A 229,611-nucleotide genomic window follows, 5' to 3' on the forward strand; every position below is an offset into this window, starting at 1 on the left:
AGTCATAATTATTACTTTGTGGCTGTACGACCAGGGGGTAATGTTTTTGCTAGCAAAGGCCTGATGACAAATACCTTACTCAGTATGGTCACTCCCATATAATTCTATGCTCACTCCCACTAAGGCCAACTTTCAATGGTTGATATCCCATGCTTATATGTGCTGTGTGCACAACAGCCTGGGGACAACATTACACCGAGAAACACTTAACTTGATGAAAGCCCCCAACATAAGAACATTGAAAGTGGCTTTCTCTCTAACCAAGTTGCATATTCCACAGAACACAAACACAACAATATAACGAGCCATACAGTGCAGTGCTAGGCCCAGTCAGGCCTTTGACACATTCACCCACTCCCCCGCTGAAAGATCAGCCACAGAATGTTGGCACCGTTGTAACAGGTACTAATCAAGCCCTGGTCTCGAGCATGGGAACAGAAGAGGAATACCTGGTATGGTAGTCTCAGGCTGGACTACTCCAAATCATCTTGGCTCTTACGCACACACACACACACAAGCACAAGCTTTGCAGGTCTATCAACCCATTTAAATAACTTGCACACCCTACAGTAACGTGGATCATGAGAGAACCTACATAAATCAGCAGAACATTAATAACTTATTTATTGGCACTTCTTGTAGTGTCCTGTAATATTTCGTTTTAAGTGAGAGACACCTTCGGGCTGTGAATAGTGTAGCTCGTCCCTGAGCTGGCGAACCAATGGTTCTTGCCTCTTTGCCTGATGGAAGTACTGCATGTTGGTTCCAACCTTAAAAGTAACAACAACGATAGTTAGCAGGTGTGTTAGGAAATACTTTTGAATGGGGACATTATACTATAAATGGGGACATGGGAAACTCCATTCGATTCGCATTATTATATTCCTCTTTCATTTAAAAATCTCATGATATGACTATAAGACGTGGCTGTATCAGGGGGATTTTTATTTAGCTGAGCCTGCTAACTAGCTACATTTCGTTAGCTACATTTCGTAGCTACAATTGCTGTGAAGACAGAAATTATTTGAAATAAAGGTTTGAGGTAGCTATGTAATCTAACTCAACACTTTACTACAAATTAATTTAAAGGTTAACTTATTAGTTTTTCACTGTCCAGTGTCACCACAAGTGGGCATTTCATATGTGAACTCATCACATGTGCGCTTACTGTGCTAACCAAACAGTGCAGGGAATGTGCACTGAATTAAAGGTCAACATTATTTTTTCCCAGAACAATAAATGTGTCCCCTGATGTGGTTAAAGCATTGTTGTGTACACAGAACATTCAATTTTGTGGTTTTCTATTCAAAAAATTGTTGGGAAAAAATTGGGGAAATCTGAAACCTGGGGAAAAAAATACTGAACTAAATTTTGGGGTAAAAACAGAATATAATTTTTTATATATATATAAATATATATAAAAAGGCCTTCCAATGTTTTTTGCTGTGAGAGTGTGTGTCATCCTGCAGCATAGCATTTTGGTGAATGTTGATGTCAGGTCCAATATTGGCTATGCACCCAAGGGGGAAAGCGGTTGGGCCTTCCTAGAAATGTTTAAGTGTAATATAATATATACAATTTAGCATGCACTTTTATCCAAAGCGACTTACATGCATACATATTTACATATGGGTGGTCCCGGCAATCAAACCCACTATCCTGGAGTTGCAATGCTCCACCAAGATGCATGACAAGGTTAGAAATGCTTTGTGAAGCGTCAATTTAATATGATTCATAAAGCCTTTATTAAGCTGTGCTTTTGCCACCCTTTATAGTAGGTTATGTCACATTTTACATTGGTGGTTATGTCACACAGTTACGCCACATTAATGAACCCTTTAAAGAGCATGACATATGGTTATAGATCATTTGTGACAAATGTATGTGGTGTTTATGAAGAATTTATGAAGCCTTTATAAGCTGCCATAATTTCAAGTAGTACCCACTTGGGAAATGAAGCCGGTAACTGATGTGGTAAACTCCTCAATGTTATTGAATGAATCCCGGAACATATTCCAGTCTCTGCTAGCGAAACAGTACTGTAGTTTAGCATCGAAAACACTTCCATATTGGTACTTCCTGTTTAAGTGTTTGCTTGTAAGCAGGAATCAGGAGGATAGAGTTATTGTCAGATAAGTCCCATAACTCCCATAGAGGGACAGAAAACTGGCAGCATTGAAGACCTCAAGGTCTGGATCTGAGAAGGGGGAGGACTAGGGAAATGGGCTACAGGGGGTTTAGAGTTAGCAAAGGATACAACAGGTGTCTAACCTTGTTTCATTTCAGATAATACCATGGGCCATATACTGTAGAAGCCCTTTGGATGTGTACTGTGTCACTGTTGCCAGAATATCTCATCTGTATCTATCTATGAGCCACACAGAGGTCACTAGAGTGCATAGGAATCTATCCGGTTTAATCAACAGATCTCAGAGATTTTTTGGTGCAGATTGAATCTGTTGTCTCAATGTTATTTAGTCTGTGCTGGATTCTGTGGCGACAAAAGATGCACAAGAATAAACAGTAAAGACCCTGCGTTGCGTTCGCCAGCACGCGTTTGATTCTGTTTGTATTTTGCTCCACTGGTTTTACCCCTGCTGCATTTAGTGTGGCTGCATTTAGCCAACAATAGGCCAGGTTGTCACTCATCCCCTTCACGAGGTATCAAACAGAAATGGGTTCAAATGCTATTTGAAATGTTAATCACTTTGACCCTTGGCTCTAGCCTGCCTGGAGTACAGATGGATGGTGTTTGCAGTTTTGGGACTATTTTATTGTTAAGCCAGGCAAACTGAATCAAGCATAGATCAAAAAATGAATAATTTGAAATAGTAATTAAAGGCAATTCTGGTATCAACTCTGCAGCTGGTACAACTTGTGGCATTGTATCGTTTGTACTGATGACATATTCTTCTGTTACAACGTGCACAGATTTGAGTATAGTGTCCTGATAGGTGTGCATCGCATAAGTGCAAACTCTTTATGTGCACTGCAGTTCCTTGGTTCCAAATGCCTTATTTATGGATGCTCCAGTTTAGTGTACACACTCAGTCCCAAGCCATGTAGTTAGTATACCACAAAGTTAGTATACTGTATAAAACAATGTGTAAGTCCCAAATGGTACCATATTCACTATATAGTGCACTACTTTTGACCAAAAGGCCTATATAGTGCAATGGGCCCTGGTCAGACTGTATATGAAATAGGGTGGCATTTGGGACGCATCCAATGTCTTTAATGACAACATGAGGATGTGTCATCAAAGTAGATTTACCCATGCACTTTGTTCTTTACAAAAATGCTATTGTTTTCCATTCATTCTGATCCAATCCATATTTACCAAGGCAAAATAGGTCAACAGAATACAAGTGATTTGTATTTTTAGTTGCCAGTTCAGAGAATGTGTAAGACATGAATTCATGTTACTATTTAAAAAACACAGCACAGTCTATTTGCATGAGTGGTTTTATTTTCACATCCTCCTTCCGAACTGAAGTTACAGATGTGTGTGTTGTGGAATATGCTCGTCAGCCAAGACAGAGCAGAGTCAGACGGAAGTAGCCAGTAGACTGCTTTTGCTAAGAAACTCTGTCCTGTCCCTCAAACTTAAGTCAGGAAGAGACAGTAGTAGCTAATGAAAACAAACCATCGTCTCTAAACGATAACAATCAGTCCAGCGGCATCACACAAACGTCCGCCACAAACGCCCCAAAATCCTCAAAGGCTGCTAACACAAACAAAACAAACAGAGAAGGAGAGCACAGTGTGGGAAGAGAAGCAGCAAAAAAATGAATTGGGGGGGGGGTGATCTATTTCCTACAAATTTAGGCTTCATATTTTTGGTTATGTCACAAGCCTGGAAACCAAAAAGCACCATATGAACAAAATGTGCAATCCGAGAGCGCATAAATTATTTTTCATTTTCAAAAGAAATTGTACTTTTGGTAAGGGGTGGGGGGCTCTGGTCCCCCATGGGAGCTTTGTTCCCCCTGGGCTCTCACACTCCAGTTCACATCTACAGCGACTTCCCTCGTAACATGACTGTGATCACGTACAGATGCTAAGGATTGGCTATGGACCGTAGCACAGCTGCACAGCTACACGCAGGGCTAGATTCAATCAAGTGACATCCGCATAGCGTTGTTTTGCCCGTGTTGGAGGTGGAACTGCATTAGAGCTGTCAAATCCACAAGCGGCTCGATGCATAACCTTATTGCGGACACTGTCATTGGATGCAAAAAAACCATATCCGACTATAATCCGACAAATCCCATGCAGCTACGTTAGAAGATCATGCATCCGCGTTACAATTTCAAATAATCGAATTAGACTGATAGGCATAATTCCCCCTCCAAATGAACATGAAAACTTGCATTATCCTAACATCAATGGTTTTGACATTTCAGAGTCATTATTTTGAACATCGGTAGAGCCTACACTTTCTGGCGTAGTTTTTAAATTCTAACGTGGTAGGGATAAAAAGGAAGGGAGTGGTTTGTGACACACGAGCATCCTCTCACTGATATGTCAGCTCATACTGCAGTCAGGGCCAGATTAATGCATTGGTTTGCCGGGGCCCAAGAGGCAGCAAACAAAATAATTATGAATTATATATACAGTATATTATATTGTATATATTTTGGTTTTTTTTCACTGCAACCGCCAACCACAGGACGACTTAGGAGCCCTCTCTCAATGAATGAAGACAGCCTGCTGCTGCCTGCTGTCGCTCTTCTAATCATCAGATGGGGGGGAAGAGAGGAGGTACATGGACAACTGGGGGGGGGTCCTGCCTTGATTGGGTTACTGATTAATATAAAAATACACTGCATTATAAATTTATGTGACTTATCAATTGTGTGAGTCGGGGTCTGGGCCTAAGCCGGTAGGGGGCCCAGGAGGCAAAACAAATAGAAATTACATCATTATTTTATCCAAACACAGGAGCCCGCTCTCAATCTTCAAAATACACCAGTGAGCATCATTTTGCCACAGAGGAGCAATAGTTTCAAAAAAATAACTGTGGATTAAATTGTTTCACAAGCACATACATGTAACTGCCAAAATAAAGGAAACACCAACATAAAGCGCCTTAAAGGGGTGTTAGGCCACCACGAGCTGGCAGATGCAATGCACTGTGGCACTGTGGCATAGAGTCTACAAGTGGACCTAAACCAAGCCAGAAAAATGCACCCCACACCTGATACATATACTTTGTATCCCTCGTTTACTCAAATGTTTCCTTTATTTTTACAGTTACCAGTATGGCTACAGCCAGGAAGGCCACAGTTTGGGCAACATGCATGCCAAATATACAGCTTGTTGGGTTGTTTTGGAACCCCTTAACCTGGCAATTTCACAGTAAAACTCATGTGTACATTAGCAATTGCTGCTAGTCCTGACTTGAATGGGAACTGCCATCTATGATTGGTTGTGGCTGTAGGTTTTTTTTTTTTTTACAGATTTCAAAATACAATCGTGGGGAAAATGTAGTTTGGAAAGAAAATGCCTACTGTTGAAAAGAGAAGACTAATCTGTCTGTAGAACCAATAGAAGAAAAAAGAAAAAATATATTCTCAACAATAAATTCAAAATGTTTTGCGAACAGCAGCACTGTTTTTCAAAGTAGATCATTTTGGTTATTTGTGGAGTATTAAAAATGATTCAACCAATGTCTTCGGTCATGTAAAGGAGGTAGAATTGCATAACATTTGTTTTCAAAAGGCAGATTTGTTTTGCTGAACCTGATTTTTTTAAAAATTTGTGGTAATCCTAAAAATGGCTGTGCTCAACTGTAGCCTATACCACATCTCAAATGTTAAGACTTTACTATAAAGAGGCTTTTCCTTCAACAGTAAATTTACCACACATCGAATTGCATCTTAGTACACTGATTTGTTTACAGAAAATGATGGTGTGGCAAAGTCCTTAGGCGTATGATTTCTTAATCCGGCCCTGACTGAAGTTACACCTCCAAAACATCTTTGTGGATGACGCCCAATACTGGTAAAAACTGGTTAACGCTCAATCTCATTGAATCTAAGCCTTATTCTTGAACAATGTTGATCAAATCAAATTCTCGGAGATAGGCAGATATAGGAAAATACACTGCTCAAAAAATAAAGGGATCCCTAAAATAACACATCCTAGATCTGAATGAATGAAATATTCTTATTAAATACTTTTTTCTTTACATAGTTGAATGTGCTGACAACAAAATCACACAAAAATGATCAATGGAAATCAAATTTATCAACCCATGGAGGTCTGTATTTGGAGTCACACTCAAAATTAAAGTGGAAAACCACACTACAGGCTGATCCAACTTTGATGTAATGTCCAAAAAAAGTCCAAATGAGGCTCATTAGTGTGTGTGGCCTCCACGTGCCTGTATGACCTCCCTACAACGCCTGGGCATGCTCCTGATGAGGTGGTGGTCTGGGGTACGGGCGGGCCAGTCCATAGCATCAATGCCTTCCTCTTGCAGGAACTGCTGACACACTCCAGCCACATGAGGTCTAGCATTGTCTTGCATTAGGAGGAACCCAGGGCCAACCGCACCAGCATATGGTCTCACAAGGGGTCTGAGGATCTCATCTCGGTACCTAATGGCAGTCAGGCTACCTCTGGCGAGCACATGGAGGGCTGTGCGGCCCCCCCACACCATGACTGACCCACCGCCAAACCGGTCATGCTGGAGGATGTTGCAGGCAGCAGAACGTTCTCCATGGCGTCTCCAGACTGTCACGTCTGTCACATGTGCTCAGTGTGAACCTGCTTTCATCTGTGAAGAGCACAGGGCGCCTGTGGCAGATTTGCCAATCTTGGTGTTCTCTGGCAAATGCCAAACGTCCTGCACGGTGATGGGCTGTAAGCACAACCCCCACCTGTGGACGTCGGGCCCTCTACCACCCTCATGGAGTCTGTTTCTGACCATTTGAGCAGACACATGCACATTTGTGGCCTGCTGGAGGTAATTATGCAGGGCTCTGGCAGTGCTCCTCCTGCTCCTCCTTGCACAAATGCGGAGGTAGCGGTCCTGCTGCCGGCCTCCTCCACATCTCCTGATGTACTGGCCTGTCTCCTGGTAGCACATCCATGCTCTGGACACTACGCTGACAGACACAGCAAACCTTCTTGCCACAGCTCGCATTGATGTTCCATCCTGGATGAGCTGCACTACCTGAGCCACTTGTGTGGGTTGTAGACTCCATCTCATGCTACCACTAGAGTGAAAGCACCGCCAGCATTCAAAAGTGACCAAAACATCAGCCAGGAAGCATAGGAACTGAGAAGTGGTCTGTGGTTATCACCTGCAGAACCACTCCTTTATTGGGGGTGTCTTGCTAATTTCCTATAATTTCCACCTGTTATCTATTCCATTTGCACAACAGCATGTGAAATGTATTGTCAATCAGTGTTGCTTCCTAAGTGGACAGTTTGATTTCACAGAAGTGTGATTGACTTGGAGTTACATTGTGTTGTTTAAGTGTTCCCTTTATTTTTTTGAGCAGTGTATATTATAGGCCTATAAACAGCAATCATCATCATATTGTCACACCCTGACTATAGAGAGCCCATGTTTCTATGGTGTAGTAGGTCAGGGCGTGACTAGGGGCTATTCTAGTTTATCATTTCTATATTGTGTTCTAGTTTATATTTTCTATGTTAGTGTTTTGTATGATTCCCAATTAGAGGCAGCTGGTAATCGTTGTCTCTAATTGGGGATCATATTTAAGTAGATATTTCTCCCACCTGTGTTTGTGGGATAATGTTTTGTGTTTGTGCCTGTGCACCACGTAGTCACGTTTCGTTGTTCGTTTATTGATTTATTGTTTTGCTTTAAGTTTCACTTTTGAAATAAATGTGGAACTCAACATCCGCTGCGCCTTGGCCCCGTTTTTATGACAACCGTGACACATATCATGTGTAATTTAAAAAAAAACATTTTTATTTAAGCTTTATTTTAACAGGGAAGACATATTGAGACCTAGGTCTAATTTTGAAATGTGCCCTGTATAATAGAACAATTATTATTTTTAGCCCTTTTTCGCCCCAATTTCGTGGTATTCAATTGGTAGTAACAGTCTTGTCCTATTGCTGCAACTTCCATACGGACTCGTGAGAGGCAAATGTCGACAGCAAATCATCCTCTGAGACACAACCCAGCCAAGCTGTACTGCTTCTTGACACAATGCCTGCTTAACCCGGAAGCCAGCCCCACCAATCTGTCGGAGAAAACACTACACATGGCGACCATGTCAGCGTGCATTGCACCCAGCCCACCACAGGAGTCACTAGAGCACAAAGGGACAAGAACATCCCTGCCGGCCAAACCCTCCCCTAACCCTGGGAAAATTGCGCGCCACACCATGGGTCTCCCGGTCGGGGCCTGGACTCAAACCAGGATCTCTAGTGCCACAGTTAGCACCGAGATGCAGTGCCTTAGACCACTGCGCCACTAAAAAGGCCCGGAAATACAACATAAATATACACATTATGCACACACACACACACACACACACACATATATTTATATATATACACACACACATATATACACATATATACATACACCAGTCAAAAACTCATCTTACACCAGTCACCAACTCATTCAGGGGTTTTTCTTTATTTGTACTATTTTGTACATTGTAGCATAGTACAGTAGTGAATACATCAACACTATGAAATAACACATATGGAATAATTTAATAATCTAAACAAGTGATAAACAAATCAAAATATATTTGAGATTTTTCAAAGTAGCCACCCTTTGCCATGACAACATTGCTGACTTTTGGTTCTCTCAACCAGCTTTATGAGGTGTCATGTGGAATGCATTTCAATTAACAGGTGTGTCTTGTTAAAAGTTTATTTGTGGAATTTCTTTCCTTCTTAATGAGTTTGAGCCAATCAGTTGTGTTGTGACAAGGTAGGGGTGGTAAAAGACCAAGTCCATATTATGGCAAGAACAGCTCAAATAAGCAAAGAGAAATGACAGTCCATCGTTACTTTAAGACATGAAGGTCAGTCAATGCAGATAACTTCAAGAACTTTTAAAGTTTTTTCAAGTGCAGTTGCAAAAACCGTGAGGTTCTATGATGAAACTGGCTCTCATGAGGACTGCCACAGGAAAGGAAGACCCAGAATTACGTCTGCTGCAGAGACTAATTTCATCAGAGTTACCAGCCTCAAAAATCGTCAATTAACTGCACCTCAGATTTTAGCCCAAATAAATGCTTCAGAGTTCAAGAAACAGCCACATCTCAACATTAACTGTTCAGAGGAGACTGTGTGAATCAGGCCTTCATGGTCAAATTTCTGTAAAGAACCACTACTAAAGGACACAAAAAAGAAGAGACTTGCTTGGGCCAAGAAATGCGAGCAATGGACATTAGACCGGTGGAAATCTGTCCTTTGGTCTGATGAGTCCAAATCTGAGATGTTTGGTTCCAGCTGCTGTGTCGTTGTGAGACGCAGAGTAGGTGAATGGATGTGGGGGTGCTATGCTGGTGACACTGTCTGTGATTGATTTAGAATTCAAAAACACACTTAGCCAACATGGCTACCACAGCATTCTGCAGCGATACGCCATCCCATCTGGTTTGCGCTTAGTGGGACTATAATTTGTTTTTCAACAGGACAATGACCCAAAACACACCTCCAGGCTGTGTAAGGGCTATTTGACCAAGAAGGAGATTGATGGAGGGCTGCATCAGATGGCCTCGCCTCCACAATCACCCAATCTCAACCCAATTGATATGGTTTGGGATGAGTTGGACCGCAGAGTGAAGGAAAAGCAGCAAACAAGTGCTCAGCATATGTGGGAACTCCTTCAAGACTATTGGAAAAGCGTTCCTCCTGAAGCTGATTGAGAGAATGCAAAGAGTGTGCAAAGCTGTCATCAAGGCAAAGGGTTGCTACTTTGAAGAATTTAAAATCTAAAATATATTTTAATTTGTTTAACACTTTTGGGTACTACATGATTCCATGTCTCTAATTTCATAGTGTTGATGTCTTCACTATTATTATACAATGTAGAAAATAGTAAAAAATACAAATGAAGAAAAACCCTGGAATGAGTAGGTGTATCCAAACTTTTGACTGATACTGTATATCTACACATTAAAATACAAAAACACAGTCATGGTAAGCACAAATAAAACATCACAAATGAACCAATCCTGTGATAGGCTTAGGCAACTCAGGTGTCTATACTTCAACAAAAATGTAAATAAGACGGAAGTTTATGAAGTAAGGCGTAATGCAGAGATCTACAGTCTTTAGCAAAGTCCAGCCAACCTTTTGATACAGTATGCAGTGATGAGTATGAAAACTGTCACCTGTAACAAAACGAAGAGCACTATGGTAGACATTATCCAAAGGTTTAAGCGTAAAAGCATCTGCACTTTGATAAAAAATATTACCATAATCAAGAACAGATAAAAAAGGTTGACTGAATAATCTTCTACCTACAGCTTAGAGAAAGGCACAATCAGTTTCTGTAGAAAAAGCCAACTTTAAATCTTAGCTTCTTAACCAGCTCATCGTATCTGGTATCAAGGTAAGACCCAGATACAGACCTTGTCAAAGTAACAATGTTTATTGCAGCAATAGGGGAAGAGGTACATGATGGCAGGCAGGCTCAGGTCAGGCAGAGGTTGGTAATCCAGAAGTGGAGCAAAGATACAGGATGGCAGGCAGGCTCAGGAGGATGGGGACAGTGTCAGGACAGGCAAGGGTCAAAAACCAGGAGGACGAGAAAGAGAGCCTGGGGAAAAGCAGGCACTGACAAAAGCGCTGGTTGGCTTGACAAACAAGAGGAACTGTTTCACCTGTCTTTGTGATTGTCTCCGCCCCCCTCCAGTTGTTGCCAATCTTCCCCATTATCCCCAGTGTATTTAGGCCTGTCTTCTCTGTTTGTCTGTTGCCAGTTCATTTTTTTTTTGTGAAAACCTACCAGCGTTTTCCCCCTTACCCCTAGAAATCTATATCTGTCCTAAAAAGGCTGATTCTGTTCTAGTTCCTGTTTTATAGTTTTTCCAGATTTGGACCATTCTGCCTGCCCTGAGCCTGCCTGCTGTTCTGTACCACGCCACACCAAACTGGATTATTGACCCCTGCCTGCTCTGACCCTGAGACTGCCTGCCGTTCTGGACCTTTTGCACACTATCTGGATTACTGACCTCTGCCTGACCCTGTTGTTTTGCCTCCCCCTGTACTAGTGATAAACTTTTGTCTTGGACTAAAAACCTTGCTTTTGAAAGTGATTTTATTCCTGAACTAGGCTTAATCTGTGTCTGGGAGACCCGTCAAAATAAGTTATGTTCAATAGGTGGTTGAATGCCCTGTCTGATGGTTGGTATTGATATAGTTGAAATGGCTATAAGATTGCATAGAATTGCACCATTGGCCTACAGTGCAATCGGAAAGTATTCAAACCCCTTGACTTCTAAACATTTTGTTACCTTATATCCATATCAAAAATGTATTTTAAAAATTCTCATCAATCTAACCACAATACCCCATAATGACCAAGCAAAAACAGGTTTTTGAAATATTTGCAAAGTATTAAGCTCCTTTACTCAGGACTTTGTTGAAGCACCTTTGGCAGTGATTACAGCCTCAATTCGTTGTGGGTATGACGCTACAAGCTTGGCACACCTGTATTTGGGGAGTTTCTCCCATTTCTCTACGCAGATCCTCTGAAGCACTGTCAGGTTGGATGGGGAGAGTCGCTGCACAGCTATTTTCAGGTCTCTCCAGAGATGTTCAATCGGGTTCAAGTCCCGGCTCTGTATGGGCCACTTAAGGACATTCAGAGACTTGTCCAGAAGCCACTCCTGCATTGTCTTGGCTGTGTGCTTAGGGTCGTTGTCCTGTTGGAAGGTGAACCTTCACCCCAGTCTGAGGTCCTAAGCTCTCTGGGGCACGTTTTCATCAAGGATCTCTCTGTACTTTGCTTTGTTCATCTTTCCCTCAATCCTGATTAGTCTCTCAGTCCCTGCCGCCGAAAAACATCCCCACAGCATGATGCTGCGACCACCATGCTTCACCGTAGGGATGGTGCTAGGTTTCGTCCAGATGTGATCCTTGGCATTCAGGCCAAAGAGTTCAACCTTGGTTTCATCAGACCAGAGAATCTTGTTTCTCATGGTCTGAGAGTCTTTAGGTGGATTTTGGAAAACTCCAAGCAGGCTGTCATGTGCCTTTTACTGAGGTGTGGCTTCTGTCTGGCCACTCTACCATAAAGGCCTGATTTGTGGAGTGCTGCAGAGGTAGTTGTCTTTCTGGGAGGTTCACACAGGAATTCTGGAGCTCTGTCAGAGTGACCATCAGGTTCTTGGTCACCTCCCTGACCAAGGCCCTTCTCCCCCAATTGCTCAGTTTGGCCCGGGCGGCCAGCTCTAGGAAGAGTCTGGGTGGATCCAAACTTCTTCCATTTAAAAATGGAGGCCACTGTGTTCTTCGGGACCTTCAATGCTGCAGACATTTTTTGGTACTCTTCTCCAGATCTGTGCCTCGACACAATCCCTTCTTGGAGCTCTACGGACAATTTAATCAAGCTCATGACTTGGTTTTTGCTCTGACATGCACTGTCAACTGTGGGACCTTGTACAGACAGGTGTGTGCCTTTCCAAATCATGTCCAATCAATTGAATTCACCACAGGAGGACTCCAATCAAGTTGTAGAAACATCTCAAGGATGATCAATGGAAACAGGATGCACCTGAGCTCAATTTCAAGTCTCATAGAAAAGGGTCTGAATACCTATGTAAATAAGGTATTTCTGTTTTTATTTTATATAAATGTATCTTTTTTTCCAGCTTTCTCATTATGGGGTAATGTGTGTAGATTGATCAGGGAAACAATTAATTGAATCCATTTTAAAATAAGGCTGTAACGTAACAAAATGTGGAAAAAGTCAAGGGGCCTGAATACCTTCCCAAATGCACTGTATCCATATTAGTAATTGAGGAAGGAGGAGAAAGGGTTAACACCATAGGGCTTGACGTCGCAGCCAATGTCAATATGAGGAACTCTCAGTGTAACCAATGGCGAAATGTTCTTTTTTTAAATGTATTTTTTAAAATTTTATTTCACCTGTATTTAACCAGGTAGGCCAGTTGAGAACAAGTTCTCATTTACAACTGGAACCTGTCCAAGATAAAGCAAAGCGACACAAACCACAACACAGAGTTACACATGGAATAAACAAACGTACAGTTAATAACACAATAGAAAATAAGTCTATATACAGTGTGTGCAAATGGCATGAGGAGGTAAGGCAATAAATAGGCCATAGTAGCGAAGTAATTACAATTTAGCAAGTTAACACTGGAGTGATAGATGTGCAGATGATGATGTGCAAGTAGAAATACTGGTGTGCAAAATAGCCAAAAAGTAAATAAAAACAATATGGGGATGAGGTAGGTAGATTGGATAGGCTATTTACAGATGGGCTGTGTACAGCTGCAGCGATCGGTTAGCTGCTCAGATAGCTGATGTTTAAAGTTAGTGAGGGAGATATAAGTCTCCAACTTCAGCGATTTTTGCAATTCGTTCCAGTCATTGGCAGCAGAGAACTGGAAGGAATGGCAGCCAAATGAGGTGTTGGTTTTGGGGATAACCAGTGAGATATACCTGCTGGAGAGCGTGCTATCGGTGGGTGTTGTTATCATGACCAGTGAGCTGAGATAAGGCAGAGCTTTACCTAGCAAAGACTTATAGATGACCTGGAGCCAGTGGGTCTGGCGACGAATATGTAGCGAGGGCCAGCCGACGAGAGCATACAGGTCGCAGTGGTGGGTGGTATATGGGGCTTTGGTGACAAAACGGATGGTACTGTGATGGACTGCATCCAGTTTGTTGAGTAGAGTGTTGGAGGCTATTTTGTAAATTACATAGCCGAAGTTGAGGATCGGTAGGATAGTCAGTTTCACGAGGTATGTTTGGCGGCGTGAGTGAAGGATGCTTTGTTGCGAAATAGGAAGCCGATTCTAGATTTAATTTTGAATTGGAGATGTTTAATTTGAGTCTGGAAGGAGAGTCTACAGTCTAGCCAGACACCTAGGTATTTGTAGTTGTCCACATATTTTAAGTCAGAACCGTCCAGAGTAGTGATGCTAGTCGGGCAGCGATCGGTTAAAAAGCATGCATTTAGTTTTACTAGCGTTTAAGAGCAGTTGGAGGCCACGGAAGAAGTGTTGTATGGAATTGAAGCTCGTTTGGAGGTTTGTTAACACAGTGTCCAAAGAAGGGCCAGATGTTTACAGAATGGTGTTGTCTGCCTAGAGGTGGATCAGGGAATCACCCGCAGCAAGAGCAACATTGTTGATATATAGAGAGAAAAAGGTTGGCTCGAGAATTTAACCTTGTGGTACCCCCATAGAGACTGCCAGAGGGCCGGACAATAGGCCCTCCGATTTGACACACTGAACTCTATCTGAGAAGTAGTTGGTGAACCAGGCGAGGCAATCATTTGAGAAACCAAGGCTGTTGAGTCTGCCAATATGGTGATTGACAGAGTCGAAAGCCTTGGCCAGGTCGATGAATACGGCTGCACAGTACTGTCTTTTATCGATGGCGGTTATGATATCGTTTAGTACCTTGAGTGTGGCTGAGGTGCACCCATGACCAGCTCGAAAACCGGACTGCACAGCGGAGAAGGTACGGTGGAATACGAAATGGTCAGTGATCTGTTTATTAACTTAGCTTTCGAAGACTTTAGAAATGCAGGGCAGGATGGATATAGGTCTGTAATAGTTTGGGTCTAGAGTGTCACCCCCTTTGAAGAGGGGGATGACCATGGCAGCTTTCCAATCTTTAGGGATCTCAGACGATATGAAAGCGAGGTTGAACAGACTGGTAATATGGATTGCAACAATGGCGGTGGATCATTTTAGAAAGAGAGGGTCCAGATTGTCTAGCCCGGCTGATTTGTACGAGTCCAGGTTTTGCAGCTCTTTCAGAACATTGGCTATCTGAATATGGGTGAGTGAAGGAGAAGCTGGGGAGGCTTGGGCAAGTGGCTGCGGGTGGTGTGGAACTGTTGGCCGGGGTAGCCAGGAGGCAAGCATGGCCAGCCGTAGAGAAATGCTTATTGAAATTCTCGATTATCGTGGATTTATCGGTGGTAACAGTGTTTCCTAGCCTCAGTGCAGTGAGCAGCTGGGATGAGGTGCTCTTATTCTCCATGGATTTTACAGTGACCCAAAACTTTTTGGAGTTAGAGCAAATTTCTGTTTGAAAAAGCTAGCCTTTGCTAACTGACTGCGTTTATTGGTTCCTGACTTCCCTGAAAAGTTGCATATCGCGGGGACTATTCGATGCTAGTGCAGTAAACCACAGGAAATGTTTGTGCTGGTCAAGAGCAGTCAGGTTTGAAGTGAACCAAGGGCTATATCTGTTCTTAGTTCAACATTTTTTGAAAATGGTGTGCTTATTTAAGATGGTGAGGAAATTACTTTTAAAGAATGAGCAGGCATCCTCTACTGATGGGATAAGGCTAATATCCTTCCAGGATACCCAGGCCAGGTCGATTAGAAAGGCCTGCTCTGAGAACTGTTTTAGGGATCGTTTGACAGTGATAAGGGGTGGTCGTTTGACCGCGGACCCATAGCGGATGCAGGCAATGAGGCAGTGATTTCTGAGATCCTGATTGACAACAGCAGAGGTGTATTTGGAGGGAAAGTTGGTCAGGATGATATCTATGAGGGTGCCCATGTTACGGATTTAGGGTTGTACCTGGTGGGTTCCTTGATAATTTGTGTGATATTGAGGGCATCTAGCTTAGATTGTAGGACTGCCGGTTAAGCATATCCCAGTTTAGGTCACCTAACAGAACGAACTCTGGAGATAGATGGGGGGCAATCAATTCACATATGGTGTCCAGGGCACAGCTGGGAGCTGATGGGGGTCTATAACAGGCGGCAACAGTGAGAGACTTATTTCTGGAGAGATTAATCTTTTAAATTAGAAGCTTGAACTGTTTCGTTATAGACTTGGAAAGTATGACAGACCTTTGCAGGCTATCTCTGCAGTAGATTGCAACTCCTCCCCCTTCGGCAGTTCTACCTTGACGGGAAATGTTGTAGTTGGGGATGGAAATCTCAGAATTGGTGGCCTTCCTAAGCCAGGCTTCAGACACGTCAAGCACATCAGGGTTGGCGGAGTGTGCTAAAGCAGTGAGTAAAACAAACTTAGGGAGGAGGCTTCTGATGTTAACATGCATGAAACCAAGGCTTTTACGGTTACAGAAGTCAACAAATGAGAGCGCCTGGGGACACGCAGGACCTTGGTTAACCTCCACCTCACCTGAGGAACAGAGGAGGAGTAGAATGAGGGTACGGCTAAATGCTATCAAAGCTGGTTGTCTAGTGCGTTGGGGACAGAGAGTAAAAGGAGCAGATTTCTGGGCGTGGTAGGATCGATTCAGGGCATAAAGTACAGACAGGGTGTGGTAGGGTGCAGGTACAGGTACAGTGGAGGTAAACCTAGGCATTGAGTGACGATAAGAGAGGTTGAATCTCTGGACGCACTAGTTATGCTGGGTGAGGTCAGAGCATGTGTTGGAGGTGGGACAAAGAAGGTATCTGAGGCATGTTGAGTGGGACTAGGGGCTCCGCAGTAACCTAAAACAATGATAACTATCCTAAACAACAGTATACAAGGCATATTGATTTTAGAGAGACATAAAGCAAGGCATAAAGCAATCACAGGTGTTGATTGGGAGAACTAGCTAAGACAACAACGGGTAAGACAACAACAGTTAATCAGCTAAGACAACAACAGGTAAAATGGTGATGAATGGTCAGAGATGGTCAGTTAACTACACACAGGGCCTGAGTTCGAGGCTGGGGACGACAGATAAACAAAAATAAACTAAATGTAGTACCTTGATTAATGAACAGTCCAGCAGACATCAGCTATGTAGCCAAGTGATCATAGGGTCCAGTGAACAGCAATAGATGAAACAGGGAAGCCGCTAGGTAGCTGTTACTACGTAGTAGAAGTTACTACGTTTTAAAGTGACTTACATGGGCTTTGGTTGCTATCATGCAACAGCCCAAGCCCTCTACGTGCTTTGAAGTACTGAGGTGGTTTTCAAGTTTATGGAATTCACATTTTAACTAAAAGCACTGGGTGAGCAGACCACAGTGGGCCTCTCTTTTAATCTAACGATAGCAGAACTAAGAGTTGAGTTCAAACAAACGGGTACAAGATTACAACTGACGACAACCCTGGCATTGTAGATAACAGTATGATGATAATGCTTAGAAAGGATGGGAGATATTACCTGAGTTCGGCTTATTCGGTCTGTCGATATCGTAGCCCTTTCCTGCAATCAAATGAGGTCACAAATCAAACCTTGTGACCTCATGGGTGGAATGTTATTCATATTTTTGAAATTGAATAAGGAATAAACATTCTTTCAAAAACCCGAAGAAAATCCAGTGTTTCTATGTCAGACGGTTTTGTTATATTTCAGTCTTCTGTGATGTATATAAAGTGTAATACTAGGATGCAAACTCAAAATTGAATACATTTCATTTCTTTATCTGACATGGTACACGTGTCTTCCTTTATTTAAGCCCATAACCATGTGTGAGGTGAATACTTTTGTTTCAAAGTATATTTGTTTAAGAATACCAAAAAACACTCTGTGTGACCCTGATTTAGCCCACTGCAGTAAAATGTTCATCAATGGGCTATTGCTGTCACACACCACTAAGCAAGCTCAACATGTGCATATTAAATGTAATACAAGAGCAACAGAAAATATATTGTGGTCAGATAAGGATTGGCTGAGGGTCCTATTGGATCCAAACCTATAACCATTTCTGATTTGTACTGTGAAAAATGTGGATTCAGTTTAATTTGTTTTCCTTTTGGACTTTCCCATCTATCAAATGCATTTCCTAGAATAAGAAATCTCATGGAATCGCACTGAACCCTTGAACTTCAATTCCATGTATGTGGGAAAGAAGCCAAAAACCAAACTTTCCGACAAACACACATGCTAATAATAATAATAAGGATAATACACATGAACACTTGTGATAATAAACATTTTGGAGATGACTTAATTCTGAACCATGAAAATTCTCATGATTCAAACTGTCCCCTTCCTTCTGGGTCATCCCTATCTGACCATGCTACAAAAGACAGAACTACTATTCAGTGCTCTCTTCCCACAAAATAAGAATGTAACCACTATATCCCTAGCCCTAGACCTATGCTAACCTTACCCCTAACGGGCCTTGGCACCATGGCTATCTAGGGATCAACCAGAGCGCCCCAGCCCCCATACACTGGAGACCCTGGAGATAATAACAATGAATATAGCACATTTCTCACACCCAAGGCACTATACAAGATGGTGGTAAGTACTCCGATTAAAGTCACACAAAACACATATCCATAGTCACACGCAAATCACATAGTCACACAACAAACAGTTTCATTTGATCTGAAGGACATGAAGCATACGTATCAGAGAATTAACAGAGGTCATTGAAAGTCTTTTTAAACAGGAAGGTTTTAACCTCTACGGGATCAGTGCCCCCCCCGGGTGCCCCACCCTTGTGGGGCCCCAGTGTTGAGGATCAGTAGGGTGAAGATGTTGTTACCTACCCTCACCACCTGGGGGAGCCCCGTCAGGAAGTCCAGTACCCAGTTGCACAGAGCAGGGTCGAGACCCAGGGTCTCGAGCATGATGACGAGTTTGGAGGGTACTATGGTGTTAAATGCTGAGCTGTAGTCGATGAACAGCATTCTCACATAGGTATTCCTCTTGTCCAGATAGGTTAGGGCAGTGTGCAGTGTGGTTGCGATTGCGTAGTCTGTGGACCTATTGGGGCGGTAAGCAAATTGGAGTCTGTCTAGGGTGTCAGGTAGGGTGGAGGTGATATGGTCCTTGACTAGTCTCTCAAAGCACTTCATGATGACGGAAGTGAGTGCTAAGGGGCGGTAGTCATTTAGCTCAGTTACCTTAGCTTTCTTGGGAACAGATACAATGGTGGCCCTCTTGAAGCATGTGTGAACAGCAGACTGGGATAAGGATTGATTGAATATATCCGTAAACACACCAGCCAGCTGGTCTGCGCATGCTCTGAGGACGCGGCTGGGATGCCGTCTGGGCCTGCAGCCTTGCGAGGGTTAACACGTTTACATTTTTTACTCACGTAGGCTGCAGTGAAGGTGAGTCCGCAGGCTTTGGTAGCAGGTCATGTCAGTGGCACTGTATTGTCCTCAAAGCGAGCAAAACAGTTATTTAGTCTGTCTGGAAGCAACACACCTCGTGTCTGAGCCGTTGAATTGCGACTATACTTTGTCTCTATACTGACGCTTAGCTTGTTTGATTGCCTTGCGGAGGGAATAGCTACACTGTTTGTATTCGGTCATGTTTCCGGTCACCTTGCCCTGGTTAAAACCAGTGGTTCGTGCTTTCAGTTTCACGCGAATGCTGCCATCAATCCACGGTTTCTGGTTTGGGAATGTTTTAATCGTTGCTGTGGGTATAACATCGTCAATGCACTTTCTAATGAACTCTCTCACCGAATCAGCATATTCGTCAATGTGATTGTTGGACGCAATGCGGAACATATCCCAATCCACGTGATCAAATCAGTCTTAAAGAGTGGAATCAGATTGGTCGGCCCAGCATTGAACAGACCTGACCGCGGGAGCTTCTTGTTTTAGTCTCTGTCTGTAGGCTGGAAGCAACAAAATGGAGTCATGGTCAGCTTTTCCGAAAGAGGGCGGGGGAGGGCCTTATATGCGTTGCAGAAGTTAGAATAACAATGATCCAGGGTTTTACCAGCCCTGGTTGCGCAATCGATATGCTGATAGAATTTAGGGAGTCTTGTTTTCAGATTAGCCTTGTTAAAATCCCCAGCTACAATGAATGCAGCCTCAGGATATGTGGTTTCCAGTTTACATAGAGTCAAATAAAGTTCGTTCAGGGCCATTGATGTGTCTGCTTGGGGGGGAATATATACGGCTGTGATTATAATCAAAGAGAATTCCCTTGGTAGGTAATGCGGTCGACATTTGATTGTGAGGAATTCTAAGTCAGGTTAACAGAAGGACTTGAGTTCCTGTATGTTGTTATGATCACACCACGTCTCGTTATTCATAAGGCATACCTCCCCGCCTCTTCTTACCAGAAAGATGCTTGTTTCTGTCGGCGCGATGCGTGAAGAAACCAGCTGGCTGCATCGACTCCGATAGAGTCTCGAGTGAGCCATGTTTCCGTGAAGTAAATAACATTATATTCTCTGATGTCTCTCGGGAATGATATCCTTGCTCAGATTTCATCAACCTTGTTGTCAAGAGACTGGACATTGGCGAGTAGTATGCTAGGGAGTGGTGCGCGACGTGCCCGTCTCAGAAGCCTGACCAGAAGACCGCTTTGTTTGCCCCTTTTACGACCGACGGCTGGGATCCGATCCATTGTCCTGGGTGGAAGGCAGAACACAGGATCCGCTTCGGGAAAGTCATATTCCTGGTCGTAATGATGGTGAGTTGACGTTGCTCTTATATTCAGTAGTTCCTCCCGACTGTATGTAATGAAACCTAAGATTACCTGGGGTCCCAATGTAAGAAATAACACGTAACAAAACAAAATACTGCATAGTTTCCTAGGAACGCAAAGCGAGGCTGCCATCTCTGTCGGCGGAAGTACTTCTAAACTTTTGAATAAGCTTCGAAATGTTATCATAGAATTCATGAAAAAGTGGTCATTTAAGATATATACAGTACCAGTCAAAAGTTTGGACACACCTACTCATTCAAGGGTTTTATTTTTATTTTTATTTTTTACTATTTTCTACAATGTAGAATAATATTGAAGATATCAAATTTATGAAATTAGAAAAAAAGTGTTTAACAAATCAAAATATATATACATAAAATATAGGAAATCTGTCCTTTGGTCTGATGAGTCCAAATTTGAGATTTTTGGTTCCAGCCGCCGTGTCATTGTGAGACGCAGAGTAGGTGAACGGATGATCTCTGCGTGTATGGTTCCCACCGTGAAGCATGGAGGAGGAGGAGTGATGGTGTGGGTGTGCTCTGCTGGTGACACTGTCGGTGATTGATTTAGAATTCAAGACACGCTTAACCAGCATGGCTACCACAGCATTCTGCAGCGATACGCCATCCCATCTGGTTTGCGCTTAGTGGGACTATCATTTGTTTTTCAACAGGACAATGACCCAAACCACACCTCCAGGCTGTCTAAGGGCTATTTGACCAAGAAGAAGAGTGATGGAGGGCTGCATCAGATGAATTGGCCTCCACAATCACCCAACCTCAACCCAATTGAGATGGTTTGGGATGAGTTGGACCGCAGAGTGAAGAAAAAGCAGCCAACAAGTACTCAGCATATGTGGGAACTCCTTCAAGACTTTTAGAAAAGCATTCCAGGTGAAGCTGGTTGAGAGAATGCCAAGCGTGTGCAAAGCTGTCATCAAGGCAAAGGGTGACATTATCTGTGTCTGGGCAGCTGCCCCATGTATTGTACTCTCTGGCACTACCTGCTGCCCAAAACAGCTAATTTGGGAACAGCTAAATCAAAAATGTACCACCTCCTGTCCTCATCCGCACTCTGCTGCAGAAAATACAAGTTCCCCCTAACCACTGATACAGGGTCAGATTACTGGTCGTTCATCACTTCCTGCGCAACATTCATCACTTCCAACTGAATGAAAATCTAATACTGGTCACTCGCACTTGGTTTGTTGTTTTATTACTTCTTAAAACTTCAAGACTTTTGTTTTAAGTGTTTTATTTTGGGTGTTCCGCGGGTCCGGACCTGAAAATTTGCCTGCAGGCAAATTCTGAGACTGATCTGGCACAGGCAAAAAGGCAAAGAAGTGTGAGACATGTCCACGGTAGTAAAGAAGCAGGATTTTACAGACATATACACGTGTGATAGGTGTTGACAACTGTAGACAAGTGTAGTCAAGTGTAGACAACTCAGTGTCGCAAAATAGTGGATCATTGAAAAATTAGAGGAAATCAAGCTCCTAAATGACCGTCTGCTAAATAATCAAGGGGATCGTCCCGGGTGCTCGACATGACTGTGGTCCTCTGCAGTAGCTGCTGTGGATTTGAAATTCTGGGTTCCATGTCAACCCTCTGTGGAAAAGGTTCTTCATGGACTCCAAAAGGGTTCTACCTGGAACCAAAAGTGTTCTACCGTTCTACCTGGAACCAAAAAGGGTTCTTCAAAGGGTTATTTTATGGGGACAGCCGAATAATCCTTTTATGTTCCAGATAGGACCTGGAAAGCATCACGTCTGGAGGAAACCTGTCACCATTCCTACAGTGAAGCATGGTGGTGGCAGCATCATGCTGTGGGGATGTTTTTCAATGGTAGAGACTGGGAGACTAGTTATGATCGAGGGACAGATGAACAGAGCAAAGTACAGAGAAATCCTTGATGACAACCTGCTCCAGAGCGCTCTGGACCTTAGACTGGGGAGAAGGTTTATCTTCCGACAGGCCAACGTCCCTAAGCACACAGCCAAGACAATGCAGGAGACAAGTCTCTGAATGTCTTTGAGTGGCCCAACCAGTGCCCGGACTTGAACCCGATCAAACATCTCTGGAGATACCTGAAAATACAGTGCCTTGCGAAAGTATTCGGCTAATTCGAATAATTTTGCACGCCAAATTTTTCAGTTTTTGATTTGTTAAAAAAGTTTGAAATATCCAATAAATGTCGTTCCACTTCATGATTGTGTCCCACTTGTTGTTGATTCTTCACAAAAAATACAGTTTTATATCTTTATGTTTGAAGCCTGAAATGTGGCAAAAGGTCGCAAAGTTCAAGGGGGCCCGAATACTTTCGCAAGGCACTGTATCTCTGACTTGGATCAGGCCCTTAAATGTTTTACTTCTCTGTTTAACACGGTTGCAGATAAGCATGCTCCGTATAAAAAACGAAGAGTAAAGGATAGATCAAACCCTTGGTTCATGCATGAATTGTCGGAAAAATTACAGGAAAGAAATTTAGCTTGGGCTAAGGCTAGATTGTCTGATACTACGTCTGACTAGCAGTCCTTCAGGCATTTGAGAAATAGATGTTTATCTCTGTTTAGATAAGCAAAGTCAACATACTGTACTTCTTGAACTGTGTATCTGAGAATGGTGGGAATCCAGCAAACATCTGGATAGTAGTCACATCTCCGGAACAAAACTCCACTCCCCCCTCATTACCCCAGCAGGTTATGACAGCCTCTGGGTCCTATAATAGATCAACTGGAAATGTATGGTGCATTTAATAACCATTTTGCCTCAGCTGGCCATACATTTGAAATAATAGTTTCTGTAAATTCCAATAATTCCAGTAGAGGGTGTCCTTTATTCACCTTGAAACAGACTGTAGATAATGATGCACTCCCAGATACACATTCTCTAGTTTCATTTCAACCATTTTATATCTATGACGTCGTAAATGCCTTGCTAGAAATCTATGTAAAAAAATCCACAGCGGCTGATTCTCTTGATACCTTCCTACTGCAGCTCTCTGCCCGACTTATTGCAGAATCATTAACTTATATTCTTAACTTGACAATTGTTTCTGGTGGCACATGTCCTCCCCCTACACAAAGGAGATCCTTCTGACTTAGATGACTACCATCCGTCCAATTTACAAGTTATCTTGCCTTACCAAAATTGTTGAATCCCTGGCCAACTCTCAGCTAAGAAAGTTTTTAAATTCTCATTCTTTTATTTTATTTAGCTTTTATTTAACCAGGTAGGCTAGTTGAGAACAAGTTCTCATTTACAACTACGACCTGGCCAAGATAAAGAAAAGCAGTTCGACACACAGCAACACAGAGTTACACACGGAATAAACAAACAAACATACAATCAAAAATACAGTAGAAAATCTATATACAGCATGTGCAAATGAGGTAGGATAAGAGAGGTAAGGGAATAAATAAGCCATGGTGGCGAAGTAACTACAATAACTATTACATAACTATTCTAAATGTACACCAGTCTGGTTTTAGAACTGGACATAGTACTGTTTCATAGCACCTATGCTTGTTCTAGATGATGTGGTAAATTGCTTAGTTCATAAAAACCATTGTGCTGCCTTATTTGTAGACCTTTCCAAAGGCTGACTGAAATAGGCCTGGATCAGGCTTCTTGCATGTGGTTTGAGAATTATCTGTCAGATAGAACACAATGTGTGATTTCTGATGGTGTAGAGTCTAGTCTAGTTTCCTGGATATTACAACAGGGGTTGGGACCTGTTCTTTCTAATATTTATATAAATAATATTGGTCTGTCTGTTAAAACTTGTAATATTCATCTGTATGCAGGTGACACTGATATGTATTCCATTGCCAAACTGTTGAACAGGCTATTTTAGAGCTGCAATCTGACTTTGTTGCCTTACAGAAAGCCCTGGTTAGTTTCAAACTTGTACTTAATGTTGCATCGAGCCATCCCAGATCCGGGATCGTGAATACAGCCTCAAGCTCATTACCATAACGCAACGTTAACTATTCATGAAAATCGCAAATGAAATGAAATTAATATGCTAGCTCTCAAGCTTAGCCTTTTGTTAACAACACTGTCATCTCAGATTTTCAAAATATGCTTCTCAACCATTGCAAAATAAGCATTTGTGTAACAGCTAGCGCACCTAGCGTAGCATTTAGCGTTAGCATTAGCAGGCAACATTTTTACAAAAACTAGAAAATCATTCAAATAAAATCATTACCTTTGAAGAACATCAGATGTTTTCAATGAGGAGACTCTCAGTTAGATAGCAAATGCTCCGTTTTTCCTGAAAGATGATGTGGAGCCACTTCCGATGAAAAACATCCCCACAGCATGATGCTGCCACCACCATGCTTCACTGTGGGGATGGTGTTCTCGAGGTGATGAGACGTGTTAGGTTTGCACCAGACATAGCGTTTTCCTTGATGGCCAAAAAGCAATTTTAGTCTCATCTGACCAGAGTACCTTCTTGTTTGGGGTTCTCCTACATGCCTTTTAGCGAACACCAAACGTGTTTACTTATTTATTTCTTTAAGCAATGGCTTTTTTTCTGGACACTCTTCTGTAAAGCCCAGTTTTGTGGAGTACATGGCTTAAAGTGGTCTTATGGACAGATACTCCAAACTCCGCTGTGGAGTTTTGCAGCTCCTTCAGGGTTATCTTTGGTCTCTTTGTTGCCTCTCTGATTAATGCCCTCCTTGCCTGGTCCGTGTGTTTTGGTGGGCGGCCCTCTCTTGGCAGGTTTGTAGTGGTGCCATATTCTTTACATTTTTTAATAATGTATTTAATGGTGCTACGTGGGATGTTCAAAGTTTGGGATATTTTTTTATAACCCACAACTTCTCCACAACTTTGTCCCTGACCTGTTTGGAGAGCTCCTTGGTCTTCATGGTGCCGCTTGCTTCGTGGTGTTCCTTGCTTAGTGGTGTTGCGGACTCTGGGGCCTTTCAGAACAGGTGTATATATACTGACATCATGTGAAACTTAGATTGCACACAGGTGGACTTTATTTAACTAATTATGTGACTTCTGAAGGTAATTGGTTGCACCAGATCTTATTTAGGGGCTTGATAGCAAAGTGGGTGAGTACATATGCATGCACCACTTTTCATTTTTTTATTTTTTAGAATTTTTTGAAACAAGTCATTGTTTTCATTTCACTTCACCAATTTGGACTATTTTGTGCATGTCTATTACATGAAATCCAAATAAAAATATTTTTAAATGACAGGTTGTAATGCAACAAAATAGGAAAAACGCCAAGGGGGATGAATACTTTTGCAAGGCACTGTAAGATGGGCTTCTTTTTTAGAAATAGATCTTGCCTCTCCCTAAATATCAGGAAGCAGATTGTATAGTCAACTTTCCTGCCAGTTCTTGACTATGTTGACACCATTTATCAGTTTGCAGCAGCCACTACTCTTAAACCTTTGGATGCCGTCTACCATAGCGCCCTTCGCTTTATCACAGGGGACAGTTTTAATACTCACCACTGCATCCTGTATCAAAAGGTTGTCCGGTCCTCATTAAATTCCTGCAGATCACTTCATTATTCCCTTTTTGTTTACATAGCTCTCCGAGTTAACTTCTCTGTTAGAATATAAAAACATGAGACACCAAAGCTCTGATTCACAAAGTTGGTTAACTCTTGATCTTCCTCGGGTCTCCATCAAACTAGGTAAATCCACTTTTAGTTTTAAAGCACCTCATTGCTGGAAACATTTACAAAATACACTACAATTTTATGTTCTGGTGCCGCTCAGGCAATTTCAAATATTGATTGGGGACCTTCTTATTGGGGAACGTAATTGTTTTTCTTGAATATTTGTGCTGTGTTATTTAATTTTTTATTTTGTCTATGAAATTGTATATGCAGGGCCCTTGTGAAAGAGACCCTTGTCTCAATGGTGACTCCATGCTTAAATAAAGGTAAATATAAATAGATTTGTATATCCCTAACAGCTAAGGTTAGCATTAGGATAGGCTAATCTGATTCCAGATCAGATCTTCAAATCAAATCAAATTTTATTTGTCACATACACATGGTTAGCAGATGTTAATGCGAGTGTAGCGAAATGCTTGTGCTTCTAGTTCCGACAATGCAGTAATAACGAGCAAGTAATCTAACTAACAATTCCAAAAAAAAACTACTGTCATACACAGTGTAAGGGGATAAAGAATATGTACATAAGGATATATGAATGAGTGATGGTACAGAGCAGCATAGGCAAGATACAGTAGATGATATCGAGTACAGTATATACATATGAGATAAGTATGTAAACCAAGTGGCATAGTTAAAGTGGCTAGTGATACATGTATTACATAAGGATGCAGTCGATGATATAGAGTACAGTATCAACGTATGCATATGAGATGAACAATGTAGGGTAAGTAACATTATATAAGGTAGCATTGTTTAAAGTGGCTAGTGATATATTTACATCATTTCCCATCAATTCCCATGATTAAAGTGGCTGGAGTAGAGTCAGTGTCATTGACAGTGTGTTGGCAGTAGCCACTCAATGTTAGTGGTGGCTGTTTAACAGTCTGATGGCCTTGAGATAGAAGCTGTTTTTCAGTCTCTCGGTCCCAGCTTTGATGCACCTGTACTGACCTCGCCTTCTGGATGGCAGCGGGGTGAACAGGCAGTGGCTCAGGTGGTTGATGTCCTTGATGATCTTTATGGCCTTCCTGTAGCATCGGGTGGTGTAGGTGTCCTGGAGGGCAGGTAGTTTGCCCCCGGTGATGCGTTGTGCAGACCTCACTACCCTCTGGAGAGCCTTACGGTTGAGGGCGGTGCAGTTGCCATACCAGGCGGTGATACAGCCCGCCAGGATGCTCTCGATTGTGCATCTGTAGAAGTTTGTGAGTGCTTTTGGTGACAAGCCGAATTTCTTCAGCCTCCTGAGGTTGAAGAGGCGCTTCTGCGCCTTCCTCACGATGCTGTCTGTGTGAGTGGACCAATTCAGTTTGTCTGTGATGTGTATGCCGAGGAACTTAAAACTTGCTACCCTCTCCACTACTGTTCCATCGATGTGGATGGGGGTGTTCCCTCTGCTGTTTCCTGAAGTCCACAATCATCTCCTTAGTTTTGTTGACGTTGAGTGTGAGGTTATTTTCCTGACACCACACTCCGAGGGCCCTCACCTCCTCCCTGTAGGCCATCTCGTCGTTGTTGGTAATCAAGCCTACCACTGTTGTGTCGTCCGCAAACTTGATGATTGAGTTGGAGCGTGCATGGCCACGCAGTCGTGGGTGAACAGGGAGTACAGGAGAGGGCTCAGAACGCACCCTTGTGGGGCCCCAGTGTTGAGGATCAGCGGGGAGGAGATGTTGTTGCCTACCCTCACCACCTGGGGGCGGCCCGTCAGGAAGTCCAGTACCCAGTTGCACAGGGCGGGGTCGAGACCCAGGGTCTCGAGCTTGATGACGAGCTTGGAGGGTACTATGGTGTTGAATGCCGAGCTGTAGTCGATGAACAGCATTCTCACATAGGTATTCCTCTTGTCCAGATGGGTTAGGGCAGTGTGCAGTGTGGTTGAGATTGCATCGTCTGTGGACCTATTTGGGCGGTAAGCAAATTGGAGTGGGTCAAGGGTGTCAGGTAGGGTGGAGGTGATATGGTCCTTGACTAGTCTCTCAAAGCACTTCATGATGACGGATGTGAGTGCTACGGGGCGGTAGTCGTTTAGCTCAGTTACCTTAGCTTTCTTGGGAACAGGAACAATGGTGGCCCTCTTGAAGCATGTGGGAACAGCAGACTGGTATAGGGATTGATTGAATATGTCCGTAAACACACCGGCCAGCTGGTCTGCGCATGCTCTGAGGGCGCGGCTGGGGATGCCGTCTGGGCCTGCAGCCTTGCGAGGGTTAACACGTTTAAATGTCTTACTCACTTCGGCTGCAGTGAAGGAGAGACCGCATGTTTCCGTTGCAGGCCGTGTCAGTGGCACTGTATTGTCCTCAAAGCGGGCAAAAAGTTATTTAGTCTGCCTGGGAGCAAGACATCCTGGTCCATGACCGGGCTGGGTTTCTTCCTGTAGTCCGTGATTGACTGTAGACCCTGCCACATACCTCTTGTGTCTGAGCCGTTGAATTGAGATTCTACTTTGTCTCTGTACTGGCGCTTAGCTTGTTTGATAGCCTTGCGGAGGGAATAGCTGCACTGTTTGTATTCAGTCATGTTACCAGACACCTTGCCCTGATTAAAAGCAGTGGTTCGTGCCTTTAGTTTCACACGAATGCTGCCATCAATCCACGGTTTCTGGTTAGGGAATGTTTTAATCGTTGCTATGGGAACGACATCTTCAACGCACGTTCTAATGAACTCGCACACCGTATCAGCGTATTCGTCAATGTTGTTGTCTGACGCAATACGAAACATCTCCCAGTCCACGTGATGGAAGCAGTCTTGGAGTGTGGAGTCAGCTTGGTCGGACCAGCGTTGGACAGACCTCAGCGTGGGAGCTTCTTGTTTTAGTTTCTGTCTGTAGGCAGGGATCAACAAAATGGAGTCGTGGTCAGCTTTTCCGAAAGGGGGCGGGGGGCAGGGCCTTATATGCGTCGCGGAAGTTAGAGTAACAATGATCCAGGGTCTTTCCACCCCTGGTTGCGCAATCGATATGCTGATAAAATTTAGGGAGTCTTGTTTTCAGATTAGCCTTGTTAAAATCCCCAGCTACAATGAATGCAGCCTCCGGATAAATCGTTTCCAGTTTGCAGAGAGTTAAATAAAGTTCGTTCAGAGCCATCGATGTGTCTGCTTGGGGGGATATATACGGCTGTGATTATAATCGAAGAGAATTCTCTTGGTAGATAATGCGGTCTACATTTGATTGTGAGGAATTCTAAATCAGGTGAACAGAAGGATTTGAGTTCCTGTATGTTTCTTTCATCACACCATGTCACGTTGGCCATAAGACATACGCCCCCGCCCGTCTTCTTACCAGAAAGATGTTTGTCTCTGTCGGCGCGATGCGTGGAGAAACCCGTTGGCTGCACCGCTTCGGATTGCGTCTCTCCAGTGAGCCATGTTTCCGTGAAGCAAAGAACGTTACAGTCTCTGATGTCCCTCTGGAATGCTACCCTTGCTCGGATTTCATCAACCTTGTTGTCAAGAGACTGGACATTGGCAAGAAGAATGCTAGGGAGTGGTGCACGATGTGCCCGTCTCCGGAGTCTGACCAGAAGACCGCTTCGTTTCCCTTTTTTTTTTTTTTTTTTTTTTTTTTGGTCGCTGCATGTGATCCACTCGGTTACACTGGTTGTAAGGCAGAACACAGGATCCGCATCGCGAAAAACATATTCTTGGTCGTACTGATGGTGAGTTGACGCTGATCTTATATTCAGTAGTTCTTCTCGGCTGTATGTAATGAAACCTAAGATGACCTGGGGTACTAGTGTAAGAAATAACACGTAAAAAAACAAAAAACTACATAGTTTCCTAGGAACGCGAAGCGAGGCGGCCATCTCTGTCGGCGCCGGAAGGAAGGAAACTGTTCTGGGGGAGTTTTCTTTCCCTAGTCCCCGATAGGGGTGATAAACATGATCCGTGGTCAGGCAGTATCCTGTAAATGTTGTTGTTAAGAGTGTTATCAAGGGCATCTCGGTGGAGTTTAATTGACCCCCATAAGGCTCACTGCACAGACCACCCAAAGGGAGATGGAAAGGGGTGGGTAGGAGTTGACTTAGGCTTGGGTGGTGTGATCTATTTTAGGCTGTGGTCTGATTCCCTCTCCCTTCTCCCTGAACAAGTGTACACTTGCGTACACTTATTCACCTCCCATAATAGGATCTGGTAGAATACTCTGCAAATGCATCCTTCCTTTCTTGCTTCCTTGAAGTAATCACTGATCTGACATAATGTAATTGGTGAAGGTTATAATGGAAAGCTTGCTCACACCAATCTAGTTATAATACTTCAAGGAAACGAGAAAGGAAAGGTGCATTTTAAGAGTATTCAAACAGAGCCATTCATTTAAAAGGATTGTGTAAGAATTATGGCCGAAACTCCACTCTAGCCCCACGCTTACACCAATCCAATGTTTTTGAGAAAGGTGTAGAATCGGAAAGCAACCAGTGAGAAACGTATTGATGTCTTCAATAATTATTCATGTCTTAAATAATCTTGGGTGAACTTTTCTGTTTTACATCCAAAAGCCTTCTGCTCTTCTCTTCAAGCATGGTTATTCCAACCTAATTGACACAGATCTGTACATCATGCATGTATATAATGCACATGTCACAATGGGATAAGTATAAAGGTACTGTAATTCAGCTTGACAAATGCAATGAACAGACACAGACAAACATTGCCAACACAGCATGTATTTATTGATGATGGCAGTGAGTTGGCAGTTTTACAGACGTGTCATTGCAACTGGATGCAGCAGTGACATTAGGGGCCATATTCATGAGACATTAGACACCATGCTACTGCAATACTCAGAATATTTAAAATAAAAAAAAGACATCATACAAAAACATACTCATGACAGTCATGCAGAAATGTCTTCCATGGTCCCTTCAAAGTGCATGTTATTTTCCCGTTATTATTGTGGCCATTGAGTATCATTTATACTGTAGATAATGTGTGTTGTTATACATTAGCAAGGTACAGTATTTGATAGCATGGTGGCTAATATGTTGAATACAGCCGTGGTTTGTAGCGTGCGTGTGTGTGTGTGTGTGAAGATGTTGGGGTCTTCTTCTTTACGACGGTCTTGATGAAGGACGTGGTCTTTGGCGGTACTCTGGGATGTGGTGCATGATCCAGCCGGCCGGAGCAAGCATGCCGACAGCAAAGACGGACATGATAAAGAAGCTTTGCTGTGAGGGAGGAAGGGAGAGGAGAGAAGACGAGACAAAAAATAAGAGACACAGTAAGAGCCATACGTTATGCACGGGTTGACCCACTAGTGTACTAAACCCTCGAAGCCAATTACGTTTCTGTTAAAAGACTAAAGTTAATCTGCAGTTGGTAACACTTAATCTAAAGTCTGCAGTTATAAGGCATTATGATGTGGTTATAAGGCATTGCAAGACTTGCCATGACCATGTATGACCCACTGTCATCTCCTTATGATCCTCACATAATACCAGTTATTTTGAGCCACTTGAACATTTCACAGAGGACCATGACATAATATTATAAGCCTTATAATAGGACATTAAAATAAAACATTAAATAAGAACATTATGTATGTGTTCATACAAATAGTAAAGCATTATACTTGCAGGCTTTAAGTGTTAGTAAAATATAAATGAGAATATTACTGCCATCTAAAATTTAGAGCTGACATGTCTTTTGTTTAATGTCCAAATCTCCAATCGAATTTGCTGTATTAGTATTCTGTATGGCTTCATTTAGCAATATAAAGGAAAGCTTGGTGGTATATAATTTCTTCAATCTATTGAGTATACAAGTGTCACTCGAACTACTCAACCCACAAGTATCAAAGGAACTTGTGTTTGAGCCTTCCTTTCTCTTTTGTGGTAGTGTTACAAATGTATGAAGGCTTGTTCTGCAATTAACTTTCCTATGTCCCTGATACAAATCCCAGAAAAGTATGTCTTCAACTCATTTCAGACTGGCTCATTTCCAGTTGAAGAACTTATTTATGTTTGCAATAAATTGGCATATCAAATATCAACACCAATATCTACTCTGTATTTATTTCATCACAAATGTGCTGTGGGTTATTGGAGTATGGGTATTATCAGAGGTTTTGGAAATAGTTCATTGCGTCCTATACACTGCAGCAGGGATGGGGCCCACAAAAAATCTGAACTCATCATGAGGGGCCACAGTTGATCGCGGGTCTGCGTACCTGTTGCGTGTGCTCCCTCTCCGGCCTCTAGGTCACCAGACAGCTTGTTAGGGCGCACACCTGTCACCAGCATTACGCGCATATGGACACTCAACTGGACTCCATCACCTCTATGATTACCTGCCCTTTGTATGTCACTCCCTTTGGATTCTTCCCCAGTTGTCATTGTTCCTGTTTCATGTCGGTGCGCTGTTTGTGTTTCTTGTTTTGTTAATTAATTAATTAAATGCATTCACTCCCTGAACTTGCTTCCCGACTCTCAACGTACATCGTTACAGTAGCCGTAGTGTATATATATTTATTTTTTTGATCCAATGTCCTACAAAAGGTAGCGCGGCCAGTGGGCCACTAGTTACCCAACCCTGCACTACAGCTAAGCAGCTCAAAGACTACAGACTTTCCCAGGAGGTCTAGGCAGGCCACATTGATCCACATCAGAGCCACCTGCCCCAGGCAATCGATTTTATTATATCCCAGGCAGCTCCCTCATGGAGCTGAGGCGTTCATTGTGTCCATACATTATACATTAGAAACCCTTTATATACTTCCAGCCAAGAGGAAAGCCTATTTTATAGCTCCGGCTCAGAGCTTTCTGGCGCATCCTTGTCTGTCCATTAAAGTCAGTCGCAACCTCTAAGTCTGAACTCAATCATTGATGTCTGAATTGTCTAAATTGTTTATTTCCGTCATGTATTCTAAACAGACTGTAAAATATAGACAGGGTAGAAGTATGGAGAGGGGTGTCAATCAATAGACATGGATCATATCCTTCCTTACCAAGGCTTTTATCCACATGGCAGTTCTACGTGTGAAATACATCAGTCTTTCTATAGTTGAGAAATGGCTCTGTGCTGTGTTTGAGATCACTCAAAAATGCAGATAAAGCGGAAGAGCCATGGCAGGACACAGCAAAATAAACATTTACCCTGTGACCTTATCAAATCTACAGCGTGATTATCCTGGTGAAACAACCACCTAATCCAAAGACGAGCTTGCTGCAATCTCTCTCTCTCTCTCTCTCTCTCTCTCTCTCTCTCTCTCTCTCTCTCTCTCTCTCTCTTTTAAATTAAATTACATGGAATGTTTGAGGCAGGAAAAACAAAATGCTGGTCTATCCGTCTGGTAAAAGTAAACTGGAATTGGGGAGCACAAACCCTTAAATGACTAATCAAGTCGGGCGTCACCTGATGTTTAAGTTATTGCAGTTATTGCAGAACACCAGTATAATTTTTTGTTGATGACATTATTAAATGCATGAGTTCACCTGAGATATAAAGGATGACAATACAGGGTACTATGGCTGTTATTGTAATGTTAATACATTAAAAGGCGGTTTCTTGGACACGGATTAAGCCTAGTCCTGGTCATAAAAGCAAACTCAATGGAGAATCGCATTCAAAAATGTGTTTTAGTGCCAGACTAGGCTTATTCATTAAGTTTCAACTTTGAACTATGATGGTAAAGAAACATCAAACACAATGGGCTAGTTTATGCCTAGGACTAAAAACCATGCACAATAAAACATCTAAATCCATTGAAACTTCTTTTAAGTTCAGGACTATGCGTAATCTAGGCCTCAGGAAACTGTCCCTGAATGAATATAGAAGCAACAGTCCCTTGGCACATTGAGTGAGTTCCAAATTAGAGAGGACTGTCTACTGTATCAGCAGAGAGTCCCTCAGTGCAACACTCACCCCAGGTCCGATCTTGGTCTTGGGTGGCTTGCTGTAGATGCTGGACCTCCTGTCTTGCAGGACCATTTTAGCCCGTACCAGAGACGCTGCCTGGGGGACCCCCTTCAGGGCCATGACCATCCCGACAGCTGTGGATGTGTGGGGATGTGAGGGATGGGGGAGGAAGTCAGCGCATGTAGCTCTTGAGCTTTGGGTCTCAAGAGTGCTGAGGAACCTCCCGACGAATGTGAAATAGAGCCCAGGACCAGTCACATTAACATGGGTGGAGTCAGGAGGATGGTTTTTAGGCAATCAGAAAGGAGGGGGGGGGGGTATCAGGGCCATGTTGTTCAACAATAGCTCATGTTGTCGTCAGGCAGATTTGTGATCTTGAGGACTGCATGGAGACACTGTCTGGAACTTTTTGAGAAACCATCTGTTGAATGGCCTTAAGTCAACGTAAGGTTCGGGTTGATTTGTATCTGTAAAAAATGTTGAACTAAGGCTGTGTCGAAGACTTGATTTAAAGGGAGTTGGTCTTCGATTGATGTCAAGGTAGTATTTAACCCTGACGCCATAAACCTTTTTTTCCCCAATGATCCAACTTTATGGACATGAATAAGTGGGCCAGAGCTCATCATCCTCTAATGATGTAATAAGCATAAAAAACCAAAGCATCCTTCTGCTTTCATGACTGATTAGTACTCATTACCTGATTTCAGTATGTCTTGGTCATTAAAGTTTAGTTGCTAATTATTTGTCAGATTTTGGCTTGAATGTTGGATGTAGGGTTCATAAACATATGTTACAACAATGTCTTATCCCATGAAAACAAAGAAATTGGGCAAACAGTCAAACAATATAATCTTTTGCTCATAGAGATCTAGTCTGGACAATATTTTCTATAGGGGACTCCATTTTGCTCAAAAGGCAAAAGTTCCCTATAGCCTCTCTATTCTACTGTAGGCCTATAGTGATTTTGCATAATTTTAGAGGGGAGAAGATAATAGATAATGGGTGCTAAATAGAACCTGTCACACAACAAAACACGGCTCCTGGCCCTCTGGTCTTTGTCTGCCCAGCAGGTGTCTTAATTGTGCCTTACAATGGCCACCTGATTGGTAACGATCGAATTTTCCATGACGATCAAAGGCGGATAAAGGGTGTAGGGGGAAACAGCCAGCTGTGTTTTGTGTCATCTGTCAAGATGGGGCTGAGAAGTCATGCTTCACCAGTGACAGCAGCACTGTTGTGGACTAAAGTAATACGCAATGCGGTATTCTACGGGGGTGGATTATTAATACATTTTATTGTAATGCGCTTTTCAAAAACCCAAAGTCTGCATGTTTCTGTTTGTTAAAACATTACTGGCCTCAGACCAGTGCTTAGGGCCCACAACCCCCTACAAAACACTATCCTGTTTAGAGCATGAATGTAGGCTAATATTGAACCACGTGGTTCAAATGCAACCAACGGACAGAACTACATAGCGGCGCATTAAAGGAACTGCATGGTCAAACTGACATCTGCATTGGCCGTGCAGCATTTATAGTGATAAGGTCTCTACAGAAGTCTGGGCATTCATACTTCTTGCACTTCGCGGAGCAACGCAGAGCTGTTGTGAAGGAATTTGTTAAGGAAGTGAGTTTGTGTTTATACAGGACCTCCTGCCCCCACATACCGACAACCAATCATGTCAACGCGGAGCTATTTTCAGCTCAAGCTTAAAATGGCTCTTAGTGCTGGATTTCTTAAAACGCTACTAATGGAAGATTACATGCACCTGCATGTTAAAACAAACTTGCTTGCAACCCAAAACCAACAAGAATAACCCAGCAGATCAGTTGATTGCATGTTGTTAACGTGTCAAAAGTGTCTGAAAGGCCCTGAAATATCAACCTATTAGAAACATTAAAGATCGCAAGGCTGGAAATGTATCTAAAATACTTATTGTAAGAATATGAGGTCATATTTCTTACAAAACATTTCATCTTAAATGTCAACATAATAAGAATATAAATTGAGTCACTTAAAATAATTTGTTGAGATTACAATTTAATGAAAACAGATTATATATTAACTCAATGCCGAATGGCTTGATTTAGGTACACACACTGACATGTATTCATATGGAAGCCAGGCTTCCCCAAAGAATGTAACAATATTTTTTTAAATATTCAATCATTTATCTTTCATCTCTCTGTGTTTCATAATTTTCCTTCAATTAGTAAGAGGCTGAATGTATCTCACAGGAGAAAGAATCTGAGCAAGCGAAACAGCGCCCCTCTGTCTCTTTAGGTGTAGGCCATCTATCTGCTGTCTGGTCCAAATTATTATGACATTGTTGCCAACTTGTAGCATTGAAGGCAATGGAAGCCAACGAGCATATGGCCTCCCTTTGACAACAAGAAGTATAAAACATTTGCCAATCAGCATTGAGCTAAACTGAACGAGCTGAACTTTGAATGGTGCTTGTGCACCAAAAAAAAAGTGTCAAGGGAAGCCAGCTTGGATTTGAGAGCATATGTCATTGACAAAAAAACTTTAATTGTTGCATCTCATTGTGTTGTTGTCCTCCGGTGACTAGCTAGCCAACTGACTAAAATTGTCCCTTTCCTAAATTAGCCATGGATGGAGATAGGGATTTGGACTTGTGAGTTTACTTAATTCTCTGTCCTGGCCAATGATTGTAACGATGATTCTGATCCAACCATTAACTCCCTGGCCTGACAGGATGGAAGTTCAATATGTAGCTAGATGTAGAAGGCTAATATTAACTAGCTAACGTTGCCCATGAATGGAAGTTAGGCTAGCGAGCAAGCATTTTAGCCAGGACAACAAAGCTAGGACAACAAAAAATAAAAGCGTGTACTGTGTGACAGAGTGATAGACTGTTTCGTCAACATGAAAGAGAGGAGGATGACATTGGCATTTCTCTCAACATGTTTTTCTACTTGCACAAACTCGTACGCACACACACACGCACACAGAAATCAGACCCATGGACAGCCACATCATATTTAGCTTACGATGATTGGACTAAATTGTTTTTGGTATCTTTTAGTTGTCACTGTATTAGACTAAGCAGAGGTGATTTGATGATGCTGAAATGTTGAAGTTGAAATGGTGCTGGAATAGTGGAGGCAGCTCCTGTTTTTTTGTGACTTGTGGTAACTCTCTGTGGTTCTAAATCAATAGTAGTTCAGTGGTTCGAAAATGTCGGAAGCATTAACTTGCATGACCATGCTATGTAGGTCATGTAACTGTCTGTTACTGTACATGCAATATGCTTTGTGAATTTCACTGTACAGAGGTTGTTTTCCGGTTTTGTGATAAAACAAAGGTGTGGTTGGATTTATACTGCCATTGTGCCTTCTTATTGTCTCAGCCTTTAAGCCTGTATACATCACGTTCGCAAGGCATATGTATTAACAGGTTATAGAGCAAACAACGCAATTATCACAACATATAGGTAGGGGGGGCTTGGCTTCCCAAGTGATTTTACTGTTTTTGAGCCTGTTGTTCAGAAAATAATCGGATAGGATCATTCTGATCCAGATGCCACAATATAAAGATCACAGAATCCAGATTTTCAGTACTTTGGATAGGTCTCAAAATTTTGCTTAGCCAAAAAGACAGCCCGGTTTTTCAAAACTTTTTATCCGGATTCTGTAGTCCTCTTTTTTCTATCCACAATCAGATCAGTAAGGCTATTTTTTGGCTGTTTTTTCACAAAATAATCGGATAAGATCATTCTGATCCAGATGCCACAATATCAAGATTACAGGCTCTGTTAAATATTATAGCTCCTGCCTATCAATGATACATTAAGTTGATCACTTATACAGTAAGTAATTAGATGCATTTATTTGACACTTATCAATATAACAACTGACCATATGCCTATTAACATAATGAACCTTTGGTTTTCAGTTGAAATAACGTTTTCTCCTGACCTTAGTTACATTGAATTATCTTGGTTGTAGTGCCTTTCACATGTCTAAATCCACCCTGTATCCCTCCTTAAAGTGGAATCAAGATAATCCAGATTTTTGGCATCAAAACGATCCTAATCACTACCTTTGAGTTGAAAGAAAATGCAAACAAGGCATACAATCCTGATTAAAATTGAGATTTGATGACCAAATCCTTATCTGGAGAATTAGAATCTCATTAGATTTTTTTTTAACCCAATACTAACATTTAATCATATCCAATTGCTGAAATCCAAGTAGATAACTTTTGAAAAACTGCTGCATGATGAATGAAGATAGGCAAGACAAAATAGTTTGCATGTCACTTGTAACGACATGTATTTGCATAACTCTAAATACATGTTGTACCCACGAAACCCCATAATGACAAAGCAAAAACAGGTTTAGAAATCTTTGCAAATGTATTACTATTAAAAAACAGAAATACCTTATTTACATAAATAAGAAAACAGAAACAGGATTGTGTTGAGGCACAGATCTGGGGAAATGTACCAAAAACCTCCTGCAGCATTGAAAATCCCCCAAGAACACAGTAGCCTCCATCATTCTTAAATGGAAGAAGATTGAACCACCAAGACTCTTACTAGAAATGGCCGCCTGGCCAGTCTGATCAATCGGGGGAGAAGTGCCTTGATGGTCACTCTGAGAGAGCTCCAGAGTTCCTCTGTGGAGATGGGAGAACCTTCCAGAAGGACAACCATCTCTGCAGCACTCCACCAATCAGGCCTTTATAGTAGAATGGCCAGACAGAAGCCACACCTCAGTAAAAGTCACATGACAGCCCGCTTGGCGTTTGCCAAAAGGCACCTAAAGAACTCTCAGACCATGAGAAACGAGATTCTCTGGTCTGATGAAACCAAGATTGAACTCTTTGGTCTGAATGCCAATCATCACATCTGGAAGAAACCTGGCACCATGCCTATGGTGAAGCATGGTGGTGACAGCATCATGCTGTGGGGAAGTTTTTCAGCGGCAGGGACTGGGAGACCAGTCAGGATCGAGGGAAAGATGAACGGAGCAAAGTACAGAGATATCCTTGATGAAAACCTACTTCAGAGCGCTCAGGACCTCAGACTGGGGCAGAGGTTCACCTTCCAACAGCACAACGACCCTAAGCACACAGCCAAGACAATGCAAGAGTGGCTTCGGGACAAGTCTCTGAATGTTCTTGAGTGGTCCAGCCAAAGCCCGGACTTGAACCCGATCAAATCAAAAGATACCTGAAAATAGCTCCCAATCCAACCTGAACGAGCTCGAGAGGATTTGTAGAGAAGACTGGGAGAAACTCCCCAAATACAGGTGTGCCAAGCTTGCAGCATCATACCCAAGAAGACTTGAGGCTGTAATCACTGCCAAATGTGCTTCAACAAAGTACAGAGTAAATGGTCTGAATACTTATGTAAATGTGATATTTCCATTTTGTATTTTTAATGCATTTGCAAATTCTTCTAAAAAACGGTTTTTGCTTTGTCATTATGGGGTATTGTGTGTGAAAAAACAATTTAATCATTTTTAGAATACGGCTGTAAGGTAACAAAATGTGGAAAAAATCAAGGGGTCTGAATATTTTCTGAAGGCACTGTATTAATACTTTTAAAAAGTGTTAAATATTTTTTTTTAAATCACAATCTCACTGGATAACTAAAATAATTCAAAACACAAATCTATATCGTTCATAAATCTTCCTCATCAGGAAAACGCAACCCCAGCATTATTCAAGCATGCCTCAAGTAAGCAAATTAAGTTGTCTATTTTTGTTGGAGCATGGCTAACTTGATCTGCTCACAAGATTTCCATAAGCATTATCACTGGTGTCTTTCATTCTAATCACTACCTTTGAGTTTTGAAAATGCAAAAACAACATTTAGGTGAGATTGGAATTCCAAAAATCCTTATCCCTATCCGGAGGATCAAAATCTATTTTTTTTGTTTTGAAAAACCCAATTCTGACATTTAATCCTATCCGATTGGGGAAATCCTAGCAGATAACTTTTTATAAACTGGTCCCTGAAGGGCTAAAATGTCTTGAAAGATTTTGGTTGAAAGCAGGACTAAATGTTAACACTGATAGCTTTAGGGAACGATGCGATGGCCAATAATGGTGGAAATTGAGATCAGCTGTGCTGGGAATTTTTGTGGAAATTGATGGTTTAACAAGAGAGCAGCTGGCGATAATCTGGTGGCCATTGATGATTGCAATTGACAGAGTATGCCTAACTCCAGTCCTTGAGGGCCAGTGTGACTGTGTCAGTCATGCACAATCTAAAGTACAGAGTAAGGCAGACATCATTTTTTGTTTTAACAAACTATGACACCATGGACAGGGTCAGTGATCCTTTTTAAAATTATAACAAAAGTATTTATTTGAGAAGTATGGAAAATAAATGGAGTGAAGAGGAAGAAGAAAGTAGGTAAAATAGAAATACATGGCACTTGTCTCAGAAATAAAGTATCTATTGGTCACAGAGGTGCACTAGCCAGAAGAATCCAGCATGCTAGCCTAGCATTTTAGCATACAGACGAAAAAGAGTTTTATTAAAAACGAGCATAATCCTTTTCGATTTGTCAGTTGGGATAATGGGATAATTATCGTGCCATCTCCCATCTCTGGATTGTAGTACATTTTCCAAGCCATGTCTCGCGCCAGCTCCACTCTGCTCTGATTGTACTTGCTTTCACAAGTTGAGCTGAAATTTTCACCATATCTTCACATTTAGAGTTCACATGTTAACACCACCTTTTCACATGAGGAGAATAACATGTTTCCACCTCACATGTGAATTGCAGTTTCGCATGTGAAAATCACATTTTCAGTTTCACATGTAAGATACTCCTTTTGACTCAAAAGGCAAAAGTTCCCTATAGCCTCTCTATTCTACTGTAGGCCTAGTGATTTTACATAATTTTAGAGGGAAGAAGATAACAAAGGGTGCTAACTAGAACCTGGCACACAACAAAACATGACACCTGGCCCTCTGGTCTTTGTCTGCCTTACAAGGGCCGCCTGATTGGTAACGATCTGATTTTCCATGAAGATCAAAGGAGGATAAAGGGTGTAGGGGGAAACAGCCAGCTGTGTTTTGTGTCATCTGTCAATATGGGGCTGAGAAGTCATGCTTCACCAGTGACAGCAGCACTGTTGTGGACTAAAGTAACACGGAACGCAGTCACTGTAATCTTGTGTGGGTGGATGAAGTGTTTTACTAAATACAATGTATAGGGAAAAGCCTTACAGAAGCAGACCGACAATCGCAATTTAATTAGTCCATAGCTCAACAGCCAATGCAGTCAAACTCGATGGTAGTCTGTGTGGTAAATTATTAATACATTTTATTTGTAATGCGCTTTTCAAAAACCCAAAGTCAGCTTGTTTGATGTTTGTTAAAACACATTACTGGCCTCAGACCAGTGCTTAGGTTCCACAACTCCTTACCAAACACGGTCCTGTTTAGAGTGTGAAGTTAAGTTAATATTGAACCCAGTGGATCAATTGCAATCAAAAGGCAGAACTGCATAGCTGCAGATTAGTGCTGGATTTCATTTGCACCTGCAATTTAAGACAAACTTCCTTGCAACCAAAAACTCTAAAGAATAAACCAGTGTAACGGATGTGAAACGGCTAGCTTAGTTAGCGGTGCGCGCTAAATAGCGTTTCAATCGGTGATGTCACTTGCTCTGAGACCTTGAAGTAGTGGTTCCCCTTGCTCTGCAAGGGCCATGGCTTTTGTGGAGCGATGGGTAACGATGCTTTGTGGGTGACTGTTGTTGATGTGTGCAGAGGGTCCCTGGTTCGCGCCCGGGTATGGGCGAGGGGACGGTCTTAAGTTACACCAGCAGATGTAAAATGTGCACTGGGAATCCGGAAGCAAGTTCAGGAAGTGAACCATTTAATAAATAAGTGAAACAAAACAAGAAACACATACATACATACATACATACATACATACATACATACATACATACATACATACATACATACATACATACATACATACATACATGAGAAACTGAAACAGAAACAATGACGCCTGGGGAGAACCAAAGGGAGTGACATATATAGGGCAGGTAATCATGGAGGTGATGGATTCCAGGTGAGTGTCATTATGCGCTGATGAGCACAACGATGGTGACAGGTAGACCAGCGCCATAACGAGCAGCCTGGTGACCTAGAGGCCGGAGAGGGAGCACACGTGACAGCAGATCAGTTGATCGCATGTTGTTAATGCGTCAAAGAAAGTCTGATACTCCTGCCCCCAATGAAATATCAACCTATCAGAAACACTAAAAATTGCAAGGCTAGAAATGTACACTACCGTTCAAAAGTTAGTTGTCACTTAGAAATGTCCTTGTCCTAATGGACAAAAAATTTGCTTTTCTTTCAAAAACAAGGACATTTCTAAGTGACCCCAAACTTATGAACGGTAGTGTATCTAAAATATTTAGTGTAAGAATATGGTTATATTTCCCACAAAACAGTTCATCTTAAATGTCAAGATAATTCAAATGAATATAAATTGTGATTTAAAATAACTGGAATTAAAACAGATTATATATTAACTCAATCCCGATTGGCTTGAGTTCGTTACAAATGTTTATTTGTAGACAGTTTTGGGATATTATCTTTTCCCCTTTTGATAAGAAAGTACCTACTGTATTAAGACAAGTTATTGTTAATGAATTACATAAATTGGAAATGAAAAAGTAAGTACACCAACATGAGTTTTCCTTTCATAAAATGTGTAGGGTAAATTGACCATTAGATTTGCCGTGGTAAACTATTAAATATTTCAGTTGTATGGAATGATTATCAAACAGTTATATTGATGCTTAGTCTGGTCAATGAGTATGTTTATTATATACTGAAGATAATTGTGACAGTTTTTAAAATATATAAAATTTGTATCAGAATGATACAGATTCTGTGATGCTCTTTTTTTGGATGTTTTTGAGCTGTTTTCTTTCCAGAAAAGAATCGGATAGGATCATTCTGATCCAGATGCCACAATATCAAGATCACAGAATCTGGATCTTCAGTGCTTTGGATAGGTCTCTATGTGGCCATCTACTGAGCGAGTTAAATTACAACATTTTGTCTCGCCAAAAAGACAGCCCAGTTTTTCTTTTATCTTGATCAGAATTAGCCAGAATATGTAATCATCTTTTCTCTATCCACGATCAGATCAATCTTACTATTTTTAATAATAGGATCATTCTGATCCAGATGCCACGATATCAATATTACAGGCTCTATTAAAACATATAGAGCTTGCATATCACTTGTAAGTAAGTAGATGTATTTATTTGACACTTCTCAATATAACAACTGACCACATACCTATACTGCAGTTAATTTAACATAATGAACCTTTGGTTTTCAGATGGAAGAATGTTTTTTTAACCTCCTCACCACGCTAATGATATGTTCTTTGGTTACTTTTAAGGAATTTGTATCTAACATTAATAGTTACATGCTAATTGTTAACCGCTAGCTAGCTTAGTTCTAGGCACTAGCTTGGCTGCCATTTCGTCCGAGATAGCTATTTTTTGCTTCTGTTATGTTAACTGTCTATTGTTTTTTCTTACATTTAATACACAGGCCTAAACATGGAATGAATGTAAACAGATGTAAATAGATACTTTTCTACAAAGATATGATTTTGAATTGAACAGTCAATATTGTAATGAAACAGGCAGGGAGCAGGCCTCAAACCCTTCCAGGGTCGTTACAATATTCTGAGATTGAGAGAAATTGACAATAAATATAAATTGGAAGAGAAACCCAGTAAAAATTAACTCTACGTGTCTCTTTATTTATCCTGTTTAACATGTTAAAATGTACATACAAATTTGAAAATGCACATGAGAAAGTGTAGCGGACATGAGTTGCTCATGGTCACATGATAAGGTAGCCCCTCCTACAACTTCAAAATCATTGTTGGCCCTCTTGGTCTAATGGCCAAGACATATCCTTTAAGGCTTTAAAAGTGTTCTTACACTATATATTTTTACAAATATTTTTATTTATTTAACCTTTATAGCAAGTCAGTTAAGAACACCTTTTTACTTGCACTATGACTTTGACCCTATGACTTTGAACATTCAAATCAACTGGGAAATGTTTTTTTGATGTGTAATAATGTGATTGTGTATGTGATTGACTCTACATTCAGTAATGAGAGAAAATTGATAGGGGTACCCACAGTGCTTGGAGGGGAAACATTCAATGTGCCAGTGGATGAGACAACATGAGACGTTGTGGCTTCAGTTCATGTCAGGAGAAAGTTGACAATGGTAGTGGAGTGGAGTAGTCATCACCTCTTAATCAGGGAACATGAGGGGACTTAGGATGTAAATACAAATAGCAGATACATTCCATTACAGCTGCGCCATCGTAGGTTTGGACAAATAGTTTCTCTATGAAGTTAAACTCAGACATCTCAAAATTCATAAAGTCAAACACAGACTGCACATCTCGCCCACTTGACACTTCAAAGTAGCCCAAGAAACGTTCCTGAATAAAGCTCTGATCATCCACATACCTGACGATAACTGACAATTACAAGCAGACTGGTGGCACCATAGGCCCCAGAGCGGTGGGGCAATATTTACCCCTTGGGGTCTGGAGTTTTTCCTTATATGTTAACCTAACTAGGAAAACACTGGATCCTGTAAGGTATGACAGTGATTAATCAGTTGTAAAAAATGTTTTATATGGCCTATGATGGGACCAGTTTTCCTAATCAAGTTTTAAAAATCTCCTGAAAAAAACTCCTGGCCCTGGGGGGATGAAAACCCTGTCGAACTGCAGCTACCTTATATTTGTTCATATACATGATATTTAGACTAGATTAGGAGGGGGATTTCCTCTACCCAGATACATAGACAACAACTGATAGACAATAGAACTCACAGGGTTGAGGTTGCTTTATGCATGTTTGCATCATGCAGGCCTATGCAACTATAGGCCTTGTAAAAAAAATTACTCACATCTGCCATCTTTATTATGTTGATGATTAATTCCAGGTAATCATTTTGGATTAAAAAGGATAGGATCACGTGAACAATAGGGCCTGACCTATAGCATATCATAATCACATCAATAAATTGGTCATAACAAACTCTGAACACCATAACACGTGACAGCATAATGGATGCAGAGGACATGACAAATAAACTCTAAATTAGTTTACTGGTTTCTCAGGAGGGAAAGGGGATGTCCGATATGTGTAAGACTTTTGACTTAGTTGTGGAAGTTTACAATCCCCCGAAATTGGACCATTTGGAACAGTTTAAACGACACAAAATAAAGTATACCAGAAAAGTGTACCAGAGAATCTGTTCTAACGAAAAAATATTGTAAAGCCTTTATTAATGCAAAGACTAAAAACTGTTGCATGCATTTGTGAATTAAATTGCTGGCAGTTTATTTATTGTTTAGGCTAATTATTCAAGGCTCCCTTTGTTATTTCATTAAAAAAAATGCTTGATGGCATTTCAAAGCATGGATGAGGAATGAATTAATGATTGATTTATTGACACAGTATCCTATAGGCTACATTGAAATATAGGCCTAAGTTACGGTATAAAGACAGCTAAACAGGACGCACTCTTAGGCCTACAGCTCGATGTTGGTTATACAAGGCTGCTATACTAAGCCTACTAATGACAATGACATGAGTTATTATAATGATGATCATAATAATAATAATAGTAATATTAACAATAAGAAAAATGAGGGTGTAGGAGCGAGAAATTGCTTTATCCAACATGTTACAGTTGCGTGATGCTTAAGAGCTCACAGAATCAGTAGGCTAATTAAACAAACTCTCAAACAGGCAACTGAAGCAGGATCTGTCGTATTTCTTTAGATATATATGGATGATTTAGAAACATGCACAATAGGCTATTGACTAGAGTACAGACCTAATTAAGTTGTGGTTTAGACAATTAAGGCAAGGGCTGTTTTCTCTTCTCACTCTGCTGCTGCCTCCGCCACATTGTTTTCAACACCAATATGAGGGTTAACTTTGTTATTATGCATATAGCAACATGGTCTCGGAAAAGGCTCCAATCCAACGACGCACTGAAGATTAGGCTAAGTTTCAGAAACGCTGAAAGTGACCGCTATCCAACACAGGTGAAAGCAAATTGGTCATAAAATAATATTATTTTTATTAGTGTTGCACACAGGGCTGCAAAATTACAGGAACTTTCAATAAATTCCCTGGTTTACCAATAATCCTGGTTGGAGGACTTCAGATTTCCTGCAAATTCCATTCTGGTTCTGACACACCTCCAAACGAGATTTACTGTGAGACTTACTGTGTACTGTGAGACGCCTAAGGCAACGCTACAATGAGACAGGACGGATAGCTGATCGTCCTCACAGTGGCAGACCATGTGTAACAATGTGTAACAACACCTGCACAGGATCGGTACATCCGAACATCACACCTGCAGGACAGGTACAGGATGGCAAAAACAACTGCCCAAGTTACACCAGGAATGCATAATCTCTCCATCAGTGCTCAGACTGTCCGCAATAGACTGAGAGAGGCTGGACTGAGGGCTTGTAGGCCTGTTGTAATGCAGGTCCTCACCAGATATCACAGGCAACAACGTCATCTATGGGCACAAACCCACCGTCGCTGGACCAGACAGGATTGGCAAAAAGTGCTCTTCACTGATGAGTCGCGGTTTTGTCTCACCAGGGGTGATGGTCAGATTCGCATTTATCGTTGAAGGAAGGAGCGTTACACCGAGGCCTGTACTCTGGAGCAGGATCGATTTGGAGGCGGATGGTCTGTCATGGTCTTGGGCGGTGTGTCACAGCATCATCAGACTGAGCTTGTTGTCATTGCAGGCAATCTCAACGCTGTGCGTTACAGGGAAGACATCCTCCTCCCTCATGTGGTACCCTTCCTGCAGGCTCATCCTGACATGACCCTCCAGCATGACAATGCCACCAGCCATACTGCTCGTTCTGTGAGTGATTTCCTGCAAGACAGGAATGTCAGTGTTCTGCCATAGCCAGTGAAGAGCCCGGATCTCAATCCCATTGAGCATGTCTGGGACCTATTGGATCGGAGGGTGAGGGCTAGGGCCATTCCCTCCAGAAATGTCCGGGAACTTGCAGGTGCCTTGGTGGAAGACTGGGGTAATGTCTCACAGCAAGAACTGGCAAATCTGGTGCAGTCCATGAGGAGGAGATGCACTGCAGTACTTAATGCAGCTGGTGGCCACACCAGATACTGACTGTTACTTTTGATTTTGAACCCCCCCCCCCTTTGTTCAGGGACACATTATTCCATTTCTGTTAGTCACATGTCTGTGGAACTTGTTCAGTTTATGTCTGTTGTTGAATCTTGTTATGTTCATACAAATATTTACACATGTTAAGTTTGCTGAAAATAAACGCAGTTGACAGTGAGCTGATGTTTCTTTTTTTGCTGAGTTTATTTGCCACTGCTCAACTAACTAAATCTCAGTTGACCAAAATGGGGCCAGCCCTAGTAGGGAGGTATATATTTTCTGTTTGTCAAGATTGATGTAGTCCATTATTGTGGTGTTGAACATGCAAGCCATGATATTGAAGTGCCCCAAGTCATTATGCTTGGATAGTTGATTTAATCATTGGAAAATTGGAAAATTCGTTGCTTGTTTTATATAATTATGAATATATAATTATAAATGTAGATTTTATGATTTCCACCTAGCTGATAATTGATCATAGTGTAATGATTACCACCCCGTGGCACTCACGATGGTAGCCATGAAGTGCTTTGAAAGGCTGGTCATGTCTCGCATCAACAGCATCCTCCCAGACACCCTATACTCACTCTCAATTCGCACACCGCCCCAACAGATCCACAGATGACGTAATCTCAACCGCACTCCACACTGCTCTTTCTCACCTGGACACAAAGGAACACCTATGTGAAAATGCTTTTAATTGACTACAGCTCAGCGTTCAACACCATAGCGCCCACGAAGCTCATCACTAAGCTAAGGACTCTGGGACTAAACACCTCCCTCTAAAACTGGATCCTGGACTTCCTGACAGGCCACCCCCAGGTGGTAACAGTAGGCAACAACACGTCTGCCACGCTGATCCTTAACACTGGGGCCCCTCAGGGGTGTGTACTTAGTCCCCTCCTGTATTCCCTGTTCACCCACGACTGCGTGGCCAAACATGACTCCAAGACCATCATTAAGTTTGCTGACGACACAACAGTGTCTGATCACCGACAAAGATGAAACGGCCTATATGGAGGAGATCAGACAACTGGCAGTGTGTTGCCAGGACAACAACCTCTCCCTCAATGTGAGCAAGACAAAGGAGCTGATCGTGGACTACAGGAAAGGGTGGGCCGAACAGGCCCCCATTAACATCGACGGGGCTGTAGTGGAGCGGGTCGAGAGTTTCAAGTTTCTTAGTGTCCACATCACCAACGAACTATCATGGTCCTAACATACCAATACAGTCGTGAGGAGGGCACGACAAAACCTTTTCCCCATCAGGAGACTGAAAAGATTTGGCATGGGTCCCCAGATTCTCAAAAGGTTCTACAGCGGCACCATCGAGAGCATCCTGACCGGTTGCATCATCGCCTGGTATGGCAACTGCTCGGCATCTGACCGTAAGGCGCTACAGAGGGTAGTGCGAATGGACCAATACATCACTGGGGCTATGCTTCCTGCCATCCAGGACCTATATAATAGGCAGTGTCAGAGGAAAGCCCATACAATTGTCAGAGACTCCAGTCACCCAAGTTATAGACTATTTTCTCTACTACTGCACGGAAAGCGGTACCGGAGTGCCAAGTCTAGGACCAAAAGGCTCCTCAACAGCTTCTACCCCCAAGCCATAAGACTGCTGAACAATTTATAAAATCGCCACCCAGACAATTTACATTGACCCCCCTCCCTTTTGTACACTTGCTATTTGTTTGTTACCTATGCATAGTCACTTCGCCCCCACCTACATGTACAGATTACCTCAACTAGCCTGTACCCCCGCACACTAACTCGGTAACTGGTGCCCCCTTTATATAGCCTTGTTATTCTCATTGTGCTACTTTTGTTATTACTTTTTAATTGAGTCTACTTGGTAAATATTTTCTTCTTCTTGAACTGCACTGTTGGTTAAGGGCTTGTAAGGAAGCATTTTACGGTAAAGTCTACACTTGTTGTATTCGGCACATGTGACAAATAAAATTTGATTTGATGAAACAAGCAGGAAGAGTGAGCTCGTCTGTGATGGTCGGCGAACCCTCAACCTTCTGAACCGTAGCCCTGCGTGGGATCCACCACGGCAGCAGAGAAGTTTTTGGGTATCAGAGATTTTAGTTTAAAAGAACAGGGATTTTGGGGAGAATGGGATCCAGCCTCCCAGGCTGACGGGCTGGAGTAGGTTATGTTGGGGCCAAAGTAGTGGGAAGGTGTGTTGGGGGTAGTGGTGAATATATATAGGGTTAGATGGCGGTGCAATTTCAATCCCCCCATTTATTTTGTGGGCAAATGTGCTATGCACTTTCCAAACAGTGAAAGGCAGCAATATGCAACATAAAGTCTAGTCATATGAAGAATTAAAGTGCAATGAGGTTATCTTGAAGCTAGTGGGAGCACGCGACCAATATCACCTGCCTAACCAGAATGTGCAACACTGGAGTTTTCCATTTGGCCACAGCTACCATTGACTCTGTGCCTCGGCTACACGTCCACAAACCAAACAATCAGCAAAGTGTCGTGCAGTTGACACCAACCAGGGTCAGTGTACCTTTTGGCCAATGGATTTTGCAGTATAACGTGGAACCTGACACTCCAAAGCGGAGTAGCCCACTGTTAGCAAAAAGATAAGTCTAGTTTACCCATTTTAAACAGTGGAAAACGGAATACCAGAAACCAACGCTCCACAGTTGACACTCGAGTGCGCGAGGACTACATTTATGTTTTTGGGTTGTGTTGCTTTAGCTAGCTAAACTTGCACACCACCGTGGGGACAGTTGGCTAAAGTAGCAACCCAAACGAATACTCTACGAAGTCAAATCATACCGTACGAGGACGAGGGCTGCAAAATCATACTTGACCCTATGAGGTAGGCTTGCTTACACTTATGTGGAGTTCATAGCTATGTCTAAATAGCTAGCTATATTCAATTGTACTTGCATTAGCTAGATAACTAACGTTGCTTCATATCCCATCGTTAGTAATTGCAACATCATCGACAGCGACAAACCACGGGTAGTTAGCGTTAGCACGAAGCCGTCCCAACGTTCTTGGTCGCGCAGCTAACAAACGTTAGCTAGCTATATAACGTTTCTATCGTTAGCTAGCTATGATTTGACGTTAGCAAGTGAATCACTAACGTTAGCTGGTTACCTGTAACAATAACTAACGAACGTTAGTTGGAAAAATGATCAACAGCGCTAGCTAGGTAGCCTAACTACAGTAGCTACCTAACTTATAACGTAAGCTAACGTTAACCGACTCAGATAGTTTGCCCCATAGACCAACTAACGTTATAGCCGCTAACTAAGTTATCACTTTGAATTGGACAATGCAAGCCTAGACTAACGGAGTACTGTAACGTTAGTAAAGTTAAAGGACAATTAAGCGTTAACGTTAGCTATGAGGCTGTAACGCGTTAGCTAGCTATCTGTGTTAAAATTCAAAACTATTTGGTTAAAGCGACTTTCTAGACAGAAGTGGGATTGAAGTTGGTTGCTAGCTACCATAGAGATCATGTTACGTTGCTAGTCAGCTAGCCAGACTACGTCAACAAGCTAACCAGGTTAGCGATGTACTTTTTTATTCTAGTTTATTGGCCAACCTGTACTTTCATTTGTTGTGAAACTATAACGTTAAGTTGAGGGTTTCGTCATGTTTTGGTAGCGAAATTAGTTAGCGAGGCTAGGTATCACGTGACCAACATCATACCATGGGTCATGCATTTTTGTATCGACTTATCTACCTTCCTCTTCTCGTTACTATCTGCCCTTACACCCCATGATATAGTAGAATCAAACATTTGTTACAAAAGCGAGAGTTTGCGACGAAGTAGGCTACTTGAATGCCATTTACAGAAGATATGAGTGATAATTTGGGGGGAGCCTTTGATCATGACGCTCAGTTACATTACACAAGTCATTGGACAAAGGCGTCTTCTGTAAGGGGGAGTTTTGTTAAGAGCCGCGATGCTTGGTCTGAATATTAATGTAGGGTTTCCACCACTTCCGAATTCCCCAGTCGAAGTTCCGCCCCCATGCCCAGGGGGTTGTGGGAACTGAGCGTCGCGATCCCTGCAGGCAGAGCTAAAGGCTGCAGTCCAAACACGTTATGTTCACCCCCTCAGCCCTCGCAATAGCTACTTTCCCTTGGAGGAATCCCCGTCGAAACTGAATGCGGTTTGATTGCCATTTTAAGTGCGAGGTTCAACTCACTAACGTTGCATTAATAGATTTAGGTTGGTTGTTTTTAAGCTCAACGTTGCCTCCGATCATCACTCTCCCTCGCTTGGTCAAGACATTTAATGTAGCTATGTTAAAACGTCATTCAAGGGCTGAGAATTTAGGGCCAAGGGCAGTCCACTTTTAATTTGGACTGCAGCCATAGTCCAAAGTGCACGTGGCCACTGCGTTAACCAATCAGTTAAGGAGCAGATGTTTGCTTGAAAATCTTCTGTTCATGAAACAGTTCCGCCTGTCATTAGTTCCGGGCAAGCACAACCAAAAAATATGTAGGAAATCCAATCATTGCTGTGTCTGGTTTTCCAATTCTATATAATTTTGCTTTGCTAGAATACAGAGACAAAATCATAAGGCCATGGAGAAGGATTCCAGATATCGTTGGAGTTGATGGTGGGTAAAGAGAGATTTGCACAAGAATGTTTGCATGTGCTGCTAGCTAGCTATAAACACCAAGCAACCTAAACCTCAAAACTGTGATCAAAGCCACCATTTTTAAATGTGCTGAGTAAATTATATTGTGAAATTTTCCCACCCAAGAATAGAAATCCCAGTTACATGCATTATACCATTGTAAATGATACACTAAGCATGAATTTATCATGTAATATGCTACCAATTGGATTATGATAATTTAACATTAGGATTTTCATATATTTAAGCAATTAGGCCTGGGGGTGTGTGGTCTGATATACCACGGCTGTCAGCCAATCAGCATTCAGGGCTTGAACAACTGAGTTTATAATAAGGCTTATGGCTCCTTCTTTATACTTCTTGTCATGACATTGATGATTATAGCTCACTCTCTGTAAAATACATGGGCCTACATGCACATGAATGGGTACTTTGGGTAAAGGGAGTTGTGTCTGTGCAAATCTCTTTAGCCATCAACACCAATATCTCTGCAATCCTCCTCCATGCCGTTGACCTTCTGATTTTGTCTCTATATTCTATGTTCTAAAACCATTTTCAGCAAATAAACAAGGTAGAATTACAATGCTCCCCATGCAGCATTATTTTCATTTTTGATATTTTGAATTAGCATACAAATTGCCAGCTCGTTATTTTCATGTACAGTACCTAGAATACAAGGTTGGATTTGCACTAAACAATGTCATGTCAGAAATATCATGTAGAAAATCTGGCTCGGGGTTAGCCTCATATACATTATCTACTGGTATGATTTTAAATTGAGAACGTATAGCTAGCTCATCAATATGCAAATGATGTGTGCGTTGAGCTATTCTCTGCTTCAGATGTACAATGACAAGGGGCAGATAGATTGCACATGCCCATTAGGCCAGTTATGCTATTATACTGTAGGCTTGTGGCTGCATTGGTGACGCAAGCCATTATGATAAGCTGCAAAATGGTTTCACATGGCTGATATCCTGAGAGAGCGACAATCAAAGAAAACCGATTGGGGAGCTCTCAACTTTCTAATTTGAGAAAGCAACACAGAAAAACAGACAAATTAAGAGACATCTCATACCTTTTTATTGTTGAATTGGGATTTGTGATTAATGAATATTGACACTAGTTAATCTTGATTGAAATATAATTTCAAAATGTACAAATAATTTAACTTATTTATAGATGTTAGACATCTTAGTAAGTAGGCTATTATTATTATTATTAAAGCTTAATTTTGGGTGAACAAACAAGTCCATCCCAGAGGTGGCCAACCTTGCTCCACTCCCAGATATACTGAGTGAACAGACTTCTATTCCAGCCCAGCAATAATACACATTATTATCAACTCATTAGGTTTGATAAGTTGAAATAGGTGTGTTAGTGCTGGGCTGGAACAGAAGACTGCTCACCCAGCATTAGGGCTGTCCCCGACAAAAAAAACTTTCTTAGTCGACCAGGAGTCATCTGTTCTTTCGACCAATGGAATGGTCTACATTTTCAAATGTTTATTTTTATCGATAGACACACTGTATTTTAATAAAATCAACTATATGTAGGCTACTGAGCTTGTCTGATGCTTTAAGCACATTGATTGATTTGTGTGTCTTAATTATTTAATCACAATCAAATGTATTTATAAAGCCCTTCTTACATCAGCTGATGTCACAAAGTGCTGTACAGAAACCCAGCCTAAAACCCCAAACAGCAAGCAATGCAGGTATAGAAGCACAGTGGCTAGGAAAAACTCCCTAGAAAGGCCAGAACCTAGGAAGAAACCTAGAGAGGAACCAGGCTATGAGGGGTGGCCAGTCCTCTTCTGGCTGTGCCAGGTGGAGATTATAACAGAACATGGCCAAGATGTTCAAATGTTCATAGATTACCAGCAGGGTCAAATAATAATAATCACAGTGGTTGTCGAGGGTGCAACAGGTCAGCACCTCAGGAGTAAATGCCAGTTGGCTTTTCATAGCTGATCATTCAGAGTATCTCTACCTCTCCTCCTGTCTCTAGAGTGGTGAAAACAGCAGGTCTGGGACAGGTAGCACGTCCAGTGAACAGGTCAGGGTTCCATTGCCGCAGGCAGAACAGTTGATACTGGAGCAGCAACACGACCAGGTGGACTGGGGACAGCAAGCAGCCATCAGACCAGGTTGTCCTGAGGCATGGTCCTACGGCTCAGGTCCCCCGAGAGAAAGAAAGAGAGAATTAGAGAGAGTATACTTAAATTCACATAGGACACCGGATAAGACAGGAGAAATCCTTACGATATAACAAACTGACCCTAGGCCCCCGACACACACTATTGCAGCATAAATACTGGAGGCTGAGACAGGAGGGTTCAAATGACTTGGGGGAGCCAGAGAGCCTAACCAGAAGAAAAAACCTTTTCCCGAACCACCACCTCCCGCTGCTGCTGGCCTTTACAGATTCTGCCATTACGCTCCTGAAGTTGCTGGTTATAGGCTACGGCAGGGGTCGGCAACCTTTTCCATTTGTAGTGCCAATTTATCTTACAATTTCTACCGATCTACGTGTCAGTTATGATTTTCATATGCACATTTCCTTGGAACACTCTTAATTTATTTTATAATAGTGTCTTCGTATCTCAAAATCATTCATGTGTTTAATACAAATTAGATCTAGAGTGTTGTATGAGATGTTCAATTTCTTGGCAATTTCTCACATGGAATAGCCACAATTTCTCAGAACAAGAATAGACTGACGAGTTTCAGAAGAATGGTCTTTGTTTCTGGCCATTTTGAGCTTGATGCTCCAGATACACCTCATGCTGCCTGGGACTGGAACGAATTGCAAAAATCGCTGAAGTTGGAGACTTTTATCTCCCTCACCAATTTCAAACATCTGCTTTCTGAGCAGCTAACCGATCGCTGCAGCTGTACATAGTCTATCGGTAAATAGCCCACCCAATTTTACCTACCTCATCCCCATACTGTTTTTATTTATTTACTTTCTGCTCTTTTGCACATCAATATCTCTACCTGTACATGACCATCTGATCATTTATCACTCCAGTGTTAATCTGCAAAATTGTAATTATTCGCCTACCTCCTCATGCCTTTTGCACAAAATGTATATAGACTCTCTTTTTTTCTACTGTGTTATTGATTGTTAATTGTTTACTCCATGTGTAACTCTGTGTTGTCTGTTCACACTGCTATGCTTTATCTCGGCCAGGTCGCAGTTGCAAATGTGAACTTGTTCTCAACTAGCCTACCTGGTTAAATAAAGGTGAAAAAATACTCAACCAGTCTTAAGAAGGCCAGTTTTATTGCTTCTTTAATCAGGACAACAGTTTTCAGCTGTGCTAACACAATTGCAAAAGGGTTTTCTAATGATCAATCAGCCTTTTAAAATGATAAACTTGGATTAGCTAACACAACATGCCATTGGAACACAGGAGTGATGGTTGCTGATAATGGGCCTCTGTACATAGATATTCCTTTAAAAATCAGTCATTTCCCGGTACAATAGTCATTTACAACATTAACAATGTCTACACTGTATTTCTGATCCATTTGATGTTATTTTAAATGGACAAAAAAATGTGCTTTTCTTTCAAAAACAAGGACATTTCCAAGTGACCCCAAACTTATGAACGGTAGTGTAGGTAGGGGTAAAGTGACTATGCATAGATAATAAACAGCGATTAGCAGCAGCTTGACAACCCCCCACACCCTTTGTTATTAATGTAAATAGTCCTGGTGGCCTTTCGATTAATTGTTCAGCAGTCTTATGGTTTGGGGTAGAAGCTGTTAAGGTGCCTTTTGGACCTAGACTTGGTGCTCCGGTACCGCTTACTGTGCGGTAGCAGAGAGAACAGTCTATGACTTGGGTCACTGGATTCTTTGACAGTCCTGGATGGCAGGATTAAATGTCAGGAATTGTGAAACTGAGTTTTAATTGTTTTTTTACCTCGTTTTCTCCCCAATTTCATGGTATCCAATTGTTTAGTAGCTACTATCTCGTCTCATCGCTACAACTCTGGGCGCGAACCCAGAGTCTCTAGTGGCACAGCTGGCACCCCCCCCCATTCAGCTGAAAAGGTGGCGCGGGGAATTCAAAAATATTGATTTAGAAATATTTAACTTTCACACATTAACAAGTCCAATACAGAAAATGAAAGATAAACATCTTGTTAATCTACCCATCATGTCCGATTAAAAAAAAAAAAAAAAAAATGTTTTACAGCGAAAACACAACATATATTTATGTTAGACCACCACCAAATCCCCCAAAAAACACAGCCATTTTTCCCAGCCAAAGATAGTCACAAAAGCAGAATTGGAGATAAAATTAATCATTAACCTTTTGATAATCTTCATCAGATGACACTCGTATGACATGTTACACAATACATTTATGTTTTGTTCGATAATATGCATATTTATATCCACAAATCTCGGTTTACATTGACGCCATGTTCAGAAATGCCTCAAATATCCGGAGGAATTACAGGAAGCTACGCCAGATAACAGAAATACTCATCATAAACTTTGACTAAAGATACATGTTCTACATATAATTAAAGATACACTGGTTCTTAATGCAACCGCTGTGTCAGATTTTTAAAAACCTTACGAAAAAAGCCTACCATGCAATAATCTGAGACGGTGCTCAGACGTAAATATATTTTTCCGCCATGTTGGAGTCAACAGAAATATGAAATTACATCATAAATATTCCCTTACCTTTGATGATTTTTCATCAGAATTCAGTGCAAGGAGTACTAGTTCCACAATAAATCGTTGTTTTGTTCCATAATGTCCAATACTAGTGTCCAATTAGCTGCATTTGCTAGCACTTTCAGCTCACGTGCCCGAAAGCTGAAGCTGGTCCAGGAGAACTTGGACGAAAACTTCAAAAATACATATTCCAGGTCGATTAAACTGGTCAAACTAAGTAGAGAATCAATCTTCAGGATGTTATTTTCATATATATCCAATAACGTTCCAACCGGAGCATACATTTTCATCTGCAGCCAAATGGAACGATTGTGACATCCACAGACAAATGCGCAACAGGGAAACTGCATTCTGCCAGGAAAGTGACTCATTCCCCTCCCATTTGGTCAAAGTTCACACCAGAGGCTCCATTCCACATTCTACTGAAGGAGGACATCTAGTGGAAGACGTAGGAAGTGCTAACAGATCCATATCTTATTTGGAAGGGAAGACGCGATGACTTAAAATTAGACACGCATTCAGAATTTCAGTTCCTGTTTGGAAGATTGCCTGCCCTATGAGTTCTGTTATACTCACAGACATAATTCAAACAGTTTTAGAAACTTCAGAGTGTTTTCTATCCAATAGTAATAATAATATGCATATATTAGCAATCTAGGACAGAGTAGGATGCAGTTCACTATGGGCACGCAATTCATCCAAAGTGAAAATACAAGGTTAACCTCTTGGAACTAACCATTCTAGACCCGGGAGAATTGTCATCAACTACACTAATTAGCATAGCGCAACGGTCAAAAAATACTACTAGAAAATATTCATATTCATGAAATCACAAGTGAAATATATATAGTGAAACACAGCTTAGCCTTTTGTTAATCACCCTGTCATCTCATATTTTGAAATGAAGCTTTACAGCCAAAGCAAGACAAGCGTTTGTGTAAGTTTATCGATAGCCTAGCATAGCATTATGTCCAGCTAGCAGCAGGAAGCTTGGTCACGAAAATCAGAAAAGCAATCAAATTAACCGTTTACCTTTGATCTTCGGATGTTTTCACTGATGAGACTCCCAGCAAATGTTCCTTTTGTTCCATAATGATGATAAAATACCTCCATTTGTTTGTCACGTTATGTTGAGAAATCCACCGGAAATAGCGGTCACGACAACGCCGAAAAAAACGACAAATTATATCCATAATATTGACAGAATCATGGCAAACGTTTTTTATAATCAATACTCAGGGTGTTTTTCAAATATCTATTCGATAATATATCAACCTGTACAATTGGCTTTTCAGTAGGAGCGAGAGGAAAAATGACTACCTCTGTCTTTTACGCAAGAATCACTCAGAGCCCTCAGCTGGCCAGTAACGCAATGTAGTCGTTTACGCTCATTCTTCAACATAAAGGCGTGAAACTACGTCAAAATGCTGTAGACACCTTAGGGAATACGTAGAAAAAGGAATCTGGTTGATATCCCTTTCAGTGGCCAATAGGGGTGCACAGGAACACAACGGTTTCAAAACATGAGTCACTTCCTGATTGGATTTTTCTTAGGCTTTTGCCGGCAATATCAGTTCTGTTATACTCACAGACAATATTTTGACAGTTTTGGAAACTTTAGAGTGTTTTCTATCCTAAGTTGTCAATTATATGCATATTCTAGCATCTGGTCCTGAGGCGGTTTACTTTGGGAACGTTATTTTTCCAAAAATAAAAATAATGCCCCCTAGTTTCAAGAGGTTAACCACTGCGCCACCCAGGAGGCCCTGAAAAACTGAGTTTTAATGTATTTGGCTAAGGTGTATGAAAACTTAGACTTCAACTGTATATATACAGTATATATATGTATATAGATATATATATCTCGTCCGATTAATCGGTTTCTGCTTTTTTTGGTCCCCTAATAAATCCGTATCTGCATTGAAAAATCATAAATCGGTCGACCTCTAGTCTAAACATACCAAGACAGTCGTGAAAACCTTTTCCCTTTTAGGAGACTGAAAAGATTTGGAAAGGGTCCCCAGATCCTGAAAAAGTTATACAGCTGCACCATCGAGAGCATCCTGACCGGTTGCATCACCGTCTGCTTCCTGAGAGGTTTCCGGGATGATGGTGTTGATGTGAGCCATTACCAGCCTTTCAAAGCATTTCATGGCTGCCGACGTGAGTGCTACGGGACGGTAGTCATTTAGTCAGGTTACCGTCGCTTTTCTGAGCTCAGGGACTATGGTTGTCTGCTTGAAACATGTAGGTATTACAGACTCGACCAGGGAGAGGTTGAAAATGTCAATGAAGACACTTGCCAGTTGGTCAGCGCATGCTCTGAGTACACTTCCTAGTGCTCCGTCTCGCCCGCGGCCTTGTAATAAGAATGTTGAATGCATTAACAGAAATTACGTTAACCAAACAAACGTTATAGATTAGAAATGATGGGAATTAAGGTAACTGTACTACTGGTGATACTGGTATGCCATCCCCGTTGCCTCCGCACTGGATTTTTCCACTGAGACAGGCGTCAAACTTGATGTGCCATAATTATATATACAATTTTTTTTAAAGAATGAAACTGCTCAAGTAAAGAATTCTGTCGACCAACAGCTTTGTGACCAAACAATCGACCAGTCGACTAAATGGGGTCAGCCCTACCCAGCATACCTCCAGGAGAAGGATTTGCCAGCTACAGTTATAAGTTTGTAGCCTACGTTGTGTGACTTGTAACTGTATTGTTGTATACAACATTTTCTAACATTAGTACACATACAACCCATGCCATACAACCCATGGCATACAAGGATGTGCCAGCAGTTTCTTGGGACATTCTCTACAACCTCTTCATCTGCAGACAGGCTTTCGCAGCTCTCCATTTCTGAGGACAGACATCACAAAGAAACAGGCTTTATTTTATTACAATTAGACTGCCCTGACTTCTCTGTTTGCCTTCATAGTTTTCCTCTGAGAGAATATTTTCATAATATCCTCCCATAACCTGCCATAAAAAGTACACCTACTCCCTTTTGTGACAGCTGGAGCAGAAAATACTTTCACCCTTTCCATTGCTTTTTTCTACAAATGCATTTGGAACATTAGTTTTTAATTTATGATGACAAATAGGTCTACATCAAATTAACAAGCTAATATTAAATTAACTATCTGATATTTCACTTAGCTATAGTATGCAAAGTTGGCTAGCTAACAAGCAGCTCATTAGCCTACAAAGTGGCCTGCTGTAGCTAGTTAGCTAGCTAATAATCTATATTTTTTAACATATTCAAAATGTATTTACCTGTGCTAATTAGCTGTCTGCGTCTCTGAACACCTGTATGTAAACGGAGACAGATGTCACAAACTTGTTGTCACTGAAAAATACTGTCGGCTGCAACTGTGCTAAATCATTCTACAATAAGTGTGTATTTTGCATTTGTGAAATTATTTTGATGTGTAAAGGGATTTATGTTTCTAGAACCGTACCGCAATTGAGAATCGATTCACGTTTAGATCACGCCTTCATGGTTGAATTGCTGCAAAGAAAGCACAACTAAAGGACACCAATAAGAAGAGACTTGCTTGGCCCAAGAAACACGAGCAATGGACATTTAGACCGCTGGAAATCTGTTCTTTGGTCTGATGAGTCCAAATTTGAGATTTTTTGGTTCCAACTGTCGTGTCTTTGTGAGACGCAGAGTAGGTGTAGTTCCCGCCGTGAAGCATGGAGAAGGAGGTGTTATGGTGTGGGGGTGCTTTGCTTGTGACACTGCCTGTGATTTATTTAGAGTTCAGGGCACACTTAACCAGCATGGCTTACCACAGCATTCTGCAGTGATACGCCATCCCATCTTGTTTGCGCTTAGTGGGACTCATTTGTTTTTCAACAGGACAATGACCCAACACAACTCCAGATTTCAACCTCATGAAGCTGGTTGAGAGAATGCCAAAAGTGTGTAAAGCTGTCAAGGAAAAGGATGGCTACTTTGAAGAATCTCAAATATACAGTATATTTAGATTTAACTCTTTGTTGGTTACTACATGTTTCCATATGTGTTAGTTCATAGTTTTGATGTCTTCACTATTATTCTACAATGTAGAAATGAAGAAATATCCTTGAATGAGTAGGTGTTCTAAAACTTTTGACTGGTAGTGTAGTTTAGGCTTCCATTCTGCCAATATGAATCCTACCTCTTGAATCACATCTAGATGTCAACTTTTGACTGGTACTGTCTCTCATTTTGTGTTCTAGAGCGAGCTGTAGAATACAAATGCTTTTTGATATCGATTCGTCACAGCTCTGCAAGAGAAGGGCACCCCAGCCAGCACCCATTCCTTTCAAATGAGTCAGTATTTTTTTCTGAAAACATAGAAAGTCATCGGATGCTAATAAAAAGGTAATTTAACCAGTGTCATAAGTGGCTGACAGCTACCGCATGCATTCATCCCCATCTCGACCTTCCCTTCTGGCCTCAAGTGCACAATCTCTCTCCACTGGCCCCGTTTCCGTGATTCAGCTTTTTGACTCTAGAGTACTCCCAGAAGCCTTCTTGTTCGTTTGTGGCTGTGCTGCGCAGGAAGCATTGTTTTAGCATTAAAATTGCTTTTGTAACACCATGGTTAATCACAGTGATTGGTGTATTAACCGTTATCTTGTGTCACAGCACATTTGTCCATTTTGAAGGATTACAGCAGCTTGGTGCATTTTCTTTTTCTCAAAGCTGTTTTGAGAGGAAACAGAGCTGAGAGCGGGTGTGCTTTACAGAGAAGCATGACCGAAGCATGAGGGTTTAACATGGTAGGGAGTGGGGTATGTCTATCGTTGTTTGTGTGCTACAGTGGAGCATACATTTCTGTGTATAGAGCTGTTCTACAAATATAAAAAGGAAGTCCACAAACTAGTGTGCCACTAGTTTTATGGCTATGGTGAACATGGGCTGGGCTATGGGTAAAGGTGCATTTAAAGGTCTGACTTGGGGGTAAGTAAGTAGAGTTTGGAATCTCCTGGTGAATTTGGAATCGTCATTGGTCCTACCTGCTATTGCCATACGTTTATGTATTGGCAGAGGTTGGGGGTCCAGATCAAACCACTATTTCCTGCCCCACAGGACGCTTCTTCCTCATAGCTTAACCTGTTGCTTCGAGCAATCCCGTATCCGGGAGCGTAATTATAGCCTCAAGCTCATTACCATAACGCAACGTTAACTATTCATGAAAATCGCAAATGAAATGAAATAAATATTGGCTCACAAGCTTAGCCTTTTGTTAACAACACTGTCATCTCAGATTTTCAAAATATGCTTTTCAACCATAGCTACACAAGCATTTGTGTAAGAGTATTGATAGCTAGCATAGCATTAAGCCTAGCATTCAGCAGGCAACATTTTCACAAAAACAAGAAAAGCATTCAAATAAAATCATTTACCTTTCAAGAACTTCAGATGTTTTCAATGAGGAGACTCTCAGTTAGATAGCAAATGTTCAGTTTTTCCAAAAAGATGATTTGTGTAGGAGAAATCGCTCCGTTTTGTTCATCACGTTCGGCTAAGAAAAAACCCCCAAAATTCAGTCATTACAACGCCAAACTTTTTTCCAAATTAACTCCATAATATCGACAGAAACATGGCAAACGTTGTTTAGAATCAATCCTCAAGGTTTTTTTCACATATCTATTCGATGATAAGTCATTCGTGGCAGTTTGGTTCCTCCTCTGAAGCAAATGGTAAAATACACGCAGCTGGAGATTACGCAATAATTGCAACGGAGGACACCAACCGGAGCACCTGGTAAATGTAGTCTCTTATGGTCAATCTTCCAATGATATGCCTACAAATACATCACAATGCTGCAGACACCTTGGGGAAACGACAGAAAGTGTAGGCTCATTCCTTGCGCATTCACAGCCATATAAGGAGACATTGGAACAAAGCACATTCAAAATCTGGGGCATTTCCTGTTTGAAATTTCATCTTGGTTTCGCCTGTAGCATCAGTTCTGTGGCACTCACAGATAATATCTTTGCAGATTTGGAAACGTCAGAGTGTTTTCTTTCCAAAGCTGTCAATTATATGCATAGTCGAGCATCTTTTCGTGACAAAATATCTTGTTTAAAACGGGAACGTTTTTTAATCCATAAATTAAAAGAGCGCCCCCTATATCCAAGAAGTTAACAACCATATAATGTTCTGTGCATGTTACTTTACAAAACAAAAATGTTTTTACGTAGCTGCTGCTCACCCTCCCTTCATGTGTAACCACTGTTTTGTGAAGAAATGTTAGTCGATTGTGTGAGTAAGCCTACCTGTATTTTGTTTCAATCTAAGCACATAGTGGTGCTTGCTGTTGAGTTTTGTCCGCATGAGCAAAAACATTTGACCATTCAGCACATGAGCACAAACATCCTAAAATCTCACAAGACGTTTCCTGTTAACTTTAGTCTAACAGTAACATTATACTGTGCTATTATTAAATATATATATATATAACACCATTCTGAGAAATGGCAGAGCGTCACTAGCCCTATCTACACATTGTTTTTACCCCAATGCAATCTACATTTTTACTATAAATAACATACAACTGTTATGTCGCTTCTCAGTAATTAGGCAACGCCGCATGATTTGATGGATGGCACGTTATTGAAATTTGCCAGATACTGTTCCGTAACTGGAGTTTGACAACATGCCCGTCAATTCAAGTGATCAGTCTGCCGCATATAGGCCACGATGTGTGTGGGTGGTAAATTCGATTTGTGTGGTTAGTTACAATCGACAGAAGTTTGTACAACATGGACAAGGACAAATATGTCTGATCATTGCACTGGGGTGAATGAAAACCGGAAGAGAGGGGGAAGCATCAGCGGAGGGAGTATCAGCTATGCAAAAAACATTGTGCGTAAAGTAGCATGTAAGGTTGTTTAGCGATGGGGAAGGGACATCCTGAGAGTCTGGTCATGCAACCCCTCTGTTTTTTATTACTGGAAACGTTTTGCTTTGATTTGCCTAAGACAATTAAATTATAGTGTGTGTGAGCATATATCAAGTAGGCTTCAATATCAGCAAAAGGTGTTTAGATTAGGTTACAAAAAGTGCCCAAAGTAAACGTTTTGTTCTTGGAAATGTATCTCTTCGACATATTTCTTTCAGAACATCATTAAACTGTGCTTTATAGTCATGCATTCTGGTCTTGATGGACTTCTATGCGCTTGAGCAAATTGGAATGCATCACGTCATGGGCTTCATAGTCGTCCAGATTGCTGCAGCGATCTGATACGTTCACCCTACATATTTAAAACAAGCACCTTTTTAGTGTCTTAGGACAAAAATAAACATGAAGTGTCCTCCCTCCCCTCTATATTAAACACCATGATCTGATTTTTGATGCTTTTAAAGTCTCATACATTCTGATAGATGTTGGAGGCATTTCTGTTATTATGCCTGCCGTATAATGTGAAAAGATGTCGGACTGGTGGGCTCATTAATGTGATTTAATTTTTTTTATAGCGCGTCCTTGGCGAACATATTGCCAGTTGGAAGGAGGTCGTATTACGACCCATAGTAAATTGAAGGTTTTCCATTATCTAGCAATACAGAGACACTTGCGAGACAGTTTGTTCTCATTAAAGTGTCAAATTCCCTATCTCACTTCAGTTGTCCTCTACTGCATGTGTAGGCTCTACTCAATGTCAACGTTTAAACCAACATGGACAAATGTTTCCGAAAAATCATATACAAATGGTAATAGGAAACGTGGCACTACATTTTTAATGCCAAAAGGGCCATCAATCATCATGTGCCAAAGAAATGGGCTAGGCCTGAATAAAAACGGTCACCTTCGAAATGTAACTGTCATTAAGTTTAGGCTGATCTGTCGTTTGAGGTCCCAGCGATCATCAGGTGGCCTGCCACGTACCTCCTTCCCCTCCCGTTGGCACATCACTTAACTGAATCTGCCAGGTTAATTTGTTTCCCACTCCACTGGTGTTGTACTGAACTGATCGTAGTTTCAGTCTGTTAAGACTTCTGTTTGTGCTGTGTAGGAATGGTCCTTGTGAAAATTAATTTGATTAACATCTGATTGTAGCAAAAAGGACATACAAAAGGCAACATTGACATGAGAAAATCATAACTTGTAATTGGTCATTGTTTTACATCCTGTACAGTTGGAGTTGCTCACTTGTTTTAAGACATGTAGCCACTGCCAGTATGCTATGCCCTCATTTCCTATTTTGTTTTTGATGATATCCTCTCACAGGATTTGGCCTCATTAAATAGCTTTTTATGCAGGCTAATCAAAGCCAATTTCCTGCAATTCTACATATTTTGCCATGGTTTATGTAATTTGAGTTACTCTAACAAAATCAAAATCAATGTGGACCTCATGCCATGACAAATACTCCTGAATGCTTAATTGTTTTAAATTTTAGATTCTACCTGACTGTAGCTTTTATTTAGGTGATTGTGAGTTCTGAAATATGATCTTATTAAAAAAATATATAGCAGGGCTTGACATTAACTTTGTGATATCCAATTGGTAGTTAGTCTTGTCCCTTTGCTGCAACTCCCGCACGGACTCGGGAGAGGCCAAGAGCCATGCTTCTTCCGAAACCTTAGACCGCTGCACCACTCGGGAGGCCCCTGATTTTGTTACTTGTCCAAAAGCTAAAAAAAGGTCTGTAATAGGCTTAGGCAATATACTCTTTTATACCGGGGTATTTCAATAGCCTATCTCGGGGGGGTGCGTGCTATGCCACTGCTTATTACTGAAATCTAAGATGTATCAAATTATATCCAGCTCAGGCCTCCAGTTATGCATTTGGCTTGCTTAACTTGCTAGCTGAGTTTCCCGTGGTGTGCATATTCAGTAATATTGTATACCCCGGTATGGTACAGAAACGGTATGGATATCTGGATATTGCCAACCTTTTTCTGTAACAACATTTTTACATAATTTTATGATGAAAGGAACCACTTTATAAAATAAAATGTATTACTGTCTTTTTTACCGTAGAGAATCAGACAAATGTAGACTATACTCTGCTTATTGGCTTTTTTGCATATTCAAGCCTGTCTCAAAATACAACACTGCCCCTTTTAAAGCTCTCCTGGTGAATGGTTGGCAACCCTTGGTAGCCTATGAAATATTGCAACATTACAATCACAGCAAAATATAAAATAATTCCCTCTGAGCTCAAATTTAAGCTTGTCCCAATACTGGGACAGTTCTGGGATGACCGATCCAAAATTCATACAACCACTGCACATTAAAACATTTTAAAAAGCAATGAGGCTGATGCAACAGACCGTTTAGCTTAAAATGTTAACAGCTCAACAATGCACACATGGCTGTAGGCTCCAAAATACAAATGGAGCGAGCGGTTTCTTGTGACAGATGAAAATATCTTTATAAATAAAAAGGAAGATCTAAAGATGCATCAGCTAGCATCGGGTACTAATATGAGTAGGATTATGTCTTTGGCTGTTGGACAATAAAATAATGTAGATTTTTAAAAGTATTGTTTTTCATGACATATGAAGTGTTTATGAATGAATTCCCTTAGCATTTCCATGATCGTATTTTGGCTAGGCTTACCTAAAAAGGTAAGACCTGCTGCATAAATGACATGTATAACATCCAGGTTTTAAACCATTAAGTTTATGGTTAAATAGTTTTACAATGCTGACCGCCTCCGCTCTGATTCAAGGTGGATGATGTGCAGTGCGCAACAAAAACTGTCCGTTACTCTCCCGTGTTCAGTAGCTCGAGTAGGTATGTCGACAGAATCAAGCCTTTAGATGTTAATAATCCTTTATTACATTTTTCAAACATGACTGGTGTTTAGGCCATATTTATGTAATTTAAAAGTCTCATTCAAGTTTGGCTGCATTTTATGTTGCCTCCCTCATGTCAGCATCGGTTTTGACATGAGTCTGTAGCCAATATGAACATCACCTATACTTTTAACACGTTGGCCTCTCTGATCCAGTAGTTTGATATTGTGATCTATTTTTTCATTTGTCCATTCGGTTTACTTAAATCTATATTATTGTCCGACCTATTTTTTCAATTTTTTCAATTTGTAATTTTTTTATATATATTTTTTTATACTTAATTATACGTTCTTGTCAAGCTCTGTATATGTTCGTTATCTTTTCTACGTACTTTGTATCTGGTTTAAGTTTACACTGAAAACATTTTTCCATCCCAAAAATGATAAAACAAATGTTTTATTATTTTACTGTTTGAACATAGGCAGCCCGCCCAAGACAGTTTAAGATGCAGAAAAAACCCTGCTAACACATTATGGTGTTGCTCCTTTTCAGCTCTGGGGAGATTTCTTTCAGTGCCAATGATCAGCCTCTTATGCACTTTCTCTTATGCTCTAACCAGGCCCCTTCCATTCTGGTTATGGAAGTCAGTTTGCCTCGAAAACAGACAATGGGGAGGCACACATAGGCTAAATCAGGCCATTTGTCATCTTGTTGGGCCTCAGTAATCCTATACCAGCGGGGTCCGATTCTCTCAGTTTGACCAGCAGTGCATCTCCGTAAACAAGCCAGAGGTCACATCCTTTCTTTTATATGTGGAACAGAAGTCCTTCTCTCTCTCAACGGAGGTGGGTGTGCTTCTCTTGTGTCCTTTGTTGATTTTTTTGAGGGTCTATGACCTAGTCATTAGTAGACTACTGGTCTATTTGAAAAGCAATAATGGGTGAACTGCAGATGGTATTGGTGACCAAAACCACTTATTAGTCCACTATTACTGAGTGACCGCATAGGTATTTTTCACACACAGTTCTGAGTTATAGGCCTAGTTTGAGTCATAGCTTGGTTATTTATTAAATTGCATTACATTTATTTTGTTCCCGTTGGTTTCACATTGCCAAATGTCAAACGAACTAAAATGCCTAAACAAAACCAAATTTTCAGAAAAGTAATTTGTTTATTTTAGAGAGAGGCTCATGTTAAATCATATATGATTATCAAGAAGCCTAACTTGTCTGTTAAAAGGTTCATATTACTTTCGCTTTGGTCTTCCAACAGCATGCGGGAGTAAACAGCGCAATAACCCCCCCTAACTGCCACGTTAATAGGTTATATTCAGTAGCCTATATCCCTGGTGTAGTCCATGTTTCCCCTAATCCGCATCAGATGCGCTCATAAATGCTCTGCTACTCACAGAATGTTTCAGACATGTCAAGTTATGGTATTGCGTGCATTTCATTAAATGCTTGCAGTAAAACAACCAATAATACTCTGCGCCTCTGGTTCTTTTCCTGTGTTTGGTGGAATCGGACCGAGACCACCCTTTTTGAGCGAACCATGTTTTTTTTGTGCACTCCTAGTGAGGATAGTGTTCACACCAGTCCAAATGAACCAAAGGGGGAAAACAGGCCAGAGTATAGAAATACCGCTCCAAATCAATTTGGTGTGAAAGTCCCCTTAGTCCATTATTTCACTAGAACTAATAGTCAGACAATAAGAATATACATTTAAGTTATCCGAATGGAGAAGTAGACATGTATTTACATATTATGATTTCCTCAAAGTAGACTTCTGCAGAATTCCACTTGGGACTTGCATATGAAATGCAAGCACAGAAAACACCTTGTTTAAGTGAGAGTTTTTCTTTGGGAAAGTTGTTTGAGGGTAATCCTGATGTTGCGCAGATGAAAGGAAGTTCACCGCCTATTGAGAGAATGAATTCAGTCAGAGCCAAGTGCAACCAGTTTAGAAGTAAATTACTTGACGATTAGATTACCAAGCACTGACAGAGAAAATGGTGCTAATGAGGAAGCAGTTGCAACTGGCCCAAAGAGCAACACCCATCTCTTCATCCTCTGCCAGGCCAGCCAGCTATGATACTATAATGTGCTCCCTCCAAGAGCCTCTTAAACAGCAGTTGGTCCTTCAACTGACAGCAAGGGTGACATAATATTTTTTTTTTCTCTTTTTATATTGGTAACTAATGTATATGTGTTTATGCTATTTGTTATAAATAGATAGATAGATGGATGTTTGGTAGCTGTATCACTGCTGAATCAAATGCATACTGTCTTTCTAAGAAGGAAATGTGTAGTGTAGCATAATATGAAGGAGTTCAACTTACAGTTGCAGGACAGGCAACTTACACTTCCCCAGCACTTTGCCCATGCATAGCAATGATTCATAAGACTTCCAAAATGTAGCATATTTTAAAATATTGGTTTCCCTGTGAAGTATTCATTCTGCTGAAGGTCCCTACAGATCCAAAAATACTTTTTGCCTGACCTCTGCCTCCTTTCAACAGAGAGAGAAAATGTAGAGGGAAATGAAAGTGGGATGTGTTTTGTTGTCCTTGGCAACATATTTTTTCCTCCAAATGACATTCTTAACCAGAACTGGAACAGATTTTTCCTTTGTTCTATGGCCCGGCAGCATTGTCCCACCTGGGGTTTCCAACCGCTCATTTTCCCTTACTGTCTGGTCCTCATTGTCCCTCATCCCCCTTCCCATCCCTTCTCTAGCCGTCGCCTCCTCTCCAACCCACTAAATGAATCAATAGGCTGAAAGTGCTCTTGGCATTTGTGGCTTTATCCAGAATGCTGAGTTGCATGCAGAAAGCTCTTGTCTCATTGTGGTCTTGTTGGTTGAAAAAAATCTCTGCCTGGGCAATTTTTGCATATTTTGTAGGACAACTCTACCACTTTTAACATTTGGGTTGTTATTAGGAAGTATTTAGTGATTTCCTACACAGTTTAAGTGTCATTTTATGTCTTGACTGTTTTTAGTGATGAGCTTCTCTGATGTTTTCTAGTAGGATCCCTGAAATGACTAATACAATAAATTATGGACAGTCATTTTCAGAGCTCTATATAACCTGTCTGTAGGGTTCTGGTAATATTGAAACTCTCTGCTATATGTTGCTCTAGTTGTCTTTGTCTAATAACATGTAAATATTTTAAATAGACGCTCAGAAACCAATAGAATTATATTTATAGTCTGCAAACTCCGGTTATTCCATTCTGTAAAACCACTCACACCATCATCGACCGAAGTTTCAACTTAGGCAGCCATTGTGCGCTTTCCAAATAGCCTTTATTTCCGTATTGAATTACTTGTAAACTTCCTAGTTTTTATTACTTCCAATTAGGCTTGGGTTGTATCTACACTGAGCAAAAATATAAAAGTAAAATGTTAGTCCATGTTTCATGAGCTGAAATAAAAGATCCCAGAAATGATCCATGTGCACAGAAAGCTTATTTCTCTAAAATGTTGTCCACAAATGTGTTTACATCCCTGTTAGTGAGCATTTTTCCTTTGCCAAGATAATCTATACACCTTCGCCGAGAGGCGTGGATAACCCGATGAACCCCACTCGTGATAGGGATTGGGGATTGCAATTATTTCCCATGAACGAGGAATTCCCAGTAAGGTGTGGCATATCCACAGGTGTGGCATATCTAGAAGCTGATTAAACAGCATGTGTATTACACAGGTGCACTTTGTGTTGGGGACAATACAAGGCCACTCTAAAACACCTCTAACATATTTTTTGAGAATTTGGCAGTACGCCCAACTGGCCTCACAACTGCAGACCACAGGTATGGCGTCCTGTGGGCGAGCGGGTTGCTTATGTCAACATTGTTACCGGAGTGCCCCATGGTGGCGGTGGGGTTATGGTATAGGCAGGCATAAGCTACCTACAACAAACACAATTGCATTTTATCAACGGCAATTTGAATGCACAGAAATATCGTGACGCGATCTTGAGGCTTAATTGTGACACCCATTTCTTTTAAAGTATCTGTGGCGATCAGGTGGATATATGTATTCCCGGTCATGTGAAATCCATAGATTAGGGCCTAATGAATTTATTTCAATTCTGATTTCCTCATATGAACTTTAACTCAGTAAAATCTTTGAAGTTGTTGCATGTTGTGTTTATATTTTTGTTCAGTATAGATTGGCATACCATCATACTGATCTTGAGCCATACTGGGATATTCAATAATACCGGTACTGAACACAAGGGGCACTATTTAAAAACCCCATTGAGCCTCTAATCTGAATGTTAGCAATGCTAACAAGTACATGTAAAATCCCAAAGAGACCACTAACTAAATTCTTACGAGTGTATTGCAAACAGACATCCCAGCTCAAAGTTATACAAGTAATAAAATAATGCTACACAGTTTGCTGCACTCACAAAGCAAATATTAGACGGCATGGCTCTTGAGCATTGATCTTGAAGCATCTAACCACTGGACTGCAGGTATTTACTTAAAAATGACCTACTTAGCTAGCTTGAATTGCTAATGTTAGCACCAAAGATACAGGCTGAAAAACTAGGATTTCATAATGATTTGCTTGTAAATTTAATTACAAAGGTTCTTCTAACAGGCCCACATGTTTGTACTGTTTAAGACAGTCGCTAAGATGAAACACTGATTTTGGATGTAGCAGTTGGGCTAGCAAGCATGCTAACTAGACACAGTAACACTGTTATGGTTAGTGTAGCTAGCTAGCATCTAATTCTAATACATTTTTTGGTGTATTGCAGATGATTGGTGACAATTACATTAACATATATTTAGCATGGTATTCATGCAAGCGTTATAATGGAGTGATGAATCACACTTCAACATCTGGCAGTCCGACGGACGAATGTGGGTTTGGCGGATAATGGGAGAATGCTACCTGCCCCACTGCATTGTGCCAACTTTACAGTTTGATGGAAGAGGAATAATGGTCTGGGGCTGTTTTTCATGGTTCGGGCTTAGTTCCAATGAAGGGAAATCTTAACGTTACAGCATGCAATGACATTCTAGACGATTCTGTACTTCCAACTTTGTGGCAACAATTTAGGTAAGACCCTTAACTTTTTCAGCATGATAATGCCCCTATGCACAAAGTGAGGTCCATACTAATAAAAATAAAATTGTATTTGTCACATGCACCGAATACAACTGGTGTAGGACCTTACAGTGAAATTACAAGCCCTTAACCAACAATGTCGTTTTAAGAAAATACCTAAAAAAAAGTATGAGATAAGAATAACAAATAATTAAAGAGCAGCAGTAAAATAACAGTAGTGGGGCTATATACAGGGGGTGCCGGTACAGAGTCATTGTGCGGGAGCACCGGTGTTGAGGTAATATGTACATGTAGGTAGCAGCAGTGTCGAAGAGGGGGCAGGGCAATTCAAATAGTCTGGGTAGACATTTAATTAGATGTTCAGGAGTCTTATGGCTTGGGGGTTGAAGCTGTTTAGAAGCCTCTTGGACCTAGAGTTGGCGCTCCGGTACTGCTTGCCGTGCGGTAGCAGAGAGAACAGCCTATGACTAGGGTGGCTGGAGTCTTTGACAATATTTAGTGCCTTCCTCTGACACCGCCTGGTATAGAGGTTCTGGATGGCAGGAAGCTTGGCCCCGGGGATATACTGGGCCGTACGCACTACCCTCTTGTAGTGCCTTGTGGTCTGAGGCTGAGCAGTTGCCATACCAGGCAGCGTTGCAACCAGTCAGAATGCTCTCAAGCTGTAAAACCTTTTGAGGATCTGAGGACCCATGCCAAATCTTTTCAGTCTCCTGAGGGGGAATAGGTTTTGTCAAGCCCTCTTCATGACTGTCTTGGTGTGCTTGGACCATGTTAGTTTGTTGGTGATGTGGACGCCAAGGAACTTGAAGCTCTCAACCTGCTCCACTACAGCCCCGTCGATGAGAATGGGGGCGTGCTCGATCACTTTGAGGGAGAGGTTGTTGTCCTTGCACCACACGGTCAGGTCTTTGACCTCCTCCCTATAGGCTTTCTCACAGTTGTCGGTGATCAGTTCTACCACTGTTGTGTCATCAGCAAACTTAATGATGGTGTTGAAGTCGTGCCTGGCCGTGCAGTCATGAGTGAACAGGGAGTACAGGAGGGGACAGAGCACGCACCCCTGGGGGCCCCCGTGTTGAGGATCAGCATGGCGCATGTGTTGTTATCTACCCTTACCACCTTGGGGGTGGCCCGTCAGGAAGTCCAGGATCCAGTTGCAGAGGGAGGTGTTTAGTCCCAGCGTCCTTGGCTTATTGATGAGCTTTGAGGGCACTATGGTGTTGAATGCTGAGAGGTAGTCAATGAATACCATTCTCACATAGGTGTTCCTTTTGTCCGTTTGGGAAAGGGCAGCGTGGAGTGCAATAGAGATGGCATAATCTGTTGATCTGTTGGGGCGGTATGCAAATTGGAGTGGGTCTAGGGTTTCTGGGATAATGGTGTTGATGTGAGCCATGACCAGCCTTTCACTTCATGGCTGCAGACGTGAGTGCTATGAGTCACTCGTCATTTAGGCAGGTTACCTTAGTGTTCTTGGGCACTGGGACTATGCTTGAAACATGTTGATATTGCGGACTCGGACAGGGAGAGGTTGATAATGCTCGGAATACACGTCCTGGTAATCCGTCTGGCCCTGCGGCCTTGTGAATGTTGACCTGTTTAAAGGTCTTACTCACATCAGCTGCGGAGAACGTGATCACACAGTCGTCCGGAGCAGCTGATGCTCTCATGCATGTTTGTGTTACTTGCCTTGACACGAGCATAGAAGTTATTTAGCTCGTCTGGTAGGCTTGTCACTGAGCAGCTCTCGGCTGTAATAGTTTGCAAGCCCTGCTTCATCCGACGAGTGTTGGAGCCGGTGTGGTACGATTAGATTTTAGTCCTGTATTGACGCTTTGCCTGTTTGATAGTTGATCGGAAGCAATAGCGGGATTTCTTATAAGCTTCCGGGTTAGAGTCCCTCTCCTTGAATGCGGCAGCTCTGCCCTTTAGCTCAGTGCAAATGTTGCCTGTAATCCATGGCTTCTGGTTGGGGTGTGTACATACAGTCACTGTGGGGACGACGTGATCAATGCACTTATTGATGAAGCCGGTGACTGATGTGGTGTATGTACTCCTCAATGCCATCGACGGAATCCCGGAACATATTCCAGTCTGTGCTAGCAAAATAGTCCTGTAGTTTAGCATCTGCTTCATCTGACCACTTGTTTTATTGACTGGGTCACTGGTGCTTCCTGCTTACATTTTTGCTTGTAAGCAGGAATCAGGAGGATAGAATTATGGTCAGATTTGCCAGATGGGTAGCTTTGTACGCGTCTTTGTGTGTGGAGTAAAGGTGGTCTAGAGTTTTTTTCTTTTTTCATTTGATTTATTTACTTTTTTCCCCTCTCTGTTGGCACTATTAACATGCTGATAGAAATGAGTTAAAACGGATTTAAGTTTACCTGCATTGAAGTCCCCGGTCTTGGCGCTAGTACCGCTGCCACTGAATGAGCGTTTTCCTGTTTGCTTATGGCGGTATACAGCTCATTGAGTGAGGTTTTAGTGCCAGCATTGGTCTGTGGTGCTATGTAGACAGCTACGAAAAATACAGATCAACACTCTCTAGGTAGATAGTGTGGTCTACAGGTTATCATGATACTCTACCTCAGGGAGCAAAACCTCTAGACTTCCTTAGATATTGAGCACCAGCAAATATACATAGGCCCCTTCCCCGTGTCTTACCAGAGGCTGCTGTTCTATCCTGCCAATAGTGTATAACCTCCAGCTGTATGTTATTAATGTCGTCATTCAGCCACGACTCAGTGAAACACAAGATACTACAGTTTTTAATGTCCCGTTGGTTGGATGTACGTGCTTTCAGTTCGTCCCATTTATTTTCCAGCGATTGAACGTTGCCTAACAAGTACGGATGGCAAAGGCAGATTAGCCATTCGTCGCCTGATCCTTAGAATGCACCCCGATCTCTCCATTTCTTTCTCCAGTGAATGACGGGATGAGGGCCTATTCGGGTGTTTGGAGTATATTCGTCCCATCCGACCCAATTCGAGGTGAGTAATCGCTGTTCTGATGTCCAGAAGCTCTTTTTGGTCATATGAGACGGTAGCAGCAACATTATGTACAAAATAAGTTACAAACAATGCGAACAAACGAACAAAATAGCACCGTTGGTTAAGCGCCAGTTAAACGGCAGCCACCCTCTCCGGCGCCATTCTTAGGATGGTGCCTGAGATCGAGATCGGTGTGGAAGTACTTGACTGGCCTGCTCAGAGCCCTGACCTCAACACATCAAACACTTTTGCGATTTATTGGAACACAGACTGCGGGCCTAATTGCCCAACATCAGTGCCCGACCTCACTAATGCTCTTGTGGCTGAATGGAAGTGGTCCCCGCAGCGATGTTCCAACATCAAGTGGAAAGCCTTCCCAGTGGAGGCTGTTATAGCAGAAAAGGGGGGACCAACTTCATATTAATGCTCATGATTTCAAATGAGATGTTTGAGCAGGTGTCCACATACTTTTGGTCATGTAGTGTTGATCAAGGGCCTCATTGCCAATATCCTGAAGTATCCCTTTGGAAACCCACAACAGAGGAAATGTTTGGAACTGATTTCCAGTCAAGATTTTAAGATGACAACATACTTTTGCAAAGATTTGACTCATATGCTTCTGCCTTGCACCTGCCTCAGGGGTTTTCATGGCTATAGAAGTCAATCCAGAGAGCATACCAGATGGCGAAAAGAATCCGCAAAATGTAAGGAGCTGCTTCTTAGTGCCTTCCTTTTGAATTATAGACACCGAGGGAACGTTGGGGTTGGCCAGGGCATTTTGAGGGATCCCCGCCCTCGCTGCTCTTGGACTAGTAGCAGTGGAACAGTTGAGAAACTAAATGCCCCTGCCCTTCTCTCACAGTGGGGGAAGTGAATGTGCAGCAAGGAGCCCCTTTCTGGGCCAGGTTCCAAGAGAGGCTGCAGAAAGGTAAACGCCGGTGTCAGACTTCAGTGAAGTACAGGGGAGAGTGGCGCCTCTAAAACCTGGCATTACGCTCTCAAAGCAGGGAATGACTTGGCCCTTGGGCTTTAGTATACCAGAGTTTCTTTAAGTTCCAAGAGTTCTAACTGGGTTACAGATGGGTATGTGCAATCTCATTGTGCATTAGAAACAGGGTAGATGGAGTGAAGTGAATTGCAAGTCCTGCTCGGTGGCTTCAATATCCCCACCATAGGCCCCACTCTTTTCAGTGGCAGAGTTTCTTTGTGAGAGTCTTTTCTCAATACACCGTCCCATCCCCTTATGATTGTTACATTGTTCAGCAAATTGAATTTCATGCTTTTAAAGAAGGCGAGACACTGAGTTTCTGGGGGGGTATACTTTCACTCAGACCTCAGCTTGTTGATGGAATGCCCAGCTTTGAGGGTTGTGGCTGAACTTTTCTGTTTCTGAGCGGAGGGTTATATTTAGGCATTGGCATTGATTATGCCCTATTGATTATGCCCTGAGCTGTTTGTTTAATGATGTGGGATGAGAGGATGTCTGATTAGTTTTTTTCCATCCTCTCAACAGCCAATATTAGTTCCCCCTATAGAAATAAATGATGAGGATGTCCCACAGAAGTCTGTTGCACTTGACACTTAGCGAAGCCTCTCCACCTGCAAATAATTCAACAGAAGGAGGAATCATTTTGAGTGATGGGCCCGCACCTTACTTTGACGGGAAGCCTACAGCCATCCATTCAGTGTTTTTAATATTGCATTAAGAACAGGTAGGTCACCCGTGATACAAGTCAGTAATCGACATCCATCCATGTCTAAGAACGCCGAGAGATGACGTTGAAGTTTGGGAGGAGCAAGTTTGGGAAACCCTGTGCTAGGGTGTTGTGGATGGTGGGAGGCATGTGCCTCTGGATCGAAAGATTGCATGTTCGAATCCAGCGATAGGTTGTTTTTAGATTTTTGTGTTAGGTCCCAAACCTTAACCCATTCCCTTAACTGTTCTGAGTTCATCCGTAGCCTTAAGAATTTGGAGTTAATGCCTAAACGTATCCTTGGAACGGTACAGAGAAGTACCAAAACACTTGGAAATTTGACGTTTGGAACAACTTTTTAAAAAATGTGATGATTGAGAAACATGGTTGAATGCCTAATTCTGACGTGAGACTATGAGCTTGTTGTTAATTAAGAGTCATTCACACATCAGGATTTGCAGAGACTTCAAACAGCTCAGAACCCCCACTCTCTGTCCGAGCCCTTTAGGATAAAAGAAAAAGCATTCAGCGGTACCCTTAACCATCCCGTCTACTCATCAGGATTTTAAGCCAACATACTCACTCTGCAGCCTTAACATTTTAAGATGGCATGTTGTTGTAGAAAATCTGCCATTTTTGACTTCAACATCATCATTCAATAGTCCAAATTGTTCCACGTCATACAGTTCAAATCTCGCCTTTAACATTCTGCTATTGCATCAGTGTGAGCTCTAGTTAATTTATCCACTTAAAGAGAGGACTTGTTTAGAGGGCTTGACTTTCTGTAATTTTCCTAATCGCATTACAGTTGGATAGGCTGTTAGCCTTGCCTCTGCTACAATGCGATCCACCCCATCAGACTGCATTCACAGCTCCTCTGTCAAGAAGTCTTTTTGTTCTTGTCTGTTAGTGGGTCAGTTTGGAGATAGTCAAGCTTGAGAGGTAGAAAGAGGGCTGTCCCCCCTTCATTTTGCTCAATGTTACCTCCTGTTGCTTAGACGTTACCCAAAGCTGTGGGGTCGTGGGACCAAATACCATTTTAGATGTTATATAGAACATAGCCTCCTTGACCGCAAACTGTAGGCCTAATTGTTGATTCAAGCTAATGCAGACAGCCTACATTTTCCATGGCCTATACTAGTTCTTGACTATATGAAGTCTTTATTCCTAAACATAAACCTGATCCAAGGGACTAAATAAAAACAAATGTTTGTATCTTCCATTTGAATTGGACTAACCTCTGAAGGAAGACTTAATCCATTAGCACTCACTTTTGGTGGAAATTATGTACGTCTCACTGATTAAAATAAAATAAGCCCCAGCAGCTGTTTTTACTAATGAGGCTTATTTAGTGAACAATAGTGGCTTATATTTTACAGGGCTAGCGTGTCACCCCATAGCACCTTGTTAGCCATAGCCCAACTGCAAACAGCCTCTGACAGGAAAATGTACAGTGTGTGTGAGTAGGATGTCTGTGCACCCCCTAAGCAGTTATCAGGGGATAATACTGCCATGTAAGCAATGTCTTTTACATAGCCACCGTAGTATCTCTTTAAAGGCCCAGTGCAGTCAAATATGTGATTTTCCTGTTTTATACATTTCCACACTGAGATGGGAATAATATGTGAAATTGTAAAAATTATGATAATGCCGTTTTATTGAAAGAGTTGTTTGAAAAGACTGCCTGAAAATTCAGCCTGTTTTGGTAGGATGGAGTTTTGGCCTGCCTGGTGACCTCCTGTGTGGCACAGCGGTCTAAGGCAATGCATCTCAGTGCTAGAGGCATCATTACAGACCCTGGTTCGATCCCGGGATGTATCACAACCGGTTGTCATCGGGAGACCCTTTGGCCCAGTGTCGTTAGGGGAGGTATTGGCCGGGGTAGGCCGCCATTGTAAAATAAGAATTTGTTCTTATCTGACTTGCTTAGTTAAATAAGTAAAATAAAAATTGCTCTTTGCTGAGAATTTTATTAATAACATTAAGGTACTTCATTTTTACCCCAAATGATTTGATATTGAGATACAAATCGCTGCATTGGACCTTTTTTTAAGGATTTTATTTTTATTTGAACACAGAGGATGTTCCCTGAAATCTTTGAGTGCGTACTTGATCCTGTTGCAATACATTCACAAGTCTTCCTAGCCTGCTGATCTGTCTAGTTGGATTCTTTGACTTGTGCAATAGCATGCAGTGCACATAAGAATGCTCAGTTTGCTGGGAGTTGAAGCACACAAAAACTCTGTTCACTTTTGAAGGATATTTGGATAAAGGATATTTGGAGTCGGCACTCATTTTGTGATAAAAATAAAAATGCTGAATACAACAATACTGAATGAACAATGAACACTTATTTTAGCTTAATATAATACATAAATAAAATCCATTTAGTCTCAAATAAATAATGAAACATTTTCAATTTGGTTCACTTTCTTGGGGAAGAAAGTAAAAGTGCAATATGCGCCATGTAAAAAAGCTAACGTTTAAGTTCCTTGCTCAGAACATGAGAACATATGAAAGCTGGTGGTTCCTTTTAACATGAGTCTTCAATATTCCCAGTTAAGAAGTTTTAGGTTGTAGTTATTACAGGAATTATTGGACTATTTCTCTCTCCCATTTGTATTTCATATACTTTTGACTATTGGATGTTCTTATAGGCACTTTAGTATTGCCAGCCTAATCTCGGGAGTTGATAGGCTTGAAATCATAAACAGCGCTGTGCTTCAAGCATTGCTATGAGCTGCTGTTTGAATGAATGCTTACGAGCATGCTGCTGCCTACCACCGCTCAGTCCGACTGCTCTATCAAATATCAAATCATAGACTTAATTATAACATAATAAACACACAGAAATATAAGCCTTTGGTCATTAATGTGGTCAAATCCGGAAACTATAATTTCTAAAACCAAGCGTTTTATTATTTCAGTGAAATATGGAACCGTTCCGTATTTTATCGAACAGGTGGCAACCCTAAGTCTAAATATTACTGTTACATTGCACAACCTTCAATGTTATGTCATAATTATGTAAAGTTCTGGTAAATTAATTACGGTGTTAGGAATAAATTCCTTTGTTAGGAATAAATGGCCTTTCAACAGTTTGCAACGAGCCAGGCGGCCCAAGCTGCTGCATATACCCTGACTCTGCTTGCACTGAACGCAAGAGAAGTGACACAATTTCCCTAGTTAATATTGCCTGCTAACATTAATTTATTTGAACTACATATGCCGGTCTACATTTTTTTAACTTGGGTATTGATTTTAAGAAAGGCATTGATGTGTATGGTTCTGTACATTATTGCAACAATTGTGCTTTTCACGAATGCGCTTTTGTTAAATCATCACCCGTTTGGTGAAGTTGAAGTAGGCTGTGATTCGATGATAAATGAACAGGCACCGCATTGATTATATGCAACGCAGAACAAGCTAGTTAACCTAGTAATATCATCAACCATGTGTAGTTAACTACTGATTATGTGAAGATTGATAGATTTTTGTTTTTACAAGATAGGGCAGGCGTTCCGCTAGCGGAACTCCTCCAAACATTCCACTGAAAAGGCTGCGTGCTAAATTCAAATTTTTTTTGTTGAAATATTTAACTTTCACACATTAACAAGTCCAATACAGCAAATGAAAGATAAACATCTGGTTAATCTACCCATCGTGTCCGATTTCAAAAATGCTTTACAGCGAAAGCACAACATATGATTATGTTAGTTCATAGCCAAGTCAAAAAAACACAGCCATTTTTCCAGCCAAAGAGAGGAGTCACAAAAAGCAGAAATATAGATAAAATTAATCACTAACTTTTGATGATCTTCATCAGATCACACTTATAGGACATCATGTTACACAATACATGTATGTTTTGTTCGATAATATGCATTTTTATGTCCTGAAATCTGTTTACATTGGCGCGTTACATGTAGTAATCTTTTGATTCCAAAACATCCTGTGATTTTGCAGAAATACTCATAATAAACATTGATAAAAGATACAACTGCTATTCACAGAATTAAAGATAGACTTCTCCTTAATGCAACCGCTGTGTCAGATTTCAAAAAACTTTATGGAAAAAGCATAATCTGAGAACGGCGCTTAGAACCCATAACAGCCAGAGGAATATCCGCCATTTTGGAGTCAACAGAAGTTAGAAACAACACCATAAATATTCACTTACCTTTGATCTTCACCAGAAGGCACTCCCAGGAATCCCAGTTCAACAATAAATGACTGATTTGTTCCATAAAGTCCATCATTTATGTCCAAATAGCCACTTGTTGTTAGCGTGTTAAGCCCAGTAATCCATCTTCATGAGGCGCAGGCACTTCGTCCAGACAAAAACTCGAAAAGTTCCATTACAGTCCTTTAGAAACATGTCAAACGATGTATGGAATCAATCTTTAGGATGTTTTTAACATAAAACATCAATAATGTTCCAACCGGAGAATTCCGTTGTCTGAAGAAAAGCACTGGAACGAGAGGTAACGCTGTCGGGAGCGCGCGTCATGAGACCAAGGCACTCTGCCAGACCACTCACTCTAAGAGGTCTCATGAGCCCCTCCTTTATAGTAGAATCCTCATTCAAGTTTCTAAAGACGGTTGACATCTAGTGGAAGCTGTAGGAAGTGCAACTTGATCCATATCTCTGTGTATTTGGTAGGCCAAGCCAAACAAACCTCAGATGTCCCACTTCCTGGTTGGATTTTTCTCAGGTTTTCGCCTGCCATATGAGTTCTGTTATACTCACAGACATCATTCAAACAGTTTTAGAAACGTCAGTGTTTTCTATCCAATACTACTAATAATACGCATATATTAGCATCTGGGACAGAGTAGGAGGCAGTTCACTCTGGGCACGCTATTCATCCAAAAGTGAAAATGCTGCCCCCTATCCCAAAAGAGTTTAATGCTAGCTAGCAACTTACCTTGGCTCCGTGCAGCCACAAGGTCCTTTTGAAGCTGCACTCGCGTAACAGGTGGTCAGCCTACCACGCAGTCTCCTCGTGGATTGCAATGTAATCAGCCTCCAAAAAGGCAGATTACCGATTATTATGAAAACTTGAAATCGGCCCTAATTATCGGTTGACCTCTAATGAGAATGCATGTTTAGGTAATGAGTGTTGCGTAGTTTGCCATTGAAAAACTGTACTGAGCTCTGTCAGAGATTCAGTAACCCAACACATTGTCAAACTGTCATTTGTTATTCCCAAATAACTTGTCTGAAGCTAAAATGACTAAATACTAAAATCATAGGACAAAAATACCCTTTATTTCAGTATACGTATTAGTACTGTAATTATGTACATGTATTTTTTGGGACTTAAGTGTAACAAAGTTACTTTAAAAAATAGAAATAAAAATAATCTATGTATGGTTTTTACATTGGTGTATTTGGATGTGAATATGTGTGGTTGTAAGGTGTTTTATTTCTGGCTTGAATGGGATCATATGGCCAAATGGCATAACATGATATGCCTATAAAGTATCTAAATGTGAGAGATATGGATCAAAAACTATCTTGGGATTTCAAACAACACTATATGTAAGTGTAAAAATGGGTACACATGTCAAAATGGGGGATATCCTCATTTAAGTCGTGGGGATGCTCCTGAAACACAAACTCGAGATTGTGGCTTTAAGTAAATTTGTATTTGTATTTATTATGGATCCTGCTATTCCTGGGGTCCAGCTACATTAATTAAGGCAGTTTATTCCATTTTAAAAACATTACAATACAACCACAGACCGTGTGCCCTCAGGCCCCTACTCCACCACTACCACATATATACAGTACAAAATCCATGTGTGTGTGTGTAAAGTGCGTATGCTATTGTGTGTGTGTGTGTGCATTTGTCTGTGCCTATGTTTGTGTTGCTTCACAGTCCCCCCCCTGTTCCATAAAGTTTTTTTTTCTCCATTTAAAATAAAAAATAAAATTCAATGGTGTTTATAGACTCCATATTTCTTGACAACACCTACTTAATACTAGAGAAGCCTGGCCTCTCCATCCGGTTCTGTTACCAGTCATTTTGAATTCAAAATTCGAACAGTCTGATTACATTTAAAGGGCAATTCCACCACTTTTTGAAATTTTCATTATTTCCAGCACAATACCAGTGCCTACATATGTGAAAACAGTGCATTTCTACGCTTTGTAGAAAAAAATATAAAGTTAGAAAGTTCTATCCGATGATATCAGCAAAAGTTCAATTTTTTTAAATAGTGAGCTTCGCGGTGATTTGGGGAGCAAGAAAATACCCCTCCCTCTAGCCAGAAACCTGTGGCAGGCTTTGAAAATAATTGTTTTTATTTGTGTCCTACTCAAGTGATGTGGGCGACCCGGCCATTTCAAATAGAAATGAGAGTTATAGATCGTCATTCTGTCATTCTCAGGGGTGGCAGGTAGCCTAGTGGTTAGAGTGTTGGACTAGTAACTGAAAAGTTGCAAGATCGAATCCCCGAGCTGACAAGGTAAAAATCTGTTGTTCTGCCCCTGAACAAGGCATTTAACCCATTGTTCCTAGGCCGTCATTGAAAATAAGAATTTGTTCTTAACCGACTTAAAGTCCTAATGAAAAATGTAGGCCTGAAGCAAATTTCCAACACTTCCAGCCAATGAAGCACCAACATTCTAACAATCTAATAAATACATTTCACATATGCTATCGGAAGAATAATAATTTGGTTGTGTTTATAAAGGACCTAGGTAACATTAGAAAACTATAAAACAATTATTTCTAAGAATATAATAGCATTTCCATTAGTTTGTTACTCTATAGGCTATAAGTAAAAATGAAAAATCACTAGTTCAAGTCCATTATAATTTAATATTGGCAGGTCTAAAGAAACATTGTGTAAATAAATAAGAAAACATATTACAAAAAAACAGAATAGCGAATTGTATGTTTATGATTTTACTAGTCTGCGTAGTAGCCAGAGCAATGTTGCCACGTGAGTGTTCATGTGCTTCTACATTTGAATTGCTTGCTGTTTGGGGGTTTAGGCTGGGTTTCTGTATAGCACTTTGTGACATTGGCTGATGTAAAAAGGGCTTTATAAATAAATTTGACAGACAGCGCAGATATTCTTGGAAAAAGTAACATTTGGAAATTGAGTTAAGTATCATAGAAATGGCAGAATATGCTCTTTCTGATACTATATACAAATCAAAATGCTTTACCTGCATGTGACTCTGAAGGAGGATTTGATAAAGTGATCAATTACAAGATGCACTCATCTCTTCATGTACAATTTGACAACTGATAATACTGTCACTCCTCAGAATTTTGTCAATTTAAACTTATTTGGGAAATTAGTTTGTGTATAGTTTATATGTAGTTTCGATGGGCTGGCTGTGCAGGCTGACTGGCATTATTTGTTTTCCCTTGCACATCAACTTGCATATAGAGGACATGTTTTGCATTACTCTAAAGGCTTACTGCAACACATAGCATGTTTTTGTTTCCCTTACAATAACTGTGATTAGTTATAGAGTTATATATGTTTATATTTATGTATAAACATGAGCAACAAAGCTGATAAATAGGCATAACAGTCATTACACTATTGTCTTTCTAAATTAAATCAACTTCTTCACCTTTATCATTCAGTTAGGTCTAATTGCAATTGAATTGTGAAGTAACCTTCTTAGTTACTGCCCATTCATCCGTCATTCATTCAGTGAGGAGAGAGAGGCGCATTAGAGCCTGGCTGGGTACCAATATCCTACAGCGCACTATCTTCCCGGGTTATGTCTTTTCTAATAGTGATTTCAAAATTCTGACAAAAGAGCAATGTAAAATACAATAATTTAGGAAAAGTCAGGAAAGGAGCATGACAGGTTTTTTGTTTTTGTTTAACCAAATCAAATGTCAGTGGCTATTAGCCTATGGTAGTTCTAGTGTTAATGGGACACTACTACCAGTATTAGTTTAAAGGATAATCCAAAAGGCTGGTGCACATTAATGTGATGAACTTATCATTCTATTTATCGCTATCGCATCAATTCATGCAATTTATCGCGAAATTGCATCACTCTAATAGCGATAAATAAATAAAAATGTCTCTATACTCTGGCATTTGAGATCAAATGTTTCATATGAGGTGACTGTATAGAATGTCACCTTTTTTATTTTAAGGTATAACATACATATTTGAAGTTATTCATACATAGTGCATTCGGAAAGTATTCAGACCCCTTCCCCTTTTCCACATTTTGTTACTTTACAGCCTTATTCTAAAATTGATGAGATTTAAAAATCCATCTACACACAATACCCCATAATTACAAAGTGAAAACAGGTTGTCATAATTTTTTGAAAATGTATTAAAAAATAAATAAAATGAGATGCCTTATTTACATAAGTATTCAGACCCGTTGCTATGAGACTCGAAATTTAGCTCGGCTGCATCCTGTACCCATTGATCATCCTTGAGATGTTTCTACAACTTGATTGGAAGTGGACTCCAATCACACCTGTCTATATAAGGTCCCACAGTTGACAGTGCATGTCAGAGCAAAAACCAAGCCCTGAGGTTGAAGAAATTGTCCTTAGAGCTCCTAGACAGAACTGTGTTGAGGCACAAATCTGGGAAAGGATACCAAAAAATATCAGCAGCATTGAAGGTCTCTAAGAACACAGTGGCCTCATAATTCCTAAATGGAAGAAGTTTGGACACATCAAGACTCCTCCAAGAGCTGGCCACCCGGCCAAACGGAGTAATCGGGGGAGAAGGGCCTTAGCCAGGGAGATGACCAAGAACCTGATGGTCACTCTGACAGAGCTCTAGAGTTCTTCTGTGGAGATGGGAGAACTTTCCGGAAGGACAACCATCTCTGCAGCACTCCACCAATCAGGCCTTTATGGCAGAGTGGCCAGATGGAAACCACTCCTCAGTAAAAGGCACTTGACAGCTCGCTTGGAGTTTGCCAAAAGACACCTAAAGACTCTCAGACCATGAGATTCTCTGGTCTGATGAAACCAAGATTGAACTCTATGGACTGAATGCCAAGCGTCACTTCTGGAGGAAACCCTATGGTGAAGCATGGTGATGGCAGCATCATGCTGTGGGTATGTTTTTCAGCAGCAGGGACTGAGACTAGTCAGACTGAAGGGAAAGATGATTGGAGCAAAGTACAGAGAGATCCTTGATGAAAACCTGCACCAGAGCATTCAAGACCTCAGACTGGGGTGACGATTCAACTTCTAAAAGGACAACGACCCTAAGCACACAGGCAAGACAACGCAGGAGTGACTTCCGGACAAGTCTCTGAATGTTCGTAAGTGGCCCAGCCAGATCCCGGACTTGAACCCAATCGAACATCTCTGGAGAGACCTGAAAATTGCTGTGCAGCGACGCTCCCCATCCAACCTGAACGAGCTGGAGTGAATCTGCATATTAGAATGGGAGAAACTCCCCAAATACAGATGTGCCATGCTTGTAGCATCATAACCTAAGAAGACCCGAGGCTGTCAAAGGTGCTTCAACAAAGCACTGAGTTAAGGGTCTGAATACATATGCAAATGTTATTTTTCTGCAAAATGTTTTTCATTTCTTTGGGAAACATTTTCTTTTTGCTTTGTAATTATTGTGTGTAGATTGAGGAAACATAACTATTTAATCAATTTTAGAATAAGGCTGTAACTAGTGATGCATCGATATGACATTTTTGGCCAATACTGATATCTGACATTTTCCTTGACAAAAAAACCCAATACCGATAACCAATATTTTACATTTTAGCTGCCTTTTAAGTATCCTAGTACATTTAAGTAGTTAACACACTCGCACACGGATGCAGCGGTCTAAAGCACTGCATCTCAGTGCAAGAGGTGTCACTACAGTCACTGGTTCTAATCCAGGCTTTATCACACACAGCAAAACATTTGTTTCAGTTGCTAGCTAACTATATAGCTAGGTGTCATCATCTAAAATAACCATCATTTATAAGACAGTTCTTATTTGATTAATGGTGGTTCGGACCCATCGATGCGAAGCTTGCCACAATAAGGATTAGCCACAATAGTGGACTTTGCGGTTAGCCTTCAAAATAAAAGTATGGTGTAATTCTACCATGTATATTCATCTGCATCACTGTCAATGGCGTACTTTTATTTTGAAGGCAAACCGCAAATTCCACTATTGTGCCTAATCCTTATTGTGGCTAGCTTCACAACCCGGTCCGGTCGAGGATCACTAGCCAGATGAAGCCAGATGGTTGCTTATAATGTTAGCTTTGGGCAACAGGGTTAAGTAGCTGGCTAGCTATTTATTTTCATGAACAAGTTCAATTTCAGTAGGCGAACAACAAGTGGCAACCTAGCTAATACTTACTCACAAGGATTGCTAAATCTTTGCTAAGAATAATGAAAATGACTCCAGTTTCTACTTGTCATTGTTTTCAGGCTGGTTGTATTGGTGCTAACTAGGTACCATGCTAAAGCTAGCTACCCCAGAAATTATGCTTTTTTACCAATGCTGTATTGTAAACACATTGTTCGTGGCCGGTGTTTGCTTGTTTTCAGACTTTTTTGTACAGCTTTGACAGTGCTACTGTATCTTCTTTGACACGGAGAGACCCAAACGGCGTTCCATAGTATGTATGTTGTGAAGCTAATAGCAGTGCTGCGATTACTGTGTAAATCCGGTAGGGCAACATCTGAAAAATAGGGCACTTGGTAGTGTGTACCGGTGCTCGAACCAATCGTCGGCAAAAGCCAACATCACCCACGACAGAACGCTTGATTGTCAAAGGCAATGAATTCAGTAGTCATTGCGTATTAGGTACAGTGGGGCAAAAAAGTATTTAGTCAGCCACCAATTGTGCAAGTTCTCCCACTTAAAAAGATGAGAGGCCTGTAATTTTCATCATAGGTACACTTCAACTATGACAGACAAAATGAGAAAAAAAATCCAGAAAATCACATTGTAGGATTTTTAATGAATTTATTTGCAAATTATGGTGGAAAATAAGTATTTGGTCAATAACAAAAGTTTATCTCAATACTTTGTTATATACCCTTTGTTGGCAATGACAGAGGTCAGACGTTTTCTGTAAGTCTTCACAAGGTTTTCACACACTGTTGCTGGTATTTTGGCCCATTCCTCCATGCAAATCTCCTCTAGAGCAGTGATGTTTTGGGGCTGTTGCTGGGCAACACGGACTTTCAACTCCCTCCAAAGATTTTCTATGGGGTTGAGATCTGGAGACTGGCTAGGCCACTCCAGGACCTTGAAATGCTTCTTACGAAGCCACTCCTTCGTGGCCCGGGCGGTGTGTTTGGGATCATTGTCATGCTGAAAGACCCAGCCACGTTTCATCGTCAATGCCCTTGCTGATGGAAGGAGGTTTTCACTCAAAATCTCACGATACATGGCCCCATTCATTCTTTCCTTTACACGGATCAGTCGTCCTGTTCCCTTTGCAGAAAAACAGCCCCAAAGCATGATGTTTCCACCCCCATGCTTCACAGTAGGTATGGTGTTCTTTGGATGCAACTCAGCATTCTTTGTCCTCCAAACACGACAAGTTGAGTTTTTACCAAAAAGTTATATTTTGGTTTCATCTGACCATATGACATTCTCCCAATCTTCTTCTGGATCATCCAAATGCTCTCTAGCAAATTCAGACGGGCCTGGACATGTACTGGCTTAAGCAGGGGGACACGTCTGGCACTGCAGGATTTGAGTCCCTGGCGGTGTAGTGTGTTTCTGATGGTAGGCTTTGTTACTTTGGTCCCAGCTCTCTGCAGGTCATTCACTAGGTCCCCCCGTGTGGTTCTGGGATTTTTGCTCACCGTTCTTGTGATCATTTTGACCCCATGGGATGAGATCTTGCATGGAGCCCCAGATCGAGGGAGATTATCAGTGGTCTTGTATGTCTTCCATTTCCTAATAATTGCTCCCATAGTTGATTTCTCCAAACCAAGCTGCTTACCTATGGCAGATTCATTCTTCCCTGCCTGGTGCAGGTCTACAATTTTGTTTCTGGTGTCCTTTGACAGCTCTTTGGTCTTGGCCATAGTGGAGTTTGGAGTGTGACTGTTTGAGGTTGTGGACAAGTGTCTTTTATACTGATAACAAGTTCAAACAGGTGCCAGTAATACAGGTAATAAGTGGAGGACAGAGGAGCCTCTTAAAGAAGAAGTTACAGGTCTGTGAGAGCCAGAAATCTTGCTTGTTTGTAGGTGACCAAATACTCACATTTTGACTACTTTGGTAAACTATATGTTAAATTTGTCCAAATACATAATCAAATAGGGAGCTAAATCTATAAAGTTCTTTCTTTTCTAAATGGTAAATCAGATAAAATTATTTAGTTGTGTTCACACTGCACAAACAAATCAGCAAACCGCACTAGGGCTAACCCCATGTAGTCTATTGGTTTGGTCGATCAAGATCTTTTAACGTGTAAATATTCATATGAACATAAGATTCAACAACTGAGACATAAACTGAACAAGTTCCACAGACATTTGACTAACAGAAATTGAATAATGTGTCCCTGAACACTGGGGGGGTCAAAAGTAACCGTCAGTATCTGGTGTGGCCACCAGCTGCATTAAGTACTGCAGTGCATCTCCTCCTCATGGACTGCACCAAATTTTATAGTTCTTGCTGTGAGATGTTACCCCGGTCTTCCACCAAGGCACCTGCAAGTTCCAGGACATTTCTGGGGGGAATGGCCCTAGCACTCACCCTTCGAGCCAACAGGTCCCAGACGTGCTCAATGGGATTGAGATCCGGGCTCTTCGCTGGCCATGGCAGAACACTGACATTCCTGTCTTGCAGGAAATCACGCACAGAACGAGCAGTATGGCTGGTGGCATTGTCATGCTGGAGGGTCATGTCAAGATGAGCCTGCAGGAAGGGTACCACATGAGGGAGGATGATGTCTTCCTTGTAACGCACAGCGTTGAGATTTCCTGCAATGACAACAAGCTCAGTCCGAAGATGCTGTGACACACCGCCCCACACCATGACGGACCCTCCACCTCCAAATCGATCCTACCCCAGAGTACAGGCCTCGGTGTAACGCTCATTCCTTCGACGATAAACACGAATCCGACCATCACCCCTGGTGAGACAAAACCGCGACTCATCAGTGAAGAGCACTTTTTGTCAGTCTCTGGTCCAGAGACGGTGGGTTTGCCCATAAACAATGTTGTTGCCGGTGATGTCTGGTTAGGAAATGCCTTACAACAGGTCTACAAGCCCTCAGTCCAGCCTCTCTCAGCCTATTGCGGACAGTCTGAGCACTGATGGAGGGATTGTGCCTTCCTGGTGTAACTCGGGCAGTTATTGCCATGTACCGATCCTGTGCAGGTGTTGTTGCATGTGGTCTGCCACTGCGAGGGCGATCAGCTGTCCGTCCTGTCTCCCTGTAGCACTGTCTTAGGCTTTTAACAGTTTTTTATTCTACAATATAGATTAATAGTGAAGACATCAAAACTATGAAATTACACATATGGAATCATGTTGTAACCAAAAAGTGTTATACAAATCAAAATACACTGCTCAAAAAAATAAAGGGAACACTTAAACAACACAATATAACTCCAAGTCAATAACACTTCTGTGAAATCAAACTGTCCACTTAGGAAGCAACACTGATTGACAATACATTTCACATGCTGTTGTGCAAATGGAATAGACAACAGGTGGAAATTATAGGCAATTAGCAAGACACCCCCAATAAAGGAGTGCTTCTGCAGGTGATGACCACAGACCACTTCTCAGTTCCTATGCTTCCTGGTTGATGTTTTGGTCACTTTTGAATGCTGGCGGTGCTTTCACTCTAGTGGTAGCATGAGACGGAGTCTACAACCTACACAAGTGGCTCAGGTAGTGCAGCAGGTAGTGCACCTGAATCCAATTGAGCACATCTGGGACATCATGTCTCGCTCCATCCACCAACGCTACATTGCACCACAGACTGTCCAGGAGTTGGCAGATGCTTTAGTCCAGGTCTGGGAGGAGATCCCTCAGGAGACCATCCGCCACCTCATCAGGAGCATGCCCAGGCGTTGTAGGGAGGTCATGCAAGCACGTGGAGGCCACACACACTACTGAGCCTCATTTGACTTGTTTTAAGGACATTACATCAAAGTTGGATCAGCGTGTAGTGTGGTTTTCCACTTTAATTTTGAATGTGACTCCAAATCCAGACCTCCATTGGTTGATAGATTTGATTTCCATTCATCATTTGTGTGTGATTTTGTTGTCAGCACATTCAACTATGTAAAGAAAAAGTATTTAATAAGAATATTTCATTCATTCAGATCTAGGATGTACTATTTTAGTGTTCCCTTTATTTTTTTGAGCAGTGTATATCTTTGATTTGAGATTCTTCAAAGTAGCCAGCCTTTGCCTTGACAGCTTTGCACACTTTTGGCATTCTCTCAACCAGCTTCACATGGAATGATTTTCTTGAAGGAGTTCCCACATATGCTGAGCACTTGTTTGCTGCTTTTCCTTCACTCTGCAGTCCAACTCATCCCAAACCATCTCATTTGGGTTGAGGTCAGGTGATTGTGGAGGCCAGGTCATCTGATGCAGCGCTCCATCACTCTCCTTGGTCAAATTGCCCTTACACAGCCTGGAGGTGTGTTTGGTTATTGTCCTATTGAAAAACAAATGATAGAGGGATTAAGCGCAAACCAGATGGGGAGGCGTATCGCTGCAGAATGCTGCGGTAGCCATGTCGGTTAAGTGTGCCTTGAATTCTATATGCAGCACTGACAGTGTCACCAGCAATGCACCATCACACTTCCTCAATGTTTCACGGTGGGAAGCACAAATGCTGAGATCATCCGTTCACCCACTCTGCGTCTCACAAAGACTTGGCGGTTGGAACCAATAATCTCACATTTGGACTCTGCAGAACAAATGACAGATTTCCACTGTCGAATTTCCATTGCTCGTGTTTTTTGGTCCAAGCAAGTCTCTTCTTATTTGTGTTCTTTAGTAGTGGTTTCTTTGCAGCAATTCGACCATGAAGGCCTGATGTACAGTCTCATTTAAACAGTTGATGTGTCTACTTGAACTCTGTGAAGTTCAAGTGGTTAATCTGAGGTTCAGTTAACTCTCATGAATTTATCCTCTGCAGCTGATGTTTCTCTGGGTCTTCCTTTCCTGTGGCGGTCCTCATTAGAGCCAGTTTCATCATAGCGCGTGATGGATTTTGCGACTGAAGAAATGTTCAAAGTTCTTGACATTTTCCACATTGACTGACCTTCATGTCTTAACGTAATGATGGTTATTTGCTTATTTGAACTGTTCTTGCCATAATATGGACTTGGTCTTTTACCAAATTGGGCTATCTTCTGTATACTACCCCTACCATGTCACAACACAACTGACTGGCTCAAATGCATTACGAAGGAAAGAAATTCCTCAAATGAACTTTTAACAAGGCACACCTGTTAATTGAAATGCATTCCAGGTGTCTACCTCATGAAGCTGGTTGAGAGAATGCCAAGAGTGTGCAAAGCTATCATCAAGGCAAAGGGTGGCTGTTGGAAGAATCTCAAATATAAAATATATTTTGATTTAACACTTTTGTTTACTACATGATTCCATATGTGTTATTACATAGTTTTGCTGTCTTCAATGTTGAATATAGTAAAAATGAAGAAAAACCCTTGAATGAGAAGGTGTTCAAAAACTTTTGACTGGTAGTGTATATCAAAAATCTATTTATTTTTGGTGCTCCCTTAAAACATTGAGCACCAAACAGAATTTAAGTTTTCCTGTTTGTGAGAGAGATATTGGTGTTTGTTTTTGAGAGTGAGGGAGACAGAGCGAGTGTGTGAGAAGTGGAGGGGTGTCTGTGTTAACTGAGGTGTTTTCACCTTACTGACACAATGCCATGCACCTTAATTGGGTAGGACAGGCTTGTGGTAATGCCTGGAGCGGAATTAGTGGATTGTTATCAAACATATGGTTTCTATGTGTATGATGACATTCCATTTGCGCCGTTCTAGACATTATGAGCCATAATCCCTTCAGCAGCCTCCACTGATGTATATTTCTTCCTCGCATTCCTCCAGCCAAGTCACAGTTATGCCTTTGCAAATATTAGCAAGCATACATCTTAATTTTATCTTCAAGTTATAATTCTAACATCTCATCTATTAGCCTCCAAAAGGTAAGTAGGTAAACATGACAAATTATGTGGACACCTGCTCGTCAAAGATCTAATTCCAAAATCATGGGCATTTAATATGGACTTGGTACCCATCTTTGCTTCTATAACAGCCTCCACTCTTCTGGGAAGGCTTTCTACTAAATGTTGGAACGTTGCTGTGGGGATTTGCTTCCATTCAGCCACAAGCATTAGTGAGGTCGGACACTGATGTTTGGCCAGTCAAGTTTTTCCACACCGATCTCGACCAACCTTTCTGTATGGACCTCGAAATGTGAGCGTGGGCATTGTCATGCTGAAACAGGAAAGAGCCTTCCCCAAACTGTTGCCACAAAGTTGGAAGCACAGAATCATCTAGAATGTCATTGTATGTTGTAGCGTTAAGATTTCCCTTGGAACTAAGGGGCCTAGCCCGAACCATGAAAACAAGTCCCAGACAATTATTGCTCCTCCACCAAACTTTACAGTTGGCACTATGCTTTGGGGCGGGTAGTGTTCTCCTTGCATCTGCCGAACCCAGATTTGTCCGTCGGACTGCCAGATATTGAAGCGTGATTTATCCCTCCACTGCGTTTACACTGCTCCAGAGTCCAATGGCGGTGAGCTTTATACCACTCCAGCCGATGCTTGGCATTGCGCATGGTGATTTTAGGCTTGTATGCGGCTGCTCGACCATGGAATCCTATTTCATGAAGCTCCCAACAAAATGTTATTGTGCTGACATTGCTTCCAGAGGCAGTTTGGAACTCTGTAGTTAATGTTGCAACAGGCGATTTTTACTCGCTTCAGCACTTGGCGGTCCCGTTCTTTGAGCATGTGTGGCCTACCACTTCACGGCTGAGCAGTTGTTGCTCCTAGATGTTTCCACTCCACAATAACAGCACATACAGTTGACCTGGGCAGCTCTAGCAGGCCAGAAATTTGACGAACTGACTTGTTGGAAAGGTGGCAATATAAGAAGGTGCCACGTTTAGAGTCACTGAGCTCTTCAGTAAGGCCATTCTACCTACAATGTTTGTCTGTGGCGAGTGCATGGCTGTGAGCTCGATTTTATTCAGCTGTGAGCAATGGGTGTGGCTGAAATAGCCGAATCCACTCATTTGAAGGGGTGTCCACATACTTTTGTGTATATATATAGTCTATATCTAGCTCTCCATAAACATGGAATGGTTTGTCCTGCACTTTGTAAAAACCCAGAGTGCATTGAGTGAATGTTTTGAAAAGATCTTGGTTCCTTTCTAAACAGAATTGTGAATGCGAAGAGGACTCGGACCACAAAATAGGTGAAGTGACCTGGCAAAAGAGTTGCTTCCTCATTCAAAGGAAAGAGCGGTGTGAATACAAAGAGAACTGAGTTCGTTTGCTTTTTTTTACCCCAGAGTTCATTTTAAAGAGGACTGAGATCTGTTCTTTTGAAGGGGACTATTTATGAAAACACCCTTTAGAGCATAAACCAATGACTGTAACCATACTCTTTGACATTGGATATGCCTTAATTTGTTTTCCGTTAATCAACAATAAGCATGCAGGTTTGTCTCATCTTTGTTTGAGCACCATAGACAACCGCTGGGGCAGAATACATTTTATGCTGTGCTTTTCTGTGCCTCTTAACCATGCATTATTTCACCCTTCAAGAACTAGGCCAGCTGCTTAGATACCATGTGCTGCTCAGGACAATAGGCCTCTCTCTTCCTGTTATTTCACCTGGTGTAAAACGTGTGCTCATATCCCTTTTCATGTTATTTCAGTGGTTTATAAATTTGGACTGAATGTCGGGCTTTACTGGACAGTTTAATTACATCACTTTGCTAAGTGCAGATGGGTTGTGAGTAAGCATTTTTCTGCCAGACAGAGGTCTTGAATCGGCTTTTTGCAACTCTTATTGGGACTATTTTTGTGTCGCATGATTTTATAGATCTATGTGCTTGGCATGGCAGAATTCCTACGTTGAATCATTACGCTATCTTAACCAAGCGTTTCCTAAATTCGGTCCTGGGGACCCCAAGGGATGCACATTTTGGTTTTTGCCTTAGCACCCCACAGCTAATTCAAAAAAATCAACTCATCAAGCTTTGATTATTTGAATCAGCTGTGTAGTGCCAGGGCAAAAACATAACCGTGCACTCTGTGGGCTCCCCCAGGACCGAGTTTAGGAAACATTGTCTTAAACTGTCTTAATCCATCAATATGTGCTGTGATTTGTTGATTTAATTCAACTGACATTACAAAAAATAGATTCCATTGCATGAGCAACATCAGTTAACATTCTACATTACCATGGAATTGATTGCACCACAATACCAGGAAGCCGTTGCGAGTGTAGCCTACCCATGAGTTTACCAGTTAAATTGCCAGGGTTAGAGGTTCTAAGCCCATTCTACTCATAATTTTTGACAACACCTTGCTTGTTTCATAGTGCTGAGCGATTAAACGGAATTTCGGTTATTTTTCGGTTTACAAACAACTATTTGACCGTCGATTCAATTATTAATTAATTCCATTTAGTTCGTCTTAGAGCCTTATTCTAAAATGGATTCAATACATTTCCCTCATCAATCTTAACACAATACCCCATTATGACAAAGCGAAAACAGGTTTTTACACATGTTTACTAATGTTATAAAAAACAAAAAACTGATACCTTATTTATACAAGTATTCAGACCCTTTGCTATGAGACTCGAAATTGAGCTCAGGTGCATCCTGTTTCCATTGATCATCCAATCAAGTTGTAGAAACATCTCATGGTGTCCACAATGCAGTATATTAAATTGATTGGGCATGATTTGGAAAGCCAGACACACCTGTTTGTATAGGTCCAACAGTTGACAGTGAATGTCAGAGCAAAAAACTGGGATCTGGGGAAGGGGAAGGGTACCAACAAATGTCTGCAGTATTGAAGGTCCCCAAGAACAGTGGCCTCCATCATTCTTAAATAGAAGAAGTTTAGAACCACCAAGACTCTTCCTAGAGATGGCTGCCTGCCCAGCCAAACTGGGCAGTTGGGGGAGAAGGGCCTTAGTCAGGGAGGTAACCAAGAACCCAATGGTCACTCTGACAGAGCTCCAGAGTTCCTCTTTGGTGATGGGAGAACCTTCCATAAGGACAACCATCTCTGCAGCACTCTACCAATCAGGCCTTTATGGTAGAGTGGCCAGACGGAAGCCACTCCTCAGTAAAAGGCACACGACAGCATGCTTGGAGTTTGCCAACGGGCACGTAAAGGACTCTGAGCATGAAAAATGAAATTATTTGGTCTGATGAAACCAAGATTGAACTCTTGGGGCTGAATGCCAAGGTTCACGTGTGGACGAAATATGTCAGGATCACTATGGTAAAGCATGGTGGTGGCAGCAGCATCATGCTGTGGGCATGTTTTTCAGTGGCAGGGACTGGGAGACTAGTCATGAAGGGAAAGATGAACAGAGCAAAGTACAGTGATCCTTGATGGAAACCTGCTCCAGTGCGCTCAGGACCTCAGACTAGGGCCAAGGTTCACCTTCCAACAGGACAACGACACTAAGCACACTGCCAAGTCAACGCAGGAGTGGGACAAGTCTCAATGTTCTTGAGTAGCCCAGCCACAGCCCGGATTTGAACATCTCTGGACAGGCCTGAAAATAGATGTTGGACGGGGAGCATCGCTGCACATGACGGAGCTTGAGAGGATCTGCAGAAAAGAATGAAAGTCCCCAAATACTGGTGTGCTAAGCTTGTAGCGTCAAACCCATGAAGACTTGAGGCTGTAATCGCTGCCAAAGGTGCTTCAACATAGTACTGAGTAAAGGGTCTGAATATGTATGTAAATGTTGTTGCAAAAAAATCTAAATATTTTAGGCTTTTGTCTATGTGGTTTTGTGTGTAGATTAAGGCGGAAAAAAGGCTGTAACGTGGAAAAAGTCAGGGGGTCTGAATACTTTCCGAATGCACTGTATATCAGATTAAGCTCGAACTGTGCGATCTAGTAAGAATTTGTTGTTTCCAACAAGCCAATATTCTACATAGTTAGTGTAGAAAACATGGTAATTACCATTGAAGTCGGAATTTTACATACACCTTAGCCAAATACATTTAAACTCGGTCAAATGTTTCGGGTATCCTTTCACAAGCTTCCCACAAGAAGTTGGGTGAATTTTGGCCCATTCCTCCTGACAGAGCTGGTGTAACTGAGTCAGGTTTGTAGGCCTCCTTGCTCACACACTCTTGTTCAGTTCTGCCCACAAATTTTCTATGGGATTGAGGTCAGGGCTTTGTGATGGCCACTCCAATGCCTTGACTTTCTTGTCCTTAAGCCATTTTGCCACACCTTTGGAAGTATGCTTGGGGTCATTGTCCATTTGGAAGACCCATTTGCGACCAAGCTTTAACTTCCTGACTGATGTCTTGAGATGTTGCTTCACATCATTTCCTTACCTCATGATGCCATCTATTTTGTGAAGTGCACCAGTCCCTCCTGCAGCAAAGCACCCCCACAACATGATGCTGCCACCCCTGTGCTTCACGGTTTGGATGGTGTTCTTCGGCTTGCAAGCATCCCCCTTTTTCCTCCAAACATGATGATGGTATTATGGCCAAACAGTTCTATTTTTGTTTCATCAGCTCATAGGATATTTCTCCAAAAAGTACGATCTTTGTCCCCATGTGCAGTTGCAAACCGTAGTCTGGCTTTTTTATGGTGGTTTTGGAACAGTGGCTTCTTCCTTGCTGAGGGGCCTTTCAGGTTATGTCGATATAGGACTCGTTTTACTGTGGATATCACAAGGTCTTTTGCTGCTGTTCTGAGATTGATTTGCACTTTTCGCACCTAAGTACGTTCATCTCTAGGAGACAGAACGCGTCTCCTTCCTGAGCGTTATGACGGTTGGGTGGTCCCATGGAGTTTATACTTGCGTGCTATTGTTTGTACAGATGAACATGGTACTTTCAGGCATTTGGAAATTGCTCCCAAGGATGAACCAGACTTGCAGAAGTCTACAATTCTTTTGATTTTCCCATGATGTCAAGCAAAGAGGCACTGAGTTTGAAGGGAGACCTTGAAATAGATCCACAGGTACACCTCCAATCGACTCAAATTATGTCAATTAGGCTACTAGAAGCTTCTAAAGCCATGACATAATTTTTGGGAATTTTTCAAGCTGTTTAAAGGCACAGTCAACGTAGTGTATGTAAACTTCTGACCCACTGGAATTGTGATACAGTGAATTATAAGTGAAATAATCTGTCTGTAAACAATATTTGGAAAAATGACTTGTCATGCACGAAGTAGATGCCCTAACAGACTTGCCAAAACTATAGTTAACAAGACATTTGTGGAGTGGTTGAAAAAAAGTTTTAATGATTCCAACCTAAGTGTATGTAAACTTCCAACTTCAACTGTAACCGGGACCATAATCCATTGCTCACCTACTTGGCCGGTCTGTGTGGTGCAGACATGGAGAGGGAGACAATAGACGAGAAGAGATTGAAAACGCGCAATCAAGAGCGGTTGCTTTGTGAGATATCTCTGACCCTCAAACTCAACTCTGGACCTTGAAGCCAGTTCCAATGCTTTAAAAAAAACACTTAGACCTGAGACACCAGATGAACGGAATTACACTGAACAAATATGAAAAAGATTTTACAGTTACAGTTCATGTAGGGAAATGTCAATTGAAATATATTAATTAGGTCCTAATCTAGGGATTTCACATGACTGTGAATAGAGATATTCATCTGTTGGTCACAGATCCTTTTTTTGTTATTATTTATATTGTTACGGTATGAATGTGGATCAGAAAACCATGGGGCACGACACAGCTCCTTCGTGTAGAGTTGCTCAAGCTGCTGATTGTGGCCTGTGGAATGTTATCCCACTCTTTTTCAGTGGCTGTTTGAAGTTACTGGATGTCTGCAGGAACTGGAACACGTTGTCGTACACGTCAATCTAGAGGTCGACCGATTAATCGGAATGGCCGATTTCAAGTTTTCATAACAATCGGAAATCAATATTTTGGCCGATTTGTGACGATTAAAAAAAAAAGTTTTTTTTTTTACCCCTTTTTATTTAATCTTTATTGAACTAGGCAAGTCAGTTAAAACCTGTTACGGATTCGGGTTCCCCTTTGGGAACCGACGTTAACTGGGACGTGGCGCATGGAACGCAAAAATATTCTTAGAAATATTTAACCTCCACACATTAACAAGTCCAATTGCTCAAATGAAAGATAAACACCTTGTTCATCTAGCCAGCAAGTCAGATTTCTAAAATGTTTTACGGCGAAAACATAGCACATATTTATGTCAAACCACCACCAAAGACACAGCTAATTTGAATTAGCCACGTTGAACAAAATATGCAATCAACAACCGCAGGATTAAAAGAAAAATAATTCACTAACCTTTTGAAAATCTTCATCAGATGACAGTAATAGGACATGTTACACAGTACATTTATGTTTTTTTCAATAATATGCAATTTATATCCATAAATCTCTGTTTACAATGATGCCATGTTCAAAAAATGCTACTCAAATGTCCGGAGAAATGATGATATCTGCCGGAGCTCAGATAACAAGCAATACACATCATAAACTTTGACTAAATATACATGTTCTACATATAGTTAGAAAGATACACTTCTTCTTAATGCAACCGCTGTGTTACATTTATTTTTAACGTTACAGAATTCGTTCACTAGGCTATAATATGAGACGGCGCTCAGAAATTAGCATTATGTCTCCTCTATCTCGGAGTCCACAGAAACCCATAATTAACACGTAAATATTCCCTTACCTTTGATGTTCTTCGATCAGAAGACGTGGAAGGAGTTATACTTACCAAAAACTGCGTTTGGTTTTCAAGTCTGTGTCTTTAGGTTATCAAACACGACAAATTCCGGTCGAAATGCAGGCAAAATTCTAGTGGATGCGCATCAAAACTTCAAAATTACATATTATATGTCGACTAAACTGGTCAAACTAAGTGCAGAATCGAGCTTTAGCATGTTATAAACATAGAAAACAATCCTTAGCGTGAACAGACAAACCTACATCGTTTGGTGAATCTTGGAACAAAGAGAGCTCCGGACCCGACGTGCGCATGAAAGTGCATGTATTTTCGCGTGACCCGGAGGTTTCAGCCCGCCAAAACTCGAGGGAACGCGATTCTCACAATGGCAGGCCCCACTGAAAGGGGACATCGCCCTGAAGAGATAGAAACTGTTCCCAGATCTGTAGCTGGTTGGGAAGGGTGGGGGCGATGACGTCAAAGTTGTCTCAACTTTTCTGTTGCCAAGAGAGAGTTTGGGAGAATGGCTGCCCTGAGAGTTCTGCTTTACATAGAGACATAATTTGAACGGTTTTAGAAGCTTTAGAGGGTTTTCTATTCAATAATAATAATTATATGCATATATTTGCAATTTTTGACAGATTTTCTTTCTGTTTACTATGGGCACGCAATTCCTCCAAAGGGGGCAGTAGTCAGCCCTATCTTTAACAGGTTTTAAGAACACATTCTTATTTTCAATGACGGCCTAGGAACGGTGGATTAACTGCCTTGTTCAGGGGCAGAACGACAGATTTTCACCTTGTCAGCTCTGGGGATTCAATCTTGCAACCTTATAGTTAACTAGTCCAACGCTCTAATCCACCTGCCTCTCATTGCACTCCACGAGGAGACTGTCTGTTACGCGAATGCAGTAAGCCAAGGTAAGTTGCTAGCTAGCATTAAACTTATCTTATAAAAAACAATCAATCAATCATAATCACTAGTTAACTACACATGGTTGATGATATTACTAGTTTATCTAGCATGTCCTGCGTTGCATATAATCGATGCGGTGAGTATCTTTGCTCCAATGTGTACCTAACCATGAACATCAATGCCTTTCTTAAAATCAATACACAGAAGTATATATTTTTAAACCTGCATATTTAGCTAAAAGAAATCCAGGTTAGCAGGCAATATTAACCAGGTGAAATTGTGTCACTTCTCTTGCGTTCATTGCACGCACAGTCAGTGTACATGCAACAGTTCGGGCCGCCTAATTTGCAAGAATTTTACGTAATTATGACATAACATTGAAGGTTGTGTAATGTAACAGGAATATTTAGACTAATGGATGCCTCCCCTTAGATAAAATACGGAACGGTTCCGTATTTCACTGAAAGAATAAACGTCTTGCTTTCGATTTGATCGTTTCCGGATTCGACCATATTAATGACCTAAGGCTCGTATTTCTGTGTTACTATGTTATAACTAAGTCTATGATTTGATAGAGCAGTCTGACTGAGCGGTGGTAGGCACTCATTCAAACAGTACTTTCATGCGTTTTGCCAGCAGCTCTTCGTTGTGCGTCAAGCAGTGCACTGTTTATGACTTCAAGCCTATCAACTCCCGAGATGAGGCTGATGTAACCAATGTGAAATGGCTAGCTAGTTAGCGGGGTGCGCGCTAATAGCGTTTCAAACGTCACTCGCTCTGAGACTTGGAGTAGTTGTTCCCCTTGCTCTGCATGGGTAACGCATGGTTCGAGCCCAGGGAGGAGCGAGGAGAGGGACGGAAGCTATACTGTTACAATACTATAGTGCCTATAAGAACATCCAATAGTCAAAGGTGAATGAAATACAAATGGTATAGAGAGAAATAGTCCTATAATTCCTATAATAACTACAACCTAAAACTTCTTAGCTGGGATTATTGAAGACTCATGTTAAAAGGAACCATCAACTTTCATATGTTCTCATGTTCTGAGCAAGGAACTTAAACGTTAGCTTTCTTACATGGCACATATTGCACTTTTACTTTCTTCTCCAACACTTTGTTTTTGCATTATTTAAACCAAATTGAACATGTTTCATTATTTATTTGAGGCTAAATTGATTTATTGATGTATTATATTAAGTTAAAATAAGTGTTAATTCAGCATTGTTGTAATTGTCATTATTACAAATAAATAAAAGCAAATCGGCCGATTAATCGGTATCGGCTTTTTTTGGTCCTCCAATAATCGGTATCGGTTTTTTTTTTGGTCCTCCAATAATCGGTATCGGCGTTGAAAAATCATAATCTGTCAAGCTTTAATCTAGAGCATCCCAATCATGCTCAATGGGTGACATGTCTGGTAAGCATGCAGCCCATGGAAGAACTGGGACATTTTCAGCTTCCAGGAATTATGTACAGATCGTTGTAACATGGAGCCATACATTATCATGCTGAAAAATGAGGTGATGGTGGCAGATGAATGGCATGACAATTGGTCTCAGGATCTCGTAATGGTATCTCTGTAAATTCATTTTGTCATAGATAAAATCGAATTGTGTTTGATGTCGGTAGCTTATGCCTGCCCATAGCATAACACCACCGCCACCATGGGGCACTCTGTTCACAACGTTGACATCAACAAACCACTTTCCCATTCGACGCCATCTGCGCGATACAGTTGAAACCGGGATTAATCTGTAAAGAGCACACTTCTCCAATGTGCCAGTGGCCATTTGAAGGTGAGCATTTGCCTACTGAAGTCGGTTACGATGCCAAACTGCTGTCAGCTCAAGATCTTGTTGAGGACAACGAGCACGCAGATAGGCTTTCCTGAAACGGTTTCTGACAGTGTGTGTAGAAATTCTTTGGTTTTGCAAACCAGGTTCCATCAATTGACCCCTTGGCTGATCTCGAATGATCCTGCGGGTGGAGAAGCCGGATGTGGAGGTCCTGGGCTGGCGTTACACATGGTCTGCGGTTGTGAGGCCGGTTGGACATACTGCCAAACTCTCTAAAACGACGTTGGAGGAGGCTTACGGTAGATAAATGAACATTAAGTTCACTGGCAACATCTCTGTTGAATATTCATGCATTCAGCATGCCGCATTCAGCATGCCACATGCAGGCTCCCTCAAAACTTGATACATCTGTGGCATTGTGTTTTGTGACAAAAATGCACATTTTAGTGGCCTTTTACCGAACAGAAAACAATCAGGTTCCGGACTTCGTAGGGTAAGAGTTGCGTTCCCCTGGTCTAAGTGTGTTTGTATGTTTGTTTTACTCCATGTGTAACTCTGTGTCGTTGTATATGTCGAACTGCTTTGCTTTATGTTGGCCAGGTCGCAATTGTAGATGAGAACTTGTTCTCAACTTGCCTACCTGGCTAAATAAAGGTGAAATAAAAAATTTTTAAAAAGTGATTGATAGTTGGTATTCAGCAGTCATAAAAGTATGCCTTATTTACTTTAAAGGCCTACTAAGATAGTGATTTTTTTCAGACTGCGTAGGCAGCCGCTCTAAAAAGATGAGATGATAAATTGGAATGAAATTATAAAGTCATCAAATAAAACAAATGTAAATTATACACAACTGAAATATTTTATTAAAGTAATGTGAATAAATAATGGTTAATAAGTGATGAGCAGTAATGGGCAGTCACTACCATCATGGGACTTGTATTAATTGTTTTATTCTGTGTTACAGCTGGTTGAGAGAATGCCAAGTGTGCAAAGCTATCATCACGGCAAAGGGTGGCTTCTTTGAAGAATTTCAAATATAAATAATATTTGGATATGTTTAACACTTTTTTTTGGTTACAACAGGATTCCGTATGTTTTAGTTCATAGTTTCAATATAATTCTACAATGTAGAAAATAGTAACAATTTGGAAAAACCCTTGAATGACGTGTCCAAACTTTTGACTGGTACCGTATATTAATATACACATCAAAGTTACGGTTATGATGGTTATTTTATTTTCATGATGGTCTTCATCCAGAAATCAGTTATACGGTAATTGTGCCATCCCAAAAAGTTGCTCACCATTTTTCTCCTTTGTGAGACTTTGACTCTCTTAATATGACTTGTACATACAGTGGGGGAAAAAAGTATTTAGTCAGCCACCAATTGTGCAAGTTCTCCCACTTAAAAAGATGAGAGAGGCCTGTAATTTTCATCATAGGTACACTTGAACTATGACAGACAAAATGAGGAGAAAAAAATCCAGAAAATCACATTGTAGGATTTTTAATTCATATTTTTGCAAATTATGGTGGAAAATAAGTATTTGGTCACCTACATACAAGCAAGATTTCTGTCTCTCACAGACCTGTAACTTCTTTATGAGGCTCCTCTGTCCTCCACTCATTACCTGTATTACTGGCACCTGTTTGAACTTGTTATCAGTATAAAATACACCTGTCCACAACCTCAAACAGTCACACTCCAAACTCTACTATGGCTAAGACCAAAGAGCTGTCAAAGGACACCAGAAACAAAATTGTAGACCTGCACCAGGCTGGGAAGACTGAATCTGCAATAGGTAAGCAGCTTGGTTTGAAGAAATCAACGGTGGGAGCAATTATTAGGAAATGGAAGACATACAAGACCACTGATAATCTCCCTCGATCTGGGGCTCCACGCAAGATCTCACCCCGTGGGGTCAAAATGATCACAAGAATGGTGAGCAAAAATCCCAGAACCACACGGGGGGACCTAGTGAATGACCTGCAGAGAGCTGGGACCAAAGTAACAAAGCCTACCATCAGTAACACACTACGCTGCCAGGGACTCAAATCCTGCAGTGCCAGACGTGTCCCCCTGCTTAAGCCAGTACATGTCCAGGCCCGTCTGAAGTTTGATAGAGAGCATTTGGATGATCCAGAAGAAGATTGGGAGAATGTCAGATGAAACCAAAATATAACTTTTTGGTAAAAACTCAACTCGTCGTGTTTGGAGGACAAAGAATGCTGAGTTGCATCCAAAGAACACCATACCTACTGTGAAGCATGGGGGTGGAAACATCATGCTTTGGGGCTGTTTTTCTGCAAAGGGAACAGGACGACTGATCCGTGTAAAGGAAAGAATGAATGGGGCCATGTATCGTGAGATTTTGAGTGAAAACCTCCTTCCATCAGCAAGGGCATTGAAGATGAAACGTGGCTGGGTCTTTCAGCATGACAATGATCCCAAACACACCGCCCGGGCAGCGAAGGAGTGGCTTCGTAAGAAGCATTTCAAGGTCCTGGAGTGGCCTAGCCAGTCTCCAGATCTCAACCCCATAGAAAATCTTTGGAGGGAGTTGAAAGTCTGTGTTGCCCAGCAACAGCCCCAAAACATCACTGCTCTAGAGGAGATCTGCATGGAGGAATGGGCCAAAATACCAGCAACAGTGTGTGAAAATCTTGTGAAGACTTACAGAAAACGTTTGACGTCTGTCATTGCCAACAAAGGTTATATAACAAATTATTGAGATAAACTTTTGTTATTGACCAAATACTTATTTTCCACCATAATTTGCAAATAAATTCAATACATTTTTTCTCATTTTGTCTGTCATAGTTGAAGTGTACCTATGATGAAAATTACAGGCCTCATCTTTTTAAGTGGGAGAACTTGCACAATTGGTGGCTGACTAAATACTTTTTTGCCCCACTGTAAGTCCTGTTTTAAAAACAAAGTAATTAGAAGAGTTTGTGGTAGTTCCTCAAGAGTGCCCTTCTCCAAAGGGAAATAAAAATCATGTCATTAAACATTCCCAAATCTTACAACAGCCGTGGCATGCAGTGCATGACTGTCGGTGATGTCAGTGGTTAGAAACCGATAGTAGCTGATTAAGTCGGTGAATTCATTAAAGACTATGAGATGATTGAAAGTATATTTGCGTCAATTTATCTTCTCCTCCTGCACAGGCGAGTATTTAAAGTGGCTTGCTGTACCAGGATTATACCGTGTCTCTGGCACACAGGCGGTCATTCCAAGTCTCACAGCATCTGTTAGGTTCATACTAAAACACTGGCCAACCTTATCCCCTTATCAGTGATTCCCATGTCAAAGCAAGAGGTTCAATGAAAGCCGGGTCTCATCTGGGCTTGAGACTCATAAAATGCCCTTCTCCTCGTCTAGGATACACATCGTTCCCAGCTGCCAAATGGTTGAGCAGTCTCCGAGCCCATCAGCTGGAAAAATCCTGACAGCTGGAATATTGTGAAGATCAACAGTACCGGGAGCTTTCCAGGAAGATGAACCTGGATTAATTGGTTCTTTCAAATCCATAAGGGATAGAGGAACCATGGTGTTAGTGGGGGGAAAAGTGGCAGATCAATGTATTAGGCTAGAGGGGTTGGACAAAGTTAAACCTTTTTCACCTAGAAAGGAACAACCACACCGCCTTGCTCATAAACCTTTTTATTGTGCGATATCTCCAGCGGTAACTCATACGTTCTCTCTGGAAATTGGGTCTGTTTGTCATTTAATAGAAATTGCTGAAAGCAAGCTGCCCAATTCCCAGGGTGTTGAAAAAGCAACGAGCAAGAAAGGGAAATTAGCAGTTTGGGGAAAGGATGGATTTAGTCTGCCAGCTGGTGCATGAGTTTGAGATCCTGAAGCTGGCACCAGTCCCTGTCCACTTGATGGAGATGTAAAAGACTATTGTCCATTAAGGGTACTAAATACATTTCTTGGTCGACCCCCCCCCAAAATCATTAGCTAATCTTTCTTATGGATTTCTGTTCTGATGTTTTGCCACGGGGGCGGCATACTTTTCACCGCGCTTAAACAAATTGCTTTATGGAAGGGCATCACAAGAGCCTTGTCTGGCTAATTTGTCTTCCGTGAGCTTGACTCCCTCATACATAATCATCATAGTGCTTAGAAATATAGGCTAATGTAGTGAAATCCTTATTGAGTTGGCTTATTGTTCCTGGCTGACTCTCAAACTAGGATATATTGACCTGCGATCCAAATGTGTACAGTGCATTCGGAAAGTATTCAGACCCCTTGAGTTTTTCCACATTTTGTTACATTATGGCCTTATTCTAAAATTGATTAAATCCTTTTTTTCCCCTCATCAGTCTACACACAATACCCCATAATGACAAAGCAAAACAGGTTTTTTGATTTTTTTTTGCACAACAAAACAGATATATCACATTTAGATAAGTATTCAGACCCTTTACTCAGTACTTTGTTGAAGCACCTTTGGCAGCGATTACAGCCTTGGTTCTCTTCTTGGGTATGACACTACAAGCTTGGCACACATGTATTTGTGGAGTTTCTCCCATTCTTCTCTGCAGATCCTCTCAACCTCTGTCAGGTTGGATGGGGAGCGTCAAGTCCGGGCTCTGGCTGGGCTACTCAAGGACATTCAGAGACTTGTCCTGAAGCCACTCCTACGCTGTTTTGGCTGTGTGGTTAGGGTTGTTGTCCTGTTGGAAGGTGACCCTTTGCCCCAGTTCTGGTTCTGAGCACTCTGGAGCAGGTTTTCACCTCAGATCTCTCTACCCTGCCTCGATTCATCTTGGTTGGGGTCAAGTACTTGCTGCTGAAAAACATCCCCACAGCATGATGCTGCCACCACCATGCTTTACCGTAGGGATGGTGCCAGGTTTCCTCCAGATGTGACACTTGGTTTTTAGGCCAAAGAGTTCAATCTTGGTTTCATCAGACCAGAGAATCTTGTATCTCATCGTCTCATTCCTTTAGGGGCCTTTTGGCAAACTTCAAGCGGGCTGTCATGTGCATTTTACTCTACCATAAAGGCCTGATTGGTGGAGTGCTGCAGAGATGGTTGTCCTTCTGGAAGGTTCTCCCATCTCCACAGAGGAACTCTGTTCTTGGTTTGGCTTGGCAGCCAGGTCTAGGGAGAGTCTTGGTGGTTCCAAACTTCCATTTAAGAATGATGGAGACCGCTGTGTTGTTGGGGACCTTCAATGCTGCAGACCTTATTTGGTAACCTTCCCCAGATTTGTGCCTTGACACAGTCCTGTCGTTGAGCTCTACGGACAATTCCTTTGACCTCAGGGCTTGGTTTTTGCTCTGACATGCACTGTCAACTGTGGGACAGGTGTGTGCCTTTCCAAATCATGTCCAGTCAATTAAATTTACCACAGGTGGACTCCCAAGTTCTGGAAACATTTCAATGATGATCAATGGAAACAGGATGCACCTGAGCAAAATTCAGTCATAGCAAAGGGTCTGAATACTTATGCAAAAAAGGTATTAGGTGAACAATAGGTAGGTAAAGAAATAAAACAGTAAAAAGACAGGCTATATACAGTAGCGAGGCTATAAAAGTAGCGAGCCTACATACAGACACTGGTTAGTCATGCTGATTGAGGTAGTATGTAGATATGGTTGAAGTGACTACGTATATATGATAAACAGAGAGTAGCAGTAGCGTAAAAGGGGGGTTGGTCGCTGGTGGGTGGGACACAATGCAGATAGCCCGGTTAGTCAATGTGCGGGAGCACTGGTTGTTCGGCCCAATTGAGGTAGTATGTACATGAATGTATAGTTAAAGTGACTATGCATATATGATAAACAGAGAGTAGCAGCAGCGTAAAAAGAGGGGTTGGGGGGTGGCACACAATGCAAATAGTCCGGGTTGCCATTTGATTACCTGTTTAGGAGTCTTATGGCTTGGGGGTAAAACCTGTTGAGACTCCTTTTTGTCCTAGTCTTGGCACTCCGGTACCGCTTGCCAGAAAAGGCTATAACGTAACAAAATGTGGAAAAAGTCGAGGGGTCTGAATACTTTCCAAATGGACCCTTAGAACTTTTCTTGGCCTCCTTGCCTATTCAGTTTTCCACTATTCTGTTCCTCCCCATGCTGGTCAAATGGTGTTTCATAGGATCTCTGTCCTTTGCTGTGGGATTATCATGCGGCTATTTTTATGATTGGTCTGCGTGACCGCTGTCACTCACTAACAGGGACCATGTCCGACATCAAAGTCCCTATGAAGAGCGCATAGTGAGATTAATTGGGGAGAGTGCTTGGCTTGCACAAGGGCCTTAAAATGCCAGAAGTAAGATAGATGCTTGGTTTCAGGAAGGGGCTACCGTAAACAGGATGTAGTTTATCCGCCTAACCATTTAAAACAATTGTATTTGGAGGCATCTGCCAAGTGTCTAATGGCTGGTAGGGTGCATTAATTACTCCGAGAGAACGGCTGTGAGCTAGGCCTACATCCCCTCCGAATTGGGGAAGTGGGGCCTTTGAAAGCCATCCCTTTAGACAGCTGGCGATTTTGAAGGTCAAAAGACTGCAACATTCTCGACTCAAGATGAGGAATACTTTCAGGGTCTACCTCTATCTAAAAAAAGAATTAAAGCTTAAATAAGGGTTATTGGCATGTTTTAATGTTCCCTGCAGTAATCAAGGGACGTCAAGCCTTGACCTTAGATGATGACGCTAAATGGGTTCCTGGTTTGTGATGGTTTCAGCAGGCATTTAGGGGAACCACTCCCCTCTCCTGGTGGACGGACACTTCTCTCCCCTTGCAGATATGAGCTGATACCAGTGAGGTCCTGTTTCTAGGAGATGAGCCTTCGTGCATAGTTGTAAGTTTAGCTATCAGCATGCTACATAGGCTAATGACTAGCCACGTTTGTTTAATAAAAGTATGAGTAGGGATGTGCCTATATTGGTAATTCTGCAATGTGAAATTATCATATTTTGAATAGCCTATGTGTTGATTTAGCCAGTCCTCGTTAGATTATTGACAACCGAGGAGACTCCAGTCAACAGTGCTGCTATTGTTGCGTAGCTTGGCATGCTGTGCTTGGCTTCCTCCACAGTAACTGAAGAGGCATGTTCTAACGCCTTCTCATGAAAGGGGGGTTGGGGACAGTAATAATGCCACAAAGTGGAATGGAACTGCTATCTCTCCGCATGTTTTTCACTGTTATCCTTCTGACCCCACACGTAGAGAACAAAGTCATCAAACAAAGGACCTTGAGATACTTTCCATCGTCTCGTGATAAATCAATATAATTCAGTTATTACCACAGGAAGGGCTGCTTTACCACCCTCCCTCTTCTTTGTTTACCTCAGAAATGTCAGAGATTTATCTGCTATTTGGTGCATGCCTTCATTAAAATGTTTGTCTCCGAGGACATTCAAACAAAAGTGTCTGGATTACTCCTGTTTTTTTAGTTTTTTCCTTTGCGACTGATTTCCATCTCCATTACCCCGCAGAAATGTTTTTGCTACGAGGCCAAAACTCCCCCGAAACATCCTGTTGTCTTGTGGCTGCGCTGACCTTTAAAGCCTAATTAGATGTTTTTTTTGGTATTGTATTAGCTGAAGCTCAAATTTGTGAGGATGGTTGGGGGCGGGGTGTGTCGGTTAGAGCATTCCTTGAGCTCTCTCTGCGAAAGGGTAAGCGTGTCAGCAGAACAGCGTGAACTCTGAAATGTCAGCCCTCCTCCATCGTCCTCTCTAAGCTGGATGGATTCATTCACCCAGCGGTCAAGTAACGGGGCTAGGGGGACGGAACAGGACGACAAAATGGCTGCGACACTTCCACCAGGTTGAGGCTGCACATTGGTAGTGGATGACACAATGTAGGCCTAAAGCACTATGAGACCTGGTCAATAGTGCCATATTGTTACTGAAGTGTCTGGACCACAAACTAGGGCAGAGAATACATTAGTACGTTTGGGCTCAGTCAGGATGTGCTGAGATCCCAGCCTCTGACTTTTAAGTTCCTGGTGGAGTCATCACAGTGACTGTTGGTGCTGTTTGGACCAGACAGGATTACCTTGACTGAGGAAATTGGCAACAGCCTGCTGGAAATGAAGAGGTCCATCTCACCAGGAACTCAAAAGCTGAGGAAAAGCAGTTGTTGGGTGGGCCTATTTTATTATAATAAACATTCCAGTAGAACATTGCTTTGGCTATAACAGTATCAGACAGGTGGAAAGAAAAATGCCCCATTACTGAAGAATAATATCTTTACTAATAAAATAGCAGCATTTAGAATTTTTTAAACTTATTGTCATTCAGCTACATCTATTCTGACTTATCGACATTTTGGATGTTAGATATGCAGAGACAAACCCTGGGATGTTTGGTGTGTGTGTGGTCGACTCTGAGGGGGAAACCCAAACGCCACGAAATCTTTATGCTTTGATGTCCCATGAGGTCAATGTCCGATTCGTGCTGGTTTATGAGAAAACAAAGGCATGAACAGGAAGAGAAATCATTAGCCGTATCAACTTGATTTTCTACCGTATCCTCTGCATTCTGTAGCCTTTGAGGGAAGAATTTAGATCAGGGTCCCCCCATGGAATTGTCATGGTTGGACATAAAATACTAAAAACATCAGGAAATCGTGTCCAAGTGATTTTAATTGAAGAAATCTATTCCCAATTTTTCCCACGTATAATAGAGAGACACGTGATCGTATACAAATGTAAGCAAAGTTTGAAATTGTTTTAGTCAAACATATCTGTTTGGGCTTCTTGCGGACAATTTTCAGTCTACAAATTATTTGTAATTATGCAACGGTAGGTCTAATCCTGAATGCTGATTGGTTAAAACCGCATTCCAGCCTGTGTCTATTCCACAAGTTACCACCGGCTAAATCCTATGACGTTAAAATACCTATTTACTCTGTTCCATCTGACTGTGCAATCCACTGTCTTATCAGCCCACCAGGCAAGTTATAAACTTGATCTCCACTATAAAAAGCATCTAGACATTATCTCACATTTCTTTGAGACTAACATTTCGTTTTCAACAGCGGAGATTTGTTTAAACCTTGCTGCCTTTCTCTCCAACACTTGCAACATTGTTTGCAAATGTCGGAGAGCATAATTTTTTATGGATGTATACAAAGAACTATCAATAGAAAACAGGTAAAACGAAAGAAAGTGCAGCTAGTTTGTCTTTCCAGCTTCAGTTTGAAGTGATTGTGTTAGCTGTGTTGTTGGCTAGCTCCTCTGAACAAGTGTCCTGAGGAGTGAACACATTAGCTTATTGTTATGGATGTATCCAAATAAATGTCTAGAAAACTGCTTAAACAAACGTAAATGTAACTTTGCTGTTATTCCGGCTGCACTGCTTGACGTGACTGTAAATTAGATGTAGTAGGCTAGCTAGCCAGTATGGCAATGGGACATTTAGAACAAACAACTGTCCTTAGAATAAAAGACTGGGCCTGGCAACTGAACCAATAGAAGGAACGACCAGCTTGGGTAGTAACCTTAGATTTGTGTCTGGACAATATCTTGTGGAAGGATGAAATAGGATGAATAATTTCATCAAAATAACTTTTTTTTGGTGAAAAATATGTAAATCAATTATTTGAATATGTTGGTAACCTGTTTGCTGGCCCTCGATTTAGTCTCGGGCCTAACACCTATGCCGATATATCCTTCAAACACCGGCTTCTCGGACATTATCACTTAAATATTGTCTGGACCCCAGACCATCTGCTCATAAATCTAGTTGATGATCCCTGATTTAGATCCTGAGACTATTCATGTATTTGAATATCAAAGTGAAAAATGCACTCAGACATTACAATCTACTCATGTTTAGAGCCATGCTGTATATTGTCTGTCTGAATAGACCATGGGGAGTGGTTGCGAAAGCGAACTATCTATTATAATATGACAGTCAAAATGAATGGCACGTCTGTCTGGTAGTTAATATTTTACAGTGCATGGGACTCTCATTAGCAACTTGTCAGTGTGATAATGTTTTCTTTGCTCATATTTGAGTTGACATTGACAGACACGGTCCAAATACGCAGGCAGCCCTCTGACAACTGGCATTCTGGTTCTTTTTGCTTTGCTCCCCGCTCTAAGTGGGTCTCCAGCATTGGGTTTTCAAGGTTGGGGTCAAATCATTTAAATGGTCAATTCTGCAAATGAGTTGGCTATTCAAGGCAAAGACCCTAACTAAGCGAGTCAGCTTAGGGATGCACCATGTTGGGTGGAGCAGTGGCCTTGGGTCCCTGGTTCTGCCTTGGCCCGAAGCCCCTGGAGCCGCTCGGCGGGAGAGGCACTGTAGGGTGGATCAGACAACCCGCAGCTGGCTTGGTGCAGCTTGGCTCTGTCCCCTCTCATTAGTCTCACATAATCCAGCCTGCCACGGCCTTCAGAAAGCAGCCACAGACCAGGGTTCCTCGTCGCCCCCCCCCTTCCCTTCTTTCTGCCAATCCTGAGAAGTTGCGGAGGGCCTGGAAACAGAGGGCTCTTTATCCTTACTGATTTTTGTTGAATGGACATTGCTTTTGCTCAGTGGTCTGGTAAAGTGTTGTCCCCTGAACACTTAACTTTCACTCCCACGTTGCCGGCTCTTGAAAGAAAGAAAAACTCTCACGCTGCTGCTAAGCAAGCTTTCATTGTGCATGATTTGTAATTTGCCTATTGGTGGAAAGCAACACACGTTGTGAATGTGTGCTTCTTAGGGTATGAGTGGGATAAAAGAGCAAGTACTCTTCTGAGGGGTAAAACACTCCTTTGACAGTCTTGCACACTGTTCTCCCTCCTATCAATTGCCTTGTTTACTGTCACTCGAGACAGCAAACGTCCTCCTCTTTATATCTTAATGTCAGTGTGTGATTTGCTCTTGTGCTATGTGTTGGGGAACATCTCGTATGTTTGCTCAGGCATACAGTGGTCCCACTGCGTTAGTGGAGCTGACCTCCGGACGAGATTAAATCTGATGTCCGGACACACCCACAGAGCCGGGCACACCCAGTGAGCGCTGATGGCAGATCCTCCTCTCTCTGGGTTGAATGCAGTCAGGGGAAAGTTCACAGCCTGAATGGCCTCCATCTTCAGAGATTGCAACTGTAGCCAACTGACTTAAAAAGGCAAACGGGTACATCGTGGAGCTGTGATTCTGAGATGAATTTGAGGTAACCCTTTATTTTACCGGAGTGGCGGCGGATCCGACTTTTTCATTAGACTCTAAACCTGTTTTTGCTTTGTCATAACACTAAAAGAGCCGTAGCTTTCCGATGCTTCTGCACATGTGCAGATCTCATTCGGCTAATGTGTTTATTCTCTACTTTAAGCACCGATAACAGGCTACTCAGGCGAATGGTCATGGTTAATAAAGTTAGATGAAAGCTGGATGATATAATGATCACAGTATTCTGCATAACAGAACAAATGTCAAATCAAATTTTGTCACATGTTCTGAATACAACAGGTGTAGGTAGACCTTACTGTGAAATGCTTAGTTACGAGCCCTTAACAATGTTTTTTTTTATGAGTAAGGGGAAAAAAAGAGAAAATAGACTAAAGGAAAAATAGTAACCCAAAATAATGAGGCTAAACAGTGCATTTGGAAAGTATTCAGACCACTTCACTTTTTCTACATTTTGTTACGTTACAGCCTTATTCTAAAATGGATTAAATAAAAACAATTAATCATCAATCTGCACACAATACCCCCATAATGACAAAGAATTACCTTATTTACATAAGTATTCAGACCCTTTACTATAAGACTCAACCTGGCACCATCCCTACGGTGAAGCATGGTGTTGGCAGCATCATGCTGTGGGGATATTTTTCAGGGACTGGGAGACTAGTCAGGATCTAGGCAAAGATGAACGGAGCAAAGTACTGAGATCCGTGAGGAAAACCTGCTCCAGAGCGCACAGGACCTCAGACTGGAGTGAAAGTTCACCTTCCAACAGGACAATGACCGTAAGCATACAGCCAAGACAACACAGGAGTGGCTTCAGTACAAGTCTCTGAATGTCCTTGAGTGGCCCAGCCAGAGCCTGGACTTGAGCCTGATCTAACATCTCTGGAGAGACCTGAAAATAGCTGTGCAGCGACGCCTGACCGAGCTTGATAGGATCTGAAGAGAAGAATGGCAGAAACTCCCCAAATGCAGGTGTGCCACGCTTGTAGCGTCATTCTCAAGAAGACTCTAAATGTGTTTTTGCTTTGTCATTATGCAGTTTTGTGTGTAGATTAATGGGGGGGGGCAATTTAATCAATTTTAGAATAAGGCTGTAATGTAACAATGTGAAGGAAGTCAAGTGGTCTGATTACTTTCCTAATGCACTGTTTACAAGGAGTACGAGTTAGTCAAGGTAATTTAGGTAATATATACATGTAGGTAGGGGTAAAGTGACTATGCATAGATAATAAAGAGTAGCAGCAGTATATGTTAGTGAATGTATGTGTGTGGCATCAATATGCGTGTGGTTAGAGTCCAGTGAGTGTATATCAAGCCTATGCAAGAGTCAGTGCAGGTAGTCTGGGTAGCCATTTGATTAACTGTTGAGCAGTCTTATTGCTTGGGGGTAGAAGCTGTTAAGGAGCCCTTTGGTCCTAGACTTGGTGCTCCGGTATCACTTGCCGTGTGGTAGCAGAGAGAACAGTCTGTGACCTGGGTGGCTGGAGTCTTTGGCAACTTTTAGGGCCTTCCTCCGCCGCCACCTGTTATAGAGGTTTTTTAGCAGGAAGCTCGGCCCAGTGACGTACTGGGCGGTATGCATTACATTCTGTTGCGCCTTGCGGTCAGATGCTGAGCAGTTTCCATACCAATCAGGATGCTCTCGATGGTGCAGTTGTGAAAAAAATGTAGGATCTGATGACCCATGCCTAGGGTTTCACATTTTGGAAAATATTCTGATGTGGAAACTTTCTGTGGAATTAACGGGAATATATGGGAAAAAATAAATAAATGAATATGCAAATTAATATTAATACACTTTAAATGTAATGTTTTTTGCATTAGATATACAGTGCCTTGCGAAAGTATTCGGCCCCCTTGAACTTTGCGACCTTTTGCCACATTTCAGGCTTCAAACATAAAGATATAAAAGTGTATTTTTTTGTGAAGAATCAACAACAAGTGGGACACAATCATGAAGTGGAATGACATTTATTGGATATTTCAAACTTTTTTAACAAATCAAAAACTGAAAAATTGGGCGTGCAAAATTATTCAGCCCCCTTAAGTTAATACTTTGTAGCGCCACCTTTTGCTGCGATTACAGCTGTAAGTCGCTTGGGGTATGTCTCTATCAGTTTTGCACATCGAGAGACTGAAATTTTTTCCCATTCCTCCTTGCAAAACAGCTCGAGCTCAGTGAGGTTGGATGGAAAGCATTTGTGAACAGCAGTTTTCAGTTCTTTCCACAGATTCTCGATTGGATTCAGGTCTGGACTTTGACTTGGGCATTCTAACACCTGGATATGTTTATTTTTGAACCATTCCATTGTAGATTTTGCTTTATGTTTTGGATCATTGTCTTGTTGGAAGACAAATCTCTGTCCCAGTCTCAGGTCTTTTGCAGACTCCATCAGGTTTTCTTCCAGAATGGTCCTGTATTTGGCTCCATCCATCTTCCCATCAATTTTAACCATCTTCCCTGTCCCTGCTGAAGAAAAGCAGGCCCAAACCATGATGCTGCCACCACCATGTTTGACAGTGGGGATGGTGTGTTCAGGGTGATGAGCTGTGTTGCTTTTACGCCAAACATAACGTTTTGCATTGTTGCCAAAAAGTTCAATTTTGGTTTCATCTGACCAGAGCACCTTCTTCCACATGTTTGGTGTGTCTCCCAGGTGGCTTGCAAACTTTAAACAACACTTTTTATGGATATATTTAAGAAATGGCTTTCTTCTTGCCACTCTTCCATAAAGGCTAGATTTGTGCAATATACGACTGATTGTTGTCCTATGGACAGAGTCTCCCACCTCAGCTGTAGATCTCTGCAGTTCATCCAGAGTGATCATGGGCCTCTTGGCTGCATCTCTGATCAGTCTTCTCCTTGTATGAGCTGAAAGTTTAGAGGGACGGCCAGGTCTTGGTAGATTTGCAGTGGTCTGATACTCCTTCCATTTCAATATTATCGCTTGCACAGTGCTCCTTGGGATGTTTAAAGCTTGGGAAATCTTTTTGTATCCAAATCCGGCTTTAAACTTCTTCACAACAGTATCTCGGACCTGCCTGGTGTGTTCCTTGTTCTTCATGATGCTCTCTGCGCTTTTAACGGACCTCTGAGACTATCACAGTGTAGGTGCATTTATACGGAGACTTGATTACACACAGGTGGATTGTATTTATCATCATTAGTCATTTAGGTCAACATTGGATCATTCAGAGATACTCACTGAACTTCTGGAGAGAGTTTGCTGCACTGAAAGTAAAGGGACTGAATAATTTTGCACGCCCAATTTTTCAGTTTTTGATTTGTTAAAAAAGTTTGAAATATCCAAAAAATGTCGTTCCACTTCATGATTGTGTCCCACTTGTTGTTGATTCTTCACAAAAAAATACAGTTTTATATCTTTATGTTTGAAGCCTGAAATGTGGCAAAAGGTCGCAAAGTTCAAGGGGGCCGAATACTTTCGCAAGGCACTGTATTTACCATATCATATGGAGACAAACATAAACCTTTTACCTTATCATAAGTAGACATCATTGCAAATGATTAAATCCTTCCAATAGAAATAAAAAAAAACTAGTTACGAATTTAACTTAAATGAGTTTACTCTTCACATGGGATAATTTCACTGCACAACAAAAGAAAGGTAATATTGAATGATCCCCAATGATCCAACGCATCTCCCAAAAACATTTTCAATGTACATTCTTAAAATGATAGTCTAGAAACTAAAGCTTTGGTTGTCTTGCTCTAGGGCTTCCATGTCTTCTCCCTGGACCTCCTCAATGTCCACCTATTGAACATCAGACTCTGAGGCCTCATCTTCACTGTCACTTTGCAACCTTGTTGAGGATGGCTCGTTGTCAAAAAGCCTAAAATTTGACCGGATGGCCACCAATTTTTCAACCCTTCTATTGGTCAGCCTGTTGCGTGCTTTGGTGTGTGTGTGTGTGTGTTCCCAAACAAGGACCGGTTGTGCTCTGAGGAGGCTGATGTTGGTGAGATTTGGAGGATGATGGAGGCAACAGGGGAAAGATCCTCAGATCCACAAAGTCCCTTCCACCAGGTGGCTGATGAGATATGTTGGCATGACTGCCATATTGCATCTCCATCCCAAAGTGCTTGCTTGGAAGTGTACTTCGCCAGACTGCCAAGAACCTTGCCCTCATCCAGGCCAAGGTGGCGAGACACGGTAGTGATGAAACCATGGGCCTTGTTGAGCTCTGCACCAGACAGGATGCTCTTGCCAGCATTGTGTATGGGCTCCAGACAGAAGTCTTCATGCTTTTTGATGTATTTCAGAACTGCGACTTCCTCTGCTTGGAGCAACAGTGAAGTGGGCAGGGCAGTACGGATTTCTTCTCTTATACCTGCAAGCAGAGTCAGAACATCAGACAGGATGGCATTGTCTCCCTCAATCCGTGCAATGGCTACTGCTCTAGGTTTCAGGAGTTTCAGGCTGATCTATTTTGGGAGAGAGTGGTAAGCATACCGCTATCCCAAAATACATCATCCATGAGGATCCTCTTGATGGGGGTGTCCACAATTGGCCCAGCATCGTCCGGGTTGGGCTGGGGTAGGGGTAGCCAGGTGGAAAGCATGGCCAGCCGTAGAGAAATGCTTATTGAAATTCTCAATTATAGTGGATTTATTGGTGGTGACTGTTTCCTAGCCTCAGAGCAGTGGGCAGCTGGGAGGAGGTGCTTTTATTCTCCATGGACTTTACAGTGTCCCAGAAGTTTTTTGAGTTAGTACTACAGGATGCAAATTTCTGTTTGAATAAGCTAGCCTTAGCTTTCCTAACTGCCTGTGTATATTTGTTCCTAACTTCCCTGAAAAGTTGCATATCGTGGGGTCTATTCGATGCTAATGCAGAACGCCACAGGATGTTTTTGTGCTGGTCAAGGGCAGAAAGGTCTGGAGTGAACTAATGACTATATCTATTCCTAGTTCAACATTTTTTGAATGGGGTATGCTTATTTAAGATGGTGAGGAAGGCACTTTTAAAGAATAGCCAGGCATCATCTAACGACGGGATGAGGTCAATGTCATTCCAGGATACCCCAGCCAGGTCGATTAGAAAGGCCTGCTCGCAGAAGTGTTTTAGGGAGCATTTGACAGTGATAAGGGGTGGTCGTTTGGTTGCAGACCCATTACGGATGCAGGCAATGAGGCAGTGATCGCTGAGATCTTGATTGAAAACAGCAGAGGTGTATTTGGAGGGCAAGTTAGTTGGGCACCCTCATAGATGTCATCCTGTGTTTACGGATTTGTAGTTGTACCTGGTAGGTTCATTGATCATTTGTGTGAGATTGAGGGCATCAAGCTTAGATTGTAGGATGGCCGGGGTGTTAGCATGTCCCAGTTTAGGTCACCTAGAGAAACAGAGGAGAAGCAGGATAAGAGTGCGGCTAAATGCTATACGAACTGGCCGTCTAGCACGTTCAGAACAGAGAGTAAAAGGAGCAGGTTTCTGGGCTCGATAGCATAGAATCAAGGCATAATGTACAGACAAAGGTAAGGTAGGATGTGAGTACATTGGAGGTAAACCTAGGCATTGAGTAATGATGAGAGAGATCTAGTCTCTAGAGACGTTTAAACCAGGTAATGTCATTGCATATGTAGGAGGTGGAACAACATGGTTTGTTAAGGCATATTGAGCAGGGCTAGATGCTCTACAGTGAAATAAGACAGTAATCACTAACCAGGACAGTAATGGACGAGGCATATTGATATTAGAGAGAGGCATGCGTAGCCAAGTGAACATATGGGTCCAGTGACTGGTTGGGCTGACTGGGGACACGGCGATTCAGACAGTTAGCAGGCCGATGCTAGCAAGCTAACAGTTAGTAGGCAGGTTCTAAACAAGCTAGCAGTTAGCAGACCGGGTTAGCAAGCAAGCAGTTAGCAGGCAAGCTAGCTGTTAGCAGACCAGGGCTAGCAAGTTAGCCTTTAGGGGACATTGTGATGGGGCTAAGTCTGTTTTTGCCTCTTCGTGCGGTGACGTCGATAGACCAGTCGTGGAATTAGTAGGGTTCCAGGTAGCTCTAGGTAGCTAGCAGGTTAGCAGAATGGGCCTTCAGCGGGCGTTGCACCTGAGGGGCCTGTTGGAGTCCTCGGGCAGAATTTAGCTAATTTGTCCTGGGATATAAACATTGAGTTGTTATTTTACCTGAAATTCACAAGGTCCTCTACTCCGCCAATTTATCCACACATAAAACTGTCAACTGAATCATTTCTAGTCATCTCTCTTTCTTCCAGGCCTTTTGTTCTCTTGACTTTATATTGCGATTGGCAACTTTCATAAATTAGGTGCATTACCGCCCCTGACCTTGTTCGTCTTTCAGTCACCCACGTGGGTATACCCAATGAGGAGATGGGAGAGGCAGGACTTGCAGCGCGATCTGCATCAGAAATAGAACTGATTTCTCTTTTAGCCCTTGGCAACGCAGACGCTCGTTGCCGCACATGAGCAGTGTGGGTGCAATAATTGAATAACATTGATTTCTAAATGTATTTTGCGACGCGAGCGGTGTGGTCAGCCTGTAAGGTTGGTTCACTCCATCATTCAAAACAAAACTGTAGGCTGCTTCTAAACAACACTGTATAACTCAAGAAGATCTAAATGCATATCCCCATGAAACTAATTGAGATCAAATGGTTGGCCTACTATATGCAGAATGGTGTTGCATGGATGTTGTACTGTTAATACTTGAAGAATTATCATGCACTATTGAATGCTATTATATACGGCTCTGTTATGTAGAATACTGTGATCATTATGTGATCTTGCAGACACTGATTAATCTTTGATCTAACTTAATTAAATGGGCACCATTTGTAGCCTGCTCTCTGCGCGTAAAGTATACACATGAATATACACATGCTCAGAATTTGATCCACACATGAGCAAAAGCTTCGGGAAGCTCCTGATATTTGAGTGCAGTGTACTAAATATCCAGAAAAATGTCAGATCGTCTGCCTTATTTTACAGCCCGGTATTCACTAGACTTCACTAGTCTCTTTGCTCTGAGTCAAACCATGGATGGTGTCCCCAACAGCGAGGACCATAGGGGATGGAGAAGATCTCTTTATGTTGGAGCGCTAATAGCTAACGGGGAACTTGTCTGTCATACCTTCAACATGCTGTCGTGTAAGAGATTTTTCTCTTGCTTCTTCATTAAAATACATGTACACACATTGGAAAGGTTTATCAACCCAGTACAATCCTCTGACCATGGGTTCAGTCCTTGCCTCAAGATATTTTATCATAGTTGTGCCTATTTTTTAAATAAATGTATGTTCCTCACCCACGAAGAAGTGAGGAAAAAGAATGTTCCTGTTTTTCGTCCTTAGCAAAGAGCAAGGAAAATGAGGCTGCTCTCTGTGACTGGGTAAAACTGGCAGCCCTGCAAATTGTTTGTTGAACCAGTAATTTGGACGATTCTATGTTCATGATTGTGAGAGTGAGGGTGGGGAAAAAAAGAGGTTGGGAGAAAGAAAAGGACTATGGGGCTGTTTTCCCAGTCAAATTAGGCAATAAGTTATTCATATCAAATTCCCTCAAATGCACCCTGAAAGAAATGCAATGCCACAGTGTTCTTGGATGGGTAAGATCTGGTGCCACGTACCCGGATGTCCCCACAGTTTAAAATGCAAGTTGTAGGACAAAGAACTTGAAGTAGAAGTTTTCTAAGACTATTGTTCATCACGGATCCACCTGGACCTGATCCAGGACCCGAGCCGATCCAGAATTCTAAATGGTCTGGGTCAGATCTGATTTGTCAAGGGTCTCGGGTATATGTAATTTTAGCTGAAGGACAGGCTACTAAAACCAAGAGCCAACAGGTAGGCAAGCTGCTACTTAATATTCTGAATTGAGTTATTATTTGTAACTGTAGCATGAGTAAGCACAGGCACTGCAGCCTCAGTTAGCCTAGCTATCGTTAGCTAGCTTAACTAGCTTCTCCCGGTTTGATGAAGTCCAAGACTGGTACTATGTAATCATATATGATGATAAATAACCTAGCTATGGCAGCTATAAGTCTACTAAGGCGCGAGTCGACTTGTTTGGTTGCTGTCCCTCACGCCCTCCTCCCTGCTTCCCATGTCACTCGCTCAAAGTACGGCCCTTCCCCCACCTGTTAGAGCGGCACCACCCTTCCGCATGTGCTTCATCAGCTCCGCTTAGTAAAGTAGCCTAAATTACTTTTATGCTGCTTCCCTCACTCGGATCGGACCATGTCTGGATCCGACCAGGTCTATACGGAACGGGTCTAGTTGTCCTTGGGTCTGTTCGGAATGCGTCTCTATATTAAAAATAAATTATGCATATCGGGTCCGGGTGGGAAAGCCCCAGGTCCATTTTGCAACTGGTCCAAATTGTGATTTAACTTGTTTTTGAGAAACTTACAGCAAATCACTTCCTCATCCTTGTTTTGTAGTATGGGGGCCCTGAAAAATCATGAACAAAGGCTCCAAAAACACGCAAATACATCCTTTTAGAAACAACACAGCTCTCAGTATAGTGATTTTTTTTGTATTTATTTTGTATTTTTATTTCACCTTTATTTAACCAGGTAGGCTAGTTGAGAACAAGTTTTCATTTACAACTACGACCTGGCCAAGATAAAGCATAGCAGTGTGAACAGACAACACAGAGTTACACATGGAGTAAACAATTAACAAGTCAATAACACAGTAGGAAAAAAAAAGTCTATATATGTTGTGTGCAAAAGGCATGAGGAGGTAGGCGAATAATTACAATTTTGCAGATTAACACTGGAGTGATAAATGATCAGATGGTCATGTACAGGTAGAGATACTGGTGTGCAAAAGAGCAGAAAAGTAAATAAATATAAACAGTATGGGGATGAGGTAGGTAAATTGGGTGGGCTATTTACCGATAGACTATGTACAGCTGCAGCGATCGGTTAGATGCTCAGATAGCAGATGTTTGAAGTTGGTGAGGGAGATAAGTCTCCAACTTCAGCGAATTTTGCAATTCGTTCAAGTCACAGGCAGCAGAGAACTGGAACGAAAGGCGGCCAAATGAGGTGTTGGCTTTAGGGATGATCAGTGAGATACATCTGCTGGAGCGCGTGTTACGGGTGGGTGTTGCCATCGTGACCAGTGAACTGAGATAAGGCGGAGCTTTACCTAGCATGGACTTGTAGATGACCTGGAGCCAGGCGACGAATATGTAGCGAGGGCCAGCCGACTAGAGCATACAGGTCGCAGTGGTGGGTGGTATAAGGTGCTTTAGTAACAAAACGGATGGCACTGTGATCAACTGCATCCAGTTTGCTGAGTAGAGTATTGGAAGCTATTTTGTAGATGACATCGCCAAAGTCGAGGATCGGTAGGATAGTCAGTTTTACTCAGGTAAGTTTGGCGGCGTGAGTGAAGGAGGCTTTGTTGCGGAATAGAAAGCCGACTCTATATTTGATTTTAGATTGGAGATGTTTGATATGAGTCTGGAAGGAGAGTTTACAGTCTAGCCAGACACCTAGGTACTTAGGTAGATAATGTACTTAGGTGTCTTATAGATGTCCACATATTGATGCGGGTCTTTAAATGTCTTTAAATGTACATTATCTGTGTAGCCTGCTTTTACAGGTAACTGCCAAAATAATGGAAACACCAACATATGAAGTGTCTTATAGGGCGCTGAGCCGCCAGAACAGTTTCAATGCGCCTGTCCATAGATTCTACAAGTGTCTGGAACTTCCTGTGTGGAAGCACCCTGTGCTTTCAATATTCTTTGTATCCCTCATTTACTCAAGAGTTTCCTTTATATTGGCAGTTACTTGTATAATTGTGGTATCGCGGATAAAGTTCAGAATGACACAATTTCATTACCCCTGCTTGACAATTATTTTGAAAAAGAAAAATGGATTTTTGTCCCTGCAAAATTGGTCTTCTCTCTTAGCCATAGAGGGCAAAGCAGTATGTCAGCCACTCAGCGAACAATGTAAACATTGTCAGCATCAATATGGTGAGGCGTTGAGTCAAGCGGGACAGTCACAGGTAAAATGGGGGAGGCATCAAGAAAGCACTGGGCTGAGAATAGCGCTATCTTTGTAGCTACCCTTCTAGTTTCCTCATTCCTGCTGTGACCCCTCAACTACAGCCACTTTGCTCCATTTTTTCCTCATTTTCTGAATCATAGTTGTTGTCTTGTATGAGGAAACATTTTCTATTGTGCCCCTTTTGCCAGTCAGTATGGTCATCACAATGGCAGGGCAAGGGCTCTTGATGCTCATAGCCAATGGAATGTTCTGCCTCCCACCCTCATTGCATCACTTACATAACCTGTCAGCTTCTGTTTTGGCGCACCACACCAGTCAGAGAACTAGCCTATTAATTTATTCCTTCTCTACTTATGTCACTCAAATTGATAGTCCTTGTCCCAGACAGAATTTCTCTCAGCAATTTGTGCAGTCTATGCCTTTCGCATGCAGTCATTATTTTATATTCTTGTGAAAGTTTTAAAGTAATCGCAACTTGCTTCAAAACCACACTGTCCAATTCGGAGTGTTCATTGTCTAGAAAGTTGCCTACTTATGTCAAATCCAACCCAATGACTTAATGACAAGGGTTCTCTCTGAATATTTTCACTGTTAGTCAGAAAAGAGAATGTTTTAACGAATGACCATCAGCAGCTGGAATGTTTTTATTTTCTTTCTTTACTGAAATACATGAACATTGTATAGAATAAATACTGCCTGTATTTAATTTGATATCTAGTCTATTTGTAATGCATACTATTGAATAGGTATTTCTAAAAGGGCATTCAAACTCTCAGCAGTTAGGCTATTAGATGAATGTGGAAGAAAAGTGGGTAACATAGGGTATGTGACTGAAATCCCTTTACTTTAGGAATCGATTTGTGAAAAAGTAGCCTAAGTATAATGCTTTAGGAATTAGCCTGACAATCACATGGCATTTTACCTACCTTGTAGAGAGGTTAGTTCTGACTGTCAACAGTAGTGTTTTGAAAACCATGCCTTAGGCTTAAGTTTTTTTAAATGAAAAAATGCATTCCAGACACAAGCCACATATCAGTCAAAGCATACATGAAGGGTACCCTCGCATTTTGTCTCAGCCATGAAATTGTGTTCTCCATCTGCTTCCATTCCTGCCCGGTGATGACAAAGTGCGGCGCTAACCCAAGTGGTGGTAACCCAAGAACTCCATCTATATCTCCCCTCCAGGGAATTTCACAAATGAAAACAATTCACTTCGGGGTGAAGGAGATGGAGTAGCCTATGCCAGCATTTTGCAGAGTGGTCCACCAGCCATATGCTTAGAAGTTTTATCTGGTTGAAATTTCCAGAGAGAAATGCTTCTCACTGCCTGTTAACGTAGCAAGAGGGAAGTTTAGCCCTGATGTCTCCCAAAGCTGCTGAAGTCAGGCTACCCCCTGGGCAGTTTCTGGCAGTGCTAGATTGGACTGTAAAATGAAACATAAATATCAGGATGTAGCAATAGCCTCTTTGGGAAAAAGAGCTTAAAATGGTTTTATATTGCAATACTTACCCCCCCCCCTAAAAGGCTTTAACTCTTAGGCTACTTGCCAAGCAAACAGCAGCAGACAAGTTTTGGTTTGGAATTCTGGGGACTGACAAGCTCTAGTCACTTAAGGGTTTTTCCAGTATTTCCATAAAATGAAATATTTTGAGGTTGAAAATGTATCTGAGCAAATTAGTGAGTACAGCTCCTGGGTTGATTTAGATTTGTGGACAATGTGATAGCCCTAACTAACTAACCAACTGTCCCTCTTTACCGTGTCTCTCAGGGATGGCTGGTAAAGCTAGACTCCATGAAGTCCTAGCTCTGAGTCTGTCCAGGCTCTGAGTGGAGGCACTTTCGCTCTGGCAGAATGAGACTGCAAGGGTGGCCCCAGCGGTCCATGTGAAGAAGAAGTGGAAGAAGGAGAGGATGGGTGTCAATGCCTCCAGCTATCCCCATTCGTGCTCACCCCGATTTGGTAGCAACTCACAGAGCCAGCAGACGTTTATAGGTGAGTGCTTCTATTGTATTTGTCCCTTATACCCTCATGCTGGAGTCAAAGGAATCCAATGCAACCCACTTTTAAACTAAATGTGAAAATGTAGCCTATTGGTTTTAAAACAACTAAGGTCACTCTGAACATTCACAGCAGAACAAAAATGATGCTTCACAATAGGTGACTGAATGGGGGTACTAATGTATTGTTGCCTACTTTTATAAAAAATAAATAGTTGCGTAGTAGCCTATGTTTTCTAGTTTGTTTGGTAAAACAATCAAAGATCAACAGTCTTTCGGTTGAGAGAAGTCTACTAAAAGGCAAAGCCAAGGCATTAATCTCGTTTTTCAAAACCCCCCTAGAGTCGATTTCCTTGGCCCCGTGGAATTCTTATTATAATAAAAAAAATCCCCATCAAAATCCGTCTAAGATAGAGATATCTTTTTATTTATTGGATGCGTCTCAATCCACTGCATCCGCCAATATCGCCCTTCCGCATCTGCGGTGGCAGAGCTACAGCGGTTTTTGTCAGACCATGAGATATCCCAAAAATGTGTCTTCTCACGAAATCGTCTGTAGCGCCCGAACGGTTTGGCCTATGAAATATTATGTCAGAAAGGTGACCTGATAGAAAGATGAGACTCTCACGAACACGATGGTGTTCTCCATTTTGCGCTACTACCCCTAACAAGCGTCACAGGACTTGTCTGAAGTCGGTACTGCAGATCTGCCCATTTCTGTCTGTAGCGTCCGAACAGTTTGGGTTACACATTAAAGGCTTCCAAATGCTTCCTAGCCAAAACAGTTTGGGAGAGTTTGTGCATTTATTATGAAGACATTTTGTGACGTTTTTGTTGGTTTTCGACTTCGATAAAACATTTTTTTTGCTGTTCAGGCACTTTTTTTCTTTCTTGATGCAAGCAGAAGTCTGTATCCGAAGTCTACGCCGCTTCGTCTGTGATTGGTCAACAGTAGGGATTCTTCAATAAAGTCTGTTGTCATTCAACGAGAGACGACTCATTTTCATGCTCATTTTTTCATTGCGAAATACTGCATCAAACATCTTAGTTAGATGTAAAAATCTCCTCTGCAGAAACGTCAAAATTAATAAAAGATTTCTTGAGTTATCTTACATTAATTCTAACTATTTTGAAGAAGTATATACTGTTATGGTGTCTCAAAATGGAGAAACAGTACTATTGCCACTTTCTAATTTCTCAAGTGAAGGTCTTTTAAGGGAGTATGGTGGCACACTCGTTCAGTTCGCCTAACTGACTTTGGCTAGCCGCCAGCCGTACTGACGCCTTAATATGACTCCTCTATGGAAAGGTGAGTCTCACAAACACGTACATGTTGTTTTGCTCTAGAATGAACATAACCCTCCTCACAAGACTCATCTGAAGGTACTCCGGTACAAGTTTTAAAAAATATATGGAAGTACAGAGAGCTCCAAAAGTATCGGTACAATGACCACTTTGTTGTTGTTTTGGTTCTGTACTCCATCACTTTGGATTTGAAATGACTGAGGTTTAAGTGCAAGACTGTCAGCTTTAATTTGAGGGTATTGTCATCCATATCGGGTGAACCGTTTACCAAATGTATGGGAACATTCACTTGTGTGTTAATGTAGTCAACAGTTTAGTATTTTGGCCCATATTCCTAGCATGCAATGATTACATCAAGCTTGTGACTCTACCAACTTGTTGGATGCATTTACTGTTTGTTTTGGTTGTGTTTCAGGTTATTTTGTGCGCAATAGAAATGAATGGTAAATAATGTATTGTGTAATTTTGGAGTCACCTTTATTGTAAATAAGAATAAAATATGTTTCTAAATACTTCTACATTAAGGTGGATTCTACCATGATTATGGATAGTCCTGAATTGATTGTGAGTAATGATGATTGAGAAAGTTACAGATGCACAAATGTCATACCCCCAAGATATGCTAACCTTCTCACCATTGCAGTAGCTGGGGAGGTTCCATTTTTTTGTTGGGGGTATGATATTTTTGTGTCCAACTTTCTCACTCATCGTTATTCACGATTCATGGTAGCGTCCATATTAATGTAGAATTGTTTAGAAACGTATTGATATTCTAACATACAAGTCTGATCCACATCTTGCACAAGGGCTTTAATTGAAATTGTACAAATCTTAATTTAAAAGCAATCAACTTGTGAACAAAGTTGTTCACATTTTGTTTATTAGGACAACGATTTGGACCGGAACTTTTCATAAAATATTCTGTAATTGGCATTCGGCAGTGAACACCAGCTGGGGATGCAGGGCTCGAGAGAGTAACTCCTTTTCATCATCCCAGAATCGTCCTGAAGTGGAATTTCCACCGTCACAAATTGAAAATGAACCGTCCCAAATTAAAATACTTGTTTTTTTAATAATGTAGGATAATTAACATTAACGTCTAAAGGCTTTATTCTTTCAACATAGGCTCACAAGGCATGGTTCATTCAGATGAAATGGTTACAAGAAAGGAGAGAAGGCCAGTGCCCGTTCCGCACCCACATCACCCACCTTGCAATCTGAGCGGAGGCAGTCCGCATTTTTAAACAATTAAGTATATGGTTAAATTGTTTAAAACCTAGATGTTTTATGTCATTTTACGAGGCATGTCTTGTTTGAAAGTAGCCCAGACAAAATCCGACCATAGAAATGTTGAGGAAATTATTTTATGAACACTTCCTCATATGCCATTGAAACCAGGATTTATCTTGTGTTCTATTGATTTTCAATTAAACTTTCTTAAATTGTCCAGCAGCCAAATGCACAATCCTAGTCATATTAGCAACCCATGCTAGTTGTTGCATCTTTACATCTCCCCATTTATACATTTCTAATCAATTGTTTTCATCTCTTTCACATGAAACTGGTATGTGCAGTGTGCTTTTGAGAATGTTTTTTCCCCCCTGCTAATTGCATTTTGGAACATTTGTGCATAGCCTACTGCTGTGTGCGCATTGCTGCACTTATAAAAGTTCTGATCTGTTGCATCAGCCTAATATGTGATGTACAGTGGTTGTATTAATTTAGCATCTATTGTCCCAGAACTGTCCCAGTCTGTTTTTAACTGTCCCAGACATATCTTTTTTGGGGCCGACGGGCCGACCTTAATTTCGAGCAATGGCTGGGGGACCATTCCTTCCTTTCATAGTGGCTGCCACAAAGTGTTTCAAGTAATGTTAATTTCTAGGTATTTCAAATTAATAAAATGTCATGTTTGGCATTGCCATAAGATGAAAGCCTTTTAAGAATTTGCAGTAATTGGACACTGACCTTACAGGTGATTAGCACCATTTTAATGTAAAACAATCACAATGAGGTACTTAAAGGAGAAGTTGACCTAAAATCCTAAATTCTCTAGGTGATTCCATACATTGAAACTCGTTAGGTGGAGTTTGCCTTCTCCCCTTCTCTTTCCCTGCAGTCTAGAACTGGAAAGCTGCAAAAATGGGTCATGTGATGTCTTTGTACACTGCTAACTCTGCTCTGTTGACAACAACCTACAAACATGTCTGACAATGAAATATACGCAAGTGATGAAGAGTACTACTGGAGGTCTGCCGATTTTGTTTATTATCTTCAATAAAATATTGACCATGGAACTAAAAGTAATTATATTTTTAGGATATTCATGGCCACTATCGACAGCGGGAAGTGGGGGTTATGAATACACAGTAGACCAGAATACATGCAACCAAATAGACATATCCCAGGTTGTTTCTGGGGTCATGTATGTCACGCAAGGCTATACAGTTGTTAAAGGCATAAATGCTGTCATGCAAATGGCTTGTCAACAGATCAGATATTGATGACGATGAAAAAAAGCAAGTAGACCCGATCCTAAGTAATTAAAATGCACCAACATCTTTCATTTTTATTCTGTCTATTCTACAATGTAAGATGACAATTACTGTCCATATCCTCAACATATGCTAACTGGTAGAGCGTCTAGGCTACAACACAATAAGATCAACTCGAACTGCAATGATTAGACTACTTGCCTCCGCAAACTCGCTTTGCCCTTTCTCAAAAGCGCCTCTGTATTTTGGCACCTCACCAGATCCAGTCCATGGGAATATTTACTTAATGCCAAATCTACACTGGAGTTGCTTACTAAGACAGTGAATGTTCCTGAGTGGCCAAGTTACAGTTTTGACTTAAATCTACTTGAAAATCTATTGCAAGACCTGAAAATAGTCTAGCAATGATCAACAACCAATTTGACCAGGATTGAAGAATTTTGAAAAGAATAATGGCAAATGTTGCACAATCCAGGTGTGGGAAAGCTCTTAGAGACTCACTCAGAAAGACTCACAGCTGTAATTGCTGCCGAAGGTGCTTCCACAATGTATTGACTCGGGTGTGAATACTTATAGAAATTAGATTTCTGTATTTAATTTTTAATAAATTTGCAAAAAATACATGATTTAATTTTGTCATTATAGGGTATTGTGTGTTGATGGGTGAGGAAAAACAATTTTATACATTTTTGAATTTAGGCTCTTTCATAGTCATCGATGAAGTGCTTACTACACACACATAGATTGGCAAAATTGTCTGTAGGAGTGTTTCCTTCTGCATCTGTCTGTCTTTCAATGGAAAACAGTGACATTTTGTGCCTTCCCTAGATATCTTATATAAAGTGCAGCCAACCCCCTCCTATTAAACTCACATCTGTGACGTCAAGTTCCAAGTAAGGCCATATACGTCAGAGTTGCCCCATGAGAGCACACATGCAGAGTTGTTACCCATCTCCACTGTTGCAGTCAGCAGTCAACATGAAATAATGATATAGAAATAATTGCAATCATTTTAGGTGGAAAAGTACACATTTCCTGGTTCAAAACCAATAGTACTTTTGATAAAAATTCAAATTGGATTCATCCACAATTCCTATATTTCTTAATCGCTCTTTGACTGACAATGGAGCAAAGCTACCAGTGCACAAAGAGTTACGTGACCTGTTTTTGTGGCTTTCCAGTTCTAGACTGCAGGGAAAGAGGGGGGGAGAAGACAAACTCCACTGAACAAAAATATAAACGGAATATGCAACAAATTCAAAGAGTTACCCTTCATAGAAGGAAATCAGTCAATTGAAATAAATTAATTAGGCCCTAATTTATGGATTTCACATGACTGGGCAGAGGCGCAGCCATGGGTGGGCCTTGGAGGGTATAGGCCCACCCCCTGGGGAGCCAGGCCCAGCCAATCAGAATGAGTATTACCGACATAAGTCCTCCTCAGCACCCGGATGCCGGATGTGGAGGTCCTGAGCTGTAATGGTTGTGAGGCCGGTTGGACATATTGCCAAATTCTTTAAAACAACGTGGAGGCGGTTTATGGTATAGAACTTAATATTAAATTATCTGGCAACAGCTCTGTAGGATATTCCTGCAGTCAGCATGCCAATTGCATGCTCCGTCAAAATTTGAGACATCTGTGGCATTGTTGTGGAAACACTGCACATTTTAGTGGCCTTTTTATTGTCCCCAGCACAAGGTGTATCTGTGGCAAAGGAGAAATGCTCACTAACAGAGATGTAAACAAATTTGTCCACAATTTCAGTTAAATATGCTTTTTATGTAAATGAAACATTTCTGGGTTCTTTTATTTCAGCTCATGAAACACGGGCCCTTGGCATGTTATGTTTTTATTTTTATTCAGTACAGTTTCAAAACATGTAATCACTTGGGACATTTTGGTTTTTAGGTCAACTTCCTCTTTAATCCTCTTAAAAATTATTTCAAAAATGGTTAATTGGACCTTTTAAATAAGATTGTCTTCTCAGAACTAACAATCACCAATTAAAATTCAGCAGGTTTTTTTGCCATGGCATGGGGGCCCCTATTGATTTTGTTATAATGTTTGAGTCACTCAAATGGAACATGACATAAACCATGGCAAAATGTGTAGAATAGCAGGAAATTTGCTTTAAAGGGGCAAAATTTGTCTCTGCGGCCAAGAGGGCTTCTCCATTTTTTGGTTGGAAACTTTTGATTCTTTTTTTTATCCTAAAAAAACCCTGAGTTAAAAGGTTGATATCTTATCTCAGTCAGGGATTTGCCCTAAAACCAGATATATATATAACATGAATTATAAGTTGGCTCATCATTATTTATGGATTATTATTAAATCTAATTCGTAGACTACTACTCTGTTGCTCACCCACCAATTCTGTATGTTACTGTCTCCTTTCAGGGACATCCTCTTATGGCTCCCAGGGCTATGGAGGAGAGGGGAAGCTCTACAGCCTGGAGTCTGGCCCCGAGAAGCCCCAGGACAAGAAGAAGAAGAGCTCGGGCCTAGCCACTCTCAGGAGGAGATTCATCAAGCGCCGCAAGTCCAGCCGCTCGGCCGACCACGTGCGACAGATGCGCGAGCTCCTCTCATGTTGGGATGTGCGTGACGCAAATGCCCTGGTTGAGGAATACGAGGGCACAGCAGCTCTCAAGGAGCTGAACCTGCAGGCGGGACTGGCGCGGGCTGAGGCCCGGAGCCTGCAGCGCGACCTGGCCGCCCTCTACCAGCACAAGTACTGCACGGACGTGGACCTCATCTTCCAGGATTCCTGCTTCCCTGCGCACCGTGCTGTGCTGGCTGCCCGCTGCCCCTTCTTCAAGACGCTGCTGTCGTCGTCGCCAGGCTACGGTGCTGAGGTGCTCCTGGACGTGGGCACAGCAGGCATGGACGCGGCCATGTTCTCGGCACTGCTGCACTACCTGTACACGGGCGAGCTGGGCCCAGAGGTGGATGCGCGGCTGCGGAACATGGACGTGCTGGTGCGCCTGAGCGAAGAGTTTGGCACACCCAGCTCACTGGAGGAGGACATGCATGGCCTTTGCGAGCACATGTGCTTCTACGACTCACTGCTCAGCTTCTCATCTGACTCGGAGCTGGTGGAGGTCTTCAGTGCCGGGCCTGCTGTTGGGGTAGCAGCTGGGGGAGGAGGTGTAGGAGGAGGACCGGTCACCCAAGGAACCGCGGACGAAGAGCTGCGCGCCCACAAAGCGGTCCTCTCGGCCCGCTCTCCTTTCTTCCGGAACCTCCTGCAGCGGCGCATCCGCACCGGCGAGGAGATCACAGAGCGCGCTCTGCAGACGCCCACACGCATCATCCTGGATGAGTCCATCATCCCCAAGAAATATGCCCGTGTCATCTTGCACTGCATGTACACGGACGCTGTGGAGCTAGCACTGGTGCTGAGGGGAAGCCCCTCAGCGGGGAGTCTGGGGGAGGTGCAGGCCCTGGTGGCCGGAGGCAGGGGGGTTGCCAGTCGTGCTGAGGAGGCAATGGAGCTCTACCACATTGCCCTCTTCTTGGAGTTCAGCATGTTGGCCCAAGGTGAGTCTCAGAGCCCTGATTTGCTCCCCTATGTATCCTGTTCGCTAACCTCACCTCACCTTTTGTTTACCTAATGAATTCACAAGCTTTTTTTAGAGGGAGGCTAGGGGGGCTGGGAACTGGGGAAGGAGCGGCTGTTGTAGCACTCCATGCAGTGATTAATGTAGTAAAGGAATTCCCTGTAGCTCTTAAGTCAGATGTTAGCACTTTCCTTCTATTGTGGCTCTTTTTGGTACCAGTTGAGATCCAACTCTTTAGGGAGGAGGGAGTACAGAGTTTCAACATGTCTCGACGTTGCAATCTCAGTGGACGTTGTTGTTGCCTATGTTTTTTTTAATGGCCTCAATGGTCAGACAAATTGTACAGGCTTGATGGACATCTCCTTAAGAGTTTGGGTTTCAATCAATGATGTAGCTTTGTGTTTACGACCCTCTTGGAAATGAATCTAGGTAAAGACTGACACACACATACACCTTTTGGGCATTGGAAGTAAACACTTAGGCTAAGCATTGTGATTTCTGAATAAGGCCTATCTCCTCTTATTCAAAAAGCTGGTCGAGAATGGATTAGTCAGGGAGGAGGATTTATATTTATGTGACCCTCCTCCCTGGGGCGGCAGGTAGCCTAGTGGTTTGAGTGTTGGACTAGTACCCGAAAGGTTGCAAGATCGAATCCCCAAACTGACAAGGTCGTTCTCTGTCGTTCTGCCCCTGAACAAGGCAGTTAACCCACTATTCCCCAGTAGGCTGTCATTGAAAATAAGAATTTGTTCTTAACTGTCTTGCCTAGTTAAATAAAGGTAAAATAAAATAAACCTTGCCAACATGAATGATGCTTAATCCATTGCAGGTTTGATTTAACTCGTTTCACTTTGTCGATGGATTTTATTTTTGTTGTTTATTTAGGGAATCCACCAAGACCAGCACAGCCATGCTGTCCCTGACATTTTGAGGTAGACAATGAAACGTTTCCCTAGAAAGCAAAAAAAAAATGATTGCTTTCAGGTCACAGTACAATCACTGCCGATCTCCATGTAAGGATTCAGTTTGCCTCCCCGTCAGCATCAATAGGTAATGGATATCGATCTGATGGTGCCTGTAATCTTTTCTAATGTTTTCTCCTCTAGCTTTTGGTTTTCAATTCGAAATATCCCATTCTGCTAGTGACAGCAAGGCTAGGCAAAGCAACCATTTGTCATTACATTATTTTAAGGATTACTTCAGTTTTTCACTTTCTCAATGGAAAGTTTTAATGTGTCATAGTACACATAGTTGTGTTTAAGGAAGGTGGATGACAGGGCAGAGTTATGGGTGCAAAACAAGACGTCAAGAGGATTGTGGTATTTGGAGTTTGTCCCTCCATAAGAGTTAATTACATTTACATTTGAGTAATTTAGTAGATGCTGTTATCCAGAGCGACTTTGTTGGTGCATTCACCTTAAAACTAGAATTCATAGTTGCTACATCCATTTTTGGACCTATAAATTAATGCTATATAGGCTACCCATTGATTATTGAAGGATATAATTGAAATGCCTCATGAGTTGTACCCTAGCACAACCCAAAATATGTTCATTATACTCCAATGTTTGTAAATAAAAAGTGTAGCTATATCCTCAAAACATGGTTAATACTATAATGTTGATATCATTGATGGTCAGTCCTTGCATACATAGCTCTCACTTTGAATTTGAGTGGTTACATTTCTCCAGGCCCATTCTCAGCAATTTACCAAAACACAGGTGGGTGACCGCTTTATTGTTAAATAAGCGATTCCAGCTTTAAGATAACGAGGTGATACAATCCAGAGTTGTAGTACATTTTCCTCAATAAAGAAGTTATCAGCAGAGTCTGCTAGTATAGAAAAAGACTTGCAGTTATTATTATATTTTTTTGGGGGGGGGGATTGAGGTGTCTTATTTAAGATACTCTTTGATGAGGTAGGGTTTCAAACGTTTTCAGAAATGTTAGGGATGTGACAAACTGACAATTTTTCAGCTGCATTGTGAATTCACGGTTTGTGTCTGTGCTTCCCTTTCAGATGGTTAAGAATTGCACCTCAATTCCACCTCCCAAAGTTAGCATTTAATTCTTAACTTCTCAAAGTTTTGCTATACAGGACTTCGCTGGTGTCCTTGCCTTTCTCTGCCATTTTTACAACTGTTGACGACAATGACATAATGGTAGAGAGTCGACTTCAAAATAATGAATTCCTTGCACGTCGTCTCCTACTATTATCCCATTCAGTATTTTTGGAACCGGAGGAGACTTAGTTGCCATACTTCCAAGAACACAAACACTTGCATCTAAGCTATCAAAGGACAGAGAGAGGGGGAAGGGGCACAGTATAGGCAGATCGACCACCAGGCACACAGTCAGAACTGTGCACTAGGCCTATCTATTGATTTGCAGTGTCTCACAACTTCAGTACAGCAGGGCCTATCATTTTTTACATTTTATTTAACCTTTTTTTTTACTAAGCAAGTTAGTTAAGAACAACTTGTTATTTACAATGACAGCCTAAGACAGATGCAGTGCCTTAGACCGCTGTGCCACACTGGAGCCCTATTCAATGAATTGGCTAGGATATTCTACACGCAACAGACCAAAGACTGAACACACACTTGCATCATTAGCGAAGAGAAAGAGCAGGTGAGCCAGCGTAAGAGGGAGAGGTGGGAGCAGGCAGAAAGAGCCGTGCGCCTATGTTTTGGTAATCTGTATCTCACAATGTCTTGTCTTGCATGCCTCGCAGCTAGGGTGTTATCAAACAGGCCTTCTAGTTGAGTCTAGAAAAAACGGTCAGGTAGACTCATGCTATGATCAATGAAGGCTGGGTGGTACACCGTATTTTACGATATACCGGTATTAATGCACGGACTGGTTTGGGTTTTTACTTAAGCAATAAGGCCCGAGGGGGTGTGGTATAAGGCAAATATACCACGGCTAAGGGCTGTTCTTATTGCCGACGCAACGCTGAGTGCCTGGATACAGCCCTTAGCCGTGGTATATTGGCCATATACCACAAACCCCTGAGGTGTCTTATTGCTATTATAAACTGGTTACCGATGTAATTCGAGCAGTAAAAATAGCTTTTGTCATACCTGTGGTATATGGTTTGATATACCACAGCTGTCAGCTAATCAGCATTCAGGGCTCGAACCATGCAGTTTATAATTTACCTTTTAGAACGGTATTTGAATGTTAGTTTTGTTAAATGTCGTATGCTGTGTATAATGTCCATTTTTACAGTTTACATTTCTCTCTGCTCTCTCTCCATGCTGCTTTCCACACAGACCTAGCCCCGCCTCCTGTCACTCAAGGAGTGCATTTGTTGTTGCTTGACCACAAGACACTTGCGTTCAGTTTGCATGGTCAATGCAGCAGAAGTGGGTTGCTTCTTATATTTAAATCCACTAGCATTCTATAATTACACTATTAGTTTGTGTTTCTTACATCTGCAAACAGATTTATTCTTACATCTGTAAACAGTTTCTTTTCTTAGCAAGTTGGGCCTAAATCTTGTTAATAGCTGGCTAGGTAGCTAGATAATAAATGTGATGAGTCAGAGCAAACGTAACTAGCCATACAGCCTGATAATACCAGTGATGGTGTAGACCTACATCAGCATGTTTGTGCAACAGTGTCTTCTAAATCAAAGAGGAATACGCAAAGCATGAATATGTTAGCTACGAAGCTATGAAGTAGCTAAGCGAGCATTCAATGTAGCCAAAGGTTGACGCTCTGGATAAGAGCATCAGCTAAATTACTAAAATGTAAATGTGTATGGTCCCCTAGGAAACACTTATCAACACTTTGGTTTGTACCCTGTCACAATAACTCCTCCCTGTCATTTTCATTCATTGTCATTTCAAACCACACTATGCAAAGTGCTCACTATTATATTCTAACTATAAAATTACAATAATCATTATTTTTCAGTTCACCTAAGTGTTTTGCTCTAAATCAAAGTCAAATTACAATTGCAACATTTGGTTAAAGATGAGGCCTAGAATGTTTGCCAATACCGTGCAGCCCTATGTGGAAGTGTGGAAATTATCTCAAGAGTCCAGGAAATGCAGCAATAGCTGATAATAGTTTTTGGTTGAATTGAACAGTATACAACATTCAGAATGGAGAAAGACCCATTGGTATCACTTAGAATGTACACTACATGACCAAAACTATGTGGACACCACATTATTATCTCATAAAATCATAGGCATTAATATGGAGGTGCCCCCCCTCCTGCTGCTCTGTGCTGGCCAGTGAAGTTCTTCCACACTGATCTCGACAAACCATTTCTGTATGGATCTCTCTTTGTGCACGGGGGCATTGTCATGTTGAAACAGGAAAGGGCCTTCCCCAACTTGTTGCCATAAAGTTGGAAGCACAGAATCGTCTATTGTATGCTACAGCGTTAAGATTTTCCTTCACTGGAACTAAGGGGCCTAGCCCGAACCATGAAAAACAGCCACAGGCCTTTATTCCTCCTCCACCTAGCTTTACAGTTGGCACTATGCATTGGGGCAGGTAGCGTTCTCCTGACATCCGACAAACCCAGATTTGTCTGTCAAACTGCCAGATGGTGAAGTGTGAGTCATCACTCCATAGACTGAGTTTCCACTGCTCCGGAGTTCAATAGCGACGAGCTTTACACCACTTCAGCTGACGCTTGGGATTGCATATGATAGTCTTAGGCTTGTGTGCGGCTGCTCCAACATGGAAACCCATTTCATGATGCTCCCGATGAACAGTTCTTGTGCAGATTTTGCTTCCTGCAGTTTGGAATTCTGTAGTGAGTGTTGCAATCGAGGATAGAATATTTTTACGCGCTTCAGCACTCGCCGGTCCCATTCTGTGAGCTTATGTGGCCTACCACTTTGCGGCTGAGCCGTTGTTGCTCCAAGACGTTTCCACTTCACAATAACAGCACTTACATTTGACCGGGGCAGCTCTAGTAGGGCCACAATTTTGTGAACTGACTTGTTTGAAAGGTGGCATCATGTGACGTGCCATGTTGAAAGTCACTGAGCTCTTCAGTAAGGCCATTATACTGCCAATGTTTGTCTATGAGATGCCATTATACTGCCAATGTTTGTCTATGGAGATTTCATGGCTGTGTGCTCGATTTTATACACCTGTCAGAAATGGGTGTAGCTAAAATAGCCAAATCCACTCATTTGAATGGGTGTCCATATACTTTTGTGTATGTGTTGCTACCCTAGGGTCACACACTACCCATAAAGCAAATCATTAACTTTTATTATTCAAAAACATAAAATACAGCCCCCAAAAAATACACTGTTCTGATTTGAACTTCTGTTTCAAACTCTGTCTTTATAATTATCACCCTTGAAATCCCCACATATTCACATCTCCATCACACACAGTCACAAATGAGTGTGTGTTTGATATAGATGTGAATATTAAGACCTCTCTTAATCTTTGCTGTTGGATATGTCTCCTCAGGTAACAGGTTATTAGGTTTTTGCTGGAACCAAAGCAGCCCACCCTCGTCTATAGATGAAGTGCTTTCAGCCCAGCCTGCTGCCACAGCCAGCTGCTTTGTCTCAGCCACTCACCCATCACACTGTCTCAATAGTGTGCTAATTCAGTGTCTTTCTATTCCAATTTTGTCTCAGACTCCAGGTGTCTCATTTTGTTGTGCTGTTCACTCATTGTCTCATTGGCATCTCACAGAGGTAGAATCTGGGCAATTAGATGCTGAGTGAGAAAGGGACTCAGACAGAAATAACCCGCGGAGCCACCGTCTCACTCAGCCGCTGTCAAACTGGGTCTCATTGCTGCCTCATTGAGTACCTCACAGTCTGTCTCATTGTTTTGCGCTCTGCATGCTGTCGGCTACATCTCAATCCTGTTCCATCTCATTCAGTTTCATCCTTTCACTAGAATCTGGAGTCTCTATAGAGAGATGTCACACTGGACATTTCTCCCTAAACCAAAACCTCTATATGCGGTTGTTTGTGACTGATGTACAAAGGAATAGTCACCATGAATGGCTTTTCTCTGATGTTAGTTTATAGTAGCTGACTGCACACTACCATTTCACTTCAAAACTGTTATCAAGCTCTTACAGTAACTTCAAATTACATTTAATCTCCCATTCAGCACAAGTGTTTGTTCTCCAGGGTCAGCCTTAGTTGTCATAAAGAGGCTTTCGATTTAGTGGTGGCTCATTCAAATGACAAGGTTTTGCAAAGCAAAACCCTGGTGTAGCTTCATGAGGAACATTAGGCAGCTCCCAACTGCACTTTCATATCACCTGGGTAAATGCGCAAAAACAAATTGCTCATGACGTAGGCTAATCTTCATAGTCAAAGATGTAAGGTAAGCGAACCTACAGTTTTAAACCCTGGCAAAAAAATCTGTGTGACATTTCAAATACACCTAATTCCATGACTTGTTAATAGCAGTTTGCATGTTCATCTGATTTCCAACATAACATATGTGTTACATGTGTTAATGACTACACCACCTGTGAGAATGCTATGAAAGGCAATAGGTACTAAGGTATGAATTAATTGATGCTTTGAGTATAACACAACTCATGTAAAACTAGTAGTTCACTGCTATATCTAAACTGCTTCATTGATTTCCCAGCTGGCCTGGAAAGCACTGCATGGAGGAGGTCTGGTCAGTCCACGATTTCTCAATGTTGACGCCGCTAGACTTGTAAATGTTAATTGGGCACTGGCCATTGGAAGCCAGCAAAGTATGACAAAATCACCTTATGCAACATCAAAGTTATTTTTCATGGCTATCTCCCAGAAAGCTGTCCATATGGATAAGATCGGATGGTGACACTACTGAAACTGTTGCTTCAAAAAATATATAATACATTACCGATGAAGCGAAAGGAACAAAGCAACACAGATGGGCTACAGAGGTGAACTATCTCCATAAGACTGTTAGAGCAAAGGCCCAATCGTATCTGGGAAACACTTCACAGGCTCATCTCTAAAGGGAGCAGAACTTTTTTGAACAAAGCACACCAGTACGCCGACTCCTCTGAGCAGATGGATAATCACCCCCCCCACCCCTGGCCATCCATGTTGGAATGGAATGAGTTATGGATCTAAATCAGAGAGTCCCCCCCCCGCAACCCTCAGCGTGTGAGATCTAGAGAACTCACGCTCAGCGATCCGGTCAGTTTGGATAAGGCTCGATCGATGGCCCCCACTCTGGCGGCAGCGCCAGTCTATCACTGAATTGCCCAGCGTTAAGCATTACGAGTCAGATTAACTGAGAGCGAGTCTCTAGAGACAGGTGGGAATTCACAGAAGCTAGGGAGGAAGTCAGTGAGAGCATGTCCACTGAGCGGTGAATGCTTGGTGCTTTACAGATTAGCTCAATTGGAGAACGTGCGTCGAGCCGAGGGAGAGCTCTGTATTTCTATCAACAGGTACACAGGAAGGGAAGAAGCCTTTCCTGAAGAATGATAGATGGCCCATGAAAACCTAATACTGTATGCTAAGTCTTAGGATTACTACTGTCATCTCTGTTAAATGCCCTTAAAGTGGGGACATTTTAATTCCCAAGTTTGTTGTAGATTATTAGGAACACTGTCCATGCTGAAGCCAGAGCAGACTGACATGAAAGCCTAGAAGTCAAACTTGAGGAAGTATCAGCTATCAGCTAAAATAAATGTATCCCATGTTTTTTTAAACTACTGGATGGACTTCTGTGTTCAATTATAATCGTCATTATGTAAGAACTTCCATCTCTGTCTCACTGCCTACACAATCCAGTTGTGGTTACACACATGCGCACATACAGACCCATGCAACAAAAAAAATATTATGCAAACACACACACTAAGAAGAATGATTTAGCACCTGCATGCCGAATGCCTCCCAGACAAAATGGAAGTTGTGACCTCTGGAAAAATGGAACCACTGCGTAAGTTTAACACCTGTGTGGCGCCTTGCACGCCTAACGGTTAGATGGGCAGGGATAATTAATGTGTCTGCGGAGCCCAAGCCCAGTTTCTACAAACCGGGGGTAGTCGGCCTCCAATTCACTCAGCACAACGAGGGGAATCATTACACTTGTTCAATACACACGGCGCCAATGTCAGCCTCCTCGCCAGAAACTGATGTTCTGGCAAGGAGAGACCTTGTTGTAAAACGGGGGCAAGTCTGGCCCAGGAGGGAGGGTTCTCTCGTACGTCTGTCACATCAAACACAAACCACTCACCACCCATTTTGCACAAATCTTCTATTCCTTTATTGAAGAAAGTGGGAGATTTGGGCTGCTTTAAATGTTGCCTCTTCTCTTGTCTCATCTTACTTGGAAAGCCTTGATTTTGTTATGACAATGTTAATCGATATCTTATAGTTGTGTAGGCACATCCATTATTTCACCATTATTTCACACATGCTCACTGTAAAGAAGGAGCAATATAAAGAGACTAGAAGTTTGGTTTGTTTGGAGGACATAAGCAGTGCTGAAAATGGATATCCTATCTACCTGTAATAAATATGCCATTGCATATTTTGCACACACAGTTTAGTGGAAGCCATTTTTAATAGATTCCCCCTTTCACAAATCTGGGCCTCGGTCTGGATGTCGTCCTTCCTGTCTAATCAGGAGACTTATCAGACATGGGACATCAGGGGCCTAATTTATAAATAAGTGTGGTGTAAATTCCACACCAAATATCTGGGGTGCCATTTCTGAAAATATAGGTTCTTATAAAATAAATTGAGCTTTAACTTGGCATACACAATACATATGCAGGTTTCCCATTATAAATCCAACCTGTCCAAAAAAACGGTATGTGCGTGAACACGCATTATAACTTCTGGGAAACTCCCTCCGTTCACCTTTTATGGTGACAATAACGCCCTTTATTTGCTGTATAATTTAGAACTTTTGGAATTTAGTCCACGTCAGTTTCTATCATGAAAATGTCATGTTTTTGGAGCTGTTTCATTAACCTATGCTGTATTTGACAAAGGACTATGACTTTCTGAAAGAAAAAACAATTAATAATGGTAATTGTTGTGGACCTGCCAGCAGAATATTTGAATTCAACAAAGTTTTACATTTACTTTTCCCCCAACATAATGCTGGACTGCCTGCAAATTCTGTAGCATTTTATTTATTACAGTAAGCTACTTACAGTAGTTGCATACATACGTCAATATTTTTGTATATATATATATATTATTTAACTAGGCAGTTCAGAACCAATTCTAATTTACAATGACTGGCTATCATGGAAAAACCATAACCCGGATGACCCTGGGGCAATTGTGCGCCACCCTATGGGACTCCCAATCACAGCGGTTGTGATACAGCCTGGAATCGAACCAGGGTTTGTAGTGACGCCTCTAGCACTGAGATGCGGTGCCTTAGACCGCTGCGCCACTCAGGAGCCCCTCAGCAATCTTTTCTGTTCACCTGTTAACTTTGACTGCATGGTACCGTACTGTGCTGTAGAATTGAGTGCAACGGGTCGCGTTCAGGGTTCAGAAATCTGCATTTTCAAGCCACAGACCTTCAAAAATCTGTGGTTTTAAACCATTTCACTTGTTTTATATTGAAGGTAAACATGATTATTTTTTTAATTTTTTTCTTCAGTAAAGTGATCAGGGGCATGCAACTATAGTTTCCCTTCACATTAGTGCAACATATTTGGCAGAAAATAGCTTAACGTTCATCAGATGACAACAGAATTGCAATACTATTTGGAGTAAATTAGTTTACAATGAAAAAGCAAGGTGTTTTTTGCAAAACAATGCAGGGCTTTATATTTCTAATATTTATCATAGAAAGAATGTAGCCAGCTACATTTCTTTATGTTTTGCTTAAAGTTAATCTTCCATTTTACCAGAGAAAAGTTGGCTACACCAAGAAAAGTACAGGAGAAAAGTAGCTACACATCAGTGTGCTGTTTGCTATTAAATGCCTGTTTATGAATTCTCATCCAAGTGGAGAAGTGCATCTGAAGCACAAAATTAGTCTGATGCCGAGCAGAAATGATTTGTTTTATAATATTTTTGTATTTTTCCCACTCCAGATACAAACTTATGCATACCAACAACTTAGATGCACACAAACAATGACTACATCTCATCTGCCCAGACCCGCATGCTCACACCCCATCTCTAGTGCCTGCATTGTCTGCCACGTGGCCTTAAATTGTACCAATTTTAGTTTCTCGTTGCCCACGCTATTTCAAGAAGATATTCATTAGATTTTTCCGTTATTGATGGCTGATTTGATATATTTACAAGTTTTTGCATACGTTTTTTTCAAGATGCGTGATCAGAGAAACGTCCAGCCCATTGGGCATCTCACTACATCCCCATATGCCATGTCTTGAAATATGCTGACAGACAACTTTCTAGCTCCGCCCATAACTTTTGGACTTTATAGCATACCCAGAAAGCATTAGTCATTACAAGCCTTGGTTCCAATAGTTTATATTTTTTTCTAAATTACTGTCAGTTGGACTTGCTCTCAGCAAGGTTTTGTATATCTTCCCTATCATATGGACATCCTTTTCTGACTCAAATAAGAGTCCCTCAAGGTTGCTCTGATTTCAAATCCACATTTTGTGATATGTAACTTTTAAGTTGCATGTATAAACGATCTACATTGGTCAGTCCAAAATTACTTTTTAAATTTGTCATGGAAATAAATGTACCAAGTGATTTACAGGTTTCTATGCCTTTAGTTTCCGTGTGGACCAATTTATCAGTGAATTCTTAAAAGCTATCGAAGGATTGTTCCAAAAGGTTGAGTTTTTAGGGAGTGATATTGGTTTTTGTAGAATACGTTTCATTTTCATCCATATTGTTATAGTGTTCTTAACTAGGAAGTTGTTCATGTTCTAAGCTTTATCATTAAATAGGCATATATAAATATTCTGGGGATGAGAATGCGCATCTTCAATATGTCCTTATTGTTCCTCTTTAATGCATTTAACTATATGTCACAAGTAAAAGCTTTGGGTAGCTAAAACCAGGTCACAATTATGTTTGTTTACATGGATATGCTTCTTAATAAAAACCTATTTGAAACAAGCCATTACCTTACGTTATTATCACAGAATTTCATTATTATTCAGGTTATTACTTAAATATGAATAAATAAATTAAAGAAATGCCAGGTTGTAGAGGATCTGTCAGGTTTTTGTATTGACAACATTAATGGAGTCAAAATAAAGAGATGCCTACTGTACCTTGTCTGTTGGCTTTTCTGCATATAAAAAAATGTAATACAGATCCTATTTAGACGCTCAAAACCATTCAAATTAAGTCCGATGGGTTTTCTCCCACTTTTCCTGAAATATTTACATATTGTCACAAACCCTACTGCTGCGGACATTTGACCGTTCTTCAAAGAGAGGATGCCGTAATGAGAAAAATAATGTAGCCTAAACTACTGAAAAATGGCCTTTTCCAAGATTAAATCATGACAGGAGCATTTGATTCTTGTTTAAAATGGCTACTTTAGAAAACTTTCTGAATGGACATAGGCCTAAAGATCAGTGAACTCACATACGCAAATGCACCCGTCTTTCAAAGTATAAAGGGGACAACTATGCTGTAGTATGACGATTTAAATGAACAGTAATTAAAATCGAAACAAATGCATGCAACATGTCCACAGCCTATTTATCAATGACACTGATTATCACAGGGGAGTGTTGGGAAGATTTTTCAAATACTGTGAGGAACTATTATAATTTGAATGGATGTTGAAAAATAAAAAGAACTTGACTGAGGAAAATGTGCCTTTTCTATACCTGTGATATGTAGTTGTCCCACCTAGCTGTATTAAGATGAATGCACTAACTGTAAGTTGCTCTGGGTAAGAGCCATAAGACTCCTGAACAGCTAATCAAATGGCTACCCGGGCTATTTGCATTGACTCCACCCCTTCCCACATTTTTTACGCTGCTGCTACTCTGTTTATCTGTGCACAGTCACTTTTCCTCTACCTACAAGTACAGTACCAGTCAAACGTTTGGACACCTACCCATTCCAGGGTTTCTTTATTTTACTCTTATCTACATTGTAGATTTTAGAATAAGGCTGTAATGGAACAGAATGTGGAAAAGTCAAGGAGTCTGAATACTTTCCAAATGCACTGTACATGCCTATACAGGTTTTGGAGTGGTGCTGGGGGCTGTTGTGTGGGGGTTTAGTGCCTTGCTCAAGGCTACAGCGGCAGGTAATGGCATTTTGGATTTGATACAAGCAATTCTGCGGTTGCTATCTCAATTCCCGCCACATTTTTCATGTCGGACCCGGGATTCCGGTTGCTGCAACAATATACTGAACATAAATATAAATGCAACATGCAACAATTTCAAAGATTTTACTGAGTTATAGTTCATACAAGGAAATCAGTCTTAAAATAAATAAATTAGGCCCTAATCTATGGATTTCACATGACTGAGCAGGGGCACAGCAATGGGTGGGCCTGGGAGGACATAGGCCCTTCCACTTGGTAGCTATGCCCACCCATTGGGGAGTCAGGCCCAGCCAATAATAATATTTTTTCCCCCACAAAAGTGCTTTATGAGAAATACTCCTCAGTTTCATCAGCTGTCTGGGTGGCTGGATGTGGAGGTCCTGGGCTGGTGTGGTTAAATGTGTTCTGCGGTTGTGAGGCCGGTTAGTACTGCCAAATTCTTTAAAACAATGTTGGAGGTGGCTTATGGTAGAGAAATTAACATTAGGTTATAGAACGCTAGTGTATTTATATTAAGGAACAAAGTGAAGACCGCATTGTCATCAATTGCTGCATGTGCTGCATTGACCATGCAGACTGAAATCAAGTGTCTCGTGGTCGAGGAACAAAAATTGCGCTCCTTGAGTGAAAAGCGGCATGGAGTGAGACTCAAGTAGTGTAGTAAACTAAAAAAAAATGTACGTTATACATGGTGTCAAATTTAACAAACCAAACATTCAAACCCCCTCATTTTATGAGGCATGTCTTACCGTGTTCCGACCCATAGGAATGTTAAGGGGATTATTTAATAAACACTTCCTCATATGCCATTGAAACCAGTATTTCTCTCATGTTCTCAACTTCTTTCGTTGTCCAGCAGTCAAATACACAGTCCTAGTCATATTAACCCAGTCCTAGTCATATTAACCCAGTCCTAGTCATATTAACCCAGTCCTAGTCATATTAACCCAGTCCTAGTCATATTAACCCATCCTCGTTATTGTGTCTTTAGATCTGCCCTCTTTCAACATTTTGGAAGGATATTTTCATCTGTCACCGCTTGCATTTGTGGTGCACTTTTGAGAATGGCGGTTTCTCACTAATTGCATTTTGGAACATTTGCGCTTATAGCCTACTGCCGTGTGCGCATTGCTGTGCTTATAATGTGAAGCAGTATCCTAATATTTTATGGAAATATTAAGCTAAATGTTCCGCATTGGTTTTGTGATGCAGAGTGGTTGTATTAATTTCGGAACTATCCCAGAGTATGTTTTGGAATAGTTCTTTTTCGCACAGAACGACAAGCTGACCAATATAATAGGTCAACTTTTGTACTATGGGGGATAGTAGATTGACATAAGCTTGTGATGTTGCTGTTTGTTACTCATCTTGTTGGCTGACAAAGTAAATGTAGACAGTTCTCGTATGCGCCTCGGAATTCGATAAGAAGAATGTGCGCCATTGCATCCCCGACGTGTCTGTCTTCACTTGTAGCCTACTGCCCAAATGTTTTGTTTTACCAGATGTCTAGCCCGCATTGTGTACAGGTCCTTGCGACATGGCGCTGTGCATTATCATGCTGAAACTTGAGGTGATGGCGGCAGATGAATGGCACGACAATGAATCTCAGGATCTTGTCACAGTATCTCTGTCCATTCAAATTTACATCAATAAAATGCAGTTGTTCATTGTCCATAACTTTCTAATACCATAACCCCACCGCCACCATGGGGCACTCTGTTCACAACGTCGCCCACACAACGCCATACACTCTGTCTGCCTTCTGCCTGGTACATTTAAAACCAGGGTTCATCCAGCGTGCCAGTGGCTATCGAAGGTTAGCATTTTCCTGCTGAAGTCAGTTACGATGCCAAACTGCAGTCCGGTCAAGACCACGATGAGGATAACAAGCATGTAGATGAGCTTCTCTGAGAGTGTTTCTGACAGTTTTTGCAGAATTCTTTGGTTGTGCAAACCTAGTTTCATCAGCTTTCTGGGTGGCTGGTCTCAGACGATCTCAAAGAATTTGAGAGAAATAAACTTATTTCAGCTCATGAAACATGGGACTAACACTTTACATGTTGCGTTTATATTTTTTGTTAAGTGTATATTCAGCCCAAGAGCACAGCGGCCACTTTGGCCGTGAGGCAAGGATTTTTTTAGAGGGCATTACGGCCATCGATGCTGCTGGGACATTCGAGGCCTGGTCATGTGTACTAGCAAGGCTGAGATCCAGGGTTTGAGCCTCTGAATGAGCCGTATCAGGAGGAAATGGTCCTCGCAAAGCAAGCAGTGTGACGTCCTTTACGTACACATTGTGTGGAGGTAAGCACATTCTCATGCCGACTTCAGTATTTATAAATGCTAGCTTTTGCATTAAAACTGCACGTGCATGTTTTGGAGTATATTTTGTATGTACTCAATGTTTATAAATGAGGCCCCAGGAGAGCGGAATGTCTGACCAATCGGTGACATGGATAAATTGCGGAATTGATTCATAGATAGGCAAATGATGGTAAACAAATTGCACCAGAGAGAAAAGAAAAGAAATACCCTTTGAGACTCTGAGCAGACTACTTCTGCAGTAGATCTTATAGGTCTCTTCATTTCTGTGCTCCTGTTTTGGAAGAAGCATATTTTTCACTGGCCTACAAACAAAAATGGAGGAAAATCCCGGACTGTTCAAAGTAGTTGTCTTCAAAAAAATCTACACAACAAGGCCATGTCTTGAATGCAGAAGACCGGGAACAAACTGCACTGTACAAAGAGAGAGTAGGGGGAATTGTCAATTGGAAAACGGGGGAGAATGAATAAATAAATAAGTGGTCTCCTCGGTTGATGTCTCTTGCCTGAGTTGAGCTCGTGAGGATAACGTTAAGTGGCACCCTTCAGCCGGCCGAGCTGGTGGGTTCAGTAGTGCAAATGAGAAGCAGCGCCGGCGGGCCCAGACGCTGTCACATCGCCACGGAGACACAAAACAGATCTTTTTTTTTGCCACACTACCTCCTCTCCGCCTGGGTCCTCAGCACCTTAAAAATGCATTACTTCTCGGTGGAGGGAGGGAATCGCCTACTTCTGAGGTATCCGTTTTTGAATGCATCTTGGCACTCAGAAACATAAAGGCTTGATGCTTTTTAGTGCATGTTAGAATAGTAGAAATGTGATTGTGCATCAGCAGTTTTTCTCTCGTTATGTCAGTCACTGATCACTCAATTAACCCATGTTAGATCAAATGTTTTAGATTGGTAAATTAGTCTAGTGGCTAGCTATCTAAACTTAGTAATCATGGTCGAATTACCAGTCGGGGGACCCCCTCTGATTCTGTTAGTCAGTCTCCCTCAGATATCATATTAAAACTTGCAAACATGTCTCTCCACCCTATGGAAAAATGTGTAGAATTGCAGAAAACTTGCTTTAAAATGGCAACACGGGGGAAGAAGCACAAGTGGGTAGGTAGCCCCGCATGCAATTGCAACCTCTCATTAGTTCAGATTGCTTTCGAACAAATGTTTGTTTTGGCATAGGGCCCCAAAATGAGTAAGTGTGAGAACTTGAATAATCCATGAACCCTACCAAACCAAAGTGCTCTCTGGCTTCTCTTAGGGGTTGGGTTGGTGGTGCTGTCAGCAAGGAAAGATGACCAAGATTCAGAACTTGGATTTTACAAGCCTCATCCTTTCTTTCAGGGCAATTTTTACCTTACAAGACATTTGGGTGGAGGTTCATACAGTTTTGTACCCACATTGTAAAGAATGTTAATAATGATGGAGAATAATCTTTACATTGAAAGGTACACTTCATTTTTCATGACTCTCCAAAGGTTCAATAATCAAACCATGCATCAGACCTTCTTTGATGATATACCATTAAAAATAGATGACAGTAGGTGGCCATCCATACTATCATGGTATTGATTACATATCACAACTCTAGCTTCCTTAAATTACACCCAGCCTCTTAATCCAGAGTTTGTGTGGTTTAAGCTCTGGTTTCCTGAGGGGCGCTATCAGCTAAACTGAGTGCAATGAGACCTTTGTCTCTGATATCCAGATTTGACCTCTGTGTCCTCTCTCTCTCAGGAGTACGCTATTTCTCTCGCCCTCCCATCTTTTCCTTTTACCTGAATTATTCCTCATGTTATCATATCTCCATCTCTTGCCTTCTTTCCCCCCTCGCAAATTCATTTCTCATTCCTGACTTATCTACCTACAGTACACACCCTTATCATTTGTCTACATCAACCTTCTTTTTTTACCTCTCCTCACTCTGCCCTTGTTTTCTCCTTCTCTGCTCACTTCTCCCCATTACGTTTTCCTTTTCCCTGTTCTCTAAAGGTGTTTCCATCAACCCTCACGTCCCTACCTCTCTCTTTTCCCTTGCCTGCCTACAGTATCTCTGGCTCCAGGGTGCGAGTTAGTTAATTAGAGAGCTTCACTTGTTCATGGCCTGATGGATGTATCCATGATTGGGCTTCAACACCTGCGACCTCCACACTTCCAGCCCTCCCCGCACCCTTTCCTCATATTTTCTATGCCCATTTTGCTTTTCCATATGTTTACCAATGTGTAAAATGAGCCCGGTACATCTATCCTGCTGTATTTTACATGGGATGACCTTGCTGCAGGTCTTCCTTTGCAGAGAATTTCATATTGGTGTCAAGGGGAGGGATTGAACAAGTGCCTCATTGTGAACCAGGACAGTGTTGCTGTAGGTAGAAGACATTAGTTATCACTTAGATGAACATAACTTTTTTATTTTCATTGAAACTATTTACATACTCTCATAAGGTGCTTCCAATTTCATTTGTGCTGAATATTTGACCCCATGGTTTTTGGAGCATTGAATAATTTTTTGGTTTTCAAATTCTATCTACCAGTGACCAGTCATTTTCGATGAAAGGGGGAAACAAGAAGATAACCCCCCCTACTGTGTTGAACTAATGAGAGCAGGAACTGATGCCCTATTCTCACTACGAGAGAGTGCCTGGAAATGTTGAGAAAATATCCTCGGCTAGACCTTATACTGTAATCTAAACTTGCGATCTGGTCACATCTCGACCTCTACCACCGGAGGTCCCGGCGAGTCTTCCTCGAATCACCAATCTCCCAGCTGTCAGATGTAAACAGAATTATCTTGTGTAGCCAAATGCTCCTACAGTAAAGATCTTAATACCAGTGCAATGTTTTTGTCACTCTGACTTAAGCTAACGTCTTAAGGTGCCTTTTGCTTAACTATATCCCATGTAATGATTGTAATGATTTGCGTTACAGGATAAAACAAGGCCTGGTTTGTTTTGCAATAATTAGCTTAAATTGTAATATAATCCTGATGGCTGGTTTAGCTAACGTTAGCTGGCAATGTTCATTATGTGACACATAGCCTACATGATTTGTTTAGCTTGCAACCTGGCTCTGTATAATGCAGATTATACTGTATAACGTTTATGCACTTCTGTATTTGAGAACTGTAGCTAATAGTTTTTGATAGCTAGGCTTGGTGGTAGGGATAGGGCTGTTACGGTGACCATATTACCACCATACCGGCAATCAAGAGTCAAGACCGCAGTCAAATTCCAGGCTTCTGGGCTTCTCCAAACCTGCGCTGCTAATGGTCATTAGTAGCCTACCAAACTTGCTAACCACCAGTCGCTAATGGCCTGGTACTCTGTGTTATATTGTCCCTCTAATCACGTTGACATCAATGCAAATGATGTTAGTGTTCTGACAGGTGCATGATAATGGCCCATTCTAAATCAAAACAAATGTCACACATATTGTAACGGTTTTCTAGTGGTGATGAAGGAGAGTCGGACCAAACTGCAGCGTGTCGATTGCGATCCATATTTATTAAACAAAACGTAAACACGACTAAACACTAAACACGACTAAACACTAAACACTACAAAACAATAAACGTAATGAAAACCGAAAACAGCCTATCTAGTGCAAACTAACAGAGAGTACAAGTAAGACACTAAGGACAATCACCCACGACAAACTCAAAGAATATGGCTGCCTAAATATGGTTCCCAATCAGAGACAACGATAAGCACCTGCCTCTGATTGAGAACCACTCCAGACAGCCATAGACCTTGCTAGACAACCCACTAAGCTACAATCCCAATACCACCACCAAAACCCCAAGACAAACACACCACAATTACAAAAACCCCATGCCACACCCTGGCCTGACCAAATACATAAAGATAAACACAAAATACTTTGACCAGGGCGTGACAGAACCCCCCTAAGGTGCGGACTCCCGAACGCACCTCAAAACAATAGGGAGGGTCCGGGTGGGCGTCTGTCCATGGTGGCGGCTCCGGCGCGGGACGTGGACCCCACTCCTTTAATGTCTTAGTCCCCTCTCCCTTCGTCCCTGGATAGTCCACCCTCGCCGCCGACCATGGCCTAGTAGTCCCCACCCAGAACCCCACTGGACTGAGGAGCAGCTCGGGACTGAGGGGCAGCTCGGGACTGAGGGAAGCTCGGGACTGAGGGGAAGCTCGGGAGTGAGAGAAAGCTCAGGAGTGAGAGGAAGCTCAGGAGTGAGAGGAAGCTCAGGAGTGAGAGGAAGCTCAGGAGTGAGAGGAAGCTCAGGAGTGAGAGGAAGCTCAGGAGTGAGAGGAAGCTCAGGAGTGAGAGGAAGCTCAGGAGTGAGAGGAAGCTCAGGAGTGAGAGGAAGCTCAGGCAGGTAGATAGATCTACCAGCTCCTGGCTGGCTGGTGGTTTCAGCAGATCCTGGCTGACTGGCAGATCCTGGCTGACTGGCAGATCCTGGCTGACTGGCAGATCTGGAAGAGTCTGGTTGACTGGCAGATCTGGAAGAGTCTGGTTGACTGGCAGATCTGGAAGAGTCTGGTTGACTGGCAGATCTGGAAGAGTCTGGTTGACTGGCAGATCTGGAAGAGTCTGGTTGACTGGCAGATCTGGAAGAGTCTGGTTGACTGGCAGATCTGGAAGAGTCTGGTTGACTGGCAGATCTGGAAGAGTCTGGCTGACTGGCAGATCTGGAAGAGTCTGGCTGACTGGCAGATCTGGAAGAGTCTGGCTGACTGGCAGATCTGGAAGAGTCTGGCTGACTGGCAGATCTGGAAGAGTCTGGCTGACTGGCAGATCTGGAAGAGTCTGGCTGACTGGCAGATCTGGAAGAGTCTGGCTGACTGGCAGATCTGGAAGAGTCTGGCTGACTGGCAGATCTGGAAGAGTCTGGCTGACTGGCAGATCTGGAAGAGTCTGGCTGACTGGCAGATCTGGAAGAGTCTGGCTGACTGGCAGATCTGGAAGAGTCTGGCTGACTGGCAGATCTGGAAGAGTCTGGCTGACTGGCAGATCTGGCGGCGCTGGGCAGATCTGGCGGCGCTGGGCAGACTGGCGGCGCTGGGCAGACTGGCGGCGCTGGGCAGACTGGCGCTGGGCAGACTGGCGGCGCTGGGCAGACTGGCGGCGCTGGGCAGACTGGCGGCGCTGGGCAGACTGGCGACGCTGGGCAGACTGGCGACGCTGGGCAGACTGGCGACGCTGGGCAGACTGACGGCGCTGGGCAGACTGGCGACGCTGGGCAGACTGGGGGCACTGGCGGCGCTGGGCAGACTGGCGGCACTAGCTGCTCCATATAGGCTGACAGCTCTGGCGGCTTCTTACAGACTGACCGCTCTGGCGGCTCCGTGCTGACTGGCAGCTCCTTGCAGACTGGCAGCTCCTTACAGACTGACAGCTCCGTGCAGACTGACAGCTCCGTGCAGACTGACAGCTCCTTGCAGACTGGCAGCTCCATGCAGACTGGCAGCTCCATGCAGACTGGCAGCTCCATGCAGACTGGCTGCTCTATGCAGACTGACAGCTCTGGCTGCTTCATGCAGACTGACATCTCTGGCTGCTCCATGTAGACTGGCTGCTTCATGTAGACTGGCTGCTTCATGCAGACTGGCAGCTCGGGCTGCTTCATGTAGACTGACAGCTCTGGCTGCTCCATGCGGACTGACAGCTCTGGCTGCTCCATGTAGACTGACTGCTTCATGCAGACTGGCAGCTCGGGCTGCTTCATGTAGACTGACAGCTCTGGCTGCTCCATGCAGACTGACAGCTCTGACTGTTCCATGCAGACTGACAGCTCTGGCTGCTTCATGCAGACTGGCAGCTCTGGCTGCTCCATGCAGACTGACAGCTCTGGCTGCTCCATGCAGACTGACAGCTCTGGCTGCTCTATGCGGACTGACAGCTCTGGCTGCTCTATGCGGACTGACAGCTCTGGCTGCTCCATGCAGGCTGGCAGCTCTGGCTTCTCCATGCAGGCTGGCAGCTCTGGCTGCGCTGAACAGGCGGGAGACTCCGGCAGCGTAGGAGAGGAGAAAGGCTCTGGCTGCGCTAAACAGGCGGGAGGCTCCGGCAGCGCTGTAGAGGAGGAAGGCTCTGGCTGCGCTGAACAGGCGGGAGGATCCGGCAGCGCTGTAGAGGAGAAAGGCTCTGGCTGCGCTAAACAGGCGGGAGACTCCAGCAGCGCAGGAGAGGAGAAAAGCGCTGGCTGCGCTGAACAGGCGAGGCACACTGAAGGCCTGGTGCATGGTGCTGGAACTGGTGGTACTGGATCGAGGACACGCACAGGAAGCCTGGAGCGGGGAGCTGCTACCGGAGGACTGGAGTGTGGAGGTGGCACAGGATGGGCTAGACCGTGAAGGCGTACTGGAGATCTTGAGAGCAGTGTTGGCACAGGATGTGCAAGGCTAGGGATGTGCACAGGAGGCCTGGTGCGTGAGGCTGGCACCAACTTCACCAGCCGACTAACACGCACCTCAGGACGAGTATGGAGCGCTAACCCAGGTGCCATCAAATCCCCAACACGTTCCGTCGGGCGAATTCCATGCAAAAAGCACCAACACAGCAACTCCCTCATTTCTCTCTCCTCCAATTTCCCCATTAACTCCTTCACAGTCTCTGGTTCTGGTCTCCTCCTTGGCTCCTCACGATAAACAGGGAGAGTTGGCTCAGGTCTGACTCCTGACTCTGCCACACTCTCCCTGAGCCCCCAAGAAATTTTGGGGCTGATTCTCAGGCTTCCATCCGCTACGCCGTGCTGCCTCCTCATATCTGCGCCTCTCAGCTTTCGCCGCCTCCAGTTCTTCCTTGGGGCGGCGATATTCTCCAGGCTGAGCCCAGGGTCCTTTACCGTCCAGTTCTTCCTCCCATGTCCATTTCTCCAGGTGGTGCAGCCTCTCCCACTGCAGCTGCTGCTGCTCCTGCTGCTGCTGCCTCTGTTGCCTCTCCTGTGGTTCCTGCCTGTTAACACGCTGCTTGGTCCATTGGTGGTGGGTGATTCTGTAACGGTTTTCTAGTGGTGATGAAGGAGAGTCGGACCAAACTGCAGCGTGTCGATTGCGATCCATATTTATTAAACAAAACGTAAACACGACTAAACACTACAAAACAATAAACGTAATGAAAACCGAAAACAGCCTATCTAGTGCAAACTAACAGAGAGTACAAGTAAGACACTAAGGACAATCACCCACGACAAACTCAAAGAATATGGCTGCCTAAATATGGTTCCCAATCAGAGACAACGATAAGCACCTGCCTCTGATTGAGAACCACTCCAGACAGCCATAGACCTTGCTAGACAACCCACTAAGCTACAATCCCAATACCACCACCAAAACCCCAAGACAAACACACCACAATTACAAAAACCCCATGCCACACCCTGGCCTGACCAAATACATAAAGATAAACACAAAATACTTTGACCAGGGCGTGACACATATGGTATATTCAGAAAGTATTCAGACACCTTGACATTTTCCACATTTTGTTACATTAATCCTTATTCTAAAATTGATTTAATATATATATATAAATATATTCATTAAAACTCGTTTTTCAACAATGCCAAACCTATAGTTTATTAACAATAAATTTGTGTAAAGTCGGTTGGGACATTTACTTTGTGCTTGACAAGTCATTTTTCAAAAAATAGTTTACAGACAGATTATTTCACTTACAATAAACTGTATCACAATTCCAGTAGGTCAGAAGTTTACATACACTAAGTTGACTGTGCCTTTAAACAGCTTAGAAAATTCCAGAAAATGATGTCATGGCTTCAAACTTCTGATAGGCTAATTGACATCATTTGAGTCAATTGAAGGTGTACCTGTGGATGTATTTCAATGCCTACTTTCAAACTCAGTGGCTCTTTGCTTGACATCATGGGAAAATCAAAAGAAATCAGCCAAGACCTCAGAAAACAAATTGTAGACCTCCACAAGTCTGTTTCATCCTTGGGAGCAATTTCCAAATGCCTGAAGGTACCATGTTCATCTGTACAAACAATAGTACGCAAGTACAAACACCATGGGACCACGCAGCTGTCATACCGCTCAGGAAGGAGACGCGTTCTGTCTCCTAGAGATGAACGTCCTTTGATGTGAAAAGTGCAAATCAATCCCAGCACAACAGCAAAGGACCTTGTGAAGATGCTGGTGGAAACCGGTACAAAAGTATCTATATCCACAGTAAAACGAGTCCTATGTCGACATAACCTGAAAGGATGCTCAGCAAGGAAGAAGCCACTGCTCCAAACCGCCATAAAAAAGCCAGAATACTGTTTGCAACTGCACATGGGGACAAAGATCGTACTTTTTGGAGAAATGTCCTCTGGTCTGATGACACAAAAAAATAACTGTTTGGCCATAATGACCATTGTTATGTTTTGGAGGAAAAAGGGGGAGGCTTGCAAGCCGAAGAACACTATCCCAACCACGAAGCACGGCGTGGCAGCATCATGTTGTGGGGGTGCTTTGCTGCAGGAGGGACTGGTGCACTTCACAAAATAGATGGCATCATGTGGTTAGAAGCTTTTGTGGATGCATTGAAGCAACTTCTCAAGACATCAGTCAGGAAGTTAAAGCTTGGTCGTAAATAGGTCTTCCAAATGGACATTGACCCCTAGCATACTTCCGAAGTTGTAGCAAAATGACTTAAGGACAACAAAGTCAAGGTATTGGAGTGGCCATCACAAAGCCCTGACCTCAAGCCTATAGAACATTTGTTAGCAGAACTTAAAAAGTGTGTGTGAGCAAGGAAGCCTACAAACCTGACTCAGTTACACCAACTCAGGAGGAATGGGCCAAAATTCACCCAACTTATTGTGGGAAGCTTGTGGAAGGCTACCCAAAACGCTTGACCCAGTTAAACAATTTAAAGGCAATGCTACTATATACTAATTGAGTGTATTTAAACTTCTGACCCACTAGGAATGTGATGAAAGAAAAAAAGCTGAAATAAATCACTCTCTACTATTCATATTCTTAAAATAAACTGGTGATCCTAACTGACCTAAGACAGGGAATTTTTACGAGGATTAAATGTCAGCAATTGTGAAAAACTGAGTTTAAATGTATTTGGTGTATGTAAATTCCCACTTCAACTGTATATCAATCTACACACAATACCCCACAATAGCTGATCAAAAACAGGTTTTTAGACATTTTTGCAAATGTATTAAAAAACAACATTTGCATAAGTATTCATACCCTTTACTCTAACTCCGATCCTCTCCAGCTCTGTCAGGTTGGTTGGGGAGCATTGCTGCACATCTATTTTCAGGACTCTCCAGAGATGTTGGATTGGGTCCAAGTCCAGGCTCTGGCTGGGCCACTCAAGGACATTCAGAGACTGGTCCCTAAGCCACTCCTGTGTTGTCTTGGCTGTGTGCTTAGGGTCATGACATGTTGGGAGGTGAACCTTCACCCCAGTCTGAAGTCCTGAGTGTTCTGGAGCAGGTTTTCAGCAAGGTTATTTCTGTACTTTGCTCCATTTATCTTTCCCTCAATCCTGACTAGTCTCGCTGCTGCTGAAAAACATCCCCACAACATGATGCTGCCACCATGCTCCAACGTAGGGATGGTGCCAGGTTTCCTCTACACGTGACGCTTGCCATTCAAGCCAAATAATTTGATCTTGGTTTCATCAGACCAGAGAGTCTTGTTTCTCGTGCTCTGAGTCCTTTAGGTACCTTTTAGACAAGCTCTTAGCGGGCTGTCGTGTGCCTCTTACTGAGGAGTGACTTCCGTCGAGCCAATCTACCATAAAGGCCTGTTTGGTGGGGTGCTGCAGAGATGGTTGTCCTTCAGGAAGGTTCTCCCATCTCCACAGAAGAACTCTGGAGCTCTGTCAGCGTGTCTATTGGTTTTTTGGTCACCTCCCTGACCAAGGCCCTTCTCCCACGATTGCTCTGTTTGGCCGGGTGGCCAGCTCTAGGAAGAGTCTTGTTGGTGCTACTTCCATTTAAGAATGATGGAGGCCACTGTGTTCTAGGGGACCTTAATTGCTGCAGACATTGGCACCCTTCCCCAGATCTGTGCCTCGACACAATCCTGTCTCAGAGCTGTACGGACAATTCCTTTGACCTCATGGCTTGGTTTTTGCTTTGACATGCACTCTCAACTGTGGGACCTTATATACAGTGGTTGCTCCACTAAAGGTTTTGTGATTATGCTGCAGGACTTAGAGGTAATTTGTGGTTTAGTACGGTACCCTGCATCACCACTTCATTGCTCCAGACCAGCGCAAGGAGGAGTTAGAGCACTTATGCTTTTGGGTCTTACTGTGTCTCTAACTGCCAATGAATGGGCGACATAAACCTAAATAGAAACTAATATTTGTGTACGGCTTCAGTATTTCTTATTAAAACTGTTGTTACACTAAGGTTTTATTTTGTTAGGTTTGTTTTGCTCTTACTGTAATACTGTAGGCCACTCCCAACCGTTCACGTTATGCAGTACCTGAGTTGCACCTGCAGCACACTGCATAGCAGTGCAAGCTGTGTTGCTACAGATGCTGGTTCAATACCTGTGCCGCCCTCGACTGGGAGACCCATGAGATGATTGTAGGTTTTTGGTTTCTCTCCCTCCCAAAAATGTAAATAAATAATTCTTAATAACAAACTGGCTTTATTTACAAATTAGTAACAATGTCTCACCCAGTGTTAAAGGATGGCCTTTTTCTTGTTCATTTTACTTTATTTGAAAACAAAATCACCAAAATATTGTTATTTTTTAAACAAAGTGATTATTATTTATTTAGAATTATATAAAAGCCCGTTGGATATTCTCACAGATATATTATTAACCCTGTTATTAGCAGGACAATACATATTGGTCATGGCTCCCGAGGGGAGCACAATGGGATTGCTTTGCAGTTCTCCAGGTGTATCCACTGAAAACGTGCAAGGTTCAAGGCACAAGGGCAGGGGGCACGGGATGGGCCGCAGAGCCACGCACAGAAGACCGACCTAGCCCATGGGGAAGGGACGAAGGGGGAGAGGGGAGGACCCACACCCTGCCACGCTGGTAACACTTTTAAAGGTCATTGCACTAATAATGGCGCTGACTAGGGAAACGTTCGCGCTGTTCTTTGTGCCAGTCTGCACATTCAAACTAAAACAATGTAACTAATAATGGCATTTTATGCTTTCGTTAATAAAATAATGATACAAATACTCTTTCAAAATGCCGATGTTTATTTATTTAAGGATCCATAACAAATTACTATGGGAATAAATATAATAATAAATATAAATATCACTGAATTACAGAAATATCCTTTATGTAATTAAAATCAAATCAAATGTTATTTGTCACACATACACATGGTTAGCAGATGTTAATGCGAGCGTAGCGAAATGCTTGTGCTTCTAGTTCCGACTGCAGAAATAACCAACAAGTAATCTAACCTAACAATTTCACAACAACTACCTTATACACACAAGTGTAAAGGGATGAAGAATATGTACATAAAAATATATGAATGAGTGATGGTACAGAACGGCATAGGCAAGATGCAGTAGATGGTATAGAGTACAGTATATACTAATGAGATGAGTAATGTAGGGTATGTAAACATTATATTAAGTGGCATTGTTTAAAGTGGCTAGTGATATATTTTTACATTTTTGTTGGCAGCAGCCACTCAATGTTAGTGGTGGCTGTTCAACAGTCTGATTGATGGCCTTGAGATAGAAGCTGTTTTTCAGTCTCTCGGTCCCTGCTTTGATGCACCTGTACTGACCTCGCCTTCTGGATGATAGCGGGGTGAACAGGCAGTGGCTCGGGTGGTTGTTGTCCTTGATGATCTTTATGGCCTTCCTGTGACATCAGGTGGTGTAGGTGTCCTGGAGGGCATGTAGTTTGCCCCCGGTGATGGGTTGTGCAGACCTCACTACCCTCTGGAGAGCCTTACGGTTGTGGGTGGAGCAGTTGCCGTACCAGGCGGTGATACAGCCCGACAGGATACTCTCGATTGTGCATCTGTAAAGGTTTGTGAGTGTTTTAGGTGACAAGCCGAATTTCTTCAGCCTCCTGAGGTTGAAGAGGCGCTGCTGCGCCTTCCTCACCACGCTGTCTGTGTGGGTGGACAAATTAATTTTGTCCGTGATGTGTACGCCGAGGAACTTAACTTACTACCCTCTCCACTACTGTCCCCTCGATGTGGATAGGGGGGTGCTCCCTCTGCTGTTTCCTGAAGTCCACGATCATCTCCTTTGTTTTGTTGACGTTGAGTGTGAGGTTATTTTCCTGACACCACACTCCGAGGGCCCTCACCTTCTCCCTGTAGGCCATCTCGTCGTTGTTGGTAATCAAGCCTAACACTGTAGTGTCGTCCGCAAACTTGATGATTGAGTTGGAGGCGTGGATGGCCACGCAGTCGTGGGTGAACAGGGAGTATAGGAGAGGGCTCAGAACGCACCCTTGTGGGGCCCCAGTGTTGAGGATCAGCGGGGTGGAGATGTTGTTACCTACCTTCACCACCTGGGGGCGGCCTGTCAGGAAGTCCAGTACCCAGTTGCACAGGGAGGGGTTGAGACCCAGGGTCTCAAGCTTGATGATGAGTTTGGAGGGTACTATGGCGTTAAATGCTGAGCTGTAGTTGATGAACAGCATTCTCACAGGTATTCCTCTTGTCCATATGGGTTAGGGCAGTGTGGTTGCAATTGCGTCATCTGTGGACCTATTGGGGCGGTAAGCAAATTGGAGTCCAGGGTGTCAGGTAGGGTTGAGGTGAAATGGTCCTTGACTAGTTTCCCAAAGCACTTCATGATGACGAAAGTGAGTGCTACGGGGGCGATAGTTGTTTAGCTCAGTTACCTTAACTTCCCTGGGAACAGGAACAATGGTGGCCCTCTTGAAGCATGTGGGGACAGCAGACTGGGATAGGGATTGATTGAATATGTCCGTAAACACACCAGCCAGCTGGTCTGCGCATGCTCTGAGGATGCTGTCTGGGCCTGCAGCCTTGCGAGGGTTAACACGTTTAAATGTTTTACTCTCGTCGACTGCAGTGAAGGAGAGTCCGCAGGTTTCGGTAGCGGGCCGTGTCAGTTGCACTGTTTTGTCCTCAAAGCGGGCAAAGAAGTTGTTTAGTCTGTCTGGGAGCAAGACATCCTGGTCCGCGACCGGGCTGGTTTTCTTTTTGTAATCCGTGATTGACTGTAGACCCTGCCACATACCTCTTGTGTCTGAGCCGTTGAATTGCTACTCTACTTTGTCTCTATACTGACGCTTAGCTTGTTTGATTGCCTTGCGGAGGGAATGGCTACACTGTTTGTATTCGGTCATGTTTCCAGGTCCCCTTGGTTAAAGTGTCCCAACCTGGTTAAAAGCAGTGGTTCGCGCTTTCAATTTCACGCGAATGCTGCCATCAATCCACGGTGTCTGGTTTGGGACAGTTTTAATAGTTGCTGTGGGTACAACATCGCCGATGCACTTGCTAATGAACTCTCTCACGTAATTATTGGCGGAGAATCACGTCATATTTTCCGATATACTGTAGGTCTACCGTAGGCGACATGAGTCTCACCAGTGATGAGTAATGTGGTGCCAAACGTGGTGCAGGTCTTATTTATTTAAAGAGCATATTGAAGTAAGAAGCAATAGCCTACAACTATTTTAGCACTGTTTCCCACTGCTCTGAGACAAGCATGGGGACTGGTCTTGATACATCAATGAGATTTTTATTTTCACTGAATCTCCGTTTGGGTGTAGAAATGTTATGCTTGTAGTGTAACCTTTATTTAACTAGACAGGTCAGTTAAGAACACATTTTTATTTACAAGGACAGCCTACTCCTTAATCCCTGTCGGGGAATTGAACCCCGGTCTCCCACGTGCCCGCACGACACAGGGATAGTTTAGCTAAATAGCCCAATACTGTACTCCCGATCGTCACGTTGTACATTACCATATTTTCCGTTCCATCCTGACGGAACCCAAAGGTTTTTAGTTTTTTCTTGGAATAGAAACACCATAATATTAATTAAGCAAGTACAAGTCAAGTTTGGACACACCTTCTCAGGGTTTTTCTTTATTTGTACTATTTTCTACATTGTAGAATAATAGTGAAGACTTCACAACTATGAAATAAGACATGGAATCAGTTAAGAGCAAATTCAAATTTACAAGGACAGCCTACTCCTTCCTCCCCGTCAGGGAATTGAACCCCAGTCTCCCGTGTGCCAACATTCTCCAGTACAGCCACTATTGAAAGCTATCAAATGCTTCTCAAAGATGCCCTCTGGTGGTCAAACTAGCACTAACTAGCATTAATGGTACCAGTGGTTCACACTTAGCGTGCCATAGAATTCTAGCGTGCCATTCAATTCTACAGCATCATGCAAGCTGTGCTGCAGTACAACTTTTAAAGGTCAAACTTTTAAAGGACGAACCACTGTAGACAGGTGTGTGCCTTTACAAATCTTGTCCAATCAATTGAATTTACCACAGGTGGACTCCAGTCAAGTTGTAGAAACATCTGAAGGATGATCAATGGAAACAGGATGCACCTGAGATACATTTCGAGTCTCATAGCAAAGGGTCTGAATACTTATGTAAATAAGGTATTTTTGTTTATTTTTAATACATTTGCACAACAAAAATAAAATGTTTTGCTTTGTCACCTTGGGGTATTGTGTGTAGATTGATGAGGAAAACAATTGAATCCATTCTAGAATAAGTTTGTAAAATAACAATGTGGAAACTCAAGGTGTCTGAATACTTTCAAATGCACTGTACACTCACTACATGAACAAAAGTATGTGGACACCTGTTCGTTGAATACCTCATTCCAATGTCATGGTCATTAATATGGAGTTGGTCTCCCCTTTGCTGCTGTGACAGCTTCCACACATCTGGGAAAGCTTTTCACTAGATGTTGGAACATTGCTGTGGGGACTTTCTTCAATTTAGCCACAAGCATGAGAGAGGTCGGGTACTGATGTTGGGTGATTAGGCCTGGCTCGCAGTCAGTGTTCCAATTCATCCCAAAGGTTGTTGATGGGGTGAAGGTCAGGGTTCTATGCAGGCCAGTCAAGTTATTACACACCGATCTCAAGAAACCATTTCTGTATGGACCTCGCTTTGTGCACGGGGGCATTGTCATGCTTAAACAGGAAAGGGTCTTCCCCAAACTGTTGCCACAAAATTGGAAGTGCAGAATCATCTAGAATGTCATTGTATGCTGTAGCGTTAAGATTTCACTCCACTGGAACTAAGGGGCCTAGCCCAAACCATGAGAAACACCCCCAGACCAATATTCCTCCTTCACCAAACTTTACAGTTGGCAATATGCATTCGGGCAGGTAGCGTTCTCCTGGCATCTGCCAAACCCATTTTTGTCCATCGGACTGCCAGATGATTTCCACTGCTCCAGATTACAATGGCGGCGAGCTTTACAACAGTCCAGCTGACGCTTGGCATTGAGCATGGTGATCTTAGGCTTGTGCTGCTGCTCAGCAATGGAAACCCATTTCATGAAGCTCCCGACGAACAGTTCTTCTACTGACCTTGCTACCAGGGGTAGTTTGGAACTAGATAGTGAGTGTTGAAACCGAGGACAGGCAAATTTTTTTTTTTTCCCCCCTCGCTACCCGCTTCAGCACTCGGCGGTCCCGTTCTGTAAGCTTGTGTGGCTTACCCCTTCACAGCTGAGCCATTGTTGCTTCTAGACGTTTCCACTTCGAAATAACAGTACTTACAGTTTACCGGGGCAGCTTTAGCAGGTCTATATTAGTAGGCTATATGTAAAGACCAGGTTAAATTGTGAATAGTCTGATGGGTGAGAATGTTATCAAGCGATTGTCAAATTGTGAATGAGAGACTGAAGTGTTTGCAGCCTGCGCAAGAATCTTAGCAGAGCATGCCTTTCATGCAGCTGTTTTCTAATTACCGTTAGTCGCATCATGCAGCCTTAGTCTATATGTTTTGAGTTCTAATACATTCTAAGGTTTGTATCACAACTAAAGTTGCATAAATAACTCAAAATTAAGGATGTAGGAGGACCTGTTTCAAATGATCATTTTGTTAACCACTCAACACAGAATAGCCGCAGTTGTCATTTTCATCTATTTACACTGACTGACCACAGGTGAAAAATGAAAACCTTATTGCCTTGTGATTGAAAAACGTTTTCCCGGGAAGTTATGAATGTTTCAACATGTCAGTGTTGACGCTTTGAGCTTGCATAATAAGGGCAGGATACACCGTTTTGGCTCTATCAACAGCTGTTATAAATCTGGAATACACAGCTTGAAGTGAGACCAGTTAATTTGCTCCGTCATGCTGATGAAAACGAAGGAGTGAACATAATGAGATTAACAGCATATATGTTCTACACGCCTCTGAGGTGTGTGTGTGTGTGTGTGTGTGTGTGTGTGTGTGTGTGTGTGTGTGTGTGTGTGTGTGTGTGTGTGTGTGTGTGTGTGTGTGTGTGTGTCTAAGAGACAGGGAGACTTCTTGTGCGAGTCACTATCAGACCCCATCGTGTATCTTTCCTTTTAATCTCTACCTTGAAATCAGGCTGTAGTCACAGTTCAGTTGGTTGATGCCCGCAATAATCTTTTGGTAAATCTTCAATTCCTATCATAAACACTGCAGGGGCCAGGGGTGTTGCTGCTGCTGCTTCACATTTCAGGCCTCAGTTTCTGGTGAGCAAAAGGTGTTTTCAAAGCCATGGAACCATTTTCAAATGGAGAAAACAAAACCGGTAACTATCACTGAAATGTGAATAGTTCCCAAATGTGAATAGTTGGTGTATACAGTACATGTAGTATTTTTGTGAAGTCCTGGCTACACAATGATTTTTTTCCATACTGGGACAGTTAAGTTATGGAATTGAAGACTTCTCAGGTCCAGTTGTTCCAGGTCATCTGAGTTCATCTATAATCAAACAATACACAGGCTCTTCACTGCTGAAATACTCCGTTTGAGGTTGGATGGACTGGACTACAGACCACTGTATTAGAAACCCAAGCTAGTGCTCCTCATCCACAGCCCTCCCCAGGAGAGCAGAGAAGCGTAAGCCAGCTTTCTGCGGGGCGCTCCACAACCCCATCACTAAAGTGACATTTTCATTTAGGTCTCTGATATCAGCAATATGGCTTAGCGTTTTACTGCCTCAACGCTGCATGTTCTCGTTGCTCCCCCGTCCCTTTATAAACAAAGAAAGAGCTAAATAAAAACTCCCCAACATAATTTATTTGTTTTACAGTTGCGTGATTTTTTTCTTCTTCTGGCCTGCAGTGATATATGACAAGAGTAAAGTTTAAGTATTGATCCAGCAGCCATGATAGTAGTGGGTGTCTGTTTGGAGAGGAGTGGGAGAAAAATACTGATTTTCGTTTTTAAGAATAGAGCCACAAGCTTGTTTAGGAATGATTTTCAGTGTAAAAAAAAACTGGTAATGTACAGTTGCCCTTTAGTTAAGGAGTGATATAGAAAATCTGTGACATTTCTTAGGGTAACATTTAAGGAGTTAATTAACCTTATAGGAACTTTGTGTAACTTAAAAGGGCTAATAATGCAATGTATCAGGCAGCAGTGGACCTGCAGTGGATCATTCCATTAATATCTCAGTAATAACAAGAAGTAGGGCGTTCACTCACTGCTCAGAAGAGAAATACCGGTAAATTCAAGAGGGTGCTACTAAATTGTCTAAACATAGGCTAAAGAAAACTGTAATTATTATTCACACAATTCATTATTAGATTGTTCTCTACAATATTATAACCTTAATATGCTTGTATTACATAAGAACGTTAGTTTGTTGTGACCGTTGTTAATTTTTAATGCACAGCTTGGTTGTTTCTCTTCCATGTTTCTGCATTGGGAGGTGGTAATGTTTGGAGACATTTTTGTGCTTTGAATCAAAATAAACTTGATACCATCTCCATATCCGTGGCTTTCTATTCCTCTAAGCCCGGTCAATCAACATTGACAAGGGCTGTTTCTATGGTGATTTAAAGAGGGGTTCTTGTTTTTTCAACTGTCACTATGCACCTGCAAAAAAGATAGTGCGAATGCCTTTTTGAATGTTGATTTAAAAGGGAAAAACTCAGAAATACACCATCTCTATTGAATTAACATATTTTCATAAACATTTAATTAAATCAATTTATGGGTGAACACCCTACAATAAGTGCTAGGAGCACACTAGAAACTCTAGAGCAAGTTTGTGGAACGGCAAAGAGCGCTGACCTTGCATGACTTATGTCATACCCAGCCTCGGGGCCAGCTCGCTGAGCTGACATTTAAGAACAGTGTTGTCCCACCACATCAGCAACACCAGAGTGCACAGCCACGAGCGTGTCAGCAGCCAAACAGGTTGTGTCCAAGTCTACAGACTAAGCTAACGAGACCAGCATGTTTGCATGATCAACTAGCATTTGCGCTACTGCACCGCAGGACCTAGTCACCAAGGAGACATGCTAGTTTGCTAATCGCCACCACAGATCTCAGTAGGACTGTCAGACAGATTTTTAGCAACAGTGAACATTAGACTAATGGTTCAATTGGTTTAAATAGCATACAGCTCTGAGCAACCTCCTAGATCACCAAGAAGTCAGTTGATGTGTGACTGATTTGTTGTGTCCTACGCATGCCACAGAGCTTTATGAGCTCTGTCAGTCTCCCTGAAATGATATGTGACGCATGGCTCAATGTGTGTAACACCTTAGATGTTGACAGAAAATGGTCTGGGTCGTGTTCATTTGGCACCTGATGGAACAAAACGAACTGGAACAGGGAGGGACTATCTTGACTTGTCCAATAAGAAACACACACTTTAACTTTCCATTGCAAATCGTTTTAAAAAGTTTGCCATTGTCTGTTTTTTAGATTTACGGTGTTAGATGAACTGCAAAAATGACTTGTATACACACCCGTACATACACTTTGACACAAAGGTTACTAAACAAAGTCAGGGTGGAAAGAGAGATGAGGGATGGTGTTGGAGAGGAAAAAACAAGACTTTTGTGAACTAACACCCTTCCTGGCTCTGACTTTGTTGTAAACTCATTTGACGAAAAACGTACTGACTGACTGATGTGGATGTCCCACCTATCTATCTTAAGATGAACGCACTAACTACTAATAAGAGCTTCTGCTAAATCACTCAAATGTAAACATTGATTTTTGAGAACTAGTAACTTTCAGATTTTATTCTGAGATTGATTGATTGCTTTGTGTGTGGAACACTACTACCCTACAGCAGTGTGTGCAATCGAGTTAATTATTAATTGATCCCCACTGTACCATTTAATTCTTCTGAGATATACATTCCTACCAATATTTATAATGTCGTTATTATGTGTATGTATTTTTGGTCCCACTGTAACTCAATTCCTTTTTCTTTCTCTCACTCTCGTGCTAACATTTGCAGTACTCAATGTTATATATGACAGTCGCGTCCTTGGCTTTAGACTTTGTATTATATTCATTTCAGTTACCAGACGATTTTATTCAGTTCAGGGACAGTGACGTGTAGTACTAAGATATTGCAGTCATGGAAAGCAAAACCTTACAAATATTACAATTTTGCCCCTTTATGTCCTCATAAACCCACCTGTCCCTTTGTCTCCAGGTTGCGAGGACATTGTGGTGGAGAGCATCTCTCTGGACACGGTGGTGCCCATCCTGAAGTGGAGCTCGCAGCCCTACGGCTCAAAGTGGGTCCACCGGCAGGCCATGCACTTCCTGTGTGAGGAGTTCAGCCAGGTCATGACCTCTGACGTGCTCTACGAACTGGGCAAGGAACACCTGGTGGCTGCCATCCAGTCAGACTATTTGCAGGTGAGAGGCAGGCAGATGCATGCACTCACTCACTCGCTTTGTCTAGCGTTAGTAGGCCAGTTTAGGATGCATCATGTCATATATATTGGCACACTTGTTACAAACCAAGCGGAACTAACTAGACCTTGAATTTGGAGGTTTACATCATCCCTCTGGTGGCCAAGTTGACCTATTTGAATAAATTCTATTGGTTGGTGGCTAGGCCTATACCGCCTAGAGTCTAATTGGCTGGTGCGGAATTTGTTTCAGGAAATAATCATGCTGGTCGTGTTAGCATAGTGGCTAAGTGTGCCACGTTATCTCATGGGAAAGCTAGCAAATAGCACTTTTGAGAAAGAGTTTAAACAAGTGTTCATAAGTATAGACCTTGGAATTTTGAGAAGAACAGGAAAATAAGCAATAAACCAAATCCTGGTCAGAATGCACTTTTATTTTTACCAGTGTTGGTTGAATCCGATGGTCTTGCAGGAGATACTGTGGTCCCTGTTCCAGACTGTTGCCACCAAATGCTATGGATATATTCAGCCAACAAAGGAATTCTACAAAGGGAAAATGGTAGTGTCATATGTGAAATCCATTTGACAATAAATACAAAGGCTAGGATGTTAGCATTATACAATCTTCAAACGCATGAAAAGGCACTTTAACTCAGGCATGCACAACACAATGAAAAAGAAACCTAATACATCCGATAATAAAACAGCTAAATGAACATGACACGAGCTGATTTAAAAGTAAAAGGCTTTGGAAATAAAAAGCTTGCGGTACGCTCAGGGCTCGGTTGGCATTTCAGCGATACGCTTGTTTTTCTTAAGTTTTTGGAAATATGACAGGAATTTCGCATTAATAAGAAAAGCATATACTTTAAAATGAAAATACTACATATGTCTCAAAATCAATATCCATCTTACCTCTATATTGTATAATGTCCTCCGGATTTGAGAAGAACGATGACGAGTTCAACGGTGAGCCTTAATTCTAGCACAGCATCCAGACTAGCTCACTCATATTTTTGGGGGTTCCTTTTTGTACCACTTTTTTTCCTCTGGCCTCCATTGATTTAGTTACCCTAATCTTGGCCGTCCTACAAGGGTAAAAAGTCCTGTAGCTTTTTAACGGAATATGATAAAGATATGAGGTTTAGACCATTGGTTTTCTTAGAGGAGTATCTACACGATTGACGATTAACATTTTACCCCTTGGTCAAAAGATGCGTTTTTGATTGGACACCCTACCTAGACTGGAGTGAGAAACTGGTGCTAATATAGAGGCATTTTTTGTTTACAAGCTAATGCCATGTTCGAGGATCCTGTATCCACTCCCATGTAAACAGACCTTTTTTCTGATTCAAACTTTTAATGACACGGCGGAAAGGTCATTATCAGAGAGGAGACGGGTATGGTGAGTTGGCAGAAGAGGCGGTGTGCCCAGAGGGTAATTGGGGAGTTGGTGGAATTGGCATGGTCCTTCAGAACACTCACTTCCTCCCTTCCACCACCCCCTTTTCTCTCGCTCGCTCTTCTCGGTCTTCTCCCTCTTATCTCTTACTAGTGCCAGTGTATCATGATTGAGCTCGTGTCTGTGGTGACCATTACACTCTGTATTATACTGTAGGTGTTTAGAGCTTAACGAGTATCTGACGGGCTTCTGCTTCATTGCTGGGAAATATATATGCTTTTGAGGTCTTTGGAAATAGACTGGATATGAGGGGGGATTTGCTTGTAGAAGTTGATGATGATAGATGATATTAGGACTGGTTAGTGGTCGTGTGCTGTTAGACAAGGCTGTTTTATGAGGGCTCTTTGTGGCATACAAATAGGCTAACTGTTTGAAGACCAGACCAGTTTATGAGGACCTTGGGTGGCATTTCAGTCTTCTAAACGCACACAAGCAGAGTGCCAAGTAACCGCAATGCAACACATTTCCACATTCACAGACGAGAAGTTTTGAGATGTAGGCTAGCTTACAGAAAGCTCTGCAGGTAGTGCCGTGTTTTTGTGTGCGCTGCGAGCCTGGGTGCTTTTAGAGGATAATGTCAAGTCCCCCTTGGAAGACTAGGCTGTTCGTGTGAAGAAGATTAAGCTGGGGTGTATTTATTAGTGCACACCTGACCGTAGCAAACCTTGACCATGCACTTTTCAACAAAAATGTGAGTTTCTATTGGACAAATTAGGGTAGGTACCTCCCCGTTTCGTCCCGTTTGCTTCCGCTTGGTTCCTAGTGAATACACCCCAGGCTGTGTAGGGACCTGCCAGGCCTCGGAGCAGCATCCTTGACTGGTGCTGGGAGAGCTTCCGGCATCTAACATCGTCAAATCCCCAGCCCAAACGGTCTATGATGAGCAGATTAGTGTCCGCCACAGGGGTTCCTGGCTCAGTGTTACATTCAAACACATGCAGGAGAAGAATCTCAAGCATACACGAAGACACACACACGCACAGAGGAATGCATATGCGGAGAGACGCACACTGGCAAGTATACATAGTAAGGCATTACACATTTTCTGAGACATGCACACACACAGGCTAGTTTACACTTTAATTCTCTCACTTTCACACATGACAAAAAAACACATGCATAAGCTCATAGTACATAAATACACATGCACGGCACACACGGTGCATGCCAAAGCACAGCAATGGTTTGGGCAATTATCTGCCTGGAGGTCAAAGTCATGCCATCAAAGGCAAACCCTGTGCCCTCTTTCACCCACATCAAAGCTGAAACGCTTCACTCAAAGCAGCAGACATTCTGGACCTGGCATTCTGTGCTTGTTTTTTAGTCCAGAATGAATGTATTTAATTTCCAAAGAGGATTTAGAACAAACACAGGGCGCTCATATCCTGGTAACTTTCCTGGTCTACAACGAGAGGTAGCTTGACGCTCATTCATTTTTCTACAGATCCAAAACACATGACATTACAGGTAGAGTTCAAGAGGACAAGTCTTAGTGGGTCATCTTCCTTAACTTTGCCAATAAGAAACGTTTGTTTTTGTTGCAAAACGTTATGGTACGATGTGAATACACGCCTCATCTCCCATGGCTTCTAATTATTGTCTCTGTATACAGGCCAGCGAGCAGGACATCCTCAAGTACCTCATCAAGTGGGGAGAGCACCAGCTTATCAAGAGGATGGCCGACCGAGGTGAGAGACCCATTCCTCCCTCTTTCTCCCTCCCTCTCTTCTTCCCTCCCTCTCCCTTTGGCCCTTCTCTCTCTTCTCCCCTCGCCTCCTTTGGAGTAGGTGGAAGATACCCACATCCACTGATACAGGCTCAGATATTGTTTCATTCCCCAAGCTGTAATGTTTACAGTTAGGTTTGAAGGTAAGGGTTTAATCTGATCCGAAGTCTGTAGTTACAGGGCAACTTCTGCAATCAAGCTCTTTCCTTCACTCTCCTTTATTTCTCTACCCCTCTTTCTGTCTCTCACTCGCTCATTCTATACCTCTCTTTCTCTCACAAACACACACACACACACACACACACACACACACACACACACCACCCCTGACAAACTGCTCTGGGCCAGTGATTTATGCTCTCATCCAGTTTAAGTGGAGTAATAACTAAGCCCAGGGGAGACTTGGCTGAGTAGGGCTGGACGGGACCTGACTCGGTCTAACCAGCCATAGGCTTGCAGTCCAAATGGCACCCTATTCCCTACGTAGTGCACTACTTTTGACTAGAGCCTAATTGGCCCTGGTCAAATCTAGTGTACTACATAGGGAATCGGGTGCCATTTGGGACACAACCATAGTCAGATGAGCGTTTGGGCCAACCGGAGAACAGGGATGTCAGGCTTACTCCTTCTCTACACTTTAATTTGTCGTTCAAGATGAGCAGTCTATTTTGGGTGCAGCTAGGTGTTTTGTTGAAGATTCTTCATTGGAAATTGGAAAACCATAGCTCTCTCCCAAAGGGGTTCTTCCTTGGCGTGGGAAACCAGTTACTCCAGATACTCCGAACTCGAAAAGTAGTTTGAATCAGCTTATGTCATTTTCCAGTGTCTTAAATTACTTAGTTTGCATGGAGGGATGGATCATACACATATGTTTTGGCTTTTGTGAAGGTGTGTGTGTGTGTGTGTGAAATATATACCGTACTGCAGGAGTAAGCAACCCGATTTAGCCGAGGTCCGGAACACAATTATTAATCAGGTAAGGCCAAATAGATTAGGTGGCATTTTCCTGTGGCAAAAACGGCTACGCTGTGAACTAATGCACTGCAACGTTCTAAATAGTGGGAGCTTGGATACTGTACATCCCGATTGCATTGCGTGTGTGTCTTACTGTGTGTGTGTGTGTGTGTGTGTGTGTATCCCTCCTCAGAGCCCAACCTCCTAAGTGGCACGGCCCACAGCGTGAACAAGCGGGGGGTGAAGAGGAGAGACCTGGACCTGGAGGAGCTCAAGGAGATCCTGTCCCCTCTGCTGCCCTACGTCCGCACCGAACACATACTGCCCCCCCACAGCGAGGTCCTCTCTGACACAGTGAGTGTGTGTGAATGAGTGTGTGTGTGTCCGCACCGAACACATACTTGCCCCCCCAACAGCGAGGTCCTCTCCGACTCGGTGCAATGTCCTGATTCTCTGTGGTCATTCCATGGCACTTATCGCAAGAGTTGAACGTGTCCTGGTTAAATTCCTAATCTAACCCCTCATACATTCATAGCCACCTAATCATCCCCAGCTTTCAGTTGGTTCATTCATTTCCATAATTCTCCCTACAACTCTTCCCTAACTCTGGTCACTATATAGGGAAGAGGGTGCCAATTTTGGACTCAGCCGATGTGTTCTCGGTCAATGTACCTGGTCAAATAAGGGTTAAAAAATAAATAAAGGTGTGTTTTCCCAGGCTAAAACAGTCATACAGGGGAAGACAGAATCTGTGGGGATCATTATTATAATTTTTTTCATTGTAGATCATGTTATGCACTATATACTGTGTCTTGTTGCAGTGTTTGGTTTAAGTTTAGGTAGCCTAATGCAGCAAGTATTTTTGTTGCCAAACTTTTTTCGATCTATGAAGACAGCAGGATCAGTCTGGCTGTAGTGTATGTTGCATTCCTCCATTTAACTTGACTGCCCCTCTCCTTCCTGCTTTCCTTCTCCCTCTCTCTCTTTTCCCCACACCTCCTCTCTTTTTCTGCCTCCTCTCTCGCTCTTTTCTTCGCTCTCTCTCTCCCTCTCCCTTCCCACTCTACCCCCTCCCAGATGAAGAGGGGTCTGATCAGCACCCCTCCCTCAGACATGCTGCCCACGTTGGAGGGTGGAAAGGCCAACTCTTGGCTGAGGCAAAAGAGTGCCGGCATCTACGTGCGACCTCGCCTCTTCTCGCCCTACGTGGAGGAGGCCAAGGTTGGGACAACACCACACAACAGAACCACTACGTGCGCACACACACTGCTTGTACATCACAACATGAACAATGGTGGGCACCGTCACATCTAAGATACAAGGGGTGGATTGAAATTACCCATGCTATTGTCCATTATTGTCTATGAAGATTCATTACAATTCGCCCTCGGAATTGACTGAATTGAAACCTGAATTGACCCCAACCCTGTGTCTCACACACACAAACACATACATTCTAACCCCCCTGTTATTGTACTGTCTGTCAGTCTGTGCTGGATGAGATAATGGTGGAGCAGACAGACCTGGTGCGCCTGCGCATGGTCCGCATGTCCAACGTGCCCGACACCCTTTACATGGTCAACAATGCTGTGCCCCAGTGCTGTCACATCATCAACCACCAGCAAATCGGTGGCAGCCAGACGACCCCACCCTCAGTGGTGGCCAATGAGATACCAGGTGGGTGGAGCTGCAAAGCTAGCTTTCTTCCAGCTTCCCAAAATGAAAATGATCAAAACATGGCTGTAGATTTATTCATTTTTGTCATTTTGTAGCACTTATCCAGAGTGTCTAAGTCAGTTCTTCCTTAAAAGATGCTAATGCAATTGTAACAAGGAAGAAATGGTGTTGAGCAAGCTGCTATGACAAACATGGATAACTTGACTGAATAAATCCCGCCTCTACCAATTTGCAGTCTTCCTACAAACTCCAATGGTCGACATGAAACATGTCGGAGATCTCATGAAATTGTGGTGCACGTCAAAGTTGGCACTTAAGTACCGATCTAAAGTCTGTGAGTTTTATTCCGTAGCGTTTCAGTGTAGGTTTGGGAATGTTAAGGCGCCACTTCTACCCGTAAGTTAGTACTCTGTTATGGCTATTTCTCTTCAATACAAGATAAGAGAGAGACTTCCCCTCCTCCATCTATCCTCATCCCTCCAACAAGTGATGAACCTCTTTGTTTTCTTATCTCAATGCCGATCCACTCAGTGCCCAGTGAAGAGGCGGTTATGCGTTGCATATATTGTTAATCTCCACCACGCTGCCCTGACAGGGCCTCAAGTTCTCAGTTAGCTCTTGATTTTCTGGGTTTGGAAAGGCATTCCTTTGCTCTCGCCTGCTGGCACCCTACTCCCTTTATAGTGCACAACTTTTGACCAGAGCCAATAGAGCAATTTATTAGGACTGTGTGGGTATATTCTATATTCTTCTATGATCTCAGACGAGCAGTAGTTATTGCCATTATTGACAGAGATGGGACGACCTGCGAGATGACCCTTCACCCTTCGTCTCCCACTCTCTCTCCATCCCTCTCTCATCATCCCGCCCTCTCTTTTTCTCCTACAGTTTTCTCCCTTACCATAGAGAGATGACACACTCTTTCCCGCCTCCATCCCTTTATCTTTCTGCTTTTCTTTTGTCTGCCCTGCCTTTCTTTTTTGTATGATTCCCCTTGGCCTCCACCATAGGCCTTGCTTTCACCTATCCTTCTCTCTCCCATTTCTCTCGCTCCTTCAGTCCTAGTGTTTCTCTCTCTCACCCCCCATCCAATTAAATAACAGCGTTTCTAATTCCTCAGGGACTTAGTTCAGGAATGGCTAACCCTACAAATAGCAATGTTGGGAGATTTGGAAAGCCATAATCAATCAACAATGTAATAATAATCCTGGTCAAAATATTCATCTTGAACTTACAATCTGTAGATACTATGCGATAAGAAAGGTTCAGAGTTTTTGTGAAACATCACAGTACATTTGAAAAAAATATGGCACATGGAAATCATAAGGGGGTGGTTTACGGAGATAGGTGGGATGGCCTGAGAGTAGCTGAGGGGTGGGGTTAAGGAGATAGGTGGGATGGCCTGAGAGTAGCTGAGGGGTGGGATTAGAAGCTCATGATCAATAATAGTTAAGACTGAAAACACTATATAATATATACTAGATATGTTTAAGTACTATCTATCAGGATATAGTGTATATCAAATAACTATCTTTGCTATGTACAGTAACTACTGTGTAAAATTAGAATGTAACTTGTCCTCCGAAGACTTGATGGGCCAATAAAGAAGAAAATAAATTCCCTCCGGGACCATTGAAAAGGCTAAATATTTCCATATCCTCTAGCACACACAATACATGCAATATTTACCATTATGTCATGATTTTATGTTTGAGTGGTCCCCAGCATGTAAAAGACTGTATCTAATTTTGTTATTCAATTATGTTTTAATTTCTATACAAATTCGAACCTATGGCAACACCATAGACGTGTGCCGGAGGCTGCGGGCATTACAGCTAGGCCAGCCAGGTCACTCAGTTATGTTTTTGTAATGAACTCGCTCTCAGTTCCCAGGCTGGCCGTGGTGAAGGAGATGATCCGGAGGCTGCAGGACCTGCGTCACACGGACCAGGTACAGCGTGCGTACGCCCTAAACTGCGGCGAAGGTGCCACGGTTAGCTATGAGCTGCAGATCCGCGTGCTCCGCGAGTTCGGCCTGCCGGACGCCGCCGCAGAACTGCTGCAGGTGAGATGCCAATCAATCTTTTTACATTTTTTAATAGATTTGTTACGTTTTATTGAACTTAGTAAAGCTGTAGGTTGGCACAAAGAGCTCAGATAAGTGCATATAAACGATCATCTTCAGCACAATTAAAGGTTTTACTTTTCTTCAAAGATATTTCACCCGAATTTTGTTAAGGGATATGTGGGACGGTAGCGTCCCACTTGGCCAAAAGCCAGAGAAAATGCAGAGCGCCAAATTCAAATAAATTCCTATAAAAATCTAACTTTCATGAAATCACATGTAAGATACCAAATTAAAGCTACACGTGTTGTGAATCCAGCCAACATGTCAGATTTCAAAAAGGCTTTTCGGCGTAAGCAAACGATGCTATTATCTGAGCACCTCCATAAACAAAAGAGAGAAAACATATTTCAACCCTGCAGGTGCGACACATAACGGAGAAATAAAATATAAATCATGCCTTACCTTTGACGAGCTTCTTCTGTTGGCACTCCAATATGTCCCATAAACATCACAAATGGTAATTTTGTTAGATTAATTCCGTCCATATATATCCAAAATGTCCATTTATTTGGCGCGTTTGATCCAGAAAACACCGGTTCCAACTTGCGCAACGTGACTATAAAATATCTCAAAAGTTACCTGTAAACTTTGCCAAAACATTTCAAACTACTTTTGTAATACAACTATGTTTAGGTGTTTTTGTTTGTTTTTTTGTTTAGGTATTTTTTAAAGTAAATAATCGATAAAATTTAAGACTGAATCATCTGTGTTAAATACAGGAAGAAAACAAACTGAAGCATGCTTTCTGGTCATGCGCCTCTATCAAACAGTACACATGAAGTGACCCTCGTTCAAGATGGCCGTACTTCTTCATTACACAAAGGAATAACCTCAACCAATTTCTAAAGACTGGTGACATCCAGTGGAAGCGGTAGGAACTGCAAGCAAGTCCCTTAGAAATCTGGATTCCCAATGAAAACTCATTGAAAAGAGAGTGACCTCAAAAAAAAAAATCTAATTGGTTTGTCCTCGGTGTTTCGCCTGCTACATAAGTTCTGTTATACTCAGACATGATTCAAACAGTTTTTGAAACTTCAGAGTGTTTTCTATCCAAATCTACTAATAATATGCTTTTCATCCAAAATTCCAAATGCTGCCCCCTATCCTAGAGAAGTTAACTGCATGATGCAGGTGACGCACGCGATCAGTCACCAGTTGCCGTGTTTGGAGCTCGCACAGGATAATGTACCTACTGCCGTCTATTTGAAATGTTATGGTAATTTGATCAATGCTCGCTGCCATTTCCTCGTGCAAACTTTCGCCCATAGTGTGAAGATTATATGATAGCGAACGGATTCTCAACTACTTCATCCGTCGACAGAAGTGCCTGTGACCATCCACAAAAAGAGATTTTGTACCCGTCTCCCTTTTTGGGTATATTTTAAGCATATTACCGATGCTTTGTAGTCCCCCATTTGCCCTCAGAACAGCCTCAATTCATAGGGGCATGGACTCTACAAGGTGTCGAAAGGCTTTCACATGGAGGCTGGCCCACAGTTATGTCATGTTGGCTGGATGTCCTTTGGGTGGTGGACCATTCTTGATACACATGGGAAACTGTAGAGAGTGAAAAACCCAGCAGCGTTGCAGTTCTTGACACACTTAAACCGGTATGCCTAGCAACTACCACCATACCCTGTTCAAAGACACTTAAATGTTTTGTCTTCACCCTCTGAATGGCACACATACACAATCCATGTCTCAATTGTCTCCCCTTCGTCTACACTGATTTGAAGTGGACTTAACAAGTGACATTAATAAGGGAGCATAGCTTTCACCTGGTCAGTCTATGTCATGGAAAGAACAGGTGTTCTTAATGTTTTGTACAATATGTCAAATAATAGGTAAAAAATAGGCTATATATCAATATCTAATGTCTAGGCAGTAATGGATTGGTCAACATCATGCCGTGTTCCTTTTTGTTTGGCTGTGTTTTTCATTTAATGTGCTGAAGGTCTCTGTCACCAGCGTGCCACTTTAATGACTAATGTCTCAGGAATTCTGGCTGGAGCTCATCAGGAATTTTGTCCCCCCTCATTACATTTAATTTCGTTTTCCATTGAGTGGTGACTGGGCCAAAGTTAACTCCAATGTTGAACTGAGAGCCGAGGAAATAATGAAACATTTTTTGACTTCCCCCAGTTAGAAAGACTCTTTTTTTTTTTACATAGCCGTAATGTAGCAGACTGCCTTTAAGACGAAGTACGTCTAGTTTCTTAAGTCGCTTTGGCAAGCTGTTCCTCTGCAATTTTGGACTAATTTGTTGTGTGCTGTACTCCACCCCTCACAGAACCCTCACAAGTTCTTCCCGGAGGAGCGCTTTGGCGACGAGAGCCCCGTCCTAGCGCTGCGCCAGCCGTCGGGTGGCAGCCGTAGTGGAGGGCGTTGCCGGGTCAACAGCAGCCCAGTTGTGGAGAGCATGTTCACCGATCTGGAGGCCATGGCGGGCTTCCACCCACCGCTGCCCCCTCCCCCGCCGCCTTATCACCCACCGGCCACGCCCACTCACAATGCCCAGCTCAAAGCCAGTGGGTGGAGGCCTGGCCGTGCCCCCAGCCAGCCCCCGTCACGCTCTTTCTCCTACCCCTGCAACCACAGTCTGCTCCACCACACAGCGAGCTCCTCCTCCAAGCATGGCAGCCCCGCCTACCCACCGGCGGCCAAGCCCCTGCCGCCAGACTGCACCAATCGCCAGGGCGGGGGGGTACGCACCCAGCATCAGGATAAACAAGGGGTGAGTAGAGGTCTACAGGACTTCAGAACTGTAGTGTTCCCCTGAGATAGTGGTAATGACAGGGCCTATGGGGATAGCGGGAATGCAGAGCTGGAATTGTGTGGGAATGTGGCGACACCATTTTGATCGAGGGGAGTGTCATGAGCTATGTTGAAATGTAGGAGGCAACAATGTGTAATGGAAGAGAGGAAAGTGGGGCCCTATTCTCAAATGTACTTCTGAGGGACAATGAGAGCTTAAATGTCCTCATCTTGACATCCCCAATATATCGTATCAGGTTGCTATTGTCTTAAGGTTTGTTTGTTCCTGCAGAACGTGGCGCCGGTCATTAACGAGTTCATGCCGGACATTGCCATGGGCGTGTCGGCCATGACCCTGAAGGAGCGTCGCCTGCCCGAGGTCACCATGGAGGTGGAGCCTCACGAGCCGCACCCTCACCCCTCCACGGCCCCTCCTGCTGTGCCCCACTGCCACCTGGGCCTGAACCGCCACGGTCCGTATGCCTCCCGCAAGAGGCACGCTGCCGAGCCCAAGCCCGAGGCCCAGGCGTCGGAGTATCCTGACTTGTACGAGTTTCCCGGGCGCCACGTGAGCTCCTTCGCCGGGCCGGACCTCTACAGTCACAGTCGAGTTCCTTCGGGAGGGGGCCTTGTCCCTCCACAGTACTCCCCCGACGAACAGCAGCCAAACCCCTGCCGCGGCCCAGTCGGCACCCCACTCCGCCTGGATGTTCTGGAGCAACCCCCCCAGAGACTAGATCTGGCTCTGGCCATGCAGAGCGGAGGAGTTCAAGCAGCCGGAGCATCACACAACCCAAGAGGACGCGCCCGAACTGAAACAGACCTCACTTGCGGACTGGGACAGGCGCGGCCCGCAGAACCTTACTCCGAGGAGGTGGTGGGGGCCAGGGACCGCAGGTCGCCCAACAAACCTGAGTACCCTTACAGGAAGTCTGCACTCTGACCCTCCGCAACTAAGACTGTCAGAGGCCTCGGGAAAAGGCAAGAGCGCTAAAGGACGGTTCGCTATAGGGGGATTTGGGGTTGATGGCTTAGCATCAGTGGTTGGCAGTGTCTCCAGTGACAGAGTGGTCATACTCGCGCTCAGTTCAGGGCAAAGGCACTAAGCACACATAGTAGTAGTCCCCCCCCTCCCCCGGCGAGCCCCAGGTGCTGCACCAACTAACGAGATACGGTGGTCACAGTGCCTTCAGCACAGAGCCATGGTGGGGGATGAGGAGGAAAGGCTTGGTTTGGTTGAGAATTATTTGTCCAAATAGATTAGTCTCATGAATTAACATAATGGGTCCTAGCCCTTCCCATCTCCCAGATTGGATCCACGCTCAACTGCTTATCCTCCAATCACCTTTATTCTTCTCAAAATGAGTCTTGACTGGTCATCGAACTTGAATAAATCCTTCCCTTTCCGCCCAGTGTTTTGGATTTTGACAACGCACAGTCATCGTTTCATTTCCATTATACTAATTTCCTGCATCAGGATGAGGGTACTGTAGAGTTATATATTTATATTTGTGTCCCGGTATGCTTTCCTTAGAAATACATTGAAAAATGCCCAGGCAATGAGTTGCAAACTCATTTCAGCAACCTGCCCATTACAAATAGCTCCTCCTTTTGAAAAAGGTGGAATTGCAGTAATAACACTTGTAATCCTTTATGACCCACGGGCTGTGTGTCAGGATGGGCAATATAAGATTTGAGCAAGAGCACAAAGAGGAGAAGAGAAACACAAATGAAATCTTCCTACTACTACCAATGTGGCTACAAGGCAGGAATAATAATTGCATAGCTGCTTTTATTAGAAGTGACTCTAGAAGTCATCCACTTTGCATACCCATAGTTAATGTGAGTGGTAGCCACTGCTCAGCGCTATCTCTTGGTCCTCTCCCAACACTTACACTTTGCAGATGTCCTTTTTACCTTAACCTCACTGTAATATTCAATAGCCTGAGTGCTGGGCACTGTAAGTCGTTTGAACCCGGGCTAGTATTCCAAACCACGTTTCCCACTTTATTGATCTATTACTGTCGATTGGCCAGAATGTGCATATACACCTGGTTTCCGGGGTCTAAATTCAACCTCAATAATTAAAACGGGATAGCAACAGCAAATCAAGAACTGAAGTAGAATATCCCTGCCTTAACCCAACAGCAATTTGTGGAGATTTATCAAGATGCAGGCCCCATGACTGTGCCCCTCTGCCTTTTCATGGCCGGCGGCCATCTTGGATAAACTTCAACCAAACCAAAGCCCAGTTCCTCAATCCAATGACTCCCTGTCTCCCTCCATGGCGATCTGAACAAGACTGCTTCGGTCACCATCCTTACTTTGACGTACTGTACCCAACAACCAACAATTGTGATGATGTCAATGGAGGTTTGTGGAAGGATAATTAAAGCGGGGGGGAAACAGTTAAATGGTTCCTCTTGAGGAATTTTTTATGTCCTGTCCACTGGGCGAAAAGACTTACTCACTAAACCAGCGTAGCTTCAATTAAAACATGCTCACTCATAGGTCCTCCCTTTCAATTCAGAATCTCAACACATTTTCCATCCCATTTTTCACTAGCCCCTGTTGCGCCGCATTGTCAAAAAATTACATTGACTTGGGTTCACTGTAATTATCTTCCTTCTGTTACCATCTCCTCGCACACGGAGAAATTAAATTGCTGTATTGTGCCCCTGCTATACTACCATTCACACATTCTCTAATATTTTCTTCCGTTTTCCGTTGCGCGCCCTAATGAACATGACCTGGCTCTCTGTATAATGCTGATGCCTCATGTTTGTCTGCGAGGCAGAGACTCACCTCTGATGGTTAGCAAATTATGTTTCTCTCACAGAAAACCTCACACGAATACCTTTTATCTCAGCAGTCGAAATTACTAATTTCTGTATGCCCTTTCAGCATGCGATGATTCTCAAGGCAGAAGGTACTGGTACCTGGTTGGTCAACTGCAGGGAGACAGACTATAGTTACTGTGTAAGGCGTTTGCCTCGTCAGTTTCGTAAGTTGGATGAAGTCCTCCAGTTGGTTTTGGTGCATTCATGCATGTATGAATGGTGGGACATGGAATATTCTTTCTATCAATTCATGAATGAGGTCTGATTGGGAAGCAGGTTGGGATAAGGTTGACTAAGTATGTTTGCAGGCTTTTTGATATGGCTTTTTGTCTCCCCTCGCTTTCGATGGTGGCGACTTGAAGACTAATGTATATCACCAAGACATAGGAGATGAGTATCAATTAGAATTTATTTTGATTGTCAGTGGCATGCTCAGAACCTTCGTTTGGGTCTTGTGTCAAGAGGGTCAAAAGTAGCATCCATCATCTGATATGAGTTATCCCTCGAATGGCTCTGTTGTTTACTTTTCCATTGCTCTCTCCTCCACCCCCCTTCTGGGCTCATTGGCATTTGATGGTGCTATTCCTCAATCCAAACTTGGGTCCCTTTCTGTTCTTTGTCTTAGCCTGGTCCCAGATCTGTTTGTGCTCTTGCCTACTCCATTGTCAAGCTAAATGTTTGGCATGACAATTCCATAAGGACCTGGTAAAAGAGCAGAAACGGACTTGCAACCAGGCTATGTCTTGTCTCCCCAGACTTCTTCACTTGCTATAGACACTCCACAGTACTTTAACCCCAATCGCTCTCATTTTATGCCAAGCATTCCCTCATTTGAACCTCTGGAACTCATGTACTGGAATGCAAATTATTAGAACTGTACAGTAGTGCTAATATCTTTGAGATCTATCTTGATGTCTCTGTGGCTGTTTTGCTAAGATCATAACCTGCAGAAGATTGTTTTCCTTGGCTTTTCTGCTAATCGTTTCGACCTCCCGCTGGTGAGGGCTCACTGCTGACGCTGCTCGAAACTAGAAGGGGTGGTGTGTGTGTGTTCACACGTGTCAGTGGGTGTGTGTTGTTAATGCTCTGTTCTCCGCCTTAGGGGATGAGCTCAACAACAACTAAACCATTGTCCATAGTGGGCTCTCTCTTACTAATGACCGTGGACAGTACTGTAGCTATTATGGTTGTGGAAGAGGAAGGATGTCTTGGGTAGTTTGAATCATTTCTATTTTTGGGTGCTGGGTTTTAGTATGGGTAAGTTTTTTTTCATAAACATTTTCGAAGACCTAACTACTCTGTAATATGAGACTGTCAGTCTATAAGGAGGGGAGAGAAAAAAGTGAGCGTGTCAGCGCAGCCCTTTGCAAACAATGGGCCTGTCACTGTGACTGCTGCAGCAGTGAGCTTAGAAGAGAGTTCGCCCTCTCAGCAACCTCCTCCAGACCCCTCTGTACCTTAGCCTTATCCTCTCACTTAATGCCCAGAGTACCCCCACGGAGACATTTTGCCGCACCGTACTGCAGCCCCTGAGGCCAGAGCCTCCCTTTCCTCCCAGCAGACCGCCAAGGTCATCCAGACCTGACCTACAGAAGATGGAGGGAGAGGCGGAGATGGAGGGAAGGAGATGGGACAGCCATGGGAGTGGGACAAAAATATGAAAGATATGAGAGAACCATGAGATGTTATCTCCCGCTTTTCCCATTAGCGAAGGGCTCCCCCGGCAGTAACGTAGAGATAGGAGCTTCAGATCTAATAAACACGTTGCCCCCCTCCAAGCAGCAGGAAGGGAATGCCAGGCCATGCTCTATTGGCCCACTTTTCTCCTGGGCTTGTTTTAACCTTAAAGGGAAGGTCTTCACCCCGAGACCCTGTGTGATAAAGTGATAACCAACCAGGCACGTTGGAATCTGATTCTGCAGCCCCTGAGGATTGCAGCCGGAGGTCTCTTGAATCGAATAACAGTCAAATAAAATCTACTGATGCAGCTTTCCGCAAACTGGCAAATCCAGGTTTGAGCTATATTCGTTATGTATTTGGACTCATTAACTAATTTCCTAGCCAAAATAGTTACCCGTTTACTTTACTAAAACTGCACATGTATGAGATGATTGCTATGCTAATATAGTTATGAGTTTATGGCAGTTTGGCAAATACAGGTGGTATGATCTGTTTTCTCTCCCAATACTAGTGTGAGCACATTCTCACTGACACAGGTATGAATTGATTTTGTTGGTCATTCAGGTATGAGCTCATCTATTTTATTGGAAAATGCAGAGGTCTCTTTGAAGTGTAGAGATGACCCCCTGGTCTGCCCTGAACAGTGTCTCATCTGTGCTGAGGATGAGGGCTTGACTCCTGGCTTTGGACAGAGTGAGTAGACGAGCATTACCAATCCTGCAGTTTGTACGTTCTTTTTGTTGCCTTTCATGGTTTAGGCTAGATGACTAATTCCATTGTATTGTAATATTGTGTGTTATACCACAATGGTTGGACAAACATGACTGTTGCAATAAAGATGAAAGCTGGTAACCCACGGACTGTTAACCCTTTAGAGAACCAATATGATGATGCATACCCACTAATTTGATTCAGAATGATAAGACATTGACAGCAACTTGTACAGAGGGCCTCACTATTGCACTAAAAGTATAATCTCATAACAGTATTGTATGTTTGTTTTCACTGATGAGGAGCACTCCTGTAGGTAGAATGGAGATGTTCAGTTGATTGTCCTCTTGGGTAGTTTGAGTTTGGTGAGTGACACATTTCCCTTCAGTAACCACGTTTCTGAGTAGTCATACAGTATTTTTTTTTAAATACATCATGACAGCTGTGATAGAACGCAGAAGTTGTGGTAAAATGTTATAAATGCTGACAAATCATTTTGTTTGACATGGTGGGATCTTTTTGTCTGTAAAATTAATTATGCAAGCAATGGAAGTGGAAATGCCTTTATGCGCAAATATTGATATAATAACCATCCTCCCACTATGACCCGTGAAAGCATGTAGTTTATTAGGCTACAGATTAAATACATGATGATGAACTTCACAGGGTGTTGAAAGTGCAAGGTGATGAGCTTGATGCTCCTTTCCAATAAATATTGAGGGTTTTATTCTGGTGACATGATGATGATCGATGCTTGACTGCCGTTTGACAAATAAAAAATGTTGTTGTTATCCATAATAATCTCATGTAGACTAACATACCCGCAAGCTGTTAGCGAGAGCGCTTGAGTCAAGACCAGAGTAGGTACATTTGCTGTTTAACGCAACGTTTTTTGTGACAAAACTATCGGTAGAGTTGAAAATGTGATGGAAAACCGACAAACTTTAGATTTTTATTCGGTACATAAAATTTAAGCGAAAAAGTACATTTTGTGTGCACTGTCATCATGCACTGCTTTTTATCTGCAACAAGTCTGTTTGGTGGAAACTTGCAGATTTTAGAATATTTGCATGAAAATCTGTCACCGTTTATTGTAAACCTAGCTATTATCTATAAAAAAGTACTATGGTATGTTACCTTTGCATTATGAGTTGACTTTAATAGACCCTTAATTACATGATCATGTAAGATACTGTATTTAGAGATGCACTCACACTTTCTCTAGGTTTTCACAAGGACCAGGTTGGGGACTGGGTATGTAACAGGCTGATACCGTACTGTGCTGTAGCCAACTCTTCTATTGTTGTCAAGCCGTATGTACATGTTTGGCAAGACAGCGAATTAACGCGTACTTCGCTAAAGCACAAAAAGATCTGGACCACCAGGCTAGATATAATAACCCATTTCCTGCTTTCTGGTTTGCATTAGGACATCGGATATCAGCGTCAACGGGAGGTTTCTTAATTTAAGACTGTTCTGTCGGTTCCTCTAGATTCTCCTTTAGCTCCCCCTCCCTCCCTCTCGTATGGAGACGAAAGAGTGCCTTCCCTGCCAGTGGCTGGGCATCCTTATCTTCGTCCTATGCAAACATTTTCTACCAGCCCACTCAACCAGTCTCTTTGTAATAGTGTAGCCAATGCTTCATATACATAGTGGTTTCAAAGAGTATTTTTTTATTTTAGGTACTTTTGAACAGTCTCTGAAATGTTGTTTTGTTGTACATATACATTTTTCTATATATAAAACAAATATGTCACGAGAAAAAAAGCTTTCTCGTAGACTTAAGGAATTGTGGAAAGTCTATTTTTCTACTCTTCTCAGTTGGGATTGTAACAGTGGTGAACTCAAATCTGCAATTTAGGTGACTGACATCTTCAAAATAAACAGCTTTGATAAAAATTATCAAATGGCTTGAGATTCTTTCTTTTGCAGTGAGTAAAGAAAAAAAAGGTCCCTGACAAGGACTCTCGTCCATGAAAAGTGATAAGTTACGATACTGTATTTCTGTTTTTAATGGTTACTTGAATGCTTCTGCACAGGGTTAACTTAGTCAACTGGGTCAGTAGCATCTTCAAATGTCAGTATTAGAAGTCAATTTCCTGCAGTTTACAAGGACTAGCCTGATCCACCATCTAAACCACTGCGCTCATCATACTGTGTAAACTCAAACTCGCAAGATCAGGATGGTCTAATGAGGCCAGAGGACCACATGACTTGTCAATCATTAAAAAAAAAACGTTTATTCAGTCAGCAAACTTATCCAACTACTGCATACACTAATGTTAGCAACACATTCAAATGGATGGGTTCATAATTTGAGATCTCACAAGGAAGAGATTTATTACCATCTGAGAGATTGGCTAAACTCCATTTCTGGTGTGATAGTTTGATTAAAATATCCCCTTATTAATGGTTTGCCAAATGTCAAATCAGCATGTGGGTATTAAAGATATAATGGAAGTTTACTTTTTTTTTTTTTAATTCTCTAATGGATGGGTTGATGGTTCCCAGGTGTAACTGCTGTAAGTAACAATAACGCTAAAACAATTTACATTATTCATAGCTTTATTTCTTAGAGTGAACATTAAAAAGGAACAGGGAAACCAATGGTAACATTTAACGTGGTCCTTTAAAATACCAACCGTACTAATGGGCCAGGGTTCTGCAATCATGCGATCTACAAACAGCTGTAACGGCACTAAGGAAATTGCAACTAAGGACAAATACAAAATTATAAATTGTCAAAAGAATGAGTTGAGAGAAAGCGTGTTATGGGAATGATGACCAGCTTAACCAGTTTTGATAATGCATTGTTCTAATGAGTTTTAAGAGCAAATCCATTGATGTTTATTCAAATAAAAAGGTAAATACAAGGTCAAGGGGTCACTGCTCTGTCTGTTGTCTGGAACACTTGCTGTCAGGCAAACTGAACTTAGGCTTTCTCTCCAGTTTAAACAAAAAGTGTTTGAGGGTGAGCAATGATAGACTAATAATTCCTTCTAGAAAAAGATAACCAAAGTATCATCCACATCAACCAAATGCCAGTTCATTAACCTGCTTAGCCTCAATAGACAAATCACATTGCAGAGTCCCGAGTACAGTACAACAAAGCATACTGCCCAGAACAAGATAACACAAAAGCTCATACAATGTTCAATAGACCTTTTTTTTTTTAACTGCATTTTTATTTGTTTAAACATAACATCTGAGGAGTTGTACTAGAAGATGATATTGGACGCAAGGCAATGACATTCAGTGGGAAGAAGAAAAAGGAATACAACTATACTGACATGTGTTGGGGAAATGTGGAGAGGGGGAGACCGGGAGTTGTCTGAATGGAGACTGCTCAGCTGCAGTAGTACTGGCCCGCGTTGGCCCGTCGTCTCTTGCGGTTCTGCTGCTGTTGGAAGAACTGACGGATGTCTTCGGGAGTCACTACCTGGGGGGTGAGAAATGGGGCACAAACGTTTTATGCCCCTTATTGGGTGTAGCGACTTCGGCTACAAACAAAAGATGGAGTCTAGGTCATGCTAGGAGTATGAGTTTGACAGAATTAGATTTTCATCGGACAGTTACTTTAAATAAAGTTTGATCTCATGGTCACACACCAAGGACAGGACCGCCAGGAGGTGCATTCCAGATTCAGTGACCACAATGTGAAGGTCTAGCAAAACAATCCTCATCAATACTATCATTATAAAGGCTGGTTTGCGACACTGGGATAGTGAACATCAACTGAGGACCAAAATACAATGATGCTGATATGATTGATCATTCAACTAAATAGTGTGTACGCTGATAAATCTGCAGGTTTTAATTACCTTTCCTTCTGCAGCAAATCTCTGCAGGAAATCCTTCAGCTCAGTCTTCATGTCATTGTACCCTGAGAAGGGAGGGAGGGGGGGAGATTTTAAAAAGCAGCTCTTTTTTGATTGCAGCACCGATAGTTGTCTCCACACAAAATAAATCATCTGTATTTCAATCAATACAGCTGAGGGAATGGCTCTAACTACTCATCCAACACCTGCCTCACCTCTTTCCTTCATTCACTCTCTCCCTGTCAGATGGTCCAAATTCTCTCCCTACCCCAAATGCTTTGATGGTTGCAAGTCTGTACAGTGTAAGCAATAATGGTGGAAACTCCTACTTCACATACCTACCCAGAACCTTCAGACCTGCAAACATCAAAGGGATAGGGAGAGAAATGGTTTAGTCTCTTCTTTAACACCACCACCTCGTACCGTGGATTATCTCCAGCTGCTGAACCCGGCCCAGGGTATTAAGGGCCGACATCAGGGGGTCGCGACCCTCGGCGGTCCCCGCCTGCTCCTGTTCTGTGGTCTTTCCTTTATTCTCGTAGGCTAAGACCGTGTCCGACTCATCCAGGAGAAAGGACATACCAGCTTCAGCGTAGGATTTCTGCTGGGGGGAGGAAACGGGTGAGCAGAGTTTTCCTATTGTCAATAGTAATTCTACGAATGATATAGGCCTACTCAACGACATAAATATGCAGTAATTCTGATCATAAACTATTTTTATTTGGGTGTATTATGCCTTTGATTTGTTTTGCAAGATACTACTCGTACATGCACACCAAATTAAAAGGCCTAAACAACATGCATGTATTTACCTGTTCTACAATAAAACGGATGTATTCATTAGTGCACACTAACAAAACATTTTGCAACTGAAAATATTTACCACCGAAAACCAGCGTTTCTTATTGGGCAAATTCAGGTTAGTCCCTCCCACTTTCAGCCCATTTGGTTCCCAGTGAATACACCTCAGATTGTGGCTGTTTGACTTCCTTCTAAAACGGCTGAAGCAGAGAACAGAGTAGCAGCCGGGTTGACGGGAAAAGTGGTGAAGACATACCTTGCAGCTGACACAGGAACAGAGTTTGGTTCTCCAGGCTGAGGGCCAGAATACAGCTCCAAACTCTGCTCTCTCTGTACCTGTGCCCCCCAGCTCCATGAGCCTGCACTCGGAGGGGGCTTTGGAGGGCGAGCCTCCCTCCATCTCCTGGTGCCTCCTTTTGCAGCCTGGCACCCCATTGGATTTGACCTGCGAGTAGGACAGATATCACACAATGTCCTCTGAACACTCAAAAGATGAATCTTTTCATCCACAATATGATTACAAAAGGTTAGACATGAAGAGGTTAAAAGGATGAGGGTAGAAAGTGAACACCTTGCTTTGACTTATCATGTCCGGTATAATCTGTTAAGTCTAAGGAAAGGAAACATTTCCTAAGTATCTTATCAAGGCCCATTACCTTGCACAACCTCGCCAGTAGACAGACCACTCCCTTAAATCACAAACCAAAATTACGAGGACACGCCAAAAAAAAAACAGTTGCCAGTTGTATAAGAGTGACTTCTGTCTTTGGTGCATGCAAATGTGCGAGCTCACCGGGCCCCTGCGGGAGGGGGCAAATCGTGGGCTGCCATATTTTCTGTCAAATAAGGCTGGCTTCAATTTGCTGCTCGCCTCAGAGGCTGACTAATGAAATCATTCTTGTTGATATGCGGGCGCCGCAAAGCCTTGGGGCTGCTCCCCGCAGACCAGAGAATCTGCGCATGGCACGGGCCATTTATCCCCTAAATACCCACAGGAAACTAGCACAGCCTGGTTCTGTGCACTCATCTCATGCTGACTGTTAGAGGACTGAAGCCACCTGGTGGTTGATACCGACAGTCCCCTTTCCCTGCTCTGCATGGATGCAATGCTGTCAACAGTGGTGAAAGCAGTAACTTTGACTTCTGAAACATGTGTACCTAAAGCATAAGAAAACAAAATGCATGAAGACGCATTGGAAACCTTTTCCACATAATATAGTTCCATCCATCTGTTTTATCTGGTAATAATATCCTTTTCTCAGTGATACTTTTAAACCAAGATACCCATTGCTGGTTCATTCATGATATTCAATGTACTGCAAGAAATAAAATTCTATTCATTGTTCTCGTAACATTGTGTATATGAAGCTTTGTGTGGAGTGAGTACCTTCTCTTCACCCTGGTTATTGAGGCTCGTGGAGGCCTCCTCTGTTGTGTTCTTGCCCTCCTCACGGTCCCCCTCTTCATTCGTCACCTCCCCTTCTGCTTTGCAGGGGCTGGCTTTGGTCGCAGCGGGCACTGGAGGAGAAATACAAAACAACATGGAGCCACTTAAGAGCTGACAGGCTCTTTGCACTGTTTTACAATGGCTGTATTCATCAATCTAGCAAGGCAATATTTTCAATAATGTAGTAGTTTCCCCCCCCCTCATTTATCAAACAGCTATCTAAGTTATATATGTAGAGCCGCCTGTTCGATAGGAATCCAGCAATGTTTTTGTCATGTCTGTGTTGTGAGCAAGTCTACCAGCAGAGGAGCTTTTCCAAGGCCGCCCTTTTGATGTGACGTGGAAAACAGGTGAGAGAGTACAGTTACGGCCGGAAGTGACTTTTCATAGCAGGTTAGGACAGCATTTTAGCTAACCCCAACTCTTTTCTTGACCTTAACCTAAGTCTCCTAACCTGCTGCTTAAAAATACTTCCGATCGTAGCTGTACTCCTTCTAGTCAGAACCCTGGATGGAGCCAGAGACAAGTTTATTCGACAGAGAAGCCTCTGATTGTCCTAGGAATGTCTAGTGTTTTATTCTGACTTATATAATTTGACACTGTGTTATAACACATATGGAATGATGTAGTAACCAAAAAAGTGTTAAACAAATCTAAATATTTTAGATTCTTCGAAGTAGCCACCCTTTGCCTTGATGACAGCTTTGCACACTCTTGGCATTCTCTCAACCAGCTTCACCTGGAATGCTTTTCCAACAGATGCTGAGCACTTGTTGGTTGCTTTTCCTTCACTCTGCAGTCCAAACCATCTCAATTGGGTTGAGGTCGGGTGATTGTGGAGGCCAGGTCATCTGATGCAGCGCTCCATCACTCTGCTTGGTCAAATGGGGCGGCAGTGTAGCCTAGTGGTTAGAGCATTGGACTAGTAACCGAAAGGTTGCAAGTTCAAATCCCCGAGCTGACAAGGTACAAAATCTGTCGTTCTGCCCTTTAACAGGCAGTTAACCCACTGTTACTAGGCCGTCATTGAACATAAGAATTTGTTCTTAACTGACTTGCCTAGTAAAATAAAGGTTAAAAAAATAGCCCTTACACAGCATGGAGGTGTGTTGGGTCATTGTCCTTTTGAAAAACAAATCATAGTCCCACTAAGCATAAACCAGATGGGATGGCGTCTAGCTGCAGAATGCTGTGGTAGCCATGTTGGTTAAGTGTGTCTTGAATTCTAAATAAATTAGGGTCACCAGCAAAGCACCCCCACACCTCTATGCTTCACGGTGGGAACCACACATGCGGAGATCATCCGTTCACCCAATCAGTTGTATTGTGACTGCATATCAAAGACACGGCGGTTGGAAACAAAAATCTCAAATTTTGACTCATCGGACCAAAAACAGATTTCCACTGGTCTAATGTTCATTGCTCGTGTTTCTTGGCCCAAGCAAGTCTCTTCTTCTCATTGGTGTCCTTTAGTTGTGGTTTCTTTGCAGCAATTTGACCATGAAGGCCTGATTCACACAGTCTCCTCTGAACAGCTGATGTTGATGTGTCTGTCTACTTGAACTCTGAAGCATTTATTTGGGCTGCAATTTCTGAGGCTGGTAACTCTAATGAACTTATCCTCTGCAGCAGAGGGAACTCTGGGTCTTCCTTTCCTGTGGCGGTCCTCATGAGAGCCAGTTTCATCATAGCGCTTGATGGTTTTTGCACCTGCACTTGAAGAAACTAAGTTCTTCATTTTCCGGATTGACTGACCTTCATGTCTTAAAGTAATGAGGGACTGTCATTTCTCTTTGCTTTGCTTATTTGAGCTGTTCTTGCCATAATATGGACTTGGTCTTTTACTAAATAGGTAGATCTTGTGTATACCAACCCTACCTTGTCACAATACAACTGATTGGGTGAAATACATGAAGGAAAGAAATTCTACAAATTAACAAGGCACACATGCATTCCAGGTGACTACCTCATGAAGCTGGTTGAGAGAATGCCAAGAGTGTGATTCCATATGTGTTATTTCATAGTTTAAGTCTATACTATTATTCTACATTGTAGAATATAGTAAAAATAAAGAAAAACCCTGGAATGAGTAGGTGTCCAAATCTTTGACTGGTACTGTACATATTTCCACACTGAGGCTGGAATAATAGTGAAAATGATAATGCCGTTTTAGTGTAAGAGCTGTTTGAAAAGGCGGCCTGAAATTTCAGCCTGGTTTGGTGGGATGGTGTTTTGGCCAGCGTGGTGATTTAATTAGTTAGACCAATGAGTCTCAAACCTCCCTGCCAATAACAGCTAGTTTTCAGCTTTCCCACTCAGACCACCTCCAGACAGTCCTAACAAAATTCTTGCTTGAGAAATTTCTCTTCGCTAAGAAGCTATTTAGTTTCTTTTTGACCATTTTAATTGAAAAGAAATCATAGTAAGGTAAATCATTGTTACCCAGAAATTATTTGATATTGAGATCAAAACGGCTGAATTGGACCTTAAAAATCCTTGAGGGGGCATGAAATCGTGCACACATCGACCTCAATAGCTAACGGCACTTTAGTATTTTAGTCACCCATTGAAGTAAACTGCTCTACCGCAAACCATAGCCTCTTGTTCACTAGTTACTGCAGGTTTCATTAGTACTGTACAGGTAACTGCCAAAATAAAGGAAACGCTTGAGTCAGTGAGGGATACAAAGTATTTTGAAAGCAGGTTCTTCCACACAGGTGTGGTTCCTGAGTTAATTATGCAATTAACAAACCATTATGCTCAGGGTAATGTCTAAAAATGTCCAGTTGCCCATTATTTTGGCTACCATGGCTAGAAGAGATCTCTGAACTTGAGAGGGGTCTTAAATCAACAGATGTCAATCCAGTTGAACACTTATTTGGGGTTTTCCCAACACCAAATAATGGAATTTCTCGTGGAAGAAGGGTGTCGCATCCCTCCAACAGAGTTCCAGACACTTGTAGAATCTATGCCAAGGTGCATCGAAGCTGTTCTGGTGGCCCAACGCCCTATTAAGAAACTTGATGTTGACGTTTCCTTAATTTTGGCAGTTACCTGTACCTTCACATAGAAGCATAAACGAAACACAATGTGGTAGGTCTAAAGAATGGTCTCCTATCCTGCAGTGTTTTCTTTCTGAATTTGTTAATTGGGGCATGCCAGTAAACTGAAGGTAATGAGAGTACCCATAGAACTACATAAAGAATCACTGTGAATTCTAGGATCTCTAGGAATACCTGCCAGATGGGTGGCGTAGGCCCACAGGAAAGGAGCATTGTTCATGCAGGACTCACACACCATCTCCTGGAGCTCCACACACTCTGGCACAGGGCAACCCAAGTGCTGGATAAAAAAAACGTAATAACACTCATACGATATACATATAGCAGCTATGGCATCAAGTGTACACAGTCAAGACCAGGGTAAAGACCAGGCCGGTCTTGAGTTAAATACTCGGGATGCGTTCCAGATATAGGACTTCACAGATTACAGGATCTGTATATTATCTTGATGTGGTTCCCAAGATGTTAAACCAGAGTTCTCCAACTCTGGTCATGGAGAGCTACTGGGTGTACAGGCTTTTGTTCTAGTACAATTAATCAATAAATTATGGGCTGTGTTCAGTAGGCATAAAACATGAGAAAGCATTTTGAAACAGAGCTCTTATCCAAACCTATCCAATAAGAATGCTCATTTTCGCTTTCCGTTTTACCATATGTTGCTTCCTACTGAACAAACCCATTAAATTTGGACCATGATTAGCTGAATCCATTGTGCTGGGTTGTAACAAAACCTTGCACACCAAGTAGCTCTTCGTGACCAAATGTTTTAGAACCCTGTGTTTAATAGTTCTGGCATTGTAAAGACCTGATCTGTCCAAGGCCTATATTCACAAATATCATACCCCCTAAAAAAGACTAACATTTCCTTATTGGTAATGGTGAGAGGTAAGCATGTCTTGGGGATATGATCTTTGTGCTTCTGTAACTTTCTTGCTCATGATTATACATAATCATTGTAGCATCCACAAACATATAATATTATTTAAAATAAAAGTAACTCCCAAATGACAATACATTATTCACCATTCACTTCTACTAAGCACAATATAATCTGAACCACAACAAACTGCAAATGTGTAGTCAAAAGTATGTGGACACCCCTTCAAATTAGTGGATTTGGCTATTTCAGCCACACCCTTTGCTGACCGGTGTATAAAATCGAGCACACAGCCATGCAATCTCCAAGGACAAACATTGACAGTAGAATGGCCTTACTGAAGAGCTCAGTGACTTTCAACATGGCACGTCATAGGATTCCACCTTTCCAACAAGTCAGTTAGTCAAATGTATGTCCTGCTAGCGCTGCCCTGGTCAACTGTAAGTGCTGTTATTGTGAAGTGTAAATGTTTAGTAGCAATGACTCAGCCGCGATCACAGAAAGGGACTGCCGAGTGCTGTAGGGCGTAAAAATCATCTGTCCTCGGTTGCAGCACTCACTACAGTGTTCTAAACTGCCTCTGGAAGCAACGTCAGCACAAGAACTGTTCGTCGGGAGCTTAAGATCACCATGTGCAATGCCTACTGTCGGCTGGAGTGGTGTTAAGTTTGCCACCATTGGACTCTGGAACAGTGGAAATGTGTTCTCTGGAGCGATGAATCACGCCTCACCATCTGGCAGTCCAATGGTCGAATCTGGGTTTGGTGGATGCCAGGAGAACACTACCTGCCCCAATGCATAGCACCAACCGTAAAGTTTGGTAGAGGATGTTTTTCATGGTTCGGGCTAGGCCCCTTAGTTCCAAGGGAAATCTTAACGCTACAGCATACATACATTCTAGACGATTCTGTGCTTCAAAATGTGTGGCAACAGTTTGGGGAAGGCCCTTTCCTGTTTCAGCATGACAATGCCCCCGTGCACAAAGTGAGGTTCATACAGAACTGGTTTGTTGAGATCTCTATGGAAGAATTTTACTGGCCTTCACAGAGCGCTGAACTCAACCCCATCTTGGGATGAATTGGAACGCCAACTGTGAGCCAGGCCTAATCACCCAACATCAGTGCCCGACCTCACTAATGCTCTTGTGGCTGAATGGAAGCAAGTCCCCCAGCAATGTTTCAACATCTAGTGGAAAGCCTTCCCAGAAGAGTGGAGGCTGCCAAAGGGGGAACCAACTCCATATGAATGCCCATGGTTTTGGAATGAGATGTTTGACGAGCAAGTGTCCACATACTTTTGGTCATGTAATGTTTAAGTGAATTTACCCAAATACTTATGACATCTTCAAATGGGGGACTAGATACATAAAGTGCTATCATTTCTAAACGGTAAAACAGATGTATGAAAATACCCTCAAATAAAAAGGTTACATTCTGTACCGTCACGTCATATGAAACACTTCATCGCAAATACAAAATGCTGGAGTATAGAGCCAAATTAAACATTTTAGATTCACTGTCCAAATAAATACATAGGGGAGTATACAAGCCCAGGGACCTGTGCATCTTCAACACATCCTTATGCTTTGGTGCTCCACAAAAGCCTTACCCTGCCATGAAGCCAGTCCTCACAGACAATGCACTGTATCATCTCATCTTCAACCTGGGAAAGACATGTTTTGGTCAATAGATCTTCACTGGAAAACTGATTTTTTCAAAAACCAATTCATAGACTATTTGAGGTGAATGGTCAACTCTCACCGGGTCTTCTGGGTCTGGATATGGCCTGTTACAGGTGCAATACAGACCAACAAAATTGTGGCTGTATTTGTTCTCCGTGTTCAACGGATCCTTGTCCTAGAAGACAGTGAAATCAGTAACATCATGGACCATGCAGTACTCTATGCATTGATCAAAGTCTCTCAATCAATGGTCCTGGGTACCCAAAGGGGTGCAGATTTTTGTTTTTGCCTTAGAACTAACACACGTCATCAAGCCTGATTATTTTGGGTCCCCAGGACCAGGTTTGATTAACACAGTCCTAGATGTATAGTTTCGGACAACTATATTACCACCCTTGCACTTTTCTTAAATAATTCTTAAATATTTCTTTAAGTTGAAATTAAAATAAAAACGCACCACACTTATTGGATTCTCAACATTGCAAAACCAATTTTATTTTTTGTATGCTTAATTTGATCATTTTAATTGAGAGACCAATGGCATGGACAAAATTGTTGACACCCTGAAGCTAGTACTTGGTTGCACAGCCTTTGGCCAAGATAACTGCAGAAAAATAACTACAGCAAATTACTCTAATTCTTCAGTATTTGAGAATTGCTGTTTTTGGTCGTCAGTAAACACAGCGCTGATCTCTATTTCCAAAGAGCTATAATTTTGTTTTTTGGTACACAGAATATTTTCTCCTGGATTTAGGCTTGTTTAGGTGGGTTGTTGAGAAGTGCAATCAGGCTTTCTTGAGCCTCCTTCAGCAGTTTACCAAAAACCAAATGAATCATTCAAAGAAAAGAACACCCTCCCTAAAATCAAACAAGGGGAGGTTTGATAATGCTGTGGGGTTTCTTTGCTGCCTCTAGTACAGGGGCGGAGCCTGTGTGTGCAAGAGATCATAAAATCAGCAGCTTATCAAGGTGTTTTGGAGTGCAGCGTTTAACCCAGTGTCCAAAAACGGTGTCTCTATTGAAGGTTGTGGGTTTTCAAGCAACCCAAACACACATCAAAAGCACCCTGGAATGGTTTAAGAAGAAACACCGGACTGTTCTGGAGTGGCCAGCAAAAAGTCCAGATCTGAATCACATCCAATAGGGAGCTGAAAACAGCAGTTGGGTCACTCTCACAAAATAAGTTGAGAATTACCTTAACAGCTTTCGATGTCCAAAAAAAGTTACACATTATTTTTAACATTTCTCCCTAATGAAAAGGCCTGAGTTAAACATAACACTGAAAATTCACCTAAATGAAATTATAATTCAATTAAATGACTTTTTCATCTGTTTCTGTAATGAGAAGGCGAAGTGGGGTAAACTGGGTGTTTGACAATAAGAACCTAATTTTGAAGGCATATAAGCGTATACATTTCGGGGCTCCCGAGTGGCGCAGCAGTCTAAGGCACTGCATCTCAGTGCTAGAGGCGTCACTACAGACCCTGGCTTGATTCGCTTGAAGACGTTTTCGTCTTTTGAGCTTCTAGTCATGAAATCTATGCAGCCTACTCAATCACTTTTTATAGCTACTGTTTACAGGCCTCCTGGGCCATATACAGCGTTCCTCACTAGTTCCCTGAATTCCTATCGGACCTTGTAGTCATAGCAGATAATATTCTAATCTTTGGTGACTTTAATATTCACATGGAAAAGTCCACAGACCCACTCCAAAAGGCTTTCGGAGCCATCATCGACTCAGTGAGTTTTGTCCAACATGTCTCTGGACCCATTCACTGTCACAGTCATACGCTGGACCTAGTTTTGTCCCATGGAATAAATGTTGTGGATCTTAATGTTTTTCCTCATAATCCTGGACTATCGGACCACTATTTTATTACGTTTGCAATTGCAACAAATAATCTGCTCAGACCCCAACCAAGGAACATCAAAAGTCGTGCTATAAATTCACAGACAACACAAAGATTCCTTGATGTCCTTCCAGATTCCCTCTACCCAAGGACGCCAGAGGACAAAAATCAGTTAACCACCTAACTGAGGAACTCAATTTAACCTTGCACAATACCCTAGATGCAGTTGACCCCTAAAAACTAAAAACATTTCTCATAAGAAACTAGCTCCCTGGTACACAGAAAATACCCGAGCTCTGAAGCAAGCTTCCAGAAAATTGGAACGGAAATGGCGCCACACCAAACTGGAAGTCTTCCGACTAGCTTGGAAAGACAGTACCGTGCAGTACCGTAGAGCCCTTACTGCTGCTCGATCATCCTATTTTTCTAACTTAATTTGGGGAAAATAAGAACAATCCGAAATTCCTTTTTGATACTGTCGCAAAGCTAACTAAAAAGCAGCATTCCCCAAGAGAGGATGACTTTCACTTTAGCAGTGATAAATTCATGAACTTCATTGAGGAAAAGATTATGATTATTAGAAAGCAAATTACGGACTCCTCTTTAAATCTGCGTATTCCTTCAAAGCTCAGTTGTCCTGAGTCTGCACAACTCTCCCAGGACCTAGGATCAAGAGAGACGCTCAAGTGTTTTAGTACTATATCTCTTGACACAATGATGAAAATAATCATGGCCTCTAAACCTTCAAGCTGCATACTGGACCCTATACCAACTTAACTACTGAAAGAGCTGCTTCCTGTGCTTGGCCCTCCTATGTTGAACATAATAAACTCTCTATCCACCGGATGTGTACCAAACTCACTAAAAGTGGCAGTAATAAAGCCTCTCTTGAAAAAGCCAAACCTTGACCCAGAAAATATAAAAAACTATCGGCCTATATCGAATCTTCCATTCCTCTCAAATATTTTAGAAAAGGCTGTTGCGCAGCAACTTACTGCCTTCCTGAAGACAAACAATGTATACGAAATGCTTCAGTCTGGTTTTAGACCCCATCATAGCACTGAGACGGCACTTGTGAAGGTGGTAAATGACATTTTAATGGCATCGGACCGAGGCTCTGCATCTGTCCTCGTGCTCCTAGACCTTAGTGCTGCTTTTGATACCATCGATCACCACATTCTTTTGGAGAGATTGGAAACCCAAATTGGTCTACACGGACAAGTTCTGGCCTGGTTTAGATCTTATCTGTCGGAAAGATATCAGTTTGTCTCTGTGAATGGTTTGTCCTCTGACAAATCAACTGTAAATTTCGGTGTTCCTCAAGTTTCTGTTTTGGGACCACTATTGTTTTCACTATATATTTGACCTCTTGGGGATGTTATTCGAAAACATAATGTTAACTTTCACTGCTATGCGGATGACACACAGCTGTACATTTCAATGAAACATGGTGAAGCCCCAAAATTGCCCTTGCTAGAAGCATGTGTTTCAGACATAAGGAAGTGGATGGCTGCAAACTTTCTACTTTTAAACTCGGACAAAACAGAGATGCTTGTTCTAGGTCCCAAGAAACAAAGAGATCTTCTGTTGAATCTGACAATTAATCTTAATGGTTGTACAGTCGTCTCAAATAAAACTGTGAAGGACCTCGGCGTTACTCTGGACCCTGATCTCTCTTTTGAAGAACATATCAAGACCATTTCAAGGACAGCTTTTTTCCATCTACGTAACATTGCAAAAATCAGAAACTTTCTGTCCAAAAATGATGCAGAAAAATTAATCCATGCTTTTGTCACTTCTAGGTTAGACTACTGCAATGTTCTACTTTCCGGCTACCCGGATAAAGCACTAAATAAACTTCAGTTAGTACTAAATACGGCTGCTCGAATTCTGACTAGAACCAAAAATGTGATCATATTACTCCAGTGCTAGCCTCTCTACACTGGCTTCCTGTCAAAGCAAGGGCTGATTTCAAGGTTTTACTGCTAACCTACAAAGCATTACATGGGCTTGCTCCTACCTATCTCTCTGATTTGGTCCTGCCGTACATACCTACACGTACGCTACGGTCACAAGACGCAGGCCTCCTAATTGTCCCTAGAATTTCTAAGCAAACAGCTGGAGGCAGGGCTTTCTCCTATAGAGCTCCATTTTTATGGAACGGTCTGCCTACCCATTTCAGAGACGCAAACTCGGTCTCAACCTTTAAGTCCTTACTGAAGACTTATCTCTTCAGTGGGTCATATGATTGAGTGTAGTCTGGCCCAGGAGTGGGAAGGTGAACGGAAAGGCTCTGGAGCAACGAACCGCCCTTGCTGTCTCTGCCTGGCCGGTTCCCCTCTTCCCACTGGGATTCTCTGCCTCTAACCCTATTACAGGGGCTGAGTCACTGGCTTACTGGGGCTCTCTCTTGCTGTCCCTGGAAGGGGTGCGTCACCTGAGTGGGTTGATTCACTGATGTGGTCATCCTGTCTGTGATGGCGCCCCCCCTTGGGTTGTGCCATGGCGGAGTTCTTTGTGGGCTATACTCAGCCTTGTCTCAGGATGGTAAGTTGGTGGTTGAAGATATCCCTCTAGTGGTGTGGGGGCTGTGCTTTGGCAAAGTGGGTGGGGTTATATCCTTCCTGTTTGGCCCTGTCTGGGGTGTCCTCGGATGGGGCCACAGTGTCTCCTGACCCCTCCTGTCTCAGCCTCCAGTATTTATGCTGCAGTAGTTAATGTGTCGGGGGCTAGGGTCAGTTTGTTATATCTGGAGTACCTCTCCTGTCCTATTCGGTGTCCTGTGTGAATCTAAGTGTGCGTTCTCTAATTCTCTCTTTCTCTCTCTCTCTCTCTCTCTCTCTCTCTCTCTCTCTCTCTCGGAGGACCTGAGCCCTAGGACCATGCCCCAGGACTACCTGACATAATGACTCCTTGCTGTCCCCAGTCCACCTGGCCGTGCTGCTGCTCCAGTTTCAACTGTTCTGCCTTATTATTATTCGACCATGCTGGTCATTTATGAACATTTGAACATCTTGGCCATGTTCTGTTATAATCTCCACCCGGCACAGCCAGAAGAGGACTGGCCACCCCACATAGCCTGGTTCCTCTCTAGGTTTCTTCCTAGGTTTTGGCCTTTCTAGGGAGTTTTTCCTAGCCACCGTGCTTCTACACCTGCATTGCTTGCTGTTTGGGGTTTTAGGCTGGGTTTCTGTACAGCACTTTGAGATATCAGCTGATGTACGAAGGGCTATATAAATACATTTGATTTGATTTGATTCCTGGCTGAATCACAACAGGCAGTGATTGGGAGTCCCATAGGACGGCCCAGTGTCGTCCGGGGTAGGCCGTCATTGTAAATAAGAATTGGTTCTTAACTGACTTGCCTGGATAAATATTTTTTAAATAATCAAATTAATCTTGTGCCTATCTAAGGACTACTCCTCTAGATGACGCATCATCACTTTATTTAAAAACTGATTGGAGTTTTTACACAAACTAGTCCACAGTGTTTGTACGTAATAAATACTATAGTTTAATGTAAATGTTATGGATTATGGACAAACTACAGCAACATATTTGGTTTATTTTTTTTTATTTTTTTTTATATATACCAGAAATGAATCCGGACGCATTTCGGTAATGAGAATTTGGGGTGAAAATGTACAAAATACAGGCGAAAAATGTAAATGTATTTACAATAAGATACTTCCCATAAAACCACACATCTTAGTCCTCAGAATGATACGAGATTTTTGCAGATTCATCATGGTTTTGTAACTCAATTTGCTACAGACAACCAGTTGGTGGAGGGCACCCCTCAAACATTGAAGAATTAGAGCAGTTTACTCCTGAAGAGTGGGGAAAACTGCCAGTAGAAAGGTATAGCAAGCTCTTTGATGGCTACAATGCCATTTTCCTTTATTTTTTAAAATTGAAATGGTCAAATTTAATGATGCACTATGCAGAAATCGTTCAGTAATTTCCTGGTTACTAAAAATTCTAATAGTTTCAGTTTGTGACAAAACAAGAAAGTATAGTGTAGAGAATCATTGTACCATCTAAACTAGAGGAATTAGGGCCGATTTCAAGTTTTCATAACAATCGGAAATCGGTATTTTTGGACACCGATTTTAAAAATATATTTTTTAATCTTTATTTAACTAGGAAAGTCAGTTAAGAACACATTCTTATTTTCAATGGCGGCCTAGGAACAGTGGGTTAACTGCCTCGATCGGGGGCAGAACGACAGATGTTTACCATGTCAGCTCGGGGGATTCAACCTTACGGTTAACTAGTCCAACGTCTAACCACCTGCCTCTCAGTGCTCTCCACGAGGAGACTGCCTGTTACGCGAATGCAGTAAGCCAAGGTAAGTTGCCAGCTTGCATTAAACTTAACTTATAAAAAACAATCAATCAATCATAAACACTAGTTAACTACACATGGTTGATGATATTACTAATTTATCTAGCGTGTCCTGCGTTGCATATAATCAATGTGGTGCGTATCGTTGCTTCAATGTGTACCTAACCATAAACATCAATGCCTTTCTTAAAATCAATACACAGAAGTATATATTTTTAAACCAGCATATTTAGCTAAAAGAAATCCAGGTTAGCAGGCAATATTAACCAGGTGTAATTGTCTCACTTCTCTTGCGTTCAATGCACGCAGAGTCAGTGTATATGCAACAGTTTGGACCGCTTAATTTGCCAGAATTTTACGTAATTATGACATAACATTGAAGGTTGTGCAATGTAACAGGAATATTTAGACTTATGGATGCCACCCGTTAGATAAAATACGGAACGGTTCAGTATTTCACTGAAAGAATAAACGTCTTGTTTTCGAGATGATAGTTTCCGGATTCTACCATCTTAATGACCTAAGGCTCGTATTTCTGTGTGTTATCACGTTATAACTAAGTCTATGATTTGATAGAGCAGTCTGACTGAGCGATGGTAGGCAGCAGCAGGTTCGTAAGCATTCATTCAAACAGCACTTTTGTGCGTTTGCCAGCAGCTGTTTATGACTTCAAGCCTATCAACTCCCGAGATTAGGCTGGTGTAACCGATATGAAATGGCTAGCTAGTTAGCGGGGTCACTCGCTCAGAGACTTTGAGTGGTTGTTCCCCTTGCTCTGCATGGGTAACGCTGCTTCGAGGGTGGCTGTTGTCGATGTGTTCCTGGTTTGAGCCCAGGTAGGAGCGAGGAGAGGGACGGAAGCTATACTGTTACACTGGTAATACTAAAATGCCTATAAGAACATTCAATAGTCAAAGGTATATGAAATACAAATCGTATAGAGAGAAATAGTCCTATAATTCCTATAATAACTTCAACCTAAAACCTCTTACCTGGGAATATTGAAGACTCATGATAAAAGGAACCACCAGCTTTCATATGTTCTGAGCAAGGAACTTAAACGTTAGCTTCCTTACATGGCACATATTGCACTTTTACTTTCTTCTCCAATACTTTGTTTTTGCATTATTTAAACCAAATTGAACATGTTTCATTATTTATTTGAGGCTATATTGATGTATTATATTAAGTTAAAATAAGTGTTCATTCAGTATTGTTGTAATTGTCAATATTACAACAAAAAAAAACATTTTTTGTATTTTTTTAAAATTGGCCGATTAATCAGTATCAGGTTTTTGGTCCTCCAATAATCGGTATCGGTATTGAAAAATCATAATCAGTCGACCTTGAATCTAAACCGCTGAGGAATATCTTTTCCATTAACAAAAATATTGTATTTTCAAGCTGTTTTAAGCTGGGGTACAAAACTGAAGGTAAAAGACACAAAAACTAAACTTTAAAACAGGAAGCATACAAATAGCACACATAAAACAGATATATCGCTTCTTAAACTTGCTTTCAATGAAAATGACAGATCTTTAACTCACATCTACAGTTGAAGTCGGAAGTTTACATACACCTTAGCCAAATACATTTAAACTCAGTTTTTCACAATTCCTGAAATTTAATCCTCGTAAACAATTCCCTGTTTTAGGTCAGTTAGGATCACCACTTTATTTTAAGAATGTGAAATGTCAGAATAATAGTAGAGTGATTTATTTCAGCTTTTTTTCTTTCATCACATTCCCAGTGGGTCAGAAGTTTAAATACACTCAATTAGTATATAGTAGCATTGCCTTTAAATGGTTTAACTTGGGTCAAACGTTTTGGGTAGCCTTCCACAAGCTTCCCACAATAAGTTGGGTGAATTTTGGCCCATTCCTCCTGAGTTGGTGTAACTGAGTCAGGTTTGTAGGCTTCCTTGCTCACACACACTTTTTAAGTTCTGCTAACAAATGTTCTATAGGATTGTGGTCAGGGCTTTGTGATGGCCACTCCAATACCTTGACTTTGTTGTCCTTAAGTCATTTTGCCACAACTTCGGAAGTATGCTAGGGGTCAATGTCCATTTGGAAGACCTATTTACGACCAAGCTTTAACTTCCTGACTGATGTCTTGAGAAGTTGCTTCAATGCATCCACAAAAGCTTCTACCACATGCTGCCATCTATTTTGTGAAGTGCACCAGTCCCTCCTGCAGCAAAGAACCCCCACAACATGATGCTGCCACGCCGTGCTTTGTGGTTGGGATAGTGTTCTTCGGCTTGCAAGCCTCCCCCTTTTTCCTCCAAACAAAATTATTGTCATTATGGCCAAACAGTTATTTTTTTGTGTCATCAGACCAGAGGACATTTCTCCAAAAAGTACGATCTTTGTCCCCATGTGCAGTTGCAAACAGTAGTCTGGCTTTTTTTAATGGCGGTTTGGAGCAGTGGCTTCTTCCTTGCTGAGCATCCTTTCAGGTTATGTCGACACAGGACTCGTTTTACTATGGATATAGATACTTTTGTACCGGTTTCCTCCAGCATCTTCACAAGGTCCTTTGCTGTTTTGCTGGGATTGATTTGCACTTTTCACATCAAAGGACATTCATCTCTAGGAGACATAACACGTCTCCTTCCTGAGCGGTATGACAGCTGCGTGGTCCCATGGTGTTTATTCTTGCGTACTATTGTTTGTACAGATGCATTTCAGGCATTTGGAAATTGCTCCCAAGGATGAAACAGACTTGTGGAGGTCTACAATTTTTTTTCAGAGGTCTTGGCTGATTTCTTTTGATTTTCCCATGATGTCAAGCAAAGAGGCACTGAGTTTGAAGGTATGCCTTGAAATACATCCACAGGTACACCTCCAATTGACTAAGGCTAATTGACATCATTTATCAGAAGCATCTAAAGCCATGACATTTTCTGGAATTTTCCAAGCTGTTTAAAGGCACAGTCAACTTAGTGTATGTAAACTTCTGACCCACTGGAATTGTGATACAGTGAATTATATGTGAAATAATCTGTCTGTAAACAATTGTTGGAAAAATTACTTGAGTCATGCACGAAGTAGATGTCCTAGCTGACTTGCCAAAACTATAGTTTGTTAACAAGAAATTTGTGGAGTGGTTGAAAAATAAGTTCTAATGACTCCAACCTAAGTGTATGTAAACTTCCGACTTCAACTGTATGTGAATTTGGTCAAGTCCCCCAAAAGTTACATATTGCACAAAAATAAAATTGGTTCTGCAATGTTGAAAATCTAATAGCATGTTGTGGAGACCAAAAGTTGTTTTCAATTTCAACTTATTTTGGAAGAAATAGGGAATTATTTAAGAAAAGTGCAAGAGTGCCAATATATTTTGCCAGACCAGCAACTGGCTACATATATAAAACATGCCTATCATGCTGTTATTGGCCTAATGTCTCTAATTCAAACTACCACAATTTCAATAAATGTAAGGAAACTTACTGAGTATAACTTGCACCTCATCTCTTCAAACTTGCCATTTCCACAGTCACAGCGGAAATTCCTGCAAAAATTCCCAGCTCAAGATTAACTATAGGAAAATTCTGTTCGCAACTGCAATATCCCAGATAAAGCTAGAGTGCTGTGGTTCATGATTATATTTATTTCACCCTTATTTTACTAGGTAAATTGACTGAGAACACATTCTCATTTACAGCAAATACCTGGGGAATAGTTACAGGGGAGAGGAGGGAGGGATGAATGAGCCAATTGGAAGCTGGGGATGAGGGCCATGATGGTATGAGGGCCAGATTGGGAATTTAGCCAGGACACCGGGGTTAACACCCCAACTCTTACAATAAGTGCCATGGGATCTTTAGTGACCACAGAGAGTCAGGACACCTATTTAACATCCCATCTGATAGACAGCACACTATACGGGGCAATGTCCCCAATCACTGCCCTGGGGCATTGGAATATTTGTTTTAGACCAGAGGAAAGAATGCCTCCTACTGGCCCTCCAACACCACTTCCAGCAGCATCTGGTCTCCCATCCAGGGACCGACCAGGACCAGCCCTGCTTAGCTTCAGAGACAAGCCAGCAGTGGGATGTATGGTGGTACAGGACAAACAAGGCAACCGTAAACATGTCATCCACCACAAATTAATTACTATAACTCCCACCTTGGCCCAATCAGTGTAATTTTGTAAATGCCAGATCTCTGTGGCAAGACGCATGTGACTAGTGTACAAACAAACGGAAGGAGACAGGTCCACAGTCCTCTCCCCAATTTCATTGTGTGGGACAATAATACCTTTGAGCACAGATATAGGGGCACACACACAGCACTGAAATATTGTCCTAAAGTATTTCTGTTCAATTCCCGACAATTCTGCATCACATCCGTTCATCGACACCCAACATTTGATCTATTGTGCATGGCCCACGTTTGTGTTGGTCTGTCTTATCCTTTAGGTGTCCACTCCACGTCTCTATCTGAATTCATCATCCCAGCTCCTCACCTCCTCAACCTTATTGGAGGAGTAGGTCCAAGGTCCCTCCCTTCAGACCTTCTTCTCCAATAGGTTTTGAGAAGGTGGCAAGGAGAGAGGATGCAAGGAATTGGGGAAAGATTAATTGAAATAATTCTCAACAATGCAGTGAAACTCACCTTTTGGTGTAGAGCTCAAAAAGGTCATGGCCTTCATGGCATTTGTAGGAGCAGGCCAGGCAGACTCCGGCTGGCTGGCCCCCCTTTGGTGTGCAGGTACTGCAGGCATAGAGGGCTTGTCGCTTAACATAGCCCTGCAAGACCACATCAAAACAAACACGTGTGAAACTGACATCACATTGAGTCCTTCGGATTGAGCATGAATGCAATGTATACCATGGCAATGAACCATTAAAGGGAAAATGTAACGTTACATTTGATAAAACCACAGGTTACATTTTGTTATAACGAGTTAATAAAAATACATCAAGTTCAATTTATTAATTATGTAATTTAGGTTGGCGGAGACATCAAATTGGTGACGTCGCTAAAGGTTCCATTTTTCAAAATCCATTTGAAACTAAACACTGGCTTAGACTGCAAAACTGTATTATAGCTAACTTAAACTGGGGCAATTTGTGTTTCTCTAACAATGTGGAGCAAATAGCCTACCTCGGGATAGGAACACTTCTCAGAATCACTACCAGCTAAAACAGCAGATGCCTCATTCTCCAACTCTTCATCTTCTTCCAAAACATCTACCAAAGAAACAGTAGCCTCATCTCCCTCATTTGCCGCCATTCTCGGAAAATAGAAGGTGAAAAAAGTGTGAATACAAGTTCCTGTTCCAGGGCAAAATGTAGAGCGCCAGATAAATCTAAACAGGGACGTCCAGAAGGACTTGAGAAGATGTATCAAAATGCTATGTTCACCAAAATATACAATAAATGAGATACAATAAGCAAAAAAACATTGGAGCGCACTGGACGTTATGTTATTCTCAAACCCGATACACAGAGGGAGTTATTTTACACGGGCCCAGATGGAACCGGGCAATGGGCCGGCACGTCATCTGACGAAAGCGGGGAGGGAGGAACACCCATCTCAAAATGAACAGTAATCTGTGCGGTCGGTCATGTTGTTAACAAGGCATCATGTTGCATCGTCCGGAAACATACTATATATACTATTACATACTATATATTTCCATCGAATAAATGTTAGCAATGTCAAATTAGTTTTCACTTGAACGGCAGAAAACCAATCACTTTACAGGGGAAAAGAAAGAATCCTACTCATTACTGCACTTGCTTAATTACGTCACTATTGTTTTGAGCAGATTTAGATAGAGCAGCTGGCTCACGCCAGGGAGGCAGCCCGGTTCCAAGTCGAATGTAACCAACTTTCAGCCAAAGCAAAACATGCTTACACGGGCGCCCGGGCTAGATGAATCGAACCCCCTCACTGTAGCTCTCTCAGAATGACAACTTCCGCACGATTTCCGGATTATGCTAATATTTCACCCTGTTGGCGGGAGTTTCTGAAAAGCACTTCAGAGATTTTCACATTTTGATAAATTAAAATATTGTCTACCCGTTGGTTTAGTTAGTGATTGTTATTTATATATGCATTTGTGCAAATATGGCGAACGTCTCAAAGTACAAGCCTCTGACCAAATCGAATGTACGTCAAAATGCCGCTATGACTCGGGTCAGAGTTCAAACTAGGGTCATGGTTCAACAATCATGGCAGCTACTGAGATACGAGGAGAGCTAAAATACAGGGATGGCCTGAAGAAAGAGATTATCATAAAAACAGAAAACAACCTGACTTCTATGATAGTGGGGATTAAGAAATTAAACGCAGACGTATCGGGGCTCCTCACTGATCTCGTTGTACAAGAACAATTTTGCAGAGGAAATGACAAGGGGGATTTGCAAGTCGACGACGGTGAGCTTGGTTAGCTAGCTAACGTTACTGGTAGCTCATTTAACAACACGCTTAGCTACCGCGATGGATGTTGATAAAAACAAAACAAGGTTCGCGAATTGCTCTGCTTCTATTGAGGCTAGCTATTGTTTATTTTTATTGTGGCTATTGTCTCAAGAAATCTATCGATTTTGTTTAACTAATCATGACCTGGAAGAACACAACATCTTTCGGTAGATAGAGCTAGTTGCTATGAAAATCATTATATAGACAAATCCCAACCTTAGCAAATCTTTGGATGATCAGATAAACCGCCCACGTTGATCAGAGAATGAATTTAGATACCTGTCTTTGGGCTAGCTACTTCATAACACAGATCTTCCCAGTATCAAACCGACTAACATTAGCTTGCTCGGCTACAAATACTTTTTTGTGTGCCTATGATGGCACTGTGACGTACAAACATATATTGTTACTACGTGTGTATGTGAACAGATTAATTGATTCCGTCATCGGAGTATTGATATGATCATTGAGTTTTCCCGATATCACAACTTATCAAATTACAAGTGTTTAAAACATAAAGCCTGCAGCCTGTCATTTCAGATGAAACAATGTTCTATTCCTCCATTTTGAGACTATGGGTAGGCGGCCTATGACATTTGAAGACGTTACGGCTATCAAATCAATCAGCTTTGTGTCATGCTTGCACAGTGTGTTATCAAGCTGCATAAATTGTCAACATAGATTTGATGTGAATATTCCTCTCAATCATTAAAACATGCATCTCTCACATAACTGGTATTTGATCACTAATATGTAACCATATCTTGTGCTACATAAAAAAAAATATTTAAAAAATATGGCTTGGTCAAATTATTTTACTGAACCTACCTCAGTCCGTGACAGGCTTCATTTAACTGATGCAATCTAAAATGAGTCCAATATTAACATATGGACTACAACATTTGACTGTTTTTAAAATCACTCTATAGGCAATGTACTTTAAGCAGGTCCTATGGGTGGGAAGGGGAGGAGATAAATGTTTATTTGTGTCATGTCTGTTGGTTTGTTTTCACTTCTGTCAACCACTCCCCAAAATGTAACTTGATCACAAAAGTAATTTTCTGTCATCTGTTGCAGATGAGGAGGAGGAGGAAGATGAAGACACAAAAGCCCCTATTATGCAGCCTCCTGCAAAGCGGTCCAAGACCTTGAGGGCCTGACAAGGGCTCTGTCCCAAATGGCACCCTTTTTCTTATAGTTCACTCCTTTTGACCAGGGCCCAAGTAGTGCACTAGGTAGGGAATAGGTTGCCATTTGGGACTTAAGACTACTGTAGGAAGAAGGGAGTCTGGTGGTCCTGGCATACAAGACTGGAAGACACTGTTTTGGGGGCAGATATGCCAGCCCTTATTATTCAATCCACTGGGTGGCTATTATTAATTAATTCCCACTCATGTATGGTATTGCTCCTGCCTTGGCAATCATTGCAGTTATGATCTACATCTTTCTCTTGATACAATTGAAATGTTTGTTTTGAACATTTGTATAAATGTCAATCATTTAAGTGGAATGTATTTCAGACATCTTGTTAATGGATAATAGAATTGCACTGTCCCCGCAGCATTTGCTTGCTTTGAGAAATGACATGAACGGTCTGCAGACATTTTCCCATAACGTTTAATTTTCTTACAATCCAGACCTTATTTTAATCACAGTGCATTTAGATTTGAAAGGCAATAAAAATCAGAAGCACCAACGTGAATAGCCACTCATTCTTTTAGACAGACCAAACAAGCCCATATTTTTTTTCTTTCTAATACGACTATTCCTTTCCCATTAACACTTTTTTTTTAATAAACAGAAAAAACCTAGAGGAACCATGACAGGCAGTGTCTCTACATCCAAACTATCATTTGGGACTTGTGTAGGTTGAATCAAGGGTGGACAACTCTGGTTGAGTAGGGAAGCTTCTACAATGTATGATTTGACCTTGACACTTACTGATCAAATCAGGTTATTGGCTAGCTTGAGGTTTCAGTTACTGTAGTCAGTTGTATCTTAAAACCAATAGTACTTTCGGTAGGAAAAAAATGGATCAAAATGAGCATTCTTATGAGTTCAGGTAGTAACTCCATCCGTAAATGCTTCTTCCATCTTATGCCTACTGAACGTGACCCTTTGTAGACACTGCAACTTCTGAGGACCCAAGTTGTGTAACATAGTAAAAATAGAGGAATGAAGTTGAAACGGGGTTCAGTGAAAATGTAATGTGAGCCACTAAACACCCAGTCCAAAACCCAAGTAGATTGTCCTTTATAGCAGCGCAGCCCCCCCCCCTCCCCTCCCCAGAACAAAGTTTGGGAAACCCTGCTTTATAGTAGGGGTGTCAAACTCATTACATAGAGGGCCTAGTCTGTTGGTTTTTGCTTTCAATTTAGCCCTAGACAACCAGGGGAGGAGAGTTTCTTACTAATCAAGGACAAGGGAAGAGCACAAACCCGCATACACTTGGGCCTCTGTGCAATGAGTGACATGCTGTATAGTCAAGGACAAAATCAGGGTTGTGTTCATTAAGAAACAAACAACTGATAAGCATGGAATGATTACCTGGACAAATGTATTTTTTGTTAGAGTTTGTGTGCCTTACTGAACACAACCCGGCCCAATTCCCTTTAGGTCATGCCACTTCCCTGTGTTGGGAGGAAGGTCAAATAAACCTTTTGCACATTCATTACTGTGCTAATGTAGATGGAAAATTAAATCAAAACTTAATCAGAATAGTACCATCTCGAATCAATTGGAAACATTTACAAATATGGAGGTTGACCTCCACCATCAACACAAAGAGTAGCCAAAGATGATTTCAAAACAACGTTCAAATTAAATGAGTATTTTGCAGAAATGCTTAAGGACACTACCTGCCATATAAATTAATGTGGCACAGAGAGCCAAGACATATTTAAGATCATATAGGAAAGCCATATTTGTCCCATTGCTCATTTCAAGATATGAAATGATCTTTGTTGGCAGTGAACATTTTCCTCGTAACTTACATGTGAAGGATTCCACAACTCATTGAACATACAACACATTTCCACATACGTCTTACAAAAAAGGGACCAGGGATCCTCATAAAAAAGGCAAAAACATTGACAATTTCATGTCATGTTTTTGTCACTTTATGGCACACAAGGACAAACAATGGCTGTAGTAGAAGATCTGTATTTTTCAAAAGCATGGTCTGTGTGCTTTTTGTGGACTTTCTTTGACTTTACTTGGATGGTGGGAGGGGGGTCCTAAAAGGCACAAGATATTTATCTTAGACAAATACTGGATAGATTGACCAATTGACAAATCCCCGAAACACTTCCTAAATATTGCAAGTAATAGAATGACAAAAAAGCATGTTATGTAGAAGGAAATTACTGAGCCAACAAAGCAGTAAATAACACTACAAAATACATTCAGACCAATAACAAAACACTGCAGTACTTATCTAAGAATCACTACTGATCCACGAAGACAGTTTTTTTAAATGGCATCACATTCCTAAAACTGTCTGTACAAATTAGTTGACACGTCATATTTCACCGTACTTGAGTCAGTGGGGTGGTAATAGTTTTGGGATGATGATGATTGAACCAAAATGCCTCTCAAACTTTCCTCAGAATTATTTGCTCAAAAAGTGGGACCTTGCAGTGAACGGATAAACCCTCAATGATTGGTGTCTGTATCATAGTCAGGTACTGTGGTGAGACCCTGGAGCACGTGGCACCCTTTGGTCCAGCCTTTGTTGAATGTAAGAAATCACAAATACAAAGGGTTGTGAAACGTGTACCATTGTTCATCTCAAGAACAGCACACATACACATCAACAAAAGTGAATTGCCTAGTGATGCCTGGCAGGCTTAACACTTCACACAGTGCACTAGGTGAGTGTTAAGTATCCTGTAGTTCAGGTATGAGAGTAGTAGGCCACCGCCAAGATTGTGTGCAGCATGCACTAAGGCTGCTCACCCCGCCTCTCATATTATCCACCATCTCAAATCGGTTGGACACTTTAGGTGTCAATCAGCTGCAGCCGGCTGATCTGATTGGACGCCTTGGCAAAGGTCTGGTGGCGGTTGCAGAGTACCGCCAGGCATATGGGCAGGATGCAGTAGCCCACCGTCTTGGGGTCAGCGCGCGTGCACGAGTAGAGGAAGAGGAACACCTGAAGGTAGGGCACGAGGAAGATGGTGACCCACACCCAGAAGGGCAAGAGGAGCAGGCGAGTTTTGAGACTCTGGGTCCAGGTGGGCAGTGAGGATGCGGTGGGAGGCGTGTTGTCCCCTGGCAGAGGTCGCTGTTCCTGAGCCACCCGCTCCACGTGCTCCAGGGTGAGACGGTTGTATGTCTGGTCGATCTCAAAGACATAGTAGACGACAGCCACGCTAGCCAGAAGGTACAGCCCCACGCCGATCCATCCCATCCGCTGACGGAAGTTCATCATTCTCCATACTCCTCCCTGGAACAGAAAAGGGCCTTAGTTTCGTAGTACTACTCAATAGCTTGCATTATGCATACCCATTTTCTTACCCAGTTGGCCACCCCTGGGTAAAAAAACAACATTTGGGCTACATTCAGTACGATGTTTTACTGTAACAGTCAATTAAACAAAAACAGTGCTGTTCTGAATGACCAGTTCAAAAATTGGTGGGGTTGTGGGTTGGGGTCCGCTGCCCTTTAAATATGTCACGCATTGCTTCAAGCCACACCCCGCCACCAAACAGTAAATGTACCTCAAAGTCTGGGGCATATTCAATACTCTGATTCTGTTGCAAAACATTTCTTAAAACGGAACAAAACAGGGAGGTACCTACCTGAATTAGTCCAATAATGATTACATACTTGATGAAGAACGTTGAATGTTTAGGGGAAATGTGACGTTCAGTACACCATTATGCAACGTAGTAAACATTCAAATCAAAACTGAATGCACCCCAGGAGAACCGCCTAGGCCACCCGGTCTCAGAGTAGATGTAACATAGTAAATGTAAATCAGGGATACTCAAATTAGTATATGTTACGTTACATTTGGCAGCGTTTTCCACTAGCGCAGGCTGTTGCCTATACAGCCGGTTACAAACAAATTTTCAGCTGGGTACTTTTTCCACTTAAATTTAACTAGTCCATTTTTTTTTACAACACAGAAGTCATAAAAAAAAGTCAGCCGAGCCCTCTCCCGCTAGAACGAACAACATGCATCTTCTAGAGATCTATTGATAGGACAGGCGCCTGTCCGTCACAAAGTGAGCGATGGCGGGTTTGACAGTCTGCCGTCTGTCCCGCCTCCCAGTACCTGTGTGTGTGTGTGTGTTGTGTACATTGTACATTGTAGCCAGTCAATCTGTACACGGAGGGAGAGCGCATGATGCTCCTTCATCGTCAATGTCAGTCAATTTGACCGTCCCATATAATGTGGTAACGATGAGTCAAAATCCACTTAGCCTACTGTTTTCTGGCACATTAATTTATTTTATTTGGCGTGTTTCATATGAAGCCATGCAGGGCTGGAGCATAGTATTACTGTAAATTGATTGATTGATGAATAGTAAGCTTGACTAATTTATAAATGATGTTGAACTGACTGAATAAAGTCGATCTTATATATCATACAACGTAGTTATAGGCCCATGGTATCGCATCGGGACAACTAAAGATCTTGTTTGTATTTTCCATATGAAATCCATCAGGACTTGCCAGACAGTGACGGAAAAGTGATTGACTCGTCAGTAGCCTACCGTATTGCATTCGTAAGAGAGACGCTCATTTGGCTCCCTAACTTGCATACCGGTAAGTTTTTGCAGAGATGCAAACTGGTGAGGACCCAAAAAGGTGACACTTTTTGTTACACTGAAATATACAAAAAAATCCTTGCTAGGGAGAAATGCAGGTTTGAACTAATTAAACAACAAAGAATATGATCCACATGATCAGTTTCTGTGTGTAAAATAAAGTGGTTCATGTGAACCTAACTCACAGCAAAAAAACATAAGAAAGCAATCCAATGTTTGTTGCCTAGACTTTACTACAAATGACAAGTCTTAAGAAAAAAACAATACCCTAATATTGCAGTTAGCCATGACAGCCTTTATAATAGAATGCTTGTGACCACACCCACATCACCTTCTCACCCGTCTCCGTGGTCAGGCTTCTCACCTAATGTCACCGTTCAGGGGACACGCTGCTGTACCTGCCAAGCTGCCTCTCCGCTGTCTTTCTAGAGTGCGCGGTGATGCTGTAACTAGCAAGTTGGTTGTCTCTTCTCTCTTCAGTCATATGTTGCATTCTGTTGTTATGTGATTGATTGGCTGAGCCTTGGATACAGCCAGTACTGCTCCAAACAGTACTGCTCATTCGCTTACAGCCAGTATTGATCCAAATTTAAAAATAAAGAAAAACCCTTAAATGTGTTGGTGTCCAAACTTTTGACTGGTAATGTACACACACACACAGTGTACAAAACATTAGGAACACCTGCACTTTCTATGACATACAGAGTGACCAGGTGAAAGTTACGATCCCTTATTGATCTCACTTGTTAAATCCACTTCAAAATCAGTGTAGACGAAAGGGAGGAGACAGGTTAAAGAAGGATTTTTAAACCTTGAGACAACAGACATGGATTGTGTATGTGTGCCATTCAGAGGGTGAATGGGCAAGAGAAAATATTTAAAAGTGCCTTTGAACGAGGGTATGGTAGTAGGTGCCAGGCACACCGGTTTGAGTGTGGCAAGAACTGTAATGCTGCTGGGTTTTTCATGATGAACAGTTCCTTGTGTGTTTCAAGAATGGTCCACCGCCCAAAGGACATCCAGCCAACTTGACAAAACCGTGAAAAGCATTGGAGTCAACATGAGCCAGCACCCCTATGGAATGATTGACACCTTGTAGAGTCCATGCACTGACGTATTGAGGAGGTTTTGAGTGCAACAGGGTGTGCAAGTCAACTTAGGAAGGCGCCCTAATGTTTTGTACACACACGCACACCAGTTTATTACATACACCACCCCATTCATGAAACTGGATCGCTCTTACAGACAGCGAATTACGTAGCCATGGCTTGCTATATAAAGCAGGCAGAAAGACATCCAGTTACTGTTTATTTGAATGTTAGAATGGGCAAAACGAGTGACCTAAGCAACTTTGAGCGTGGCGTGAAGGAAATGTAATTAAATGAAGAAAGTCTTGAAAATGTAAATCTTATCCTTGGTGTCGTAAACCATCCTTGATTCCTACCTGTCCCTGGTAAAGATATGAGGGGGCGTCATGACCTTCTCCTTAGGACCATCTGGCAGAACGCCCAGAATATGTTCTTTAAGTTAAGATAGGAGACAGTCCTAGACACATACTGGAACCAACCCTATGAACTATGCCTATGTAACATGTCTGTAACCAGTATATAAGAGAACTAACAGGACTGCCTCGTTAGAGCTCCTCTTCGACATGTGTACATGGTGCATTGAGTTGGTTGGAACCTCTCCAAAGCACTGAGAATAAAGAATGATTCATTTATGATTGACTTCGAGTGTCCCTGGTGTAGAATTTCCAAGACAAATTGGCGTCACAAATAGAATTATTGAATCTACCTGCGGAGCGTTCCAGTGGGGGTCTGCGAGGAAAACTGGTGGCGCATTTTATGATGCGTGAGGGAAATTCCCATGTGACCAAAAAGACGACGAGACCCGCCCAGACCAGACCCTTACTGTGAGCTGTCCAGAAGGAGACCATCCACGAACATCCACACCATCCACAAACAATTGAGGGAAGGCAACTGATTTCAGTAAGTCAATTGAAATCAAATCTGTATAATTTCTTTTTAAAGGATTAAAGGAAGAAAATCAAGATGAGTAACACATAAAAAAGGTACCCATAATCTTATAGCGAGAAGACCATTCACTAGTTTTAAGAGAAGACTAGAGCGAGGGCAAGGCTACCATGGAAAGCCCCGCTGATAGCTGTCTATAGGCATTTAGAAGAAATGTTGATGTGGTCTGCAACCACAAAAAAATAACAAGGTATTTTGAGTATGTGGTGTTATTTATATGTAAAGTAAGTAACGGCAGGAGCACCGTTGACGACACATATTGTGCATAGCAAGTAATGACAGAGAGAATCATAGACGATGCACGTGGGTAATGAGATTACCGAGTGTGTTTGGAAATAGTACGAAGTGAATGTGGATGTGAAAGTTGTGCGATTGTGAGATATGGAATAATAAGCTGAAAGAAATGTCGTTAACAAAAACCGATTGAAATTTGGATAACAAACGATTGAAATTATTACAATTAGGAATGAGGATTGAAATTGAGCTACTAAGTATTGAGTGAATGAGAGCTGTCAGGGGACTAGCTAACATGTGAAAGAGGTGAATGAATAGCACAACCAGCTCCGTGTGAGCTGATTAGTAATGTATTCTAGGGGCCTGTCCAAAACCGCTGTTGGATCTACAGGTAGAGGATAACATGTCTCAGATATCTCAGAGGACAACATGTTGTCTCGTTAGATAAATGTTATCCTCTTACAATGAGACATGTTAACGAGGATAACATGACTTTAGATTATATGAGGATAACATGTCTCATTAGTGGAGTTTCATGTGTAAAGTTATTATATATGGAGATAAGGTCGAAGTTTACATACACCTTAGCAAAATACATTTAAACTCAGGTTTCACAATTCCTGACATTTTATCCCAGTAAAAATTCCCTGTCTTAGGTCAGTTAGGATCACCACTTTATTTTAAGAATATGAAATGTCAGAATAATAGGAGAGAATTTCTTTCATCACATTCCCAGTGGGTCAGACATTTACATGCTACCAAATACTAATTGAGTGTATTGCCTTTAAATTGTCTAACTTGGGTCAAACGTTTCTGGTAGGTTTCCGCAAGCTTCCCACAATAAGTTGGGTGAAGTTTGGCCCATTCCTCCTGACAGAGTTGGTGTAATTGAGTCAGGTTTGTAGGCCTCCTTGCTCGCACACGCTTTTTCAGTTCTGCCCACAAATTTTCTATAGGATTGAGGTCAGGGCTTTGTCATGGCCACTCCAATACCTTGACTTTGTTGTCCTTAAGCCAACTGTGGAAGTATGTTTGGGGTCATTGTCCATTTGGAAGACCTATTTGCGACCAAGCTTTAACTTCCTGACTGATGTTTTGAGATGTTGCTTCAATATAGCCACATAATTTTCCTTGCTCATGATGCCATCTAGTTTGTGAAAGGCACCAGTCCCTCCTGCAGCAAAGCACCCCCCACAACATGATGCTGCCACCCCCGTGCTTCACGGTTGGGATGATGTTCTTCGGCTTACAAGCCTCCTCCTTTTCCCTCCAAACATAACAAATTGTCATTATGGCCAAACAGTTCTATTTATGTTTCATCAGACCAGAGAACATTTCTCCAAAAAGTATGATCTTTGTCCCCATATGAAGTTGCAAACCGTAGTCTGGCTTTTTTATGGCTGTTTTGGAGCAGTGGCTTTTCTTGCTGAGGGGCCTTTCAGGTGATGTCGATATAGGACTTGTTTTACTTTGGATATAGATACTTTGTACCCGTTTCCTCCAGCATCTTCACAAGGTTATTTGCTGTTGTTCTGGGATTGATTTGCACTTTTCACAACAAAGTACGTTCATCTCTAGGAGACAGAACGAGTCTTCTTCTTGAGCGGTATGACGGCTGCGTGGTCCCATGGTGTTTATACTTGTTTGTACAGATGAATGTGGTACCTTCAGGCATTTAGAAATTGCCCCCAAGGATGAACCAGACTTGTGGAGGTCTACAATTTTTTTCTGAGGTCTTGGCTGATTTCTTTTGATTTTCCCATGATGTCAAGCAAAGAGGCACTGAGTTTGAAGGTAGGCCTTGAAATACATCCACAGGTACACCTCTAATTGACTCAAATTATGTCAATTGGCCTATCAGAAGCTTCTAAAGCCATCACATCATTTTCTGGAATTTTCTAAGCTTTTTGGGATAGGGGGCAGCATTTCCACTTTTGGATGAATAGCGTGCCCAGAGTGAACTGCCTCCTACTCTGTCCCAGATGCTAATATATGCATATTATTAGTAGTATTGGTTAGAAAACACTCAGAAGTTTGTAAAACTGTTCGAATGATGTCTGTGAGTATAACAGAACTCATATGGCAGGCAAAAACCTGAGAAGAAATCCAAACAGGAAGTGAGAAATCGATTTTCAAAACAGTGCCTATTGGAATCCCAGTGAGATATGAATGAGGATGCACTTTCTTTAGAAACTGGTTTGAAGATTCTACAATAAAAGGAGGGGCTCATAATAGCTCTTTGAGTGAGTTGTCTGGCAGAGAGACTCGGTCTCATGACGCGCGCTCCCGACAGAGTTTGCTCTTGTTCCAATGCTTTTCTTCAGACAATGAAATTCTCCGGTTGGAACCTTATTGATGATTTATGTTAAAAACATCCTAAAGCTTGATTGCATACATCATTTGACTTGTTTCTATGGACTGTAACGGACATTTTTGAGTTTTTGCCTGGAGGAAGTGCTCGCGCCTCATGAAGATGGATTACTGGGCTGATCACGCTAACAACAAGTGGCTAAATGATGAGCTTTATGGAACAAATCAGTCATTTATTGTCGAACTGGGATTCATGGGAGTGCCTTCTGATGAAGATCAAAGTAAATATTTAGTGTTTTTTCTTGCTTCTGTTGATACCAAAATGGCGGATATTCCTCTGGCTGTTATGGGTTCTGAGCTCCGTTCTCAGATGATGGTTTTTCCGTAAAGTTTTTTTGAAATCTGACACAGCGGTTACATAGAGGATAAGTCTATCTTTAATTCTGTGAATAACACTTGCATCTTTTATCAATGTTTATTATGAGTATATCTGCAAAATCACTGGATGTTTTGGAATCAAAACATTACTGCACGTAACGCGCCAATGTAAACTGAGATTTTTGGATAGAAATATGCACATTATCGAACAAAACATACATGTATTGTGTAACATGAAGTCCTATGAGTGTCATCTGATGAAGATCAACGGTTAGTGATTCATTTGAACTAGATCTCTGCTTTTTGTGACGCCTATCTTTGACTGGAAAATGGCTGTGTGTGTTTTTGTGACTTGACTCTGACCTAACAATCATATGTTGTGGTTTCACTGTAAAGCATTTTTTAAATCAGACACGATGGGTAGATTAGCAAGATGTTTAGCTTTCATTTGCTGTATTGGACTTGTTAATGTGTGAAAGTTACATATTTCAAAAATATATTTTGAATTTTGCACGCTGCCTATTCAGTGGAATGTTGTCAAGGGGTTCCTGCCCTTGAAAGGTTAAAGGCACAGTCAACTTAGTGTATGTGAAATAATCTGTCTGTAAACAATTGTTGGAAAAATTACTTGTGTCATGTCGGTCCTAACCGACTTGCCAAAACTATAGTTTGTTAACAAGAAATTTGTGGAGTGGTTGAAAAACGAGTTTTAAATGACTCCAACCTAAGTATGTAAACTTCCAACTTCAACTGTATGTACAAACTGTCCCAAATTTCCCCAGTGTCGCTCACAGCTTTTTTTGAGTTCAGTGTGTACTGGCGGCTATTTATTTTTCCTCAGGAAGGTTCTCTCTAATCCAAACAACAGATGACGTAAACACGAGAGCAGTGGACCAGGCCTTGAAGAGTGAGCAGCCTCTAATTTAATATCAGTCCCAATGCTCAATCCCTCTGGCTGTGTTTGAATACTCATACTACCCACACTAACCCTACTATCTGTGATGTGAATTGAGTATATAGTATGCTTATTAGTCATAGTATGGATATAAACTCAGCAAAAAAAGAAACAGCCCTTTTTCAGGACCCTGTCTTTCAAAGATAATTAGTAAAAATCCAAATAACTTTACAGATCATTGTAAAGGGTTTAAACACTGTTTCCCATGCTTGTTCAATGAAGGAGGAAGGAAGATTACGAGGGAGGAAGATTACGTGGTGTCGTATTTGTGCACCTTCGAGAGGACGGCCCAGAGGGAAGGATGGCCCCAGCCCAAGTGGGCCAGCCTGTTGGCACCCTACCTCTCTGGGAAGGCCTACTTCGATTTGAACACTGACCAGGCCGCGAATTATGAGGGACTCAAACGGGAGATACTGAGCCGTTATGGGTTCAATCTCGCATTCCGTGCACAACAGCGCCTTTGACCCCACCCTTTCCCCCCGTGCTCAGATGAGCGACCTGGTGCGTCTGACCAAGGGCTGGCTACTGACGGAAGTACCGTCCCTCCCGATGCTCGACAAGATTGCCCTGGATAAATACCTTCGGGCCCTGCCATACGAGATGAAGAAGAAGGTGAGCATGCTGAAACCCCAGAGCCTGGAGGAATTGCTGACCGCGGTGGAAATTCACCAGAACACCCAGGACCTGCTGAGAGGGGCCCGAGTGGAGAGAGACTTGGCGAGGGGGATGAACAACACAGAGAGAGGCGAGGGGCTGAAGGGGGCCCGGATGGAACCAGCCACGGCTGTGAAGCGGGAGGGTGGCCCAAACCGACGACGTCAGCGGCTGCTGGACCCAGATCAGAGACGCTGCTATTAGTGCTGTGAGCCGGGGCACCTCGTGTGGAGATGTCCCGGCCGGGAGGAGGCCATGCCCTCTGCATCCCCCAGCTCTGGGGTAACCCGGATGGCGAGTTACGTCACCTCCTATTGGGCGCACACCGAGACGGCTCCTCCGATGGTTCTTGTACGAACCAGTGCTCTGCTGGACTCCAGCAGCATGGTGACCCTGGCCCACCCGCAGTGGCTCACACGAGAGGGGGAGGAGGAACCAGGGGACGAGGAGGTGACAATGTCCTGTGTACACAGGGACACGAAGAGGTACCCAACGGTGCCTGTGAGGATAACAACCCCAAGGGGGGAGTGCCAGATGCGCGTGGGAGCTGTTCCTAACCTATCCGTGTCCATTCTCCTCGGTCGAGACTGCCCTCGCTTCCAGGCCCTGTGGAGGAGGGACCTGGGGAGGCGAGCACGGGAGGTAGGAAGAAAAGGCAAAAGGACGGTGGCCTGTGCAACCCAACCCCATCACAAGAGGTGTCCACTGGGCCCGAGGTGGACCCAGAGGAGGGAGATGACCCCACTCCGGCATGCGAGCCCCTGTGCGAGGAAGACCTCAGGCTCCCATTTATGGAGGTGGAGGCCCTAGACGGACCTCCCGACACTGGAATCCTCACGGGTCAGTTCGGGATGGCCCAGATAGAAGACCCCATTCTCCAGAAGGGCCAGGTGATTGCGGTGGATGGCATACTGTTAATTGGGGTAAGTGATTGGCACTACCCCCACTTCGCAAACAAGCATAATTTATTGTATCAGGTAGTAAAGCATAATGGGGAGACAAAATACTTGTTACTCATACCCAGCCAGTATGTTAGGACTGTGTTGCAGCTTGCCCACACCCACCTACTTGGGGCACACCTGGGGATGGAGAAAACCAGGGAGCGGATTGGGAACCGGTTCCACTGGCCCGGAGTTAAGCGCCCCGTGGAGGACTACTGCAGTAGTTGCCCGGAGTGCCAGATCACAGCTCCGAGGGTGCATTATCGAAACCCTTTGGTTCCCTTGCACATTATAAGAGTGCCATTCGAGCAGGTGGCAATGGATCTGGTGGGTCCGTTGGTAAAGACCGCGAGGGGACACCAATAAATCCTGGTCATCGTGGATTACGCCACCCGATATCCTGAGGCAATCCCGCTACCCATGGTGGCAGCAAAAGGTATCACACGGGAGCTCTTCCATTTATTTAGCCGGGTGGGTATTCCACTGGAAATCTTGACGAACCAGGGCACTGTGTTCATGTCTCGCGTGATGAAAGATGTCTGCAATCTGTTACGAATAAAACAGGTGAGGACCAGCGTGTACCATCCACAAATGGACGAGCTGGTGGAACGAGCTGGTGGAAGAAGGTCATCAAGCGAGACGGGAGGAACTGGGACCAGCTGCTGCCCCACCTGATGTTTTCAGTGCACGAAGTACCCCCAAGCATCCACGGGGTTCTCCCCCTTTGAGCTCCTGTATGGCCGTCGGCCCCGCGAGCTGCTGGACCTAGCCAAGGAGGTCTGGGAAGAGCAGCCGACCCCCCTTTGCAGCGTAGTAGAACATGTGGAGAAGATGAGGGAGAGGATGATGGCGATTTGGCCAGTGGTGGGAGAGCACATGGCCCAGGCGCAACGTGCCTAGGAGCGTGTCTACAACCGGGGGGGCCCAACCACGAGAGTTCCAACCAGTTGAGGTCTTGGTGCTGATCCCTACAATGGAGAGTAAATTCCTGGCATGGGCCCTACAACATCGTTGAGCGGGTAGGTGAGGTCAGCTATAAGGTCCGCCAACCGGGACAGATAAAACCCCTCAAGCTTTACCATGTGAATTTACTGAAGAAATGGCCGTGGACCTGGCCACGGCAGGGACCCCCACAAGTGCAAGCTGGGCTACACCGGGGTGGAGTACCTGGGCTATCAGATCGGGAAGGGAAATGTGAAACCCCAAGAATAAATAAATTACTGCCATTAGGGGATGGCCAGTCCCCCGAACCAAGAGGCAGGTGAAGTCATTCCTGGGGTTAGCAGGGTACTACAGTAGATCTGTACCTAACTTTGCCGCAATAACTTCCCCTCACAGACTTAACAAAGGCACGACTACCCCAGACAGTGCGATGGACGGAGGACACAGAGGCGGCATTCCAGGCCCTGAAGGATGTGTGCGCTATGTTCACACCCTGAACTCGTCACCCCGGACTTCAAAAAAAATCCTGGTCCGGACAGACACGTTTGATACAGGGGTAGGGGCCGTTTTGTCCCAAGAGCAGGAAGGCGAGGAGCACCCCATCATGTATGTCAGCAGGAAACTCCTCCCGAGGGACAAGAAATAGTCTATTGTCGAGAAGGAGTGCCTCGCCATGAAGTGGGAACTGGACACCCTCAAGTATTACCTCCTCGGCAGGAAGTTCACCCTGATCACTGACCATGCCCCACTTGTGTGGATGGCAAGAGGTATGGACACAAATGACCGTGTCACCCACTGGTTCCTATCCTTACAGCGATTCTCTTTCTCTGTCATCCACAGGTCGGGGTCCCACCATGGCAATGTGGAAGCCCAATCCTGGATGGATGCAAACCTATCCCTTAGCCCTGACTGTGAGGGAGGGAGGCATGCTAAGGGGGGGGGGGTGTATCCCAGGTCTATTTAGGGGGATGGTAATAGAGGGGAGGTATGTGAAGCGACGTTGGCTCCCCCTGCTGGGAATACGGGAGCTGGGCACCCCGACACGGACAGCTCTAAGCAGAGGTAATTAGAGGAAAGTGCCAACCAGCCGTGGAGGCCAAATAAAAAGGAGCACGGTGGCACACCCCAAGAGAGAATGAGGAGAGACCGACACCAAGCAACAGTAGAGAAGAAGGACTGGGCAAAACCTAAGTGATTTTCTTTGTTGTTTTAAAGTTGTTTTAAAGTAGTTTTAAAGTAGTTTTTGCGGACTAAAGCCTCCATGTCAATTTCTGCACGCTCAACCCAAACCCCCATGGTTTACCACAGAACCATAAACAATTCATGAATATGCGCCTGTGTAACGGTCATTAAGACACTAACAGCTTACAGACGGTAGGCAATTAAGGTCACAGTTATGAAAACGTAGGACACTAAAGAGGCCTTGCATGCTGCAAGGAGGCATAAGGACTGCAGATGTGGCCAGGGCAATAATTGCAATGTCCGTACTGTGAGACGCCAAAGTTGTGGCAAAATGGCTTAAAGACAACAAAGTCAAGGTATTGGCATGGCCATCACAAAGCACGGACCTCAATCCTATAGAAAATTTGTAGGCAGAACTGAAAAAGCGTGTGTGAGCAAGGAGGCCTACAAACCTGACTCAGTTATATCAGCTCTGTCAGGAGGAATGGGCCAAAATTCACCCAACTTCTTGTGGGAAGCTTGTGGAAAGCTACCCAAAACATTTAACCCAAGTTAAACAATGTAAAGGCAATGCTACCAAATACTAATTGAGTATGTAAACTTCTGACCCACAAGGAATGTGATGAAAGAAATTAAAGCTGAAATAATTCATTCTCTCTACTATTATTCTGACATTTCAGATTCTTAAAATAAAGTGGTGATCGATCTATTGTCAGAGTTTTGGATGCACACATGTAAATTATCTTGATTGGAAGAAATACTGAAAAACCCCATACACAAAAAGTTGTAAATATATTTAAATAATGTCTTAGGTACAGGAAAACAATCACTCACTTCTGACTTCCTGGTGAGGCCTGATCACCCTTACTAGGAAGACAGGAGATGTTTTTATGGGCTATGTAAAAACAAATCATCAAAGAAGAAGTTCATAATTTATTAACCTTGTTGGGGATAGGGGGCAGTATTTTCACTTTGGATGAATTGCGTGCCCATAGTGAACTGCATCCTCCTCTGTCCTAGATTGCTAATATGTGCATATTATTATTACTATTGGAGAGAAAACACTCTGAAGTTTCTAAAAACAGTCTTCATCAAGTGGGATGAACATGCAGGTTGCCTCGGCGACACTTGACATGGACACGGGTCCCTGCACCAACCATCCAAAGGTGCTCTCTAAAGCAACTAGCGTCTCCATCAGTCGCTCCACTCTGCCTGATACTATCTGCCAGTAGTATTCTGCTCCTATCAGGACAGAGAGTTCAGGATCATTGTCATCTCCTGGAAAGTCTGCGAGCTGCAGTCCCTTTCTATTGAGCTCATATTGAATCTGTTCACCAGGAACCTTCATCACAGCTGTGCACACTTGTGGGTTTCAATTGCCTCTCTCTCTATTCTCTACTGTTTGTCCCAGACATTATCCAAGATGACTTTCACTGTGTTACGTTGGGACGTTGCTGGGGCAGAAGAGCCAAACGTGTGAAGAGTGAGTGCCTCTTGTCTGATTACTGGTAGCTTCAAGCCCTTCACAAGGTTTTCATGTATGAAGCTTCTCTGACTGCCTCCATCTAGTAAGCAACGAGCTATCTTCCTGCCCGATGGGCCTTCTACCCATGCCTTTGCCGTTTGTAGCAACACAGTGTTCTGTCCATCTGGTTTCATCTTCACTGAATGGGAAAAACTGAGGAAACAACAGCATCTGCAGAAACAGTAGGGGGTTGCACCTCACTCCTCTTACTGGTACACACAGCAATGTGATGTCTGCTTCCACATGTTGCACATGACATGTTTGACCTTACAGGATTTTGCTATGTGTCTCTGTCCTAAACTTACAAACATTTTCCCATTTTATTTAGTTTCTTTTTGCGTGTAGCAATATTGTGGTCAGGGCAGTTTTCTGATTTGTGGTCTGCACTGTCACAGAATAGACAGTTTTGTTCCTTCTTGCTGACTGTATGCAGTGCTGCAGCAAATGGCATGTTGGGTCTTTTTGTTTTCATTTCATTGGAGAAGCTTGACTTGTTCCATGGTTTGCTCTCTTTCTGTTGGTTGCATGATCTTGTCATTTGTAGCGCTCTGTCCCTGCTTTGAACCTCTTTCTGTAGGAAACTGATTATCTCAGACACTTTCCATTCATCATCTACTCCCCTCTGACGACTATAGTCAATAGCTATGTGTCCTCTGGAATCATCTGCAGTAAGATTGGGCATAGTAGGCTTCCATAGGTTTCTGACACTATAACCCAGTGATTCCAGGCTCCTAATCTGAATTTCACATTCATCATATAGCTGCCTCAATGCATTTAGATCAGAGGATTTTTTCACATGGGTGGGATTCAGCAGCTTTGACATATGAGCACTAATCACAAGATCTTTCCTTCCAAATCTGCTCAGTAGAGTGATTGCATCATCATGGTTACTGTCTTAACATCAGTCCTGCTACTGCCTTTGCAGCTGGTCCAGTGAGATAGGTAAACTTCTCTTTATTACACAATGAATCATTGTTGTGAATAGCAGTCTCATACTGGCTCCAAAACTCCTGCCACATACTGACATCTCCATAGAATTTCTCAATAATCAACTTTGGTAGCCTTACTGATGGTCTCTGATCTGTTCGAGTTAGCGTCACTCACCCGTGCTGGTAGTGGATTGACGTTCTGTTTCTTCTTCATCACTTGTTGTGCACGGCTCTTCAGCATGATAATGCGCTCTTTGTAATCCTCCGTGCATGCAATCTTTGCCTCCAATCCGTTCAATGGCGTTAACTGTTCAATTCCACGATCAAGTTCAAACAAACTATCCTCCTTAGCTGATAGCAATTCCAACAATGTACTCAAGTGATCGGTATCCGGATTTGACTGGGCTATTTCCACGTCAATCTGATTCAAAATCCGTGTTGTGGCACCTCGAATGGTACCCCGCTTTCGTCTCATTCTTTCTGCTTCATGCCGACGTTCCTGCTGACGACAACAGTGGTAGGCCTGATCACCGACAACGATGGGACAGCCTATAGGGAGGAGGTCAAAGACCTGGCAGTGTGATGCCAGGACAACAACCTCTCCCACAATGTGAGCAAGACAAAGGAGCAGATCGTGGACTACAGGAAAAGGAGGGCCGAACAGGCCCCCAATAACATTGACGGGGCTGTAGTGGAGTGGGTTGAGAATTTTAAGTTCCTTGGTGTCCACATCACCAACAAACTGTCATGGTCAAAACACACCAAGACAGTCCTGAAGAGGGCATGACAACACATTTTCCCCCTCAGGAGACTGAAAAGATTTGGCACGGGTCCCCAGATCCTCAAAAGGTTTCCTGCCATCCAGGACCTATATACTAGGCGGTGTCAGAGGAAGGCCCAAAAAAACAGTCAAAGACTCCAGTCACCAAAGTCATTGACTGTTCTCTCGGCAACCGCACGGCAAGCGGTACCAGAGCGCCAAGTCTGGGACCAAAAGGCTTCTAAACAGCTTCTACCCCCAAGCATCTAATCATACGGCCACCCAGACTATTTACATTTGACCCCCCCGCTTTGTTTTTACACCGCTGCTACTCGCTGTTTTTTAAACATTTTATCTATGCATAGTCACTTTTACCTCTACCTACATGTACAAATTACCTCAACTAACCTGAACCCCCACACATTGACTCGGTACCAGTACCCGCTGTATATCGCGTCGTTATTGTTACTTTATTGTGTTACTTTTTATTTTATATTTTTTCCTTTAGTTTAGTTTAGTATATATTTTCTTAACTATTTCTTGAACTGCACTGTTGATTAAGGGTTTGTAAGTAAGCATTTTACTGTTGTATTCGGCACATTTGACAAATACAAATGTGTTTGATTTGATCATGAGCTGGTCAGTATGTGTTGGCAATCCTTTCTAACAATACTTTTTTTTCAAGATATCACGTAGAACTGCGTAAGTGTTGCTCACCACTTTCTGGAGGACCGAGTTTTTTTAAAATCAGTGTTATTAGAGTATGAAAGCTAAAGAGAAGGGAAAAATCTGCCGTTTGATTGCAAATATGCCGACAGAGACGAAAAGAGAACACACAGAAGGCTGTTGTATAAAACACCTGTCTCCGGATTACATCTTCAAACTAAGGACAACCGTGACTGAGGGAGAAGCGTCCATCCACATATACGGTAAGATAGTCTTGCTAGCTACATTTTCAGATATTACACATTTCTAATTTTATCAGAAAGTTGTTTTCATTTCAAGTTAGGCTAATGTTAGCTGGCTGGGTCCCTAGCTAACATTGTGTATGATCTGTATATTAATATTATTTGTATCTCAGAGACATTTGCATTGCTAGTTTATAGCCTAATTTTAGCTAGCTATGTTATGAGTTGGGATTATGGTTCATTGTTTAACTAGCTAGCTAGATGTCTAAACAAAAGACTCCACTACTATGCAAGTAACCATTTCAATAGAATGTTCATGATGTCACTGCGACAACTGTCGATAGACGTAGCTGGTAAATTCACTCTGGCTATCTACTCTGATTTCAGAGCTCTCTCGTCTGAGTGTAGAATAACTGACAAATTTACGAAAGCTCAACAGCCGTTGAACATGGCCAGTGTCAGTAAATGTTGGCAGAAAAACAATTAAATTGTTGCCAGCAGCACAGTTGCAGTCACTAATACTGTGGATAACATAAAAACAGCTTAACCAACTCTGCTAGGGTGAGTAAAATGATCAGTGAGCTGTTCTCGCTTTTGTGTCTGGAAGTAGCTAGCAAGCTAGCCAACGTTAGCTTGGGTGCTTGGCTGCTACTGTTAGAACAGAACGCTCGGATCAACCCTACTCGTCGGCCAGAGGATCCAGTGTGCGCTCTGCCATGGATAGAGCCAAGTTAGCTAGCTAGTTGGCTGTCAAATCTTCATATGACAGATGCTTTTCCACTCTGTTTAGCCAGCTAACGTTAGCTATCTAGCCAGCAATGTGCAGACAATCCAATGTCAAGGTGGTGGACTAACTGACAAACACTGGGATAAAGCCAGCTAGCTAACGTTATGGGCTGGGCCGCTTCTTCAGGTAGCTCTCTACAGCACCAGGCTGAACGCTCCGGGAGCGAAACACTCTGTTCACGTTCTGACAACGTTCTGAGTTTACGAACACCCAGAGCACACTCTGGCACTCCAGATTAAATTTACAAACACACCTGTAGTATAAACTAGCCTTTAGTCTTGAAATCTTTGGTTGTTTAGTACATGGCCTCGCATGTGAATCCTTAAAAAGATAGGTTGGAAAGAGGGTGTGAACGATGCTGAGTAGGTGTACCAAAACATTCAAGGACCATTTTCTCAAAACTTAGGTTACAAGTTGATTAACTTTCAAAGCAGAATTACTTTCCCATTGTTCCTCATACCATTTTCTAGCTTGGAGTCTCTACTTTTATCCAATATAAAATACAACATTTCACATTTTGCTACAGAAGATCGAAGGTCAGTCACATATAGGATTCGTAGTTATTTGACTTTGTGCGATTAATTTAACAGCTATGAAACAACACGGAGGAAACACTTTTAAAACTGCTTATGCGGCAGTTATTTGACTATAAATGTGATCATCCTAAACTATTTTTTTTTCACAAATGCGAGTGAAATGCTCGCACTGTAGAGCCCTGACCACCCGCCAACGTGGCTGATGAAATATACATTTTACCCGCCAATGCTAAAACCTACCCGCATTTGGCAGGTGTTAATTTTAGGCCCTGTTCATCAATCATATTATCTCTCTAGTCTAGTCGAAACGTTGCTAATGCCACGACCAGGACAACGCGCATCCGGCGTGAGATATGGCACGGAAAATGTACCTCAATGGCATTGCACTCATAATTACCCCAACTGACAAATAGAGAAGATTAAAATACTGCTAGACTTTAATGACTGCTAGTTTTTTTGTCAGCATACTTGGCTAGCTAATGCTACAGCAGCCCATTTGATTCGACAAGCCTTCCGGTAACTACTCACGCCCAACGCTAGGCGTCGCATTTTCATAGAATCCAATGGGCTGCTATAGCATTAGCTAGCCTAGAATGCTAACGAAAACCTTGCTGTATTTGAATCTTCTAGATTTGTTAGTTCGGAAAATTAGGAGTACAATGTCATCTCCCATCCCTGGATTGAGGTACATTATATCTCGCGCCGCGTTACGACTAGAGAGAGCATGTAATTAACATCTAGTCGAATTCTGGCTAACTAGCTAGGCAGTTAAGTTAACGTAAGCCTAGTTAGCTGAAATGGTAGACCACATGATTTGACAGATGGAAAGTGTGTAACATTAGCTAGCCATGAAGCTCACCTTTCTTTACATGACAAACAGTTTCGTTGACGAGGCAACTTGCTGTGATTTCATTTTAAATCCATGTTCATATTATTTCATAACCCCAGGCCATTTAATAAACCAACAACAACACCGATTGCCTTTCTTCCTTGTCATATGACTGACCAGGGATATTAGAAAATGAGATAATGCCGCGTTCATGACAACTGGGCACTCGGAAATCTCGGACTTCTGACTTCAGGTCGGAAAGTCTTGAAAGATTTGTTTCCGACTTGATATTCCAAGTTGGGTGACCGTTCACAACGAATTTTCCTTGTCGGAACTCGTTTTTTTTCGCGTTATATTGAACGCTTGGAAGTCGGGGATTTCCGAGATTCCAGTTGTTTTGAACGTGGCATATATACCAACAGGAAATGAATGGAGAAATGTATAACGCTCCGCCCAGCCGAATGTCGACCAATCGCGTTTACGTTGTCAGTTTGCGTCACAGGTCGCTAAACTAATCGTCGCGTTAATCCCTTCTAAAAGTCGAGAAACCTGCATATTTTCCTCGAAAGTAAAAGTGAATTATCTAAAATCCTGGAAATTATGTTTTAATATTGAGCTTCTTGTTCGTTTAATTCGTGCTCATGTTGGGTTTTTGACTCCTTGAAGACGAGAGATCATTGTCCGAGTTTTCCTAGAATGCACCGAACGTATTGACTAATGCCGGGTTCAAAACAACTGGGAACTTGCACATTTCTAACTTCAGTGCTTTCAAATCAACTGACACTCAGATTTAAAAACCGAGCTCCGAATGGAAATAATTGATTTGAACTATCATCCAACTCGGAATTCCAATTGGTTAACTCGGGCCTCTTTCTAGATTTTCGACTTTCCGACCTGCAGATCACTGACGTCATGGTTTAACGTTGTATTATTCCGAATTTCTAGTACTTTTGAATGCGGCAAATGTACGGACAATGTGAAATCCATGTATATGGGGCCTCATTTATTTATTTAAATTGACTGATTTCCTTATATGAACGGTAACTCGGTAAAATCGTTGAACTTGTTTTTGTTATTTATAGTTAC

At 42.4% G+C, this 229,611-nt stretch overlaps 5 protein-coding genes across 10 annotated transcripts; 2 read left to right on the forward strand and 3 right to left on the reverse strand.

Annotated features, from left to right (window-relative positions):
• Window positions 1-30,842: 30,842 nt before the first annotated feature.
• si:dkey-85n7.8 (COX8 domain-containing protein) lies at window positions 30,843-34,301 on the reverse strand. Its single transcript, XM_024420590.2, has 2 exons — window positions 34,055-34,301; window positions 30,843-31,359 (listed from the first exon to the last, which is right to left on the reverse strand). The coding sequence occupies exons 1-2, from the start codon at window positions 34,172-34,174 to the stop codon at window positions 31,243-31,245; spliced, it is 237 nt and encodes a 78-aa protein (XP_024276358.1). The 5' UTR covers window positions 34,175-34,301; the 3' UTR covers window positions 30,843-31,242.
• A 15,367-nt stretch (window positions 34,302-49,668) lies between these two features.
• On the forward strand, window positions 49,669-184,425 carry btbd7 (BTB (POZ) domain containing 7). 3 transcript variants are annotated; one of them, XM_024420591.2, is made up of 11 exons: window positions 49,672-50,125; window positions 124,697-124,921; window positions 131,125-132,267; window positions 166,387-166,595; window positions 169,666-169,741; window positions 170,927-171,087; window positions 171,811-171,954; window positions 172,221-172,410; window positions 174,297-174,475; window positions 176,829-177,272; window positions 177,585-184,425. In XM_024420591.2, the coding sequence occupies exons 2-11, from the start codon at window positions 124,840-124,842 to the stop codon at window positions 178,233-178,235; spliced, it is 3,279 nt and encodes a 1,092-aa protein (XP_024276359.1). In that variant the 5' UTR covers window positions 49,672-50,125; window positions 124,697-124,839; the 3' UTR covers window positions 178,236-184,425. The 3 variants fall into 3 exon arrangements, with proteins under 3 accessions (XP_042177706.1, XP_024276359.1, XP_042177705.1); XM_042321771.1 differs by lacking the exon at window positions 49,672-50,125 and adding an exon at window positions 112,664-112,896; XM_042321772.1 differs by lacking the exons at window positions 174,297-174,475; window positions 176,829-177,272; window positions 177,585-184,425 and having other exon boundaries at window positions 49,669-50,125; window positions 171,811-172,027; window positions 172,221-172,365.
• Window positions 184,426-185,070: 645 nt separating this feature from the next.
• Window positions 185,071-207,207, reverse strand: ubr7 (ubiquitin protein ligase E3 component n-recognin 7). 4 transcript variants are annotated; one of them, XM_024420594.2, is made up of 12 exons: window positions 207,125-207,207; window positions 205,523-205,652; window positions 205,031-205,164; window positions 203,862-203,922; window positions 194,289-194,384; window positions 194,137-194,190; window positions 191,826-191,931; window positions 188,530-188,660; window positions 187,399-187,587; window positions 186,765-186,945; window positions 186,345-186,406; window positions 185,676-185,962 (listed from the first exon to the last, which is right to left on the reverse strand). In XM_024420594.2, the coding sequence occupies exons 2-12, from the start codon at window positions 205,649-205,651 to the stop codon at window positions 185,870-185,872; spliced, it is 1,236 nt and encodes a 411-aa protein (XP_024276362.1). In that variant the 5' UTR covers window position 205,652; window positions 207,125-207,207; the 3' UTR covers window positions 185,676-185,869. The 4 variants fall into 4 exon arrangements, with proteins under 4 accessions (XP_024276363.1, XP_024276362.1, XP_024276361.1 ...); XM_024420593.2 differs by lacking the exon at window positions 207,125-207,207 and adding an exon at window positions 207,062-207,080; XM_024420595.2 differs by lacking the exon at window positions 207,125-207,207 and having other exon boundaries at window positions 185,071-185,962; window positions 186,765-186,942; window positions 205,523-205,949.
• si:dkeyp-55f12.3 (uncharacterized protein LOC568418 homolog) lies at window positions 206,564-208,541 on the forward strand. Its single transcript, XM_042321780.1, has 2 exons — window positions 206,564-206,800; window positions 207,923-208,541. The coding sequence occupies exons 1-2, from the start codon at window positions 206,596-206,598 to the stop codon at window positions 208,003-208,005; spliced, it is 288 nt and encodes a 95-aa protein (XP_042177714.1). The 5' UTR covers window positions 206,564-206,595; the 3' UTR covers window positions 208,006-208,541.
• tmem251 (transmembrane protein 251) lies at window positions 208,445-228,766 on the reverse strand. Its single transcript, XM_024420598.2, has 2 exons — window positions 228,556-228,766; window positions 208,445-211,292 (listed from the first exon to the last, which is right to left on the reverse strand). The coding sequence occupies exon 2, from the start codon at window positions 211,275-211,277 to the stop codon at window positions 210,846-210,848; it is 432 nt and encodes a 143-aa protein (XP_024276366.1). The 5' UTR covers window positions 211,278-211,292; window positions 228,556-228,766; the 3' UTR covers window positions 208,445-210,845.
• Between the last annotated feature and the right edge of the window lie 845 nt (window positions 228,767-229,611).

Source organism: Oncorhynchus tshawytscha, linkage group LG05 (genome assembly GCF_018296145.1).
Source record: "Oncorhynchus tshawytscha isolate Ot180627B linkage group LG05, Otsh_v2.0, whole genome shotgun sequence".
Lineage (NCBI taxonomy): Eukaryota > Metazoa > Chordata > Actinopteri > Salmoniformes > Salmonidae > Oncorhynchus > Oncorhynchus tshawytscha.

What these genes read in the sequence shown, in the direction of transcription:
- si:dkeyp-55f12.3 (XM_042321780.1), top strand. Translation starts at nt 206,596, where the DNA reads ATGGCAGCTACTGAGATACGAGGAGAGCTAAAATACAGGGATGGCCTG. An exon ending in GGATTTGCAAGTCGACGACG is followed by an intron (nt 206,801 to 207,922) that starts GTGAGCTTGGTT and finishes CATCTGTTGCAG; the next exon opens with ATGAGGAGGAGGAGGAAGAT.
- btbd7 (XM_024420591.2), top strand. Translation starts at nt 124,840, where the DNA reads ATGGGTGTCAATGCCTCCAGCTATCCCCATTCGTGCTCACCCCGATTT. An exon ending in TCCAGTCAGACTATTTGCAG is followed by an intron (nt 166,596 to 169,665) that starts GTGAGAGGCAGG and finishes CTCTGTATACAG; the next exon opens with GCCAGCGAGCAGGACATCCT. An exon ending in CCTACGTGGAGGAGGCCAAG is followed by an intron (nt 171,955 to 172,220) that starts GTTGGGACAACA and finishes ACTGTCTGTCAG; the next exon opens with TCTGTGCTGGATGAGATAAT.
- ubr7 (XM_024420594.2), bottom strand. Translation starts at nt 205,651, where the DNA reads ATGGCGGCAAATGAGGGAGATGAGGCTACTGTTTCTTTGGTAGATGTT. An exon ending in TGAGGTGCAAGTTATACTCA is followed by an intron (nt 194,385 to 203,861) that starts GTAAGTTTCCTT and finishes ACTGTCTTCTAG; the next exon opens with GACAAGGATCCGTTGAACAC. An exon ending in CTACGCCACCCATCTGGCAG is followed by an intron (nt 188,661 to 191,825) that starts GTATTCCTAGAG and finishes TTTCTCCTCCAG; the next exon opens with TGCCCGCTGCGACCAAAGCC.
- tmem251 (XM_024420598.2), bottom strand. Translation starts at nt 211,277, where the DNA reads ATGATGAACTTCCGTCAGCGGATGGGATGGATCGGCGTGGGGCTGTAC.
- si:dkey-85n7.8 (XM_024420590.2), bottom strand. Translation starts at nt 34,174, where the DNA reads ATGGTCATGGCCCTGAAGGGGGTCCCCCAGGCAGCGTCTCTGGTACGG. An exon ending in AGACCAAGATCGGACCTGGG is followed by an intron (nt 31,360 to 34,054) that starts GTGAGTGTTGCA and finishes CCTCCCTCACAG; the next exon opens with CAAAGCTTCTTTATCATGTC.